The sequence below is a fragment of the Typha angustifolia genome, chromosome 9, assembly GCF_048772165.1.
Source record: "Typha angustifolia cultivar Huaian chromosome 9, ASM4877216v1, whole genome shotgun sequence".
Taxonomy (NCBI): Eukaryota; Viridiplantae; Streptophyta; class Magnoliopsida; order Poales; family Typhaceae; genus Typha; species Typha angustifolia.
The window spans coordinates 12,646,289-12,921,588 of NC_133247.1; the positions used below are offsets into that span (position 1 = coordinate 12,646,289).

Here is a 275,300-nt window from a genome sequence, read left to right on the forward strand (position 1 = left end):
TTAAATTATATATATATATATATATATATATATATCCTACATACATCAATTTAATTTTAAGAACAGTATGAGTAGTTGGAGTGTTTAATAACTTATTTATCATTGTATTAGAGTAAATATTATATATTTTTCTCTCATTTAGTAAAAGGAGTTGCCAACCTCTTCTTTAGTGTGATGAGACTAACTAGATAAACTTTGAAGTGACACATTTGAAACCCTAGAGATAAGATAGAACTTTCTCTGTCAGTGAATTAAAGATTTCTCCCAACGGTTTCAATCAAACCCTAGAGTTAAGATCATAAACCCCAAGATAAAAGAAAAAAAGAAAAGTTTGGCAGAAAGAAACTATCCAATTTCATACTATGATATGAATTTTGATTATAAAATGGAGTTATATGAGATTGTTTGTGGACTTGGAATTGGATACATCTCCAGTGGAGCCCAGTGCTTGGTAAACTGTGAGACATGATGATGATGATGGCATGAGGGATGAGGAGCCATGTGATGGATGGTATGTGACAAGACTTGACATCCCTTCTAACAGTCCAAAAGTGATGCAGATTTGATCATGTCAAGCTACCTACCTATTGGGCTATCACTTGTAAAGGAGCCCATGACATGAGAACACCACATCCCATGCAAAGCCCATATCATATGCCAACAATATGCTTGATGGAGACAAGGCTTACCATTTCTCTCTCTCTCTCTCTCTCTCTCTCTCTCTATCTATACAATATATATACATACATTGTATATATATATTATATTAGTAGTTATGACTCAATTATTAAGTCATATGTTTTTGTTTACTTTTAACTTTTGGATAGGTTGGTTGTTTGGTTGCTACCTCACCATCATGCTGCTGTCTCTCTCTCTCTCTCTCTCTATATATATATATATAATGCTGAGTGAGAAATAGTTGTTTTGCTTGATTTTTTTAGTTTAAAAATAAATAAAAAAAGAAATACTATACTTGATTAGTCGACAGGTTTATCATGTATTTAGAGGTTGATGGTCAAAGGTTAGATGTTTAATGAGATGTTAAAAGCGAGCCTCTCCACCCCCACTGAGTAGGGATAAGTGTTAATTAAAGAGGTTTGAGAGTTGAAGAGAAGGTGATATAATAAGAAGAAAGAATACATAATAGTGAAGTTGTCGTGTGTATGGAGAACCAAAGGTGTGTTTGGCTCACAAATCCTTTCTTTTGGCTTTGCACTCACCGACAGGGGTGCAGTTTCAAATGCTATGTTGGTCTTTGGAATTCCCAAACTTTGTGTTTCTTGTCTTCTCCCCATCTCAACTTGTGCCCCCCAAAAAACAATATATATTAAAACAAAAATATATACTCTCCATTATTTATTTTAAACACCTTCTCTCTCTTCCTCTATCTCTCTTCCTCAGTTCCTCTTCTTCCTCCTCTTCCTTTTGTTGAAAAGGAATCAACTCAATTGGCTCACTTCTCCAGTAAATTTATTGCTCTCTCTCTCTCTCTCTCTCTCTCTCTGTCTGTCTGCAGTGCTATGTATGTGTAGCAATAGGTTTTCACGTGGAGGGAAGCAGTGAAAATAGTTCTTTTTATTTGAAGGGAAGGAAAAGATTTGAGCATTTATATTGGATGGCAATTTGGAACAGTAGAGGGGTGGGATATCATATATATGCTTGAATGAGACAATCATTTGTGTTAATATTATTTAAATATTGAAAGAGGGGATGATACACATGTTGTATGAGTGTATACTGAATATATATATATGATACTGTAAATCAAATGCAACAAATATATATATGTATATATAGACCTCTAAATTTAGAGTGAGAAATGTACATGGACATAATTTAAAAGTTATAATGGTCCAGAGGACATTAAACTTGACTGTAATTTCCTTCTCATTAATGCATGAGAGTAGTAGATATTAATGAACAGTTGTTAGTTCCTATATCTTTCTTAGGTCAAATTAAGCTGCGCAGCTTCATAGACACTCTCATTTAATTAATAAATTTGCAGTGTAAGTGTAACCAAGTCACTTTGCATTCATTCATCATTTTGACTCCTTTATTAAAGTTTGGTATTTATTAATCATCTGACACTAACCAATTAGGACACCATATGGCAAACTCAAGTAGGAGCAGCAGCCAGCAGAGGTGGGAAGCATTGGTTGTAGTGTCAAAAGCTTCCACAATAACTAACAATTCATATCAAGATCAAACACATGAACCATCATTCTAGTAGTATTAATCTGTTCTAAATTAGAACCACTATGATGACTATGTCAATGGTAATGAGAAAGAGAAAAGGCTGCCAATGGCTATATATATGGCTGCATCCATCCAGGTGATATTGGACAGCAGCATCTTTCTGTGTGTGCAGAAGAACCACTGTGGAGCTCAGAACTCACAGGAATCCATCCCTAGAACAAGTTTAACATTTTAAAAAACCTCAATGCTTACAATAATTTCCTTCTCTCATCATTTGTTTATATGCTTCAAGATGGATTGGAAGTAGTGTTGGTCAAAAGACTTTTAAGAAAAATAAAAGAGATCCAAGTAAGTGCAAATCAACCTTATATAAACATACCAATATATATATATATATATATATATGAAATATATATATAGATGTAGATGTGGAAGTATGCATTTCCATTACATCAATCCAAAATTGGTAGCTACTGTGGACCTAAAATATGGTGCACAGTGGCTACCTAGTCAGCAATGGAAAATGCACTCACACCTCCCTCTCCAAGGCATCAGCAAAATAATGCCCATAATGACCCCACATGGACAGGGGCATTTAGGGCAGGACTTTTACAGTGGTAAACTATAAGCAACACACACACACACTAACAGAGCATCAAATAAAAATTGAAGAAGGAAGGGCTTCTTCTCTTGGTGCTACCATACCATTGAAACAACAATTCAAGAGAGGGGAGATCTATGAGGAGCACCCTTCCTCCTGTTGCTCAAGGAGAGGACTATCTGAGGGAAGAAGCCACTGCTCTTCTTCCTCTCCCCCCTGCGCGAATTGCCCCTCGAGCCGTTGCTCGAGCCTGAGCAGCCATTGTAGTGTAATGGGTCTTCGAGGATCGAATTCGGTGTGATCTGGCCATCATCCTCGAGAAGATCAGAACTATCCATTCTGAGGTTCTCGAAATGGGAGAAGGAGAAATCGGTCTCGTCGAATCTGAACAAGATGCTCGATAGATCCTCGCCTTGTAACATCACATGATCCACCTACAAATTTGTGAAAGTTGGTAACATCCTTAATTGCACTAGTCATGATACAGAACTTTGTAAGCTTTTATTTAACTCACCTCACCACATGAAAGGAGAGAGTATTTATATGAATGCAGCTAAAAATATGTGCAGATTCAAACAGAATTCACAGTAGCATCCAATTAATAGTTACCTTGCAGGAGAGGGAGCAGAAGTGGAAGGGCTCTTGGAGGATTCTGTCACAGGTCAAGCATATGTTACCAGAGCCCTTGAAAGGCCTGGATTGAGGTCTTGGCTTAAGAAATATCACTTTGGCACTATTTATAGTGTAAGGCTGCTCAAATTCAAAGCAAACTTTTACCACATAACTAAGAGCAAAAGAAAAAGAAAAGAAAAGAACAACTCTGATCATGAACTTGAAAAATGTTTAAAGGATGAACATTATCACCTGCACATAAGAGCAGTCAATAAGCTTCTCGAGATCATCCAATCGAACGACATCATTGTACACGTATCGTCTCACCTAAATTAATTAATTAGAAAAGTCAATATTATAGCTAATTCACATCATGCACAACTGCCATAATATATACCTCTGAGCAGCACTGTTATCAAGATCCATTTGATTAGATCTACTACACATACATACATTGATTTTGCTTCTACATCATAGCAGGAGAACTAACAAGATCTCAATTAAGTTGATAATTACAATAATATACCCTTGGATATTTTCAGATGATTAGGTTATAATTCAGTTCCTTAATATGTGAGTCATTGCACCATTATTACAATCCACTGACCAAGTGATCATACTATGACAGGCAAAGAGAAAGGACAGGTTGGAAAGACATGTATGCCCCTCTTACAGGGGGTTTGCTCCAGGAAAGTTCACATAATTTGGAGGGCAGAAAGGCAATACGATAGTAAGTGGGGGGAAAGTGGAGAAGCTTTGAAGCTTTAGTTACTTGGCCTTTAGCTGATAGAAGAATCACACCATTTGGTTCTGGTGAAGAGAAGAGAGTTAATTCAAACTAGTCAAAAAAAAAAAAAAAAAAAATGCTCAGTAAAACCTAATTTTACTGTCAACTTATGGTAAAGTTTGAAGTTAAGAAAGGTAAAGTAGAACAGAAGGATTGAGATGAAAACTTTTTTGCTGTGGTAAAGTTTATCAGAAAGCTATGAAGAGGATGCCACCAAAGGCAAGAACAAAAGGAAGACAGAGGGGGGTAAGAAAAAGTTTCTATAGATAGCAAAACAGGTTGGATAATTCCCCATCAAAAAATATGGACAATTGGTAAAGTAAAAGAGGGGGGGGAAGAAGTATGTCAAAGTTGTGTGAGAATAAAAAAGGTACTCTAATAATTCGAGCTAAAATTGAAACTGACATTAAGAATTCTATCACTATTCTGAAGGAAAAAACAGAAAAACTTAAGAAAGTAAAAGGGAATTCTTTCACAAAAATTCACTTTCTAAACTACAACATGAGCTCTCCCCAGAGGATGCTTTTACTATCACCAAGATCAGAGGCAGGCCAATTTGGACCAACCTTTTTCTAAAGTTGCACTTTCTTCATGTCCTTTGCTAGACAGAAAAGTGTATGGCTTTGAGATATATTTATGTATATGTGTGTGTCAAATAAAGTGGGCTATGCTTAACCTTTTTCTCTTCTTCTTCTTTTTTTCCCTTCATTTTTTTGATAAATACATATGCCAACAGTCACTGTTTACTGCAACAGCTACTTTCTAGCTTCAAACAACACCAAAGACCAGTAGTAATTCTGCCATTTCCTCTCAGAAGGAGGGAAAAAAACCCAATAAGAAACTCAAATTGTATTAATTTCCTAAAGAAATAAAAAAAAAAAGAATAATAGATTTCATTGCAGGCAATTAAATTTAACATCAACAGCCGCAGCAGTCACTGTTTGAAAACAAAGGTAAAGATTTGAGCAAGACCCAGATGAGATCATAGAAAAGAAGGGAAGAGGAGAGCACCTGAAGGAGTGGATGGGAGTGGTGGGAGGGAGCACAGTGAGGGCAAATGCTGGTGCAGCAGTCGAGGCAAAATATGTTCTTCTCGTTCTTCTTCCTGCTCTCATGGGTCCCACACCCCACAAAGAAGCTCCCCTCCACCAGCCCACCTAGCCATCCAGGCATCCCCCCTTCCCTACCCATCTCTCCTCCCTCAATGCTCTCCCCTCTTTCTAGTGCCAACTCTCTCTCTCTCTCAGTCTCTATGTGAGTATGAGTTTTTGTAGTTTAGGGAGCAGTGTACTATAATGGATATAATAAGTAGAGGTGCAAGAGGAGGAAGGGAGGGAGAGAGAGGGAGATGGTTGTTTTTGAGATTGGAAGAGGGAGAGTAGGGAGAGTAACGAACCTCCTGGGGCTATTTATAGACAGAGGAGAAGGGTGACAGTGGCAGCCTGGGGACCTTTGAGAGAGAGAGAGAGAGAGAGAGAGAGAGAGAAGAGAGGATATATTTATTGGTGAGGCTTCTTGGTTAGAAATTATCTATAATTTTAATTTTTCCTTCTTGGTTAGAAATTATCAATCATTAATTTTTTGAAAGAGAGAGACAGATGAAATATATATTTAGTGAGGCCTTCTTGGGTGGTAAATTGCAATTAGAAAATTTCAATCATTTAATTTCTTCATCTTTTTTTTAATTCTTTTGGCAGTGGTGGGCAGGATTTGGTGGTGGTGAAGAGTGGGAGGACAGACCCACTACTATTTTTCTTGTACTCTTTGTCTCTTTCTATGCTGCTCTGCCAGAGTTTTTAAGGGAAATGGGAAAAGGGAGAAAAGAATCACTAATACATGCTTGCTTTTCTATCAAATTCTTTCTCCCCTCTCTCTCCCTATGTATTATAACTTCTTCTTCTTCTTCTTCTTCTTCTTCTTTTAATTTTTTTTTTCTTTTTAACCTTTTTGGACTGTAGTGGACTTTGGAAGATATGGCATGGTGAAGTTGTTAATTGCAAAACATGTCATCCGGCAAGGTGGTGCTTTTTCCTGTGGAATTTGTGTAGCTTTTCTCAAGTGTTATAAAGGCCTCATTCAATAACTATTTTTATCTATTTATATTTTTTGAACACTCTTCAAGAAAGGAAGTATAATTGTATCTATTTATTATCTAACTAATTAGATGGATATAAGTGAATTTTGAAAATAATAATTAGAGAATAGATTTAGAGTTTGATAGTTGAACAAGGAAATCAAAATTTTGTCCTATCTAATAGAAAAGATAAAAGAATATTAAAAGAAAAAATGGAAATGTTTTTCAAATTGTTATTTTGTTGAACGAGGACGTTTAGTGGTACATTTAAATAGTTTACGACTACTAATACATAGTTGAGGGGGTCAGGATGTCATTAACCCTTAAGAAAAAGATAAACCCAAAATCATGTTTCTCATATGTTAGATCTTGTTGACTAGGGCACAGGATGGCCTACAAATTTACAGATCCACTAATGATTAGCCCCTGGATGTTGGATCTTTCCAAATTGTGTAATGCTTCCATGTTACCTTTGCTGCCATAATTGAATACCCTTAGCAAAGATAGGGCTCATAATTATGCAATAAGCTTGGTCTTTTAAAGAAAATAAGGGAGAAGGACAAAGGAAAGGCCTATTATGATCAAGTAGAAGAGTAAAGGGTACAACATGTGGGAGGGAAGGCCCTTTGAAGATGACCAATTGGAGCAAAGGGCCTTTTGACTCCTATAAGGTGTTTTGTCTTGATGCTTCCCTTTGGTTTGCATGAGAGAAGGCCCCTGAGGATATGTTGCAATGAAGAGACAGGATATAAGTGGATGCAGGTAAAATGCAGAGCCAGCAATGCAATGGAGTAAAGACTTCCCACTATTTGGAAAAATGCATCTCTATAACAAATAACTTCTTTACCTAATGTACCATTCTTAGTTTAGTAGTTTCTTTCAAACAAAAAAAATTATAGACAAGGTAACATTTATGAACATCTCTACCCAAGGATACCATTCTTAGCTTTGTTAGTGCTAGGACTCTGCAATCTGTTCCATTTCACCTCAGGTTACCCAATAATCAAATCTTTGTGATCAAAGAAACCTCAAGCTGTAAACAAGGAAAACAAGCATAGTGATTGATCTCCCTACACTTTTTCTGAATCATAGAGCCCAATAAATAACAAGTCCAGCCAAGTATATGCAAAGCCCAGATTTACAGAGCCCAATCCTCAGAAAAAGGCCAGCTTAATAGCTTTAATTTAACATCTAATACACCTTCTTACATCCATTATCTAGCTATTATTCACTTCTCCATCCTCACAACTATTATAAGTTGCAAATCATGCAACACATACCAAGACAACAATTTCATAAGTTTTCTGCTAAAAAATATCATGTACTACCTATATACTTCAAACACAATGCCAAAGCCTAGAGAAGCCATATATGTAACATTGATATACCATTCACATCCATTAATGGGCTTTACCATGGCAAGTCAAAAGTTCCCAACAAGATGTCACTAACTTTCAGCCTTCTTGGTTGCTGGTTGAGTTCAAAGTTTTAAGACTAATTTTGGATCAAAACTAAGAGACCCAACATGATTTCTAAGGTTCATCTGCAAGACTCGAGCCACAATGGAAAATGAAGCAAGAAGTTATTATATATCATATCGATGTAAAATATACTAGCAGCGGAAATCATGCATGGAATATGAATAAAATAGGTACCAACATTTTTCCCTTGAAACGATAAAGGCTGGACATGCCATCACTTTCCTCACTTTAAGTCAAAGACATCTGAAAATGATATGAAATAGTACAAAACCAAGTAAAATATCATGATGTCAAGACGGGAAGGTTCAGTCACTTGTTTGGGGATCAAATCATCTGAGAAAAAGAGTACTGTTTGATGAACATCTAAAACTAGTCTAGGAGTAGATAAAGAGATTCAATATAAGTACTACAGTGATACTTGCTCTTCATGTCAAATAGAAACTATTCAAAATAACAAAACATGCAGACTTTAAGCATGACGCAATCCTCTGGGCATTGGCAAACGCCAAAAAGAGCAATCCGGTTGGTTTGGTTACCTTGATTTAATTCCAATTGATCCATTTGAACGCTGGGCTTACCTTATGCCTATCTATCCAAGTACCTCTAGTCCACACAGTAAATATTTATGTCCACAATCAGCTATCTAACAATCAAGAGGTAGCTTAAATCTACTGCCTCTTCCAAAGACCAAATTACACAAAGTTAATTATTTCCTTTCTTTTATATTCCTAGAACATATGCAGAGTCCTTTCTTCTTCTCATTATAGAAAAGTGTGGGAGGAGGAAGAAGAGAGGAACAGAAGAAATTACATAAGGCCCAGCATAGCAGATGTAAGAGGGCGGGCCGGGGCCGGGGCCGGGGCCGGGACCGGAATGGGAATGGGAATGGGAATGGGATGGTCGGCTCCAAATAGAAGGAGAGAGATCTCTCCTCTCTCCCATATGCAAAGCAAAAAAGAAAAGGGAATTGGGGATTAGGGATTTGATGGTAGTCAAAAAGACAAAAAAAGCATGTAGTGATTGTCCTTTTTATCGTTTTTGGGCCCTCCTTTTCACATCAAAAGACCGTCATCAATCACCCTTCTTAACTCAAACTTTCGACCCGACCCTCAGCGACTCCTGTTTGGACCCAAAATACAAATAGAAACACCAACACCCCCACCCCCCACCCCCCACCCCCCACCCCCATTTGGTGCAAAGCTGAGGGGTTGCATGTGAAATTCCACGTGACGCAAAGCTGGTGGGAGAGGGAGGGAGGATGATGCATTTTAGGGGATGTGACGCGTGGAGCACTCTCCACCGTCTAGTCAGCCTCAACCCACCTGCAAGCCCCCCCGTACACAGAGGATATGATAGTGACATTGTTGCCATGTGGGATGCTGCTGCTATTACTATGATTGCTCATCCAATGGATTTTCGATTCGCCTTTTACTACTTTACTATCTATCTCATTACCCTAAATCTAGCCTCATTAACACCACCATTACATTATTCTATATGTACACAAGAAATTAATTAATTAATTAATGGAAGGTATCATCTAATTGAAATAGCTATAATCACAATTTTTTTATATATAAAAAAAAAACTCAATGTAAAGGTATCATATATATTACTACTAGACCTTGTGTAATATAATGTATTACAAAATAAAAAATAAAAAAATTATTTATCGAACTGAGTGAAACTAGAACCACAAGACTTGCAATAGACTGTGATATACAATCAAGTGACATAACAAACAATATAAATTAACCATTACTTCATCATAGACAGGATTAGTATCAGACCAAATATGATAGAGAAATTTCTATATAAATTATTAATACAATTAGCAATTTATATTTTCAAGTTGCTGAACAGAAAAATAATTCATATAAACAAATTCCAAACATAATTAATCTTATATTTAAGTTTTAAAATAAATTAGACGTGTAAAACAAATTATGGACAGACTTAAAATAGTCACACACATACACAAAAAAAAAAAAGAAAACGTCCGAGAGAGAAACCAAAGAGCAAAACTAACATATCTGAGGATTCCACAAGATACCCCCCAATCATAGAGAGGGGGTATCTTTTGGTAGCTTATCTATTTCCCCTGTCATACGGACATCCCATTACTAGTGTAAAGGACTTCACTTTCAACGGAAAGGTACATGTTTGGGTGACCAGACAATGTACCAAGAGCATCATGGTTACAGCTATAACGGCTGCTAAGTGCTCTGTTCTCTTCTATAGCTTTTGAATGCAGCCCAAGTGACCTCCGGAAGGGTGGGGGCCCTGGGGGGCCACTCATGAGATCTCAAAAGGGGGGATCACATGTTGCTCTTCCATCCACATTTGTTTTGATTTGAGGGCATCTCATCCAAGCTCAGACCCCCACCACCCTCCTCCCTCCCCCCACCCTTTGAAGTGGCATTTATCTTTTCTTTTCCAATAGCTATAAGGAGTACTTCTAAGAGGTGATGCCTCTTATATGGGAGACATGAATTGAGTTGCTAAAGGTTGGGAGACAGGTTCCACTACAATGGTCACTTGTCTTTAAAGTGAAAGCAGTGAATGAGATAATGTAGCATATTACAGTACAGGAAGAAAGTCCCACTAAGAGAAGCACAGCATCTCGACGACGTCAGGTGAAAACTCTGCATTTACTATTATGACTAAGTTGAAAAATCATATAAAAAGGAGTATAATATTCAACATTCAAGTGCAGAACTTAGATTGAAGGGGGAAAACATAGCCTTACCTCAAGTATAGGAGAGCAATATTATTAGAACTCAAAACCTGCAGCAGTTAAAAATTAAAATTTATAAAGTTATTTAACTTTTAGCTCCATTCAAAAACATCAAATAGGGGGCCATCCTATCAGTAGAAATAATAGATTTATTAAAGAAAGAATATATCAACATAAAACAGGAAATGAATAATGGTGGAAGTAGAAACTTGATAATGATCATGTATCAATTACATTTCCCCATTCTGCCAGATTTTATTTTTAGATGCAACAGAATACTGACAGCCACAAAAAGAGGAAGCAGTTTCATCAAATTTTATTGTACACAAAAGAAGGCAAATTGAGTTCTTCTAAGCGTTTCCAAGGTCATTATCAGATCAGATAGAAATCTAGTTATTTAGATCAATGTTTTATAAGTTATAAAAACCAGGTTAGATACTATCAACTACATTAATTTTCAGTCTTCATTCTGTAAGTAGACTGAACCAGGCAGTTTCTATAGTTGAACTCTACAGTTTTGTAAATCTACACTGCCTTTTTTTTTTTTTTCCTAATTACAGCATTTCAGGTGATCCAACTAAAAGAGGCAGTTTAGATCATCAGTTCACCATGAAGCCATTCTTCAAGGTGTAATCATGGGCCTTGATTGAGCCTAGCTATGATGAAACTTTGCTTGAAACTAGTTCAAGCTTACTTCTCTAAGAGTACAAATGTACAATTTATGATTTCCTTATGTAATAACTTAGCCTATAACCATTCACACAGAGCAAGATAAAAGGTACACTAACTAAATGTATCACTATGAACTTCTACATCATTACATGAAACTGGTCAGGCATGTGTGATGATACATTTAGTTAGTGTACCTTTTATCCAGGACATAAAAACAAAGAGAGGATGTAAAATAACACCAACAATTTATGCCTAAAACATTTTTTTATATCGATAAAGACTTGATCCAGGACAATCTGGGAGTGCTGCCCCCTTGTTAAATGATCTTCCCCGAAGTAACGTAATGTAGCAGCCCAACGATCCATTTCTTTTGCCATTCCTACAAACTCTAACTTAATTTTAAAAAAGCAATATATATAGAAAACTATTGGAGCTTCTGGATAGGAGATAGCTGTAGTGCCTCACATTACACAAATGTAGAAAGCATGATGCAACTTAAAACTCTTAATATAACATCACAATAACTTGATCCCTCAGTGTTCTACTTGGAAATAGTCAAAATACATAACCAATTATCCCATAATTATTTTCTGATTGTAGTTCTTAACATCAGCTTCCCTTGAGTCAAATGAGTCCTCAATTAATTCACTTGCATACATTATTCTAATCATAGAGCTGCAAAATCTAAATCTATTGAAGGAACAAAAACACAGAGAGTAATAGCACAGGACAAATTCCGCAATGCTAAAGCCGGTGGACAAGAAGGCAGATGTGGATAAATTCTTTCCACATAGATATCTGTAGCTTCCCATGAAATATCAAAAGTAAATCCATTTGTTTGATTGTTTCCACCCAACTCCTAGTCCAGCCTGTTTGATATATACACAATGTGAGAAGTTGCGGAATATATCTTTTAACTCAAGAAGTCCATTAAAATTATTAAATTCTAAATTGTTGTAAACTGTATGTTTGTTGGAAATATCATGCAGTTTCTCAATACAAACACATTTTTTTCCTCTTTTCAAGCAAGTCTGTAAACTTTAATAAGTCAGATTTTATAATAATGGCCATCCTTAATCAATCTTAAAATATCTTTCATATATTCAAAGCCAACTAAATTTTGGCATGGAATGATATCAAATTATGCAAACAACAAAGATGTAGTGCCAGCAACTTACTTGTACAGATTTTCCATTGTTGCTTCAAGTTTCTGCACATCAGCCCCAACTATTTCAGTAGCCTTCTGACCATTTTGAAAGAAATGGAGGGTTGGCTGTAGATAAACCATTGTCAGCACAGCAAAACAAAAATATAATTTACACTATGGGTAAGATCAAAGGGCACACTGATGATCTCAAATATATGATAAAACTAAAAAAACCAACAATAAATAGAATTATCACATTTCACTTGTTACCTAATCAGATTCAAAGCACCCAGCTTAATGCAAGAAAAAAAATTACTTTAATATTAAGATGTTGATCAATCTTGTATGGAAAGAAAAAGAAGGATGACCTATAATGATAACCTGACATAAGAAAAAAATTCTGAGTTTTTTTCCTATAATCTAAAACTAATCACTCTCTGAATATGACTTGGATGTTCTCTTGGTCATATCAAGGGAAGGGAAACCTATGGATATAAATGTTGTCAAAGTGTATAGATCTCCTAAAAGCTCTGAATATTTGGTGAGTTTAAACAATTGGTGAGTGCAGGGAGACTAAGCATTGTGACCTGAGCTGTTTGCACTAAATACAGCTGAATATACGAAAAGGATCCATAACCCAAAGACTTAGTAAAAATCTTGTTAACTTTTACTAGTTTACAGAAGGTGAAGGATGAGTGAAGAAAGGTTGGAGAAAAAGGGTGGTGGGATGTGGCAGAAGAAGTGTGGCTGGTGGCAAAGTGATCAATGACAAAGGAAGGAGAAACAGTGCGAGCAGGAGGACATCAGTAACCCATGGCTCCAGGTGAGCAGATACCAGTTCAGCATATACGAGTGAATATCCAGATCAAGCCATCCTTTAAAAGAAACAGGCCATCCGATTGCTAAGAACTGTAACATGGGCCGAGGGGATGAGAGATTGATAGAGCACCAAAAGGCACGATGATGGTTAATAGAGAATGCTCAGTCTATCTCTTGGAGAGCGGAAGGAAAAGGCGTCAAAGTAGCGGCAGGTGAAGCATACTCTATTGTAGATTCCCACAGGATGAAAAGTACCTACCAAGTCAACACTCTCAGTATTAGATAAGTTTCAAGAAATTGGTTTACAAATGGATTAAAATCATTATTCATTAAAACGATTATCTAAAATTCTCCTGCGATACTTGATTGACTAAATTCCAGGTTCTATATGAGCTATGATCATTTAGTCAACAGCAATGAGCTACCTCATGAAACCTACCTTGTAAGGTTCAAGCCCATTATGGAATCAAATAAAGGATAAAATATTTTTCAGTACCCAGTCTGTAATGGAACAAGTCCAAATTCACCACAAACTACAGATGACTGGTTGACAGAGAATCATGCCTAGTTGAGTGGTCACTGGAACCTGACAACATGTAACAGTAGAAAATGCAAGAAGCAAAAAGAAAATTCTCACTAGCATATGCAAACAATGGCCAAATCTTCTGCGAACAACTTTGATAGTAATTACACATACAAGTTTATCCATTCTAAAAGAAAATTAGTATAGGTGTGACATACCACGGAGTAAATCTTTAACTTATTTAGTATGCTTCCAAGGCCTTCCTGTAAAAACAAATCACAATCAGATAGAAGTTTTCCTCAAAGATTAGACTATCATAAAATGAGAACTCATGTAGCAAATGCACCTATGACAAACATAATTCAGAAGGTAACTTTTACAAGTTCCATATGATATGGTTAATCAAATTTGCATAGGAACATCAGATGGTAATTTTCAGAACTTCACAATATAAAGCTAGACATGTATGATTTGAAGATCCTGTAATTTCCCTTCTTGTGAGAGCTGCTAATGAAGGGCAGTATTATATAATTTGCCAGTTTCACCTTCTCATCCTTTTCTTCCTTCTTTAAGTAATATTACTTCCAAAAATATAAATGGTTTTTTACTTTTTTTATGAGACTTATCTGGACAGTTGAAAATATATGTATATAAGGCTGAGCATATGCTTCTAACTAACAATTCATAAAGTCAAATCACTATCAAACATTAGCCAGTGACAGACTCACAATATCACTCTTGGGTAAAGAATACTTAAAATCTTCTTAAGTTGTTCAGTGCAAATAAGAGAAGATTTCTGAAACATTGAAGTTTTTTTCCTCTCCTGAGCAAGCTATATTACCCAACTCAGAGAAAATGATTTTGAACAAAGATACTTTTCTCAAGGCATGTTAGTCAAGGAAATAGTCCCAACACTTAAATGTCCCTACCTCCGGGTTTAAATAAAATTATATATGGTATAATCATATCATCAGCCAAAAGACTCTCTTGACAAATTGTGCCAACGCTATTTCTCAACGTCAAAAGTTTTCAAGAGCGATGCATTCCCTACTTAAAAGTCCCAAGGAACAAACAGTTCATAAGGTTTACCTGATCAATGTCGATCTTATATGTGGTGACATGAGGGAATTTGCCGCCCATCTTTTCAATAACTGGGGATATAAACCTGCCTACGCAAGACAAGCAAACGAAATCGTTATTAGCAGGGCAATTAGATAAAAACCCAAATATCTCGAATTTTCCTCAATGGCATTTCCACAAACAGATTTCGCGAATCCTTTGATGGATTCACATACTCACAAGGCCCACACCATGCAGCCGTGAAGTAAAAGATCGCCGGGAGCTTCTCATCTGCAATCAGATCAAGAAATCCACTTAGACACAACGAAACCAAACAAAACCCACAAAGGACAAAATTCCATAAGAACGAATCGCCCAACCCTCGACCCTTTTGAGCGAATTATCAAACTCTTCCGCGGAGCCAACAAGGACGATCTTCGACGAACCTACAAAACCGATTCAATCAAAGAATCAAAGAATCGAACATCTGTCGTGCGGAAGAAAGAGAAGGAGAGGAAGGTGGAGGAGTGTGAGTACTGGATGGGGAAGCGGAGAAGAGTCGAGAGTTGGAGAAACGGAGAGGCAGAGGAGAAGGAGGACGATGAGGAGGAGAAGGGGAAGGCGATGAAAGGAGGAGAGGGAGAAGGGAGGAAGGGTTAGGGTTAGGGTTGGGGAGGAGGTTCTTGGAGAGGAGAAGAGGACGGAAGAGGAGAGGAAGACGCCGTGCCGGTGCCATTGTCATCGCCGATTTGCGGCACAGTATCGTTTAACAGGTGAAGTCGGCGACGCTTCTTCTAATAACAAAAATATAGTAAGCATAGTGGATCTAGATTTAATTGGGCCGGGCTCTTGGAAAAGCTAAGCCCATTTATAATCTTAGATTATGGCTTCCCCTCCTAGCTCTCTCTCTCTCTTGTCCAATTTTCTTATCCTTGGATTAATTTTAATAATTAATAATATAATTTAAGTTTGAGATAATTGATAATAATTTTCATATTATTAAATTTTATTTAGTTATCTCATATATAATTTTATATAAATAAACGAATAAATTAGAATTATAATATGAAATTAATAATTCTACGAGATATGTTATCTCTAAGATAAGCCTAAAAATGTTTTATTACATGAAATGGAGACAATCCCCCCGACCATAACTTAAGGAACTCTCCAACACGTAGGATAATAAAATAAAATTGCCACCATATAGACGACCCCCTTGACTTCTTATATTATTAATTGCATCATAGTTATGACTGTCTTTATGTTATTAGTGCATATAGACACCTATATTTAGTTTTATTGCAGAAGACCTCCTCAATTTGAATTTTTTTTTTCGGTTCAAGAGTTGGGACTTGGGAAAGGGAAAGAGAAATATTTATTTTTTTGTTGATGAAAAACTAATTAAGAAAGGAGTTTATTTGTAAATATGTCGAGAAGGAAGCTTTATGAAATAAATCTAAAGTGCAGGTAGTAATATGCAAAACGGCAAACCATATATTTTTTTTCCCTCCCTCCTTTTGTTGTTTACTAGTTCTCCCTCTCTTCCTCCCTCCCTATCCCTCGATGGCTCCGACTCCGAGCCGTAGAGACCTCCAGATGACGTCATCATTATCCGGCCGCCGGTGGCCGGAGCCCATCTCTCTTATGGAGGATTCTGGCGACCTCGAGGTCATGCGACTCCTCGACTCCTACGACGAAGAAAAGGGAGAAGGAAAAGAGGAGGAGAAGCGAGACAGGAGAATCGCGGTGAGAATAACTGGGATGACCTGCTCGGCTTGCACGAATTCCGTTGAATCCGCCGTCACCTCCCTCATCGGCGTCTCCGAGGCCTCGGTCTCGCTGCTCCAAAACAAGGCCCATGTCGTCTTCGATCCCAACATCGTCAAGGTCCCACCTTTTCTATTTTACTTCTTCTCTTCTCGCCCTCTAGTTCATGGGTTCGGGTAAATTATTTTTGTGGGTCATTTAAAATATTTGTTATTTGTTGATAAAGTCGGATTTTTCAGGATTCGCTGTGCAATTAGCAACATGCACATAGGAAACTAGGATGGAATGAATATTAGTATGCTCTTCATAGATTTGATGATTATTCTAGCAACTACAAAGTATAGCTGGTCCTTGTTACTGAATTGTATTCTGCCTACAGCAAGAAGACATAAAAAATACAATAGAAGATGTAGGATTTGAAGCAGAGATCCTCCCAGATTCTAGTTATACTCAATCAATATCTCAAATGACTTTATCAGCACAGTTCAGGATAAGTGGCATGACTTGTGCTGCATGTGTAAGCTCTGTTGAAGGGATTTTGAGGAAGCTACCGGGTGTAAAAAGAGCAGTTGTTGCCCTGGCAACTTCATTAGGGGAAGTTGAGTATGATTCATCAGTCATCAGTAAAGACGAAATTGTTCATGCTATTGAGAATGCTGGTTTTGATGCTGTATTTCTGAAATCCAGTGAGGAAAACAAAGTTTTGTTAGGTGTAGTTGGATTGCTTACCGAAATGGATGTGCTTGTCATAGAAAGAATACTAGGAGAAGTGGAAGGTGTGAGACAGTTCGAGGTAAAGATTGTGCAGTCAGAAATAGAAATCACTTTTGATCCAGAAGTTGTTGGTTTGAGATTGATAGTCGAGACAATTGAGAGGGAGAGCAACGGGAGATTGAAACCGCATGTCCAGAATCCGCATATGCTAGTAGCTCCAAATGATGCACGAGAGGCCTCAGAAATGTTTCAGCTTCTCCGTTCGAGTCTATGTCTCAGTGTAAGTAAGGTGCTTGATGTAATGTTTTCGTTCCACAAGTATATTTTGCTCTAACTAATTGTTTCCCCTCTGACTACAATGCAACAGGCTCCTGTCTTCTTTATAAATATGCTTTGCTCTGGCAAACCTTCCATAGATTCTTTCTTTTTCATGCGGTGTGGGTCCTTTGCGATGCCTGATTTGGTGAAGTGGGTTCTGGTTACCATCGTGCAGTTTGTTATCGGCAAAAGATTCTATGTGGCGGCTTATAAGGCTTTAAGGCATGGCTCTACTAATATGGATGTCCTGGTGGTTCTGGGGACTTCTGCTTCGTACTTTTACTCTGTCGGTGCTCTTCTCTATAGTGCATTTACTGAGTTCTGGCTTCCAATATATTTTGAGACAACTGCAATGATAATAACAGTTGTGTTATTTGGGAAATATTTGGAAATTCTTGCCAAAGGGAAGACATCAGAGTCTATCAAAAGGCTAGTAGAACTGGTTCCTGCTACAGCTCTTTTGCTGGTCAAGGATGCAGGTATATGTTTTTAAAAATTGAGAAACCTTTGCATAGTACCTTAATATTTTGTGAGTTGGGCAGTGCATATATAACATCTGCTTATGTTTAGTGTTTCTTAACGTGTGACAAGGTAGTGATCGGTAGTAAGTTTGCGGTGTTCTTCAGTATTCAACTGTCAATTAATTCCATTTAAATATTTGGAATGCAGAAGGAAGATATATTGTAGAGAAAGAGATAGATGCGTTGTTAGTCCAATCAGGTGATATATTAAAAGTTCTTCCTGGTTCGAAAGTCCCTTCTGATGGCATTGTTGTTTGGGGTACAAGCCATGTTGATGAAAGCATGATAACTGGTGAATCTACACCAGTCATGAAGGAAGTATCTTCTTCCATTATTGGAGGTACTATGAACTTACACGGTGTCCTTCATATACAGGCTACTAAGGTGGGGTCTGACACTGTCTTGAATCAGATAATTTCTCTGGTTGAGACGGCTCAGATGTCTAAAGCTCCTATTCAGAAATTTGCAGATAATGTAAGCATGCATATTTGATTTGTATTTTGGACAATTTTTCTGTGATCCACTACTTCTTCTTCTACTCAAGCTGATCAATGTTTCCTCTCATACTTCTAAGTTTGACGATGATCATGATTTATTTTATTGAATTCAGGTTTCTAGCATTTTCGTACCTATTGTTATCGCCATGTCCTTATTGACATTCTTGGGATGGTATGTTTCACATGAATTAGACAAATAGTAGCCACTAGCCATAACATGTGGTTGGGTTTTCTCATGTTTTGGTCTTCCCTTTGTAGGTTTGTTTGCGGATCAATAGGAGCATATCCAGATTCATGGGTCACAGAAAGCAGTAACTGCTTTGTTTTCTCTCTCATGTTCTCTATATCGGTCATCGTGATTGCTTGCCCCTGTGCCCTTGGTTTGGCAACACCAACTGCTGTTATGGTAGCTACCGGAGTTGGTGCGAGTCTTGGAGTCCTAATAAAAGGAGGAGATGCATTGGAGAGAGCTCAGGGTGTCACTTGTGTGATCTTTGATAAAACAGGCACCTTAACACAAGGGAAAGCTGCTGTGACAATTGCAAAAGTTTTCACAGTATTGGAGCTAGGAAATTTCCTCAAGATAGTTGCATCTGCCGAGGTGAATCAAAAAGTTCGATTTCTATTTCGTATAATGAATAGTAAGCTCAAACTTGTAACTTTAGTCAACCTATCAATGTAGTTTAGGCAAGCAGTGAACATCCTCTTGCGAGAGCGATCCTGGATTACGCATTCCATTATCATTTCTTTGGCAAGCTTTCCACAACCAAAGATGCCGGACAACAACTTAGAGAAGAAATAATGTCAGAGTGGCTTCTTGAAGCCATCGACTTTGCTGCATTGCCAGGGAGAGGTGTTCAGTGCTCAATCGACGGAAAAATGGTTCTGGTGAGTATCATATCAATGAATTGTTGCTTGTTTCAAAAATATATTGATCCTTGTGCATAAATTTTACGACAGGTTGGTAACCGGAGTTTGTTAGCTGATAATGGTGTTGCCATCCCTCCAGAAGCTGAGAGTTTCTTGGTAGACATGGAACTGAATGCAAAAACTGGTATACTTGTGGCGCTTGATGGTACTTTTATTGGATTGCTGGGAATAACTGATCCCTTGAAAAGAGAAGCAGCTATTGTTATAGAGGGTCTCAGAATGATGGGTATTCATCCAGTCATGTTAACAGGGGATAACTGGAGGACTGCCCAAGCAGTTGCCAAGGAGGTTAGTATTCTAACCCACCTCATTGTTTTGAAAACAACACTTCTATACTATACTGTTAGAGAAGTTAGTAAGTTAAACATGCTGCTAGTAAAGCAGGGGGCCATAAATCTCGTCAGGTCTATCTGTAATTTAAAATATAAAACCTCTTACTCTTTGAAGTTATATATTCGAATGTCTCGAACTCAAAAATGAAGGAGAGTGTTAGAGTATTAAAACAAACACTTGGTATATTTTTGCACTTCATCTTTTATCAACTTTAGATATGATACTCTTTTTCCTAAAGAGGAGTCATCTTTGCGGATTTTTATTTTGGTTGCATTTGTTCATCAGAGTAATGCCGTTTTGACTTTGGATGTGGTTATCAGAAAACCAAGTTACATCGATGGACTGTTATCTCTGTTGCAAGTTGCAGGTCGGAATTGAAGACGTTAGAGCTGAGGTGATGCCAGCAGAGAAAGCCGCAGCCATTCGCTCTCTGCAGAAAGATGGCACCGTGGTTGCAATGGTTGGAGATGGCATCAACGACTCCCCGGCCCTCGCTGCGGCTGACGTCGGGATGGCGATCGGCGCAGGCACCGACATCGCCGTCGAAGCCGCAGACTACGTCCTGGTGAGGAACAACCTTGAGGATGTCATCACTGCCATTGATCTCTCTCGGAAGACCTTCGCCCGCATTCGTTGGAACCATTTCTTCGCGATGGCGTACAACGTCGTGGCCGTTCCAGTTGCCGCCGGAGTCCTCTTTCCGTTCACAGGACTTAGAATGCCACCATGGTTGGCTGGTGCTTGCATGGCCTTCTCCTCTCTGAGTGTAGTCTGCTCCTCTTTGCTTCTAAGGAGATATAGAAGACCCAGACTCACCACTGTACTACAGATATCTGTGGAGTAATTATATGATTTACATGATTATTTTTGTAAGTTTTTCTTCTTTTATCATCTCACACCCTAATAAAATGAAGGAAAAAAAATATCCCTATCTATTTTTGTGATCTTCTTATGGCCTCCTGATAGCAAATGAAATGAAAGGTGTGTGTGTTTCTTGTTACTCCACTCCGTTCATGTCTGTCATAAAATGCAATTAATTCTTTATCATCCATGTGAGTAACATCATAGTATAGGAAACATCTTATAAACATCAACCATTCTAGCATTTTTATTTATCAACAACACAAGGATAGGCAACATACATAGCACGATGAGATCATAAGCTACTCTCTCTCTCTCTCTCTCTCTCTAGATCTATTTTTTATATATAGATAGCATCCTCTAGAGCAGTGGAGTTGCCGGAGCTTCAGCAGGGTTTCTGGCACAGGCAGCGGCGCCGGAAACCCTCGCAGTCGCCGGCGCCGAAGCCCTCCTTCATGCAAGTCGCGGCACAGAGGCGGTCGGAGATGCACGGCCCCCAGAAACGGCTACTCTTCACCCTACAAATCCTCGCCTCGACGCCGGGCACCGCCACCTCTGCAAATATTTTTCCAGTCATATATGTAACATTCAAGTTAGTGTTATATGGAACTCATCTTCTTTCAGTTCTTTTGTTTGTCCAGTAACAACTGATGGATTCCATAATGTACAAAAAAATTCTTTATATATATATATATATTTATATATAACAACAAAACGCAAGTAAGGTGGAAGATGGAGGTGCATGTCTTACGAGAAGCTAAGAGGAAGAGCAGTAGGAGGACGGCAGACATGGTAGCCTTGTTGGAATACGCCATGGTCAGGGAAAGGAAAGGAAAGGAGAAGGTCTGAGATGCATGGTGGAATGGTGGAGACGAGGGAATTAATTGACGTAAATAGAGCGGCGGGCGAGGTAGGGACGGCAATGCAGCACCTGGCACGAGAGTCGGGTGTCACTTAGCAGCCACGCGTAGACGGGTGCAGGAGAAATTAGCTGTCGTGTAGGATTGATTTAAGGTAAGTAAAATGGATATCATAATCATACCTTATCTCCTTATAGACTCTTTTTTTAACCCTCATAAGGGCATCTTGTCCCTGCTCTCTGTGCATAATCATTTCTGTATAAGTTTTTATTTGTCAAATCATTCACAGTAAATGTAATCTGGACGAGAGGGTGAAAAGAAACGGCTGCTCAATGTGAAAATAGAGAAGTAATATAAACATTTAGATGCAACAAGTAGGAAAAGATAATGAAAGTAGCACAGACTTTGTAAAGCATCCGCATGAAGAAATTTCTGGTCAGGATGCCGCGAGGTATAATGTCACCTGCGGTTATGAATTCCATAGCTATTTTCCTGACTCAGTTATAGGCTTCCTCCAAGCGACCAAAGTAACAAAATAAATGGTAGTAGCGCTTTGAATTAGCTACATCTTATTTTAGATTATCATAAAACAAAACAAGTCATCCCCCATCAAAATTTCAGCTTTATGATCTACTCTACTTGAACGATGCTCCAAGCCACGCTTCTTTAGTGGTGAGAATTCACCAGGGCCATATGCTCGATAAGGTCTAGAACCCGGTTGCTGAAACAAAAAAGAAGGGGGGGTAAGTGTATGTTCTAAATTTGAGTATAGGAACAAGGGTAGTTATAAAAGTAGGAGAGCAGTAAATTCTAACCTGTAACCCCACTCGTTGTCATACCAAGAGACAAGCTTCATGAAAGAAGTGCTCAGTCCAATACCGGCCTTGGCATCAAATATGCTTGATCTGGCATACAGGCAGGTTTTTTTTTTAGTTTCACCAAATGGACAGCAAACCAAAGACGAGAACGGAGCTATTGTTACCTTGAATCACCGACGAAATCATTGGAAACAACATCTTCATCAGTGTATCCGAGTATACCTTTCAGTGGACCTTCAGATGCAAACCTGAAATTTGATTGATGGATTAAATGACAGTTATGCAGTACAAAAAGTATGAGAAATAATGTGGGAAAGCTGCAAAGGCCATCATCTATGATCCCCCCACCCACCACCTAGTATCTTATTCGAACAAGCCAATAGATATATATACAAGGGCTTGCGACGATTAAGTAGATAGTGCCATACTTGATAGCTGCTTTGACATCATCATATGATGCGCTTTTCTCCAGCCGGCAAGTCAAGTCCACAACAGAAACGTTAGGAGTTGGGACTCTGAAGGCCATTCCGGTAAGCTTACCATTTAGTTCTGGGAGAACCTTTCCGACAGCCTGAGAGGTCAGGGAGTAAAGCCAGTCAATACAAATATAATCATTAAACAATACCTAGTAGTGCCATGTATCATTGTATCTCACCTTTGCTGCACCTGTTGAGCTAGGTATGATGTTTTGACCAGCACCACGGCCCCCACGCCAATCTTTCCTTGAAGGACCATCAACAGTCTTTTGTGTTGCTGAACAGAGAGCAGACACCATTTTAAGAAACAAGAATCATGAACTGAACAAAATGCATACAAGCACATTTCTGAAGTAGGCCATGTTCTCCCACAAGTAAAAAAAGAACATAAAATACCTGTGGTTGCATGAACAGTTGTCATGAGGCCTTCAAGAATACCAAACTCCTCATGAACCACCTGTAGAACATAACATGGTTATCTATCTACATCTACAATGTCATACCATACTACGATAAAAAAAGAAGAGAAGACAGATGTGCAGCCTGGCTTCCCACAATTGCAAGGGTACTATATATGCAAATTGCAAATCAATTGAGAGGCAATGGTGATGCCAAAAAGAGACAATAAGTAAGCAAATTCAAGAATACAAGCAAACCTTGGCAAGAGGAGCAAGGCAATTGGTAGTACAGCTCGCATTGGAAACCACATTCATAGTTGGCAAGTAATTCTTCTCATTTACTCCAACAACAAACATGGGGGCATCAGCTGATGGAGCTGATATAACCACTTTTTTAGCACCACCCTATAGGGAAAATAATAAGATATCAGACATCAAGATGCATAGGAAAACAGATTTGTAGAATGAATGAAATTTTGCCAACTCAAACATCAAATAAGGCAGACCTTCAAGTGTGCTGATGCTTTATCAATTGTCGTAAAGACACCAGAAGATTCAATGACATATTCTGCTCCAAGATCATTCCAAGGGATCTCTGCTGGATCTCTGATTAAGAAATAAGTTCAGTTTCTTTATGCTTTGAAGCTACAGACATTCTGTGTTCTCTACATTACTTACAACAATGTACATAATCCTAAATGCAAAGCACTTTACAAGACATCCAAACTTGATTACTTAAAATTGAAAAATTAGTTCAGATCCCGAAAGCCTTACAGGGATAAATCTTTACAAGCATATCAATGAAACTTCTTTACTATTAGAATGAAAAATGTATACAAATATTATGAGACTTGGAAATGCAGAAAAAAATAAAATAAAGAATTTTACTATCTAATATGTGTATAAATATGTATACTATGTATCATTTCTTTGAATAATTTACAAGTGCAACTAACTAGCTGAAAAATGGTATTACCTTTTGCTTGTGACTGTGACTTTTTTCCCATTGATCTCTAGAGTAGACTCGTCCACTACCTTAAGTGTACCCTTGAATAATCCATGTGTAGAATCATACTTGAACATATATGCCTGAGAAAACAAGATTATGCTATGATACAATAGAAAACACAGAACCTCTCAAAAGAAAAGAAAAAAAAGCTATAAATTTGTTATCTTTGAAAAATGAGAGCTAGCATAAAGTAATTGATGCTTTTACTGATAATTTCATCATATAATTAAAAGGCTCGGCCACCCAATCACCAATCTAACAGAGGTCAACTATATCACCAGGAGAGGCATAAAATGTTTTACAAGAACAGTCTCACTTAATTCTTCCAACTTCATCAGTTGAGCAAAAATAATCCACATCAAATAAACCAAATACTAACTTTGAAACCACAATGCTGAAACATGAATTAAGAATGAATTTTATGGACCAGATGAAAACCTGCAATTTTTTTTCTGTATTGACAGCTTGTGACAGTTTATCTACTTATTCACAATATTTTGACATCTACTAATATATGCTGCGAGAGACAGGCATGGCATAAAATCAGCAACAAGTCAACTTGAGTTGGATATGGTCTGCAACATATATTGTCCAATCTGGAATTTACATCTTAATAACTCCTCCAGGCTTTAATGTAAATAATAAGATAAAGCCTCATTTGCTTTGAGATTAAGAGAAAATCCAGAATAGCTATTCTTGATTCTTATTGCTAAAATTGTATCTCCCATCTAGAATAGAGTATCCTAATATATACTTATAATCTAGAAAAGTTGTGCATTACTTGATCTGACATAAAGTTGAGATAAAATATAAATAAAAACTGACTCAAATGCCTTTTGATTTGACGTATAAATTTAAATTAAAGTGTTCTCATTTTGTTGTAAGTAAGAAGTATACAATGAGATAGGTGAGTTATAGAAAAGAGAGAATTTTTAAAATAAATTTAGTCAAATCAAGGGTAATTGTATTTTCATTTATATGTGGAATAATTTGAATAGTATTTCTAATCTAAAGTAGGGATAATTTGATGTTTCTTTTCTAATCTATAATAGTGTTTCCTAATCTAGAATAGCGAAAAGATAATCCTGAAACAAATAGGGGCTAAAGGAATATAAGGCAGAACACAGAAAATATTTCAAACAGCATATAATTAGGTAAAGGCCTCGAGTTTTAAGTTTTAACACAGCATTCACTTCTAATCTACCAAACATTTTGTTGAATATCATTAATCTCCTTCATTACAATAAACTATTAACACTTACATGTTGTACTCGGTGTCTCAGTCTAACAATAAATAGAATATTCATGGGAAAAAATGAAAAAAATATTTTTATTTTAGATATCATCTTACTGCACAAAAATGTTCTAGGAAGTAAAAACAGCTAGGAGATTTGAAAATAAATGGTCCAGTACAGTTCAAATAAGATATGAGATTAAGAAACTAAACATATCGAACTCAAAATTGATAAAATCTGACAAATAACACCCAGGTTGCAACCAAAGGATTAGAAAGATAATCTTGCTTTCTTACCATGTACTTGGCATCAATAAAAGGATCATTCACAGCTACAACTTCAATATCATCTCTACTTGTAGCAATGCGCAAAACGAGCCTACCAATCCGCCCAAAACCTGAAACAAAGTATGCTCCTTAAAATTAAAAGGCGATCAATCATATCTTAAAATGGAGTTATGATGTATAAATAGTGGCACCAATAGAAAGAAATATATGGATGTATACTACGCAAGAGATAAACTAAACTAGTTACTAATACATTGTAAATCTGTTAGCCTTACATAAGGATGCCGTTCTGTCCTGCATCAAACAGTTACTTACTCGAGAATGGATATTAGCAAATGCATATTTACTTAACCACCGTCAATCAATTCAAGCAGGTCAAGGATGGCTCATATTCAACTTGATTCCAGGCTCAACCTAAAACAGCCAAGCATCTTCGCATTCCATCTTAGAATGGATTACAGCCAAGCCTGAATTTAACATTTATATCTAATCAAGCTCGGATTGTCCTGATTGGATCCATTTCAACTTGATCCCAACTTTGATTAAGCTCAACTTCATATTAAACAACAGGAACCTCTAACAATAATGAAAACTACTCCTCCAGATCCATGATGCAAATTACTTCCTCATACCATTTCGTCTCGTTACTTGACAATGGAAAAATATCAGCTAAAACATTCATGTTACGTGTAGTCTTAACTTTATCAGAAATTAGATTCTCTACAAAGGTAACCACACAAAGACGATCAAGAATTCCGAGATGTCTAAATTAAAAGTACAGGGGGAACTCACCATTTATGCCCACCTTCGTCTTTCCCCCACTTGAAGATTCTACACCGTAATACCAGAGCACCAAAAGATCATTAGCATAATAAATTCAAAGGAAAACCATATAAAATTTAATCTCCTCAAAACCCCATAATTTTTTAAAAAAAAAAAACTTACTTGGAATAACAGGAGGCGCCTGAGTAGCTGTAGCCTTAATTGGTTGGATGTTCTTAGCAATCGATATCCTGCCCCAAAAAAATTAAGAAGAGAAAAAAAAAATAATAAGAAACAGTAGCAATGGTAGGAAAACAAAAAAAGAGAAAGAAAGAAACACTCAACTGTGATGAAGACCCTTCCAGAGAAGACAGCGCAGAACCAAACACACTTGATCGAATCCGAGACGAGGTCGAACTCTTGATGCAAGATACCTAACAAAATCATATCCGCCATAGATAACAGATTAACTCAACAAAACAGACAACAAAAACTTCGAACCGACAGAGATCTCAAAACCATTTCTAGCAAGAGAGAGAGAGAGAGAGGACGGGGTCAAGATTCAGACCTTGTTCAGCTCCGCAGCTCGAGCTCTTCCATCGGAGGCAAAGCAATCGCGAGATCCATCGAATACCGGAGCCCCGGATCGGAGAGCAATCGAGAACGCCGCCATTAGCGAGAAGATATGAGCTTCCTCGCTTCCTTTCTCTGGGAGAAAACCCTAGACGCGAGCGGGCTAAATGGCAACGCGGAGAAATGGGAGTAAAGAGAATGGGAACGAGGAGGCGCGCCTTTTTATAGTCTGGCCTGGGTTTTGGCTACTTTGCTCTCGGGCGGAGTTCTTTATGCTCTCTCTCTCTCTCTCTCTCTCTCTCTCTCTCTCTCTCTCTCTCTCCCTCTCTTAAAAAAAAAAAACGGAACGTGATAATTACATTGGACATTGATATTTACACCTCCAGTTTCTAAAGCTAAACAAAGGATGAGACATTAGGAACCCTCTCAACCCATTGTAAATTATAACTTATTTTATAAATTATCTTTTATTCTCCTGCACATTTGAATCACTAAGGAGTAGAGAAATTCAAAATAATAGTATTTAGTGACAAAGGAGTGGGAGAAGTTAGGAGTGAATCATAATTTTGGGACGGATGAGAGCAGAATTTAAAAAGGTGATCACATTACTGTGGAAGAAATGAGGGTGCATGTAATAGAAATGGGAGTATATATATATCAAGTGGGTTGGTGATCTCCGGTCGACGGGAAAAAGAGACGAGGAGTTAGGTGGTCTTGGTGCTGAGCTGGCAAATCGGGAGACCGGAAGCTTGGGGAAAGCACACAGTAAGCATCAGTACGGCCGCATATAAATTGTATACGAAGGCAAAATCCACCGTTCGTATTAGCACATTACCCCTCTAAATTCTCCGTTTATTTCTTTTAGCCCCCTCGACGAAAGAACGAGGAGGAGGAGGAGGAGGAGTACGTGATTGACCACGGGAGACACAGTAATTACGACTTTCTCCAGGACGGTTCCCATTTGACGTGTCACCTCACAAGAGAGCCTCACAAAAGGGACCCATAGAAGCGTAGAAATGTGGCATATTGCGCAAGTTTTTGACCAAACTGCCCTTCTTTTAAACTTTATTTATTAAAAAAGATCATACCCACTTAATACCAAAAAAAAGTTTATTTCATTGAAATCCTAAAAAATTCTACTTTTGAATCTAAAATATTAATCCTAATAGCGTTTTTAAAAAATAAAAAATATTAAAAATTTCAGCGCTATTAAGAAGGGGTACACACAGAATGCTAAATAGTTAAGCGTTTTATTATTAAAAGCACTGAACTGTTCGGTATCTTATTAAAATATTAAATTACTCAATTTTGTATATTATAATTTTTTAACTAATAATTTATTTTAGACATATAGTATGTTATCATAAAGATGAACAAAAATGAATGTAATAATTTTGAATATAATTTAATTGGACCTCAAACGATAAAGATATATATAAAAATATAAAGAAAAAAATTTATAACATCATTACTTTATGTTGGGTTATTCATTTTATTTATAAATATATTGTTACGAGGATATAAAAATAATCTATACTTTTTAAATTTTTCTAGCTTTTCTGATAAATACTAAAGTGTATGTTATTTTAGAAAATGCCGAACAATTTGGCGTTTTATTAAGAAGAAAAAGAATTTGGTATTAAATTTAGGGTTTGATAATTTAGGTAAATAAAATTTAAAAGAGGGCTAGTTTGGTCAAAAATTCAATATTACGCCGTATCCATCTCTTAGCCGTTGGATTAGTAGATGAGAAGTATCAATCCGACGGCTGTACCGTGCTCTTCACTGGGACACGTGGCAATTCGATTTGGAAGGAGAGAGAGAGTCCGTTTCTGTTAATCCCGCGGGAGAGATTTAAGCAACCGGAGACGGCACGGGGTTGACCAACCAGCGATGCAGGGTAGTTTAAGTAAACTGCTCGTGCGGCGTTGCAGAACGGTACGAATCTAACTTGAGAGCGACGTGGAGAGACAGAAGGAGATTTGGGTGCGGATATACCGAGACAAATGTGCATCGGATTCTAGTGGCCCCACCGGCGATTGATTGATCGATTGATTGATGCAATTACAACCGTCAACTTGGCGGATCCTTATTGGCTGGATCTTCAATCCAACTAACGTACACTAAAATTTAGATTAACAAAAATGAAAACAATAAAACCCAATAATTTATGGCTGCAGGAGAAAGTGCCTTTCAAGATTGGATCACCAAAATGTTGGGATGAGAAACTCATCCTCAGCTTGCACCAAAGAAGAGAGAAGAATCTTGGAATTACAAAAACCAAATCTCAGCTGGCATTGGAATTGGCTTCACTTTGCCTCCTCCTTTGGATGCTTATGAACTCAAAGAGTAGGTATGTTGTCTTCAATGCTTGAAGTGTCTCACATTGGTGAAGAGAAGAGACACTCCATACTTGTTGCAGCAGTCAACAGCATCACTGTCTCTGATACTCCCTCCTGGTTCGGCGATAACACTTACGCCATTCTTGCATGCTTCTTCCACCGCATCGTTCCATGCTGCCCGATCATAACAAGATTAGCAGAGGTTTACCAATTCATACTAAAAGGTGAATCTTACACTACTACAACTTAGATGAGAAGGGTAATGCGAAAATCGATGCATGAACAGATGAAACAAATGGAGGGCATGGCACATTTAGTTGTTTTAAAAACAAAACCATGATACTGCATGAATCTGATCATCTATGGCTGTTGGCACTTAAATTTGCAAACTTATAAGAGGCAAAAGACTCGCATAACATTACATCTGTCATTATCTGCACATAGAAAAGCTTATTGTTTCCAGGTTGAAGTGTGGATCTTCAACCTATTGGTCTTTCAGTGTCTTACACTATGATATGCAAAATAAGTGAGATGAACATCAGAAAATGATTTAATTCTCATATCCCATTGATGTGGTCATTGTTCTGGATGTAGAAGTAACAGTTTGTAACCCAAAAAAAAAAAAAACATAGTTTGTAACAAAAGATCTTACCAAATGGGAAAAAGGCATCACTGGCAAGAGCAGCTCCCTTTGCATCCTCTCCTGCTTTTCTAAAAGCAATTCTTAGACTCTCCAATCTGTTAGGCTGCCCACTCCCCATTCCCAGCATGCAGTTATTCTAAACAAATATGACATTTGTCACTTGAACAAGCTTAAGATAAAGTCAGCAAAAAATTGGTAGATTAACGTTATAAAATAGAACAAAAATACAAGATAACCATCAGCCAAATGAATATGTCAGATAAGATCTGAATTACACCAGTGGTCAGCATAAAGAACAACAGGAAGATCCGGCAAACACTTGTATGCTACCAAATCAGTTCCCTAATATTAACTTATTGCGTCTCCAATTTACTTAGATTCAATGCTTCAGCAGTCAGCAGTTACAAACCCAGATAGAAGGACCCATAATATCTATCTCTAATTAGACCCGTACATTTCATACATATCTATTTTCATGGTGCACTTTAACAGTAGCTTTTATGTTACCTATCTGGCTATATGACAACATTCTCCTCTCTTCAAGCTTGGGCCCAGTATGAAGGCACAAGCAGTATAATTATAGGAAAGAATAATCTGAAGAATCATGAGTAGTGCAGGCAAAAGGAGTCTACATCAATAGTGGAACTTCTTTTTAGGAAATCAATACATTTGATCTACCATAAAATTAAAGGAAAAAAGCAAACTATCTATGCTGGATCTTGAATTTAATATTTGGGCTTGATGTCCATCTTTATAGTTAGAGATTCACAAAATTACCTTTAGAAAATAGTATTTCAACTCATATAAGGTAATATCTATTTTCACAGCATTTAATAATAATGACGTAAAGAAATGAACTAACCTTTGCTATTACAATGGCATTACTCTTAACATGCTTGACACAAAGCCAAGCAAATTCCGCATCAGTAAGCTCATTCTGTAATGGAGTCTTTTGAGACATCACGCTAAATTTGATATCTTCTGGGGTTAAGTCATCAGATTCCTGAGCCAACCAACCTCCACCAACTTGCCTGAGAGAGAGAACTCCTTTTCCACTCTTTTTAGCCTCAAGGATTCTCAAAGTCTTTGACTTGCCTTGTAGGACCTCAAGACCCTTTGCAGTATAGCCAGGTGCAACTACTATCTCATAAAACATTCGTGTTTCACCATCTGTCGGACTCCTAAATTCTCGGATTTCCCTTGCAAGATCCTATATTAACAAGCATGTGAGTACATGAACAGATGTAAACCAAAATCATATCGCATATTCCTACCTCGTCTATTGTTGTGTTAAAGGCAACTATTCCCCCAAATGCACTGACTGGATCAGCCTTTACAGCTAATCTATATGCTTCAAGAATATCTTGGCGTGACGCTACTCCACAAGGATTGGTATGCTTCACAACGACACATGTAGGACTCTTGAACTCTGATACACAGTTCCAAGCAGCATCCGCATCTAAATAATTATTGTAAGACATTTCCTGTGGAAAAGATATTGGCACAAAGCAAAAACATTATATTTTCGATTATAATAAGAATGAACTAAACACTAAAGACAATAAGATGATAAGATAAAGATCATAAATAGCAATTCATTAGTCCATCGAAACACAGAATTTAGGATACTGTAGCTATATTGTATAATGAATACTCATTAAGAGGAAATACAGCCATAACATTTATACCAACACAAACTTAAAATATTTCACCAATAAAGATTGCTGATAATACATCAGAATAACACCTATTATGTATTTCCAGCACAGAAGAACTCTGGAAACTTTGACAAATCATGAGAAGCTACATAGAACCTGTTAAAACATTAAATAGACCAACTTCTCGATGCTGTATGCACCTTTTCTTTTCTTGAAATCTTCAATATGTGGAAAAGCTAAGATTTTTCTTGTTAAGGTTATCAGATATCTCATCTTGCCTCATATAAACTGCATTTTGTATCAGTTCTCTTGACAAAGAGGCCCTTTTCTTCACTTCTCCATAATTATTAAATGTTTTAAATATATCTAAACCCAACCCATGCAACTACATCCTTTGATCATCCTTTAGAAGACTTGTCCTCCTCAGAAATTAAAGATTACAACTGAGTTCTTCTTTTATGGCAAGAGAGGTGTCACTTAGTGTGGCCGTTATGCTTGCCTCTTCAACCCAAGTAGTCATGGATATAAGCCATCAACATGACCTCTCTATTAATGGAGGTAAAGCTATGAATCTTGCCCTCCCAGATCAGCAATTGCAGGAGCCTCATGCTTCAGAGATCTTTTCTACTCTGATATTAGCAGAAGTTATGGAAATTACTGGACAGCCCATAGTTTTAAATCTCTAGTTAATCTCAGATATTTTGTGAGTAATTTTCACAGAAATCTTAAACTTATACAATCTCATAAGCAATAATCTTATAAAAACAAGATTGGACAGAAGAAGATTACAATTCATAAAGGTCAAAGGTGGCATAAGAAAACTAGCTAAAGGTCTCAAGGCTAAAAGTGATGTGACCAAAATGAACGTTCAGAATGTTATAAATTATACTTTCAACAGCTTAACAGTTAGAGAAGGGTAAGAGTTATTTCTTACAAAATGTGGAAATCCTTCTCTCATGCATCTTACCATATGTAACCAAGAATTAACAGAGCATCAATATCGACATACAAAACAAACCCATGCTGTATATTTTAAGCACTAATATATAAAACTAGCACAATAATCCCTGCTTTTATTCAGTACACCATCATGCATTTCTCACCTTTCCATGGTGCTGTGTAGCTGTTGCAATACCACCAGCACTCACCAAAGAAAGACTTTTATCATCATAAACCGCAGCCTTTTGATGAGGATTTTCTCCGTATCGAAGATGAGATCTCAGTGTGAGAGGCACTGTAAGGCTAGGAGGAAATTTACCTCCTAAGAAGAAATAATTATTTATGTTACTAGAGGCATCATGTATTATTCGTATACAAGCACATCATATATGTAGATTACGATAGATTTACGAGGAAAGCTGAATATGATTAACTCTTACCTTCACCTGATTGCTTCCATAACCACTCTGAAACTGCTGAATCATATGAAGCAACATGCTGAAAAGCCTTCCAGGCCAACTTCCTGCGAAATTGCTGATCATCTTGCTTTCCTTGTAGAAATTCTAAGAGTGCAGGATAGTCTTCATTGTCAACCACAACCAAAACATCTTTGTGGTTCTGTTACTTATGCAAGTTAGCAAAAATAAGGAAAAGCCTAAAGAACTAGACTCCAAATAGTATAAAGAATAACCTTGGCAGCAGCTCGGATCAAGGTAGGACCACCAATATCAATATTCTCAATGCCATCATCAAAAGTAACTCCTTCAGTAGATGTAACTTTATTATAGAAAGGATACAGGTTGACCACCACTATATCAAAAGTCCCTGTAAAGATAAATTCAGCTAAAGAGTTACATTTAGGTACAAGAAGTAAATGCACAAGCATTAAAACTCAGGGCATGACAGTCACCCCACAATTTTGAAGATAAAACAGAACAAGTTTGCACAATTGCATACGAAATTATGAACTCACCAATTCCATGCTTATTTAAGGCTTCCATATGGTGCTCATGATCTCTTCGAGCAAGAATACCCCCATGTATATTGGGATGTAATGTTTTCACTCTACCATCTAGCTGCAAGAGCAATTACATGTTTAAGCATCACAAACAAGAAAAAACATACTTTTGCCATTTACAAGAAGGACCCAATTACCAGTAGTGAAACATAAAAATATAAAATTACATTTGGGTATACATCTAGACAAGATGCACCATTCTATAAGAGCTGTAATACTCCCAAGAACAAATATCAAAAGAACTGCATTTTCTCTTTTGCAGTTGATTTTAACTTCTTTTGAGAAAAATAATATTTATCTCATCTAAGAGACGAATGAATAACACAAACAGCAAACATCACTATAACAGAAAGGTGATACATTATGGCCTAGAGTTTTTCAATAAGGTCCTATATCATCCAGAATGAAAAGCCCCCATAAATGCAGTCTAATTGTAACTACACCAACAAATTCATCCATAACAAATAAGCATGACCAAATACAACCATTTAGCTACATTAAAATAGAAGCAGCCAGCCATCCGGGAAACAGTCACAACAGCACAGTTGCACTAGCAATCAGCACTGGAAGCTAAGCAGCAAACTCCAATCACTCTCCAGAGAACGGACACAGTTATAGCAAAAATGGTTCTCCTTCCTAGCAGTCTGAAGTAGGCTGCTAGCTAATCTCCAACATAGTACAGAAACAAAAAAAATGCAGCTCACATGAAACCAATTACCAACACAAACAACTGAGAAACAATCATGAAATTCATCGATGATGTTAAGAGTAAAGACACATACATGCTGCTAAGCACACATTTTACTTCTCAACAAGTATGAACACATACATATGCATTCACTTGGAAGAACATTCCTTAAAAAAAAGGAAGCAGACTCAAAAAGTTAATTCCATCGTCTATAACCTCAAAAGTCAATACCATGACTATCCTTCCAGACATCTCAGGTGATACACAACTACAATCATGTGAAGATACTTAAACAAAGTGACAACATTTTCTCCCCTCTTGCATGACATGCAAAAAGGGTTAAGTTAGTTCAACATACTATATGCAGGACAACTCAAAGTTGTACAAGATTCCAACAAAATTTTGACAAGAAAGGTGATAACAAAACCACTTGTTACAAGAAAAGCACCATATTACAAGTTTAAAAATAAACAATGGAATTGTGATCATAACTGCTGACCACACAGCAGCAAGACAAAGGACAAATTTCTCATGACACGGTGAACAACAAAACTCAATCCAAGCACTGAACAAGGCTAAAGTGGAAACCAGCAAAAACAAAATTACCATTTCTGGAAAATGTGTTACTTCTTCAACTTTTGTAACAGAAACTCCAGCTTCCTCTAAAGCAGATGCAGTTCCACCAGTTGAGACAATACAGTACCTACAGAAGTATACCATTCATGTTTATCACTGTATCTGGTTCCCAATTTCATATGTTCATAAGAATCAGATTCCATGAACAAATGCTGATTCGCCAAAATATCAAAGAATCAGTAACTATTAGACACAAAGGTAAAAACTACAACTTCGGAAGACCAAGGAAAGGAACTCAGACAATTCTAATTTCCTATAAGCATTTTAGGGCATCTATTACATCTAGAGAAGGCTATACAGGCAGCTCAGAAATGCAGATTGTATGGACACAATACTCCATATAGCAGAGACATAAGTAGGCAGTAGTATGAATTATGAAATGAGTCAACATATAAAGTTGATGTTATAAAAATACCTCATAGTTTAATATGTGAAGACTTAGAGATGATTATAGGAATAAGTTCTGCCAGTATAGCAAGTTCACCGTTAAAAAGAAACAGCTTCTTTCAGTTGAGTGGCATTTCCTCTTGGTTTCTACCTTTTCTTATTGCCAGAGCCCAAGCTATTCTATACCATATCTAAGAATCAATTGACTCAACAATAATGACCCCTCTAGAAGAATCTCAAAATAAGAAAAGGAATCTATTTTCTCAATATGTCCAAATTCAATATTTTTTTTACTTATTCTCGCAACATAAATCTTTTGAGCTTCCCATGAATATAGTTCCCTGTGTGGCATAGAATGTACAGACTACAGAGAATATCTGAACATGAGAGTCAACGAACATCAATATTGTTGTAACTTGAGTAAACTTCAAAAGCATGAAAAGATGGAGAAATAGCCACAAAAGAGATGAAGAGGAAAAGATGCCATAACAAAATAATGTCCCATGATAAAATATCGTCAAAACACATAAGAGAACTAATTGACATGTAAAGAATATAAAGCTCAATGGAAGTGAAATACTCACCCTAATCTCTGAAGACCATTTCCAAGGAAAGCTAGGTCTCTCTTATCTGACAAGGATATCAACGCTTGCTTGACACCTATGAGAAGAGCATATCAGGACCAAGTCATAGCAAAAGTATGACCTCTTCAAAAAAGTACAGAACTGCAGAGGACTTGGGTAAAAGAGATAAGAGTATTTACTTTGCTCTAAATGAAGAAAATAATTACTTACATTAGCTGCTATAAATCCTCAGTTTATACACAGGGACAGTACCTATTTTTGAGGAAATGAATACCTTTTCAGAAACAAAAAAACTCCCTGAGCCTACCTTAAATGGGTAAGGTATTTTCAGCGTGTGTGTCAAATGAGAAGAAGCATTGTCATAACAATGCACATGACAAAGCATATTATGCTTAACTATTTGTAGTTGTGTTATTCTAGGACTCGTAACAATGTGAGGAAGAAGTTGAACACAAAAAAGAACCAACTTTCCGGATTTTATGCTGACAATACGTCAAAATATGCAAAATAAAAGAGTCCTCAACAATATAATATTCAGAAAGAAGTCAAAATCAAAACTGAACACAAAAAATCCGTAAGAACTCCATCTCCATAGCCCATGGTAACTTCAGCTACCTCCAGAATGAAGAGACACAAAACCAAACTTTAAGCACAAAAACTATTCAAGAGCAGAGTTCCAATCGAATCACTCGCTTTTACTCATAAAAAAGTAACAAAAACCATCTTTAAAGAGAGAATCTTTCATTAAATCTTATCAGGGGAAAAAAAAGACAGAGAATCCATCAGTACCAGCAGAAGGCGAAGAAGAAACCGCCATCTGGGTCTCGACCTCCGCCATAGCTCTGATCGAACCACCTACGTCGGAAGCAAACCGACGCCGAAAGCAAGACAAGAAGACGCGACTCTGCGCCAAAAGAAGAGAGCAACCAAAAAAGAAAAGGAGACGATAAAGGCAGTAACTTTACCGAGTATTCTCGGAAACAAAAGAAGAGAAAAGACAGGAGAACAGGAGGAAGAGAGATTACCGCCTCGCCCCGTTGGCGGTACCGCCTGTGAGGATAAAGATAAGTAGAGGTGGCTTTTGTGGCGGCGGCGGCGGCGGCGGGAGAGCTCAGTAAGAAAAGAGGCATCCTTTTGCTTTCCTCTTTCCAAGGGGGAAGTAATAGCCGAAGGGAGGGCAAAGAGGGAAGCGATTATAAGAGGCGACCCGTCGGCGATGAAGGGAAACGAAGGTTATAATACAAATAACTTATTAGTATTATAAATATTATTAAAAAAATAACTAATTTATTGTGGCATATAACCTACTAAAAATATTACTGCAAACTTAGTAAGTTTTAAGATATGTTTAGGTTCAGGATAAGAAATAATAAAATTTTAAAAAGAAAACAATAACATTAAGATACTAATTAGGTATATCATAATTTGAATAAGCTCAAAAGAAAATCCTCCATCCTAAGTATATCAAGTCAATCCATAGTAAAATTAGTTTGACGAGATGTATAAATAATTTTATAATTATTAAAATAACTAATTAGGTTTTTAATATCATAGAAACAATTGACCAACGCGGTTAGTACTCTTCTTTCAAAATACCGATCAAGACGGTTGAGTCAGACTCTAAGGCACATTTTAGAGTAATCTCTTGTGATGAGTCCCCTCGGTTTTAATGACGAGTGCTGACTTGTAATTTCCTTTATGGCTCTACCTATTATAATAGAATATTTATTATCTTTTTATTACATTATATTAGTCTTGACAGTAAAACCTCCTCCTGATATTCACCATAATTCTTTTATTTATTTATTTCTTATGCATAATCCAACAATGTCATGTCAAACAATTCCCATTTAGGGTGTTATTACTCTTTTTTTATTATCAAATAGAGCACTTTATTTTTTAAATAATAAAAAGAGAGGGTATTATTTATATATAGACAAAATACAAGGTGTTATTTGTAAGTTTCTCCTTAGTGGGGGCCCACAATTCTTCTACCCTTAAAGCAAACGCCACGGCAGCAGGTGTGCGTATCAGCGTATATAATGTCCGACACCGTCGTTATTACTCCGCACTTCTTCCGCGTTCCTTTGCCTATCTCTCTCGCTTTCGCTCTCCACCGACCGCTGAGGCCATCCAAGAAACGAGCCCATTGCTTCATAAATCTTTCAAGATATCGCTCCGGGTACGTGATTTAGTAAATCGTTCTCTTAGAAGGAGAAAAATTGGATCTTTCTTTTTCTTTTCTCTTTTTTGGTGGGATTTTGGGTGTGATGGGTTTTCGACCAATGTGTTGTTTCGTGGAATAAATTGGGTTTCTTGGATGTTCTAATTGCACGTGACGACTTGAAATCTCGTTGGGGAAAAAAAGAAATGTTGATCGGCGATCGAGAATCTCTCCTGGTACGTATTCTCGTATATCCTTCTCTTTAAAGGAGAGAAATTGGATTTAGTTGGGCCGTTGGGCGTAAAAGTTTTCTCCCAATCTATTGTTTTGTCGGACAAATTTTGTTTCTTGGATGTTCCAATAGCATTGACAAAAAATGTCGATTGGGTGATTAAGAATCGGAATGTAGGATTGTGTTTTCGTTGATAGAACTTTTCTGAATCTTGGTTTTGATCTTTATTAGAAATTTTGGGTTTTTGGGTGTAGTTCCTTTCAACAAATATGTTGTTTCAGATGACCTGGGTTTCGTGGATGCTCTAACTGCACATCATAACTTGAACTCTTGTTAGGAAAAAAAAATGTTGATTCGGTGATCATGAATATCTTCAGATACATGATCTCGTCTAATTCTTGTCATTCAAAGGAGGGATTGTGTTTATTTGATTTTTGAGTATAATGGTGTTATGAACCGAGATCACAACGAGTACAAATCAGCCACAGTCATGACAAATGGGTTTGAGTTTTCAACGAATCTGTTGTTTGTCGGATAAATGGTTCCCTGGGTTTTCTATTTACACTAGCAAAAAAAGTTGATTGAGCAATCAAGAATTTAAAGCCTTGTTTTGGTTTGAGGCTAAGCTTTGAATTAGATTTAGCTTGGCCCTAGTCTTTATTTAAGTACCTTGAACTAGGCTAAGATAATTTAGTATTTGGTTCTGAACTAGGCAAAGAATATATTTATTATCCATGTGATGTCATGTGAAAAAGTGTTGATTTTGGAGGGAAATGAATGATATGTAAATTTGATGGACAAAAATACCCTTTTCATGTCTGGTGATCATTATTACAATATACAAATATTATATGATATATTATAATATATAAATATTATAATATTATAATAATATAATACTATAATATTATAACATACAAATATTATAATATTATAATATATATTTGTAGGCTTAAGTATATATTTGTTGACTTATATAGTATTTATAATAATTATTTGCGGGTTTAAGTGTATATTTGCTCGCTTATATGATGTTTATAATAGTTATTTGCAAACTTAAGTGTATGTTTTGGCTTATATGGTGTGAAGAGAGGGAGAGAGACTCGATTGGACATGATTTAATAGAAAATATGAATATTTTGAAAGAGATGTAAGATAAGGTTGATAAAATATAAAATTAATATATTTAAGTCGTGAAAAGTAAAATAGAATCAATTTGAAATGATATTAGTATTTACATATTATTATACTTTTGGAGAGTGGCAACTGAACTAGATTAGGAAAAAAAAAATTATTGTTTGGTTACTGATCCAGGTTAGGGTACCTGAACTAGTTCATGAATCTCCTCTGTACTCAAGGCAAACAAGGCCTAAATGTGTAGATCATATTTCCTTATTTTTCTGATTCATTGATGGGATTGGATGTTATAATATTTCTAAATCTTGGTTTTGATCTTTTTAATTTTGATATTTTGGGTGTAGTGGGTTTCGACCAAACTTGGTTTCGGCCAAACTGTTGTTTTGTCAGATGAATGGGTTCCTTGGATGTTCTAATTGCACATGATAACTTGAACTCTTGTTGGGAAAAAAATGTTGATTGGATGATCAAGAATCTGGAAGCCTGGATCATATTTTCCTCATCGATTTGATTTTATAGCATGCTTTGATCTTTACTTTTGAATTTCTTTTGGAAATTTTGGTTTTTGGGCTGTTCTTATTTTTTTGTTTCTGAATCCTTGTTTGAGAAGAACAACTAATTGGGTAATCAGTACCCAAATGCTTGATTCTCATTGCTCTTTGGGTAATCAGTAGTTCAGTACCCAAATGCTTGACTTTTGTTGCTCTCTTTTGCTGATTGATTTATGGGATTGGCTCTTGTACTGTTTTCTGGTCTAGTTTTGAGCTCCGCTGAGTCCTTTATCTTTTATTTTGATCTTTGATTAGCATTGAATTCCATGATGCGACAAAACCAACTGGAATTTTATTATGTTGTTTTAAGTTAGTTTCCTGTTATTATGATAAAATTTCTGGATGCAACAAAAGGAATGTGACTTCAAAAACTAATCTTCATGTCATAGTAAGATTAACTCTTGAGAATTTAGGGGCGAGTCATCACTAATTGGTGTAGATCAGGAAACAGTGAATGAATATCTTCAATTCTGTAGGTGTTAATGTGCTATTATTTTTGCTTGTTATTTGATGCTTTATTGTTCCTATTATGTATCACGAATGTATATATGCCCATACAATTTTCATTGTTATTGGGTGTATGTTGAGAATCATTCAATGATTAATATTTTCTTGTATCCCCTCCAATGCTAAATCACAGAGGTAGTCCAATAACATCAACATGTCTGTGAGCTACAAATATTGGGATGACTGTGTGGACCTGGAGGATATGCAATTATTGTGGATGGATGCTGATGTCTGCAAAGAATGGATTGATGTCGGAGAAAGGATGGGTCAGAAAGTTCACCTCTCACGAGATCCGGATGGGGAGCCTTATCTTACACAAACTGAAATGAGGGTATGTAATTAGCTGCATATTTTTGAACATGGCGAACAGATGAGAAAAATCACGTAATACCAAATAGAAATGTTTACATGTTCATTGAGCTTGTAACAAGAGAATATGTTAGATGTCATTCAACTTATTGGTTTATGTTCTCTATAGAGGAAGATTTGACCTGTAATCTTACTTATATGGTTTTATGAATAACTTGTAATAGAAAATTGTTAAAGTTAATCAAATAAATGTCTATGCAAATGTGAGTTTGGAGAATATGTTTGTGGCTCGTTATGTTCTGTAATAAATTTACATATACTAATGATTCATTGTACAGACTCCATACAGTTTTTGTATATAAGACATCAAGCATACTTCCCATGAAAGGGGTATATATAGATACAATCGGCAAACATCAAATTTGCGAACACCAGATTTTAACTATCCTTCATAAATTATTTGAATTATTTATAAGCTCAACATTCTCAAAAGCCTTATTTTCAGATCAGAATCTTCTAATAGATAACTGACACAAGCACCGGAACTGGTGCTGTATAATTAATCAATAAACTATTATTCTCCTCTCTAGATTTTTTCTACCCTTATCATGCTCATGTTCAGTTCAATTCTCTCTTCGTTTTGTTTGTAGGATCTCATAATTTCCATTGTGGGTGTCTGTGCAGGCATGCATTTAGTACTTGTATATGAAGTTATAAACACTATTTTGCAGTCATTGATGATCTTTCTCGTTTACTTCATTAATTATTTATCATCACTTACATATGTATGTATTATATTCTCTTGTTTCTTCTTGCTGCTTGATGTGTGTGTACATATAGATGGATATCATTTGCAGATATACTTTAGCTATTCTATATATTTCTTTTTGTTTTTGCCTTTTTGGAGACTTTAGTCTTGGAAACAAAAAAGAGCTGAATCTCTTATTGTTCCCTTACATTGATTAGTGGATTTTGTTTGTTTGCCTATGAAAAGGAGATCTAAGGAGATCTATTGTAATTGGTGAATTAATTCTCTTGCAAATACAACTGAGTTCAATGAGTTGAAAGACTCAAATATGAAAATGGAACATTGATGATAAAACTGCATCATTGCTTATATTAAGCAACGATGATCATGCCATTGGTGGTACAACACTTGGCACGCCCCCCGTACCGAGCCGTGCTGATCTGACACAAGTACGTGTCGATGTGGACTCCATTCTTTTAAATCTTTTTTTATTTTTTATCATTAATCAATTTTAATGTTATTTTTGTGTTGACAAACAAATGCATCATCATTAAATTAAAGATTATCGATAATATTTAACGCAACATTCTCATATTATCTTATGCCGACAAATGAAGTATTTAATCCTCTCTGTCATTCTACGTTCAACTATATATTATTTTTCAATTATTGAATTATTATATTTAAGTGTTTAATTATATTATGGAGTGTTCAATCATTAATATTAGTTTTAATAAATATATTCAATTATATTATGTGTTGAATAATATTTATATTTGACTATTACATATATTTAATAATATAAGTCATTGATAAAATAATCTAAATATAAAAGATTGTAATGCATGTTTTGATACATATTGTTACACAAAAAATTAAAGATTAATATACCAAAGACCAAAAAATATATTTGAAATATTTTAAATATTTTATTAAAACTATGTTAAAGACGTGCCGAGAGCATGCCAGTTGGCCAGGGCCTGTGCGGATGGTGGCATGACACGTCCGTCATTAATATCAAGATTGAATAAAATTAGTTTCTTTCTAAACTACTATGTAGAATGGTATACATATACTCGATAATTTTAGACACTTTTTCACAACGTACTTATTCCATGTTCTTGTGCTCCTTTCAGTGTGTGGCTGGAATTATTGTCCAGAGGCATTTCAATTCACAAATAGACCGGGTATTCATTTTACTATTTCCCCCTTTTTTTTAAATAGCTGCGGTTTGTTCTCTTACTTCGTTCAGTTGTTGTAGATAGTCTATCCTCAATCTGAATCTTGTACTTTTCCTTTCTGGCTTCTTTCTCAGATGTGCTGGCATATTCCTTTCAACTCTTATTTTTCTTGTAAATGTGCATGCTTTAGTACCTGAGCTAGCATGGAACTATGTTGGTTTCTTAAGTTTTATTTTTTATAGTTTTAGGTTACTGAAGAAATCTTAGAAGATATTTAACCACATTCCTCCAGGCCATGCTTTGACTGTTTGACATACTTGTACTTCAGAATTCTTTCGATATACTTGGAGTTAAGAATGTTTGCAAAGAAATTTCAAGTTATGATATAAAAAGTTTAAAACAGTGAAACTTGACATGGTAACTGCTTAAAGGAGTTCAGTGAATACTTCTGAGTTCTGACAAGAGTGATGCCATTATTTATACACTGAAAAAGTGAAAAGTGAAAATAAAGACTATTATCAGACAAAACATACATTAATATATTGGATGTTAACTTATAAATTGCACCCGGTTCCTTTCTCAAAACCATGTCGGATTAAGAGTAGTGGTCGATTAATTTCTAGGGAAGTGCTAGTAAAGTACTTAGCTTGTTAGTTAAGAACTCCACTACCATGAGATTCTTAGGATGTAAGCTGTGAATCATTAAGGTGGCGCTTGAAACTAGAGTAGGAAAGCTTTTGAACCTGGTTAGAGAACACTAACCAGATTTAGTAGCCAAACTGTAGTTTATGCCTACCCAGGTTAAACAGGTTAGAGAGGAGAGAGAAAAAGAAAATGGGTACAAGTTTGAATTAGTTCAAATGATAGTAAAAAAAGTTCTCAAATTATGAATTTACTCATGAAATGACTTTCACTTATCTTTTCCATGTCCTCTCTCGTCTCCTCTCTTACCGTGCACTCCTCTCTCATAAACAAGACACATTTTAAGATAATTTTAACTTTATGAGAGTTCTAATTTAATGATAATATCTCAATACTAACATCCTTCCAACTACAAAGGCATTTTTGGGTGCTTTTACTATATATAACTTAAAAGAACTATTTGTAAACTTTTGTTGACAATGTAATTCTCAACCGGTAATGATCATCTGCAGTCCTGTTTGCCTTTGAATTGCTTACTAAGTATTGGTCGCTGTCTTAAAAAAAAATTGGTGCTACCTTGGAATTGTTTACTAAATATCTATTATTGTCTTGTAAGTCAGCATTGATGATTGTTTGCACTTTGCGGTCCTGTTTATTGTTGTTGCCTTGGAATTACTTACTAAGTAAATATTCATTGATGTCTTATAAAACTATTGCTGCTGAGAATTACTTATTAAGTATCCATTGTTGTCTTATAAGATTGTTGCTACCTTAGAATTCTTATCCACCGTTGTCTTATAAGACCGTTGCTATCTTGGAATTGCTTACTAAATATTTATTACTGTTTTATAAGACCATTGCTGCCTTGGAATCGCTTACTAAGTATCCATTGATTGTTTTATAAGACCATTGCTGCTTTGGAATTGCTTACTAAGTATCCATTGCTATCTTATAAAATCGTTGCTATCTTGCAATTGCTCACGAAGTATTCATTCATTTCTCACTTGAGAAGGTTTTTTTAGGGGGTGCCGCTGGCACACCCTATGCCACGTGTTGGCACTGCGTCGGCATAGTAAGTGTCGACTGGCACGGCAGCCCTTGTTACTAAATATCCATTGTTGTATTATAAGTCAGCGTTGTTACCTTAAAAGGATGGATTGCAAAAGAAAGATAATAAAAATGGCACATTTTTGGGACAACTTCAACTTTATTAGAAGTTAAATTTAATAATAATATTGTGGTACTAACATCCTTCAACTACAAAGGTGTTTTGGTCCATTTATATAGCATATCCTTAATTTTTTACACTTTTTATGTCACATAAAAGGTAATAATGACACTAATATTTTAGCTTACAACCAAACAATCAATTTTTTTAAATTAGTTTAAGCCTTTAAGATTCCTAAAAATTGAGGGTAAAAAGTCGGTCTAGCTACTTGTATTCAAATGCTACACTCATTCTAAATGGACCCTAAGAGTTTTGGGGCTTAAGTTGAGGTTTAAGTGATGTTCAATTTGAGGTAATCAATTGAATAGTCACAATACAGTGCTGCACTTATCTACAACACTGTATTTGTTAAACCAGAATGAATGGGTGTAGACTGGATAGTGATAAACTTGTCAAATATAAATAGTTTAGCTATTTCGTGACCCCTTGGACTTCATTCATGCTTAATCTATCTGAAATAGATTCTTTTTCTTTTTCATTTTGAATCCTCTATTTGTAAAGTTAAACTTGAAGCTCTGGAAAAGATCCAGGTCAGTACCTGAATGCCAAATAGGCGGAATAACTAAGTGAGACCATTGAATATATATATATACAAATCTATCACAAAGAGTTTGAGACTTGTCCAAATATCACACTAGAAGTTTGCAATGATATTGCTTTTAAGATGCTTAAACTTCAAATTGTATCTCTCATTCATTAATAATTTTGTAAACGCTTAACTGCTTGTATCTTTCTTTCTTAAATTCTCTGACCATGTTGTTCTTAGTTCTTACCCTGTAGTGCAGGACATGATTTGTGCTATTGCTGAAATTGCAAGTGACAGACAACTTCTCGCAGAGAATTATGATCGAAAGACAAAGCAAACCAGGATTGGCATCATGCAGGTGACTCCTGAAATTGCAGAATGGCTTTCCAGGTACTTAACTATCAACTGCTATGATCCTATCCTTATAGTTCTCCCTACTTTGATGCACGAATATTATATATTTTTTCTGGAAACTGGTTATTTTGTAGGGAAATGGGGTACAGGAATTATGAAATTGAGGGAAATCCAACTTTGCTATACAAGCCTTTTGTAAATGTGTATTTTGGTGCTGCTTATGTAAAGTGGCTCTCCTCTTGTGATGGAAAGTATGTTAAAGTACAACAATTTGCATTTACTTTATGACTTCTGAAGGTAGCTTTTGCACTGTGCAATATTGCTGATGATGTGCATTGCTTTCTTCTCTTGTTTTCCCATGAAACTCAAATATTTGACGAACTGGCAATACAGAGAAAGAAATGAAGAATTTGTTATCAGAGCTTACAAAGGAGGCAAAAAGAAAGCTGATCACAAATCAACAGCAGCCTATTTCCAGCGATATCTATCTGTCAGAGAGTGTCTGTTATCCAAGAGGTTTCAAACTTTCATAATGTTTCATTCCTTAGTTTAGCACCAAATCTTTCTGCCTTTTTTGTTTTATCATTCCTTGACATACTTTTTTGAGTTTGCTCTATCTTACGCTTTATCAATTTCTCAACTGTACAAGCTTTTCTTTTTCACCCTGCATCCGTGGTTGTTCATATATTCTATTTAAGTAGATGGTATTTTGATAAGAGTCACAAGATTTATTGCTTAAATGGATATAAATAGCAATGTGATCCTTTGTGGAATTGTTCTACTACATTTTAGTCTTATTGCAGAAGACATCCTCTTTTTGACCTATTTGCAATCGACTCAATTTTCTAATGTCTGGAATGAAAATCTTTTTAGAAAAAATATTGAGGAATTTGGTACAATATGTACATACAAAAATGTTTTTTATAGCAACAATTTGCTTACATGTTTGTAAGTTTCTTTCTCCGATTTTTAACAGTCTTGTGACTCTTATCTACTTCCCTCTTTACTCTTTCCACCCCTCTTAGAATCTACTGCCTAGCTGCACTATATTGGGGAATTTTGTGATATAGTCTATTAGCCTAATCTAATACCTAATTATACTCTTGGCTATAAAACCTTACGGACCTAGGTCCCACGTATCTTTTTTATTTGCTCATACCATATTGTTCTAACTTCATCTCATATGTGAGATATCGAATGTTTTGTGTTACTTCAAATGCCTTAGCATTGAGTAAGAAATGGTTATGAGATTTTTTTTATGTACTTATTTCATTTTACAGAGAACAAGAGATTGCTGATGCAAATTCCTCAGCACCTAATGCTTTGAATGCTCGTATACCAACTTCATTGGAGGCAGGTTGTAACATTTTCTATCAGTTACAGTAGCATATTGGTATAGACCAGTAACATGTCAGTCATCACAAATTAGCATTTTATATTGTAGGAGTACACTACATGAAATTGTTCTAATTGTAATTTATTTTTTTTATTTTCATGGAAGTTCAAAGTATATGCTTCATATGATGCCTTTCTTTTCAATTGTTGTCCTTTCTATTGATACACATTAGCACTCTTTTTGCATAGCATAGGTTAACTTGTTCCACATTCTCACAGAAAATTGATGGCTCAAAGGTTTCAGAAAATTTTTGGGAGCAAATAGATGAGTAAATCCAAAAGTTTGTTAAGGAAAGATGTGAATATGTCAGAGTTCCTCTCATTGATCATATCAATTACCATGGAATGCATTTGGCTCTGATAAAGTAACTGAATATATCATCATGGCTAAGTTGAGAAAGCTCCTACTACGGGTTGAACAAGATTTTCATCTGTTGTTTTTACTTCAACAGGAAATTAGTACTTATTTATTGGTTAAAGGCAAATTTGTGCATGACTTCCCATAACCATAGATGAAACCATTTGTTTGAGAAAAGTGAGACTTTAACTACATAGATAATTTCTGGTACTTCTTACAATACGATATTTAGGTTATGGAAGAAGTGGAAGAAAATTTACGAAAGACACTCTCACTTGTCTGACATGATATCATCATACCATGCGGAGTTAGGTCAAGAATGGACATATTGGGATAGGAGAGTATCCCCAGGGGACATGGAAGAGATGTGGAGGCATCCTGATGTTCTAAAGGAGTGGTCAAAATCTGGTGAGAGACAAGGCAGAGTTCGTTTTTCACATGACTCACATAAGAGACCGTATCTTTCTCGAATTGAGGTGAAGGTAAGACGCGATCTGTTGGTTCTTGATTATTGTATCTTTTGATTCTATACTTGTATTACTCAATATTGTCCTTTTTTTTGCTTTCTTATGTATAATCTAACAATGTCATGTTAAAACTTCCAATAGTGTGTTTCTTTAATAAGCGTATGCTGATATTTTGATGCTTGTTTTTGTATATGTCATTTCATAGATAGTCTGATGTTTTCTGCTAAGGAGAACCACTTAGGTTACTACAGATAGTAAGTTCTCATAGATGCAACATGGCCATATAGCTTTAGTGCAGTTACCCACTATCTAAAGTGCCACTATATCAATATCAGATTAACTTTGGTTGTACCTGTTGAGCAAGATGAAACTTGAAAATAAGTTATTTTCTGTCTTAATAAACTTGCATAATAGATTATGATTGGAACTGTTGAAATATTTAATAATGACACTGAATTTTTTTTGCAATTTATTCTAAATAAGTAAATAATTAGCAGTTCGTGTTATTGTGATCAAACTTGCACTGTGAAATCCTTACTACATACCAGCATAGATATCCCACCTCATATGCAGATATTGATATTTAATAGAGTAATTAAACCTTAATCAACTAGTTATATCCAATCCAATAGGCCTAATGCATTGGTGAATCAGCTAAAGCTTTTTGTTTCTTTACAACTGGTTTTCAAGCTGGTCAATGCTAATACCTGGTTATAGCAACCTTGGTTGAGGGCCGTCCATGTTGAGATGTGCCTGACTATGTCATACTTGTGGATTTCAAAGTAATAGGATTTGATATTCAAAGACTAGTTTACAGCTTTATCTCTCCATACAAATGATTGCTAGTTTGGTTGGTGCTTTAATGCCATATGTTTCTGTCTGATCACCATGCCAGCTTATGTCATTGACCACTATATAAACTTCTTTTTCCATCATGATCTATTTATGTGAACACCCGTATATTACCAGTACAAGTACAACTGCTAGTCCTTTATTTGACATTCGAATTTTAGCTGTAAACTTACAAATTTTGGTTATGCAGGCAGTTGCTGAAATTATCATTTCACGGCATCTTGATTCCAAAGGAATAAAATCTGTAAGCTTTCCCTTTATTATTAACGGTCATAGAACAATACAAAAGATGCCAAAGTGCTGATTATTTACTGATGAACTGGACTAAATTCCTTATATATGAAACTATAATTTTTCAATCTGTCTAGGCAGTGTAGTGTGCTTTTCATGAACAATATTGCCTTATAAACTCTAGTTTTCCAGGAGAGAAAATGAAAAATAACAGTCAGATTCAGACAAATTCAATGGGCACTAGTCAATAAATCCTTGATAATGCAGTTTTTGAATTTATGGTTTTCTGATCCTTGATCAGTTTCTTTTTAACATTCACTCATTTTTCCTTTGCCGTCATATAACAATTTTCTGCCCTTTCTTCGGCAACAATGGCATATTAGCTCTGATAATCTCCGGTATCATTGATCTGGCAATGCTGCTTGTTTTCTACTCATTACTCTACTTTGTAAAATCTAACAAAAGAGAATTACTTTTTTTCTATTAAGTCAGAGTTCTAAAGCATTAACTATTGTGTTAACATTCCGCCTTCAACTTATGGTACTAGTTCTATGAGGAGTTGCTTCTAGGTACACATTTTACTTTCATAGGACAGAAAATTTGGATCTCATATCTTGTTCACTAAGTAGTTGTGGATAGATTATTTGATACAGATATCCATGTGTTTGAAAATATTTCTTCCATGCATCTAATTCCAATGCTGATAAAGACAGTTTTTCAAAGGTTATAGCTGTTTAAATATTAATGGTTTTGTGTTTCTAGATTCTAATAACCGTTCTCTCCACAGACAGCTTTAGCTGCCCTTGCTGAAGTATGTAGTATGCGTTTTGTGAACGGAGTACGTGGAAGGACTGGGTTAATGGGAATTGATTATCCGACTGCCCTTTGGCTTTACAAGTATAACTTATCTTTGTATTCTATTTTTTCTGTTTCATGTGAAGAATAATAGTGAACTGCCATATGCTAGTAATTTTTCTTTTCTCATATACAATTAGAAGGCTTTCTTTCACCTTTTCCCTTGTCCTTTATTTACAGTAACTTCCAGAAGGAATGCACTACCATCATTATAGCTGAATTTATCTCAACTCTGCCTATTTTTAGCCTGAATATGCCTAACAATTTCACCTTCTCTTCCTTCATGCAGGGATGTTGGATATAGAGCATACACTGTAAGTTCTGTTGAGGATCTGTACAACCCATTTGTGTCCATGTACTTTGGTGTGGCCTACTTGGCATGGCTGTCAGAATATGAAGGGAGGTTAGTGTTGAATGTATAATCACATATTGTTGACTTTAATGGCTGCTTAGTTCTGCAATATTGTCTGGTTCTGATAATGAATGAGATGTCCAAGTCATCAGATTTTACAGAGTCAATTTGATTCATGTCAATTACATCTGGGCACAAACTGTATTATGTCCTTTCCTTAGTATTCTTAGAATTTCCTATATTTTGAGCTTAAAAGTATCTGATAATATAACGTTATGTTTTCTGTTATAACATGCCCTCAATACAGGAAGAGAAATCATGAGTTCATTGTGCAAGCTTACCTTGGCGGACCAGAGAATGTCAACGTTCAGGAGACGGGCCCACTTTGGAATAAATTTCAGGAGGCGTTGAGATTCTATGAAGATCCAAAAAAGTAGGTCCATTCACTGTCCTATTGTTAGAAATTAATATGATAACTTAAATTCTAAAGGGGATTTTAGTATCTGCTTAATACTTGTGCGCATATCTAGACCTTGTTGACAGCAACGCCCATGCCACTGCACTGTGTGTCAGCACGGCAGGTCATACTGATGGCACAGTCAAGGGTGAAGTAGAAATAAAGGAGAGGGTACTTGCCATTGCTGTCACCATTTCAAGAGGGACTAGTTAGAGGGTGGAGAGGCAGCAGTAGAAAGAAGAGGCAGGCATGATGTCCTAAAGTTAACATGTTAACCATATACTACTGGGAGGCACCTGCAGCATATGTGTCCTGCCGGTTGTTATCTGCTTATTAAGTAATACACTCAGTACAAAGGGGCCCAAGATGTTGGCGACCCTCCTCTTTTGATTTTAACCTGATGTCCTTAGATCTGTGTCAAACAGTCTGCTTTTTATCGGTCTGGTGTTGAATGTGAATATCATATTAGATTTTCTACGTACTAATATGTTAATCACCTTATCTGCAGGGATCAAGGAAGTTGCTCCATCTTGTAAACTATTTAATTGATATGATCTTCTTTAGGTAAGTTACATTTCTGCTTCACGTCTTTAATTTCTTCGTATCTATATATATATGTATTTACTCCGAAAGTTTGGTGCCTTTGTCAATGAATATAGTCAGTGGTAAGTCAAAGTAGGTGAATCAGAGGTCTTTCTTTTTCTTCTAAATTTTCTTTTCCAGAATAAGGCTTGAGAGCAACAAGTTGCAAAAGAGACACTGACTGATCCTTCTGATATTTTTTACTATGATCAAGATATGCTTTGAGTTAGTGTGTGATGATGTTAGCACTCCATTTTTGGCTATAGGAAAAGAGTCTAGGGTCAAATCCTCTGATTGGTCCTGAGGAAACAACGCAACTACTGGGGTGATAATAGATTGCAAGACTATTTCAGGGAATAAACGAATTGAACAAGACGATAGATAGATGAGAGGGAGTTTGTTGAGCACTAGGGTCTTTCTGCTTTGTTAGCATGGAAGGCCAGGCTTGATGTCACTAATTTAACAATTTGTTGCTGATCATTGATAACACTGATACATTACAAGTTATCTGATCAGTATCCTGACTTGACCCATAGGTGACCTGAACCAGATGTCTGTGGGAAGGGCATGAGCCTTTCATATCCAAAACCCAACCATTGATGACCTACCAGATCCTATTATTCTTTACATAGGCTTATCCAAAATATGGTTTGGGCGAGTAGTTAGTTATGTTCACCAATAGTGAGTAACTACTTGTTCTGATTCTGTTCCTACCTTTAAACTTTAACATAGGGAAAATGGAAAGAAGCCAGAGTTGACTTGGTTTGTCTTTCCAACTTGCATAAGAAGTTTCAGTATCTTGTCTCTTCAGAAGCCCGGATTACTATCACGTATTTTTTCGAATAGTTTATGAGGTGAAATTTGGATTGGCCTCACTTACAAAATTGTAGGACAAATTTATAGCTCAATCAAAGAACGTGAATAGAAAGCTCAATTGGTGGACAGTTGAAGTTTCAAATATAATCTTCACAAAAATATGGAAGTCAATATTTTGAAGCTTTTATTCATCATTGGTTCTTTTAACTGCTATAGTCCGGTGCTATATTTTTTACCAACTGAAGAGAGACGATCATGGTCTAGCTGTTATGTGAATTTATATTTTGTTATACATTTCAGCTGTCCGATTGAGGAATTCACATCAACTATGCAGTATTTCAAATGGCAGACTTTGTTTGATGAAACCATAGCAGGTCCTGCTCCAAATAAGATTCTGTTCTTCATCTATGTAGTGTGATTCTTGTGCCAATGTTAAAGACTTTGGGTGTAGGATTTTATTTTGGTGCAACATGACGTTTCAAAAAGTTCTGCTTGCTGAAAGTGTTAGTGGCAGCAAATAGATGGAAATCATATTGCAAAGACATGAAATTAATTCTGAAATTTTATAGGAAATAAATTGCCATTATTCCTCCACTATTTTGGCCACTTTCTTTTATGTTATTTATGAACTACCTGCTGCTTTACTTTACTCAAAATACTTGCACACATTTATTCTACAATTTTGCTTGCAATGCAATACTGTATGTTTTCCTCTTCCAAGAGTAGAATACAAAAGACACCAAATGAATTTAGAAGTTTTGCTTCCTGACAAGTCCGATACTATAGAAAATATGAGATCCAAGGGTCAATCAAAAGATGAATGATTTATATGGCATACTATATGTTTTTAAGACTTCATGCTGCTAGAAATCCATGGTTTAGCCCAATTAAAGGGTCACATACATACTTAATTTGGTGCATAATCTATGAATTTCATTTGATTGGTACCTGTAATCAAGGTCTTGCTCTAGATCTAGAAATCTTTGCAGCCTTTTCCTTGGTGTTTCATTTACTGTCTAGTGAAGAAATGGTCACTGTATCTGGAGAACTTCTCACATTAGCAGGGTTACACTTCTGGATGTGTGGAAATGAAGGTATTTATTTGATTGTTGAGGAAGGAATATGGTACATTGCCATCATGAAATAGTTCAGAGGAACACCCATCCCAAAGCTTACAGGATCAATGACACTATTCATGGACTTTTCTAGAGCTAAAATTAGTCAACTTTCAGCACATCTTGAACAGTAATGAGTAAAACATTTTGGAGTAACTCCCAAGGTTCAGTGAATCAGGATTTCACATGTCTTCTTTGGTTTTTCTTGTGTTACCAACTATTAGAATATACTCATGTGGGTTACCAACTTGTGTTCTTCTTCCGAGAGTAGTTGAATTACCAACATCCCTGTGGTTGCCTGACTTCAGAGTCAAAACAAACATGCTCACATGAGAGAGTTCCAGTAAAACCAGCAGAAGATTGCTAGATTCAAGTTCAAAATTTTCAGTTGGATGCTGTGTCAGGATTAACAATGGTCTTCCCCTACTCACTCAGACCAGTCAAATCCTTAATTTAGAATTAATTGTACTTTGCATATCCCTGACATTAACTCCTCCCACTAGGCACCACTAATCCATTCTAAGGCCATCAAGTACTAAATAAAACTGTTTGGGATATCATATGAATACAAACTACATGGATAGAACAATACTATAAAAGTAGAGTGTGAATGATAACAAATGTAGAGTGATGTAAATAAAGTGGTCAAAATATTTATATATTCATTTTTACCACTTTATTATCTATATGTGATTGCTGATTGCTGTAGTACTGTAAACCATAAACCATGAGCTGTGAAGGAGTACTAAGATTCTCCCATGGCACGTGACACACATGTGAGGGCCAGGAGTAGAAACCAAGGCATCCAAAGCATATAAGTGCTCAAACTCTAATGAATAAAGTTGTTCCTGGGAAGATGTGATACTGACTCATCAGAGTACTCAATCATGGCCCATACTGCCACCCTTGTCGGATCCTTTGTCTTTGTGGGTCTCAACAAGAAAAAAAAGAAAAAGAATAGAAAAAGAAAAAGAAAAGGGCCATTGAATTTTTGAGTAATTATCATTATTCTTTATGCAATTCTCACATGGATCTGTCTCCTATTTGATCACTTTTATATCTATTTGATGTTTACAAAACCTTAGTAGGAGTTTTTAGCCTTCAATACATAGTCATTTTGATCAAATGTTGGGAGTACTAGAAAATACTTATGTATTAGGAAAGAAAAAGTGCTATCTTCTCCTCAGTGTATTTGTATGTCACCTATGTGCTTAGCTTAGAGTAAATAAGTTTATAACTCATTTATCTACTACACTATCTGGTATAACTTGAGTGAGTCTTTTAAAGTTTTATCTTTACTAGTGAAAACCTGAGCTAATGGAGATAGGTAAATTTTGCATTCTTTTTTACAATGGCAACAAGAAAGAGATGGATTGAGGGGAGGACCCCCTTCCCCTTTGACTATAGGAGGAGTTGGGAGTTTTTTTTCTTCTTCTTTCTTTCTTCTTCTTCTCAAAATGTAAGAAAGAAGGACCTTCAATTGACTAGAGGAGGTGTTGGTTTTTATGATGTGTGCAATGGGTAAGGAACATCACATGTTCTTCCCATGGTGAGGAGGTGGATGGGCATCCATGAAATATTAATTAGTGTGGTGGGGTTCTGAGGAGACACTCAGAATTGTCAGAGAGACTTTTAAAAGAAGAAGCCACCCAAACATAAATGAGTTTGTTTTCCTATCATACATCTAAACAACAACAATGCAAGTAGAGAATATATATATATATGCACAATGTTGAATGTTGACTAGGGGTCATGACATGCATGTGAGTCTTCCATGACCATGTGTTTATTCACATGGTGGTAGGCTCAATCCTATCCTCTTCTTGGCTCTCTTCCCTTAGCATCTTATTAAGGAATATATATATATATATATTCATAAACACCAATAGTTTGCATGTTTCTAAACTACTCCTCATACATTTTAGTTTTATCATGTAGGTTAAAACTATTCTTCAATTAGACCACAATAATTTCTTTTTATTATTACATTTTTTTTTATCGATCTCTTCCCATTGATCGAGGCTAATCAGTCACGAGTCAATCTTAGTAGATCTCAGGAGTTTTCTTCTAATATATATATATATATATATATATATGTGGATGAATTAGTGGTTATAATGTTGTCAAGTAGGAAACCAACAGTAAGAGATAGTCCAAAAATATTATTTTTTTATCTACTTAATGATGATACTAATAAAGATATGCATGTTCACATGATCGATCGCAGGGGCTCATGGGTCATGTGCATGTCTGTAATTTAGTAGTCATCCATGCCAAATATTCCATGCTAACAGCCCACATTCCTATGATTCTTACGACTAGTCAAACGTTGTTAGTTTTATTTCTTATTCAAATGAAATTGTTAGTTAATTACATAACGATATATGCTTCGTAATAGAAAGCTTTGTTACTAAATCTGTCAAAAAGAAAAGACGTTGAATTCAATGGTTAAATTAAATAAACAAAAATCCCTCTCTCTTTTTCTCTCACTCTCTCTCTCTCTCTCTATATATATATATAACTTAGTTCGATAGCTCGACGATATAATAATTTAAAACGTAGACTGTTAGCTTAGTATCGGCTAAAATTTAGTCTAAATGTCTTTGTATCAACGAAGAGTTAGCGTATTATCCAGTGCATATCTAATTTTTATAATTTTAATAATAATAATAATAATAATATATTAATATAGGAAATGAGCCTATGAGACAAAGTCCCATAATAACCGGTAAGGTGACTTTAGGTTTGTACCCCTTTTGCCGGAACTTTAATCATGCAACACTCGCAATGACCAAAATACCCTCACACCCCCAAAAGGAGAATGACCCGCGTTTCCCCCCAGCGTACTTAATTATTTAGAGATCGTTCCAGGTTTCCAAAAATAACCCCCCAATCGTTTCCCCCCCAATCGTTTCCCCCATCCAGTCCAGTATGCAACCAACGTCCAGTGCTAGTGCTCAGACGACACGATACACTACTTATAGTTCACTTGGAGAACAAAAGAAGAAGACAATTAATTACGTCTGTCTCTTTGCAAGAACGAGTTAGAGAGATCAAGAGAGAGATGGCACAAGGCTCTGTGACGCCCTCGGCCGGCGGCGGCGGCGGCGGCGGTAAGATGGCTCCTGCCAGCAGCAACGGCGGCGGAGGCGGCGGCGGCGGCCAGCATTGCCGGCCGAGGTGCGGCGGGCTTGGTAGGCTCATGAGGAAGCTGAGGCGGCAGAGCAAGTTGCTGTGCATGGCCACTCGGCCTACAACATTCCAATGCCAGTATGATCCTTTGAGCTATGCCAGGAATTTCGACTGCAGTGGATTTGGCACTGCTCTTGATGATGATTCCAATCACTTCTACTACTCCTTCTCTTCTAGGTTTGTTGTTGTTGGGTCCAGCAACCATTAGCTAGTTACATCTTTCCAGGGGGATAAGAATGAATATAAATAAATTTCTTCTTCCTTCTTTCTTTAGCACCATTTAGAGAAATGATGGGATGGGATCATGGGAGCTGTTCATACATATGAGGATTTCTTTTCTTCTTTTTTTCGGTTGGTTGTTAGATCGATTGTTGTATTTAATCTTGTTACGGAATTGATCATAGATGAGTGAGCTCTTCTTTTTCAAATCGTTTCTAATCCAGTGTGATTAGAAGCTATCCAGCAGTTGAAATTGGCATTTGGCAGACAGAAAAAAGGAATTTTTATTGGTTTTAGAGCCCATCACAGGCTGCAGGTAATTTCTGCAGTACTCCTGCTGCTGTTGATAGTTTAGTACTTTTAATTACTTATTACCATCAATAAATAATGGTAATTATTTTTGCTCTCAAACTTGTCTTAAGAACACTAAAATTAAAGCATTTCTCAAAATAAAGTAATTCTGAATACTGTTATACTTATTTTTTTTCTTTGTCTATGGTTCAGATGAGAGCTATATTTTTAAGTCCAATGTAATATTATGATAGAGAGTTATCTTTTTTAATTTCAACTCCAGGATAAGAGATTTGATATACATAACCAAACAGGGTTGTATCTATAAAACATAAATAGATGATAATATGATTATCCTAAAATGTGCATTAGATAGGGCAATACATTATATTAAGATTTCATAAACCAAATCCAACTTTTAGTAATTGAATCACAGTAGTGCTCAAGCTTATGCTGTATGAGTATTTTTGAGTTCGAATCCCAATAGTATTGGATTAATTAGGATATCATTAAGTTTCCACTTACCAAAATAATTGTGAAGTTTCATATGGGCCACAGCCCATGTAGATATGGGCTTCATTTTGGCCCAATGGGCTCTTAGATAATTTCTAGGAAATTTATAAATAACACCCTACTTTAATTAGATTTGTTATTCCAATTAACTATTTACAAATTGCACCCTTTCTATGCTCGCTATTTATATTTTTAAAAAAAAAGATTCATTAAAAATTAGGGTGTTATTTATAGATTTCCTATATGTGGTGCCGTTGATATCTTTACACAAAATTAAAGAGAACTTAGGATAGTCTGAGTCTCTCCCTAAAAATTTTGACAAACTTAATCTAACATAGTTTACAATTTAGTTAGCCGTCGTATTGGCTTCCCTACAAACATGTCTATTATATATGTTTCTGAATAGGTTGATGGAGTTCTTTATAATAGAGAGCATGTTCTTCATAGACCAGTGTGCTTCTCCATTTTTGATCGCGTGAAAGACAACTTGAGAGTCAATCCCAATAACCAGATTCTGAATTGTTAATTTTCTCGCTTGCTGCATAGCCTCCCTTAACACCCAGGCTTTAGTAAGCAAGGCATAGTTGCACCTGATAGGTGCTCCACTTGCAAGAATTATATCAGTGTTAGAGTCCTTAAAAATTCATCCTCCTCCTCCTCCTCCTCCTCCGTTATTTATCAATGGGTTGAAAGATCCATCGACATTTAATTTTCAGGGAAGGAGTTGGATTCTCGGGGGAGGTTGTTTTGGTGCTAATTCTCAGATAATCCATTGTCATTATTATCATACTATGCAGATTTGCATACACAAGTTCTTTAGAATTATTGAATTTGTGCCTATTTCTATTTTTTCAGAGGTAAAAGGAGTGAGCTAGAATGGCCAAAATGAAATTCCTTCTTCTTTTTTCGGCAGGTAACTATTATCCTCTTTGAGCCAATCACCTTGGATTTAATCCTCAGTGAAGGCTGAGTTGAACTAAAAAACAAAAGAAAAAGTATGAGATCTATCAAGAGCAGCCAACCAACCAATGCGCAGGTTGGGAGATAAAAAGGATTTGTAACCTCAGTAAGAGGTGAAGGAGATCAGCAAAATATATAATACAATTGTCAACATGAGTCTCTTTTGCATTGCATTGGAGAACATGCACCAAAACTTTAGAGTTTGAATCAATATATAAGGTAGATGATTTAATACATAAGGTGGATAAGTTATAAGCCTGCATAAGCTTTTTGAATGGCCCGCAGAAGTGTCTAAACTTGTGCATGTAGAGAAGAATATATGAAAAAGCACTATTCCAATTGGTCTTGAGAGCTCCCAATTCGGCAGCATCGAACGAACACTTAAATGGTGACAATTATGTGATCCATCTCAAAAGACCTCAGTAGCACAACAAAGTCATTTTTAATATATATATTCTTTTTCTTTTTCTCCAAATGGCCATTAATCGATTAATGTGAGAGGTAGGAAGGGTTCTACAATATATTTGATATATAAACACTCGATATAATTAAAAATATACTTTATATTCACTCCAAAAAAAAAAAAAAAAAAAAGAAATGGTGAAAAGGTATTGCAAGAACCACTTAATATAATAAATGTAGTAATAGGGTGTTATGTGCAAATTTCCCTAGTTTCTATCGGAATACTAGGGGGGAGAGATATAGAGAGAGAGCAATTCCTCCGACTCCGTCCCGATCTGAGATGGCTCCTCTCGCCCCGAAGACTGGCGATGCCGTCTTCGCCAGCGTCGAACGCGTCGTAAGCTAAACCCTAACCTAACCTTAATCCCCCCTCCCCCCTCTCTCTACCTCTCTCTCTCCATCTCCCTCCTTTCTTGCTCTATCGCACTCGCTTGATCTCGATCGACCCATTTGTTTCTGTGGTGCAGAATGCGGAGCTCTTTACCCTCACGTATGGGGCGATCGTGCGGCAGCTCCTCACGGATCTGGAGGAGGTTGAAGAGGTCAACAAGCAGCTCGATCAGATGTACTCACTCCATTCATTTGTTAGATTTCCTCGATTTTGCTGCGTGTTTTTTTTTTTTTTTTTGCCTAAATATTTTGTTCAGATAGATCGTTAGATTGATCGTTGGAAATTTAGGGAAACTATTTCTAGATTTGGTACGCATCTTAAGGTTCGTGTCCTGGGTGACTTTATAAGTTGTATGATTACCCTAGTAACGCGACAAAACAATGTTTCTAACTAGTATAATTACTACCAGTCTACCACCAGTAGAATACTAATCAGTAATCACCATTAATGAATAGACGGATTAGATATATCAAGCTAATACCTAAAGAATCTGGATGACAACTTTAAATAACAGAGCGAGACTAGGGTTCTAATTATAGAGAATGCTTGGTCTTAACTGACCTTTTATGCAAGCATCCAAACCCACATTTTTGTTTTCTTATCATGTCAGTTGTCCCACATTTCATTGTAGCATAAGGTTGTTGATTGTTTCATCAATTTCAGGGGTTATAATATTGGGGTTCGATTGATCGATGAGTTTTTAGCAAAGTCCAATGTGTCGAGATGTGTTGACTTCAAAGAGACAGCTGATGTGATTGCGAAGGTATATCTATTCAACGATCATACTGAATTCCATATTCATTGGGTGTATGGTTTATTTTATGTTTTAATCAGATTTTCTTTATGAAATTTCCATTTGAAATGAGTATGGACCTTAAAATTTTTGTTTGTGTCAGTTTTGTTTGTTAAACTACAATAATTTTCAACTTTTCCTATGTAGTTCTGGTTATGCTGATATGTCTGAGTGGTGTTTTTTTGGATCACCTTTCTGTTTTAATTTTTATCTAAATTGTATGACAGGTGTCGCATGGGAAGTATGTTTTAAGTTACCGTTCCAGCCATTTTTTTTTCCTACAGCTGGTCTCTCATGCTCCTTCAGGCCCCCTAATATGCATTAGTTAAAACACAATGCTTATTGAATGTTGATTGGCTTACAATTCTCCAAGTTATACATAACTTGTAAATCTACTAGATTTCCAATCATCCAACTTTTTTAAGCATGCTATTTCTTTCTTTCGTTCTTTCTTTCAGTCTTCTTCTTTTGTGTGTGTCTACAACTCTATATGTATTGCTGCATGTGATTTTGCACATGCTGGTGCAAACTATCCACTCGTTCATCTTTCTTATTTTATTTTATTGGTGTGTGTGGACGGCTGCATCTAATTGCCACTTGGTCATGAAAATGTGATTCTAGGAAGCATCCTTTCTAGAAATGGAGGTAAGGCTTTAGACAACATTGTTGTGCTCAGACCCACATTGATGGAGCTTCATGCACTGGGACAATTGTTTTAACTGGCTGGATTGACACATTATTGCTCTTTGGTGATGAAAATATAGTACTACGAAGAATTATTGATTTGACTGGAAGTTTGGAAGGATGGGCATCAAACTTGTGATCTTCCAATATTTTGGTTTCCATTATTGCGTTATTTTAGTTATTTGTCATATTTCCACAATCCTGTATTTTTGTGATCATAACTCCCCTAATGAATGTTTCTCTGGGTTATTCACATCAGGGGCCTGTCTGGCATGACTTCCACAACAATAGTTTTTTGCCTTTTTTCTTTATGTTCTTTTGACTTGCAACCTGGAAGAAAGTAAGATGCCTGAGAATTTCTTGATAATGTTTTCTAAACTCCATTACATTTTTCATTTGCTAAAATCTGCCAAATATTTAGGCCCTGAATAGCTTCGTTAGGTACTTTCTGGTCATTTAGTATCCTCAAATCCCACATCGTTCTTATAAGCCAACTTATACCTCATAATTCTTTGTGATCACTAAGAAATTTCCTTTTTCCATGTATTCCTTGTTGGCTTTTTCTGGACTTTTTTGTGGCAGGATGACAGCTCGAAGTTTTTCCTTTTCTTTTGTGCTTCTTGCATTATTATATTCTTTATGCAATTAATATTGCACTAGTTGGCACAATCAACTTTCTTGTTCACATGATTTTGATGTATGTGAATCTTGAGGTCTCTGGAAAGAGAGCCGAAATTTAATGAGATGCTGCTTTGACTATTCTTTATCATTTTCATTAGAAAAATCCTTGCTGATCGAGATGAACGTTCAATTCAACATCCTAGAACTCCTGCAGGGTATTGAACTCCATTTGCTTTAGTTGTAACTGTCAAGGAAATAAGATCTTCTCAGTGTAGCATTTTGTTGTTATTTGTACACGAGTGCTTGGTTTCATTAAGCACAAGTATGAGGACGGAACTCCAAAAACGAATTGTTTTTCATAGAAAATACAATAGATACAAGTTGTTCATCAAAGTAGAAATATCCTTTTTGAGGTATTAGTCCTTCTTCAAGCTTGTCTTTTATTCTAATTCTTTGGTTTAATTCAAGAAAGTGCCTCTTCTATGGTAACCTTTTGTTTTTCTTTTACTAACAACCTGACAAATTCTTGATACTTGGAACAGGTTGGGTTTAAGATGTTCTTAGGGGTCACTGCATCTGTGACCAATTGGGATGCTGAGGGCACAAGTTGCAGCCTTATTTTGGAAGATAATCCTCTCGTAGATTTTGTTGAGCTTCCTGATACATACCAAGGTCTTTCCTACTGCAATCTCTTAAGTGGAGTCATTAGGGGAGCACTGGAAATGGTTTGTTCTTCTCTTGTTTTCTCCTAGTCAATTTTTCTATTTCCTTCCACTAGAATGTTATATGAGTTTAGAGGAATAATTCTGGTAATATGTTTACCTTTAGATTTTTTTCCTCTGTTTTCAAGTTATAGTATCTTACCTCTAGCTTTGCTCTAATTGAGGAGTAGATTTCTTTTATCACTAGCTTGAGATAATCTTTTTATTGCTCCCTAGATTCAAAGAAACTAGGCTGGAATTCAAACTATAATAAAGAATAAACATTTTATCTCTTTCTCAAAGCTGGGAATATGGGGGGCACGGTAGGGACAAACGTTGATATGTTTTGGCATTAGGGCTTCCTTGCAATCTTTTATTAATTGGTACCTAAATTTTTCTCTCCAACTCATTGATATGGTTGGTTTAGGTTTCAATGAAGACTGAAGTCACCTGGGTTCGGGATATGCTGCACGGAGACGATGCCTACGAGCTAAGAGTGAAACTACTGAAGCAAGTTCCTGAGGAGTACCCATACAAAGATGATGACTGATTGTGTTCTGTAATATTGCTTAATTGAATCTCTGCTTGGCTTTTCCCCGTATTCTTTTGCTTCCCAAATTTGGTAGTAGTTATAGTCCAAAACATACTTGTGAGATGTTATATTAAGAAAAGAAATGACAAACTAGATTCCGGAAGCAAAGGTTGGATGTTGTTTGCTTTGCTCTTGTTATTCTAAACTGAGTTAATAGATATTTGTCTATCTTCAATTACAACTGACTATGCTACCTGTTTTTCCCCTGAGAGCCATCCTAATTGTGATTTGGTTATATCTTGGAGTTGATTACAGTTGGCATACAACTGAACTACCGATGGAGTGTAGTCACTGTACCATTTGGTGCGTTTGTTTCATCCTAGTTATTTCTTTATTTGCCTCAAAATATTCGATAGATGTACAACTGAGTGTGAGAATGTACTACTTTGGGGCTTGTGTCAAACATTGTTTTATTTATATTACCTAACTATGCAGATTGCAGTCAAAAATGTTCAATAGCAAATCAAACTAATATTTGTGTTTGTACTAGAAAAGGTAACAAATTATGGTCAATGTCCAAGAATCTAATTATTCAATACTAACATATTTCTCTCTCATCAGCTGATATCCAAACCACAGATCACTTTTTTTTAAAAAAAGAAGAAGAAGTAAATTAGTCCTTTTGTTTTCTTCTCTCTTTTATTGAATCTCTCAATTAAAATAAACTTTCAAGAGGGGAGATGTAGAAAATCAATTATTAGTATTGATTAAGAAATTTATATGACATGGGCTTTGAGTTTTTGGCACGTGCGTATCCGACACGGCACAATTACTCTGATCCGATACGTCTCGGATTTGACACAAGTACGACACTTGGAGCTTCCACGTATTGGCCGTACCCCGATACGGGGATACGTATTGAGAGCCGAGCAATTTAATATGTATTGCATACCGGACACAAACACGGTTGGATTCATCTCCGATTCGAGACAACATCTGAGTTATACACACAGTGACGGTACATATTGGATGGGATACCACCAATACGACACTCTACTACTCTAGGATACAGTAAGGATAAGTGAAACTCTAGGATACGACACGCTGGTTCGCACGACATGGCTGTATATACCCAGTCTTTGTCGGATACCTTTGTGGCCGTATCCGATACCGATACGACATTCCGACTCGGACGCAATGGCCATGCCCGATACATGGAGCCGAGGTGCTTTCGAATCGTGTTGTGACTTGTGAGTTGTAATACTTAAAGGGTCGGGTTTGGATCTATCCACTCTCTTTGACTAAGATCCGAACCGCAGAATAAAGCAGCTGCATCTATTCTCCAGTCCTAGGGTTTTCTAAACGGGGAGTAGAAGAAGGTAGAGAAGAGGTTGACCGGCGATGACTTATTTGCATGTAAGCCCCTCCCTCTCTCTCCAATCTCTAGTCTCTAATCTTTGATCGTTCGTTTAGAATTTTGGATATATTTACGATTGTTGTTGAAATTGAAGGTGGAAAAGGTTCCATTTTTCACTACCAAGTTCCATTTTTTTTTTCTTCAGTCTGTACACTCATGTATAAGGTTTTCCTTGTTAGATACTTAGACATATGCATCTTTTGAGCTTGGGTAGGAGTGAATCTTGAATTAGATCTTGCGTGTGGGCTTTGATTATCTTGTTTGGGTATGTTACATAGAGATCGGACAAACCAGAATTCATGATTTAGACCTTTGGTAGTAGACTTTTACAGGATGTACTGTTAAAAATTTGCATTTGATGAAGTATTAAAACTGTATTATTTTTCATAGCATTATTATTGCGTAGTATTAGAGTAGCTTCCATATAAACTAAGGAGATTAATGTGTATAATTGTAAATTGTGACTTATGTTATAGGTTCGATTCAATCCATTTTTTGGCATAACTTTGCTTTGCCTAGATATTTAAGACCAATTTCTAGAGGTTGTTTAGGTTCACAGCCCTTTGAAAAATCAATATTCTGTTGGTATGATTACTCCTACTCTCTATGATCGGAAAATAGTTGTGTGATGAAGATGATGCGAAATGGATTTGGCAGTTTTGAATGCTCCAACTGGATAAGTCTCAGTGGTATAAGGTCACTGAAATGTTAGTGATTATAATTTTGAAAAAAGTTCACTTTAACTCTTAGGCTCTTGTCATAGATGGAATATAACTAGGCTCCCTTTAGGTCCGGCCTAAGTAACCACCTTGGTAGTATCATGTTTTACAGTTTTAGTATGTAGGTTGACTTTCAATTTCAAAATAATTGTACATGTTGATAAATTAGTGGATTCTAATGTCTCACTTTGATTCTTAATAAGAATGCATTAGTATGGTGTTTAAATTGTATGTATTAATTGTAACTTCTTCTCTAACTATTATTTCTTTTATTTGTTTATTTATTTTTGAACCATCTTGAATTCTCAGTGCCTGCCTAGGCACCCATGAGCTTCGAGGTGCTACATGACTCGTTGTCTGCCTGTCCAATGTCTACAGTTTTATAATTAGTGATGCACCCTATCCTAGGTCAGGTACATTGAAAGAGCACCCCGTCTTGGATCAAAGGACGCTAGAAAGAGTTGAGATAAGATTTTTTTTGGAATATTTATACCTTTTTTTTTTTCAAAATCAATGCTTGAACCTAAGTGCATGCCTATCAATCTAAATGGTCTATGTTATAGTTTCCTTGGGTATGGTTTGGATACATTAAAACTTTGTTGTATTAAGCCCGATGGCTTGGATTTACAATTTGGTCTTTCATATAGTGGTCCATTAGTGCCATCCATTTTGCATATTATTGGTATTAGGCTAGAGACCTAAATGTTACAACCAAAGAAGTGGTCATCAGCAGAGTGTGACACTTAATGATTATTTTCTTGATGAGATCAAAAGTATCATGCTTCTAGTATATATGTACATTAAGAGAAATTTGACAACTAATGGTATATGTACTATTTAAATAACCTCTTTCTAGCTTTGTGTCAAATTGTGTTCAATACATGAAGTCATCCGTGATTTTCTTCAATTTTACCTTTACAGTCTTGGGACGTTCTCTATTACCCTTGAAAGTTGCTTTCAACATTGGTTGCTTCTTTTTGTTTAATTGCTCAAGTCTCATGTGACAAATTAGGCATGTCTCATTCGTGGTTGATATAGTCCCTGGTGATGTGAGTATTCCTTCAATTCGTCTCCAATTTTACCTTTACCGTCTTTGAAGAGTTACATTTCCAGTAAGTTGTCCTGTCATGTTCTAGCTGCTTGCATTACTTCCAATTAATACATTGGCATGTCAACATTTGTACTTTTGTGCAAATTTCCTCTTAGTTCTTGTTATTTCAGGTAGATGTTAAAGAACCACTTTGTTTATCACTAACTTGATGCAGAAGTTGCAGTGCAATCAGTGTAAAGATTCTACTAATCATTAGTTTGTAACTCTTACAGTGATGTTGTGGCGATACTAGTAGTTCTTGACACATTAAGAGCATCTTTGACATGGACCAATCATCGCAACCTCAGTCCGTTATGGGAGTAGCAACAGGTGCTGCTCAAATAGGATATGCAGCAGCTACCTACCAACCTGCAACGATGGTTACTGGAGCTCCAGCAGTGATTGGAGCTGCTGTATCTTCTGCTTCTCAACCCTCTTCATCTTTCCCTACCAACCCAGCTCAACTTACAGGTCAGCACCAGCTTGCATACCAACAGGTTCAACAGTTCCACCACCAGCAACAACAGCAGCAAAATGAGCAGCTCCAGGCTTTCTGGGCCAACCAGGCGTTAGAGATAGAACAGACTACTGACTTCAAGAATCACAGCTTGCCTCTTGCCAGGATAAAAAAGATCATGAAAGCCGACGAGGATGTCCGGATGATCTCGGCCGAGGCACCTGTGATCTTTGCCAAGGCATGTGAGATGTTCATACTGGAACTGACACTACGAGCTTGGATCCACACTGAGGAGAACAAGAGGAGGACTCTTCAGAAGAATGACATCGCTGCTGCCATCACGAGGACCGACATATTTGACTTCTTGGTTGATATAGTTCCTAGAGATGAATTGAAGGAAGAAGGTCTAGGGATCGCCAGAGCTGCTTTGCCATCCATTGGCGGCCCTGCTGATTCGATCCCTTATTACTACATGCCAGCGCAACAGGTGGCCGGAACGGGAATGATCATGGGAAAGCCAATTGACCAAGCAGCTGCAGCAGCAATGTATGGCGCTCCGCAAACTCGTCCGATTGCCTATATGTGGCAACAGCCTCCAGCGCAGCCACAACATCATCAGCAAGAGTAGCAATCTATACACCTAACGGTGGCCTAGACATCCGCGGGAAACTAAGATATTTTTGGACACAGAAATGGATGCTGTTCAAATGTAACAATGTATACTCTAACATGCCAGATTGTACAAGTGGTTATTTATGTTAGTTCCTAGTATAACCTTATGGCAGTTTAGTTGTAATAATGTGTGGTTTGTGCGAAAAGCGAAACTAATATAACTTTGGTAAAGGGACCTTTGTAACTCGACCAGCTTGATGACTGATAACAAGGATGAATTCGAACCTTTTTTCTTTTGACATTCTTGCATTGATAGATACATGCTTTAAATTCTTTTCATTTGTTTGCTACTGAGAATTTGATATTTAAAAAACGAGAAGCACAAGCAAACAGTCTGTTGTTATATCACATTATATTACTTCGTTATTCCGTAAACGGCCAGCATTCTGATTCGATAGTCAAAGATGACGACGACACATGCTTTTCTTTTCTTCCCATCCATGTTTGACTTTGGATATTGTGCGCATATATAGAGTTTTTGACCAAATTAGTCGTGTCTCAAATTATATTTACGAAAATAGATCATTTAGACTTAATACCACCAAAAAAAAGCTTATATGAGTAACATTTTAACTTAAGCCTATCTTATTTTTTATTTTTCTTTGTGACCCATGAAATACTAATAAGATAAGCGTCTTATATATGAAAATATGATGCTGAATTTGATAGTACTCTTTTTTTTCTTAGATAAAATATTAATAAATTTAGTATTTTACTGATGATTACAGTGAAACAAGCCTATTTTAATATTAAGTTTGAATAAATGGCCTATTTTAATAAAATTAGTTTGAAAGAAGGCTACTTTGGTCAAGAACTCTTCATATATATACCCTTATAAAATTTCTTTTTTTTTTTTGTTGGAAAGAAATTCTTAATTATTTAATTGATACTGGATACCCGAAAAGAGAAGCTTGTTGTTGGATCCAAGAATCACGGAGCTCCTCATCTATCGTATCAGTGTTATATTGTTATTATTACTATCTTTTTAATTGCTGTGGTTCCACTAGTGGACACGAAGTCCAAATTTATATACGAGAGGGAGAGGGACGAAGAGATAAGGAGAGGTCTCCAATGGCAACTGGGTCCCCTTTCAAGGCGGATATCCTAAAGGGGAAGGTGGCTTTGATCACTGGAGGTGGCTCAGGGATTGGTTTGGAGATCTCCACCCAATTTGGCAAGCATGGAGCCGCCGTTGCTATCATGGGCCGCCGCCGCCAAGTCATCGACGCCGCCGTTGCCGCACTTCGACAGGAGGGGATTCGGGTCAGTCCTAATCTATATTGGTCTATGTTAATCTCGTATAAAGGTTGTTCCTTTGTGGTGCCCAAATTTGACCAATTTATCTTGTGTGATTTTGATGTGGTTGCTTCTGTTTATGACTCTGTTTGCGATTGATCAGTGTCTCTATACCAATTAAATTTTGAAGTTACTAATTTGGTTAGAGTTGTTGCTTATTAACCATTCCTAACATTTTTTTTTTAATTCTATGTGCGAATGAACATTTATTGTTGATACAATTGCTACGATTAGTTCTTTAGATATTAAATTTATATGGCTCTTATAGAACTCAAAGGATATCTTCTTTAGTGTATAGTGTGGTTGGCAATCATTACATGGTGGACAGTGAAGAAAGTTTACCAACATGTCCAGTTATTGTAGGTTGCTTCCTATGTTAAACATTTGACCGCAGTAGATTTAGTAACAAATTACTTGATATGTGTAACAGGCCATTGGACTTGAGGGAGATGTCCGTAAGCGGGAGGATGCAGCTAGAGTTTTAGAAGCTACAATTAAACATTTTGGGAGGCTTGACATTCTTGTAAATGGGGCAGCTGGCAATTTTCTTGCATCACCTGAGGACTTGTCACCTAATGGGTTTCGAACAGGTAGCGTGATATGCTCTTGCTATCCCTAATAGTAAACATGGAAAATCCTATCAAGAGATCCTTCGCAACGCTTTTGGCGATTGGTATCTAGATTACGATTATTACAGTTGTGCCCTGTATCCTGCTGTAACAATGGTTCGCAAAATGCCACACTATTATCCTTTTATTGATTTGAACCGTCTCCAATGGCACTAGAAGAGCTTTATCTAATCAGCAAATCCCATTGTCTTTCTTCAGTTATTGATATTGATTCTGTGGGCACATACACAATGTGCTATGAAGCTCTGAAGTACCTGAAAAAAGGAGAGCCTGGGAAAAGTCCATCTACTGGTGGTCTTATTTTAAACATAAGTGCAACTTTGCACTACACAGCAGCTTGGTACCAAATTCATGTATCTGCAGCCAAGGTACATCTTCATCCTTTGAATGTTTTGCTAGAGAAAGTAGATTCTACATATGCTAAGAGCTCTGCTCCACAGGCAGCAGTTGATAGTATAACAAGATCCTTAGCTCTGGAATGGGGAACTGATTATGATATAAGGGTTAATGGTATTGCGCCAGGACCAATTGAAGGCACTCCCGGGATGAGAAAACTTGCACCGAAGGAGATGAAAAGTGCTCACTATGATAGGCCTCTGTATAGGTTTGGGGAGAAATGGGACATTGCAATGGCTGCGCTTTACCTTGCTTCTGATGCAGGTTGGTGATCTTATATTCACTTCATTTTGACTTCTAGTGAACTCACTTTTTCTGACCAATTAGTGATATCATGATTTGTGATTATATATTTGTTCAATTCTTCTCCAATATATTAGCCACGCTTTTACTCCATGTAGGAGGATGCTTTGTATTAGAAATTAAATTGTTTACTAACAGAGCACAGTTCCTGATTGGTAAAAGTTGGTTCAACTTGTAAGCATCTTGACTAAGGTAATGAATAAAACACACGCAGAAGCACTATGATGTGAATTTACTATTTATAACTTGGAATGAATGAAAGTGAATCATAAAAGAGTGAGAGAGAGGAATAGTGTTAGAGGGCATTTTTAAGCTTACCGTATGACATTATAACTTGGTAATAAACATGCTGATGTCTCAATTAAGCTACTATTCTGAACAAACATATGAACTATAGAAAACTCATGCATTCTAAATAGATGGCTTTTCCTATAGAATCTCAAATTTCAGTTAGCTACTCATTGTATGCATGCCCTATCTCCTTATATTACATGAAGGCATGGCTATAAGTGGACCGCTTATCTAGTTATCTGTGTGCTATATTGATAGCAGAGAAGGAATATGTTGAGACGTGATTTAGGTGCCCATTTGGCCAATTGTACTTTTTAAGTTTTCTTGCAACTGATCAGATTTACTAGTACAATTCATGCTGATGATTGATCATAATTGTTCTATTATCCAAACACGAATAGATCGATGTGCTATACCCGTGATACATACATGATCAATTCATTGCAATCAATATGCTGACCATGTTTTTCACTGATCCCAACTTGAAGTTCGATGAGGTGGCTACAATTCTAGATTTTGAAAGAAATGCTGCTTTCGGTGTGATCTTGGGTATTGGATGTTAGACAATCATATGCTGTCTAATTAATATTCGACATTCCAGACCCTCCTATTTTTCCTAAAGGATGCAGACCATAATTCAAGTACTTATAGTTGCATCGGAACAGAATAACACTGCTTTTCTAGTATGTCACCTCTGCGATATTTACTTTGCAATTGGGGAATCATCTATTACATACATTTACTACTTGGAATCTTATATCTTAGAGAATTGCACCAAATCTTGTGAATCAATCAGGAAAACAGCTTTTATCAAAACTTGTCTTGGTTGTTTGTTATCTAATATCCCACACCTGGTCTGATGCATGATCACTTCTTGAAGGTAAATATGTTAATGGTACTACTATGGTTGTTGATGGAGGACTCTGGCTAAGCCACCCGCGCCACATTTCGAAAGAGGAAGTTAAGGAGCTTTCCAGGCAAGTAGAGAAGAAATCCAGGACCGCAGACGTTTGCCACCCATCCAGCAAACTATGATAATCTTACTGGCATCCTTGATGTTGTCTGTTTGGATCCAGGATTACCTATCATAAACATGATGTCTGCATATTTGTGTAACATACTTTGAATTAAGGAAAGAATATTTGGAGCCTTCCTTATATTGAAATAGTTTGGAAAGCAGCAAGCTTATTTATTGCCAATAACTTTGGTTTGGTGGAGGACCATAATAGCATGCTTTAAACTATCATGTGTACTTCAACTGATGGTTATTCTTATCCTCAAACAAGGAATTATTGAGAATTTCACTATATCTATCTTCTGACACTGTAGGTTGAAATGCTATTTGGTGGATATAAAATTATCTGCAACTCCCCAAACTTTTGATGTGGGTACTTCTAATTGATAAGAACAACTTAGATCAAGGAGCTCAATGGACAAGGTTTGAAGCTTAGGGCAAGTCTAGGGTTTCTTCATGCACAAGAGAACATTGAAAGAGGAGGGCTGGTGGGAATCATGTGTGAAATCTCTGACATCCTATCTTTCCTGCCCAAGGAGGCAACAATGCTCAATACCACCATTGGCCATCACACCATGTGGTGAGCCCTAATCAGGAATTGTGACTCCCTGTCTGTTTCCAAAATTGGGGTCTAGGGTTTCTTGGCCAATCCCCCCAACCTTTTTCCCATTTAGGGCTGGGGCCCAGTTTCCTAGGCCTGCTGGTGCTTCCTTAAAATGGCAAGGACCAGGAAAATTTGCAGGGCAACACACGTCAGGGGAGTAGTTAGCCGTCCACAACAATGTTCTCTTTCAATGCCCCACTAGAAGGACATGCAAATAGGACTTGGCCTTTAGAAGCAAATACTTCTATTAAGTTCTTAAGCAATGATTCTATTATAGCAACAATGGCCCAGGACCTTTAGTTTAGCTTCATCTCTCTCTCTCTCTCTCTCTCTCCTCTGTGTGTGTGTGTGTGTGTGTGTGTGTGTTGAAATTAATGCATATATGTATGCTGTGTGTATGTCATGTCTCATGCATTGCATGAGCCTGCACATACATTATACACAGGTATATACACATATAGTAAGTATTAGGCTAAAGATGATGGAAGAATATAAAGCTAATTGTAATGAATTCCATGCATGCATAAGCTGGTAATGGTTTTATTGTGGTCCTATCAATAAATTGTCATTCTACTTTCCTTAGGCTATGGCATCATAGAATATAGAGGCTTGCACCTTAAACTGTCTCTACTTCTTATCCTTCTATATCTCTCTTTCTAATCTTCAAGAAAGCAAGCTACAACAGGTGGTGCTGCACACTCCTTTCTCTTCTTCTATCACCTTGATTTCAAAGAAAAGAAGTTTTTCTCCACTCTTTCAGCTTGTTTTAAATTTTTTTTTCTACTTCTGATGACAGTCCTCAGTTTCTACTAATCCCTTAAATAACTAGATCCAATTTAAGCTCACTTACTAATTCCAAAAGCTCCATGTAAATGCTCCTTTTTGCACTCGATGATCTCTAATGTTTGGTTTTTTTACATCTTAACTAGGAAATTCTAGCTGTCAGAAAAGGGTAATTTTTCCTTATCGATCGCTGGTCTAGAGGAAGATAACAAAAGAAGTTAGCATCACTTGATATCTATGGGTCGTGGAAAGATCGAGATCAAGAGGATTGAGAACAAAACAAGTCGACAGGTCACCTTCTCCAAGAGGCGAGGAGGACTCCTCAAGAAGGCAAATGAGCTAGCAGTATTGTGCGATGCGCAGGTTGGGGTTGTGATCTTCTCTAGCACTGGCAAGATCTTTGAGTACTGCAGTCCACCTTTGAGGTTTGAAAGATTTAATTACATCTCATTGATTTCCAAATGGCCTAATAATAGTTCTCATATAACAATTTAGTTTTGCATTTTCAGCTTTTTTGAAGTTTGGTCGATGACTTTTTCTTCATTTTATGAGCTATTTTGTTTGATATCTTGGCCTTCTCTCTTGATGCTGATTGTTTTTACTAAGATCAACTTTACAGCCTGATCACATATTCTCGCCGTAATATTAGTACTGTCTCCTGCTCATTTCATATGATAGCATAGGTCTCTCTCTAGTTTCTACTGTGAGATATAAACTAAGTTGCAGTCGTTTCAGTTAAGTCCTCCTTTTATCTGGGAATTTACTGGGTATATCATTTCAGAAGATATTTTTGTGCTGAATCCATTTAATGCTTGGTAGCAGGTTATTCTAATGATTACAGTTCTGTCTCTGCTATTTGCTGCCACCAACTTCAAGTATGGTAAACTAGGCATGGTCCTCATGTTTGACTTCAGCTTATTATTGCATCCAAAATGCTTACTGTCAAATTGATATATATATCTTGTATTTTACTTAAGAGATCATTTTAGTTTGATCCTATGTGTAGGTTTGAACCTTACAAAATGTAAAAAGAAAATCCATGGATGATAAGAATGGCTAATTCATGTCGCCTGACTTGAGTCGTGACTCATTAAATATACATATATAATTAAGCTTCATAAGGAATAGAAACAAAATGCAACTTGCACATGACATTAAGTAAAAATGGTTGTCTTGTAATTGAGCTTTGCTGAGCCTAGTTTCAGCATGAGCTGAGGTTTTTTTTTGAACTAGGATGTTACTCATAGCAATATAACTCTCTTATCAGGCCATGATGTAGGACATAAGAATAAAAATGAAACATGTACACATAACATTTGGAATCTACTTGAAATATTTGTAGACTCAAGCTGATTGAGCTTAAGTATATTATTATTGGCTTATTTGTTCCGAATCGAGCTTGTTGAGCCTAGATTTCAAGTAACCATTTGTATAACAAATAGTACACAACATGTTAGAACTAAAAGCTACTGAAATGTAGATATATCGTGTTGGCGTTTATTATTTTTGTTTTGAGAGAAAATCTTTAGTGTTGCTATTGTTGGAACAATGTAGTGTTGAGAGTCTTAGCTTTTACCTAATTGCCTTCATTTTTAATGCCTAGTTATGCCAAGTATTCTACGTTTCTGGAGTAGGAGAAGCATATTATTTGTTCTTTCATGTTTGTAAAGGATTATGATATGGACCTCACCAATGACAAAATAATTTGTTTTGACATTCTTCATCATAAAAATAGACCTCTGCACAACTGACAAGTTCTATGTATGTATGTATGTATATATATTGGAAACCACACTACGAGGACGTTCTCTAGTTTATCAAATTTGAAATCCACTTTGGGTTCAGTTGGGCTTTGAGGTGGGTTTTAAAGTTGGCTCCAGGATAGTATTCAATTCAAAAGTTTACGGTATTCTAACTTTTGCATCACCTCTTGATGAGTATATTGTGGGAAGCATATGAACTTTATTTGTGATAAACCAAAAAGTCCTAATTTTTCCAATTCCCTCAACTTTAAATTCCTATACTACTTTGAGACAAACAACTTGTCCTAGAAAATGGAAAAACGAAGTCTAATTGGTGCATTTTGCAGCATGCGACATATTATCGATAGGTATCAGAGAGTTACAAACACGCATTTTGAGGAGATCGACGCGCAGCAGGTATAGAATTATCTTGTCACAGTTCACAAATGTGGGCAATCTATCATAGATTAAGTTATTATATTTGCCTTGATCCTAGCAAATATTCTGTGAGATGACAAGAATGAAGGCCGAGAATGATAAGCTTCAAGCAAGCATGAGGCAGTTCACAGGCGAGGACTTGACTTCCCTCACCTTGAATGATCTGAATCAGCTTGAACAGCAGCTTGAATTCTCTGTTAACAAGGTCCGAGCTAGGAAGGTAATGTGATCTCTTCTTCAAACAATAGTTCTAATTACCTTTTAACATGAAATTGATGTTGGATTTTATTAGCTCAAGTCTTTGACCAGTGGCAGTACTATAGAATTTGTGTGACATTGTAAATTAAGGACTCTTCTTTGAGCTTTATATAGGAATAAGTGCAAACTCTTGTGGCAGTTAAACAGTACTTACTAAATTTCATCAGTTTATTACTGAATCTTTTTGTCAATTAGTGAGCTTGTACCTATCAAGCCTTGCAGATTTTAGTCTGTTAATGAACTTTCTATAGTTATATTTATGATCATATTAGTTTGATAGAATGATACATTCCTAATTCTACTGGACGAGCTAGTATACCATCACCGTTGTGCATACTTCGAATCTTAGCTATTGTAATGAAACATCAATCTTATTCCTAATCTTCATTAATTCTTCTCCCCATTTGTAATTGACAGCATCAATTGCTGAACCAGCAATTGGACAACTTGCGCCGCAAGGTAAAGCAAACATCCAAAAAGCTCAATTACTGTACCAGGAAAATGATCTTAATGACCAGGTGTTTTATGTCCTGTCTATCAGGAGCACATCTTAGAAGATCAGAACAGCTATTTGTGCCGCATTGTAAGTTGATTTACTAAACCAGAGAGATGATTATATCTATTTCATGAGGACTTAATTAAGGTAGTTCATAAATATATAATGGTGTTGATATTATGTCAGATATCAGAACATCAGCAAGTAGCTACTAATACCAAAGTAGGCGACATAGTGATGCTGGATCATTTCCCACAGTTTTATGCTGATGAGCCATCAAGAAACTTACTGCAGCTCTCACCGCAACTCCACACATTCCGCCTCCAGCCAACACAGCCTAACCTCCAAGAGGCCAGCCTTGAGGGCCATGGCCTGCAGCTGTGGTAATGCTCCATCTTATATGAAGCTGATCCTAACACTGATGGACATAGCTTGCAATGATCAAAACTGAAGTCTGTGAAATAAAGCCAACTCAAGTAAATGCAACTTATTGCATTTATAAGCACCCTAGATCTCTCATTTCCATCACTGTGCCATCCAGCAAAGCTATGCATCATAACTAAATGTCATGGCCCATGTCACACATTCTAATTATTGGCCTTTGTCATCGCATGTGGACCAGAGATATCTGTAAAACCATTGATCTGTGGAAAGTATATGCATGAATCATACGGTAGGCAGACTTAAAAGGAACTGCAAGGAGGTTATTGTGGTAGAATTAAATCTCATCATTGACCCTATTGATATATATATATATATATGTGTGTGTGTGTGTGTGTGTGTGAAACTGCAATTAGTCTCTTCTTTGGTTATTCTGCTCAGTAACTTAACTTCTGAAAACTTATGTGCAGATTCTGAGGCACAAAAGCTAAGAATTGGAAACAGGTGAAGAGAATGGAAACCAAGTCTTCTCTCTTAGATTTTAGTGGACTTCTCTGCTTATATGTATATCCATATATATAAATATAACTTGTGAACTTCAGTACAGTTGGTTGGGGGATTAATCCTATATGTGTAGTTGGAAAGGATGATTCCATGCATGCACTGTGGATTATAATTAGCTATGTTTGACATTATAATACACAAACTTTTGCTTCCAAAGGGCAATTAATATACAATTAACTCGCGGTAGGTAGTAGCCAGAATGTTATAGCTTGTTATATATATGTACTCATGTGGGCCTCTTCCTTTTGTTGGCCTTATAATTATGCAAGTATACCAACTCATTTAAAGAGTCTACCGATTATTAAAGTCATGGTGGCTTCTGGTATGATTCTTTAACATGTAGATGCAGATCTACACAACTTCAATTGGTTAATCTATGCAGAAGAGATTTGACATGAAGTAAACATGAGTTCCATCGACTGAAAAAGAAAGTTACTGTTTGAAGAACTAATAAACTATTAGCTTCTCCTTGAGAAAAAGAGAAGTAGTTGAGCAACTAATTGGCTGTACATTACCTCACGTTTGCTAATTCTTGGGCTTTGAGCATGAAGAACCTGGAGGTACTTGTTGTTTCCAAAAGGACAAGCAGTTAGGAGAGTATATGCATTTATTAAGAAATAGGTGAATAGATAGGATGGAGTCTTGGGAATAAATAGAGTGCTAGTTACTGATGAAATAAAGAGTATTTCATTACTTTAAAAGAAGCATCTATTAAGATGAACATGCTAATATATTTAAGTTAGCATTCAAGGAATCATTAACATGAAGATAAGTAGGGAATATATTAATATTAGAGAAGAACTACAGAAGATAAAAAAATTGCCCAAGAAAATTGAAGGGAGAGAAGAAAGATATGCCAAATCTCATTCTGGGCCTCCTAGCTTTTATTCATCTCTTTCCTCTAAGATTTATATAAGCTCTGACTCCAAACAGTCTGCTGCATTGATCCACTCTTTTAAGTATGAACAAAAAGAAAATCAATAAGAAGAAACAAATGAGTAGTTATTTTGTGTACCAACTCACAGAAAATACTCCTTTTCTAACCACTCCATTTATAATTTTATTTTACAAAAAGAAAACCTTAATTTGGAAGATGACCGTACATCTAATAAATGAGCAGTAAATAGACTGATCAATTCACCCTTGCAGTAAAAAAGATTACCTTATTTCAATATATATATATATATATATTTATATGTATATGAACATATGGAGAGATATATAGTGAGTGTTCTGATATTGATGAATGACCCAAATCTTGTAGAAAATAATACCTTGGTCAAAGTTATTGGTAGTGAATTATATGTTGAATAATCTTATGATGTAACTTTATTCCAAACATTAGTAACAAAAACTATCCCTAATTAATCAATTCTGATATAGTATCCTTTTTTTTTCCATCACCTTTCCAAGTTTCCAAATTCCAACCATGTGGAGAGAGAGAAATTCTTATAACTTCTTTTTTATTTCTGGTCAGCCAGCCAAAGTAAACCCTAGCTTATACACCCAACTCTCCATGTATAATAAGACTCACACAGGAAAGTCTCTCTCTCTCTCTCTCTCTCTCTCTCTCTCTCTCTCTCTCACACACACATTACCACTGTTGTGGGTACTTCCTTTTCCCTTAACCCACCCAAAGAATTGCAACTGAGGCCCAAAGACTCCACCTTTTTCCTCTGGAAGTCCTAACAAAGGCTTGGGGGAGAGAGAGAGGGGAGAGAGAGAGGGGAGAGACGCCTCTTTTGTTCCTTTGCCATACGCTCCCTGTACACCTGAACCACGTCCAAATCCAAAAAGGGCAAGCTTTTGCTGTCTTTTGTCTCCACCCACCTCTCTTAACTCTCTTGTGTTCGAACCCCCCCATTTGATGCTCTGATCTGGGAGATCACAGAGGAAGCGTTCTCCTGCGGCCATGGTGCGGCGCCATGGATGGCAGCTCCCTGCCCATACCTTCCAGGTCACTCCATTTTCCTACCCTTTTCTTGTGGTTGATTTGGAAACGTTCACAATTTGTAACTCGTTATGTGGGTTTTTTTTTAAGTTTCTCTAAAAGCCATAATTTTTGGTGGTTCTTCTTTGATTTGGAGGAAGACCCAGTTAGTAGTCGGAGTGTACAAGCTGCATTAGTCTTTATTCTTGGATCTACTCATTCTGACCAGTGATGGGGGTTTCAGAGAAGAAAATTTCCCATCTTGGAATTTATTATGTGGGTTTTGTATATTTTGACTTAAATAACCTACGGAGGGCATTGGATTTCTTGTTTCGGTGGTTCTTGTTTGGTTTGGGGAAAGACCTAATTACTAGTTGTCCTATTTTGTTGTGTATGTGTGTGTCTGCGTTCATAAACTACATTGACCTTGCTTCTGGGATCTAGTTCTCCTTCTGGGCAAGTAATGTAGTCCTCAGAGGAGTTCCCATGCTGGATTTGTTATGTACATTTCTTGATTTTTATCTTTCAGTACCTCTAGAACTGATGAGTGTCTCATGTGAGTGGTTCTTGGAAGAGAACAAATTACTCGGTTGTCTTTTCTTTGCGTATGTGTCTGTCTGTGTGTATAAGCTGCACTGATCTTGCTTCTTGTATCTATTTCTACGTCTGAGCTGTAATGGGGGCTTCAGAGAAGTCCTATTCCGGAAGACATTATTTAGTTTTTGTGATTTTTATCTCTAAGTACCTCGGAAAAGCATGGGTTTCTCATGTGCGCTGTTCTAGTTTGGTTTCAGAAGAGACCTAGCTAGTTGTTGTTATTTGTCATTTGGTACGTCTGTGTATCTGTGTATATGCTGCATTGATCTTCTACATCCTAGATCTTTCTTATATCTATTGTATAGGCACCTGCATTTATTTCAAAATGTTAGAGCAAGTATTTAACTTGATGACTATGGAATATTACATATGTTCAAGTCTTCCTTGTGTTACTTTCTCATTTGATTTCACTATTATATTGCCTGATGTTCTAGTTATAATCTCTACTTATCAAATTTCTTCTTCCTTTCAAGTGACTGGAATTTATCTATCCCTGAATTATTTTCCTCTTAGCTGATTTTGACTTGAAAAAGTGCCTTTTTTTTTCTTTTTTGTGTGTAGAATATTGGTACAATCTACATCTTTTGTTAAACTCTGGACAATGGTTTACTTTTTCAAATCTGTCTTAAGTTTGGCAATTGGATGCTATGAAATCATTATTGTTTTTCAAAACTGCACTCAAACAGGAATTCTCTTTATTTTTCTAGTTAATTTTTTTAGGTTCTCTCTTAGGAGATTGTGGGGACATCCTTGACCTTCTGAGCTGCTCATTTATCTCTAATTTCTCTATATACTGATTCTGCAAAAAAATTTCTTTGCCAACAAATGGTGTAGGAAGTTTCTAAAGTACTCTACTTTAGATACTTATGACTATAATACTATATAAGTTCTCAAAGCAGGTAATTAAAACTGAATTTACTTCTCATTGTGATAACTTAAGCTTCTGCCTGCATGACAGAATGCTTGCAAGCAGCGAGTCATTTTATAACTCCTTATCTAGAAACAAAGTAGAGGATATGATGATCACGAGATATTATCACTCTATCACCAAACAAATCTGAAAGGAGATCCAATATTTGAACGCTTAAATTACTAAAGAGTCAGGCATTTTAGTTATTCACAAGTCAGTTTAATTGACTTAACCATATATCTATACATATTATATATCTTACACTTTAACAGTATTAGACAATGAACTTTATTAATTTCTATCATTGAAGTGGTTCATTATGTCAAATGATGCTAAAAAATTTAGTCTAGGAAGTACCTATATTAAAGAATGAAATTGAAATCTCTTAGCGATCTTGAGTTTATTCCACTTATTGTCATATTCTAGTACTCTAAAAGACAAACTCTTAAGTGGAAACGGTTTCATTGTTACTGATGAATATTACTGAACTTGAATATCTTACCCTTGGAAGATATAACCCACGAAAAGAAACAAGTCATTTTCTAGCTAATATAATGAATAAATAATATTAATGCAACTATGCATGCGCTAATAAAAATGAAAATAGTGGCATCTTTCTCAACTATGCTAATATCATGAATGAATAATATTCTGTACATTAAAGCTATTAACTTTGAATATTTTTCAATCTTAATGATGGGTTGAATTCTTCATCAACTTGCATTTGGAGGATATAGGTCATTTAGGAAAATAAGTCTACTCTTGGCAATGTGTTAAAAAACTTTAGGTAGTAGGCAGGTGCCGGGGGTTTACCTAGCACCTAGGCGCTAGATGGGTGGCTAGACGGCCCCCTAAAAATAAGGTGGTTATATGAAACAAAAGCTGTGAAACATTAAGATATTCATATGTATCCACAAGAAAACTTGTTGTTCCACACGTAGAGGCACTGGTCATCATTGCCAACACAAGAATAGTCTTACTGTAATAGCAATAGTCTTCTAGCTGTTTCTCTTCCTTGTTATGGTTGTCATTACTAATCCTTACAAGTATAGAAGAGAGAGGGAGAGGATGAGAATAATTAAAAATATGGTAAAAATACCAATTTAATAGGAATTAGGAACCTCCTACGACTTGAATGATAGGTAGGTTTGGGGACCAAGTAGGAATAGTATTTTATACTTAATACTTGGACTGGAATTATTAACAAATTCAAAAACTATCTAGTCACCTAGCACCTAGTGCCTGACTTACCATCTAGGCGTCTGTTTAACCACCTATGCAAGCGCCTAGACTCAACCTGCCTCAAGGACCTGCCTAACACCTTTGGTGGCTGTCCTGCCTAAGGCGGTTGCTTTGACCCTTTTTTAAAACTCCGACTCTTAGCCAATGCCATGAATGAGTAAGGTTGGTGCAACTATGTATGTGTAATTTTTTTTGGGTGTTTTCTTAAACTGTAATTAAGAATCTTTCTAGGAACTTGTTTGGTAGTTGCTGGTTTTGTCCAGGGGTTTCTTTTCTATTTACTGGTATAGATATAATCATATAATTGTAATTGAGTTATCCCCGTTTGTAGTTTTCTGTATCCTTATATTTTTTTTACATAACATCCACATTCTCTTTATGTGCTTTGGGCTACTTTTTTGTAATCTTGAGTCTATTAATATGTTATTCTTTCACCACAGGTAATCAATCTAAATTGTTAAGTTGTTTTTGTTGTGTAATCACTTTGTGACTCTGTGTTCTTTTCTTCTGAATAGGTTGTTGCTATCACAGTATTCTTTCTTCTGGTTGTTGCATTTTATGCCTTCTTTGTACCCTTTCTGGGGAAACAAATTTTTGAATATGCTGCCATGGCTGTTTATACTCCTGTGGTACGTAAGCTCTTCCTTCTCTGTGAGAACCTTTGTTGTCGTGTTCTTTGGTTAATGAGATTATAATGTTAATTGTCGGCATTCTGATTTTTTAGGCACTTGCAGTTTTTATCCTTTATGTCCGTTGTACTCGTATTAATCCGGCTGATCCTGGAATCATGTCAAAGTTTGATGATGAATTCATTAATGTTCCGAAGAGTAATCCTGGATTGTCAAGTATAAATTTACCAGCTAAAGCTGATAACACAACTGGAACAAATTCTCCATCATCAGCTTGTAGGAGCTCAGTAGATGGTCATTCTAATAAAAAGGCTGCAGCTACAGGAGATTCAAAACTAAATATCCTTAGCGGACCACCAAAGAAAACTTCTTCGTGTTGTTGCGGCTTTGGAGGGATTCTCTGTGCTGTATTCGTTAAGGAGGATTGCCGAAAGCTGGATGAAACTGAACAGCAAGCTAATGGGGAAGATGCTTTATTCTGTACACTGTGTAATGCTGAGGTAGGGATTTGAGGCAATATGCAAATCTTAAAATGTGGCGTCCAAATTATCTAGTCTGTTCTGCATCTACTACTAATTATCCCATAATAAGTTGTCCGATGGATTCTTATTACAAGATTTGATCAGGGAATCCATTATTGGATTGTACTCTTATGTTTAGTGGATTCTTTTATATTAAAGCTATTATTTGTAAGTTTGATGAGTATCCTGCATCATCATCAAATCATGTAGTTCATGATATACTATTGCATGTTGGATATGATCTTGATCAAAAGTAGTGTTATTGTTTACCTTATTCATTTACCCACAAAGGATCTTAGCAATTTCCTAAACTCATTTGTCTCAGTTTCTTCTTTTCATTATTGTTGTTAGTTGATCTGTTTTTTTCTTTTAATATTTATCCCTCCTTCCCTTTTTGAGCTACATTTCCCATCTCTCCTCCATTCTTGATTTTTCTGTATGCCTTTCAATTTCTCAGTATTTTGCATTTTAGTAGGTCTATGTGAACAAATTGTCTGTTGCATTTCTGGAGTTCTATTTAGTGTGATAATATTTGCTATCTGTGAGGGAGGGAGTTATACATCTTGTCATTCCAAATTCTTGAGTCATGCAACTTACATTCTTTTCCTTCTTATCTTACATTGTTTCTATATATTCACTTTGCAGGTGCGAAAGTTCAGTAAGCATTGCAGAAGTTGTGACAAATGTGTGGATGGTTTTGACCATCATTGTCGGGTACATTTTTTTCTGTGAACAGTTGTGCTATGTTTGTTATGATTGTCTTTTTTCTTTGTTATAAAGTTTCATGCATGGTTTACAACTTTTGGCAGTGGCTCAATAATTGTGTTGGGAGGAAGAATTATGTTACATTTATTTCTCTCATGGCTACTAGTCTCATATGGGTTTGTAGCACACGATCTATATTTTGATTTCTATTAGCTTAAGTTTTAGACTGAATCAGCCAAAAGTATAACACTTGAACTTGTTCTTTGCCAGCTGGCAATTGAATTTGGAGTAGGTGTTGCTGTTCTTGTGCTCTGCTTTGTTGATAAGAAAGCTACAGAGAACAATATTGAGGAAAAGCTTGGAAATGGATTTTCTCGTGCTCCATTTGCCACTATTGTTGTAAGTTTGATGTATTGGATCGCTTTCTTTTGATAAATGCGCAAATTCTTGTGCAGCTATTAGTAGTCATGAGCTAGAAGGGCTTTTTCATCCTGCGTGTTTGTTTTACCCCAAACATTCCATGTTGAGATAGATTGGAATAGATTGGAAGCATGAACAGGAATGCTAAGCTTGCGATTAATTGGAATTCTTAGATAATATCTAGGTAGATTGAAGTCTCTTCTGGTAAATTATGATTTGGCAGCAATACTAAGATACAAATGCATGATCCAATTTCCTCTGCTTTATTGATAAACATGTGATTTGGAATTTCGGATTTTAGATCATCAGAGTTATTACCACTCATGGAAACAACTTATGTAGATTACTCCTTTCTTACTTTTTTTTTGTGTGCATATTTTGGTTGGTGCTATTCTGCTCTTGACTTTGACAGTCTGTGTAGGCTTTTTGTGTATGAAGCCAACCTTAAATAATAAATATTACAAGAAACATTGCTTTGGAGGTTAAAAGTGCCAAGATATTTGAAATATTTGCACTAAGCACTTCTGTTTTCATTCTCTTTCCATATTATCATGAAGTATTTTTCAAAATCTATCAGAAAGAGTTAATATGTTCCTTTCTTTATCTGACAAGAAAACTTCAGAGAAAAATCTTCTCTTTCTTCCTATCTTTTCCAAATATTGCTTTACTATTTCATATAGAGTTCTACTTCTATGCTTAGTAGTTCTAAGTTCTAACAATGATCTTAGCACTTATATTTACTTGATTTCATTGATAATGGCTTGTTGAGTATACTAGGAACATACTCCCAAAGTATCCTGATGCTGAAGTTCTAATGCAGGCTATATGTACTACAGTTTCATTATTGGCTTGCATACCTTTAGGAGAACTCTTCTTCTTTCACATGATATTGATTAAAAAGGTTAGTCTCAAGGAAATCACAAATATAATAATTAATAAAAGCTAGTTATCTACTTTAGATTCTTTTTCTCTCTTTTATGTCAGGGAATTACAACATATGAGTATGTTGTAGCTATGAGAGCTATGAGCGAGGCGCCTCCAGCATCTGCAGATGAGGAAGGACCAAATATTATTTATTCTCCAACTCATTCTGCGACAACTGGTATAAGTGTTGGAAGTTCACTTGGCCTTCAGTATAAAGGTGTATGGTGCACACCTCCTAGGGTTTTTGTTGATCAACAGGTATGCCTTCATATTATTCACTATCCATACCTTGCCTAAGAAAGATGAGCAAGAAAGGACTAGATCTCCTGTTTTATGCCAAACCCTCTTCAAAATGTGCTTGGTTTGGTTACTTTAACCCTGTCAAGGGTGCAACTACTGCACCAAGACATTCATTGCTGCTGCCTTTCCATTTCTAGCAACTGGTGGTAGTAGCCATCTAGCCTATAAAGATGGACAAGGGATGAGTGTCATATTATCTGATTATTATCTGATTATGTGTTTAACCATGAAACTAGATTTCCTTCTTTTCTGTGGCACCATAATTTATGGTTAGCAACAAATCAGATTTTTATCTAATTATGGTTCATTGTAAATAATGTGGCTGTTGTTTAAGTAGATGAATTCTTATCGTGAAAATTTCCAACAGGATGAGGTTATTCCACACTTGGAACCAGGAATGATACCTTCAACAGTTGATCCTGATGCAGCTGGCTATATGGAAAGAGCCAATAAGTCCAAAAAGCCTGTGAAAATTAGTGCCTGGAAGCTTGCAAAACTAGACTCCAATGAGGCGATGAGAGCAGCAGCCAAAGCTAGGGCATCCTCATCTGTTCTTCGACCTATAGATAATCGCCGCATGCATGATGCAGATTTTAGCTCCAGCAGCAATGCTAGCGGTAGAAGCAGTATTAGCATTGACTATGCCGCAACTAAGGAATCAAGAAGTGAGATGAGACTATCTCCTCTGCAAACTTCCTACCCACACAGTGTCTTGAGTGGAGATGATTATGAGACAGGTACACAAAGTGCAAGCAGCTTTAGCAGTCCAGCCCACATCCCTGAACCTACTGTGCATAGCCAGCTCCCTTTGCAGCATTCACTTCATGAGCGTCCTCCACCTTTAATGCCCAGAGGGCCTCTTCCTCTTCCAACTACTCAAGTAACCAACCCAATGTTCCAATCTGCCACTAACTATGTTAGGGACAACCGAAGAGCCTCAGTTGTCTGGGATCAAGAAGCTGGTCGGTATGTGTCGGTCTCGGCAACAGCTAGAACGGAAACTGCATTTGACCTCCCAGCAAGGACTTCTCGTGCTCCACCAGCTTATCCTCCTGGGGAGATGAACACTTATGGAAGAAGGCCTGCTGTTCTAAATGCTTCGGCCTCAGGAGTGCCTCCTATGCAGCAACAGGATAGACTAATGTACACAGGCCAATCAATATTCTTTGGTGGACCTCTTTTGGATGCTCCAGGTGTAGATGCCCGCAGAAATGAGGGGAATTCACGAATGAGACCAGAAGTTGAGAGGGATACTCATCTCCGCCGTGAAGTGAGGGGAGAGAGGGGGCGAGCGGGAGACTCTTTCCCTGTGTTTGCTCCTGGAACTTTCCCAAAGAATCCACTATCTAACACAAAGTGATTTCCTGCTTTCTCCTTCCTCGAGTTCGTGTTGAATCTGATTGAAACCTGGGTTGTGCTTTTGTGGATGTTATCATGAGGACGGTGCTTTTGCTGCATTAAAATGGTGTGGTGGTTGTTTGGGCTGACAAACTGAAATCGGAGTCCTGTAGTCTGACCCAAAGACATAACAAAGCATAGGAAGGGTCTCCACTTTATAAGCTGCTAGGCCTTCCTTGGTTATTATTGCTTAGCTTCTAGTTACTTCTTCCCGGCATCAAAAGGATATCAACTTTATCTTGGCGTAAAGGATTCCTGCTAATGTGTAGATCTTTTCTTTTGTACATCTATCTGTGAAACCACATTTAGTTCTGACCTCTGATATATACCCTTCTTTCCTGCTGAATTTAGAAGGTGTTTTCTCTCATTGACATCCCTTCCTATTCAGAATTTGAGGCTATCAAATGTCTCTGTTTCCTCCCATGTTTAATGTAGTGTCTTTCGATCGTCTATGCTTCTCTATTTATTTTACCTTTTCCTTGTGAGAATAGGAATGTTGTAGCCTGAATGTTTGTGGATTATGCAGTGGCATTAGTGATTAATGTCATGCTATTATGCTGTCTTTGTCAAAAGAGTTTCTACCATACTGGGCGTGGGATGTGGATCGACATGATGATGATGATGATTATTATTATTATTTGACAGCATTAAAGTGCAATATTGATTCCATCGGAACGAAATGATTTTTTAACTACTATGTACCTATAAGAATTAAGAAATGGCACGAGGAAAATGAGAATCCGCGAATGGTAGATTAACTACCATGTACCCACCTGTACAATCTGATTGAGAGAAAAAAAGATTGGAAACCCATGTGACATGATAAGATTTATTTGCAAGCATCTCAATAAATATCTCAAAAAGATTACAATTGTTGTAAAGTTGTCTATTGTAATAATGTGCAGCTCTCCATATAAGTTGCAAACAATAACTGGCAAGTTCTTCAACCATGATAATTGGTGGCAGACAAAAGAGGAAAGAATAGAAATGTCTCTTTTGCAACTGACATTCAAAGTAACTGGGTTTGATGATTACTCGAGGAAATCTGAATTTATTGTGTTTGTCATTTCCTCTGCTTTTCTTTTGGAATACATCTTTGATTTAGGAAGAAGCCCACAAGGCTTTGGAGTCTAAGAATCTGAATAACTGTGAGAACAGCCAGAAAATATTACACATCAGCCTTTGTTTTCTATATGCTCTAAAAACACCGAAAATCGAGGTTCGGTGAGACTAGATCTTCCTGAAAATTTCAATTAAAAGTAAATAGAAACAAGGCATAAGGAGAAGAATGTTACGATGCTAATAGAGTAAGATCCTAAGATTGCAAGACAAATACAGAACTGTACAAAGAAAAATAGCAATCTATGGACTACAAAACTGACATAAAACATGGACCTTATTACTTCGCCATCCGGTCTGATGGCTTTACTGGTTCTCCAGGTGCAAATCTCTAAGAAGAGCACCATAGGCCACGGTCATGTCTGAAGCTGATTTGACGATCAGTGAAGCAATTCCTTGAGTAGAACCAATGCAGCCATCTTTTTGAGTCCATAGAAGCTTGAAACTGAGGCTAAGAACTTTGACGTAAGAAGCACTAATGCACTCAAAGATGTGAGATATTAAAACGTAACCTATACAGCCAGATTTGGTCAAGGAGAGATCCTGGAACTAGTGAAAGTGATTTTCCACATGTCTTGAGTATTACTGTGTATTCCAAATCCATATCTTGCATCATAAGCCCATTGGACCCAATAACATGAGCAGAGACTGCAGCATGACCCAAAACACAATAGCAGGACAGAGTTAGTATCCTGCAATCTTCACCATCTGCTTTAATGCGGTCACAACACACGTGCATCAATGGAGACTTCAAAAAAGAATCAACATTGTGCTGGTGGATCTGCTGGAGGATTCCTCAAACACATGTTGTAAGTGTGTGAGATCATTAAACTGAAAAGACATTCAAATAATTACAAACTTCAATACAACAACAATGTATACCTGCAAAGAGATATATACACTGTCAATTTTCAAGTAGCGGCTAGATTTAATACATATCTAGTCCAACTCCAGTTCAACTCCAAGTTCAAGAGGGAGAAAAGAATTGGTGATAGAACAGAAACATATATCATATGGTGACTATTTAAATAAGAAGTAACAACACGATTCATACCTAGCTTAGCGGTAATCCAAAGCACTGGCTGGTAATGTAAACGGGAAAGTTAAAGGGCCTGCATTGCATTAAATATCATGAATTCCAAGTTTCAAAAAGTATAAATAATATCTTATCTGAAAAATCTGATTAGCTAAATAAGTACCATCAGCTGGACCACCAATAAAACTTGGATGGTTTGCTTTATCAAAGTGCAAACTTCCAGCAACTAAGTTTTCCACTGGATTGTGTGGTTGATCACAGGTGGCACCAATGAGGGCAGACATATCAGGTGGTCTGGTCTGTAAAACTTGCTCCAATTGATCCATAATTACATCTGATTGTCTTTCCATGAATGCATACGAATCAGTAGTCCTAGCAGCCATTGTTGCTGCTATACTGAAAATGCGACACAGATAGTTGTAGCGCTTTGCTGGAGTTGATTGAGGGTCATCATTAAATGGGAATGCAAAACTAATACTTAAAGATCCAGACTTCGCGTCTTTTCTCCACCTCTTTAAAATGTACTGAGGTGGAAGTTCTTTAATATTCCTAGTGTCAAGTACCTTTAACACATGACGGCATGGAATGCCAACAAACTCAAACTTTTTACAACTGCAGTTAATGGTGCCATCCAATGAATCAAATTTAACAAAGTGATCTTTAGGATTCTCCTCAACTGTAACTTTATACTCAGATATTGTACCAACCTCACCAGATTTGTATAACATACAGTCCATGTATAATTCAAATTCCCTCTCAAACATTTTAAATGCGGCAGGCGTGTATGCATTTGCAGCTTGCCTCAGCATACGCATGGAAGGTGCTTTCTTAGTACTCTGACCAGCATTCCAATCAGCTTGTAGTTCTGCAAATCGTCGCTCATCCAGTAATCTTTCATAATGCTCAAAAAAACTCAAAAGATCTGTTTCCGGGCTTAAATGTTTCTTTAGTTCACTGCTCAAGCTCTCCTTCTGTTGGACACTTTTCATATCAGCATAAAATGCTTCACGGCCATATACCAATGCCCATTTCTCCTTTTCATTGAATAAAGAAGACAACCATTGATTATCTTTTAGATCATACTTTTCCAACATAGCTTTCCATGCTGACAAAAATTCATCTTCATCTTCATAATCAAAGAGACATCTGCTAAAGTCCAATCCTAGAGTTCTTGAACCATGGAATGCCTGGCTTAGTTGCTCAAGAGCATTTTGGTAAATATGCCACACACAGAAACGGTGAGCTGTACCGGGCCAAGTTGCTGCTACAGCGTCACTAATTGCTGCACACCTATCCGTTAAAATAGTCTTGGGTTGTCTTCCATGCATTGCTGTTCTGAAAGTATCAAATAACCATTTAAAAGATTCTGGGCTTTCATCATATAGCAGTGCAGCACCAAAGATTACAGTTTGCTTGTGATGATTCAAACCAGCAAATAATGCAAGTGGCCTACCATAACCATAGACTTTGTAAGTAGTATCAAAACATACCACATCACCAAAATGGATAAAGTCCATTGTAGACTTTGCATCTGCCCAAAAAAGGTTGGTCATGTTATCATCCTCATCAACCTGTAAGGCATAGAAGAATGAGGGGTTGTCATTTTGCATCCTTTGTAGGTACTCCAGGGTAGCCCCGATATCTCCAATATGCATGATCTTCATCCGCTTGGATCTCTGAAAATTTTTGTTTTCTAAATGAACTAAAGAAGCATTTTCCTGACTTCGAGCTTGCTTGTGGACAGAATCATCTCCAGACCTATCTGCCAAGTCAGAATCATCATCTTGATCATTTTCAGCACTACGTGACATCACCAGATCAGAAGATGAGGAGGCAGCAAGCTGATGATTGTGGTAGGTAACAAATTCCGACACATGATATTTGCCATTAGTTGCAAGTCTGATGGTCATACATGCCGGACAACCAGTTCTTGTTTCGGGACGTGGTTTCTTCACCCTCTTTGCTCCTTTTTTCTTCTCACGAAAACCTTCCCTTGAACATACAAACATCCTTCTGGTGATAAGATTATCAGAATTCATTGTCATGCTTGCTCTACGGATACTGAATCCTATCCTCCCTGCGTACATGCTGTAAAACTCATAGGCCTCATCTTCAGTCTCAAACTCCGGTGTTCTGACTGTATCATCCACTAGATCTGCTCTAACAGCTCGTGCCTTCCGTCTCAACTTCTTGGCCCTCAACATATGAATTGTCGACACTGTTGCAAGCTGATGGTTGTGGTTTGGCACAAACTCCGTGATGCGGTACTTGCCATTGGATGTGAGCCTAATGGTCATGCAAGCTGGGCAACCAATTCTTGTCTCAGGCCTCGGACATTTTGCCTCTTTTGCACCTTTCTTTTTCTCACGAAAGCCCTCTCTCGAGCATACAAATGTCCTCCTAGTAATTATATTCTTTGATGTTGTCCACAGAGTGGATCTTCGGACAAAGAAGCCTACATTCTCAGCATATGTGTTATAGAATTCATATGCCTCATTTTCACTGTCAAACAGCATATCGACTTTTGGTAGCAGTCTCTCATCACTAATACCAACAACTGTATTAGCATCTGTCCTTGGCACATCTGCCAAATTACCCTGTACATGCAAATAGTATGTATTGTGTTAGGTAGGCAAATACTGTTGCATGATTACTGGAAATGCTTGCCTGTAACTAACAAGCCAAAAATATAGTGAGGCATCCCACTGGGACTGCACCTGTCAGGAATTATGACCTGACTAAATACAAACCATCCATCTAGGAGAACTAAGGGGCCATTTGGTTTTGTTGTGCTTCAAGACGTAGCATCTATAGTGTTAAATAAGGAACCAATACAAACAAAAGTCTCGTATCTTTCCTCTTTTCTTCCCATTAAAAAGTGAGAGAAAGTGTTTTAACATCCACTTAATTAAAATACTGTCAAGGTACTGCATGTGAGCCCATTTTAACCATTGGAAAGTATATCTCATGGATCCTTAAACTGGAAACTTTGTGTTACACTTTAAATATGTTGATGCAGTTTTTCCAAATACACGAAGCCAACCACCTGTTAACTAACTTTAGTAACTAAATTAACCAAGCCTTGTCAGACAAAGCATTCTCAAGAAAAGAAAGTAGGAACTTTAGGTTTCATCAAAATATATTGAAAATATATTAAATAGAACTCTACATCAATATCCCCTTAAGATTCTAGTATCTAAAATCTAAGAAGCTATGATGTGCAAAACAAGGAAGCTACCATTACATTAGAAGCTTCATTTGCAAGTATGGATATGTGGATGTTACCAATAACATTGTTTATACAACCATAGTATATATCTCATCCTTGGGCAGAGTCCAATAAAACTCCAACATTCTTATTTCCAGAGAAGGTTGTTATGCCTAGAAGACTCCATTACTTATGACCGGATAATATATCCTATATGCATAATCACAAATAATTATTCTTTTGCAAGTGTATCTCAGATAGTGCAGCTTATGAATCTAAAGGTTTGTAACCAAAATGAGCAAGTTTTAAAAGAAAAACACGAGGCCAGAACATATGTAACAATCCAAAACCTTATGAGAAAAGGAGCATATATGAGAAGGAACAGAGAGAAAGAATGAGTAGAGTACCACTTGGTGCTGTAGACTTGATGAACTTGATTGAGGTGGACCAGGCGGCTGAGGAGCCCATGTTGGATAGGGAGACAATAGCACTACATGTCTAGGCCATATATGCACTAACCGTGGGTCTGCAGTTGAATTTCCTGCAACATGAACGGGTCTGAGAGACTGGACTGGCTGGAAAACAGCAGCAGGGGAAAGGCGAGGATTTTTCTCCTTCTTAACACTGCCACCAACGTTTACAGGCATTGGTTGCCTCCAGTTCCAATTAACAGCCTCTGGCTCCTACAAAGGCAATTGACTTCAATAAGATCAATATTCTGCAAAGGTAATTGACAGTAGACTATAATGTAAGAAGAACGTCTCTATCATTTGACACTATTGAGTAACTTCAAAGTCTACCTGACCCATTCTGAATCTAACTCAAAAATAGGGATGTTTAGAAATTGCTCTGGTTTTAGTGTTTTACAACATCCAAACCAAATTCCACCAGAAGAAGTAGAATTTATCAATTAATCAAGCCTGGCAGACCAAATAATTAAATTGGGTTAGGAATCAAATGCCATTGTGTTACCTTTACACAATTAATTGGGTTGGCTGTTTGCTTCCTACCAAAATATAACCGCAGACTGTAGAGCCCCATTGATGGTTCAATCTTATAGTGCATATGCAAAAATTGTTTGAATTCGTTATTCAGGATTATGGTCAAATGTCTCTGGAGATCTTAGATAAAGGAACAAGGACAAAATTATTAAAATTGCATTATACAAGTGGTGAGTAGCAATTGATCATTGCAGAACTAGCATGGAGTATCTCCATATGCTGACCGATCCTTCCCATTACCTTTTATTGTTTATTCTATCCTGAGAAACAAATTGGATTCCATAAATAACAAACAATGGACTTAATTTCTCACACACAATGGGAACTCCGCATCTCTTTGTGATTCTCTCTTATCAAGAAAGAAGAATGAATCTCTCTAGTAAGTAATAATTTAATAATTTATGTAAATCAACTACAGAGATAATATAAAAGATAGAGATAATAGAAAAGCACATAATAAATTCTTGATAAGATTACCCCACCAAGATTTTTAAGTAACCAAATAGTGCGGTGTACTTCTAAATTAACATTTTCCCTTTACTGCTAAAAAAAGGAACATCATGCACATTCCATTTTATCTAACCAAGCAGACATATTCGCTGTACACACAGCAGCTCTAAAGAACCGATATAGTTAGCTATAGCTTTGGAATGTTCGAAATTACATATATAGAAAGATCGTAGGACCCTAAAATTACAGTGCAGCTAGTCAGCCTAACAACTAATAACCTATCTCTATTATGTCAGCATGATTGGAGAATTACTATAACAAGAATTTTCTCTAGCACCCACAAATTGGGGCAAAATTGCATACCGTTACAAGATCTAAGAAATCTAAACCCTAAATGAGCTACAGTAATCAAAACAAGCAAAGAACAAGGAGAACTACTACCAAACTAAACGTGCAATTGCGTAGAACCCTAACCCCCCAAAAAAAATCCCAACTTTCCCAAGTTGAAAGAAAAAAATGGAAGATGGGACAGAAAGTTCACCTAATCGACCGTTACCGGCCGTTCTACCTCTGGAACTCAAAGGGGCGCAAACCGAACGAGCTAGACGAGAATAAGACGGTAGGGATTCGATCACTCAGACCCTAAATTAGGGTTTTTTCCGCGCCGGAGGAAGGAGGAAGAGGAGGAGGAACGATGGGGAAGAAAGGGGGGATTCGCTGGTCCAAAGAGGTCACGAAACAGCGAAAGCGCCTCCGCCGATATCGATCGGTTGGTGCAACAATGCACAGCATTTGTTGGACTGGTAGAAAGATGACACGTCCTCAAACCCGAGTTTCTCGATGTCGGAGTCTGACTCTGACCCGATCCGAAAATCTATTTCGGATTCAAGTCCGCATAGTGATCAGAAACCGACCCATTTGGTTCTACCTAGCTTTCAATTAATATTTTCTCCTTAATAATGCTTCAGGTGATGTCCAAAAGTGCATGAAAGCTTTAATTAAGCACACGTTATATTACCGTATATTATACTTTTACCTCTAAAATTAACTACCATTTTCTTTATGTATTACTCTCTTCGCGGCTGCTACGTTACATATTAAAAAAATAAAAATGGGTTGAACTTAGTTATATTTTATTTATTGAAGAAAAAAGAAGTTGGACCTAGAAATAAAGTATGAAAAGTTGAGGGCCGAAGAGCTCATAGCTTAAAAGGAGGGAGTAAGGAGAACAAGCTTTCCGTCATGGGGTAGAGCAGTTCCTTAGAAAGTTTGTCCTAATTATCTTACATACATATCATCAGAATGGTTAATCTGATTGTCCAACGTGTGTGTGTATATATATATATATGAAGTTAAAAGATTATGTGCCAATGGAGCAACAATGCCAATAAATTGTTCAAAGTACCACTCATTGTTACTCTTTACAGAGATGGGGATTACAAAAAAAGAGAAACTATCCATAGGAACAATTAAAAGCATTCGAAAGTCAATGTAGTGGATAACTCAACCAGGAGGCCACTTCATCTGCCGTCCTCCAAGTATGTGCAAATGCAGATGATAGACTGACTGACCTGAGAGCAGAGATTGTCATGAGGATATAGCATCACAAAATTTGCAAATAATGATACAATGGGGATAGAGCAGCAGTAAAGGCATGCTTACATGCAGCAGGACCACTGTTAATGACGACGCGAAATCCTTCAGCAATGCCTTCCTTCTCGGCCACTACCTTTGCAGCATAAAGAAGATGACCCAAAACCTCTGCATGCTTTGGTTCAGCCTAAACAAAGAAAACCAGTTATCCAGTTAAAAATCTAATAGATCGGAGCACTATAAGTTGATGTGCATAAGCCTGGATAGAAACAATATCAAAACACAATTATTTGGAGGTAATAGTGTAATACCACATTGCTTTCCCTATTAGATGATAGACAACATGTGACAATAAAAAGCACAACCTATTTTGTTTACGTAGAAAATGGACACAAATTCAATTTTGTTTGAAAACTGACTTAAGGTGAATCATGTTGTTGATTTTCTAAGATCTGATAGAATAAAAGAAAACATGCCTATACATCTTAACAATTCTTTTAACACAAAATAGAACAGATAAGAAAGCCAATGAGGTTCCTATTAGGGTACTAGTATATTGTAAGTATCAAGAGCTGATTTTCTTTCTAGGATAACATACCTTCTTGCACATGTAGAAATAAAGTAAGAATGGAGGAAGGAGTACTTCAAAGTACCTTTCCTAGTTGGGTTAAACCATCCCTAAGTTTTGGGATGATTAGAACATGAACAGGAGCCTGCGGGTTAACATCTCTAAATGCCAATACTTTCTCGTCCTCAAAGACAATGCTTGAAGGAATTTCCCTTGAAATAATCTTGTCAAATCTAGTCCAATAAACAAAGGTAATGAATTTATGACTACATCCAATGGCAAGGACATCTTAATTCTTAAATGGAACAGATAAGCAAGGGAGTCAGCTCTATACATGGTTGGGCCTCCATCATCTGCAGTTGCTGCAGCTGCTCTGGCAGAAGCTGCTTCATTTATTGAGGCAGTAATGTAGCGCACAAATCTGAGTTAAAAAAAAAATATCAACAGTAAGATAATTGGAGAATCTAACCAACTAGTAAACAATAAAACAAGGAGGTGATTACAGAAGAACTTTCAGATTATATAAAATTACAAAATTCCAGTGCCTCAAAGTAACATATTTAAACCCATGTTAATGAGCAAGATACAAGGAAGGCATGCTAATTGAAAACTGGAGGTCCTGAAACTTGTAGTCTGTAGAAAGAAAATGAGTTCAAAAGGCAAACAAAAACAAAAACAAAAACAAAAACAAAAGAAAGAAAGATAAGGTGTGGACGTAGAGATATTAACTCAAGCAACCAAAAGTGCAGATATATTGGAAATTTTCAGCTAGACCAGTCTGCCTTCTTTCATTTGATCTTCTAATGATAAATTGAAGTATTGTTGAAATACCCATTAAATGCATAAACTGTGAACCGTACCTAAAAGACAACAAAGAAAAAAGAAATGCAGGTTGTTTGCCTAATGATCTTAAGGGTTCTTATGTTTTATCCCTTTCTGGATCTCTCGACAGAGCTAAAGATGCTTTAGCACCCTTTGCAATTAAACCTACACTGCACATACTCAAAAAGGGACAAATTTTCATGTTGAATTTCTTTCACCAAAAGGCATAGGAAGTTTCTAATTGACCCACAATGTTATACCATAGGCTCACTATGCCATCCTCATCTCACCCTGACTTGAAACCAAGGCCATCCTTGCCTGGTTCAATCATCATAGTGGTCATTTCAACCAATAAATCCAACAGTCAACTCTTCTCCAGAAAGACACGTGTCATCCATTATTATTTGTTCAACAAGCACTGCAATAGAATTAATCACTTTAAGAAAATGGTAGCTAGGAACATTCCCAAATACAATTACACAGAACTATGAGGCATGCTTTGTTGCCAATACTATGTCCTTCATTGTGACAATTCACCAAACATTTGTCTGTCAAATTCCACTAAAACATGTTGATACGAAAAAGGAAATTAGGATAAGAAACATGAAAAAAGATGCAGCTTTTACTAGAATATTACATCCTTCCGCCCTACAATCCGACCAAAAAACGCAGATCTCCCCCGCCACACACACACACGCACAAAGGTAAAAAAGAATCTAGGAAATCAAACACAGCGCAGATACATCTAAATAAGATACAAATGATAAAATTTGGCTAACCTTTGAGGGCGAAGAGGTGCAGAGGTAGGTCGGAAGCGATCTAAGGAGGTGTTCGAGAAGGCATTTGGGATTGTATAACCTCGCAGTAGACGAGCACGCCTGCTTGAATCGAAGGAGAGATAGATTAGATAGAGAGAGAAAGAGGAAAAAAATTAAGGACGCGAGTGAGAGGATGGAAGAGAGAGAGAGAGAGAGAACCGGAGGAGAGAGAAGGAAGTCGTGAATGTTGCAGCCATGGCTAACAGTGAGGGCTCAAGCTTAGCATTTTATCCATATAAATTGAGGGGTTTCTTGCAATTAACCACCTACATTTTAATCTTATTACATGAAACCACCCCTTTTTTCATACATTTACAAAAAAGTTCTCGTTCTTTATATATATTTGAAAATGAGCATCTTTAGTTTAAGAAATATTAAAACTGCATTATTATTTCAGAAAATCTCTTCATAAGTGGTGTTTTCTGCAAATATTATCACCAAAAGAAAATAGAAAAGGACAAGAAGAAAAGGAGATATTTTGATTTCTCTCTCCTTATCTCACCTCCACTCAACGAACATAGCAGCAGTTTTGAAGCAGAGCAGCAACTCGTTCTTCCATGCCCATGTAATCACTCCTCACCCGTTCCCATTCTTTCATGCCTGAATCTTTTTGCCTTCTAGATGTTGGGTTTTTTCCCCAAGGCTGGAACTTTGTAGTCGTATAATCAATGGTTTCTTGTACAATATCTCCATTTGGTTTTCTGTTTCATAATTCATCTTTATGGTGTTTGAGTTGCAGAATGCATAGCTTCTTTACTGGGATTTTAGTTCGATTGCTTTAGAAAGGTGAATTGAAATAAATTTGATTTATGGAAAATAGTTTTTTTTTTTTTTTTTTTTTTGCATTTGGATAGAGATGTTCTTCTTTTAATGCATAAGGTACTCCTTATCTTTATATAATGAAAAAAGAGAAGTATCAATATAGAGCCAGGAAATACATTTTTGAGCCCTACATTATCAATTTATAGAAGTTTGGTTTTGTACCAACATTAAGACCAATATCCTGAAATTTTGTCGCAAAAAATTGATCTAGCAGAAGTAGTATCCTTCTGGAATAGCTGATAAAGTTGTTTTGTATGTTTTAAACTATTTTTTTTTTCAGATAGAGATCATAGAAATTTTAAAGCTGTAAGTCATTCCTTCTTCAAAACACACCGAGCTTGATGCATATGCTATTTGGATTTTAGTCATTAAGTGTCGAGTAGATTTTGATATATTTCAGTCCCTAATTAAAATTAACTCAAAAAATTATATGAGACTATGCAAAATGTCATTAAGGTTGCATGACATGGGCTATGATGATGTGTTCCTTGACTCCCTGTGATGCTCAGTTATTCTTCAAATTTGAATATATTTTAACTATTGTAGTGATTTTTTAATTTTCCCTTCCTTTTGTAAAGAAGGCAGTTTGTTAGACCAGTCTAGGTTTATGAATTTGTATTTATGTCTTTATTCTCTCTACTGTAGGTTTTTGATTGAGGCAGCAGTACATTATCCATTCTCAGAATCAAGCAAACTCGTTGCTCGTGAAAATGTTACAAGAGAGAGAGGCAAGAATTCTAATGTCAATATCAATAAAAGGAATAATGAGAGCGTTTTCCTTGACAAACGTGGGAAGTGGAGAATCTTTGATCACAAAAAGCTCTCCAGAAAAAGGGGTAATACTGTTGTCTTATATTTTTATTTTAATTGGTATATGCTAGTCCGATATTCTTTGTCCTCATATCTTGTATCCATCTAAGATTTTAATGAACCTCGGATTCAGTATGATTCGCCTTATTAGTATTGTAAGTTTGAAATTGTTTGCATGATGGTAAATCGTATCACATGTAGATCTTCAGTCTTATCAAATATATTGTCTTAATGCTACAATCTATTTTATTTTTCTGCAATCTTGTTGGGGACACTCTATGTCTGCTTGATGATTGAGCACACACAGGTGGCTCACTAAGGGGACGAGGATGGAAGTATGGATCTGGGTTTGTTGATGGAGTCTTCCCTGTTCTCAGCCCCATGGCTCAGCAGATACTAGAATTTGTTCAGATGGAAGCAGATGTTAACAAAGTCTGGAAATCACTTGACAGTCTCCCTCCTACTCACAATCTGTGGGATGACCTAATAAATGTAGCTGTGCAACTTCGTCTAAACAAAGAATGGGATCCTATCTTACTAGTAAGAAGAATCCCGACCTTGCAATTTATATTACTGGTGATTAGATTGTGATCCTGTCAGGATTAAGCACATTAAGCGCCAGTTTGTGGTACTGCGCTTCAGTTAGCTTTGTAATTGACCATGTAGCTTGGAGAATAATTGAGCTTCATAATCAAACTTTATCATCTCACATCCATTTGTATTGTTTTTGCTAATTTATTTAGAACTTTATTGGATTCCTTTCTAAGTTGCATGAACTTAAATAGTAGAGGCAGAAGTTAGAGAGAATCAGAGCTCACCAAATTACATTCTTCTGACTAATTAGTTTGTGAGATAAGTTTATCCATGAAACAATGCATACTATAATTTTAAAGAGCTGGTGATCATTTATAAAAGAGTCAAATAATCTCTATTGCACACTCTTGGATCTGTAAGACTTCAGAATCAAAATAATTTGTCACTCCAGTGATTACGAATGATGGATCCTGCCTGCAGAAATGCAACAAATTTTCATGATTATACACTGTAACACATCGGTATCTATTTCTCTATGAGACTGACTGATAGTTGATGTATCTTTATTTCTTTTATGGAGATAATCCTAAATTTTGATCTGTTGGAAGTGTTTTCTATAGGTCTGTGAGTGGATATTGTATAAGAGTTCATTCCATCCTGATGTAATCTGCTACAATTTGCTCATCGATTCATACTGCCAGAAGTCTAAGTTAAATAAGGCAGAATCAGTTTACTTGCGTCTTTTGGAAGCTCAATGCGTTCCAACTGAAGATACTTATGCTCTTCTTTTGAGAGCTTACTGTACATCTGGATTGCTACACAAGGCTGAGGCTGCTTTTACCGAAATGCGGAAAAATGGGATTTCTCCGAGTATACTTCTGCAACTCACCTTTATCTCTTGAAAATGTTCTTCAAGATAAAAGTTTTTTTTTTTTGGAAAATCTGTTTCTTCTTTAAGTTTTTTATGAAGCTATTCATTATTATCAAATCATGCATTTATGCAGAAAGAGCATCAATTTTGCTCAGGTGCGGTTGTTTATAATGCGTATATTGATGGATTACTGAAAGGAAGATACACTCATAAGGCGGTGGAGATCTTCCAGAGGATGAAGAAAGATCGGTGCGAGCCTTCCACTGAAACCTATACAATAATGATTAATCTGTATGGGAAGGTAACTCCTTCCTTTCTGTCTAATGCATCCCACGTCAACCTTTCTGCCACTAAAATTCTTGTCCTCTGACATGATACTCTGTGTACTCCTGTCACAGGCCAACCAATCAGTTATGGCCCTAAAAGTTTTCAATGAGATGAAGTCTGCAAAGTGCAAGCCAAATATCTGCACTTACACTGCTCTAATTAATGCCTTTGCAAGGGAAGGCCTTTGTGATAAGGCAGAAGAAGTATTTGAAGAATTGCAGGAAGCTGGGCATGAGCCTGATGTGTATGCCTATAATGCTCTAATGGAAGCTTACAGGTAAAGACCAACCTTTTGAATTTTTTTTTAAAGGTAATTCTTGTTAAATCATCACCAGTTACAGTGAAACTTCAACTTCCATTGTCTCAGTCGTGCAGGTCTTCCATTTGGGTCTTCTGAAATCTTCTCTCTGATGCGCCACATGGGATGTGAGCCTGACAGAGCTTCATATAACATTTTGGTAGATGCATTTGGAAGAGCTGGTCTTCATGAAGGTACTAGAATTCTGAAGACTTTTTTTCATGTTGCCTTTGTTAATTACTTAAAACCTTATTAAAGTTGTGATCTTATTGTCCCAGCTGAACTCTGTCAGTGTGAAAATTTCAGTAGTATCAGAAAATATGGCCTCTTCTGTAGTATGACTTCATTTAGGTTCTGTAAGCAGTAGCAGTATACCAGATTGAACATTTTATTGTTGTCAGATATGAACATTTGATTTATGTTCTAGTATTACTTATTCACTCAATTGGCTACACTCTTTCTGCAGACGCAGAAAATGCATTCGAAGAACTGAAGCGACAGGGAATGACACCTACCATGAAGTCCCACATGTTACTCCTGTCTGCCTACTCGAAGGCTGGAAACATCCCAAAGTGTGAGGACATAATGAACCAGTTGCATAAATCCGGTCTGAAACCTGACACCTTCTTGCTGAATTCAATGCTCAACGCTTATGGAAGGGTTGGAAGGTTTGATAAGATGGAAGAGGTCCTAACTGCAATGGAAAATGGCCCCTATGAAGTGGATATCAGCACCTACAACATCTTGATTAACATCTATGGCCGGGCAGGCTTTTTCAGTAGAATGGAAGAGCTATTTCAGTCGATTGCCGATCGAGGACTAAAAGCCGACGTCGTGACTTGGACTTCGAGGATAGGTGCTTACTCCCGGAAGAAACAGTACAAGAAATGCCTGGATATCTTTGAAGATATGATTGATGCAGGGTGTTACCCAGATGGAGGGACTGCCAAAGTGCTTCTATCTGCATGTTCCAGTGAAGAGCAAATAGAGCAGGTCACTACTATAGTCAGATCAATGCACAAGGAGGTGAAAACTGTCTTTAAAATTTGACTGCGTCTATCTGCATGTTTTTTATTTGACAACATTTGTATGCAGTACAAAAGGTAAATTCTGAGAAATTGTTACTCCCAACTGTTCAAACTATTACTATTACTACTATGTCAAGTGGCAATATTATAATAGTCTCGACACTATTGTGTTGTCTATATGTGCATAATTAAAAGACTATGTATGATAACACCACTTGCACTAGAGGTTTTATAAGTAAGTAATGGAGAAGATTTGGATGGTGTAAGTAAAGGTGGATCTACTACCTTCCCTTTAATTTTACCTTACCTCAGAATACTCAATCCTGCATTTCGAGTTAAATCTAGCTCGTCTATCTATCTATATGATAACAAAGGTCTTTCAGTTTATATATATATATATATTTGGGTAGAAAATATGAATTTAAAATTTGAAATTTGAACACATAGAAAAGGAAGGAATGCTACGGTACCTCGTATTGCGGGCGTCTGTGTCAGTCATTCACCAACTCCGAGTTGGGTGGGTGGGTAGGTAGGTTGGTGTGGGTGAGTTTGTTTTGTTTCTTCTTGTTGAAAGGGTTTACTCTTCTCAACACTGCTTACCGTCACAACCTGTGAGATTAATCGAACGATGACCACTAATTATTTGGCCAAAGTAGGAGGAGGACGTTGGTGGACCAAACAAAGTGGTCTAACTTTATTTATATGTCCTCTGTTTATGTTTAAAATTACTTTACTTCTCTTTCTGTACCTAAATTTTTTTTAAATTAGTCTTTGTATTTACTATTGAAGTAAAATCGTCAATTTTTTTTGTCGAAGTTAAATCGAGCGTGACCAAATAATCAAAATACTTCTCGTGTTTATTAGACAAAATAGAAAAGAAAAGCAGGTTGATATTCTTTGATGATGAAGAAATACTTATATAAGAGAAGGAAGAATATTTTTGTTCATAAAAAAATTAAAAATAGAAGGAATTCAGTCTATCATATAGTTTTTAAAGAGTAAAGTAATTTTAAATTTAAATACAGACTTTGTGATTTGAATCCTATTGCCATAAAGATTAGTTTGATATCTTCTAAGATCAAAGATAAAATATTCTCTATTTTGTTACTTATAAAAACCTCTTGGCCTTGTTAATAAGAAAATGTTGATTATTTTATTTTCAATATTTTTATAGGGCCTAAAATTAATAATGTCACATTTACATTTCATCTTTTAATTAAAAAATTTAACTGGTTATTAAATATAAGAGACATTTAGAGATTTTTTTTTTTAAATAGTGAAGAAGGGCAATATATTACCAAAAATAAGCAATAATTTATGGAGTATTTTTTTAGATAATAAAAATAAAAATATAAGGCCGAATAATAAATTCTGACCGAATAAAATAGGGTGTTAATTATAATAAAAGCAAATTATATTTTTTAATCCCCAATAATTTTAAAAAGAGAGGTTAAAAGATAAAAGAGAAAAAGAAAAAATCAAAAGGAAATGGATCCGGTTTAATTTGGATCGGGTCCAAATAAAACCGGACCGGGTCCAATTAGTAGCCCTTGGTGGGTGACAATAAGATGGTGGTGGACCAAGTAGCTCACGCGAGTGAGAGAGAAAACTATACGCACTATCAACTTTATTAGGCGAGAGAGTTCGGGAAGAGAGGAGAAGAGTTGGGATCATGGCATCGAGGTTGTTGTGGGCTTCGAGAGCCGCCTCGTACCTAAGGATCTCCACCTTCCACAGAGGCTTCTCCACCGGTAAATCTCGAAAAAAAATAATTACTTCTTTCTTCTCTTTATGTCTTATTTCCTTTGATCCCAGTCTTTTGCTCGTCAAATCGTGTTTTATCAGCTAAAGATTGGATTTTCCTTGGTGGGATTTTGTTGGTTTCTGGATTTTTTTTTTTTTTTTTTTTTTTTGCTTTGATATAAATTTGTCACCTTTTTCTTTAATAAGTGCCTTGATCATTTTTAATCTTATATATTGTCGGCGTGTTATATTTTATTGGAATGCTTGGTCTATTTTTGTTGATGCAAAATAAGTGCACTAGAGATCTCAGATAGTAGTTGTGTTTGATGATTTGACTGGTTATGCAGTTAGTAGATCTCTGTTTGTTAATGAATGATCTTGTAGTTTTTTTGTCTTTGTTGTTTAATGTTGTTGTTTTGAAAGAAACGGAAGATAATTACTGAATATCATGGCATACAGATCTCCTAACGGAAGAGGTTTTTTAGTTAGTTTCTTGATATTGTAGATGTGCATGTTTCTTGCAAATAATTTAATACGATCACCTTGAAACTCATGTTCAAATAAGTTCAAATATTTACTGCCAGCAAGTGAGGGATGTTCTCTTGCAGTTCCTGGGCCTTAGATCAAATGTGTTTTCATCTAATGAGATTTTCTTAATATTCCTGGATTTGTTCATGTAGCCAAATTCTTATAAATATTTGTTGGATGCCTCAAGTGGGATTTTACTTGTTATTTGCACTTCCCTTCTCTCTATTTTAGCATATACCTTTGAGGCTTTAACTGATTAATGTGTGGACCTGAGATATTGTGGCCTGTTTCTTCCCTTCAATCCTGTTTTATGGATCGTCCTTGTGAAATCACCAAAAACACCACACCCATGCAGTGTGGTAAATGGAATTTTACAACTTGTTTTGCTTCAAGCTTGCAAACACATCAGCAACAATCTACTTGTGAGTAACCCTTTTACTTGATCTCCCTGTTCTCCCTTTTTCATGGTAGTCATGCAAAAGATATAGTCATCAAAGGTATCCTCAGCTAGGTTCATCATATTTTCATGTCTTCTACAAAAAGTTTTGCCTCTTGATTCGCTTTCCCTTTGAGTGATCTGGACCTGGTAAACTTGTTGTTGCTTAGGTTTGTCTTTTGTTTCATTGATGGAGTTACGCCATTTCTAATTTATGTATGTATATATTATGTATATAAATATGTACTATGTGAATATAAGACATTTGGAGGAGTGCTAAAGGAAATTTTACTTATAAAAATGGCTACTATCTGGATTTAACCTCTGCAAGAACTGATTTGTAACAGACAGAACTGATACTATCAAGATCATATTTGTTGGCAGTTCTGAAGGAATTGAAATATGCTGACACGCATGAGTGGGCTAAAATTGATGGTGATTCTGCAACAGTAGGGATAACAGACCATGCTCAGGTTGCTCTTTCATCTCAATTTGCTAGACTGTGCTAGGGAACATTCTTCCACATACCTGTTCTTTGAGCATCTAAGAATACTACCACATGAAATGTTTGATTGTAAGATTTTTTTTTTTTTTTTCACTTTAGAATGATACTTGCACCAACCATCACAACTTTATCTCTAACTTATACAAGAGCAGAAAACTTCTTATGATCAAATTTTATATCTATTCTTTGATGGACTGTCATTTTTATAAATTCTGTGATGTTTGTCTGACTTCAGGACCACTTAGGTGATGTTGTGTATGTGGAACTGCCTGAAGTTGGTGCCACTGTGACGCAGGGAAAGAATTTTGGTGCAGTTGAAAGTGTCAAGGCAAGCAGTGACATCTACTCTCCTGTTACAGGTGAAGTAGTTGAAGTTAACAGTGGGCTAAGTGACTCTCCTGGACTAGTAAGTATCTGGTAGCCTTCTCATTTTGGATTAGTCCTTCCCCTCAGTACGAAATAAAAACAATGTGCAAGAGCCTGTTGTAGATACTTACGAAGCTACCTCCGAATCATCTGGATGATATTAGATACCCTAACACTTGACAAGAATCTCCTTAGGGTATTGGTTGTAAAGCTTCACTGACTTGATTGAGAAAACTTCACATCGTATAAGGATTCAGTAAAAGTATTCATTCAATTCTTGGTGTGATCGCTTCATAAATGTTTCTCAATTTCTAGTCATCTCCAGAGATTCCAGTTCCTTTATTTGCTCTTTTATGGCAGTAAATGTCTTTGATATTCTGAAACACTTTGTTTTTCGCCAAAGCACAAGGTGTGAATTGTGTAAGAGTGCTTTACCTCTTTATTTATTTTTATATAATTCTTGAACTTCTCCAGAAAATTCAGGAATATCTTGCAACTCTTACCATTCTTCTATAGGTTGTTAATGTTCTTTGGATTCTAAACTTTTGTGCTGTTGTGCTGATTAGCTGATGCTCTCCCAAGAAAACTGTGAAACAATTCCTTTAATTAATATATTCTGGATTTTGTAACTTCTGATCTATTTGCTATGATCAGTTGTCTTATTTGATCGACCTACCATTTGCTCGTCTTGCACTTTCTGAGTTGAATGCTGGACTGAATTACTAAAGAGTAAAAACAACTTTTTTGTCAGATTAACGGGAGCCCATATGAAGAAGGATGGATTATAAAGGTCAAAATGAGCGATGCGGTTGAGTTGAATTCCTTGATGGACTCTGACAAATATGCCAAATTCTGTGAGGAAGAAGATGCAAAGCATTGAGCCATTTCTTTGAAATTTTAACTAGTGCTCCTTAATCAGCTTGTGTGCCGCAAAGTCGTCATTTTGATAGCGAGCATCTCCACTTAATAATCAAGGCTCGGGCTTTTCCCATTTCTTTTTCTGTGCATGTGTTATGCAGTGCAAAATTCAAGTATTCTACTATGCATTAGTGCTTTTGAATGTGTTGATTCAGAGTTGCAGCTGTGACTCCTGCTAATTTGGTTTTATCCTTGTTATGCTTTTTATGAGGTGGAAGTATTCTACTGTGCATCAATGCATCTGTGAGGTGAAAGCATCCATTAGAATTCGTTTTTCAATATAATGGTTACTATCTATGCAATTGCGAAGTCAAAAATATTACCCTCTGACAATTAGTTTGGAGAGGTTAGATAATAAAGAGGTACAATATTCACCACTTGTTGCATAAACAAATAATAAAGATATATCTCTCGCCTTAATTTCGAGTGAGCTCACGCTCCTCATCAGGTGAATCAAATGCCCCCTTTTAAGCTTATTGATTTAATTTATTTTTTGGTTTTTGAAGATGGTAAGCTCAACTAAAATTTCTGAAGAAAAGAAAAGAATAAAAATCACACACAACTAAGTAATACACCATTATACTCACCCCACATCCACCATCCATGAATAGGAAGAGAATGCTGATGAGAAGATTATATATCTTTGATAACAAGACCATTTAGATATTAACATGAAGGAAGAAAAAGAGAAGAAACAGCAAGCTTGAACTACACTTTAACCCTGAAGTGCACAAAGTACAAACTTCATCAATAGACAGACTGCTTTAAGTAGTCAAACTCATTTTACATTCATGCTTCCAGGAAATTCATTAAAAGGTCTCAGTAGAATATGCAAAAGCACTAACTAAACTGGATTTGTAAACGACATAATACATTATATGTTTAAAATTCCGCATGGCTCTTCCTCTTGAAAGTGTGGTACAAGCAATCGCGCACAGCTCCACAATATATTTCTCAGTATTTAAGAGGAGGCTGCTGGGTCGGCAGCAAGCCAAATCGCTTTTTCAAAAGGACCCGTTGTCGAGCATACTTGTCATCCGGAGAAAAGCGAGCTGCATCATATTAATTAAGTTTAAGCACATTATAAGTTGTCATAGATTTTTCTGATCAAGAAATGAAAACAAAGATTCACTATATCCAGTAATTCATTGAGACCTCCATAACAGAAGTTAGCAGATAAAAGCAATCAATTTTTTTTCCCAATCTTCATAATTAAGATCAAATTAAATCACTTCAAGAATTGAAGAATTTCTCTCGTCTAATACAGAGAGTCAAGATTAATCTCAAGTTTGTCATCCAGAGGCAGCCATGTATGTGTAAGGTGTAAATTTCACTGCAGTAAAACTATTTTCAAGTAAATGCAAGCGGCAAATCTTGGAAAACCTTTCCTGAAGAAGTGTGGGTATAGAAGCAATTATAGGTGCAGGGAAGTGAAACTCTTGGCAGGAGTTAATTTAAAGGATCACGAGGCAAACATATAAAAAATGTTCCAGGATATTCTGCAATGTATGGGGAACACTAAAATCCAGTGCTCACATATAGATGCACAAGTATGGCAGCTTGCTGAATATATAACTTTGAACTCATTATACGCTCCATAATAGTGCAATGATATGCCTAAACCAGGTGCATATGTCTGCTATTTCATTCTAATAGAAAGCAAATCCTCTCAACTTCATCATAACCATCTTTAGACACATGATCAGTTAAGGCATTATAGTTAATATTTAATTTCTCACCCACAATTAAGAGAGTTTTTTACTAATTAAGTTTGCCCCTAATTTTTTTATATACTTCTAATTTATCTTAAAATCTAAATACAATATTAGATGTATCTAAAAGCCGTTGACCCAGTCAGCGGCTTCTAAATATAAGGCGCTAATTAGATTAACGATTTATATAAAAAAATTCAAATCCTCTGAAAAATTGCTAAAGTAACTGAAAAATGACTTATATATAAATTTCTCCATAAAAATTGGCATTTGTTTTTCGAAGATTTGAAATTTCTATATAAGTCCGTTTAAATTGTACTAAACACGTTAAAAATATTTTTGGGAGGGCTAATTTGGTCAAAGACTCCAACTAAGAATGAGAATTTCATATCCAGGCACTTAGAAACATACAAAAAGGAAAGAGCAGGTATAATATAAGGAAGAAAAAAATTCAGAATTCTTTTACTTCAGCAAATAGAGACCTGGGTGAGCAGATTGTGTTGCCAATCCAAGAGGTGATTCTTTCTGCAAAGAGAACACTACCAGTTTCAATAAAAATAATTTCGGATACAAATATAAATCACTTGAACAGAAAGCTTAATCTACGCCTCAAAATCCTCATAAAATAGAAGACCCATAAACGAATTATATATATATAAGAGAGTTCATGCATAGGACCAATAAACTTTATCCAGCCTACAAAGAGAAAGTAAGATCAAAGAAAAAGGTGTTACCTTGGTGGTGTACACCTTGTCCCCCTTTTCATTGATGTAGAATTGGAGATACATCCTGGTGGATTGGAATTCTTACTCGCCCCAAGAGATCTACACGTAAGAGGACATATAAATCACCCAGTTATTGATCCAAAAACTTCCAAGATAGTAACTCTAATGACAAGTAATCGACAAGCAAAAACTAATAACTTCTCTGCTGATACTATAGAGAGATCGATGCGCAGAGAGAACCGAAACCCTAATTCTAGCCGGAGAAGGAGAAGGAGGAGTGCTAGTGCTTACCGAGAGGGATGCAACTGGAGGTCTTCGTCTGGGTCTAGGGTTTTAGGAGTAGGAGAAGTGGAAAACCCATCAGCCGATCTTCTCAAGTACGTGTGATTTGCACGTGCCTCGCCATGATATTGTGCACGCACCTTGCACGTGAAATAAACTGATTTTTTAAAAGATAAATGTACCCTTAACAATAATCTTTTGCAATTTAATTATATTTAATTTTTTGATTTACAATATTAGACTCTAATATGCATAGCAAATATAAATTGCGTGCATTTTAATATAACAAAATGTACATCAAGATATGTACATATGTTTTATATGTTAAATCAGAACACCATATACAATTAAATTACAAAAGCCACTTGGTATTGTAAAAATTAAATTCTTTTCCTCTCTCTAAAATTTGGATAAATAATAATATACTATCAAAATTATAAATAAATTTTTTTATATAGATTATGAGTTTATAGGGTAATCACAGAAGACACAATAGAATACTCTCCCTGATATATAAAAAAGGAGTCACTTCGGATTATTGCGATAATACATCATAATAACTTACTTACTTGAAGTTCTTTTCAACATTAATATAAACTGCATAGATGAATAAAATCACTCACCGATTACCAAAGAGTGCTCCAAAAATCTGGTAGCTTGTAATTTCTCAGTTTCAAGAGGATGATGCACCAATGAAATATAACTGGAATTCTAATGTGCTGCCAAATTCAATTGGTTGTCCATCCAAGCATTAGGCAACAATAAGGTTTTAGACTTTCTTTGCAAGCTTCTATGTCAGCCTCATACAATTTCAACTACTGAATATGAAAAACCAGTACAAGCCTGAACATGAATATGTTAATGTACTATCGCATGAGAGTGAGAATATACTCATGCTCCAAGATTACACCATCTATATGCTTGCTCTCAGAGATAGCAGGTAATACAATATAAAAGATATCTCATGCTCTAAGATTGCACCATCTGTTAAGTTACTCAGCAGGTAATACAAAGCTTATCCGTCTACTCAAAAACAAAAAAAGGAAACTGGTACAATCTCAATTTTACAAATAAAAAGGCAAAAAGATATTGGAAAGCTTCAAAAGATCATTTGAAGAGGAAAAGCCCCGGGCCTACTTCTCATGCTTGATCTTCCAGTTATGGGCTGTACGTGGTGCGCTGGCAATGCCTTTGTAATATTGGGATTGTAGCTTTCTGTTGTTCCATTCTTTGACAAAGCTTGAGAAAAGATCACGTGCAGATTCAGATGAAAGGTCGGAGAAATATATTCCTTTTTCTTCTTTCAACCAGGTGGCAAACTCATTGTTCTTGGAAAAATAATCATCTTTGGAAAGCTCTTCAAACTCCTGTTTTAGAAAAGAAAATTGCCAGCATCAGAACTCTGGTATACAATTACACAAAAATTAGAATATCTTATGGGCACAATGCCCTCTTAGTTTGGTTATTCTTCCACATGTTGGGGTGTTGTTCCACATGTTTGTTGCTTATCATTTCGTCTTGCTGCATTTCCTTCCTTCCATCGGGTCAGGCTTGTTGTGTTCAAAGTTGCCTATCTTATCTTATATCATGTCCATTAGATGAAACTTTATCTCCCTCTGAAATAAAATATGTAATCCTAACGTAGGGACCATTGGATCAAAATAAGTTCATATTCCTTCAGTTAGACCAAGTAACATATTCCATAGTTATCCAATAGATTTGACAAAACAATTATCATTTTGAGGCCCTTGGGTGATGAATTATCTTGTTTCAGTGGCTTACTTGTTTTCAATGTTTTACCTTGCACTAAGTTTTGTTATCATTATTATTCCAATGCATGTAAGTCACAGAACTTATGCAGTAGCAACCTTTTTATCTATAATTATAATGTTCAGTTACAGGAAAACCTGCATGGAAATAATTAATGTACTAAGATTATGTTGATTACTATAGCAAGTGGCCTATGCAGATTAAAAGGAGAAACCCAATGGAAGTATTTCATTAAAACTGAAAACTAAATTAATTTATAGATGCAAATTTTTCAATAAAAGGTCATCTTGAATTCTTCGCAGAAGCCATCTTCTTGTACTTCTCTTAGGTTCCAGTTTGAAGGTAAGACGATTTCTCAAGGATAGTATCACAAAAAGAAACTTGTGAATTATATAATTTCTTTAGAAATTTAAAATTTGACTTCCAAATTTGCTTTACTACTAGATGAGGGAGAGGCTGTCAAAAAAGATAAGCAAGACAGACAACTCACAGAATCTACATCCTTCCTTCTATGCTTGCGCTTATCCTTGGATACCTTCTCTGTCAAAAATGTAGAACATAGTGGATGAAATAGAGATACGTCAAATGCCAACCAAGTTACAATATACAATAAACAACGAAGTATATAGTTCGTTGTACTAAGCCTAAAATCACAAGCATATGGCATCTAACTCTCAAAATTTAGTCCACCAGAAGACGTGGAAATTAGATGAATAGCTAGGTATATCATGGTACTTTAAATACACTAAGGAGACCAAGAATGCAATTAAAATCAAAACCAGTAACTAAGTGGGTAAATGGATATGTGGCAGACTTTAGATACTGCAAAAGCGGTGGTAGATGAGACTAATCCAAACATAATACATCTTAATAAAACCTAAATTAGGTCTCACTTTTCAACAATTCTTAAAACCAAAGATTAAACTCATATCCAGTGCATTAATTATCAAAGAACGAATCACAGACCATCTCCATACATTGCATACTGATGGGGGAAATGCCCTAAAAGTATCGAAATATGAATTTTTTTTATTGCTCAAAGAACAATTTAACCAATTTATAAGGACAAATAAAGCGAATTAAGCAAAAACCAACCTTTCTCATCTCGGTTTCTGGAATGCTTATGGGATTTCTCGCTCTTGTGCTTCTTCTTCTCCTTGGAGTCGTCCTTTCGGCTCTTTCTATCCTCTCTCTTCCTATGCTTTCTACTTCTCTCCTCATCATCTAAACGAGCAAAGACTGAGGATTATAGGAACTAAAAAGTACAAAACGTTGTGAGATTTTTCACCTCCGGAGAGAGATGGAGAAGGAGACGATCGCCGCTTTCTCGACTTCCCCTCGCTGCCCATTTCCGATCACCTCCTTATTCTTCTCCTCCGGTACATTTTAGCATTTGGAATGCCTTATTTATCGGGTCGGGTACGGATCGGACCCAAATACCCAATAATAAGTTTGTTTTAGAAAAGTACTTTCTAATTCAACTTTGTCCCTTATTTTCTTTTCTATGATTTAAAATATTTCGAGTTATAATTAAATTATTTTTTTTAAGGAGAAAAAAAAATAACGAATTAGTATATCAAAAGAGGCTAAAATATTATTATTTAGTTACTATACCACAATACAAATTAAATTATTTTAAAATAAATTTTATTCTATTTCCATAAGCTGCTTGTTGCTCTTTTTTATAATAATAATAATAATAATAATTAAAAAGAAAAGCTATTACAAATTTATTCACGAAAAATAACATATGGAAATATAAAAATATTAGTTTTCCTTATCCTAAGTTTATAAAATATATCCCCAAGAAAAAAAGAATACTCTTATATAATAATATCCTTTAAGATATTCAAAAATCAAATGGGTAGTAATTTATTTATTTTTTAAGGATAAAAAGAACTGATGAAGTAAAACACAATTATTGTAAAAAATATTAAAAAAACGTGGATGAGGACAGACAGAAGGAATCATTCATCAACTACCATAAGGAGAAAAAGAACAAGCTGTTGGATCTCCAAGAAATATTACAAAATACTGTGAGGAGGAAAAGGTAAATAGGGAGGTAGTGCTTTGCGATAAGATTAAAATGTAGGTGGTGATATGCAAATAAGTCTTTGTCTTCCCTGAATGATCAATCTTAAGCTAGAATGGAACAACAATTTGGCGAACATCATGGCTCAATGCAGCGGCACTCTTAGTGTTCGTGGAAATGCCGCGCTGACAACCAGATGAAAAGAATGTAACAAGTCATGCTTACCTCTAGAGAGAAGTAGGCATGCAGCGCTGCTGCGGAAGTGAGCAAACGATCCGCTCCTCCAGATCTTTTGTTGGTGGTGAGTGATTGAAGCTGCAAGATGATCTGATGATATATACATCAAACACTATCTCTTCTTTTCCATAACATAAATCCGCATGAGTTCAGATCATGCTGGCAGCTTCAACCTCCCACACCAACAAATCAAACTCAAGTTCTGAAGGCAGGCATAGGAGAGGAGGAGATGGAGATCAGTAGGATAGAAGAGGTTGTAGGGGTGGGGAGAGAAAGGAGTGGGTGGGATATCATCATGTCATCATTATTTAGTGTTGGATGGTGAGGGGAAGGAGGCCTCATCCCTCTCATGATAGTGTTTGTTTTCGCCTTCCACACTCTATATCCTATTACAAGTGCACCTCTTCACCGTTCTCCCTATCCAGATACTTGCACCAAAATTTATTGAGAGTGTTTCTACTCTCTCTCTCTCTCTCTCTCTCTTCCCCAATGATTTTATAAGGTGGTAGTTTGTCAATGGAGTTATCAAAATCTCTCAAATATATCTTCTAATTTCTTTTCTTTTTTTAAAATCATATAATATCGTCGGTGGGCGAGAGATATTAGATAGATAAGAGCATCAAAAAATGTACAAAAAGATGAATACTAGGGGTTACAGACAATATTTCAAAGAGTCTAGCTGTAATTAACCTATTATTTTATTTGTTATTATTGTTGCTACTGTAGCACAACAAGATTAATTATGATTATCATAAGCCACAATAGTAATTAATTAAAACTCAGGATGTATATGTCTCTGTAAGCCATACTTGGATTAACTCCTTAGTTAGCAGATTCACCCTTGATTAGTAACTTTTGTTAGGTAAAAGATGTGAGATCACATGCATTCTCAAATCCTGCCATATTTCCATGATTCATTGTACCAGAATATTGTATTGGATAAGACTTGATTCACTTGCATTGCCTAGAATTTTAAAAAAGCTTCCAACCTTTTACAAGATGTCCATATGGTTTGCTGATACATGTGTTATCCTTTAAAAAGCTTGAATAGTGGCTAATGATCTTGATGGCTCAACCACCAGAGACAACTTTTAGGATTTTGAAGTGATACATTTAAGAGCAGCAGTGGCACTAGCAGTTGTAGTAGTTGCTCTTACTTAGCTAATTGCCTCTTTTCTCATCACAGTGAGTATTAACTTTTATTATTTTATGTAATCTCTACATATATGATGTTCTTTCTTACATCGTTATTGATCCATAAAAAGTTTTTTATTATAGTAATTCATCGACTACTCTAAAAGTTTGTGCTGTTATTATGTTGTACATTCTTTAAAACTTATTAAACAAAAGCTTTTTCACCTTAAATAACTGCTTCATGTGGAGTAATTAAAATTGTATCAATGATAAGAAAGTTTTGTCTTTTGCCTTGGATGGTTTCCATGTACATGAATATGATGTGTGTCAACAAATTAGCATAGATAATAGAAACAAAAACCACTGAGGAGGACCACCAAAAACTTCTCCCTGTTCCTATTTGATTAATAGGTAGAGTCACATGCCTCTTCTTTGTAGTGTAGCCCAATGTGTCTAAACTTTAGTTTTTGATTTAAGTTTGGTGGGAAAGAGTGATTGGGAAGTTGTTGAGGTTTTTTGTGGGCCTTCACCTCTTTGCATATATTACACTATCCCTAGCTTTAGCTAATATTCCATGGAGAAGTAGTGCATTGTTAATGGAGTCTATCTCTATGGCCTTGATGTTTTTCTTGGATTAATAGTGCATGTGGTTGCCATCCATTGGGTTCTGACCAACTTATCTCTATCTTAATCAATTAAGGGTTTAGTTTATGAACTCATGCTTTTCTCCACAGTGGCATGAATCATGATGGTTGGTCTTTTTGGCCTTCACCCTTTATTATTATTATTATTATTATTATTATTATTATTATTATTATTATTATTTTGGGTGCTACAATCATACTTAGGCTTCTCTGGTTACCAGTTTCCGACCTTAAAAACATTACAAATTCATCATACATCAGCCAAATAACATAAAAGCAGGTACTGCAAACTTGAACAAAGACAGTAGTACATCTTATACCACAAGTAAAGAAGCATACACAAATACACATACTATAACACACAAGTCACTCCTAGCCTCAGAAGCACCTCAGCAGCAACAGAAGAAGCTGCAGAACAAGAATACTAAGTTAGCACATAATTTTTAACATTCACATTGTTAATTAGCATCAACTTGTAGAATAGAAATTATATATATACCTTCTCCGGCTGCCTTTGCCGCCTTTGCCGTCTTCGTCCATCTCAATACCTCTGTTAGTGGTGGATGAACTGCAGATTTCAGCCAAATATTTAGACAAAAATGTATGCAAATCAAAATCTTCACTATCAAAAGCTAAGCTAAATTCTTGTTCCAGATCTTATAATGTCAAAGTAGATTCATTGCATCAAACACCTTGGTTTTTTTTTTTTTTTCTTATTGTTTTCTTCTTACGGTAGGAAAAGATTATCTAAGGTACTCATTACATATCTATTCTACCCTCCCCAATAAAACTAGATAGTGCTCACTAGTTTTACCTTTTTATAATTTCTGGTTCATCCCAGAGGTGCATTACTTGTCATATAAATGCAATCATTTTTCAGATAAAATGAACATTTAAAAAAAAAATTAGATAATTCTATTACATAGACCATGGAATAGTAATAATAGGTGAAAATTGAGGAAGACTCTCACGCTTTCTTTGGCCTCAGTTCAACTCCTCCAAGAATTATGCCACCCTTCCACCACTGGCTTTCAACTTCATACATGCCAAATCTCACAATTTCCCTGTCATGATGGCCTGAGGGTAAGTCGAACTCCCCAGCATAAATTGGTTGCAATGTTTTGTCCTCTCTGAATGTCTCCAAGAGTACACTCCTCCTGTGCTTCTTGCCATCTGGTGTTACCACTTCAAATATGACAGGGGTGTGGTGCCACCCAAACGCATCATCCTTGAATTTGATGTGGAAGAAGACTTCATAGGTCTTAGAATGTGATAGCCTGTTTATCTCCACCTTGCCGGTTACTTCAATCCAGGACACCTGAATGAGCTCTGCACCCTCTTCAAATCTAAAAACAACCAAGAGGAGTAATTAACAACCAATCTGTTAACAATCATTTGAATATAAAAGATTAAGGCCGCTTAAGTAGTTGGCGAGTTAACATGGTATCAAAGCTGCTAGGTTCTTATCGAATATTGCATCGGTATTGTTCATACTTCCATTCACTGAGCTTGACCCACTTCCAGAACCTGTCACTATTGCCCCATATTATGGTCAAGGCCTTTGGAGATATGCAGATAGCATCACCTTCTTTCTTAATCAAATTTTCCTGTATCATTAAAACAAATAAGTTGCACATTTATCACACCACCAATTAATCAAAATTGCATCTCTAAATATTTTCACACTGTGGATCAGAGAACTTTACTAGTTTGCTGGATTAATGCTTCGTTAAAACTGGCAGAAGCACAGAACAAGAATGTCTTCAGAACATACGTTCTTAACTGAAAATCTATGAAAAGGACATGAAGCCACTGACACTGGAGATTATAGTAAACAGATCTCCAATTCCAAACATCTTTGGATTCAACTTACGCTATGGGTCTTGTCAGAACCGTTCCAGTGCGAGCTGTTGAGTTGCTCATGAGCTGGGACGTGATTGCTCATTTTGCTTTCAGCTGCTTCCTAAATTGGTTGATGAGGTTGTGCTCCTTTCTTCTTCTTTAGCCTTGTTTATATATCAAAGTAAGATGCCTTGGTCTCAGAAATTTGCTGTTCGCCTTCTCTTCTTTTTTTTAAAAGAATATATGCTTTCAAATCGTTTACCTTATGCGTATGGCGAATATTGCTTTCTTTTACTAAAGAAGTTTGGTGTCAACATAATATTGGACCACTAAGACAAATCTTTAGCCCTTTCAGTGGTTCCTCGTATAGTGTACGCATGTCGACTGTTAGAGCGGATAAGATCATGTCGGCCGTGTGAAGAGTGAAAATACTTTGACACCGATATATGTATCTAAACTCTTGGCAATATTTTTAACTCTTTGCTTGAATAAATATGCAGAATAGAATGTAACAAGTAAAATAAGGTGAACACCAAAATTTTTGACGTGGAAAAATTCAACCAGGGATCCAAACTCGGATTAAACCAATTGCTAATTAACTGCAGCAGTTATCAAGACTAACATACAAAACAATCTGTCAATCGACTCAATCCCTACGACTTTGGTTATCTACTTCCCATGATCGATCTCTAATCTTAATAACTATCAAAATTAATCTTTTGTCTTGGTGACTCTTAAGACCAAATCCTTAATGTGTACAAGATTAGATAGATTGGTCGATGAACGAACGTTATTTCTTCAAAACTTCACTTCAAAAGCGATAGCCAATCTGTGTATGGTTAGAAAATTCCAATTCTTATATACCTTATAAAGATAATGTCAAATCTAAGTCAGATCAGGTCTTATGTAACTCTACAATTTGTTAGTTATGTGGGAGCATTCAAATATTGTCCGAGTGCATTAAAACACGACGACTTATTTTTTTAAGCACTTCCGAACGACAAAATATACACTTCTATATGTGTGAACGTGTTGATAGAGTGCATTCGAACGACCAGCACACCATCTCTGTATGTGTGAACGGCTACAGGGTACATAAGAATGTGCTGTAAATGTATTGTGAACGCGGTGACTTTTCTGCTCTAAATCTCAAAAGGTTTCGATCCAAATCATATCAAAACTTATAGAAACGGTCGTGTACAAATATAGAAACACTTAGAATATGTTGTACACGCTTGCCGACACTAAAAATCTAATAAAGAGTCGTATGAAAAAAATTATGCTTCAGAATAAATTCATAACGAATCGTATCGCCGACAAATTTATTCACTCAATCTTTAGGATAATATCCCGATACATGTACGGAGGCAGTACATGTTGGGCATTCTTTGGAATAATTATCATCTTTTCCCTTCTTTAATTTTTCTCATTCGCCATTAAGGTATAGGAGGACATAAACGATGTAATTTTCATCATCAAGGTTCATTTCTGAATTTGGAATGGTAGATAATTAAGCACAGCAAAGACATACCTTAATCCTAGACTTTACGATAAGTCAGACGTTAATAAAGATATCGATCACGACGGAAATTTTCTCAACTAAGTAACTAGAGATAGTTGAAAGGATCTGATCTTGAAGTTCTGAACAACTTGACTGAAAGTGATACAAGAATCCGATGCTTTGACGACATCAATACTATGACTATACCAACCCAGAATTTCTAAAAACTACGTGAATGGTTGTTTTATGAGATTCCTATTCTGTGTTTATTATTAAGATATCAACGAAAAGAAAAACTAGTCATAGATTAAGCGGTTATTCGCCGCAGCAACAGCAGCAGCAGCAACAATAAACGAAGAACATGGCATCAAACAACAAACGATCATTGTTAAAAGTTGAGATTGTGCGTATCAGACACTATAGCAGGTATATACTAAGATGAGATAGATATAGAAGGTGAATATAGCCCAGCACTAGGAAGAATCCATTGCCGACATAGAAAAGATAATGGAATTCTCTTCTCATTTTTCAAAACCGTCACTTCTCTTTGTTGGCAGGTGGAGAGAGAGAGCTTTAAAAGTTCATGCATCGCTGTAACAATAGTGGCATTAATTATCAAAACTGGAACTGATTCATCCCATCTATGAACAGAATAACATTCCTTAATAAATTAAGAAGAGCTTATAGATATCTATAAAGTCAAAGTCCGTAATAAAACTTTCAGAAAATAATCGATGTGGAACCAGAGAAAGAAACTTAGCCGTCGGGTAGGTCGGCAAAGTAAAGGAAAAGATCGAGTGGACACATGTCGATTGAGCGAGTCTAATCAATTTTTTAAATTTGATACTCTAAACCAAATAATAGTTTTTGGGTTAGATACTGTATCTATTGATGCAGTATTTATAAAAACCTTCAACCAAACAACCCTTTAATTGTGGGGTACGTTCACAAAGTAAAGAAATATATAGCAATCATTTGATATTAGATTGCAACCATTAATTGAAGCCCCAACTAACTTCTGCTGCTGTGTGTGGGGGCTACTTGTTTTCCACCCTCCTTTGAAGCAATGCATGCATGCATCCATTAATAAACATGAAGAGATTGAAAGTAGCAAACTCTCACCTTTTGATTATTCTTCCATTGTTTTCGCATGAATCGTCCCGAACTTGGCAAATTTAAGATCGTCGTCCTTCTCTATGTGAAACAATTCCAACCTGCCACGTGCCTCCTGCATGAGGTTGCATGAGGTTCACGTGACTAAGATCAAATTAATAAAAATAATATATAAGCCTATAAGCCACAATAAATTGATAGAAAGAAGGTGGAGTGCCCTAAAATAAAGTACATGCTAAATTTAACCACATCATATCATGGGTGAAAACATTCACAAAAAAAAAAAAAAATCAAAAGAAATAAGAGATGTCTAATGCTGTACTAAGCAAAAGCTCTCACTGCGATTGTAGTCGATATGTATTATATGTTAAATATAGATGAACTTAATGCTTAACAATATTATTGCCTCTAATAAGATCATGCATAAAAAAATTTCGACAAAGTTTATGCATTTACATCCAATATTTTATATATATATAAAGTCCCCTGCTCCTTTTCTTTATTTTTCATTCTCGTCCCGTTCTTTATAACTCAAAAAAGAAAGGGTGGCACTTTTCTTTTGAGAAGTTATTATGCAGATGCGAAGACAAGCTGTATGCCCCAAGAGGTCGGCATGGGGGCCCTAGAGGTCAGTACAAAAGTATTATCTTCTTTCCAGCAGTGATAGTTGAAGGCATGGGGACCGAATATGCTAAAGTTTGGGAAATCACTAATCAAGCCCTATCGGATGAGACCACTTTGAAACGCCTTTTTTTACTCCGTTATTCCCCTCACCGAAAAAGGATTGAACTGGCTGGCTGCCTTTTGTAACGCGCATACTCTAATTCTCTTCTACGAACCTACAACTCTCTTTACTAAGCGAACCTCTCATTCGAGGATAGATGATTAGTAAGGAGGGAACCCTTTCTAGATGCATTTCACAAATCCAATGGACAAATTCTCACATCACTGTGTGATATATATATTCATACTAAAACATCAATCCAACATATAATGTATGAACGATATTTTTATCTTCAATCATCTCTATATATGTCAAGAGACAAGCATTAAAATATGTTAGTTAGTATGGATCAGACTCTCCCGCATGTCATTAGGCCCATCGATCTAGATCCACACTTTACCATACATTAGGTTTACTCGCTAGCATATGTACTGTCACACCCCCAAAAGAGAAAATACATCTAATGGTAGAACCTTTTTTCCATTACTTGATGAATAATTGATTAATTGTTCGTCATCGCAGATTAAGGACCTTAGACGTAGGCCCTTAGTTTAGGGCAAAAACTAAGCTACTACCGATTTCACAAAAAATAATTCAGGAAAAGGGGCCAAAACTATCCAAACTAGGCTCAGCCCGAATGAGCGCAGGCCAGCCTAGCCACAAGGCTTGGGCTAAGCCACTTTGGATTTTTGTTATTATTTTTCTTCTCTCAGTAGGAGGAAATTATCTAATAAGGTGGTCATTGCATATCTATTCTACTCCTCTCCAATAAAACAAGATGGCGATTCTTAGTACAACCTTTTATTTCTGGCACATTCCAAAAGGTACATTACTTCTCACACAAATGCAATCATTTTTAAACAAAATGAACATAAGACGAAGAAGATAACTCCATTAAATAGACCATAAGAACGTATCATAGTACGTGATAAGTGAAAATTGAGGAAGACTCTCACGCTTTCTTTGGCCTCAGTTCAACTCCTCCAAGAATTATGCCACCCTTCCACCACTGGCTTTCAACTTCATACATGCCAAATCTCACAATTTCCTTGTCATGATGGCCTGAGGGTAAGTCGAACACCCCAGCATAAATTGGTTGCAATGTTTTGTCCTCTCTGAATGTCTCCAAGAGTACACTCCTCCTGTGCTTCTTGCCATCTGGTGTTACCACTTCAAATATGACAGGGGTGTGGTGCCACCCAAATGCATCATCCTTGAATTTGATGTGGAAGAAGACTTCAAAGGTCTTACAATGTGATAGCCTGTTTATCTCCACCTTGCCGGTTACTTCAATCCAGGACACCTGAATGAGCTCTGCACCCTCTTCAAATCTAAAAACAACCGAGAGGAGTAATTAAGAACGAATCTGTTAACAATCATTTGAATATAAAAGATTAAAGCCGCTTAAGTAGTTGGCGAGTTAACATGGTATCAAAGCTGCTAGGTTCTTATCGAATATTGCATCGGTATTGTTCATACTTCCATTCACTGAGCTTGACCCACTTCCAGAACCTGTCACTATTGCCCCATATTATGGTCAAGGCCTTTGGAGATATGCAGATAGCATCACCTTCTTTCTTAATCAAATTTTCCTGTATCATTAAAACAAATAAGTTGCACATTTATCACACCACCAATTAATCAAAATTGCATCTCTAAATATTTTCACAATGTGGATCAGAGAACTTTACTAGTTTGCTGGATTAATGCTTCGTTAAAACTAGCAGAAGCACAGAAGAAGAATTGTCTTCAGAACATACGTTCTTAACTGAAAATCTATGAAAAGAACATGAAACCACTGACATTGGAGATGATAGTAAACAGATCTCCAATTCCAAACATCTTTGATTTCAACTTACGCTATCGATCTTGTCAGAACCGTTCCAGTGCGAGCTGTTGAGTTGCGCGGCATGGGCTTGATGATTCATTTTTGCCTTCAATTGCTTCTGATGAGGTTGTTCTCCTTTGCTCTTCTTTACCCTTATTTATATACCAAAGTAAGATGCCTCAGATACACTTTCTGAGTCACTCCCACGTAATTATACGTCCACGTTTCTTCCTTCCTTCTTTTCCAAGGACACAGTTAGGTGTTTCACCTCATGGTTTGTACGTCAGAATATTTGCTTTGGCAATCAGATATTGGACCACTGGTGATAAATCTTTGCAAGGTTGTGGAAGGCAGCAGTAACTTTCGGTTCTTTAATTAGTGTAGGCGTGTGGAAGGAGGATAAGATGATCATGTTGGCCATATGAAGGAGTATAACTTGCATCATCTAAATATTCCTCTACTTGGATGATACTTCCTCTCTTCTTGATGCTTGAGATAACTAGGAACACAAGTTCAAAGCGAATTGTATTGCTGACAAATTTATCTATTCACTCGGTCACGTAGAATAGTTTTGTCGTAATCTATCTCCTTCTCCAGTTGTCTTTAAAGTTTTGTTTACAGCACTACGATGCTTTATTGAGCTATAGAGCTGGAATCATTCTTGGTCCAAATACGCCAGACAAAACATCTATATATATATGTTGATAGTAACATACATTACCTGCTAATAAATATCATCTGCAACCATGAACTAGCTTGCCATTTGCTCATTTCAAAAGCATAGGCTACATACCATGTTATTTTGATCATCATCATCATCATCATCAAGGTTAATGATTTCTGAACTTGGAATGCCAGATAGGTACAGGAAATTTAGAAAGAAAAAAAGAGAGTATCAAATATACCTTAATCGTAGAATATACACGATGTTAAACATTAACAAAGTTCTCCCGTAGAGATTTCTCAACTAATAAAGCCAATGATGGTTCAAAGAAGATGAGAGCAACTTTATGGAAAGTGATAAAAACATTGGACCTGCTTCAAGGGAATCCGATGCTTCCACGACATCAATACTAGGAGAAACGATGAATTTCTAAAACAATGTGAACGGTTGTTTCCTTCTCATGAGATTCCTCACATTATTTTTTTTATAAAAAAAAAAAGTAGTCGCATATTAAGAATATTTTGACATCTTGCACCAAATCCGAGTCATCAAATTACGACAGGTTGCGGGCGACGGTGAGATTGTGCAACATCACATTGCGCATGCCTATTTTAAGTTAAGAAAATTTGTATATAACATCATGCTTGTATAACGTAGTAATTATGATTTACATCTTATATTTTTATAATTTACAAATCGAGTCTTATGATTTAACTAATATATGCAGAAAAAATTATATGTTAGATTTGAACTAACACTGTGAGAATATTCTGTTAAGTATAGATATTTTATTTCTAAAATAACTAAAATACTATTATTTCCAGAATAACTAAAATGCCCTTGCTATAACTCGGTTGAGAATTTTTCGTAATTTTTTAGTATAGTTAACTGAATTAAAAGACTTTCTTAAGTTTAACTAACTAATCTAACAGCAAAGTATTTTTTACATATATTCGTTTAATCATAGGGTTTGATTTGTAAATAGTAAAATATATATGGTGTAAATCATAATTTTAATAAAAGACATGGTATTATATACAAATTTAAGACTATACAATAACATGACAAATTCCTGTATTTTTTTGTAGCATAATAAATATAATAATAATAATAATATTATTATTATTATTATTACTTTCTAGCAACATCTTCAGAAATTACACAAATTGTAGTCGGTATAAGTATTACAGAAGCAAAAGCAGTATCATTTGCAGAAGCTTTCCACATACATAACTTCTTATATTGATACGTTCTCACAAGACCTGATGAACTTCCATAGAAAAATATACAAGAATCCTAATTATTGATTCATTCGACTGAAACGATGTTACAGATATTGTATCCACTACAAACAGGGGAGAGAAATAGTGGTCAAGTGATTCAGAACTTTATACTAATGTGAAATAAGGATCACCTAGCTGCCCTCTGAGCTTTAGTTCTTTGTATGGCTAACATAGAAACTATAGTAAATAACATTTGATCAAGCTCAACCCCAAGATTAACACGACAATGTTTAAGACCTCTTCCTTCATATGATGCTCGACCACAGGCTCATTGACGACGAGGTGGATTTGGGAGCCTTCAAGGATGTCAAAGTGCTCACTGTAATAATATCTGACAGTTGAAATCTTCTCTATCATCTCATGGACTGTGTGTCAAAGAACCCAATCTCTATGGCAAATTTTCACTCTCAAATATTTGGAATTCGTAACGGACTTTGTTCTAATCCTATAGGATCCAACACAAATCTTGTTATAAATAGTAAAATAAAAAATATATATATATATTATACTCACATTCACTTATCTATCATGGTATGGATTTGGTGTTCATAATTGAAGGTGCTGCTTCTTTTAAAATGCTTCATGCATCTTCTCTTCAGCAATGTGGACAGAAGCAAGAAATAGAGGCCCTCATGGCTGCCTTACTCTGACAAGTTCGATATCGAAGACGAGCGTGCCAAGAGTAGAACCTTCTCCATTAGCGAGGCGAGTTGGATTGAAAATGGTGGTGAATAACCTCTGCCGGTCAAAGAACTGCATATTAGAGCAAGTCATTAGGGAACTCTGCATAGCTAACTCACATTTATATATATATATATATATATATATAAATATATATATGACAATAAGAATCCCTTTTGTTCTAACTCAGAATGAGTCATAAATATAATCTCTCAGAGAACCAGGACAAGTACATTAGGTGGTATAGGTTCCTGCGATGTGCTCTGATATCCTTGTGATGGTGGAATTATCACACGGCGGATACCCCCCACACTCATGGACTTGACCGCTGCTTCAATTCCTGATATAACCTACAAATCAATTCAATTGATGTGTAGTGTCCATAAAGTTTTAAGAAATAATAGAAGATATAAAAGAACCAGAATAAAGAATCATTGCTTTCCGTGCACTGCATAAATGAGAAAATTACTCTCTACAACCCTGTATGAAGATGGTGCTTAATCTGAACTTGAAACTCCCACAAATTTATTCTGTGCAGAGAACACAGCATCTCAAAAATAAATGATTTTAACAATAAGAAGGTCATAAGTCCACAGCCGTGATCACTGGAAATAAAAGCAGTGTTCACATAGAAGACTTATTTGCATAAGATTAACCATGTCCAGCGAAAGTATTGTCCATCATATCTCACTAATCTCATTTAAATTGTTAATCTTCGATAATACTTAATTGCTTACACTTGTTCAACTAGTAATCAGAAACACTAGTTGCTCATGAATTAGTTGGAATACATCCTGACAATATGAGATATAACGATCCACCAATTGGAACCTCTAAAGACCTATATTACATGCACTATCAAAATACCTATTATGTGACCACAAAAATTTAATTCAGAAAGGAAAAGGATTCCACTCCAAAAATTAATAAAAAACAATTAATATATAGAAAGAGAACAGCGAGCATATCTGCCATCTACTAAACGAATCATAAGTAGCTTAAGAGACACTTAAACTGATGACTCCAAAGAAGAACTTTACTAATTAAACAGTACAGGGCTTCTTTCCTTACTTTTCCTGATCCCACAAAAAAGACAAATGGCACAGCTTCACCCATCTCATCCTTGTGATCATAGGTGGAATCAAAGCGCCATCCCTGTTTTGCTGCCAATCTTCCATAATAATGAATTGCAACCTTTAGTACAAAGAAAAGAGAAATAAAGGTTAAAATGCCTTACTCCAACATGAAGAAAGAATATTTAAAGAACTCAAGGTTGTTTTACAAAAGAGTTTGAGAATGAAAGCTTTCCTCCTGTCTAGCATCTACTTACAAAACCAAAATTCCTCCTAACTTCAGAGGATAACAAGAGACTTAATCTGGAACTCCGTAAAAAAAGTTAGAAAACTTGCATGTTTTCAGTAGATTTGGGTATTCAATTCTGTATCATGACACAATGATATGACCATAATTATTTCAATTGCTTGTTTCAGAAACCAAGTATATATCAGAGAGTATCCAACTCATCTAAACCTAAGTAGATCTAAGAATACTTCCGATTTACTTAAAACATTTAATTTCGATATAGATTGAAACACCCAAACCTCCAAATACACGTATATACCGCGTGGATAAATCTTCCCATGCGGTGCATCCAACTTGTCAGTAATATGTTTCCACAAGACACATAAAAATATAGGTTTATACCATAAATAATCTCAAGCAAAATATGAGTCCGGATACAAGTTCCACAGGCCACAACAAGCCTTCAAAGATACACGTCCAAAATACAACTCCAATCATAATACTCTTACGGGGCTCAATATAACTAATAGAAATATAGGTAATTATAAATGATCTGCTTTCTCTAACTCTGAAATAATGCCACCAAGAAGTGGTGAGTACAAAGTCCAGCGAGTAGAATACATACAAACCATAACAATGAAATCATAAATGCATATTCCAATGCATGCCTATAATTGATAATAATAGAATAAGCTTATCTAAATGACTTACAATGAGTTACTAAATTAGTGCAACGATATAGACTACACGGTACTATCCTCGAACATATAAGCTCCTAATTATATAAAGATAAGCTTACACATAGTATTTACATGCAATGCTTAGAAGTAAAAAGGTAGTTTTCCTCATATTCACACTAGTCAATAAGGGTTAGTCATCACGTGTTTGCGTTAATCATGATTAATATGCTCACCGAGCTATTTACCACATAATTTAGATATTCTTCAAAAGTTATCAATCATGTAACCATCCATCATCTCATACATCAAGGAGAGATATATACACACCTAGCAATAATATCATCCAAACATGCATGGCGAAACTGTATGTGATAGGTTGTCTGTGGTTATCCGACTAAGAACATCAGTCAAAGGCTCATATCTTATTATCTCTAAATCATCACCGTCCTCAGCGGAATAATCAAGAGCCCTCAGCTCATCAGTGGATGCCATGACTCTATATTGTCGGGTACCACTAGAGATATATCATCACCTTACAATCATGTTTTTACTATTATCATAATTTAGTTCTGACTATGCAGTGTAATTACTTGAATACCACTCAGACTAACGATCTCAGGTATATGCCACTAATAGTATAAGTCAATTCTACCCTTAACCCCGGGCTGAGCGAGTAGAAGGTACTGCTTAGTCAGAACCCGACAAGCTAATAATAGGTGGAAGTGATGTAGTGTCTGTTAATGTATAAGTCATGTCATAATTATCATGGTCATTACATTCTACATTCACTACAGATGTTTATATAAGAGTGTCTCATACCAGGATACATGTAGATCATAGTTACACTAATGCATGTGCTAACATTAACATTCTCAAAACATTATGAAGAATATACTATTAATAACTACACATACCGGGATACATAATAGTTACACCAAATGTATATACTAACATTAGCATTCTTACAATATCATGAAAAGTATACTATCAACAACTGCACATACGAGGATACATAATAGTTATACTAAATGCATGCGCTAAAGTCATACGTAAGGTTAGTGAATTAATAGATTTAATTACCTTATTAGAGAATTTAGGTTTAAACATATCACATGAATTAGGTTTACTATTTAGCTAATAAGAATTTATCTTTAGACGAGTAATTAGGCTAATTAATAAGGTAAGGATAAAGAAATAGGGCTTATAAGGTCCAAATAACTCTATTGGGCCTAGATTGGGCTTTAAGTTTAGCCCAGCTCACCACAGGTGCCTAAGAGATGTGCTAGATTGGGATGGCCCCAAATTAGTAGTACAAGGTTTTGTGGCTTGCGGTCCAGCCCGCAGTCCACACCAAATGGCTTTGGTGGGCTGCAGTCCAACCGCAGCTAACCAATAATGAGTTTGTAGGCTGCGGTCTGATCGCGGCCCACCTAATAGTGGGGTTGTGGGCTACGGTTTGAATGCAGCCCACCTCATAGTGGGTTTGTGGGCTACGTTCTGACTGTAGCCCATAAAGGAATGGGTTGTGGGCTGCGACCGCACCCCACCAGAGAGTGGGTAGGGGTTTTACTTAACCCCCCACCCTCCTCTATCATTTCCTTCTAAGGGAAGGAGATAGAGGAGGAGGCGTGGCCACCATCGAGGCCGATGGTGCCGGTGGCGTAGCCACGAGGCCAAGGGAAGGAATGACGGTCAGAAAGTGGGAAGAAAAGAAAAAAAAGGAGGAGGATTCAAGCTCGAGGGCGACGGAGCGGAGCCCGAGGCCGCGGTCGAGCATTAAGGACCACCCTCCTTGTCCACGGGGCAGCAGGAGTAGCTCCCTGACCGCGGGTGGCGAAGTGCACTCCATGGCCGGCGGCCATGGAGGTCCCCTCCCGGAGCTCTCGGATTGGACGGTTAGACGCGAAGTCGTCGAACGCTGAGGACTCCGATCAAGACAAGGTGAGGCGGATTGATTACCGAAATTAATCGAGGAGTTTAGGGCCTTACCGAGAGGGTTTTAGGACTTGGGTTCGCATGGGTCGACTCCGGGTCCGAGGCTTCGTTGGCTTTGGCGTTGTGCACAAAAAGAAGAGAGGACGGGGCACCAGTTGAGATGCACGACACACGTGCTTGGCTCGTGCGAGAGAATTTTTTTTTTTTTTAATTCCGGGTGTTACATAAATCCTGAAACCTTCATCTTAGTGTCAACTTGCTGATATTTTCACCAATTTTAGCCAAGTTGTCATATTTTAGAACAACACATTAGTCTTCCTCATTTCTTTTAGTTACTCATTCAACTTAAAGTACACAACCTACTCTGAATATTAACCTAACAAATCTAGATATTAACCTATTTTAGCTCTTACATAACATGAAACTAAGCTAATACAACAGAAAGAACAAGAAAAGAAAAAGTTCATATATACCTTTCAACAACTATAATTGAGAATTGAGAATGAAGGACCTCAACTGTTGCAATTCAGACAAAGACAACATCAGATTAAGCAGAAAAGATTGCACCTTTCCAAATAACAGTTTTTCCCTTCTAAAATCTCTAATTTGCGTGTATACCCTCCTAAAGTTGCTATTTTGCTTGAAAGTCAAAGCACCTAGTGTTAATGTTAAGATTTCGTCAACTTTTTACTATAAAAAGACATTAAAACCCTGATTCTTATTCACGTACATTCCTTACAGTTAAAGGCTATTTATGTCTTTTAGTCTGTTAAATTACTAAGATCGAAAAGTAAATCCACCCAAATTCTATTATTATAGGGTCTGAATGATACACATGCAAATATGAAATAAACAAGGGTTTACACGCAAAAGACCTTCATCTTTAATCGAATGGATAATGGAACTAAGGAGAAGCGAAACGGATCGATCGAGTAGTTCTATTAGTTTGCATACTTGATCACCGTCGATTGGGGTTGGTCCAGTTCCAGCGCGGAGATCCAAGGCTTTGACTCCACCGGAACCAGGGATCTCGAAGAAGCCCCCAAGAGGAGGAGGAGGAGGCGGAGGAGGAGGTGCGGCTGCGGCGAGAGAGAGGTGGGCGGAGGAGAGGAGGATTGCGGCAGAGGAGGTAGAGAGGAGGAGTCTCCTAGTGGTACCAATTAGTGTTAGTGCTAGGGTTTTGGGATGGGGAGCGGTGGGCGGAAGAGAGGGAAGAGCCATGGAGAAGACGAGAGCCATTGAGTTTTTCTCTACTATTTTTTTTTTCTCTTTTTCTCTAAAATGACCCCCAACGGTTTGGCGCGGATTCTCACGAACCACGAAGGTCTAATCTGCAAAATATATTTCTTTTGCAAGATAAGTCTTTTTTTTTCCCCCCTAAATTAGTTCTCAAAATAGTCTCTGATTAATTACGCTTACAGCCTTTAAAAAAATAATAATTTATAGCTTCTTTTGCTTTAGATTCGTGAAAGACATCGAAGCCACGTTTGATTATATGACCTCTTTAAGTCTTATATATATTATTAAAGTTAATATTTTACACTGCAAAGTATTCTTCGAAATAGGTGTCTCCTCTTTTTATCGGTACAAGGGCATTATGGTCAGACAATATTATTCGGTCGGACGAGCACGCAAAGGAAAGGGAAAACTCTCAAATCGAAAACCTCTTTTTTTTTTTTGTTGTTTGCAGATCGCTGTTTCACTCTTCAACCTTTAAAGTTCAAACCCTAACGAGTCACTAATAAGCTTTTCTTTCTCCATCCCCGATCCAAGCGCGGCAATCATAGGGCCGAAGGTGCGATCTTACTCTTTCCCTGTTTTCCGAAACCCTAAATGTATGATCCCTTTGTGATCATTATATGATGTTTAGATGAATAAATTTATATTGTTACCGTCTTTCTGTGTGGATTCTCGCTCTCGTGGTGATCCATTTGGAAGATTCTAGCTTTTTAGGCGTTCTTGGTTGTTTCTGTTGAGATTCTTCCGAGATCTTTGGTGAATTCAGTATATTGGATTCTTTGTTGAATGGGAGAAATTTATCCTTTTCGCTTTCAGTTTTTAAATGGTTGGGAGATGGATTCTTGATAGCTTTTGTTGCCTTCTTCTTGGTCTGTTTTTCTTATAGTATACAGCAAACCATGATCATATTGTCAGCATGGTTTGTTCTAGGGTTTTAATTTTTCTGGAAACTTGAAGCTGGTAATGCCATATGGGATTGTTTTGTGGGTTTAACTACCTATGGATTGCCATGCCCATTGGCATTGTCAACATGGGTCGGTACATATCATGCCACTGAACTATGGGCGCTGATACACGGGGAGTACAACCCCATGGCCACCTATACCAACCGTGCCACTAGGAAAGTATATTTTTTTTAAAAATTTAAACAAATATAGTTTGGGGTCATTTATATCCCTTTTGATATCTCTTTGCATTGTGGTGCTTGATCTATATAGATTATACTTTAAATTTATAAGTTAAAGGAAAATTTTAACTTTCTCAGAGCTATTTGCCCCAAATTAGAACATCCGAAGAAAAATTAGGAGATTAGAATCTAATCACGTGTATTACACTGATGTCTAGTGATGAAGATTTGAGTCCTTAAAACTTATTTTAAGGCCCTAGAAAGGCTTAAAAACTGTTTTATTAATATGTCAAGACTATTCAGTGTACCAACGATACACTAATTTGGCATGTCATGTGTTAGTAATATGTACCATGCCGAGCCAGGGTTGACATGCCTAATGCATTTGGCATGGCAATTCTTGTTCATGTATTTTTTTATGTCAATTTTTTAGTAAGTTTGAACTTCGAAGTGTCCAAGACCTACTTTATGCATGGTGGGTCCTTTCTTATTAATATTGAATCCAAGAATAGAAGTGATTTATCTTTCAACTACCTCGTTCTCTGCTTCTATATTATCTTTCACCATCTTAAGGTTTGGAACTAAATAAAAGCGGATATATCCTTCTAACCACTTGTTTTTTCCCCTTATTTTACCCTCTTTCTAAGTTCAATATTTTTTTGTTTCTCATCTTCCTTTTTTCGTAACTAAACTTTTTTCTCTCATCTTTGGAGAGTTTTGAATCGACAAATGCTTTCTTTTGTTCCTTTGTTTTTCTTTGAGCTGCCCCACCAAGAGATGCATTAGTTCCATTCCGTATATTTGCTTTTGTGATCCTTTGGTATCTTAGAAGACTACATTTTGTCTATAACATGTATTGGGAGAATATTTATAACATATTTGTAGAGTTTTGGAGTTTGCATAAATAAAATAAAGAATTATTCTGAAGATACTAATGATCGATTAGGTGCATCATCTCTTACGTTGTTTCTGTGGTGTTATGATTATTTCTAGTCTTAAGTACTTAATGTACTGATTGTATACTTGTCGTACTGTCAATAGAGTCGCTAGTAGTTTGACCCTTAAGTTAAGCAGGCCAGAGATTGGGATTCTTTGTATTCTTGTATTTTCCTTGAAAATAGGCATTTTCTTGATGTAAAGATAAATTCTTAATAAATAAAGTTAACAGAGGAAAGATTTGGCAAAAGATAATGGCTCATTAATTATAGCTTGTAGACCTCTGTTTTCAAAAAGTAAAAAAGGGCTGCCTGATGCCTAGGCACCTGCCTTAGATGGAAGAATCTTGGATTCTCAGGTGTCTTTTAAGACAGTCTAGGTGTTGCCTGCCTTAGAATTTTGCACAATATATTGGTATATGGGGACCCTGAATTTAGAATTTATTGGAGATGCTGAATTTTAGTGCAGTCCAATAGCTTGCTATTTTTCGAGTACAATATTCATTTTTTTATTAGATTTTGTGGATTACATGCATTAATTGGACTTTCATGAGTTTCTTTTTCTTTTTTGTTAATTTCTTGTTTCTTAAGTTTTGAGGCATGTTCTTTTTTGGAGTAAGTTTTAGCATGTCGACCTCTCTCTCTCTCTCTCTCTCATGAAGCTTTTCTCCTCCATTTCCCCTTTTCCCACATATCTTTGGATCTTGGATAAAAGTATGTAGTTCCTGAGATGTTATCTTGTTACATTTGTATGTTAGTTCAAAACATTCTTAAAGGGGATTTTATGGCAGATGACTTGCTCTAACAGCTTTTTAGGAGACTATTTATCTTACATCAAACTAGATGGCCACATTAGTTTGTGGATTATCCTTGTGTATTTATATTGTACATTCAACACATGTAACATGTGTACAAGCCAGTACAGAATCAGACAAATCATGGAACTTACTGTGTCTTTGTGTGTCTGAGATTATTTATTTATTTATTGGGACTACACTCCTTAGGGCTAGGTTCTTGTTGGATTATTAATTATTATTATTGCCCACTAAGGAAAGAACTGTATTAGAATGAAAGAGTCTGATTTGTTGTTAATCACCAATTTTCCCTTGTGGATTTAACTAAGGGTCCTTTAATGCATGTTGATGCCTAAACATTTAAGGATACTTCTGCCCCTTTGTCCATAAACATATGAGTTTTCCTTAACAAGGTGATCAGTAATTGCAAATTCCAGTAAGGGGGATGTAGGTGAGAATGAAACACAAATATTTGTTTGTTTTGGAGTGTTATGTAAGTTTGTCATATGAATTAGTAATTATTATGTTTACGTTATTAGTTTTGGTCTGTAGATTTCACTATCTCTTGCAAGCTTATCTAGATGACTTCTTGAATCTTGGTTGCTATTATATGTTTGCAGGTTCGTTTGTTTCGTAGTTCTATGATTTAGCACCAGATTTTTAATGTGAGGTTGGTTCCTTATGTAATCTTAAATTCAGAATTTTCTAAATCCCAAGAATGGCTGATTCAGTTGTAGCAAGCTTTTGGGGCCCTGTTACATCCACAACTGAGTTGTGTGAGGAGAACTATACCCATTCCTCATACATTGCAGAATTTTACAATACCATATCAAATGTTCCTTGTATTATATTGGCTCTCATTGGTCTTATAAATGCTCTGCGGCAAAGGTTTGAGAAGCGATTTAGCGTTCTACATATATCCAATATGATACTTGCAACTGGGAGCGTGATATTCCATGCCACATTACAACACGTGTAAGTTCATTTTTGTAGTAAATGATCCTGGCTTTGTCATTTGTTCATTATGTACTATGTGTTAAGGACAAGCTATGTAGTTTAATGGAAAAAATGAGATACTTTCCAATACACTAGTTATAAATTCTTCATGCATCCAACATGAAAATGTTTTCTTTCCCTCCATGATGTACTATACTAGAACAACTTTTTATTTGTTTACATGAAATAGGATAGAATATAGGGATTGTTGTATACAAGTTTCTTTTTCCTTTTTTTTTAATTATTAACTTATGTGGACACCACATCTGCATTCTTAGTCTATCCTAGATATTGAAATTGCAAGTTAGATTTGAGGTGCTTGGGATAAAGAACAGATCTCCTAAAGCTGCAAAGCTGATTTTGGTGGTTTTTCTTTTCTTTCTTTGAGAATTCTTTTAGTTTATCAGTAAGTTTACCCAATTTGCTTTACCATGTCTCACTGCTTTATGGTCCCAGATGATGTGTGTTATTAATAAACAATATCTTTAGGAGTTGAATGCAGCAATAGTTAGTTGACTATCGTCAAGTTTAGGGCTTATGAAACATGTGACATAAAGGAGACAACAACAAAGTAGGAACCCTATGTCCAATTATTTTTGGTTATACAATGAGTTGTTGAAAGTATTACCTTTATTGCGAACGCTGAGTTCATCATGAACCTGTTCTTTCTGCATGGTTAATCCTCTGTTATGAATTTAATTAATTTGTATGTTTTGGCATAATTTTAGTTGACATCCTCTTGCTCTTTCAGCCACAGCACTTAATCAACTCCAAAGTTGCATCTTTTTATCAGTTTGGGTAATATTGTAAAACAAAATTGTTGTGATAATATATTCATCAGATTCTTTCATATATGTCAGCATTATTAGTAAAGTTCTACTTTACTGTTGTTTTAAACAAAAGCAATGATGCATGGAAACTGACGTTTCTGACTAAAAAGAATGTTAATGATGAGGATCTTTCGTTCCATAGCAACACCTCTCTTGCTTCAAAACTTTCTCTGGTTTGAAGAAACCATACACAACTACAAGTGTGGAGAAGAGGATGGAGATAATCATAATAAATTTGCATGGGGAGATATTTCTTGATATAGGGTTGACATGCTTGCTACAGGACCAATGAGCTTCAATGCTCTCTATATGAAGGAATATCACACATTTCCCCTTTTGTTTTTAGTGTGTTATTTGTTATCAGTAAGGTTCATGCAAACTGGTAATTTCTTGAATTAAATTGTGATTGACTTTATTGTTCTCAAACTTGCGCTCCTCTGGAACCTTTTGGATTGATTTAGGCCATTTTAGTTTCTAGTATGGTTCTTGTTACACATATCTGTGCTTGTTGTGGTTTGTCCTTTAGTGTAATTTGTGTTGCAAGAAGAGGTGGTGCTACTGGCTTGTATTAGGAGAAGAGGGGTGGTGGGAGTGGGGAGAAGATGAGAGCTCGGTGGAAGAAGAGGGCAAAACCATCTTCTTGGCTTGTGATGGAAATGACAGAAGTATTAATTAAAGTATTGTCATGGGCAAAATGGTAAATTTATTTTTCTGATAACCTCATTCCAACCGGGTGCTCTAAACAAGGTTAGCTTTCAAATTAGGTTGACTTAACCATGCTTTTGAGAAACTGGATGTGAGGTTACAAAACCATGTTAGTGGATATCATATGTGGTTTAAGGAATTCCATAGTTTCATTCCTAGCAGAGCTAAAAATATATAATCTGAGTTTCTGGTGGTGTAGTCTAGCTGAAAGGGATGAATATAGGAGGTATTACTGCAGTTGGCATTGTTTTTTGTTCTGGCTTTCTTGTAGTGTAACAGGGATTTGTATGCTTTCATCCAAGACAAAGTTGATCATAATGATAATTTTTGAAAAGTCGTCATTCTATATAGCACATATTATATGTTTTACAGTAGTGGCAACTAGCTCTCTTCAGTTCCATTCTTTTCCTAATCTGTCTCTTCTCAAACATTGATAATCTTTCAAATTTGTCCTTCATTGTTATTCTATCTAGCTTGGTGTTGATTTTATTCAACATAATCTGTATCTTTTACTCTGCATGTTTGGTGCTTAATCATTTTGATGATGAACTTGCTTACCTCTGATATGGACTTCCTATTCATCATACTTACCTGATGACCATTTAAATAACTTTCAGTCTACAGCAGAGTGATGAAACACCAATGGTATGGGAAATGCTGTTATACCTATATGTTCTTTACTCACCAGACTGGCATTATAGGAGTACCATGCCTACTTTCCTTTTCCTATATGGTGCTATATTTGCTGTTGTCCATTCACTGGTGCGTTTTGGAATAGGATTCAGGGTCCATTACGTTGGTCTCTGCCTTCTCTGTATTCCTCGGATGTACAAATATTATATGCAGACTAAGGATGTCTCTGCTAAGCGGCTGGCAAAGCTCTTTGTGGCAACAATAAGCCTGGGGACTCTCTGTTGGTTATTCGACCGCATCTTCTGTAAGAAACTCTCCCACTGGTATATTAACCCACAGGGTCATGCATGGTGGCATGTTCTAATGGGATTCAACTCATACTTTGCAAACACGTTTTTAATGTTTTGCCGAGCTCAACAACTGGGGTGGGAGCCTCGGGTTGTCCACTTGTTCGGATTCTTCCCTTATGTGAAGGTTCAGAAACCCAAAAAGCAGGAGTGAGGAGAAAAATGCATGTGATTCAATGCTTTGATCATGGTTTCTATGTTCAGTCTGGAGTCTAATGTTTATTTCCGCATGCCTGCTAGTGGTGGTGACATTTTGTATATTGAAGTCAGGTGGTACAGACTATTAATGTTTTGACTGATATCACAAGCTCTCAAGTAGCACAAACGGGGCACCTTTGCTGTGTATCATACTTGTTCTTCAACCTGTGAAGATGGGTTGGAGTATATGTTTTTGTAATTTTTTGCACAATAGTCTTTTTCTTTTTCTCTTTTCATGTAGCTGTAGAATAGAGTTTGAATTTTCTTTTTCTTTTTGTTTTCTTTCTCAAAATCTGATGAAGCAAAATTTTCAAGTATTACTGGTATGAATTATATTATTTCTCAAGAAATCTTTTACCAGATGAATCAATGCCTGCAGTTGTTGTTTCTCCTTTTGCATTAAGTATCATATATATATATATATATATATATATAAATATTCATGAGTTGTGTGGCAGGGGCAATTTTGGCATCCATTTCTTCTCATCTTCTAATTCTTTTTTTAGATGAATTCTTATATTCTAACTTAAAATGGGTGCTTTTTGTCGGTCAGGATAGGTAAACTTTTTTTTATTAAACAAAATTAAGTAAGATTAGCTTCTCTAACAGTGGCAAAATTTGCCATAGAAATATGAACTTCTGTGCTATTAATAGTAATAACTGTTCGTTGGGTATCATCATCAACCTGTGCTCCAAGTTTCTCGGCAGAACTTGCAATCAGAGAAGACGTAATGCATGACATCCCCTTTTTGTATTGATTAGGCACATTTGCAGTTAACACCCTATCTTTTTTATTTTATGTTTTTTTTTTTAAAAAAAGAGGTGCTTACGCTTACACTTGACATTTTTGACTCGGAGTGTATTATTCTGTAAATATTGAGCAATTTTCCAACATAGAAAGTCCAGAAGTTTACCATAAATACCATAAATTTTCCAACATCTCCTATGACGTTTGCCTCCCACAGATGAGAATATCGAGTCAATCGACCACATCGAGTAGGAGGGTATCGTTGATTCGTTCTTTTGGTTATTTGACACGATCAAAGTTGGGGGCAATTTTCTTCTTCTTTATTTTTCTTGAACAAGAAGTTGGGAAGCTAAAGCTAATTGGTTTTCTATCCTACTTCTATGTTATTTATTTTAGAATCCGACACCTCAACCTTAACCAAGCACGCGCCGACTCAGAGAGGACTATTAAGAGAAGATAGCAGGTGAAAACTTCTGCTTATCTTTTTACGCTTCCCGGTGGAATTATTGTTGCTCGCGCGGAAGAAAGGAAGAAGATGGCGACGAGGAAAGAGGAGTTTTTGAAACATTTCGGGGAAGACTACGGCTATCCAAATGCTCCCAAAAACATAGACGAGATTCGCGCCACTGAATTCAAGCGATTGGAAGGTCTCAACCCGATCCAATCCTTTCTTTCTTGACTCCTATTGAAAACTTCCTTCTTTTTGCGTTGTTGATACTATATACGAAGGATTTGATGCAAATGGGTGCCTCTTTTTTGGGTTGTTGCAGGGATGGCTTACTTGGATCATGCCGGAGCGACTCTTTACTCGGAAACCCAGATGGAAAATGTTGCTAAGGACCTCATGTCTAATGTATATGGGAATCCTCGTATCCTAAATTGGTTAATTTGAATTTCAAGGAGTCATCTTGTATGGAATTTTAAGGGTGTTTGGTTATGGCTCTTTGGTCTCGTTCCGAATGTTTAGCATCTAAAAAGAGCTTTCTGTTTTTTGGAAGAATTTTGTATAGTCTACCTGAGAGTGTGTTCTTAATATGCTCTTCTTGTTCGTAGGATTCTTGGAAAGTCTGATTAGAGTTCCCTAAGAAGTTTAGCCTTTTTATCTTTTTCTCTTTACTACAATCTATTAATGATGCTTTTGAGCAGTTGGGTTCTTAAGATTGCAATACTTTTTTTGTATTCTATTTTCTTCAGGGTAGTCTATAATGCTGAACTTTGGTTTTTGTTTATGGCCTTACGAATGATTTCACGTTGATGTTTTCTTTTCCAATATAAATCCTGGAACTTTGTGTTCTTTAAAGTGATGGTTTAGATAGTCAGAGTGATTCTAGCATGGCCACAAGCGACATTGTTTCTGCCGCACGCCAGCAGGTATTCTCATTTTAGTTTTGTAATTCCACTAATCTTGTCATGAAAAAGTTTAGAAACAGATCTAGATACAGATACGTGGAGGAGGTTGCCAACTTGCCATTAACATTCTCCTTTAAACTTTTTGCCATAAGAGGTTCCATCAAAACTCAAAATATAAGTATAACTTGGAAATATTTGAGTAGCTAAAGTTCTGAACACTCACGATTAACTCATTTGTTTTGTGTGAGAAACTGTAGGCTCATTTTAAGAAAATTGAATCTTTTCGTTCTGCAATACTTTCATTAGTGGCAGCATCAATGTCAGTTACCATCAAGTTGTAAATATGTAACCTTTTCTTCCAAACTTCGGGCTATAAGAAAATTTATAGCATTACACATTTCCGACATTGAAACTAGCTATTAGTATAGTACTATAGTTCATTATGCTGTTCTCTTTTTCATTGATAATAATGAAGATGTGTTCTTACCAGGTTCTTAACTATTTTAATGCGTCTCCAAAAAGCTACAGATGCATATTTACTTCTGGGGCAACAGCAGCTATAAAACTTATTGGTGAATGTTTTCCTTGGAGTAAAGAAAGTTCTTACATGTACACGATGGAAAATCATAACAGTGTGCTTGGAATTAGAGAGTATCCAGCCAGTTTACAGAACTATCCATGGAATTGAAGATTGTTTACCTAAGATGTTAGCATTATGTGGTGGTAAATTTTAATCTTTTAAAGAAAAATCTCTAAGAAGGAAAATGTGCAACAATTTAACTAAAATCTATGCTTTATGTGACCCAAATGAAATTTTCCTCGTCATCAGGATTTTTGAATTTTTGCCTTGGGTTTGAGCATAATTATGGTTGCTTAAAATTGTTTTATGCTCACTTTTTGTTCAGAAAACAAAGAGGATTCTATGCTTTGGAGTTTTAAGATAGTCTCTTTTATGATTTATATATTATCTTTCTTGCTTCATATTTGTAGATTTCTTGGAAATCTCTTTCTAATTATTTGTCCTGCATTTAGCTAACCAAAAGCATTCCATTTCCTGTGAACTAGCTGCTTGAAAATGAAGGCACTTTTACTTTGATATTTAACTTCAAGAGATGTGCAAATCTGTAACAAATTGCTGGTTTAGTTTATCCTTATGCATTCACAGATATGCTCTGAAAAATGGAGCAGCTGCTCTTGCTGTTGATATTGAAGAGGTTGAGCATTGTAATGTACAAGATGGAGCTCATGAATCTTCTATTCAGATTTTGAAGCACTCATTGCAAAGGAGAGCGGAAAATATATTACCACAAGATCCTCAAGGTGAGCTTTCTGATGATTTTCTTTCTCTTGGTAGAGTCCTTTGATCAACTGTACTACTTTCAACTCTCCAATTGTTGGCTTTCAGTTCAACATATGAAATTTCATATCAAATGCTGCATACCTTTGCCCATCCTAACTTGGACACTGATTGGTCCTGAGCATTCATTAAATATTACATCTTTATAACAGTTTGGGCACTATAAGACACCATTCCATTGACTGTCCCAAATGTAGATTCATTCTTTTGACTCTCTTGGAGAATATTTTTATTCAGATCCAGTTAATAGCTGTTTTAGATACATGAAATGCATATTATGTAATCATCTCATGGAAGTTATCTGCCTTCTTCATGAAATTCTGTTATAAGTTTTGATTGATTAGTTATCAAGTTGAAGTAGTTCATTAACCTTTAGTAACTTGACGTTGATGTTCTTTTTTACCCCCATCAAATGATCTGAATGTATAGTGATGTAATCCATATAGCTTCTTATATACTTTTTGCTGCAGGAACTGTTTACAACATGTTTGCATTCCCTTCGGAGTGCAATTTTTCTGGTGAAAAGTTTGATCTTAACTTGGTTAGGCTTATCAAGGAAGATGCACAAAAAATTTTGGGAGGCCCCTCCCAGAAACGGTAAGATTCAGTTCTTGATAGAGATTGATCAGGTATTGATGGTGCACAAGTGCTTCAGTCAAGATTAGCTATTTTTGAACCAAGTATCCAACTAATGTCAACCTCAAATGTGACTGAAATCAAGAAATGATTATAACCTAAAAATCAGTTGAGGATATCTACATATTATATAAGCATCACTTCTGTTAGATTTTCTTGTCTTATTGATGAAATAGGTGGTATATAATATATATTAGATCTTAGATGCAGTCGGCCTATCCCTAAATGTTTAGACATAGTTTCACATAGTGTTCTAAGAGAAATCTAATTTTTCATGTACACTGATGCTTGGCCTTTCTTGTCAAGTTTGAGATTTTTCATAATACCATCATTGTGATGATCAAGATGTGAATTAATGGTTTTTTTTGCCTGTATATGTACTTAGTATATATTAATAAAAGTGGAAATTACTCTTTCTTTTAAAGTTTAAACATAAGTTATCTGCCTCAAGTAACTTCCTAGTCACTATTGATTGCTGTTTTATTGGCTTGGTTTGGGTACCACATCATGATTTGCACTTATAATACCCTATTTGGTAAATGCCCCATTTGTGACCATTGGTTAATAGCTTGGGTTGACCAATGGTTCTGTAAGCAAAATTTCGTTATTTGAAGACCAGGTCGCAATTAAAATCTTAGCAGGTCGTAATTTTGCAAGTTCGTGTGCTTGAGTTCTGCACTTTGACTCCTCGTTAGGCCAATAAGATTCATGACAGAATTTAGATGTTAACTGGTCAACATGCTTTCATGAATTTTTGCCTATTTATCTATTTAATCTAAGCTTATTTTTTATCCTGTCTGTCTGTCTGTCTCTGTTTTATCTATGTGAGCTATAATTTATCTTGTTCTTTCACTTACATCCAGAGGGGAATAAAACTCTCGATATCAAAATGTATTTTCCATTTGATCTACATACATAAAAGTACTCAAAAGAACCAAAAAGCATGTAATTTTAGACATCTCCTACTCAGTCATCAAGTACAAGAAATTCAGATTATTTTGCCCATTGCTATTTGTATGATAGGGAATAAAATCGTAGCTGGTCGATATGGTTGATAGTTGATAATACCTAGATATCTAAGGTAATTTGCAAGTACATCTTCTTGTAAAGAATTTTTACTGTTGTCAAATAATCTTCTAAGCATTGTCCTTATTCTTGGATTAGAATCTTAAGACTGCATAAATTTCTGATGCTTGTCAATTTCATATTGGGCACAGGGATTGCTGGATGGTATTGATAGATGCAGCAAAAGGATGTGCAACTGAACCACTGGATCTAGCTAGGTATCCTGCTGATTTTGTTGTCTTTTCTTTCTATAAGGTATATGCTGCATGCATCTTGATCCCCTCAAAATTACCTAATTTTTCTTATTGATATATTAACTGTATATATGCTGACTTTGTTAGATATTTGGTTATCCAACTGGCCTTGGAGCGCTTGTTGTTCGAAATGGTATGCAACACTGTCGACGACATTATTTGATATCTGTTGTTTTCTTGTTTAGAGTTAGTCCACTTTTACTTTGATTTATATTAGATAAATTATCTGTAGGACAAGATGGATTAAGTTACAGAGGGACCTGCACCTACACCAGATGACACGTTTGATTGCTTTATGAAATTTAGGTTACTAGCTCTGTTGTGAATGTGTCATCTCAGTATTTTGATCCTCTTACTGCTAGATACTCTTAGATTGTATTAGCACTCTTTCATTCAACAAAGTCAAATTAACTTTTTATATTCGTTTGATCCTTAAATTATGGCTTTCCAGCTTACTTTTTTCTAAATATAGAAATACTTCTAGTAAGCTTATGATGGGCAATTTAAAATTGCAGCATTTTCATCTAGAGGCAGAGCAGTCAAATTTATCCAAGATGATCTCTCCATTAGAGAAGGAGAAGAAAAAATTATGCTGTAAAAGTCACTATTTCACCTTTTTTGGTCAAATTAAGACAAAGTATTGCCAAAGTTCAATCTGGCTCCTTTTGAACTTTCTCAGTGACAATATCAGAGTCCCTGCTCTTTTTTCTGGTTCCTTTAGATTTATGATAAGTTTAGTAATTTTACGAGAAGAAAAATTTAATTGCAAATTTATAAAGTGTTTACTTCCATCTCAATTGTGACCTTTTTGAAAGTAAGATTTCATCCCGCAGTATTCCTATCTTCTTTCATTCATGAAATAATAGAAAATTATTAGAAAATTCTGTTCTCCATCATATTTCCAGTGGATTCTTGTTGAATTGTCTAATTACGAGGTATGGGTACTAGAAATATATCATCATCTAAAATTCAGATAAACATGATGAATGGACTGGTGGACTGCATCATTTTCTTATTTGTCACTAGCCATAACTGTATCTTTCCTCTTGAGGACACTGATATATTCTTGACATTGAGGTTTGAGATTCTTCATTGTAATAGAATAGCCTGAAAGCTGGAACATTATCCTCTGTTTCTTACTTTGTTTTATTCTGAAAATGTACATATCCCTAAACTAGTTCATGATCTGTTTTTATTGACCTCATTGCTCTAAATTTAAGGCTATCTGCTATCTGTGTTTGAATCTCTGTGTTCTATTCGAGAGAGATATTGGCACTTGAAAAATCTTTCGTAATGTCCTTTCAGCAGTCTTACTTGTTAGAGAGCATGTCATTATTTTTTTCTCTTTACAATTTTTGATGTGTGTTATGCAGAGGCAGCAAGCTTTCTAACAAAGACATACTTTAGTGGAGGTTAGTTATTCGCTTGTTATTTTTTCCAAGTTTTCTTCTGCATTGTTTGGTTTTAATATGTACAGTAATACAGGCACAGTATCTGCTTCAATAGCTGATATTGACTTCATTAGAAGAAGAGAGAGCATTGAGCAAGTACTTGAAGATGGAACCCTGTCATTTTTGGGCATAGCTTCTATTCGTCATGGTTTCAAAATTATTGATACATTGAGTATATCTGCTATTGCTCGGTATGTTAACACAGAGTATGAGTTAGTATTATTGTGAGGGTTGCAGCACTTGTTTAATGGATGAGTAGACGATAAACTTCCAAAAACTTTCAAAAACATTTACATGTATGCTATTTATATTTCATTTTACTTTATATATATACTATTAAACAGTCCAACTATGTTACTATTATGCCAATTTACTTAACCTCCACTTGAAGGAATACTAACTAATAGGTATTCTTTGTTATTTCTTTTTATACCTCAATCACAGCTCAAGATGTCCTTCATATTCTTTACCTTAATTTTAGGATAAATTTCTTTTGTTGCCTTTATTCGTTTTCTTCCTCAGATAGCTTTTATGGCTAAAAACAAATCTGTATTTGATTAATGTGGGATTAGAAGGTGATGCAGCTTATCCTTGATAAAGTTTCATCTCCAACAATAGGTCATTTCTGAATGTCGTCCACTCGTAGTCATTTATTTACTCTTGACAAATCACTTCTATTAATGTTTCACATTCTTAGCAACTGATATGGCTTTGGTCATTTTCACTCTGTATTGAGGTACTAAATCTCAGTGTTGGCAGTTGACAATAGATTTTCCTTTTCTTTTTTTAATTTTTTATTATAGAGCAATATTGTTCTTATCTTTGCCTAGACTGCAGAACTGTTTGCTGACCTCACAAGATTATTACATAGAGTAATAATGTGGTTAGTCTTCTTAGGTCATCAAACTGGTGTATCTTTAAATGCTCTGTATTGCTATACAACCATCCGGTATCATTAGATATTATTTTGTATCATCTAGTTAAACAAATGATGTTTAGCAAAATACATTAATTTTGACTTATCTTTAACTAAATTTGTATTGGAAAAGGTCTTGAAATATTTTCTCGCAAGTGAATGAGTTGTAAGATTCATCATGTCTAGCTAAGTCTAGCTAAGTATGTAACTCTTTCATATCATCCTTCTCTGTGGAGGTTGTCTAAAGTTGAATCATGAGCCTAAATGAAGCAAATTCAATTAAACAACAAGTTCTACCATAAAGAACTCGCTGGTAATATAAGAGCTGATAATGCCATAATGGAATCCTGGAGATATACAGCTTGGATGAACATGGGTACCATTTAAGGAACAATTAGGTATTTCTGGTTAAATCAGAGCTTCCTTTGAGAATATGAGTGTAAAATCCATCAGACATGAAGGTGGATGTTATTTAGGACCACTGTGGAAAATCCTTACTAGACACCTAGATTAGGATGTGGACCAAATAGAAGGTAACTGCAGTTTTGAGCAGATCTAAACTAGTCCAGCTTGTAAGACGGGCATAATTAGATGAAACAAGGAATGATAAAATTTTCACAAGCCGATTTCTAGTGTTCAAATGCACCACATTACATTGGTTCTACATCAAACAAGTCTATAAAAGTACGACCATAGAGTGAGCAAATGTTTGGCTATTGTGTAGATATTTATTGGGTGTTATTATGCTTCCTGACCTCCAACTAGGCTTATGCAGTCCTGTTTATGTGGACACAACCATTTCATTTTTCTCAAGAGTAACCTTAGAGAACTATGAAGATCCTTATAATAATTAATATTTAAAATGTTTCTTACACCTCAGGTAGCTGACTTCTCTTTCCTGAATTATCCCATGATATCATTCTTTTTCCTTAATTAAGAATAGATATATGAAGCCCAGTAGCCGAAACAGCTTTTTGTTTACTAATATCAATTATTTATGTTTAGTAATATCAACTATTTATGTTTGACTAGAGACCTTCCCTAAGAACACAACTTAATGTAAATTTCTGTCTGTTCGCATTTTCTACTTTGACATTATGTTGTCATAAGATATGTATGTTCCCGTGAGATATGTATTTCCATAGTAGGAGATATATGTTAATATCATTTCTTATTTAAGTTCAGGTACATTCTGGGGCACATTGATCTTCGTAAGGCATGCAATCTATTAATCAAGGTTTTGAACATTGTTGTGCAGACATACAACATCTCTTGCCACTTACACAAGGAACATGATGATAGACCTAAAGCATGCAAATGGAATGAATGTTTGCACAATTTATGGAAGAAACATTTCCAAGGTAAATAAGTCAGTATAGTTTATCACTCCAAAGGTTGAGCATACTTTAATTCATTGGCTTTGAATTTTTTCATACTTCTTTGTGTCTATTTACACAACATGATATGGGCAAGCTTACCTTTAAAGGAATAGTAATGCTGTTCTAATCTGTTTGGTGAATGGACCATCCAGTCACCATCCCTGAGGATTCTACTACTACAGCATATGTTTACTGATGATTTCTCCTCAACCTCAACAACTAATTTCTTTCATAGTTAACTTGATTTAATCAACCATGGTAGGATATATAACATCTTCCTTATATAGTCCTTTGCTTTATTTCTGAAATCTATATTACTTGGTACTCTGATTTTTGTGCTTCTGCTGTTCATTTGATGCTTCAACTTCATAATCATTTCAATCTTTCTATCAAATCCTCTACATCTTTTACTAACTTCCTAGGAAGTGATCTCCATGCCTGTCCTGTCATATGCTGTTACTCTTTGGGAAGGCTGATCAAGAGAATATTTTGTTGACATAGTGACTTCCTTAACAAAAATTAAGGAATTAATCTGTTTTTTGTTCTGCTGTTTTCTCTTTCTTGATTCAGTAATGTTTGTAAGTCTTCTTATTATAGTCTCTAATAAGTTACCATTACAATTTAGGAGGGTTTCATATATGCTGTTATTTGCCTTGTCATTTACTTATCAGTCTACCACATATTTTATTTGATATTATCTTTATATAGCTTGGAGTGCCGTTATCAATTTTTTTATCCCTTGTTAAGGTATCATCTCTGAAAACGGGTCCCATTATTACATTCAATTTAAAGAGAGCAGATGGCTCCTGGTTTGGATATCGTGAGGTGGAAAAGTTGGCTTCATTATCAGGGATTCATTTGCGAGTAAGAGAATGATATTAAGCGTTACGTTTGTTTTTCTTATCTATATTTATGAGATTAGTCTTGCTGTGTGATCTTTTGAGTAGACACGTGTTGGGATTGCTTATTAATGTATGGTAACTATGGTGGTTCTTTTTCAATTTCTAGATAGTGTTGAAGATGGATAGCTTGACTGTTCAATAGGTTGTTTTCAACTTTTCATACTTTTGCCTTTTCCTTTCTTTCTGTTGTATATTACTTACATGTTGGGTCTGTCACTAGGTAAAAGTCCATTTCAGAATTGTTACTTACAAACAAAATTATAGACAAATGCTAAGATGAAATAGGTTTTCTGTGTGCACATTTAATAGAAGTTATGATAGTGTCTATATTCAATGTCTATATTCTACTGTCTATTACCCATGAGTTCAGTCATCGAAAGAGTCTTAATGAATGAAGATAGACATGTCAAAATTTGTAAATTGTACATACTTTATTGTACAACAAAATTAGGGCCAACATATACTAATTTGATTTATTGAGGTTATAAAGGATAACTAAACTGCATTGGTGAAAGGTTTTCTGCAATATATACATCCTAAGTCATTGTTTTGCTAGCATGACAATCTTTTAATTTACGATATTATGGTTTTACTGTAGACAGGATGCTTCTGCAACCCTGGTGCATGTGCCAAATATCTTGGTTTATCTCAGTCAGATCTAATTTCAAACCTTGAGGTACATCACATCCTCTTTCTTTTGACTGGGAGGTGACAGCTGACAAGTCATCCAACTTCTTAATATATATCTCTCTCCTAGGCTTTCTAATTGAGTGCAAAAGCTTGTTGCTGCAAATATAAATGGTTTTGTGGCGTTTCCTTAACTAGATTTTGTAATTAGGAAAGAAAGTTTTTTTTTCCTGTAAAAACTTGTTCTTCTTTGTGTCAGGCTGGACATGTTTGCTGGGATGATAATGACATATTACATGGAAAGCCAACTGGTGCCGTTCGGATATCTTTTGGTTACATGTCAACATATGAAGATGCAGAGGTATCGATTTGTATCAGGGTTACCATAGCTACTATCTCTTTGTGATGCTCAATTTAGTCTCTATAGTGAACACATTTGAGATGAAGCACTACAACTGTTCAGTATTATTTTACAAATTACAATTGTTATAACTGTAATAGATGCTTATAAAGTTCATGATAGAAAATTTGGGATTATCATCTCAATACCTTCATTGAAGTTGCTGTTACTTGCAAATAAACAGTTTAGAACTTCAACAGATTATTCTGGATCCGTAGCCTAGTTGAAGTGCCAGAAAATTTTATGATTGAGGTTCTAAACTGGACAGTGGAAAATGGACATTACAGAATGAATTTATTTTTTCTGTTATACTGAAGTGAGGCAAGGTTGTGCATAACATCAGGGTTGATGAGTACTGGAATGTGTAATTCTATCTGCAACCATCTCATCGATGTGCATAGCATCCAATTAAGCTCTCTAGATGATGAGGCTACAGAAGATAATATGTCACTTCAGGACCAAAGGATATAGGCAATTAGGAATTAGTAGTAGTTATTGGGCTGTGGGGCAAGCTGTGCTAGTCAAGCTGACATTACAGGGTATATAGTCGGGCCTGGAGCATCCCATGTATCGAGAATAGGAGTGGAAAGGGTCGACTAGATTGATTTCCAGTTGTGATCTGATTTTTAGTTCAAGCTGCTTGGATTTTGGACATGACATATTTTTATACTGCATAAGTAATGAAAATTGTTTTTGAGTAACTATTTTCTACAATTCTTCTGCTATTTATGGTACTAAGAGCGGTTTCCATTTAATCTCTTTTGCAGATATTTCTGAAATTTTTAGAAAGTTCTTTTGTATCCAAGTCTATATCATTTGAAAATGGAAATCCATTAAGATTAGAGATGCTTCACCTCTCAGGTAATGTTATTTCTCAGTTTTCTTTCAGTTTGTTTCTTTCCTTTGCTACAAAAGAAGATAAAAAATTACATGTTTCCATGGAGGCATGGAATGAATGATTGAAATCCTACTGCAAAATAAGATACAAAGTTTCATGTTTGTTGGAATGAATGATTGATATCCTGCTGCAAAATAGTTGTGTTACTTGAGTAATTAACTCCATCTTTATCTGATCACCTGAATAATTTGCTCGTTCATGTGGTAAATGGTTAGGATATGCATGATTCAAAAAAATTTTGGATTAGCATTGGATAAATAGAGACAACTATGACTGAGAATTTCTCTAATTACTCAGTAAAGCAAGTTCAGCACTTGGGCAATATATTTTTGTCCTGATAAAAGGAACATTAGACCATCTTTCCCATGTAGAACAATTATTCTTCTGTCTTCTGATTCAGTTCTGAAAATTTATCTAGTTCGGGAATTTAACTATTTTTGGTTATTAAGTGGGCCATGCAGAGAAGCAAAGAGCACTAGATTGCAGGGATTTTATTGAAGGTAGGATAAGTAGACATGAACACTTCTAAATCAGTTGTTAGAAACTTGCAATATACTCCTAGAATTGAAGAAATCTGATAAAGCAAGGAATGAAGTTGGTATTATGTGGAATATTGTTTGGTTTTATTTCAACATGAGTTGTCATCTAAATGTAAAAGCACTTTGCTCTATGTCTATTTCATGTCAACACGATTTACTTTATATCTTTCAAAGTTATGAATCACAGGTACTGGAATACAGCAGGCTATAGTAGCTGTTCAACTGAAATCCATTACAGTTTACCCTGTGAAATCCTGTGCAGGATTCACTGTGCATAGATGGCCCCTAAGTAATGCTGGTATGCTTGATTCTTTTTGGTTTATAAATATGCAAATTCAAGTTTTTTTTTCCTGTTCTTTTATCATAAATCGTGCAGCAGACTAGTCTGGATTCCAAATAGAAAATTTGTTAAAGGCATGCAAATTCATTTGTATTCAAAATTTCTCAATAATGTATAATAATATGTAAGATGTCTCATAATGAGAAATTTCCTTTTTCTGTTTTTGTTATTTGAACATTCTCATTTTCCCAAACAAGCGTTCTTTTTCCCTCTTTTCTTTGACTTTATCTTCTTTTTTCTCTCTTCCTTCTCTTTCCTTTCCTTTTCTCTTTTTTCTCTCATTTTTTACTTTCTCCTTTCTTCCCCATTCTTCTCAACCAGTGTATCGGATTATCACCGTACACGTGTCCTTTAAGGACCATCTTTTTCTGTGGCAAGTTTACAAATTATTTATCATCTTAATTCCAATAGTGAGCAGTAGATGTAACTAAATAAAGTTATATCTTTTCTGACATAAATGTAAGTCTACATTAAAGTTTAACTATTGATTTACAGCTAATGAAAGAAAACTTTCTGTTAAATTTTGTCCTTGCTGAATAGGGTTACAATATGATCGAGAATGGCTTCTTAAAGGGCCGAGCGGTGAGATTCTTACCCAGAAAAAGGTATCTTCATAAATATAAGTGCGACTTTATGAATGTGTAATGTTGTTATGTTTATAATTTGTGCCATCTGTAATCTGTATGAATATGCTGCATAAGGATCGCAGTTTACTTAATTTCTGGTCTACTTATGTGTAAGTTTTGAATGACTAATAATAAGATATTGAATTATATCTGGTCCTTTCCCTTGCTTTAAATTTTAAAATCAGTGTTTCTTACTTTGTGGCCAAGTGTTGCACTTTCTTTTTGTAGCCTGATATATCACACTGCAGGTTCCAGAAATGTCCTCTATTCGTACATTTATTGACTTGCAATGCGGGAAGCTGTATTTAGAATCACCAATTTGTAAAGAGAAATTGCAAATTTCTCTTTTGAAGAATTCATCATGCATAAATGAGGACATGGATGTATATGGTCAAAGGTATCCACTTGGAACACTTCCTCTAAATTTTTAGTTTCCTTGACATTTTAGAGATTATTCGAGAGTTGAGACACTTTCTGATATACTTAACTCCTTATTTCATATGGTTTCATATCTTTCTTTGACAATTCACTAAAAGATATAATCTTTGACCAATGATTCTGTAAACTACATTGAAAGTTGTGAACAAGTATATGGAACTCATGTAGTCATCTTCGCCATGCATAGTAAGATGTCACCTGGCCATGTGCATCATACTTATGTGTCCCTGTAGATGATTGTTCTTAACATTTTGTCACTTTGTTGAATTATTACTATCAATGTCAAAAACATACACATGAATTCGTAAAATGATTTGTCAAAACAATAGTTGACTAGTAACTTTTCAATAAAATTAATTGTTCCATATTGTCACCTTCGTGAAGTATTTTTTTTCCTTTCTTCATTGATCCCTACCTATTGTATTGCAATTTTACATTAACATGGTATGTCTGTATGAGTTGACATGGTGAGAATATATTGAATTGCTATGAAAGTGGTGGCATTGCCACCTAATTTAGGGAATGAAGTGCAAAGACAATGAAAAGTCGAGCCTAGTCATGCTAAGAATGACCTTACTTTCTGAATGTTGGCATCAATGTTCTTAACCGTGATATGATAAAGTTCACTTTTTATGGTATTGCTATGTCAGGTAATATTGGACTTCTATTTCAAATCTCTGACATTTTACAGATCCAAGTTGGGTTTGATTTTGGCTGATCTATATTATGGTCTAATTGTGGTTGGGTTAGTTTTGCCATTATTCGATCTGTTCTGGCCTGCTGATTTGGTGCCAATATTATATGAGCTGGAGGCATTTATAGTTCTAGATCACAACTTGTAGTCTGGAAATAAATTACTTTCAAAGACGAAAATACTGACATTTCATTTCTTTTTTTTTTAATAGTAGTGAGTGTTAACTAGATTGCTTCTGTATAAAATTTATGCTTCAAGAGGCTCCTCTTATTCTATTTTGATTTGCGATAAATAGGAAAGTAAGGAGTGAAAGTGTGGGGTAGTGAGGGAGTAGTTGGGAAAGTACGAGAACTTAGAAAGGAGGCTCCTGCAGTGATATCTCAGTTCTATTTAGCAATAGGTTTTCATATGCAATATGATGCTAAGTTCATTATCTCTGATTATTTGTTCTATGCAGGATAGTTTCTGTGATTAGTTACTTGTGTTATAATGCTTCTAATACCAGGAGTTAAAGTTTCACTGGTCAATCGTTCTTACTTATGTTTGCACTTCTCTTCTTGATTTTATCTTGAGCAAGATATGACGTACAGAGTTATGATGATGAGGTAAATATGTGGTTCACTAGAGCCATTGGTCGTCCTTGTACATTTGTGAGATCTTCAAGTTCCAAATCTCGTTCTTGCACAAACAAGGCTGGCAGAGAAGACAGTTGCAGAGATACATGGAGCAAGCTGAATTTTGCAAACGAGGCACAATTGTTACTTGTATCTGAAGAGAGCACTGTTGATCTTAACGACCGGCTAAAATCAAGTAAGTAGGTTTGTCTCTTTATTGATATTTGTTCTAGCCTATTTTGAGGTTACTTTCTTAGTAATTGTTTTACAATGTCAATTTTTCTTGCTACTTGTCTAAGATCTAATGCTGTATCGATGAATGGAATACACATAAATTTTGCAAGCTAAGCCTAATATCAGATCTTTCTTTCATCTTCTTTTTATATCTTAATAGGCAAAGCTCAAGCCTCATGATTCTGTAATGTTCCAGCATTTGGCCTGATAATAACGAATACAAATACTGGCGTACTCACACACATGCACTTGCACACACACACAAAAATCTCTATGGCCTATTCACTCTATGTCAAAATTTTGGAATTAAAAATCATTGTTTGGTCGTCTATCATCTTGATCTAATTATTGGTGTTAGAATATAAAATATAAAAAATCAGCGTTCTCTAAAAGCTTAAGCTTTTTGAATATTTGGTGAGTTATCATAATATCAAAGCAAAGATCTTGAGTTTAAATCCTATTATACCGATATTTTATTTAAATATAAAATCTCCATCTATTTAACCACTTCTTAGGCTTATCAAAATATCTCACCTCGGAAGTGAGGGCACTGTTTTATAACACCTTAAGCTTTTAGAGTGGATGGTGAGTTATCAATTATTATTGTCGGAACAAAAAATCATTTAATCTAGATACCTTATTCATGCGCCAGAATGTTGCAAGTTGGAACTGAACAAGAAGTTTTGTTAAATTTATGACCATTGGTTGGGATGGTTGATGCACAAAATGGAGGTATCCTTGTTGTCTACAAAATTTTAGATGTACATATCCCAATGGTTCCATTTTGAGTTATGACCTGTATACTTGGAAGTTGAAACTGAAGCTTAATTTGCTAGTAGCCTACTACATGCTCAATGCTATATCATATTGTTCATCTTTATCACTGCTAACAATGATACAAGCCTGAAGCCTGCATATTGCATATGAGATTTTGCACCACTTTATTTTTGTACTGAATAGTATGCTTCTACAGTCAAAATATTAAGACATTTTTGCGTCCACAAAGCTTTTGACCAAATCATGGGGATACTTTGGTGGCTCCTTTGCAAGGAGTGCAGTAGGAGGATCTTCTGGGAAGAAGCTAGAACTCTGACCGGGCTTCGAATCTCCCTCTCTGAGATGGGTTCTTCACTCCCTTTCTCTCCTATCTTCTTTGAGGACTTCTCTTCCCCGTAATCCCTTTTCTCTCCCGTTTTGTAAATTCCTCCAGTGTTAATAAGTCTACCTATGCCCAGCCCACTCAACAAAAAAAAAATGGAAAATCTTTGCTGTTGTATTTGTAAATCAGCAAATTGGTCAGCCACATCAATAGTCAGTATGTCACCCCAACTTTCCACAACTGTAGTGACTTTCCATCTAGTCTTATTGATGAACTCCATTGGTTAATTTTCCAAAGCTAGATAACTTGTAACGGAAGTGATCATTCTTTTTCACTAAATTCTCCATCTAAGGTTCTCCTTGTGCAATGATATTTGGAGGTTATTCTCATCTATACCTTTAATAAGTACTATGACATATGGAAAAAAGAGATGCTACTTCCTATTTGAAAAGAGAGATGCTAGTAATAATAAGTATTCTCTGTAATTCCCCGAAGAAGGGAAATTCTTTCCAGAAGATTCAAGAACCTAGAAAGTTAGGAATATTGTGCAGTAGTTTGTGATAAGCTGTCAGCCAAGGGTTATTCTCTAGATAGTAGTAGTTTGTGAAGAACCTGCAAGACTTGGCTACTAGATGGTTCATGCATGTAAACATACATTTTTTCCATTAGACTAAAGCATTATGCATGAGAATTCCACTATTAGACATCTCTACTTTGGTACAACTTGGATTTTGATACTGCCCAATCAATCTCAGCCAAGAAGTTTATAATCTCTATTTTCCATCCAAATAGCAGATGTGATTCTTTCATATATTATACTTATTGCAGCTTCCTTAATCCTTACGATTCAGGGCATAGGTAAAATGCAATCTTTAGCACAGGGAAAATTTTGTTTTTACTCTGTCTTCATTTAATCTATTATAGTGAAATTGTAAAATAATATCTAGTTTCTTTGATTAGAAGATTATGAGAAACATATACCGAGGTCTAGGCAGCCTCTCCTTGTTGATGCGATGAGATTCCGCCCAAATCTTGTAATTTCGGGGTCAAAACCTTATGCTGAGGATACTTGGAGAAGCCTTCAAATTGGAAAGGCACATTTCACTGTGAGTTCTTTACGTTTCACAAACTATTGGTCTTAATTTCTTTCATTATCGTCAACAGATGTACCCAGTAAGGGATGTCTCATGCTGTTCTGTGAAAATAGATTGATAGCAGATAAATCCAGTAAAAGCATCTTACATTTTCTGTTCGTTCTTTATTTCTATGTCGTAGGAGTAAAGACGCATTATAACTTTCTATTGAAATGTTCTGATAGCATAGTGGAAAGGGCTTACCCTCTGCATTTCATAAGATGAACATGGTTGCATTATGCTTTTCTGCAGTTAAGCAGACTACAATTAATGAGGGGTGAGCTCTTCATTTGCAATTGGAAGTCATAGTGTCCATTTATCTGAGTACTGCTGCTACTGCATAGAATAATGCAGTTTAGTTTCTCTTACCTGGCTAACTCAGCATTTACATGTGTCAGGTACTAACACATGAATATTTGTTAAGCAAATATTTTTACTCGCAGAAGGTTTCTATCATTACAATTCAATTGTAAAAGCTTATGTCATGACCTGAAATTGGAACCATGATTGACCATGTACCTTAATACACTTGAGATACACAAAGTTTTAACTAATATTTTCTAAGTCCACAAAGATAAGAATTAATGTGAACATCTAATTTAGATAAATTTAATCTAATAATAATAATAATAAAAATAACCAATGTCACGACTAATGTGCTTCTAATCAAACTGAAACAAACAAATAGTTTAAAACATAAAGACGAAAAGTAATGAAAGGTAAAAAGGATAGATCTTAAGTGGAGGTGGAGTCCCGGTGTATCTCGCTTAATCGTCACACTGACCAGTTGTTGAAATATTAGAAAGAAAAATCCCATGAACTAACAACTAGAGGTGTCAAAATAAATAAGTGGCTTGGGCTTGGCACAAATTGCTAAGATATTTGCACCTTTTATGTCACGACCCAATTCATGACCGGCCATATACCTCAATACGCTTGAGATACATGAAACCTTACTAATATTTTCTAAGTACACAATAACAAGAATTAATTAGAAAATCTAACTTCGATAATTTAAACCAATAATAATGAAAATAACCAATGTCATCACTAATGTGTTTCTAAGCAAAGTAAATTAACAGATAGTTTAAAACATAAAGACCAAAAGAACTAAAAAGTCAAAATGGTAGATTCTAAGTGAAGGTGGGGTCCCGGTGCATCTTGCCCAATCGCCATGCTGACCATTACCTGAAATATTAGAAAGAAAAATTCTATGAGCCAACAACTATAGCTTAGCACGAGGAATCTACTCAAAATCTAAATAAGTTCAAAATTTATAACTTTAAATAAGTTCTATATCCAACGACATAAAATGATAATTTCACTAAGCATATTCTTAAAGTAACAATAATAATGACAATAATAATAACAAATAGTCATATCTCATAATATGCTCAATTCTAACATAGTGAATTTTTTCTCAATAATAGTTATATTATTTATCTCAATTGGTTCTATACCCTGTGAGTCCACGTCAACTAGAAGTCACTTTGAGATGGCATTCGAGTCTTTTTCTTATAACTAATCTAGTTAGGGTCACCAGGAGGTGTAACTATGTGATAAATGTATTATGTCTTTTCCATTAACCGTTAAGAGATTATAGTCACCTCAAAAAGTCTTTCGATCTAACATTAGACTATTCTCTAACCCTGTCAGAGTAATCTAAGAAAGTTATTACAGTGATCTAAAATATGACTTTTCATTAGATTTTTAATTAGACTTGAGTCATCATGAAAAATCTTAAGTGATCTATATTGAAACTGTTCTCTAAGTTATACCAAATATAGAATTTTGGTATTTACACGAAGTATATCGATGCACTAAATCATATATTTTGCACACAGAAAAATACGTGTCCCGATAAAAAGCATGAAATACAATATGAATAAATATGTGAGTGAACTTACTCACTAGAGCCTAGATTAAACAACTAAAATTTCTAATCTCTAATCCATGTGCTAAAAATTACCACATTTAATAATAAAATTTTAAATTAAATAATACTATGATTTCTAAAATTTATAGCTAAATAAATTGTTCAGATGGGCCAAATTAAGCCCAATTAGTTGTGTTGGGTTGTAGCTAGCCTGTAGCCCACTTTTTCTTTTATCTTTATAATAATCGGGCTAGGCCAAGGCCTAAGCCAATATTTAAAAAGGACTGGGCTATGGGTTAGTCTGCAGCCCACGACCCAATACTAAGGATCGAGTCAGGTTTTTGGGTCCGAAACCCAGACCCAAACCCCCATAGTAGAAAAGGTTGGCTCGGGTTGAAACCAAGCCTAACCCTTCTCTCCCTCAATGAGAATGATGAGGGAGAAAAAGAAAAAGAGGGGAAGGGCGGGAGAAAGAACATCGTTGGCAATTGTGTCAGCCTATCTTGCCCCCTCCTCACGACACACCAAACCATGCAAGGTGGAGGAGAATACACCAGCGACGACCCACAGTCTTAACTATTGGTTGGTGGCGATTCGAGCCTCGAAGGCTTTCCCAAAAGGCAACTATGGTACGAAGCCAACGATGTGGAGCTCCTAAACACGAGCGGCAGCGACCCGAAGCCGCTAGTCAACCCAATTTGCCGACGAAACTATGAGCACCAAATTTAGATATTTCTAATCAACCCTAATAAACTTAAATTAAATTTGAGGAGTGGGAGAGGACTTACCAACGAGTCGCATGGTGGTCTCTAATTACTCTGGTGGTCCTATTCCATGACAACGTCTCCGACAATAAACAAAGAAGAAGATGATGATGATAAAAGAAAAGGAAAGAAGGGAGCTAGGGTGGGTGGATAAGAGAGGATTTAGGGTTTTCATAAGTTAGGTTTTAAATTTTAATCTGATTTTGATTCGGAGTGGCTGGAAATCTTGTAGCCACCCCTTTCGTTGCGTGACGGAGAAGAATAGGGGAGGAAACCCTCTTCTCTCTCAATTTTTGTTTTTCAAGTTTTTACATTCTATCTGTCTTTTATCAATTTTATAATGTTCTTTTCTGAAATCCTATCTTTTTGCACTTGTTTTACTGCCTATTTTCTTAAAATTAAATCTGTTTACCTTGTACTGCCTCATCAGACAACCGTATACTTTAGGCTGCATTGTGGCTAGACACGTAGTAAGGAGCTTTTGATGCAGCAACCTGGTGGGTGTATGGAATGGTTATAAAAAGAAATAGTATAAGCGATACAGTGGTGGCATTATTGTGTTCCTATGTCATGACTACCTATATGTATCAACAAGTGTCAACATTTTCAGGACACACTTTGCACATTTTCTCTGTTCCTTACAACTGGTATTGCTTCTGATCCTGTTTGGAGAAAGTGGAAAGATATAAGGAACACTATCATTGATGATATTTTCTTCGAGGCTCTTTAGCTGTCTCCCTTGATCTATTTGTTACTGAAATCTATATAGTTTTGTCCTCTTTTCTTGACCTTTTATTATGCCAAATTTCTTCCATGTGAGAGAACTGGTAAAAAATCAATGTGCGGCATTTTCTTGTTATTACTATTTGGGAAACCTCGAAAGCTTTGCTAGTTAATTCGAAATCTAACCTATTCATACATGGTCATGAATTTACTTATTCATACATGTCAGTAACATGCAGAGATAGTAACTCAATTTGGTGAGGATTTTGGTTTAACTCCATTATTAAGTTTTTATCTCATAGTTCGCTGATAGTTACATATTTTAGGCATTGGGAGGATGCAACCGCTGTCAGATGATTAATCTCGATCAGCAATCTGGACAATTACAGAAGTCAAAGGAACCATTGGCAACACTAGCATCATATAGACGACAGCAGGTATGGAAAAAATCTGATAAAAATAAGTGAGACTATAAAGAAAATAAATTGTTCCTTAACTGAATCTTCATGGAAGCAGGGAAAAATTCTGTTCGGTATCCTGTTAAGATATGACAATGGTAATAGAAATGCAGACAATGAGATTGGTGAAGAGATATGGCTTCAAGTGGGACAGAAAGTGTATCCATCCACGAATTAACATGAAATCAACCAAAGAGACTGAGCAAAGCAGCAGTTTCGAAAGAGTAGGACAGAAAAGAAACTTTTGTTGATAGTATATTTTCTTTCCTTTTCAAAAGAAGTCAAAAAATTCCAAATGGTGCATACATCAGTCCATACAAACATGTAATACATATGCACATACATAAATATATATATATATATATATATATATATATATATATATATATATATATATATATATATATATATATATATATATATATATATATACATGATTTAATATAATTTTCTGTTTTGTAAGATAACCGAAGGTGCAAATGGCTATTATCTAATTTGTTGTACTTTCAGTCAGTAGCAAGAATTTTATATTTTTATGGGTCATATATGTGTATATACTATAACAGAGCAATTGCTAGAATTAAGCATTTCTTCTGCAAATCCCAATGAGTGGCTTCGATGTTCTCGATAATTGACTACATCTGTTTACAGAATATGGTTTATCTGTTATAGTTACTATATTACTTTCTATTAATAAAGAAAACTATCATAAAATGAACAAATGATGTTGTCTTTGTGTTAGGTATGAATAACAATAGTGCTGCTCCAAATGATCTCGGAGATGACAGTTGAGGCCCTCCAAGTAGAGAGTTATAAGTCAATATTCCGTAGGGTATAATCTTTCAGTTTTAGAAGAAATTGATGAGGTTAGGTTTTTCGGCGACTTAGTGAGTGGCACAAGGTATTTGTAGGTTGAGTTAAGGTATAGAATGAGACAGTTGATCACCTCCTGATCATCTGTAGGCTAAGGTATTTGTTGCCTATTCACTAGTCGTCTCTCAATTTACACTTGGCCTTCCTCTTGGACTGATTATTTCAGTAGTTGCTGGTCTTTGGAGGAAACAGGAATCATACTTTCCTCCAAAGTGTCTCCCCTTCAAATCTTCTTTTCTAATATTTAAGATATAAAAAAAATGATAAAGATGCATGGAGGACACACTTCCCACAAGATCACATACAGAGTAAGATATGAAAGAGCACAACAGATTATTTTAGTTGGAAAAATCTGACAAACTACAGTTCATTATCCATCATTAATAAAATTGTTTCTAAAGATTTTGCAGCATTACATGCAGAATCTCGCTCTCAACTGGGAGAATGATGGACCATACCTATTTCTAGAATTGAGACAAGGGGAACAAACATTTGTTTAAACAATCCCAAGTGAAAAACAGAATGACTGTTTCAAAGGCACAATACTGTCAATAGGAAAATCATAAGCAGACAAGCCTTCACAAATTCTGTTTTTTTTTTTTCAGATTAGTAAATTAATGCAACTTTTAGCAAATTTTTTTATAACAAAATGAGAATATACAAGGGATATCCAGAGATGTAGGATCTTTACTAATTCAGAACTGAAGATTACTTTGCACAACAAAAGCAACATCCCACAAGGAGCTGCAGATTTGTTAAAATTTTACAACCATCAAGACTAATTCAAATGGAAATATATCAATGAAAAATTATAGCACACAGTTGTGAATATAAGTTCTGTAAAGCTTAGCAGCCCTTTTGGCATGTATTCCACTTAGCAATTCCATTTGTGTTGATCCTTATCAGGAAGCCCGCCTGTATAAAAACTTTATTTACCTTCTTCCTCAAGCTCAACCAACCTTCTGTTCAGAAATTTCCTGAATCATCACATTGTTAATCAAGTTTGGTACATAAATCAAACAACTGCCTGACCCAAAGATGTAAAGCATAAGATAGAGCGTCCGTTGCACGAGGCCCCAGCAAATGCAGGGTCTGATGAGGGTACAACAGCCTAACCCTCATAGTTTAAGAGGATATTTTCATGACTTAAAACCCGTTGTCACTTAAAATTGCAATGGAACCCAATTAAAGAAGTAAAGAACATTGTGAGAAAGTTTGTGTGCAGAATTGAAAACAAAAAGGAACAACAAATTAGTGAGCAGTGATACTAGACCTTTGAGGAAATAGTTTATCATCTGACAAAGCCTTCTCTAGCCTTTCTTCAAAAGGAGTAGCATGCCAGTTAACCTTCTGATCCTGATAAAAGAAAATCCAATATTATAATAGTCAATGCAAACCATGAAGGAAAATGAAGACAAAGAATATAAATTTATACCTCCTTGTACTTGGTTGTTGAGTTTGGAATTCCATTACCGTCCCACCATTTGGGAAATCTATGCGCAGGTTCATCATTATTCCAGTTTGCAGGAAAAATCCCAATTATATGTCTATTTGTGCCAGAATTCTCACTACAATGCAAGGATTCTTCTATAAGATTTTTAAGATCCTCTTTATGCTCCTCCAGAGTTGGAGGCTTCAAGCAATGGGATAAGTTTGAGATAACAATCTTTGGAGTATTTGGCTCTCTGTTTTCCATATCCTCTGGAACACTTTGTTGACTTATGACTTGGAAACATTCCTCTGTACAGATCTTCCCTCGGTGCTGCCTCTTTTTGTTATTTGAAGATGAGGAAGTTAGAATTTCAGATAATTCTGAATCTTTAGCTACTAGATGGAGTGCAATCTGCTGTAGTTTCCCTTGGCAATCTGGTCTTGAACATTGCAATTGAACCGGTGAGGATGAGTTTCCTCCTATTGTCTTCCTTTGTGATAAGTTCTCAATATGTTTCAAAACAGGATAAGCGTACTGAGTTCTGATCTTAGCACGCTTCTCGCTTCTAGGATTCTCCAGGTGGCCTGGATAAATTGTTCCAGGAGTCTGCATTTCATCTGTCAAAACTAAAGGAGTTGGATAAGGCGAATCATTGGAACTAAGGGCTCGAATTCTGGTATCATTTTGGGATGGAGACATGTCGAAATTAACAGGTTGAAATTGCGACTCAACTCCAGCTGCCTGTTCACTGCCTTCAAAGTTCACTCTGTTCCATGAAATTTGGCATACATGAAAAAATTGTAAATTCAAATTTATAAATTTACCGAATTATTTATAATACTTCAATACTATCAAAATCAGATCAAAATCAGAAAGGCATAAGAAACTTTACCTTTCAGATATCTTTTCTTCAAACTTTGAAGTTTCTTCTAGATGTGGTGGAGTATTAGATACTTCATTACATTGTGGATCCGAATCAGGCTTTCTACCGGATGCACTCCGAAGGAGTGAACGGGATTCCTGGAACAAGACAGCCTCACTAGTACTTTGAACAGTTGTTCCGAATGATGCTTTCCAAATTTCTGCAGGAGTTTCTGATATTGCACCGCAAGACTTGAGGTACTTGGCCTGATTATAAAATTTAAAATATATACAAATTTCATGAAAAAGTTACATTCAAAAGCAGGTAGATAGGCAGAGGGTAAAGCATGGCATTTAATTATTGACCAGAAAAATCAGCATAGAACAAGCCAGCATAATAACATGAAGAAAAATCTACGAAAAATATGCAAAGAGCAAGATTGTAGTATTTCTTTTGAAGAATTGAGGTAGAGTTAGTCTACTTAAACCTCAAATTGTAAAAGATGTGACTCCTTGTGGCTAGTAAACCATGAACCCGTGCACTGGAACTTTCCAATCCATATGATGTTCAAACAAGAAGAGACTATGAGAAGAATTCATTATCTTCCATCAGAAAGAAACTTGGTAAGTACCAAAAGAGCTGACCATGCTCAGATTGAGACCAATGATGCCACAATCAACTCACTGCAACCCAATAAGCCAATGCCCAGTGACGACGACGACGACGACGACGATGATGATGATGATGATGATGATGATAGAGAAAAATCTTATAAAAATTGTCATATCCCAATTAAAAAGTTGTTTAGGCATATAGCTTCATAAGAAAAAAAAAAACTAACAATCTAAATCAGTACAACCCTTAGTTCTAAGTCTATCAAACATTGAAAAGTAAATTAATACCCAGACCAGCAATTCTGAAATGGCAAAGAGAATGCAGATAAACCACTATTCAGTGAAATTATCACCGGGGAATAATTTATTGACCAACCTCACGCTTGAGATCCTCATCAATGTAATCGTTATCATACTTATAAGCTATATTCCGCTTCTGCAATTTCCCACATGGAGAACCATTCTCTCTAAGATCTAACAAGAAAAACAACAATTTGCATTCAGCTATGGTACAGTAAATCTCTGCAGAAATCTGAACTAAAAGGCTCCAAGATCGGACCTTCTTCTTCCCCCAAGAACAAAGAGCCAAGCTGGTTCTTTGACACCAAAGGATCCTGCTATCAGGAACACCGTTTTCATTCGCATTAGACATCGAAATGGAATCGAATCATCTAAAATCATAAAAAATTAATAAAAAGAAAAGTATCTATTTCTACCCGATCGTCACAAGATGCCAAATTGTTGCAATAATGGTTATTCCTCCGGTCGTCGTCCTTTGTCCGAAAGCACGAAAAGAAGCAACCCATCAGAACGGATTCAAGAAACCCTAAGACCTTATTGACTGCTCGAAACTTGGATCGCTTCATAACCGAGAAACTGAGAGGAATTGAATTAAAGAAACCCAAAATAAGGGTTTGGAAGTCAGGATTAAGAGGGGAAGAGAGAGAGAGAGAGTTAGGGTTCGTTTGAAATTTAAATCGGTATGAAGAGGGAAATACTGAAGCGGATTAATTTAGGGGGATGTGAAGTTAACTCGCTCTGATTTAATTCGAACCGGGAATAAACCGGACCGGTGAGTCTAATGCTAGCTAGATATAAAAAATTAGGGAAAATTATATTTCACACCTTGCATTTATGAAATTTAAATAAGGCTTAATTACATTTTGCCCCTCTATATTTTGATCATGTATCACTTTGCCCCATATATTATAAAAGCATATAAATACCTCTCTAATAATAGAAATTATGAAATTACATTTCTATCCCTTGTAGTTGGTCGGAATTATTATGATTTATTAATTTAAAAAATTAAATTATATATTTACTCTCACTTACAGATGGATAACTCTATCTTAGCACAGTCATATTTCTCACATTGTACTTTGATGGTCTTCTTCCTCTCTTATTCTTTTTAAATTTTAATCTGTCGTTCCTATCTCTTAAACTCTTTCCTCTTAAGAATATCAAGGCACTCAAGCATCGGAGAAGACACAGAACACCAACATCATAGGAGATCGAGCATATTAAAAAGTTTGTAAGATTTGTCCACTTAAAATTTCTGTTTTTATAAGATGCAGACTTTTCTAGAGATACATTGTAATATCAATATCTTGGTCCCTCACCTCAAATTTGAGGTTTTTCGAGGGCTCAATAAATATTCTATACTTCACCTATATTTGTTTACTCTTCTTTTCAAGTATGTAGAAAAATAGAATGAAAAAAACTAATGGCTTGGGGAAGGAAATGGAAGTGAAAGTCATTTTGTAGTTCATCTAAAGAAGGAGATGATGGTAAAATTATCTAAAACATATATTCTTTTGATCAACATAAGAATAATTTCATTTATATGTAAGTAATCTACTGTTCACGTGCTTCTCACATGAGTTTTAACTCATAGAAAGTATAGGAGGTATTTGTACGCTTTTATATACAAAGTTAAAATAATACAGGATCAAAATATAGGAGGCAAAGTGCAATTAAGCCTTTAAATAAATACCATCCCTCTCTTATATTTCCCATCAAGATTCAAGTTTTAAGAGGTAAATCCTTCTCTTTAAATGGCAAGCGTTGTGCATGAATTCTGTATCCAGACTAAAAGATTTTGAATTCAAATTCTTTTGTTATACCGGCAGAAAATTAAAGTTCATGAGAGAAAGGAAGTCTTTGGTTATTCGAATTGGATTCTATGTTGATGAAATAAAATATACGTGAACAAGAATTAGAATCTTATAATAATCTTGCAAACAGTAACCTTCCAAAAGATTGGTTTGGAGTGATGAAGTCAATTAAAAAATCATTAGTCTCACCTAACCAATCATTTGTGAACCCCTTATATATATATATATATATATAGATATATTCGTAAAAACGTCTCCTCCATGCAAAGCTACCACTTTTCGAATTCATCTTTGCTACTTTCTCCTCCCCCTCTCTCTGTTGACATTTGGAAGCTTATCAGTTCTAACTAAGAAGCTTTTTAAGGTCATGAGTTCTAAAGTTAGTCTTTTATAGTTAATTAGTATGTCAAATTATGAATAGTCTTGCCATCTCTAGTTTTTTTGTAGTTATTTAACTAAATCAAAGTTTATGTCAAAACTTGTAGCAGCACACTGTTGGGAATGCCTATCATATGTTTGCATAAAGGTCTCTTTGAGAATTTTTCACAATAGGATTAACAGAGTATTCTAAGAATGTTGTCGGTGACTAAAATTCTAAATGATACGAATCACCTAAATCCCGGTCATTCCACATTTCGAGGGCTTGAGTTACTTTTAGGCTATCTTGACGTTACTCATTCCTTTCGAACTTGCTTCAACTTCACTATAAAAGCCACGTTCATTTTGACTTCTAATCTTGCCTAGATGAGGAGACTGGTATTCCCCCCACAATGCCCACATTATTTGTTTTGGCCCATTTTTCCTCTTGACCAACTATACGATGAATTTTGGGGCAATCGATAATGATCGATGAAGAATTGACAATTGGATTAGTCAAATTTGCCTCTATATGGGCACACAACATTTGAAAGCAGCCATGTTCCAATTAATGCGATCAGATCCTTGAGCTGCCATTCTTTTGTTCTCTTCTTATTTTTTTGTTTCTCTAGTTATTTCTTGAGGGAGACAGACAGAGAGAGGGAGAGAGAAAGAGAAAGAAGATTCAATTTGCAACACGGCATGGAAATTTTGAACAAGTCTGCATTAATTAAGGTAGGAACCGTCTTATTGACATGTCAATGACGGCAAGGAAAGGAGAAATGAAGCCTTTTTTGCATCTGGAAAAGTCTCATATCTTGACTTGGAGGGCATTGCTTTGCTATATGAAGCCTTTTCTTTCACTTTTTTTGATGTCATCGTTTTTGTTTTGGATAGGCGAGCTGAAAACTGCTGCCTTGACGTCAAGATTGTACTCCACAAGGTACCCATATCAGCCACAAAGCTTCAGGTAAGCCTAAAACACGCATGCATGATAGATATCATCAATCTCAAAGTATCCAACGTCCAAGGAATTATTCAATTACGGCAACTGACTGTCCTCCTCATATGTTAAGTAGGCTTGCTAACTAGTATTTCCATTGAATCTTTCACTTGTATCTACAGTTACAATCCGTATACACATTAAGGACTAACTTCTAAAACTGACTGATTGTGGTTAATTACATTTAATGGGGCTGTAGATTTTAATCTAAAAATAATCTTTACTTAACTTGATTCGCTAATTGCAACGTGACGCAAATGATAGGAAATCTCCATGGCCTGAGCTGTAGAAAATGCACCTCCAACATTGTGTTGGACAAACTATGCTATGCTCAACCATTTTGAGAGCGATGAGAATATTTGACTGGAAATAGTCAGGAAATGACAAGCCACACCTTTGTACAGCAGTCACCAGATAAAGGATAGTGTGGATGCATATTGCATGGTTGGCAACAAGCACATTATAAACCTGAGATCAGCAGATTTTCCTATCATTCACCCTTGGAAGGAGAAAGATGAGACGCTTAGAGAGGAGAGGAGTGAGGCAGTACAACCGATCCAAAGTCCCTCGCATCCAATGGACTGAAGATCTCCACCACTGCTTCGTTGAAGCTGTCGATTGCCTTGGAGGACACAACAGTATGTTACACTCCAAATTTTTATGATTGAAATTGTTTGATACTATCAACTCTCTATCTCTGTCTCTGTCTCTGTCTCTGTCTCTCTCTCTCAGTTTGATAGCACTTGTACAGTTGTAGTTGGATGCAAAATACAAAGCAGGTTTAGCAAATGAACATGCAGGAAATTTGATTTCTGATACTAAAGTTCAGTGGGGTGAAAAATAAACAATATGTTTCCATCTTCTGAATTGCTTTCGATAGGATGAAGCATATGATTGAAAGGCATCCTAGTAAAGTGTAGCTTCCTTTTATTGCCAACATTTATTTTTATTTTTGTTTACAAAGACAGCATAAGCTCTTCCAAAAATTTTTAAGCTATATGTTCATTTAGGTTTAGTTCTCAAAAGAAGAGTTACCGTGACCATTAATGGCACTAGAAAACTATAGAAAGTCTCTTAATTCAGCAACCACTCTCATGTTTGCCAGCCTTTGGAAGTTAGATCACAAAATAAACTATTGATTCTCGTCAGAATAGAATAATAGATTGATAACCAAAAATTCTGAGAAGGACAGAGAACCAAATTTTAATGGCAATTCTTGTTCTTCTTTGGAAAATAATGGTAATTCAGATATTTAACCTGTATCTCTATGCCAGTATGTCCAGATATTTCTCATCATATCCATTGTAGGAAATCAATACAACGTGTATTATGATTTTATCAGACTACTGCTGAGCAAAAACGCTACCATCATCAGTACAAAACAACGTTTGTCATCTCTAGAGCTGTCACTGCAGTAGTTCATCTGTACTATACAAATAACAGGAATTAGGAAATCATTAAAAGTTATCACTGCATTGTGTGTTTGTTCTAGAGAGAATACCTTGGCCCATATTTCTATTCTCATTAACATTGCATTCTTGTTAGTGCAGAAGCAACACCGGTGCGAATTTTGCAATTGATGGGTGTGAAGGGGATTAATGTATCTCATATTAAAAGCCATCTTCAGGTAAAGTTTCTGCTCTCTCTCTTTCTCTGGTAGCAAAAAGGAAAAATTCTACTATGTATCAGAGTAGAAAAGTATTATGGATAAATGATAGGACTAAAATAGAGGGCTCTCAGTTTCCTTCTTGGAGATAATTCATCCTGGGATCATCTACTAAAATGTCAAGTTCTTTTTCCTTCTTTTTTTTTTTTTTTTCTGTTTTGCTTCTCAATAACCTTATACAAGTTTTCTTTTCTCCCTCTTTTTTCCTTTCGATGATAGGCGTAAAGTTATTGCGGAAAACTCATGTAGTCTGTATCTAAGAGTTACATAGTGTGTCTATTTTTCTACAATTACTCTAACTAATTTGTCAGTATGAGAATATCTCACTTGTTTCTTCCTATCAGATGTACAGAACTATAAGCAACCATGCCATATCTACAAGGGGCAGCAACAAAGAACTACGAGTACAGCGTGACAATCTCTATATTTATGCTTCAAAAAGTTACTCCAGAGACCCACAGCTCAACAGGTACTGAGTTCTAGTTATTTTCTTTCCTCTTTTAGTTCCTGAACAACTCTTTTGCTCCAACTGTATGAATTTTGTAATTGTTTTACAGACCACCAATGGGGGAATTCCTGAAGACAAGAGACCAGCAGGTTTTCTCTATAAACTTATAACTTTATAAGCTATAATTGGAATTGCAAAGAAGTACTTGTCAAGTAATCTCCATTAATCTTGGTGCAGTTAATTCAGCTCAGACACAATGACCAAATGCCTCCAAGACAAATTGACCACTGTGAGCTGACACTATCATCCTTTAAAGCTGGGATGCAGAAGGCATGCGAAGAAGAAACAAGTGAAGTAAGATCAAGCATTGAGTTGGATGCAAGTGAAGAGGTTCCTATGTCCAGAAAGAAGGGCCACATAAATTTAGAGCTGACAATCTCATCACCTGGCTGTTCTTGATTTTTTCTTTTTCCCCCGAGAGAGAGAGAGAGAGAGAGATCAAATAATTAGTGATCTCTTTTTGTATAGAAATATTTAGTACAAGCATTAATATAAAGTATGTAATTACTAGTTTTTTATTTTATAAGGTCTATCTAGAAGCACTGTTGAAAATGTAAGCAATTTTATATTGTAACCATCATTAAGATAGTTTAAATCGGTTTAACAAAATATGGTAGTATAAATCGGGTTTAATGGTCTTATGATCACACCTTATGTGACATGAAAATAATAATAAATTTAAAAAAATGTCTTAATTATACAGGATTTGGTACTAAGTTTGAGGGATAGAGCTATAGTTCATCTCAGTATATATATATATATATAGAACAAGGATAGTTTGGTCAAAAACTCCTCCATCTCTCCCAAATCCCAACCGCAAGCCGCCTCTCAAGGCTTAACCTCCACCCTCAAATCACTATAAAATCCTTCCTCGCCAGCGGCGTCACTAAGCTTTACCTCCTCCGGTCCTCCCTCCTCGAGCTCGGCCTCACTAAGCTCCGCCTCCTCCGGTCCTCCCTCTTCGAGCTCGCCGTCACCAAGCTCCGCCTCCTCCGGTCCTCCCTCCTCGAGTAATTATTCATCTATTCACCAGTTGTTCGCATATATTTAGTGATTTTTCATCAATTTATTCATCCATTACAAATATAGGCCGACTTCTCTACCTATGGTCTCTTTTTTAATAGCACTCCTCTGCTCAAAGAGGAGTATCGGAAATTGCTTACATTCTTAACTATGATACTGAATTGTTCTCCACTGTAACTAGGGCTTCACAACAAATCAAAACTTATATTTGGATCCATATTTTTGCTCCGGATATAGATTTAGATACGGAAATTGGACAGATAACAAAATTCAAAATAATATTCTGATTAAACGGATATGGATATAGATCGAATATAGATCAGGTCTTAAATATATGCATAGGATCCAGATATGGATCGTACCTTACCCGAATACGAATATGAACGGGATCTTTCAATATCATCTATATCATAAAAAAAAAGGAAAACTCACAAAATGGAAGACAAACAGATACAGCAACATCTAAATTGTATGCGGATCTTCTAATCAAATAAAATTTGCATGCCTGATAGTGAAGTTTCATAACTTGATTATGGAAATTGGTAACCTAACCAGAAGCAAAACAAATGCAATTCTTTGAGCTGTTCACTTTAATCAATGTGAGAATCTCAAAAAGATAAGCTCAATAATTATTTAATCTCGTAAGTTCAGTCAATGTGAGAATCTCAAAAAGATAGCAGTGTCATGCGAATTCTATCATTTCCTCTCTTTTACACCACTCCTCCATGCTCAATATGTTCGCTTTATTGCCTCTTTGACATTTCCTACCTTTCCTATTCTACAAGATTAACATGAAGTTGGTGAAGCCAATTGAGTTGTTTCAGAAGTTTCTCAACTCTGGGTCTATGGAGCAAGGGCGGTTGCTTGGACTAGATGTCGGGCATAAGTATGTTGGCTTGGCTGTTTCTGATACTTGCAACAAAATTGCATCACCTTTGAGGTATGAAACAATCAATTGAGCATATCTGTTACTGCTTTGGACGAGCCATAGATTACTTCAATGCTAGAGAATTTTCATTTTTCTATTTGGTTGCATTTTTAATCTTTTCTATCCCTTTGGACAGATGTTAACTATAAAGTCACTAGATTGTCATTGGATGTACCTTTGATATATTAGAATATACGTATTACGTATTAATAAGATTTCTACAATATGACATTCTTGTATATCTGGTGTAGTGTCTTGGTTAGAAAGAAGACAAATATTGACTTAATGGCCAAAGATTTCCGAACATTGGTATGTCAATTTCCATATCTTTTTCATCTTTTTGAAAATTGTTTGTAAAGCATGATGGTCTATTGTTGATAGTATCTTTCAAATAGTTGTGTTCTCAGTGATGTCGGTAACAAATAAGTGAATAACCTTAATATAGCTTGAGCTTGACCGAAGTGCAATGAAGACCAGAACACCTAGCATGAGATAATTAATGACAGGCCATGGCTTGGCTATATATGACCAAACCATTCAGAAGAAGAATACAGGATTTCTGGGCTGAGGAGGAAAGGGATGATGGTAGGGGTGCTCAAAAAGCCCACAGGCCAAAAACCCACCGATGTCCAACCTGATAAAACCAGGCTTAAACTCGACTCAGGCCCACTTTGGATCAGGCCTGACTTGACTCAGAAGTCTATTAGCTAGCTCAGATCAAGCCTTGTCCAAGATTGACTCGGCTCGAGACTGTAGCATTTGACAGACTTCGACCTATCCATTAGAGACTGTAAATAATGGCCTGTCACCTCTCTCTCACTTAGGTGGGAGCCACGATCTGAATACCTAGCTACTAAACTTAGTGGATAATTGCTTCCTTACTATGGCTATTGAGGCCTAGCTTGTCCGTTTGCAATTGGCCCACCCATAACTATTAGATTTAAATTTCTCAAGTTTTCGTTTCAATTCCTTAAATCCATGTTTCAATTTCTTAAATTCTTTATAATCTTTCTTAACAAAATCACTCAATATGAAGAGTATGAAATCAATGTTCCAAGTATTGGAATCGGGGTCGGGATCGGTTGTCCAAAAAAATGATACATATCAGCTATCCATATCAATTTATATTTTTAAATTAATTTTTAAAATACAGAAAAATTCTAAAATTTTTAAAAAATAATAATAATACTATATATATTATTCATATATAAATCTAGAAATAAAAAATTATATTATTTTCTGAATTTTGATCTCTCTTTCTACCACTTACTCTCTCTCCCTCTCATACAAATAAAAAAAATTCTTGCTTTCTCTCTCACTCTCTTATTAAAGTCTCTTATTAATTTTCTCTTCCATTAACTCTCTCGCCCTCTCACTAACTCTTTCTTATTAACTTTCCCACTACCACTCCCTCTCCCTCAGCAACTTCCCTCTCTCTATCTTATTAACTCTCTCTCTCTCTCTCTCTCTCTCTCTCACACACACACTGATTCCCTACTCTCGGTCTCTCCTTCTCTGGTTCTTCTCCAGTGAAGTATTTTCTCTTTTCCTCTCTCACTCCCTCCAACGAGCTCTCGTTATCTCTCACACTCTCCTCTCTTTCTCTTTTTTTTTTCTTACTCTCCTCCCTCTCTTTCTCCTTTTCTTTCTTTCGATTTGGGTCGGTTTCGGTTGATACGGCCAGCACCTGGTTGAACCCTAGATTGGGATCGGCTGAAACTTGGAACCATGCATGAAATAGTCAAAAAGGTCAAATGCACTCAATACGGAAAGCATGCAATAGTCAAGATATTTTGACTATTGCTACAAGATTGAAATAAGAAACTTTGATCCAAAGATTATTAGGTAAGATTGAAAGTGATCCATTTGTTTTATTCTTAAAAAAAATATATATGAGAGGCCGATTATGTAATTTGGTCTTTCTGTATACTATCAAGGTTTTACTATCTGTACTTTAACTATAAGCTTATCAAGTATATATCTTTAACTTTGCAACCAATTATCGTCATCAATTATGTGATTTTAGCCAAAAGTATGTACTTCTAACTATCAGCTGTCCTTCCCCCTGGATATGCTTCACACTAAAATCATCTCTTAAATGTTTGGAAATTAAAGTATCATCATCTGATTCTCTCAATAGGTTTCGCGACTTTCACTTGTTGGGTTTGTTGTTGGTTTCCCTTTCAGTTTACAAGGTCAATCTAATGTAGAGGTACGTCATTTTATTATGCAATATAATTCTACCCTTTGTCCTCTCCTCTTTTACTGCTTCTTCATAAATCAGGCTGCGCAAGTGAGGCTTTTTGTTGAAGATCTTCGGAAAACAGGGAAACTTGATGATCTTAGCTACACATATTGGGATGAAAATTATACCTCAAAGGTAATTATTCCATACATTTACAGAATTAATGCATGAAGATTTTATCTTAAGGTTTTGCTGGTCTCAGTGTGTGGAAGCTCTGCTACATCCTTTGAATCTACATCCAGTACAAACCAAAACAATTATGGACAAATTTGCTGCAGTTGGCATACTCCAGGTAACTTAGAGTGGCTGCTTTAATTATCTGTAATACGAGAAGTGATTACTTCAATGATTCTCTAATATAAAATTTTGGTCCTGCAATCGGACTAGTAGACTGGTGTGTCCGTATGCAAAAGGTCAATACTATCAAGATCCTCAAATGCATTGATCAGACTGACATATGTTGGAGTGTAGGATTGTATGAATTACTGGCAAATCAAGTAAGACTGACCAACATACAGATGATGATTCTCTAATTTCTGGTCTGTTGGCAGGGGTACCTTGATCTGATGCATAGGTGGAATTCAAATCCAGGAGATATTTCTGAAAGGTGATGCAAGGGCTAGGACTGGCTAGATGAAACTGACAAGAGGAATATTTTGATACAATCTGTTGCTGCTAACATGTATTTCAGACTTGCTATCTCTTCCCTCGGCCAATCCCAGGAAATTTAGTAAAGACTTGGTGCTTGCTGTCATCCTTCCTCTCAAGCATGGTCTTTTTGCCATTTGGTGAATGAAATGTGCCTGTACTTGTGAGAGACCCAAGTTTTTCAGATTAGCATGTAGTCATGTACTACTCTCTTTTGATTGAACGAAATACTCTTCATTTGATGCTTTGACATTCACTTTAAGGTTAGCAAGCCAAGCATAGGCACTCACGTGAAATGGGGGCTGCGGCCTTTTTGTCAAGAAGCATAGGCACTCGCGATATTCGAACTTGACATAAATGTTTGCTTGAGCAAGATATAGCCAAGCTTTACCGATAGCAATTAGTATTGTCTTGCTCTGCCAGTTTGCAGGCCTACCTTAGTGTGGCTTTCTTTAGTTGAAATGGACTTATAATTTGTTGATATCAATACAAGCCAATGACTTATTGATGCTATTTTTGTATGTGAGAGTTTGGCTTCAGGAAATACACTATAATCTTGGAAGGTAAACCTGTTCCTTTGATAATTCTCACCTGTCATAGAGTTAATTGCACATGCATTTACAAATACAGTACAACTAAAGAAAAGCTCAGCAAACTGGGAATTGAGGTTTTGATACTTCCATACGCCAAGGACTTAGTCATGGTCAAATTTAAGACAGTGGGGCACCCACCGTATCTTCACAGAATGTGACCCATGCTGGTCTGGTAGTGTTTCCTGCGTACATTTTTTATTATGTGGAAAGGAAGCAGGATACTTGACAACTCTCTCTCTAGATCAGATTCTGGCTCATATTTTATACTTGTAAAGCTTCAGAATTAAAGCATCAATGTTTATTTGAACTTCTGTATACTTCTAAGAGTGCACGGTGATGGATGCAATCCTTTGCCCCTGTTCACTTATGAAATATGAATATATTTATTCTAGAATAAGTTTTTTTTATTGTGGTGCAGTAATCAAACAACAACTTATCTGATATAATAATTTATAATCTTTTCTCATATCATTTCATATGATTTTTAAAAGTTAATTTAATAATAATTTATAGTTATTATTTTGTCCTTAGATTATACAATACTTACTTATACATTACTATAGCTATAGTTGAGATTCTTTTTCTTCACTATCTTTTTTTTAATATCAGATTTAGATTTTCTCTCTCCTCCTTTTTTTTTATAAAATATTAATCATCTTAACGAATAGTTGGGATTTAATCTTTTTTTAGATCAGTAAATTATGTCAAAATGAGAAAAAAAACATTAAGCATGTATTCTTTTCTTTTAATTTCGTATTATCTCGTAGTGTCTCTTAATCTCGTATTATTCCGTGATGTTTCTTTATTTTTTTTTAGCACATGATTATTTTATATAGAGTACGGGATTATTTTTTCGTAATACGGGCTTATGACCCTGCATTATCACACAGTGTCTCTTTATATTAATATTAAACTAAATATTATAACAATTTATATTAATATTAGCTAAAAAAAGAATAGTGGTGCTTATTCTTGAGTTATTCCACAACTGAACAGAGTCTTAAAAACATCAGTGACCATCAAAGACAATGGCTAATTGAATAAATCCATCTCGATGCATCATCCAAACACTATGGTGTAAATTGTATCACTCGAGTAACCCTTTTGAACAGCTGTGCCACTGTAATACACACGAGACTTTGGTGAAAAGCTCGATAAATACATGCGATAAGCATTGGCGAGTGGATATATATGCAATGTAGGACGCGAATAGTAAATTCAAGTATAATTCCACCAAAAATATTATATGGAAGAATTTTGAAAATCGAATCTCAAGAAACTTGGAATCCTAAGCATCGATTCTTAGGAACTGCCACTAGATTTATTTTTCTTAAGAGGACTCGGCGTAAGAGTGCTGTCTCAAATAACTTATGTTTCTATTTGAAACTTAATTTACATTTACGGCCAGAATTCTAAAAATCGTACGTCAAGATCCTTAAGCTCAGAACAGGGAATGTGAAATGAGGTATTCAAACTACAAAGTTGACGGATCTAAGACAGACAAGTTCCATACATCCTCAATGGCACTAGTAATCAAGCATCTGATACACGGACCGCTCCAAAATTCAGGATACCTTGAAGTCTCTCATGCCCTAGCTATGAAACTAAAATCCAACTGCAACTCTTTATTGGAAGAGATCATGAAGCCGCCAAACAGGAGAAATCAGCCACCTGCCACTCTGACTGGTGAACAGATGGTTACACTGCAAGCGTTGGGCTGTCGAGTGCAAGTCCCATTGTATTCAACCCATTGTCGACATAAACAACTGAACCAGTCACCGCCGAAGCCAATGGGGACACCAAGAATGCAGCTGCATTGCCGACCTCATCTGTAGAACATCATTCACAATTCCTCTTAAGAAATACAGAGGTAAATGAAGCTAGGTAAAAGGAATGTATTTGCAATTCAATATGAATAAATATATCTGACATATATTTCTCAAGGATCATTTTGAGAGGTACAACTATGACGAGCTCCTAAGGTTCTCGGTTCTTACCTGCTGTTAATTCTTTCTGCAATGGTGCATTGGTGTAGGAATAGTCTATCATCTTCTCGATGAATCCGATGGCTTTTGCTGCTCGACTGCCAAGAGGGCCTGATTATATGTAGAGATTATGAAGATGCATTATAAGTTTGTTATACATGGAACAGATTTTCATACTATCAGAGCAGATACTTTTTCAACAGTAATTTGAGTTGAGCTAGTACAGTTAATACACGACAACCGGAGATCTGCTACAAGATATGTAGCCAATGCAACTATGTAAGAGACTGAGCACAAATGATGCAGAAATTTTAATGCGGACATGACACTACAGCATCGTAAAAGAGTACCTGCAGATATTGTGTTGACTCTAATTTTCCCTTTTCTTCCAGCTTCAAAAGCTAGCACCTGCAAAACCAAGAGTCAACCTCAGGAGAAAACAGGATGAACCACAATAAGGCAATCTTGAAGCAGTAGTGCAAATAGGAAAATGATGTGAAAGGACTACCTTAGTATCACTCTCAAGTGCTGCTTTTGCTGAGCTCATCCCACCACCATATCTGCAGGATTAAACAGATAAACCAATATGATGATGAAAAAGAAATATCAGATTATTATCAGAATATGCTTTAACAATTAACTTTTGTGTGTTTACCCAGGAATCGTCCTTTCAGAAGCTATGTATGTTAAAGAGATTGAAGCACCCCCTGAAATAGATACAGTTGCAGAATTTGACTTACATTAAGGATGGCATCACATACAAGAAAAAGGAAAAAGTACTACACTTTAAGCAGAGAATGAACCAGAGGCTGCAATCTTTTTATATCAAATCTCACTCATGGCTTATACTTAAGAGACCAGCATTAAAACAAGCATTATAGGCTTAGGCGGCCTTGTCCCAACAATCTCAAAGATCTAGCAAAATATTTTCTAAGGTAAAGTTTTGAATTTCTAGCGAGTGAATCATTGTTTGACAACATACACCAAGTAATATACCAAACTGTGGAATCTCTAATGACGCAATGTACCTGGATTCATAATTGGAAGGAAGTGCTGGAGTAAAGAAACAAATGAGTAGCTTGATGCTGAAATTGCAGCAAGGTACCCTCTTCTTGATGTCTCCAGCAGAGGCTTGGTTACCTGCTCTTTGAAACTTAGCAAATTGAATCTAACAGGGAAAAGAATATCAGAGAATGGTTATCATTCTACCTCTGGGCCATTGGCAAGAGAGTGAACAAGTATGTCGATGCTTCCAAAATCATTCTTGACAGATTCAGCTACTTCCTGGAAAAGGATGGAGGCATTGCAAGAAATTCTCAAATAGCTCGTGGTTAAGCTACAATATTGTTGCTACCAATATGCAGTTATGCTATGTGATGAGAAGTTGCACATCTACCAAGAGATATAATAGCATGACCTACCTTAACAGTCCAATTTGAAGATCCAGCATAGCGTTTGTTTGCTTTGACCTAAAAAAGTCACATCCCAAGTGAATCAATTCTACTTAAGAATAGACCAAGCAAAAGTAGTAATATTTGCTAATCTTACATCTTCAGGAACATCCTCAGGTGTATCAAAAACAGCATCTAATGGATATACTTTGGTAATTTCCATCAAAGAACCGTCTGGTAACCTGCATCAGACATGACACTTACCACTATCACAAATCAGAACTAAGACCTGCTAAATTGAGTTATGCAGAAAACTTTCCAGTACTGCTGTAAAAAGAAAGAAATGATATACTGAAGCTTCTATTTCTATAGATTACACACTTGCGTGACTCATCAAACTTCCCACGTCTTAAGCTTGTCTCAAAAATATTTAGTGCCTGCCATACGAAGAATTGTTCATAAGGAGTCACATATAGATATGTACATCTTATGACTAACCTAATATCAATAATTTATTAAACAAAAGTAACTTACAGGCACCCATGTGCCAACTAGAATTTCAGCACCAGCGGCAGCAAGAGCCTTTGCAATTGCCCAACCATAACCATTGTCATCAGCTACTCCAGCAATGAATGCCCTCTTACCTAAAAATCAGGTAAGTTGAAGATCATATATCAAGTACAATATGTATATCAGTAAAGAAAGCCCTGATGACCAAGAATGACACTAAACTATATCACCATATAAAATTGACCAGTTTTGTACTTAATCAAACATCTAACACAATCACCAGCTGCAAAGTTGTGTTACATTCTGGACAATATGCCACATGCCATGCTCTAGAGTCCAGACAGTATATTAGATACACATCAATTACAATGGCTTTGGTGGGAAATTTCCGAGCTAGTCAAGGTAGCCTGTCTATATAAAATATGAAACCAGTTGTCATCTTGCATTAGTGGAATCGGCATATTCGTGATGGAACCATTCTGCGAAAGAACTGATAGAAATTGCAATGGAATCGTCTACGAACTTAATATTACAAGCCTTGAACTCTAATCATCAGATCTAAAGAAACCCTAGCACTAAAAACTATCAAAATATTGACACCATGATTCACCTCAACATGCTTAGAATAGGAAACTTGATACCGTCAAACCAATTTAGTCACATCACAATTAAAAATTTAATATGAGGGGGCAATTACTACGAGATTAAACGGACTATCTGATGAAATGTATAAGCCTCTTAAAAAGAATTTGGATCGCGCCGCACTTGTTTACCTCTAAGATCGATAGGCAATCCAAATCCACCACTCTTGTCGCTTTCACCAGACATCGCCCTGGTAACAACCTTACGGTAGCTCAAAGATGAAGCCTCATTACTCCGAAATCGAAGAGATCTCACAGAGGAGACATGGGAAGAGCTCCCAAAGCTAGATTTAGTGGAGATTCCTCGATCTATCGCCAAAACCACCGCTTTCGACGTGAGAAACCTTGGGGCAGAAGAGATGCACGGCCTCGCCGCCACCATTTGCATGCCCGCGGTCGCCGATGCCCCCATTGCACTTCTTTATATCTCTCAAGCTAATTAGAGCAAGCAACATAGCGTTTTGAACGATCCGAGAAGGAGAAATTAACAGAATCGATGCAAATCTAACGCAAATTCCATACCTTTTTCTCGGGAGGAGAAGACGATTGGATCGCAGGCTCACTTCTTTGTTGCTCCTCCTCGGTTTCTTCTTCGTGGAGCTTTTAATATCTCGATCGTTCGATGAGACCGAGGCGGGAGTAGGGAAATGGGGGGTGGGGGCTTCGGAGCGATCGAGGCGGCTCGACAGGCGAGAGCGACGCAATTCGAATTATACGAATTAGGGTTTTGGGCTCAGTGGAGTGGGCTCGGCTGCGCTAGTAACTAACTAGCTCGGCCGGTTCTATCGCCTTCTCATTCTGTGACAAATTCTCTCTTGCAATTAATAACCAAACAGGGTGTTAAATGCAAAACTACTATAGGGGTAATATCGTCATTTCACCTTTGCCGCGCGGACCTCAACTTCACCGAGCTTTAACCTGATTTAATTCCGACGCCTCAATTCCGTCTCATAAGACTCGTAGTGGAGCCGCTCTGCCGCAAACCCTTGGTCCTCGGAGCTAGGGTTTTAAATTTTATTTTATTTTGTATATTATTTTTCTCTCCCTCTCTATTTCGAGATCTCTCTCGTATCTCTTCTTCCTTCTTGGATCCATGGAAGCAGCTCGCAAGAGGGGGAGGCCGGACGCGTTAAACGGAGGGGAAGCCGGCGCGAAGCGGACGAGAGGTGAGGCGAATCGATAGCTTCTTTTCTTTGACCCTAGTCGTTGTTCCTTTATTCGAGGCTTCTGTTTGCTCGTGTTGGATCTAGAGTTTGGAGGGTTTGGGTTCTTGGAAGAGAAATAGGGTTTTTTGAGTCATCTTCTCAAGATATCATTGTTGTTTTAGTTGGTCGAAATATGCATTGGATGAATTTTTTTCATGTTAACCAAATTTTCTTCGTATGGTACGCAGTAAGATGAGCCTGTTGGTTATTATTTGTAGGTTATTTTTTATTGCTCGGTAATATTTATATTCATTCATAAGTTTCTCCATTCCTTGCAATATCGGGATATATGTACTTCTTTTAGGTTGCTATAGTTATTTAGGCTCTTCGTGGCAAGTTTATAACATCAAATGGTCTATGGTGAAATCATTATTCACTAAGTTTTAACATTCTCTACACTTTAATTTGCTGCGTCATTTGTGATTTTCTGTTGTGGTTCGATTACATTGCTAGGAGGAGTTTCATGGAGCAGTATACTTAAAAAAATCATAGCTTCAAGAGAGAGCTGATTGAATGGTGATTTTTTCGTTTTTCAATTTCCCCGAATATGAGTGAGGGTATCCTCTGGATATCAGTGGTCCATGTTAGCATTGTTTTTAAGTCATAATGATATTCTTGTGGGCCAAATTTATAAAGATAGTCTTTGTGGTGGTATTTCTTCCAGAAAAGCAACCAATCTTTCATATGTTTACATTAAAAAGTATTGGGATGCTTAATTTATACTTAGACTATCAAGATCAGTAATCAACATATTGTAACTGAGAACACATAATTAATTTCATGCAACAGAATCGGAGTCGTTCCAAACTGCTGTAGGAAGCAAATCGAAGCCTTGCACCAAGTTTTTCAGGTTCTAATCTTAAACTACTTAAAATGGACACCTGATGGTAACCTCTATTTTTCTTTGTGTTCATTTTAAGTTATAAAGTTTTTTGTAGGATGTATAAAAAATAATATATCTAGCGCTAATGAACAGTCATTTAAGATTGTGATACAGGTGCTTCTGCTCTAATCAGGTTAACAATGTTGAACGGGATAACATGGGAACTCACACATGTGCTACTTGTTAACAATACTGCCAAGTTTATGTGAATTCAGATTGATATGAATATGATATTAATACTGGCAAATGAAGTGTTCTCTTTTGTGTAGATATTTTGTTGTTTGAAAGTGGATTATGTAGTTTTGCTTGTGGTTTTAAATATTTCTTTATTTGCTCATCTTTGTTGAAATTTCGTCTTTGATCATGTGATCATGTGATCATGTGACCATGCAATTCTCATGTCTTTTAATCTGATATGCATTTTTGGCTGGAATTTTAAAGAATTGGTTCAGCAAAAAAGTTGAGGTATTTGTTCTTAGTGTATTAAGATGTATATAGTATGTTGATACAAGTGATGACATTCTTATTAAGCAGTTACATTAGTTGATAATGCTTTGTGGTGAGACTTAGGCCACACTAGATAAATAATACAGATCGTTATGTCAGTTACTCTTTTCATATGTTAGAACATTGTCTGGAGTAAGTAGGCTTCTGTAATTAGAGTCCTCTGAATTACGTGTTTACATAGGTAACATTATATTTTAAGAACATTAATGTGACCATACTTAATGAGAACATATTTGTAATAGCAGCTTTCACTATTGCGCATCTAGACAGCTTAGGTGATCTCTTTAAGGCTATGTATTGCATCATCAGCTAATTTTTCCTGATTATTATGAGGTTGATTGCAATTATTTTTCAATTTTCTTCCAAGCTGTTGCTTGCTTCTGGTAGTCTCTAGTGACATCCTGTGTTGGCTGCATTCTATGTAATAAGTTACTGTCATTGGTTCAGCAAACAAGATTCTCGATGTATGGAATATGCTTTAGAGGAGTGAACATGCTAATTTCATTGTCAATATCATATTATCATGAGAAACATGAGAAAGAGGATTTGCAACAAGGCTATTTGGAAAAATTGTTCATACAGAATATTGGGTATATGAAATTATGAATGCATCTGATTTACGCATTTAGTTGACTTAAATTATTCAACTGATAGTTCATTAAATTAAAGATAATATTGCAGTTTCACATCCTGCTAACAGCTCTCTAGGATAAACATGAATGAATGTTGTATAGAGAATACATTGGAGATATTGTATTATGTATTCATCTTATCTTGGTGATGTTCTGGAAGATGATCTGTGGAGATTATCATGCAATTTTCTTTGTGTACATCATATATCTATGCTAGATGTTCATAATAATGAATTGGTCACAGACAATTGTTAATAAAATATTGTGATCTAATGGTCACTGAAGAACTTAGGCAAGGAGCTTGAGATCCTCGTGAAAACTTTACTTGGTAATAATGAAGTGGCAAGCAACTAAAGGAGGGACAGTGTGATAGGTTATTATTCTCAGAAGTTTCTTTAACTGTGAGTCAAATTGATGCTTCATGAAATGAGGTAGAATTATAACTTATGAAATAGCATAAGTTTCTTTAACTTATGTCCGGGTGATAGATAACACCTCTTTGCAGAGCGTCACTCATGTGAATGCTAGTTTTGACTGAGGATTTTGAGTGGTGATTGTTTTTTCTTCCCGATTTATTGCCTCCAAACATTTAACCCCCATTTGAAGAAACTCTAAACCTCATGTCCTTAGATGTAGAGTTGCAGCTACGTCAAGGTTTTTCTTGCTTATCTTCTTTGTAGCATGCTAGCTAGTGATCCTATCAGTTCCATACTCCAGGTGACTTCTTTAGTCTGAGAAACAGCATCTTCGTATTTTTCTATATTTATGTGATTGTAAGCTTTAACACCTTTTCTTGCTTAATTGATCCATACTTGATTAAAGCCTTTGTCCTCCATTAGTAGCACGATCTTGTTCAAAGAAACAATTAGGAGTTATTTTTTTGTTGATTGACACATAATGTCTAATTTTCAAATAACCATGTCGTTTAAATTTTAGACCTATACTTGTCTTTTATTATGTATATCTAAAGATTATGACACTTGATGCAGCACCGCTGGTTGCCCGTTTGGTGAGGGCTGCCACTTTTTGCACTATGTTCCTGGTGGCTACCAGGCTGTTGCGCATATGACCAACCTTGGGAACCCAGCCATACCTCCTCCAGGAAGAATGATGATGGGGCCTGCTGTTCCTGATGGTCATCCTTCCCCTACTGTCAAGACGCGCTTATGCAACAAGTACAGCACTGCAGAAGGCTGTAAATTTGGGGACAAGTGCCATTTTGCCCATGGTGAGAGAGAGCTTGGCAGGCCCATTTCATCTCAGGATGCTGCGATGGGACCCCCTGTGGGAGGCAGATTAGGTGGGCGCTTTGAACCTACTCCACCTGGTATGGGTGCTCCTGGAAGCTTTGGTTCATCAGCCACTGCCAAGATCAGTGTTGATGCCTCTCTTGCTGGTGCCATCATTGGGAAGGGTGGAGTCAACACAAAACAGATATGCCGACTTACAGGAGTCAAATTAGCCATCAGGGATCACGATTCTGATCCCAATCTGAGGAACATTGAGCTCGAGGGAACCTTTGATCAGATAAAGCATGCCAGTGGAATGGTAAGAGAGCTCATCGTCAGCATCAGTGCTTCAACTCCAGCACAGACCAGAATGCCTGCTCCAGGGTCTCATGCTGGTTCTGCTAACAACTACAAGACTAAACTTTGCGAGAACTTTGCTAAGGGATCCTGCACTTTTGGCGACCGTTGCCACTTTGCCCATGGGGCAAATGAGCTGCGCAAGACTGCTGCTTGAATTACTTTTGTCCAAACTGTTCCTAGCGAGTTTCATTTTCCAATCTTTTTTCTTGGTTAGTGGTTTTTGTATTGGTGGATTGCAATATGCCAAGTAGCAATGTTTAGAATTTTCAAGCTATCACTTCTACCTTTTCCTTCGTCTCCCAAGCTTGATAAGATGGTAATGGTAGAACAGTTTGTTTGCTTTTCTTTCTAACTGACCGGTTACCCCTTTGGTTATTTTTGTCTATTGATATTGTAAAGCCCCATTGCATGCATGCTTTATGTTCTCCTTGCTTGCAAATGTGCAGCCTTAATCAGGGAGGGCTCCCTCCTGCGTAGCATAGCAGATTGAATCCCATTTGCAGTTCGTTGTTTTCTAATTAATGCCCTACAGGTTGTGTACCTATGTTGATTCTATGATATGCGTTTCAGGTAATAGTGCATTGATATTCTTTGAATCCTTGATCAGCCTATGAATAGTATCTTTCTTTCAGCTTTGCTCCAGGATCTCATGTGGCAGTCATTGTTTTTGACGAGGTTTTTTTTTCACCAAACTACATCCCACAGATTTATTTTATTTACTCCAAAGTAAGCATTTTCAGCGTTTCATGTAAAATGTAATATGTTGTCATAATCTTCTCTAGTTAATCTAATAAATAGATAAATATAAAGAAAAATAATAAGTTTTTCTTCTTCTTCTTTCTTCCTCTGTGTTTTCTTACGAAAATAAAATGGCGTTCGGTTTCTAAGTCTTCAAGTTAACCTATCAAAGAAGCAGATAAGTTCAGTAATTTTCGTTTGAGAAATGAAAAATAATATTACCTTTGAGGGATGAGCAATTTAAATACAGTAGTTTATGGAAAGGCCCACTTTGGTTTAAAAAAAGAAGAAGAAAAAACACTCTCGTGTTTGACTGTTTGTCGGATTCACTTGATTTGTATAAGCGTTGTTGGGTGGTGGCAATCATGTGGCTGACCTTTTTAGATGATGTCTGCTCCGCTGCTTTTAGAATTAAATGGTCATGCACCGAATATACAAGGATCAGAGGACAGAGGGTCATGATGTTTCAGCACATTTAAAAAGATTGATTAGGAAATAATGATTGGCCAAAACAATCAATCAATCAATCTAAAGTTGTTCATCACAAAGCATGCTGCTATCAACTCATTCAATTCAAGTTTTCTGCAGTTGGCATACAATTTGCTCTCAGCGTAGGACATGGCACATGAATTTCATGTACTTACTCTTTAAAAGTAATTCTAGGCTCAAGTAGCTTAGAAAGTTGGAGATTGACATATGCAGTATAAGTATACTGGTACACAATTCTTATTCTGTTTCATGGTGGTGCAAGTGTGGTAAATACAAGGAGTCAAACCAGTAGTGCGTCGAAAGTTAAAAGACTTTTTTAATAGTTAAAAGAGATATTGATGACAAGAATCATGACACATTTAACAAGATGTTACTAGACACACTTTAACCATCCTCCATGGTTGTCCCTCTTGAATATATGTGGTTTCCTTCCTGAAAATGTTTGCCTCCAATCTGGATTCTTGGTCAAGTAACTCCATATCCTGCATCAATGAAAGGGCACTAAATCATGATGCCATCTGTAGCAATCAGTATTATTTCCACAGAAGTATGAAATCTGCTACAAAGCTGGTACAGGTTGTTTATTCGTTCATTCTTCGTTACCTATTTTCACAGAAGGAGTAGGTCACACCTCATCATGAGTTCGACCAGACAACTCAACGAGAAAAGAGTTATTCTGATAAAGCAAACTAATACGCGAATAAAAAAATGAAATAAGGACTCCTAAGGATGTATACACAAAAGAGGTTAGTTTTATATCATATTTCCTAGGCATCATATTGCGTTAGCACCAAAACTAGCACTACATATCTTAGCACCTAAAGCCCTACGGATCAGTTTAGAATTATGATAACTGCCTTCATTTTATGGCTTGTCTGGTCAGCTTAGATCCAGGTCCATGTATTTCAGCCCAAAAGTTAAGGCATTAAATAAACAACAAGTCTATATCAATATATCATACTGATTGGCTAAAATTACATAACCCAACCAGAACGACCAGGATTTCAGATATAACAAGAAGAACTAAGAGACTTTCTAAAATCATCTATTACTCGCACTACACTTCCAAACAAAAGGCCAATCATCCAGAGTTATGTACACGGTACAGACCTTCTTTGGCTCTCCACAAAATCAAGGGGCTCTGCAGAAGGTGAGGTAGAACATTTGAAGAGAATTTCAGAGTCCGAAAGCTGCTGCAGCATAAAGGCGATCCGCCCCCAATTATTCATCCTATGTCAGAAGAATGTGATAAGATTTGGTAGACAATATACAGAGCTAAATAGGATAAACTAGAAAAATTGTAACATTGAGGTACACTGATCTTTCCATGTCCTTCTAGAAGGTTGGAATCTATTCTGAACAAATTAGTTCAAAGAAAAGCGCTATAAAAACTCTAAAGCTATGAACAACTATAGGTTCTGCATTGTTCACTACAGTTAAATGTATTGTTTATAGTTCACTGAGCACTATTTTTTTTAGCAGTTCAATTGGAACTCTTCATTCTTATTTATTAGGATATACTCATATAAAATGTTAATTAGCACCTACAAATTTCTATATTGGCAGTTCCACAATTATCTATTACCACATTTAGAAACAAGAAGCTGGAAACACTAGAAGCTCTTTGGTATGTGTTAAAAGTTTTCTTTTGCACATCACTTGGGAATTATTTTAGTTATGTTATATTCTAAACAGGATAGACTTAAAAGGAAATAATATACCAGGAGCAAGGGGCAATCTGAAATCTATCATGATGGGTATCATAAGTCTCCAATAACTTCCCATGCCAACTTGGATCATCAGAAGATACACTGATGCGTATCCTCCTGACAATTTCATCTGGAGATCTTGAACTTTTATCAAAATTGGCAGGCATAATTAGTCCAGATGAAGTGTCCACCTAAAAGTAGCAAATATGTTCACATGTCAGTAAAAACTCTGTAATCGGAGAGAATTAAACACTTTATGATTATTATGGTGGTGCACGACAACCAATAGGAACTGGAACCTAGTACAGAGACAAATGCCTAATTCCAAAGTTAATGTAGGATGGGCTTAAGTAAGGATTACGAGCTCACCATCCACTAGATAGCTTATGACACTATTTTATTATATATGAGCTTTAAAAGAATGTTCAAGACAATAGATTCTTGGTTTCAAAATTCCTATGGGTGCGACGCGTTAAACTCCTCTTTTTTTAATATACAGTTCTGGAAAGTTCTTTTGGACCTTGACATATGCTGATGCAGAAAAAATGGCATGAACTAACCAAAAAGCCGCCGATTATGGGCCTTGCATTTCCATATGAATCTATTTTGGTGTTATGGCCAAGGACACAGAGTGTTTGAAGGTGAAATTTTTCCTGACTATTTTGTAGAGCCTCAACTATTTTGCAACATAAAGGGAATGAGTATCCTTCCTTCTTCTTGTGTCCTTCTGGCCCAGTTAAACAAATCGCATGCTGCATGACAAAGTATCAACCAAGATTTTTCTCAGGTCAGCAGTCAACTAAGAAGAAAATACAAGGAAAACTTTTATGCTTGTGATTAAGTTGTCACTAACTTTAGTAGATACGTCGTCAAAACCACCAATCAGGTGAACCTGCATTCAAATGCTAATTTATTTATCAACTCAGGAAAAGTTAAAACCACTCAGTTTCATAGAGAACAACTAATGTGCTGCCACCAAATGAAAGAAAAGAGACAAACATCGAGTGTTGCCTCACGATCAACAACTAACTGTAGCATTTGGGTGAGGCCCTTGTCAACTACTCCAGGAAAATCAATATGACCGACAGAGGTCCTGCAATTAGTTTGCAGAAGACAAAGATGATCAGACTAAGAGAGCCTTGTACTTGTTTTAGTGTTTGTCAAGTTATTTTTATTCTTACATTCCATTGCTCCGGTTGCGAATTACAAGGCCCACACAAGTAGTCGCCTCATCTGTGCCTACCAACTTCCAAGATGGAACGAACTTTAATATTAGTACAATGATCAACTATCAAATCAGTTTTACTAATTTATGGGATGATGCACATCGCAAGTTGTTGATTTAAAGCCACAAATATAGTGGATGATTCTAGATATATATAATAAGAATTTTTTTTCATAATATTTTCTGTTGAAAATTGAAATGATGATAGAAATGAAGAGAAACAAAGATAAGTTTAGGCTGTAGAAGAAGAATTTGGACTAACCAGAGAAACTGAAATCATCGAATACAACTAATATCTTGAATTTAACCAAAATGTAAACTGCATGCAATTCATAAATCTTTAGAAGCATGTGCATTGCTGTCCACCTTTGAAAGAAAGAAAAATCATGATTTGAGTAAACTTCAAGCCCAAAATTAAGTGGGTCCACACATTACAAATGATGGATTAACAAAGAAATACAAAAGGCTTAAATAGTACTTTAATGTCGTATGATCACTTGCTCAAATTTATGAAGGGAAGTGAATAAAAATTAGCTTTAAAATAACTATCATGGTAATAAAAAAATAAATGTGAGTTTAGTACCACGTTGACTATTTAAAAAATATTGAGAGTACATTCGTAACATGTTCAACCTAAGTTTTAGGCCCCAAGCAGTACCCTTTTTTTATGGATAAGGAAATCTATGCAACTCAACTCACACACGAGCGCAGCTCGGTTCAGTTCATGCGTGATCAAGTCCATATTATTTTTTATCCTTACAGGATCTTGGTTAGACCCCAATAGGTCCTTTTAAGCCGTTTGTTCACTTAAGTAGTAACATACGAAATCTAAATCATCACTGTGTCTATTGGATGTAATTGAAATCATGGATTTATTTTTATTTTTTGATTCGCTCGAGCTTTTTTCCAATTCGCTCGAGCATAAGTTGATTTCCGTCAAGTGATTATCACAAGTTGAGTCACTCGAGTGATTATGGCAAGATGCATATCTTGATGAAAGGATGCATCTATTGATGAAATAATGCTTCTATTGACGAAATGATGCTTCCTTTTGACTGATGATTTTCTAACTGATCGAATTTTTGCACCTTTCAATAGTGCCACTGTGTTCATCTATTATATACATGCTATCAGTCTACATTAGGAAAACTTGAATGAAATTAATTGAAGCGATTCATTTATTCTTTCATTCGCTCATATATTCTTGAGTCTTTTGCTACTGTATCGAGAGAGAATATTGCACTATTTTGTTCGACAAGGCGCTCAAATTTGCTGCTTCCTTCTGTGTACAAGGCAATTGTGTGCAAAACAGTTATTGTATCATGAGAAATTGATGTCCATAATTTTATAAGGAGTCGATGGAGGACAAATTAATCTTAAGGAGATAGTGTTAAACACTATACTCAACTAGAACGGTATTATGTATTTTGTAATATGTAATTTCTTTAAATTAATTTCATTATTGTTATTGGGTTGGATTTTGAGACTGTTATAATCGGATTGTTATCACCAACATCAACTAATTAACCAGCAGACTAAAAACCCAACTTAAACCACCCACATTCATAACAAACCCTATGAACAAGTATCTCTAAGTTACCAAATTTATCACTAAAACAGCACAAATTACGTCGAATTATCCAAGACCCAGATGCCGAATACCTGGACGAGCTTAGGATCAACGGTGGCGTACTCCCTCTGGAATACGTACACATGCTTGACGTGCTCCGAAATTGAGAAGTTTCTCTCCGGAACTTCTTTGAGGCGAGTCGAAGCATTGATCAGAATGGGATTCTCCAATAACGAAGCTAAGATTTCCCTTCCCTAGACCAAAGAAAAGGAGACCCATTTCTACGTTTGACGATTTGGTCTCGGAGGAAGAAGAAAGTGTTGTTGTTACGAGAAGAGATGGAGGAGTACCTGAGAAGGGGATTTGGAGGCGGAGATGGAGATGGGATTGCCGTCGACGATGATCATTGCTTCTTCTTTTTATATTTTTTTCTTCCACAGATGGAATCCTCGTCTTCCCTCTCGTCGTAGACGGCAAACGAGTGAGTCGTTACTTCATGTGTTTCAAAAACGGGTCGGATATTGATATTGGATCCGAATTTGGTGAATTGGATCCGCATTCGGATCGGACTTTTAATGGGAATCCAATTATTTTCATAATTGGGTAAAAAAAAAAAGGACTTTAATAAAAGGAAAAAACCCCTCGAGTATTATATAGTTTTTAGTCACCGGACGGTAATCTCCTACTCTTTCGACCCCCACGGCTGGATCCAAGTCCGATCTCGCTATTCCAGCGAGAAGAATAAAGAGGACAGAGAGAGCAAAGCGAGAAGAGACGGCGACGATCACTACTCTTCAGAAGCTCGCGGTAACGTTATAGCTACTCTCCGAACACCTGGTTCTGACCTTAGATTCGATCCCTTGTTGTTGTTGTTGTTGCTGCTGCTGTTGCCGTTGCTATTCGTTTTTTTTGTTACTCCGATCTGACCTTAGATCCGTATCGGTTGGTGTCGATTTTCCATAGATCTCGGATGTTTTTGTTTCGTTGTGGGTGTAATTATAGATCTTCACCTCGTTTCTGATAAGACTCCGTGTTGCTTTCTATTTGATCTCTCTTCATGTGTGATCTGACATTGTAATGCCTAGGGTTTTTGCTTCCTTGTGCTCTTCGTCTCTTGCTTAGTTATCTATTAGATGATTGTTTGGTTTTCTCTTCGTTGAATAACGAATTATCAGGTGGAGCGACTAAACTGCCGGCAATTGATCAAAATATTGTAGCTTTGAGGAGATTATTGTTCTGTATGAGGCATCACATTGGATGAAAAGGTGAACCCCATTCTTGGATGGGCATCTTGTGTTTGGGGAAATGTCATTGAAACTTCCTCAGGGTTTCTCCTTCTTTAAGAGCGTGGGTTGGTTTAATGACAAGAGTGGCGAATCAGCTGCCAAGAAGGAATTGTCGCCGACTTTGAAGCTTCAGACTGATAAGGAGATTTATAGGCCAGGTGATTCAGTCACTGTGACTTTAGATATTTGTAGCCCGACAAGTTCAAAAGAGGATCCTGGGACAGCAGTTTCGACGGAAGATATTTCGTCTCTTTTGGTTGACAATCTATCTTTTGAGGTTAAAGGTATTGAGAAGTTGGACAGCCTATGGTTCTCCACTCAAAAGCCTTTGCCTGGATCTAAGCAGCGCAGAGGTATGCATTTGTTCTCTTTGGAAATAATATTAGTTAAAAGAAGTTGAATATTTATAGTTTGAACTTTTGTGGAATTCCTCAGGAAGCATATACAGTTGTATGCCTCTTGATGTCTTTATTCATTCACTGGGTGGCTAACCCACAAGATTTAGGTAGTCTCCTCCACCTGGTAGAACAGGAAGAGGACAAGAATAAAAGGGAACCAAAGAAATGTTGTTTCATTCTAAAACATATAAGCCTTCTGAAATCTACTAAATACCAAATTAGATCTCCTTTGATACATTATAATTTGTCATTCTGATCCCAGTGACAGTAAACCAACCGAAGTGTGACTTTCCTTATAAAACAAGATTATCCAGCCTAATAAGGTTCAATTTCTTGATTTTTAAGGATTTAGATAATAAATTCTATACTCTTAAGGCACTTCTCTAAACTCACTCAACTAATATTCTCGAAATCAAAAATATGAAACATGAGTAGCCTAAAATCTATTTGCATCTTTTATTTCTGCCAAAGAACTTCTCTTGTCTGATTTTACTTTGACAATGACTCTTTGCGATTTTTTGGAGGGTTATCATCAGGTAGGCAGGCAATTGCATAAATCTATCATTTCTTTCTGAGCCTTCTTTTCATGTACTATAATTAACCTAATGTTTCTGAAAAAATGCATGGATATATTGATGATAAGGACTTTTCCTATGGATCAAGAAATTCAAAGATAAAAAGGTTTAACACATCCACTGGATCAAATTGATAGTAATGCAAGTGTTGCTGGAATTCAGCAGTTTAGTCTTTAGGCAGTTAATGAGTGTATATCTATCCTCAAATATTGACTGTAATTTTCCTTCAGACTTTATACCAGATCACCACATTTCGTCATAATAATTTAAACATTTGATATGGCCATTCCTTGCACTTTTACTAGTGTGAACAATTACATTCATAAAGACTAATGGCGTTTGTGTGTTCCACTTCGTTCCTGAATCGCTTGGCCAAATTGTTGTGGAAACCTTTCTTTTTCTTTTTGTAAAATCAGTACTTGATCCCTTTTTTGCATTAGTAGCTCAGCAAACACTTGCAAGTATGAAGATGCAACCTGACTATTTTTGTTGGTCTCCTGTCACAACTTTTTAGCATTGTGTACCATTTTCTGCAAGAATTTTAAGTTTATGAGGTTGGATTGTAGTTCTTTTCCTCTGACCTAATATTGCTTGCTTGATAAAATTTTCTGATGTTTCATGCTCTTTATCTTCTGTCTTTATTTATATGCAGGGGAACATCTGTTTCTGGATTGTATAGCACCATCAATAGTTTCAAAAGTTATTGTTACTTCTGGAAGCACAAAAACATGTAAGAAATCTCTCTTAATTGAACAAAGCAGTGGGTCATCTCTTTTTGTACATTATGGCTTAAATGCACATAAAATGCTTTGCACTTAATTTGGGGTTGAATACATTTTCTGTTATTTCTTCCATATTTAGTGCACAAGGTTGAGCGATGAAATAGGTTCGGACATCCTTAATTTTGATTATTTGTCTTAAGGTACTCTTGAGGAACTGATATTTTAGAAGTACTTGGACAAACTCTTGTATCATAGTTTTAAACAATTAGTTCATTGTAGAAGAACTGGGAACTACTTATTAACTCTTTTTGTATTTTGGGTTGACTATTGTGCGGGTAAGTCTGTCTACTTCTGCTCACTCTGAGCCTAATTTAAATTCTTCTCCTAGTGTTACTTGGAACTATGCTGCTGATTTATTGCAAACTTTATTGTACAAATGTAACATGGCAAGTTACATGTGCCCATTATTGTTCTTGAAGAAGTGCCCATTACTTGTGCTCATTATCTGTTGGAAGGAGCTCTGTTGAATAAGAGTAGGAAGGGAAGACAATATAGTTCTTTGTTTAACATTGCTGCTGTTCTTCTTGTTATTATTGTTGCATAGACATAGAAAATTTATGACTAGGGTAATATGGTCATACCTTTGAGATGAAATATAGTTGTTTTATCATCTCTTTGTATTGATTATCTTTATGAAATGTTAAATGGAAGTCAGAGTTTAAATCTTTTTTCACTTATGATCATGGTTTTGAGTCTTTTGACATTCCAATGCATATATGAGCTGCATATGAAAAAAAAAAAGAGATAAATTTCGGTGTTGGAGCAGTAAAAGGGGAAATAGAACTGTTGGTCACTTGGTCATGACTCATGACACAAGAAACAATGAGAATAGATGTTTGACTCCCTTTGTGTCTCTATTCTGGCTTGACTTATCTTCTCCAAATCTCGTCTAAATGGCTAACATTCTGCTTGTTCCTGACAGACTTAAATGGCCTTGATATCAATTAAATGTGATATTTGTCTGACTTAAATGTTAACAAAATCTATTTGGAGATTTTCCTTTGTGCACAAGGATTGCACTGGCAAATACATTTTTCTTCTGAACTTTCATTCTCCTCACTGAGCAGTTTAGGCACAGTGTATTCTTATGATGAACTGGAAATATACATTTTTCTCCTGTTGCATAAAATTGCATTCTTTCTCTAGAAGTAAATGTCAGTAATTCAACAATCTATGCAGACATAGTACGAGTGGACCTCCCAAAGATTTTACCACCATCATACAGGGGTGTCAACATTCGCTACATTTACTATGTTAGAAGTACACTCTATGGAAGGTGGCTTTTATTGGATAATGGGCATCAGAGTAAAGGGCTCAAAAATAATTTGTTAAAACTGGTTAGTATGACAATTCCTCATTTATCCCGTCATGGTTTTGTTTTCCTAATATGCTTTTTGTTCATCATGGATTATGTAGGAAGCTCGAGCTCCATTGCAAATCTGGGTTTCTCAGAAAAGCAATAACCTGCTGAATGAAGAAGGTCAGGGCTATGACATTTTCTTGCTTCGTATGCTTATATTTTAAGCTATCTGCTTTGATCTGGTTCTGTTAACTATATTGATAGTTTGTACATTATTATAAATGAAAAATTTAGGTAAGTACATATTAAGTAGTAGTATCAACTATCAAGAATTAAGATTAGTGACATATATATATATGCTACCAAATTGACAAGTATGCCCATCTAGATACCTTGGTTTTGGCTATTAACTATAGGTTATTAGTTGAGCTTTCCATAGATGTTGTGGCTAAAAAAAACTTGGAAATTCACTTTAATTCAACTGTCTTTTCTTTCTGCGCAAGGATTGCACTGATGGGCATACTTGTCAATTTGGTAGCATATATATATGTCACTAATCTTAATTCTTGATAGTTGATACTACTACTTAATATGTACTTACCTAAATTTTTCATTTATAATAATGTACAAACTATCAATATAGTTAACAGAACCAGATCTAGATACCTTGGTTTTGGCTATTAACTATAGGTTATTAGTTGAGCTTTCCATAGATGTTGTGGCTAAAAAAAACTTGGAAATTCACTTTAATTCAACTGTCTTTTCTTTCTGCGCAAGGATTGCACTGTTAATTATTAGCCTTGTTGGCATAATCTCCTATTCGGAATCTCCTGGATTTTTAAAAGAGAAACTCTACTGGCAGTTTTTCCCAGTTTGGCTTTATAAATGTAATACAGTTTCCATATAGTTTCTTCTGTGAGATTCCAAGTACCTATTTGAGGAGAATCAGGTGGAAAGTAAGCATAAATTTGTGGCTCGGACTTGGCCCTTTTCAATGTATATTGCAGTAGAAACATGTCTGGCTCCTATCTATATATTATACACGTTCTATTCTCTTATATCTGCTTTATGAAATAGGTAACAGGAATGAGAAAAGCAGAATTCACATTATGACTACTACAAATTAGGAACTCAACATAAAAAGGGTTAAAGTCTTTAGGCAAAGGTGTTCTGAACTAGTTATGCAAAAGCATTCTCTACAGTTTTCCTTCTTTTCAAATTGCAATGCATAATGGTGAATGTTAGGATACTATTATACAAAAGAATGCTATACAGAATGCTGGATTAGTGCAGAATCTCAACATAAAGAGCTTATGTGGCATGACTGAAGCTTGCTTTTAACTTAACAATTTGCATGTTCTTGAGCTCTTTGCTTGATTTATACATGTAACTGTCACTGCAAGTTAGATAACCGAATACTTTTGGTTTAAATTTCAGGGAACTTACTACTTTCTGCTGGTCAATTGAGTATTTATTGGAAAGAGAAAGATGATGATTCGGAATGGGTAAGGAGTTGATTTAACAAAATTTAGGTTTACGGTCCAATGGCTTGTGTTATGCAGTTCCCTTTTTTTTTTTAAGAAATTCACATTTATGTGTCTTTTAGGAGTAGATTACTTGTTTTCTGAATGAAAAAAAGAGATGTCTATAGTCATGATCTTAGAAGTTAGAACTATCAATTCTTGATATTAAAACTAGTTCCTTCATGAGTGTCAACCCAAACAATCTAGAAAATATAAATAATAAGTCTGCTATCATCTTCCTACTACTCTCTTGCAATTGTACATTGCTCTTTGAAAAAAGATCTAAAGTTCTCAAATACAATGAAAAGCAAATATAGGGAAAAAAAATTTGGTACTCCATTTTGCTGTCACCAGATGAGGGTGGTCTTGACACAATTTTGTTTCTTACACTACTAATGAGTTAATTGCAGTTTTGCAAGTCAATATTTAATAGATTATTGTTTTCATGACAGACTAGAGCAAATGAGAATATTGATGGACTAGAAGAAGGATACGATAGCTCCAGAGATGAAGTCTCATCTGTTTCCTCATACAATCCTGCCAAAGCAAATTCTGACTTCTCCCTCAAGAACTCTTTATCAATGCAGTCACTTGCAAGTCGAATGTCCAACAGTGGACTCCAGTACTCTCAAGGAGAGCGTTCCAATTTCCCCTCATATATGCCCCTTCCTCAACTATCTGTTTTGGAAGTCATAGATAATTCTGGCGGAGGTGAAGTATCTATTACAAAATCTCGGTTCAATCTTGGGAACTGCTTTTCTTCTGTCCCTGATTGTCTTTGTGGCTGTTTATAGTTGTATATCATTAATTAGTATGAGATCGAGTTTTACTCTTCTGTCAATAGCACCTAAATGGATGTAAATCCTGATTTAAGAGCACTCTTGCTGCAGCTTTTATTAATCTATTACCCTTATTATTATTTGCAGGAGCCAATATGTATACACCACACAAACACACGCATATATTGGATTTAATACTCTTGAGATGTCCATAGTAGTTATTGGATATTTTAGTCATCTGATGTCCATTCATGCTTGATACTTCCACTAAAAATCTGATTTCATAAAGTTAAAAATAATTCACATGCTTATTTGATACTTATCAGAGAGGGAGTCATCATATGCACTAGTCTCTAATTGAAGAGAGACTACTGTCTGACATTTCTGGTCTGGTGGAAGCTTTTCTTTGTTATAAAAGTATAAAACCTTATGCTGTTATATGGGATCTATAGTTTGAAGGGAGCAGAACTTTACATAGTAACTAATATTGCAACAGAAAAGTTGAATTACCAAATTTTCCCCTTGCATCTAATAAATCATCTGCTATATAATGTTTTAGACAATTTGTTCTGACTTGTTAGGACTAGTTTCTTGTTAATGAATCAATGGGAGGTGATTGCTGATGTGTACAGTATTGAAAGAATAATGATTCTCAATTAAATAAAACGCAAGCATATACTAACATATTCCATATATATAGGATATATATTTTGCTGTTTATGTATATGTTTTGCTCTATCCCTAGAAAATGGTGCCTTTCTTTTAAGGATCTGTTGCATTAGTATGTACACTCGTTGTGTCATGTCTGTGTCATATCCATGTGGATATGTATAATACAGAATTCAAAAATGTGTGTTGCTGGTTTTCTGCATCATGCTTCTTCCTTTTGGATAGAATATTCATCAGATTTTAACTTGCTTTATGCCTATCACATGCTTTTCTTTAACTCAACATCTCATGATAAAATTGCACCATCTACACAGGTTTGGTGTCACCTCAAGAGAAGTCAAACCATTCGTCTTTCTCAAATGAGCAAAGAAATTCGTCGGATTATCATTTCTCTAAAGATGTTGTTGGATTGCCATTTACACCTAGATATGTTGAACCTGCTGCTGCATGTAAGTTATCCTATTTTATTTTTCTGATTTATGTTTTTTTTTCACCTAAGTTAGATCTCCTTTTTAGCTAAAAATAATTAGTAAAGCTAAGTTGCAGTGAACATTTTCTGCAGCAGAAGGCTTCATTAGAGGAAGATCCTACAATATCAGAATAGATGACCAAGTTTTACTGCGCTTCTCACCAAAGAACTCAGACTCAACTTATTACTTTGGGGATGTGGTAGTTTATCAAACTTTCATAACCATTATGCAAGCTTTAATTTAGAAGCATGATTATTTATAATTTTCTGACAACAGATTGGTGGCACACTTACCTTTTTCCATGGAGAAGGAGATCGGAGATGCCTCGAGGTAAAAGGATATTAATTTCACTAAATCTAGGTTACTAGTTGAATTCTTGATCTGAAGTGCTTAAGAAATTTTAACAGGTTTCAATAACCTTGGAGACTTCAGAAACAATCAACCAGCGTGTTTTACATCCTTCAAGGAAGGGCTCGCCTACCATAACAAAGGTACGTTTTATGATGTATTACTGTTGATCTTAAGGAGTTGGCCACATGGTGTAAAAATTGTCCTAGAAAATGTGTGGTACCATAGAAGTTTGTGTTTCTGTATTTAAAGAAATGCAGTGATTACCTCAACAATTGGAACCTACTGTTCAGCATCTGTCATAAGGGGTAGCATCGCAGTTGGCTAGAGCATAGGTCTCATAGCTTCTGCAGAGTTTAACATTCTGTATGTTATTGGTTAACAGTTTGATATGCATCATTTGAATAATTTCTGCTGAATCTGGATGTGTAGGCCTGTTAATAAGATTTGTCTAAAACCTACTAAAGAAGCAACATAAAAATAATTTTCAGGGAGTTATGCTCTAATTAATTTCCTTTTCTGTGATGTACATTTCGTTTGGTTTTGTATGGAGCCTGACTATTTTTTAAGGGACGGATTCAATTGTTCTAACTGCTGGATGTCATGTGCAGGTACACAGTGAACACCATGAGGTTGTAGCTGATCTGCTTCAGACAAGTTTTCTCTTTTCAATTCCTATTGATGGGCCAATGTCATTCTCTACATCAAAGATTTCAGTTCAGTGGTCTCTTCGTTTTGAGTTCTTCACCACTCCAGAGGGATTGGATTTGACTAGGTACTGCTACAGAAGTACTGTGTAACCTATGTCGTGTATAGTACCTCCAAGTTGGTTGCTGAAAGCCTTTAAAATGATAGTCATTTTATGCATATACACTCCCTTAGATTTCTAGAGATTACATGCATCACTTGAGAAAAAGGTTTACAGAATATAAAGCATCACGTTTAATAACTAATATTTGATAGATGTAATGTGTTTTCACCATTTCCAACAATAAGTAGGTTAGGGTATAATATTCAAAGCATGGAACAAAAGATTAATTTCTCATCTGATTTCTTTTGCCCCAATTTCCTTGCTGAAATTTCCACATACATATCATACACATCAAATATGGCGATTTATCTTGTTCCCTCCCTTTAGAATCTGCCTTATTATTATATACTTCCGGTATATACCAATATATTATATGTTAATATCATTTATTGTCTAGCTGTTACTCATATGGTAGCGCAATCTTTGATTGGCAGGTATGAACATCCTCTCCTTGTTGAGAAAAGAGAAAAAGGGGACTGGGTTCTCCCTATAACAGTATATGCACCTCCTTTACGGAGACAAGCTGCACAGACGAGAAATGATAAGCCCTTGCCTCTTGGGAATCTGTTTCACTCTTGAAGGTTAGCTAAACCCCTAAACCTGGGGTTTTTATAAAGATTCTTTCCTCTATCTTGGCCTTGTCTTCTGCAGTAGTGTGTTTGTCAATGGCATGTTATGAGAGTTTAAATTTTAGCAATTTTCGACATACGTATGCATGAAAATTGGTACATAGAACAATGCCTGCATAATAAAAAGCAGGCAACTTCCAGTTCTTTAATGTGTTATCAAAGTACTGTTATATTGTAGGAAGATTATCTTACATGAGCTTTAAGTCTTAGATATTATCTCCCAACTTCAACTTGAAAGTTGTACCAACTTGTGGCAAGGAACCTATTGGTATTTCAAACTTATTGGGAAGTCCTTATTTTGATTGAAGTACCTTTGCATTCAAGGACCTAAACTGTTGATCAATGAGTAGTAAGTGCATACTAGATTATGCACTCTTATTCCTCATACCTTCTTACTTTTTGCATAATTACTTGGGTCAAAATGATAAGAATACAGTTATGCATCCCTAATTCCTAAAGTGACAATCTTCTGTTTCAATTCTTTTGTTTTGAGCCAAAATTTCCTATTTGATCATTTTTCTTGCTTTTCCAGGTGTCCATAAATAATAAAAAAACATCCAACAGAACTACATTTTAAATTTTTGTAAATCTCTGTAGAAACTCTGGTTATTATTGTTCCCAACTCAAGTGACATTTCTGTCTCCTTTCTCAGTTGCTTCTTTTGGAGAGTTCTAGGTGTTGAAACCAAATTTAAAGATGTCAATTCATACATGTGATTAAAGAAGCATCCTATCTTGTTTAGATCTGTAGATGAGAATTCTTGGGATGACATTTCTTGACTCCTACACGAATTCCGTACGAACTGCTACTCTACTTTGCGAACTGCTACTCTACTTTGCTCATAATTGGTTTGATTTTCATTGTTATTTGACCATTCTTTCTTTCTTTCTCAGATGATACCTACAGTGGGAAGTAAAGGGGACTTCTTCCTCCAGCCGTTGTGAATCCATTGACCTAAACTCGAAATATTGGCAGCATTGACTATGCATGGCGAATAGCTACCGACATTGTTTGTGTGCTGCCTCAAGCTACAACAAGTCTGTGGGCAGGGTATCTTTGATACTTGGTTTCTTCAAGGCAGCAGAGATGCATGTATACTTGCACTTTCTGCATAATTTAGAAGAAACAAGTTGTAGTGCAAATTAGTGGGCATACAGCATATAATTCATCTGTAATTGTTACCCTCATTTTACGCGTGATTTTCAATTCGCTACACATGATTTTTCTTCCTGTGCATGTTAACTATTATATGGACAGCAAAGTTTTGAGATGCTTTACAAACCACTGGTGACCTTGAACGATATTAAATACAATTTCTTCTTTCTTGCAGATAATGGTAATGACTTACTAAGTTGCATATAAGAGAGTTTCTTGCAGCAATTGGTAATTGCCTAACCATAGATATTTTTGCAATCTTACGTGAAAAAGAGGAGGTAAATCTAATTTATATATATTCGCTGGTCTATGCATTGTCTTTTCATGGGAATAAAGGTGTGGTACGTAAAAGAACATCACCATCCAGTCATTGTCAACTCAACGCAATATTTGACTTGAGTTTGATTGTAATGACTCTTAAACGTAGTAAAGTTTTCTACGAACATCAATTGTGATGCCACAGTCTTTACTCAATGGATGTTTTTTCTTCTTCTCTCTCTCTATTTAAATATCCAACAAATTTGAAGTGGCCATTTTAAGTTGTAAACCTATAACATGAGCTTCTCTTTCTTGATATGGATATGTTGAATAATATAAATTCTTATTGCAGACTACACACAGTGTTAGATGTATGGGGGAAAATGCAAGGAACCACCAACAACATAATACAAAAGTAGACGGCAATCTATGCGTGCATCTTGTGCCAGGTGGTTGTAGGCATCTTCTTTTAAAGCGACTTGTTTACAAGACTAGATGCTGAAGTGCTAAGACTAGGTTAGTATCAACTCTTGTCTTTTTCCCAGAGAATAGTATCAACTCTAACATCTAAGATGTATGCAATGACGCACCAATCTATTTTTTTAATGTCAACTATTTGTTAATGGGATGTTCGTGTTTATTTTAATATTAATATCATCCACCTAATAAGCCTTTTTTTTTTTAACCACCTTTGCTAGATATAGTCCAGCAAAACACACTCAATCTAGCAGTCCACCCATTTAAAAGCCAGCTATTGGTGGGTTAAGACTCGAGACGCTGAATCCTGATCTGGCCCCAAAACAAGATCTCCACTTCCACTAAATTGCGATTTAAAAATCGGATGGACCCGGTAAGGTACGCTACCGCCTAGCGGAGTGTCATTAACTCGGATCGGGCTCGGAAACGGCCGCCGCCGTTTTACCGTGATGTACTAAAACCGACTGTTTCCGGTTGTTTATTTAAGATTCTCAATACAAGGTTACTCGATCTCATTTTATCCTCCCATCCCGTTTTACTTCGCTCCGATAATTTTGGGAGTGCGAGAAGAGTGGACGAGATCGATTTGTTTCTCGTCTTTCTTTTGTTTGTGTGGACTCCTGATACCGTGGGATTGAGGTCTCTAGATATATTTTGTTTTTGGTTTAGTTTCCGGCTGCGGATATATATATATATATATATATATATATATATATTTATTTTCTTAGGCGATGATGCCGCGGTGTGCTCTGGAGCTTCTCCGACGGTGTTCGGATTCTCGGAGGTTCAATTATTTGGTAAAATTTCACACAAAATGTTTTTTGTTTCCTTTTGATGAAAAAGTATGATTGTTAACCAGTTTTTCTTAGTTTTCAAAGAATGATTCCGTTTTGGCGTTTGTAGGATAGAACGGGTTGTTTTTATTTTTATTTTTCCTTATTTCTTAGTTCCATTTTGCTTCTTTTTCTCCTCCAAACAATTCCAGGTCGTTTGTTTTCATGTGTTTCTAGATGTTGCATCTGCCGTTGTTCTAAATGAGAAACCGACATGAGCAAAACCCTTCTATCCTTCCCTTTTTTTTCCTTCTCACCAGAGGTTGCGAAATCGTGTTTTGACTCCTGATAATGTAAGTGGATGTCAAAATGCTTCATATGAGACAAAAACTGATATCATATTATAATTTCTTATGGGAGAAGATTTTCATATTCCACTTGGGGTGCATAAATCCAGTGTCTTCAGATACATGAAACCAAGCTTCCCCTTTTGGAAACCCCAAATCCCCGGAGTTCAATTCATTTGTTATTTTTTTTTATCTTCTGCAAATCAACTTTTTGGAATAATTAAATGATGCGATTTCAGTGGATTTGGATGTATTTCAATATATATAATAAAATCCAATGATTTGAGGTTGGATTTGGATGAAATTCATTTGCCATTTAAATGAACTTTACCAAGTCTCAATTGTTTTGTCACAACAATAATGATGCCCAAGGGTAAAATAGAAAAATTGAACATATTATGAAATGAATTCCTACCCTATTCTGAACAACAAGATAGATGGATTTTATTTCTAAGTCCATTATTTTCCAAAGAACAGAATTCATTTCTAAATGAAATCAATTGAACTCTATCAAATGAAATCAGTTGAATTCCATCTAGAATTGGTTCCAAACATAACCGTGAGTGTTTACAGGATTAGTTGATAATCTCATACCACTTGTGATATGCTCTATTAAGAACTTGCAGTGTTTGACTGATAGGTGTCTTCTCTGCTTAAGAATAATTTTTTCAATTACTTCAGTCTTTTCACAGCATTAGTGGGTTTTGCCTTTTGCTTTGCTTTCTCATAGCAGCAATTCTTTGTTTAGTGAATGATTTTGTTAGCATTTTATACATGTTAGATAGCATTTAGTTATAGCTCTTGAAAAGATATGTCACTCGCTCCTTATGAAATCATCAACTTGACACTTATCAAAAGATAGTAGGAATTTTTTTAAAAAAATTTCTTGTAATAACTGTAGAATCTTGTCTTCAGGTTGACGCTTCTAAGTTTGGATATAGAAGTATAAGCAGCAGCTCTCCACTTACTAGTGGTAGTCCAAGCTGCTCCAGTTCAATAGGATATGCAACCTCGTGTGCTACATTGTCTGAAGCACAGCCAAGACAAAGCCACTCATCTGACATGTTAGTTGATTCATTTGGGAGGTTCCACAATTATTTGAGGATATCCTTAACAGAACGTTGCAATCTTCGATGTCAATACTGCATGCCTGCTGAAGGAGTGGAATTGACCCCCGGTTCTGAGCTTCTGTCACATGACGAGATTATTCGAGTCGCAGACCTCTTTGTCAGTTCTGGGGTGGATAAGATCAGACTAACAGGTGGAGAGCCAACTATAAGAAAAGATATTGAAGATATATGTTTACATCTCTCTAGCTTAAAGGGATTAAAGACTCTTGCTATGACCACCAATGGAATTGTTCTGTCTAAGAAACTTCCAAAGTTGAAAGAATGCGGTCTCAATGCAATAAATATCAGTCTGGACACATTGGTGCCTGCGAAGTTTGAGTTCATGACTAGGCGGAAAGGGCATGGAAGGGTTATGGAGTCAATAGATACTGCTATAGAGCTTGGTTATAATCCTGTAAAAGTATGCAGACTCTTGCTGAATTTAGTTTTTGTTCTTAGACATTCCATCATATGATAGTCTTTTAATATTTTAAATCATATAAGGTGTTTTCCTGTCTTACAAAGCTGATTCTTTTGCATCCTGATCTTTCCTTCCCTTGCCAGGTTAATTGTGTTGTAATGCGTGGAGTGAATGATGACGAGATCTGCAATTTTGTAGAATTGACCAAGCTGAAGCCAATTAATGTTCGATTTATTGAATTTATGCCATTTGATGGAAATGTTTGGAATGTCAAAAAGCTAGTTCCCTATGCAGAGATGTTGGATAAAGTGGTAAGGTAGAACTCTGGCAAGTGCAACCATATCATTGAATACATGTATATGTGTATATGAGACTTTATATTAAGTTTTCCACAGAAATTCTAATATCTTTTTCTGAATTTTGGGGTGCATTCAATGGTCCAAAAGGTTTAAACTTTGTCATATCTCAATGTACAATTTGTAGTCTAAAAATGTCTTGGTATGTGTGTGGTCACTTGCACCACGTTATTTGTATCTTTCTGTGCATTTAGTAACTTCTAAGATGAAAAGTAATAATTAAATTTTTCTGGTACTTTTTGAGCAGCGAGGACAGTTTAAAGATGTGAAGAGGCTTCAGGATCACCCTACAGATACAGCCAAGAATTTCAAGGTTGATGGGCATTGTGGAACTATCTCATTTATTACATCAATGACAGAGCACTTTTGTGCGGGTTGCAACAGATTGAGGCTCTTAGCTGATGGAAATTTTAAAGTATGCTTGTTTGGTCCCTCTGAGGTATCCTTTCTTCTTTTAAAGGTTGCCTTTGTTCCTTTAATTCCATGACTGGGTTGATCTTAGTGCATTATATATTGTGCTCTTTTAGCATACTTACTAATTTAGTTTTTATCATTTTACACAGCTAATTATTGGCCTAATTCATACATTAAGCTAGGATCATGTCTATAGCTATTCCTAGAAGAGGTTATTTTAGATATAATCATATCAAATAGGTAGAGCTTATTTCATCTGTTGTTTAACATGGTTACTTGGTGATACCCATTCTTGCATATATGCAATATGGCCAAAGCTCTAAAATCTGTTGGAGCACAGCCAAGGTTAAAATGCTGCCTTCAACACCTGGAGTAGAGTACAAGAAAGACTACAGAACTCCGTTGCCTATAAAGAAGTAAAACATTTATATAGAGAGATTCTTTCTGCATCTAATGACTGAACCTCTTGTGTTCCTATTTATCCACACTCAATTATGATGACCTGAGACTTTGGGTTGTGGTTATGCAAGGTCGAAATGTCACAGTTCAGTGACAGGTGACTAATGACTAATCTACTAAATTGCATGGTAATTTAGGTTCTACTCTCCAGGTATTTTTGTAAGATATTATGTCCTTGATTCAACAACATATGTAATGTATCCAATGGTATAATATTAACATTCTCTCCTTCGATTTTTTCTGCTAGACGTGATGTGGGGCTATTTGCAGAAAAAAAAAGTTCTTAGGTTTTAGTAATAATAAAATTGAGCTCTTGAAACTGAACGCATTCATTTTTTATATTAAATGCACACATTTTTTATAATGAAATGCATATAATTTATATAAGAGATGCACAAAAATTATTTTTTTATTTTTAAAACTAAAAGGTTATTTTGTGCAAATGCCCTAATGGTGCGTCTGATGGATGAAATGTGACTTCTTTCTTATTACAACAACCATATAATATTTGCATTTTTAACCATAGGAGGTTAACAATTTAACATCTTCAATGATCAATTTGTTGGAATAGTTATTCAGTCAATCTAAGAACTGTATATTGCTGAATTTTGATCCTCTGTAGGTGAGTCTAAGAGATCCACTTCGTGCTGGTGTTGATGACCTCGAGCTAAAGGAAATAATTGGTGCTGCAGTAAGTAAACTTTCTTACTTCTCATAGTAGTTGATTAAACATAACCCCTTTTTACATGTCCCGTGCCAGCTAAATATGCATTTCACTAGCATTGCTGAGCAATTGGTGAAGGTTAATTTGGTGTATTTGCATTTTAGCTTTTACCAATACCAATGTGACTACAGTTGTATCTGCCCTTTGTCTCAGGTAAAGAGGAAAAAAGCTGCACATGCAGGGATGTTTGACATAGCAAAGACAACAAATAGACCTATGATACATATTGGTGGCTGAGGTATTGAATCAAATGTTCTTACAAATATGTGTAGAAAATTTCTTACATGATCCTGTGTCCTTGTCTATGTTCCTGGGGTTGAAATAAACTGAGTGAGTTGAGAAAAATGAACTTGGAAAACACATATGTAGAATTATTTTTGTTTTTGTTGCCTTTCTATAACGAGAAGAAGGATAAGAAGAGAACTACCGTGTTTTTTTTTTCCTATTCCTACTATTGCATCAAAGAGTTAGTTGATAAAATTATTGGAGCAGTAATTTCCAATTTGATATTATGTGAATATTGCTTTATTTGGTTTCTTGTAAGGTTTTCCAAGTTTGAGATGAATGTTTCGATTGTAGATCTTTCTTTTAGTTTTGGGAACATCAACATTTGCTTATCCTTCTATTTTTTATCTGAGAATACATTAACATTGTGTTATTCATGAATAGATGTTGCTATTTTGCTAAAGTTCACATAATAGGCCAGCATATCAGGAAAACAACATAGTAGACATTATTGTTGTTTTTCTAACTTTTATTCTACATCTTCTTTCAGCTGAAATTGTTGCTAGAAGTTTACTTCACATTTTTATCTTACATGGTTATATATGGTAGTATAGCACTAAATTAAGAGCCCTATAACTGGTTATCCTTGTCAATGTTGCAGCATGAGTGAAACCATTCAGGAATTTGTTACAGATTTTTCCCTTCAATTGTTTCAGAAGAAGAGTATTATCGAATGTTGCTGCTACTCAGGATCTGAGCTCGGGGATTCAAATAAAGAATCTCTTAATTGCTATCTGAGGAAGAAATGTCATCGTTAACATTTGAAAGCTCGACCTCTTTGTTGTTGTTGTTCATCTGTCTAATGTATATGCATTCATTAGTCTGTGCATTGTCTAATAAAAACACAGAGAAAAACTGATTTATGTTTCATGGGAATGAAGGAGTGGTCTGTAAAAGAACATTACCTTCCAGTCATTGTCATGGTTTGAAGTCCTGTTCAAGAGAATGTAAACCTCAGTTTGATTGTATTAACTCTTAAATATAGTAAATCTTTCCATGAACATCAATTGTGAGGCCAGTCTTTCCTCAGTCAGATTCTTATTTTGGATTTTTATTCTCTCTCTCTCTCTCTCTAAATACCCAACAAATTTGAGGTGACCTTTTTAAGTTATAAACCTATAACATGAGCTTTTATAGAATGGAGATGATAATATAATACAATGCATACTAAAGCTGATGAATTTAAAAAAAAAAAAAAAAAAGGAGCAGCTTGGAGAATCACCAATAAGCAAGCCATTTAGACTATATTCATCTTCTCTTTCTTGACATGGAATTATGGATAAGGATACTAATTGGGCCAATAAAACTTAGAAACTGCATCATTCATATGCCAGTTTCGTTATTATCTCATACCATGTGAATAGTTTTAGTTTAGGACATGAAAAATATGTTTAAAAAAAAAAAAAAAAACTTGTACTAATTCTACATTAAAAAGAAAAAAAGAGTTTGAATTAACTGAAGGCAGTCATGTCACATCCAATTTATTTGAGAAAATTTTCCTATAATTAATTATAATTAGAGGAAGAGAGGGGTAAAGTGAATTAGGTGAAAAAAGAAAGATAATTTAGGGTTTAGAGGTGTAAATATGAATAAATAAGACGAACTCATGTAATGCATGTGCTGTTCGTTCTGCTACTCTAATAACAAATTTTTATTTTTATTTTTATTTTTAAATTGCTTTTATATTTGTCTGGATAGCCGATAGCCGAATGGGTGCGTTCGGTTCGTCCTTGTAGCTTTATCTGACGAAATTGCCCTTGTTCGTAGAGGAGGAGGAGGAGGAGGAGGAAGAAGAAGAAGGTGTCGTTAGGGATAGGATTTGGGTTCTGAGACATTGAAGCTCTTGGGAAGTTGATCGATGGCTGCAGCTCTCGGGAATCTACGTGCGGTTTCTCCTTCGCTTCTTGTCTCTCCCCCTTCTGTGACCTACGGAGAGAACCGCCGGGCCGCTGGGTTCCGCCCCCGGCCGTGGGGCGGAGGCGCCTGCTCCAGCGGTGCGTGTAGAGCCATGGTGCAGCAGGAGACGTTCCAGGGCCCCGCGGCCACCTACGCGAGGGAAATGGAGCGGCTCTCCGCCAAGGAATCGCTTCTCCTTGCCGTGAGTCCTTATCTTTCGCTCCGAATTGGTTTCGCTTAAGAGTTTAACTTGAAGTCGGAATTGGTAGGGTTTTCGAGTTGCGATGTAATTTTGCGGTAATTTCTGGGCTTTTGCAAGATAAATAAATAACTCACTATTCGAAGATATTTGCTGGATTTCTAGTCAAATTGAGGATAGTTTTGATGCCATTTTTCGATATGGCCTTCCTTTCGATTTATTACGGATTTGTTATAAGTATAGGTGTGAGTAGGGAATGAGATAGATGAGTTCACTGAGATTGTAGTGCTATATATGAAGCAAAAATTTTGCATTGTGCTATGCGTATCATATAGAAGATATATTAGTGTGTGTAAGTAAATCCCAAAAATATTTTGTTTTAGCTTGCTTGAGCCAAGTACGAGAAAGCTTAATGTCAACCTTTGTTTGTCTCGGGCTAATTAGGTGATTCCTTTCGGACTAAAACCCAAACATATGATGTTTTCAAGCAGCTCTCTCGATCAGCCTTGGTAAAACCTGATATAACAACTCAAAATATTGGTATATATTGTACGACGCTATAGCATATAATTCACAATATATCATGAATACTACATACATATACATAAGGAAATACATGATTACACGCATGCACATAAGCTATTTTAGACTGCGCTTGAGTGAGCTAAGATCAGCTCATGCTTGGTTTTGCTAATTAAGCAAGCAAGTGCAGATCTCACAAGGTGGTGAGCTCGAAAACGCCCTAACTAAAAGAAAATTGATTAGGAAAACTCTCTTATTCTCTCTTCATAATTAATGGATTTCTCTATTCCTGAATATTTGAGTAGCTTACCCAGTAATCTTTTTTTTCTAAATTACGCTTTTACTCTGCTTTTGGCTTCTGAGAACGGTTATTCTCATTTTCTTAATTATGACATCCTATGTAACTTCATTATAAGTGAAAATCATCCATTTCAGTTTAAGGATGCTGGGGGCTTCCAATCGTTAGTCAGTGGCAAGAACACGGAGATGCAGAAGATTGATGTAAACGAGAGAATCGTTGGTCTTGAACGGCTTAATCCCACTCTCCGTCCTACGACGTAGGTTTCGTCCGAGAAGGATATGTAGTGTTTGTAAGAATCTATTTGTGTACCTGCGTGTTTGGATCTACGACATGGTGGATTATTTATGTTAAATCTCTGGATCATGTGCCTACAAGCTCCAAGACTTCGATTGCTTCACTTTTGGTCTATCTTTTATCATTAATATAATGGCCTGTTTTGTTGACGATGATGTGCTTGACCTTTCCAGATCGCCCTTTCTAGAAGGTCGGTGGAGTTTTGAATGGATTGCTGCTGGTAGCCCTGGATCATTTGCTGCAAGATATCTATTTGAGTAGGTACCTACTCCTAATGCTATGATTGGTGGCACTATGAGAAACTATTATAGACAATTTACAAATCCATATCTACTGTATTTTATCATTTTCTATAATCTGTATTTTGTGTAGTCATAATGCATAAAACCTTCTGAGATTCAAGGTTCCATATTGAGAATTTCTAGCAGTGAAATGCGGTTAATGTGAAGGTTATGCAATGCAAGCTGCACTGATATTAGGTTGCTCAGTGAGTAAAACTATATTAATGTAATCATGTTGTTCTCTTCTATAGGAGATCCCCTACAAATTTAGCATACTTGATGGGACTTCATATGCTGATTAAGGATGGATATTCAAAGGTTACAGCAAATCTCAAGTTCCTAGACACGGTAAATTCCAACAGACCGACCATTTGTTGTTATGCTTTCCTTTTTGATTTTGGAGACTGTGTTCCCCTAAAAGCTCAAATACTTTTCGATGCATTTGCCCTCCTTCATATATTGTATTTTTTATGTATATATCTGTGCTTGCACATGCATGCCTGTCTGCATGTGTGATAAGCATATATATATATATATATATATAATTCCATGCATTTGCCCTCCTTCGTATCTTGTATTTTTTTATGTATATATCCGTGCTTTCATATGCATGTATACATATATACGTACGTATGTATGTATATACACAGATATATTATTGTAGGTATAGTGCTGATGGTCCATCCTTTGATGCAGATAGAAAGCAAGTTCCTCCTGACTACTAAGTTGTCCCTGGAAGGCCCTATGAGAATGAAGGAAGAGTATGTAGAGGGCTTTCTTGAAACACCCACATTCAGTGAAGCAGCTGTTCCTGAACAGCTAAAAGGAGCATTAGGACAAGCAGCTGGCACTCTGCAGCAACTTCCAGCTCCTATAAGGGATGCCTTTACCAATGGACTAAGATTGCCACTTAGTAAGAAATCTGTGTTCAACTTTCTTATTGTGAATTATATTAAAAGTATATTCACACACATATTAAGGCTGATATTTGGTGATGGAACAATGTTACAGGTGCATAAATTATATGAAAGTTGGTACTTAAATATTTTTATGTATCAATAGCAACTCCAATAAATTATTTATTGGCGTAATTGCTCTTCAACATAGAAGTGCCCATGCTCAGAAGTTGGTGTTGGTGGATGTTATTTTGAAATTTTCTACTTAATTCCACATACTTTGGCAAATCTTTGTTAAATTTTCTGAAACTATCTGTTATTAGTCCAGGATTAAGTGTTCATTGTGATATTTTTTACCATACTAGAAGAATTTCTTTGCCAGCAGTTAAATTCATCCATAGTGATATGCCTATCTTCTACTATTCGTACTCCTGATAATTCTCATCCTTCATGTGGTCCATAACTACCTGTGTAGGATTGCTGAATTGGTCAGCTATCTCTATTTGGTGTCCATCAGAAACCCTGGTGGTGCCTGATCTTTATTATTTTCTAATCATGACTTTATTGGATACTACATATGCTATTAATTACATACTCTCCATTTATTTTGCAGGTGGAACTTTCCAGAGATTGTTTATGATCTCTTACTTAGATGAAGAAATAATGGTATGTTTCTTATTTGTCCTACTTATTAGGCAGGTTACTTTCATTTGGAATTCTCACAGATGGATTCTTATTAAGGTTTCTTTTTGTTCAATTTTAAGGCAATTGTAAGGTATCATAAATCATGGAATATATTTCATTGACACCCTATTTTTTGGTAAATTTGTGATCTGAGAGCCATCTCTCAGCTGTTTGTAACATGACCCGTGCATTTTCGCTATAACAGTTTAGGATATATACTTCTGGTAACAGCTTTGCACAAAGTGAAATAAGTGCAATTTGCTATCCTAATACAGCTTTGCCCTGTGGAAATTGCTACTTTATTTTCCATTTAGACATGGGAAAGTATTACATTGTATACTACAATTTCTCTTGACTCCTATTTTCAATTCCCATGTCTCTAAAGATTGTTAGGAACTTTGAATTCATTAAATAACATTTGAGTGATATCTTTTCTTTTCTTTTCCTCTTCTCTGTCAAAGTGAAAATATATTATGTCTTCCCTAACATACTCTTTCATAACACAACTAGTTGGATCAGTGTCCTTTTACAGTTATTATGGATTGAAAATATTAGGAGATACTCTTTTGGTGGCTCAAGCAAAGAAGAATTTTTTTTGTTTGCAACGTAGATATGCTTTTTCTTACATTGATTTCTTTTGAGTTGCTGGCGTCATTTTGTTGAACTCTCCCTGTGGCATCTTTGTTTTCTTTCAGATTATCAGGGATTCTGCTGGAGCTCCTGATGTTCTTACAAGGTTGGAAGGGATTCCAGCATCCGTGGCTGCAGATCCCATGATCTCAGAATATGAAAGTTAATCGCCCTAAAACTGGATTGGAGAGCTTACTTCAAAGTAAATTTCATTTTCCCTGTTATTACAAATTCAGATATATATATATATATATATATATATATATATATATATAGTATGCTTCTGTAGTTGCTTTAAGATGTAAACTCTATAATGCTCATGATCTCATATTTTTCAACATGCTCATGATACTTTGTAATCTGTGAAATGGTATTGATTTACAATGGCCAAACTAGACAAAAAAAAACCCTTTATCCTGTTGATTACATCAAACTAACACTGTTGGTGGAACCATTAATTACTGCAAATAAGATTTGCAAGGTTCATATAGATAGCAATTCTTTTGCCTTACTGGTCATCAGGCTTCTAATTTGTTGTCTTAGCTTCTTTTGAGGACCACCGTTTGAAGTTTTATTTCGTGATCATTAAATCTATGATTTCTCATTCAAACTTCATAGATGGCCTTTTTTTTTTTTTGCATCAACCCATCCATTTCGTTAATCTCTTCTTCGCTTAATTTAATTCCTAGGTTGGTGATTTACATTATTAAACTCCATGATATTTGTTATATATTTTATTCTTTTCATTTTCCAGAGGGAAACAGTTATCTTGTAGCATATGCACTTGTAGGCTTGTAGCTGATGCAGTCTAGTTATGAAAATTCCTCTTCCCTTCACTTTTCTACCTTCTGGATGACAGAATAAACAAAGCAACAACCATAAGGCCTTTGATTTTTCTTAACAAGGTGGCCAAATAGTAGTTGTTGTGAGCCTATCAGTTGAATATTTTATTATTTAAAGTTGGACCATCTAATGCCTTAAATTTTTCTTTTTTTCCCCCTCTCTATCTTACTTACATCCATGCTCTTGATCATGTTTACACTCTTTCATACTACAGTTGACCTTGTGTGGAAAACAGAGGCAACTTTTTGCCCACGTTTCCTCTTGTAGATTTTGATGTAGATTTCATTGCCAATTGACATAGGAGTCATGGTATGCAATTTGCAATTAATTAAACAAATCATGTGGTGTTAATGGATTTGTTAGGGGTTATCGAAGAAAATCGATACTTACTGTTCAAGTAAACCATCTTTGCTGGCAAACCTCTGTGTTCTACTATTCCTCTGTATGGTTAGATCTGGCAATATATCTAATAAATCTTTGGGCAATTAAGTATCCATGGGCAAATCATTCATTAAAGAATAGAGATTATCTGGCTTGGTGGAAGACTAAAAGACTAGGAATGCTGTAGCCTTCAATAGTTGGAATTCCTACTTATTTGTACTCTTCCTTCACATTTGGTGGTATAAGTTCTTTTATATACTATATAGCAAGTAAACAACCATTGAGATTTATGTTAGTATTATAATATATATCACTTCAATCACTATATTTCTCTCCTCCTCTCCTCTTTATGCATTCATTTATTCACTGTAAAAGCTATTTTGGTCATTTGCCAAATTATCATTTAAATTTTATGCTACATTTAGTGTAAAACTAAACAATATCTTATACTAGTATTGAACTTATTCCACAAATAAGCAGAGCTGAAGGGTTTAAAGGGCGATGAATAATAAATCACTATTGTAGCTCGGTTAAGGAGAAGATTTATATATATGTATAATTTAGGATTATATATTGTGACTTAACTCACTTGTCAAATTATGAATTAGAGATTCTTTAATTGTCCATTAATTTGCATGAGAGACGAGTTAGAAACTGAAGAACAATCATGTATATATTAAGAAGCACAAACTTGTATACATCTATCTCTCTATCTACAAATCCATCCCTGAAATCTAATTAACAACACAATGGAGAAAAAGTAGCGAGAATAAAAACCTCCACACCCAGAACTAATAAGTCCTTAATAATTAATTAGTATGAAAAATTAACATGAGGGGAAGTAAAAGAGAAGGAGGAGAAATCCGCAAGGCCTTGGAAGAATTCATCCTCCTCCCCGTCTTCCAGACTATTCAAGAAGCCTCCAGACACCCACTCCACTCTGCTCACCTCATCCTCCTCGCCACCTTTGACTTTCTCATCAAGAGCATCGGCGGCACGCGGCGGCGGCGGCGGCGACCTCTTCTTGCCGGAGATGTTCCCGGCGGGCTTGCCGGTGAGGCGCTGCACGAGGTGGCGGAAGTTGTCGATGTCGGTATGGATGATCTCCGGCGCGAAGATGTGCACTATTCGTATCTTGGGCTTCGACATCTTGGCTATTGCGTGCGAATCTTTGTGCAAAGCTCTTGGAAGGATTGCTCCTCTTGCCATTAATTTAGTAGTAGTAGTAGTAGTAGTAGATTGAGAGAAAAGGGGAGAGTAGGGGAGGGGGATTATATAGAGAGAGATAATTGAGGCGAAGAAGGGGAGGGGGTTTAAATAGTTAATAAATAAGAAGAAGGAAGAAGATTAGCACGTGTTAGTATAAGTTTCTAATTTTCTTTTGTGTCTCCTCTGCAAGTAGCATCATTAAATCTAACTTGGAGATCCAAGTCCACTTGTCCTTTTCTTAATTAATTAAGAAAAGGAGAGGAGAGGAGAGGAGGTTTTCATCCTAATCTTTGGCAATAAGGAAGAGTCTCTTATTATATTATTTATATTTATAGCCTCTTTTAAAAAGTCCTCTCCTCTTCTCTGCTGTGAATGAATTGGATTACCCTTTTCCTAATTATTTGGAAATTTTACGAATAAAATAGGGGCAGGGCAACTAAACTATCCTTATAATTAATAGGTTTCTTTATTCGATTACTTAAATGTGCTTTTAAGAAAGATTAATTAACCAGTGATTGATTGTGATTGGCGGCTATGGGACGTGGGTCCCAACTCCCAAAGATAGAAGCAGAGATTTCTTTTATATATATATATATATATCCATGTCGACACGATTCTCGGAGCACATCCACGTTTCACCGAGGGCGGCAAAGGCTAACGTGCGCCAGAGGGGGCGCTGGAGGAGTCCGTACGAGAGTAGATCTCATTTCATCATCATCATCTATTTGTGTGGTTATAAATTAAATAAAGCTACAGACTTTTTATTATTAATATTATCACATATATCTTCATAAACTATTAATTAAACCCACTTGCCCAAGTCAACTAAACTATATATATATATATATATATATTATTTAAGATAAACAGAGGAAAGAAGACTTTAATAGTATAATTGGCATGGATGAATAAATTTGGGGTCTAAGACATATTAATGTAGAAAATTATATATTAATTAGCAGATGAGCAACTACTAGTGCCTTGATATTTTCTTGCAACCAATTGGTGACATCTCCCACTTGATCAATTTTATAATTGATAGAAGAAGATGCCAACACATTGTTGGTGATTGTTCAAACCTCGTGTGTTGCAGTACTGAAGTGCACAATTAAATTTCCATAGACTTTATTACAAGGACATCACCATTTTAGTACTCATTCAATCAAGCTATGAGACTTACTCATCCAACAACTACACTACGATAAACCTTAAAATACCTTTAGCTTGGATGCACTTGTGCAATATGGATAACCTTATTTCAAAATAAGCATCTTTATTTTGGTATAGTAACTAAACAGTAGCGTAGATTCTTCTGGTATATTAATTCATCGTTCTTTCTGTTTTTATTATATACAACTTTCTAAAATTATATTTTGCCCCTAGATTAGACAATATCTAATTACCACTACTTCACATCTAATTAAAAGTGTTCTTATCATTTAGTTTAAAATGTCACCGATTCATAATACTAATTCACTATTATTTATTATTTTATTATTAATTTATATCATATTAGATATAACTGTTACTCTTTATATTAATATTTAAGTAAGCAATAGAATAATTTATACTGGTGGTATTAGCTCTCTTCATTTGTTATTAAAATTTAGAATACTTCTTTTTAAAATCGACTTTGTTGTATAAGTAGATGAGGTCAGGATGAAAAATAGAATAATTAAATAATAAGAATTTAGGTAGCTTTGCAAAAATAGTTGAGCCGACCCAATTGCTTATTGGGTTTAATAATAAAACCAAACTGGTCTAATTCGGTTCACTGGTCTAATAAGGAAGCAGCTTCTATCACTCATTAGTTTGAAAATTTACCCAATTCCTAGAGTAATAAAAAGAAGAGAAAGTTCAAGGTAACTCTAAACCAACATTTAGATATATATATATATATATTTACAAATAAGCTGTTTATTCGTTTAAAAAAAAAATACTTGATGTATACTTAATGTATTTTTGCGACCTTTTCGGTGATTAATAAAAATTTATTTTTATTTCTCAAGAAAAAAGAGAAAAATCTGAGGCTCTCATTGTGAATAAAGAAAAAGGAGGGGTTTATTTGTAATATAGTAAGTCTTAGAAATAATAATAATAATAATAATAATAATAATAATAAACAAGCGAGATGCATGAACGTAACCAAAAGCAAGAAAAGGAAACAATGAACAGTTACGTAGTTTTATGTATTGGTAGAAAAGGAAACAATGAAGCACTATTTTTGGTAGTTGTCAGTGCACATTTCTCTAGATGGATTTTGGTGGCCTGGTTTTGGTTGTCGTGTCTGTGTCTGTGTCTGTGTCTGTGTCTGTATCTGTATGTTAATAACGTCAAAAACGTAAATTTTCATAACGGCTGCTGATTGTAGATAAGACTTTAAAAGAGTAGTAGAGCCGGCTCAATTAATTATATTATGGACAGTTTTACCTCATATAACTTTCCACTTTACTCAAAAACCTTACAGACCTCACCATTTCCATGATTTCTTTTTTTTTTTTTTACGTGTGTGTGTGTGGAGGGGAGTATCTTATGTAAGTCTCTTTAATACTGCGTATCGACAGATGATAGATGATAAGATATATCTCACTAGAATAGATATCTATCGTAAGGAATTGAAGTCGGTTAATGAGATTTAAACCTTAAAATATATTATATTTGATATATAACTTACTTAAGCTGTTAGGTAATTGAAGAATAATATATACATCGTTATATATATATACCAAAAGAAAACATATATTTATAAATGTGTGTGTGATTTATTGATAAGGTAATTTCATACCCACACAAAGGAGGAGTTAGGGAGAGAGCAACAAGAAAATAAACTACCCAATTCATACTAGATGTCTTTCTCTCTCCCTCTCACACACACACACACACACACACACACACTACTTCTTCTTCTTCTTCTTCTCTCTCTCTCTCTCTCTCTCTCTCTCATCATATCTCATTTGTGCTACTTTGATCCTTAACAACAAACTTACTGCTCACAGATTCCTCGCTCTCATATCCCTCATCACCTTTGATGCTCTTCCCCTTGCTGCTATCCTCCACCTTAGCCTTCTGGTAACCAGTACTCAGCTTGTTCGCTTTCCCTGATGCAGCTTCTTCTTTCATGGCCTTCAGTTCCTCAACATCTACAAAGGATTTAGATATCTTAGTTGCAACCTTCTTGAGTTTTGCTTTGGTCGGCGCCAAGCTCTTCTCCTTCTTAGTCTTGCTGTGTGAACTCATATGCCCTCCAAATGCCTGAGCATTCGGAAACTCCACGCCGCAAGTGGTGCACCTAAAGATGCGGTCGCCATCAACCCCCGGTCGGACTTGCCCTGCCAGATAAGCACTGATGGCCTCCCAGTTTGGATCAAGAGGATCTTCAGGAGCGTTCCAATAACTTGGAGTTTGATTGAATAAGACTTCTTGCTGATCTATGAATGGTGTTTGGAGGAGGCCATCAATATTCACGTTGTTGTAATCCGATAATGGATTGTATTGTTGCTGAGGATCAGGATATGGAATGTTTGTCGAGCTGATGTCGAGATCAGGGATGGTGGTTGTTGGGTAGCTCATGCTGCATCGGATTGATGAGAGTGACGGTGTCGGCATGAATACAAACTGGTTGGCTGTGGATTTGAATGGATCATATGGCTCAGGAGAGAGGGGTCTTTGGTTGCTAGCCTCAATGGTGGTGGTGGTGTTGTTATTTGGAGGAATTGGAGAATTTTGAATGGTAGATGATGCACTGACCACTATGGATGAGGTAGAGTTGTTTGGCGGTGGGACGACGAGGGGTGGCTCATTTGTAGGGCTATTTTGGCTAAGGAGTGCATCTATTTCATCAGAGAATTCATCCATGTTGAAAGGAACAGGGATGAAAGAGAACTTTGAAGATTGAAGGAGGAGGAGAAATAGGTCTAGGATATGAAGAGATGAATATTAGAAGCGAGGACGGGCGAGTATTTGTACACATACACGAAATCTTCTGCGAATCGAGCCAAGGAATTGCATTCAATGAAGTACTCTGGAAAGTTATGCGATAAAATCGGAGGTGGTAATCACATAGGATTTTCCATGTGAGTTGGTACATGCAACATTCAAAAGTTGCTTACATTGTGTAATTTGTCTTTACAAATTTGTAATTAATGTATTTTTTTCTTTGTTCCTATATTCTACTATATATATATATATATAGACTAGTTTGCGAGTTGAAGAATATCGTTTACACATTTTTTGGGCAGGGAAATTGTGATGCATAGGTATATCTCTTTGTAGATTCAGACTTCATTTCTGAATAGGGAAGGGAAATTCCAAATTTGACATTTTAGTATATGAATTTATTGCTAAAATTTTAGTGTTCTTTTTCTACTCAGGGATATGTAATTCTTATGAAAATGTACATAAGATCCAACAATACGGTTTTACATGATATATTTTTCTCGAATTAGGTAATTTTCATAAGCGTAGGACTAAGGGAACGTAATGATATCCTCGAATATATTCTACATCTTCTAACTGATGTGAGAAATAAGAGAAACTAATGATGAAATCTGTCCTGGTGCAGTTCGGTTCGCCTTTATCAAAATTGCCAAGTTATTAATAATATATACGGTGCTCGTCGTTTCCCCTATGATCTAGTGTAACGATGTATCTCCATATCTACTGAATTCTCAATATATTGATTATATTGTTTCACCTAATTCTTTCTTAGAATGTTGTTTATTCTTCCTACAAATTTGATTTCAACCCCTGCATACTATACTTCAGACCCAAGATTTTCAGTATGTGGTTGGGGACTTGTATTTCGAGTTTTGGGCTAATCTAATCATTAGGTTTGGGCTAATCTAATCGTTTGCAAAATATTCAGTAATCGCTTGATAAATTCGAGGAAAACAGATTGATTATGCTGTTTCTCTTAGAACTTGTTGGTTTAATCTTGTTGAGAGTACTTTCTATTAAAAAAAAAACTAGAAATACAGGTTTTCATTTGAAAATTTTAACACATATGGTATGAATAGTATAGATCATTGAAAGCTAGGTTGTGAAATGAATTTTCGAACTTGTGTGTGTGTGTGTGTTATAAGATTTGATAACATCTCCTTTGAAACAGGGAAGTTAATTTAACTCCTTTACCGTGCGTATTAGTTTGTGAACTAACTGATCCATTCAAGTTAGTAATTGAGTCTCATTTTGTAGAGGGAGGCATTCAGGGTTATCAAAACAGTACTATCAAAAGTACTTGGTAAAGAAATATTACCTAAGACAAAAGATAGCAATTGATTGCCCTTTTGTATTAATGTTCTAGATTCAACTTCTCTTTTCATAATATGGATTGATACATGAAAGCAGTCAAAAGGAAAGATGAAATGATAATTATGGTCAAAAAAGCAACACCAGGAGCAGATACACTGAAAACCGATAACGGAAAGCAAAAAATGGCAGGACTTTAATGCTTTCCTCCTTCAGAATCTCAGTGGACATTGGAGGGAGTTGTGCCACCATTAGTTTTAGGCTCACTGTTCACAGAATTCTCACTAATGGTGGCAAGAGCTTCTGCTATCACCTTTTGATCAGTCTCTATGTTCTGATCTTCTTCAACGAGGTACTTCAATCCGCCATCATCCTCGAGGAGTTCATCATCTTCTTCTTCTTCTTTCTTGGCCTCAACAGTTGTAGGAACTTCTTCTGTGCCATTCTCATTGGACATCTTTACATAGACATGAGAGCCCTCTTTATGTTCATGGATTAGAGGAATCAGTCGTGGTCTCTTTGATGCCTCCTGGACTGCCATCTTTGCCTTTCTGGTCTTGCTGTGAGAGCTCATATGACCTCCATAGGCTTGAGCAGTAGGAAACTCTATGTCACATAAGCTGCATTTGTGAATATGAAATGACTCATTTTCTTCTCTTGGGTAAAATTCTAGTAGATACTCTAGGAGGTTGTCATGGCTTTGGAAAGTATATTGTGAGTTGTTTGGGTTGACATTGAGGTAAGGATTCAAGTGTTGCTGGTATTTTATGTATGGTGGTTGGGTTCTTGGGCAGAAAGAAATGGTAGGAGATGTGCTATCCAAGATATAAGCCTCAGGAAGAGGAGGTGCTCTTTTCAAGTACTGCTGGTATTGTATGTATGGTGGTTGGATTCTTGGGCAGAAGGAAATGGTAGGAGATGTGCTATCCAAGATATAAGCCTCAGGAAGAGGAGGTGCTCTATTCAAGAATGATGATCCTAGAGCATCTGGGCATGGAACTCTTTGGTTTGCGACCACATATGGATTAGGATTCATCATGCCAAAGCCAAAAGGGCTGCTAATGGTTGTTGGTTTGATTATTCTAGATGAGGATGGGAGTGATGGAGTTGGCATGAAAACAAACCTATCATTTGAGTTCATGGTGTTGGATAGACTAAGTGAAGTCATTGTAAGCTCTCTGGTTGCTGCGAACCTTGCTGCAGGGTCGACGATAGGAGAGGTATGCACGTACCGGTTGTTTGCTCTAGGTGAGTTAGACATGATCAAGGTATTATTGGCTGTTTGAAGGAAAGGAGAGGTGAGAAGGATCTCTTGTGTTGGTGGTGGTGGTCTAGTGAAACGAGAGCCATCACTTGCTTGGCCATGAAAAAAACTCATGTCACCCTTCTCCATAAGCAAGGGGATGGGGGAGAGAGATTTCAAGAGAAATGATGAAGAGGGTTGAGAGCTATGAGATATTGCAGGGATTGAGTGATTAGAGGGCTATATATTGTGCATTTATCAAATCCTCTAAAGGCAATGACAGGCAAGCAGAGAATTCAACCTATCAAGAATTGATTTATTAGAAGAAAGTTTTTATCCAACATCGACTATCTCTAATTGAATAATGCAATTTTACGCATAGTGGTGTGTGCGGGAATGCACTGTTTGACGTCCGATTTCCCCACAATCAATTGATTCATGCATGAGCGGTGTTGTATACGGTTTGCATAAACATGATAGTAGGTGGTATTCGTATGTATTCACATTCATTTTATGGTAAGAATTTCCTAGCATATCTAAAAATGTATTGCGTTTTGTCGCATTCGATGATACATTGAACTTGACTTGGTGAAATATGAAACTTAATGTCTTCTCTAGGTACTAGATTACATATGAGTGCAAAGTGGGGTCTTGCGTTCATTTGTGTTATTCTGTAAGTGTATAATTGAGTAGTTTCATATATGAAATGGCAAAAAGACACAAAAAGTGCTCAAGGCTCTATAGTAGAGTTGAATGGTAATCCTTCTTTGTTGTCTTTTATACGAATACATTGATGAATTTACAAGAATGAGTCAGATTACAAATTGTATTTAAAAATTAGCTGTACTAGATAAATTATATTAAAGCCATACTCATTTCTCCATTTTGAAGTGTGGATGTAAATGATCTCCAATCTTATTCAACCCTTGTGCTAATCCACCTGTTCCCATGTCAGGAGATCAACATCATAAATTGACCGGTGGATCCAAGCACCAAAAGAGCATTTTGATTCGGACTAGGGATTAATTTACAAAATGTTTATTTGGGTGACACTTATCTTCTTGTCTTGACTTGACTTGGGGAATTTGCCAACGACCCTTCCCTAAGTCAATAAGCCATTTAAGACAAGTTGACATTATTATATGATTCATAAAAGCTCTAATTAAAATCACCCCCACTTGCACTTGTACTTAGCATTGCCATGACATCTCTACAACGAGAGTTCCTATCATTTGATTAAAACATAGCTTGGGCTAGTGTCCTGAATTTATGTAGAATCTAAATGGCTAAGTTAGGAGTTTGTTAATATTTAATACATCTTTTTTTTTTTAAATTCATTTTCTTAAGGTGGGATCACAATTAGCATCTAATTAGGGGTGTTAATTAAGTTTCACTTTATATATATAGATAGATAGATAGATAGATAGATAGTGGGCCGGGCGGCCCGCTTTAGTGGGCTCATAGATCGGCCCGCTAACTTAATGAAGTGGGTCGGATCAGTGTCATTCGGATCGGGTTTGATAACATCCGAAAAAGTATTTTCGGATTTCCTCACTCTCTCCTCGTCTCCTCTATCCCGTATCTAAACCCTAGTCTCAAACTCGACCCGGCCGATTAGATTCTCTCTAAACCCTACAGCAACCTATCTCTTCTTCGATTCCGTCTCGATCTCAGTCTCTGCGCATTCATGGCGGAGGAGGAAGTCGGTGAGCCGAAGACTTTCGCCGACCTCGGGGTATGCAAAGAGCTGGTCGAGGCTTGCGAGAGTTTGGGGTGGAAGACGCCTTCAAAGATCCAGGTCGAATCGATCCCTTATGCACTCCAAGGTATGGTGTCCAAGATTAGATATTTGATTCTTGATTTGTTCCTTTGAGAAATCGAAATCGTAACGAGTTCTGTACCGTGTCGTTTGATTCTTTGTAGGGAGAGATGTGATTGGGTTGGCACAGACGGGATCAGGAAAGACTGGAGCTTTCGCTCTTCCGATTCTTCAAGCGCTGCTTGCGAAACCGGAGGCATTATTCGCTTGTGTCCTTTCTCCGACAAGGTTGAATTTTTTTTTTTTAAGGGGGGGTTCCCGAACAAGGTTTTCTTGTATAGGTTGTTAATTTTTCCGTTACTTGAGGGCTCTATTGTTTTTCTTTTGATTGGATTCAGGGAGTTGGCGATTCAGATTGCTGAGCAGTTTGAAGCTTTGGGGTCTGGTATTGGAGTGAAGTGTTCTGTGGTGAGTGATTAATAGTAGAATTTATATTTCCCAGGTATATAGGACATTTTAGAAATGTCAGTCTTTGAGTAACATGAACCTAAAACTCAACCAGAAGGTAACTACACTAGTGGCTCACTGGCTTTATTACTTGCAACAGATCTCTTTATTATCAGATTTTGGTTTGGCTTGATATCTGGCTTCAACTTTGGGTATGTTGATGTTTGATGGACAGTAGGTTGTTGAAACTTATCAATCCCTTTCAAGTCACCTTATCTTTTCATTTGAATCGCTCTGCTCAACAATTCTCGCAGATAGTTGTTATCACATCAGATCTCATGTTTGAAATCCTTGCTGTTGTAATAGACTTGGTTATGTGAATTTGTGATTACAACATGAATGTATTAAATTTCTCCTAGTAATTATTGTATTCCTCTTAGCTGATGCTTTTACAGATTTTACATTTTTTTCTTGCTTCATGATCAAGTTCTGATTGAGAAAGGACCTTTTTTCTTGCAGCTTGTGGGTGGGGTAGACATGATGCAGCAAGCAACATCTCTTGGGAAGCGTCCTCATATAGTGGTAATAATTTATTGATGTTCTTGTTTACAATACCCAATTTGTCAAAAAAAAATCCACCGGACTTTAATTGTAAATTCTGAATTGTGCTTTGAATCTATAAATGGATGAGTGAAGAGAGAATTCTAGGAAATGGAAGCAATAATTTTCTCTTATCCTCAGCATTAACTATTATTCTAGAACCAATTTTGTCTCTCTTTTTTGCAAAGTTGGATAATTCTGGTTGGAAATATGTGTTTTGTCTTGTTAACATAGTATGAAATTCCACATTGATCTTTGATAGTCAATTCGACTGTGGTGAACATGGTGATAGTTCTCTATTTCATTTTCTCTTTTACTATAGTTGCAGTATCTTTTTTCCCCTTTTGTAATGTATGTCACTGCCTATTGGTCCTTCAAATATCATCTTTTATGTCTATGATAGAAGGAATGGTTCTTTTATGTGCTTCTCACACAGAGAAATCTCTAGTGACATGGATGCTACATATTTATTACTTATTACAATACCTTAATTAGCTTGAGTATTAGTTTATTGCTAGTCCTTTTACTTTCAACTGTGGCATGAATGTTTACGAGATTTAAAAGTGGCGTTGCATCATGCTATGATAAATGTTTCCTATACTTGTACTATTTCCTTGGATGGACATTCTAGCTAGGGCAGGGTGAGAACTTGCACATGTTTCAATTGACATTTTGCCTTATCTTTATTGAATTGTAGGTTGCTACTCCTGGGCGTCTCTTGGATCATTTGTCAAATACTAAAGGTTTTAGCTTTCGCACGTTAAAATACTTGGTAAGAACTGATCCGTCAATTGATTTAATTGAATATATGGACCTGCATTACACCAACAACTTGAAATGATCTATATGGACTTGTGTGAACTACTTATGTAAATGCTTATATTCCTTGTTCTCAACAGTTATCTGTGATACATAATCACTCATGATTTATTTATGATTTATCAGGTCTTGGATGAGGCTGATAGGCTGCTCAACATGGATTTTGAGAAGGCCATTGACGACATCCTGAAAGTTATTCCTAAAGAACGGCGAACTTATCTATTTTCTGCCACTATGACCAAGAAGGTTATTACTGAGTTTGGAGATTTTTGTCAGCATATATGAAGTACTGTGCCATACTGTGTAGTGATCAACTGCTGATTGGGAAGATATACCTAGCTTATGCCTCTTCTTTTCATTTCATTAATTTTCATATTGATGGGGACAGGCCTGAGCAGTGCATGAGGGTTAATCACTAGAGCTGGTGGAGTCGGATATGGGCTTTCATTAACATGTGAAGTTTTGTTTTCTGTTGACAGATTGTGAATCTAGTTAATCTAAAAGAAGTGATTACTCATGTCAAGTTATTGAATGTGGTTCTAGTGGTTCTTGCACACACTTTATCTTAAGCATCTTATTTACATAATCTTTTCTAGTTTCTTTTGCTCCTTTATTCCTCTTAGTACTATAAAAATAGTAGTTGGGAAAAATTGGATGAAGTGTTGAAAGAATCAGAACAAAAGGTAATAAAGTTGCCAATAATTAGAGCTCGCTCCTTTCTCAGTAGAGTTTCTACTTTTTAGGGTCATCTGCACTCTTTTCATAAGATTCTTATCAAATAATTTGTTCTTTGGAGGAAATAATTTCCATACAATTTCTGTAACAAACTCGTTTGCATGCTTTGTTTTTCTTGTGGCAGAATTGAATTTGTTAAAGAGTTAATTCCTGTGCTCTCATGCAGGTTGGCAAACTCCAACGTGCTTGTCTCAGGAATCCTGTCAAGGTTTGTCTGTTGCTTCTTTCGAAGTTTTCTTATTTATGTTGGCATACAGAATCAGAAACTTGTAAAGATTCTTCCTATATCTCTACTAAATCACTTGCTGGAAATCTCAGATCGAAGCAGCCTCAAAATATTCCACCGTTGATACACTCAAGCAACAATTCCGCTTAGTTCCTGCAAAGTACAAGGTTAGTTTTCTTTTCTTTTTCTTTTTTTTTGGTTGTTGTTGTGTTACCAAGACTGTTATTTGTGTGCATGCCACTGCTTACATAAATATTAGCCCGTGATACTAAAATCCACAGAATATAAAGAAAAGTGTCCATGAACTTTGATGTGATATCCACTAGAGTACTAGGGTAACTAAAACTTGGGTTTTTGTATCACCACAGGTATAGTGTGACATAAGGCTTGAATTTCTTCAGTAATGAAGATTAGGCTACTTACATCTCCTCTTCTTAGACCTCGCAGTGGTGGGAGTCGAGTGCAATCGATGGCCTACAACAAGTCTCTATTCTAAGAAGTGTCGGTAGCTTTGATTTCCATATAATCTATCAATGCTGTCATGCCAGGTTCCTTACATAAGAGTTGTTGATAATTGATATGACTAAAAAACTGTCTATTTGTTTTTATGCTTAGCCTGCCTGAAGCAGAACCTATTATATGGCATGGTTTGTGACAATGCCTATCATCTAAAGAATTTTTAACATATTATATACAAGCAAAGCATTCTAATTATTGGTTATGATTTCCATATATGAGAGCACATACAGGAAATAGCTCTGCTTACCTTTTTTTCCCCTTGTGATTCTCGCTGTTTCTTATATTAAGTTTACTAACACTTGCAATGCCCTGAGTCAATTTCTTCTCTTGGGCTTTCCTTTGAATATAACGTCACCTCTGCATCTGTTTCCCAGGATTGCTATCTTGTCTACATTTTGACTGAGATGTCTGGAAGTACAACAATGGTTTTTACACGCACATGTGAAGCGACAAGGCTTTTGTCTCTCATTCTCCGGAATCTTGGCTTAAAGGCCATTCCAATAAGTGGCCAAATGAGCCAGGTTAAGCTCATTTCCCTTTTCCAAATGTTAGGAAGTATTACAAAATTTACTTATGTGATTAATTACTTTATATTGGCTATCTGAATTATAGACATGTAGATGGAACACATGTTTTTTCTTGTTTCCTTTACATTATTATCTGTTGCGTAAATAAACTTCAGCAGCAAATGGTTTCTTTTATTGCAGGCTAAGAGATTAGGGGCTTTGAACATGTTCAAGGCTGGTGAATGCAACATTCTTATATGTACAGATGTGGCTAGTAGAGGTCTTGATATTCCTTCAGTTGATTTGGTTATTAATTATGACATCCCAACAAATTCTAAGGTACATATTCCATCAAATGAATGTTCAGAATACTTTGTAGTGTCTTGTTAAGTAAGAGCATATTCTCCTTCTATGCAAGAATGTGTTTACTCTTAAACTTGTAGTATAAAAATTGACTTATTTTTTAACTTTACAATCTGCAAGAGGGGTGTTATATTCCTTTCCAAAGTTTTTTTAATTTTTTTATAGTATGGAATAGTCAAGATGAAAGAACTAAGGAGCAGATTTATCCTCAATCTATCTGTTCAATGCTTCTGTTGATACAGAACCATTGTAAGATTGTACTTAGGCCATCTGGAAACTTCAGTATCTTTCCTTTTCAGATTATCCTTCAGTGTCAACACTTCTAAACAAATGGAAATTACATGATGGCCTGAAACCTTTCGATGATCATCTATCGATTGGCATGTTGATGTCAGGAAAAATTGATGAACTTGGCACTTCTTTTTGGAATATATGACACCATGGGTTCTGGCACTATCATATTCAGCTCTCTATAGTGGCCTAAGAAGTGAGTCAGAATTGTCAGACAAAAAGTGTTGTATAGTATAAACCCGTCGCTGATATAAGGGTAGAACATTTCAGTAGCCACCAATATAAGAAATAGAAATTTTTAAGAGTATTCAGTGAAATTGTCCATTAATTGGGTACTACTTGTTTGAGTAATTTCACAGCATCTAGCAGTTACATTCACAGCTTTGCATTAAGTATAAACGAGTGAACGTGGGGATTTATCTAAACCTTTTTGGAATTATGCCTCTTATTTATCTAGATATTAATGATTGTTATGAAATATAAATATCTCCATGTCTTCGTACACATAGTGGGACACTTTGCCCAGTGCTAAATGTACAGGGAACATGCTTGATGAGAACACAATCCATTTACATTCCCTTGTGCAGTTGAAAGTTTCGCTTTAGTTGATGTTGCATCATTAGTGGTGATAACTTATTGACATAAGGGTACACCTTAACTGTTTATTTTAATTTTCCTTACAGTTATATCATAGCAGAAGTATTACTTGATCCTACAGATTACACGATCCTCTGTTTATCTCTTTTACTTTGACTATGTTTCTTGTTTTCCAATCTTTATGACATATTGATACTGAAGTGTGCTGCTCACATGAATAATGTCTGTTCTGTAACTTTTTGTTAAACCGTATGTCTTACTTTTATACTTGAGATTTGAGTGTTTTTAATAGTTCATGAGATCCAAATTATGAGATCTTTTATTTGTGTATCTTTTATGTTTTAGGATTACATCCATCGTGTGGGTAGAACTGCACGTGCCGGACGTTCTGGATTTGCAGTATCTTTAGTGAATCAGTATGAGGTTGAGTGGTACTTACAAATAGAGCAGCTTATTGGTATGAAATCTTTTCTTTGCATGGTTCATGTACTGCAAACTTAATGTAAAAATTTGAAAAAGGATCCCAACACTTCTTCCAGTATTGAATGCATTTCAGGATTAGAAAAGGTGAAATCTTCTTGCAAGGATTTTACTATTTTTTCCACCTTGATATAAAGCATTTTGAATCTTGAGATGCTTTTAAGGACTAGAAAGAAGTCAAATCCTTCCCAAAGGTTTCACATAATGTATAAATGCACACACTCATGCACAAACACACACATTTATGTAAATGGTGGAATCCTCTGATGGTCTGCTGTTTTATTAGGTAAAAAGCTTCCTGAGTATCCTGCAGAGGAAGCACAAGTCCTTATTTTATTCGAGCGTGTATCTGAAGCCAAGAGAATATCACAGATGGTATGCAACTTCTGCCATTATCATAGTTGTTTGTCGTTGAGCTGAGCTGGAGGATTTCTTTTTTAACATTTGTACTTTCTGATGCAAATCTACCCCAATATGCGGTGCATTTCAACCTGGATCCAGGCATGAATATAGAGAAACATAGATATTGAACCCTGAGTTTGTCGTCCCTTGAAATGGATGGCCTATTTGTAGTCTTAAAAGTGGCTGGAGCACATGCTTGTATTCTCTATTTTTCAGTCATCATTTCAAAGAACTCTGTTGTTTTTGGATTATTCAATTAGAGGAAACAAAAATGTGACGGTTTTCCTTTTGCTTACAGAAAATCAGGGAAGGTCCTCGCAACAAGAAGAGAAGAAATGCAGAAGCTGACGATGAAGATGCTGAGGTATATGCTTTTAATCGCAAAAATACAAAGACATCCAAGAAATTTAAGAGGAGGTAATGCAGAATAGACAGAGCATGACATGCTCTACATGGGTAAGTGCTGATTGAGGAGCATTAATTTTATATTTTTATCACCACGGCCCAAAATTTTGATATGTAGATAGAAATTTTCATGTCCGGAAATTTCGGCCATTTCAGTAACATTTTGATGGCTACTGAGTGTATCCTTTTCAGTGAGTTGAATGTAGAAGAACATTGCTAAATTAAATTGTTGAAGCACTTTACCATAAGGGAACTATGGTGCCCTACCAGGTTGCAATGGCATCAAATATTATTGGGGTTAATTTCCCAAGAAAATAGTAGTATGCTATAACTTCCTCTCAAGAAAGATACTCTTTCCATCACAATTATAATTATGAGAGAATCGGACTGACACCCCTCGAACCACTAGGATTTTCAAAAAATATGTAAAGTAATATATAAATAATTCCAAATAATCTATGGAAGCAGTAAATCCCTCAAAATATAGGTTATTTATATAGGTATCCTCTTGAATTATTTTTCAAGTCAAATCATTTAATAGAAAAAGATTAAAAAAAACCCTTTAAATAAGGATGATTTATTATTTTTTTAAATGGTTTAAATTTTAATGATAGTTTATTCTAAGGGGTATTCAAGTAGAAAATTAAGGATTTTAAAGCAAAATTTTGTATTTCAAGTGCTACATATTTATATATGTGAACTTCAGGGGGCATACAATCAAATAAATGATTTCCAAGAGTATATGTGCAAAAAAGCATAATTCTAAAACACATGTCTTATTAACTAAATATTTTTAATTTTCTAGGATTAAAATACCTTTAGCTTGGATGCACTTGTGCAATATGGATAACCTTATTTCAAAATAAGCATCTTTATTTTGGTATAGTAACTAAACAGTAGCGTAGATTCTTCTGGTATATTAATTCATCGTTCTTTCTGTTTTTATTATATACAACTTTCTAAAATTATATTTTGCCCCTAGATTAGACAATATCTAATTACCACTACTTCACATCTAATTAAAAGTGTTCTTATCATTTAGTTTAAAATGTCACCGATTCATAATACTAATTCACTATTATTTATTATTTTATTATTAATTTATATCATATTAGATATAACTGTTACTCTTTATATTAATATTTAAGTAAGCAATAGAATAATTTATACTGGTGGTATTAGCTCTCTTCATTTGTTATTAAAATTTAGAATACTTCTTTTTAAAATCGACTTTGTTGTATAAGTAGATGAGGTCAGGATGAAAAATAGAATAATTAAATAATAAGAATTTAGGTAGCTTTGCAAAAATAGTTGAGCCGACCCAATTGCTTATTGGGTTTAATAATAAAACCAAACTGGTCTAATTCGGTTCACTGGTCTAATAAGGAAGCAGCTTCTATCACTCATTAGTTTGAAAATTTACCCAATTCCTAGAGTAATAAAAAGAAGAGAAAGTTCAAGGTAACTCTAAACCAACATTTAGCTATATATATATATATATATATATTTACAAATAAGCTGTTTATTCGTTTAAAAAAAAATACTTGATGTATACTTAATGTATTTTTGCGACCTTTTCGGTGATTAATAAAAATTTATTTTTATTTCTCAAGAAAAAAGAGAAAAATCTGAGGCTCTCATTGTGAATAAAGAAAAAGGAGGGGTTTATTTGTAATATAGTAAGTCTTAGAAATAATAATAATAATAATAATAATAATAATAATAAACAAGCGAGATGCATGAGCGTAACCAAAAGCAAGAAAAGGAAACAATGAACAGTTACGTAGTTTTATGTATTGGTCGAAAAGGAAACAATGAAGCACTATTTTTGGTAGTTGTCAGTGCACATTTCTCTAGATGGATTTTGGTGGCCTGGTTTTGGTTGTCGTGTCTGTGTCTGTGTCTGTGTCTGTGTCTGTATCTGTATGTTAATAACGTCAAAAACGTAAATTTTCATAACGGCTGCTGATTGTAGATAAGACTTTAAAAGAGTAGTAGAGCCGGCTCAATTAATTATATTATGGACAGTTTTACCTCATATAACTTTCCACTTTACTCAAAAACCTTACAGACCTCACCATTTCCATGATTTCTTTTTTTTTTTTTTACGTGTGTGTGTGTGGAGGGGAGTATCTTATGTAAGTCTCTTTAATACTGCGTATCGACAGATGATAGATGATAAGATATATCTCACTAGAATAGATATCTATCGTAAGGAATTGAAGTCGGTTAATGAGATTTAAACCTTAAAATATATTATATTTGATATATAACTTACTTAAGCTGTTAGGTAATTGAAGAATAATATATACATCGTTATATATATATACCAAAAGAAAACATATATTTATAAATGTGTGTGTGATTTATTGATAAGGTAATTTCATACCCACACAAAGGAGGAGTTAGGGAGAGAGCAACAAGAAAATAAACTACCCAATTCATACTAGATGTCTTTCTCTCTCCCTCTCACACACACACACACACACTACTTCTTCTTCTTCTTCTTCTCTCTCTCTCTCTCTCTCTCTCTCTCTCTCTCATCATATCTCATTTGTGCTACTTTGATCCTTAACAACAAACTTACTGCTCACAGATTCCTCGCTCTCATATCCCTCATCACCTTTGATGCTCTTCCCCTTGCTGCTATCCTCCACCTTAGCCTTCTGGTAACCAGTACTCAGCTTGTTCGCTTTCCCTGATGCAGCTTCTTCTTTCATGGCCTTCAGTTCCTCAACATCTACAAAGGATTTAGATATCTTAGTTGCAACCTTCTTGAGTTTTGCTTTGGTCGGCGCCAAGCTCTTCTCCTTCTTAGTCTTGCTGTGTGAACTCATATGCCCTCCAAATGCCTGAGCATTCGGAAACTCCACGCCGCAAGTGGTGCACCTAAAGATGCGGTCGCCATCAACCCCCGGTCGGACTTGCCCTGCCAGATAAGCACTGATGGCCTCCCAGTTTGGATCAAGAGGATCTTCAGGAGCGTTCCAATAACTTGGAGTTTGATTGAATAAGACTTCTTGCTGATCTATGAATGGTGTTTGGAGGAGGCCATCAATATTCACGTTGTTGTAATCCGATAATGGATTGTATTGTTGCTGAGGATCAGGATATGGAATGTTTGTCGAGCTGATGTCGAGATCAGGGATGGTGGTTGTTGGGTAGCTCATGCTGCATCGGATTGATGAGAGTGACGGTGTCGGCATGAATACAAACTGGTTGGCTGTGGATTTGAATGGATCATATGGCTCAGGAGAGAGGGGTCTTTGGTTGCTAGCCTCAATGGTGGTGGTGGTGTTGTTATTTGGAGGAATTGGAGAATTTTGAATGGTAGATGATGCACTGACCACTATGGATGAGGTAGAGTTGTTTGGCGGTGGGACGACGAGGGGTGGCTCATTTGTAGGGCTATTTTGGCTAAGGAGTGCATCTATTTCATCAGAGAATTCATCCATGTTGAAAGGAACAGGGATGAAAGAGAACTTTGAAGATTGAAGGAGGAGGAGAAATAGGTCTAGGATATGAAGAGATGAATATTAGAAGCGAGGACGGGCGAGTATTTGTACACATACACGAAATCTTCTGCGAATCGAGCCAAGGAATTGCATTCAATGAAGTACTCTGGAAAGTTATGCGATAAAATCGGAGGTGGTAATCACATAGGATTTTCCATGTGAGTTGGTACATGCAACATTCAAAAGTTGCTTACATTGTGTAATTTGTCTTTACAAATTTGTAATTAATGTATTTTTTTCTTTGTTCCTATATTCTACTATATATATATATATATAGACTAGTTTGCGAGTTGAAGAATATCGTTTACACATTTTTTGGGCAGGGAAATTGTGATGCATAGGTATATCTCTTTGTAGATTCAGACTTCATTTCTGAATAGGGAAGGGAAATTCCAAATTTGACATTTTAGTATATGAATTTATTGCTAAAATTTTAGTGTTCTTTTTCTACTCAGGGATATGTAATTCTTATGAAAATGTACATAAGATCCAACAATACGGTTTTACATGATATATTTTTCTCGAATTAGGTAATTTTCATAAGCGTAGGACTAAGGGAACGTAATGATATCCTCGAATATATTCTACATCTTCTAACTGATGTGAGAAATAAGAGAAACTAATGATGAAATCTGTCCTGGTGCAGTTCGGTTCGCCTTTATCAAAATTGCCAAGTTATTAATAATATATACGGTGCTCGTCGTTTCCCCTATGATCTAGTGTAACGATGTATCTCCATATCTACTGAATTCTCAATATATTGATTATATTGTTTCACCTAATTCTTTCTTAGAATGTTGTTTATTCTTCCTACAAATTTGATTTCAACCCCTGCATACTATACTTCAGACCCAAGATTTTCAGTATGTGGTTGGGGACTTGTATTTCGAGTTTTGGGCTAATCTAATCATTAGGTTTGGGCTAATCTAATCGTTTGCAAAATATTCAGTAATCGCTTGATAAATTCGAGGAAAACAGATTGATTATGCTGTTTCTCTTAGAACTTGTTGGTTTAATCTTGTTGAGAGTACTTTCTATTAAAAAAAAAACTAGAAATACAGGTTTTCATTTGAAAATTTTAACACATATGGTATGAATAGTATAGATCATTGAAAGCTAGGTTGTGAAATGAATTTTCGAACTTGTGTGTGTGTGTGTGTTATAAGATTTGATAACATCTCCTTTGAAACAGGGAAGTTAATTTAACTCCTTTACCGTGCGTATTAGTTTGTGAACTAACTGATCCATTCAAGTTAGTAATTGAGTCTCATTTTGTAGAGGGAGGCATTCAGGGTTATCAAAACAGTACTATCAAAAGTACTTGGTAAAGAAATATTACCTAAGACAAAAGATAGCAATTGATTGCCCTTTTGTATTAATGTTCTAGATTCAACTTCTCTTTTCATAATATGGATTGATACATGAAAGCAGTCAAAAGGAAAGATGAAATGATAATTATGGTCAAAAAAGCAACACCAGGAGCAGATACACTGAAAACCGATAACGGAAAGCAAAAAATGGCAGGACTTTAATGCTTTCCTCCTTCAGAATCTCAGTGGACATTGGAGGGAGTTGTGCCACCATTAGTTTTAGGCTCACTGTTCACAGAATTCTCACTAATGGTGGCAAGAGCTTCTGCTATCACCTTTTGATCAGTCTCTATGTTCTGATCTTCTTCAACGAGGTACTTCAATCCGCCATCATCCTCGAGGAGTTCATCATCTTCTTCTTCTTCTTTCTTGGCCTCAACAGTTGTAGGAACTTCTTCTGTGCCATTCTCATTGGACATCTTTACATAGACATGAGAGCCCTCTTTATGTTCATGGATTAGAGGAATCAGTCGTGGTCTCTTTGATGCCTCCTGGACTGCCATCTTTGCCTTTCTGGTCTTGCTGTGAGAGCTCATATGACCTCCATAGGCTTGAGCAGTAGGAAACTCTATGTCACATAAGCTGCATTTGTGAATATGAAATGACTCATTTTCTTCTCTTGGGTAAAATTCTAGTAGATACTCTAGGAGGTTGTCATGGCTTTGGAAAGTATATTGTGAGTTGTTTGGGTTGACATTGAGGTAAGGATTCAAGTGTTGCTGGTATTTTATGTATGGTGGTTGGGTTCTTGGGCAGAAAGAAATGGTAGGAGATGTGCTATCCAAGATATAAGCCTCAGGAAGAGGAGGTGCTCTTTTCAAGTACTGCTGGTATTGTATGTATGGTGGTTGGATTCTTGGGCAGAAGGAAATGGTAGGAGATGTGCTATCCAAGATATAAGCCTCAGGAAGAGGAGGTGCTCTATTCAAGAATGATGATCCTAGAGCATCTGGGCATGGAACTCTTTGGTTTGCGACCACATATGGATTAGGATTCATCATGCCAAAGCCAAAAGGGCTGCTAATGGTTGTTGGTTTGATTATTCTAGATGAGGATGGGAGTGATGGAGTTGGCATGAAAACAAACCTATCATTTGAGTTCATGGTGTTGGATAGACTAAGTGAAGTCATTGTAAGCTCTCTGGTTGCTGCGAACCTTGCTGCAGGGTCGACGATAGGAGAGGTATGCACGTACCGGTTGTTTGCTCTAGGTGAGTTAGACATGATCAAGGTATTATTGGCTGTTTGAAGGAAAGGAGAGGTGAGAAGGATCTCTTGTGTTGGTGGTGGTGGTCTAGTGAAACGAGAGCCATCACTTGCTTGGCCATGAAAAAAACTCATGTCACCCTTCTCCATAAGCAAGGGGATGGGGGAGAGAGATTTCAAGAGAAATGATGAAGAGGGTTGAGAGCTATGAGATATTGCAGGGATTGAGTGATTAGAGGGCTATATATTGTGCATTTATCAAATCCTCTAAAGGCAATGACAGGCAAGCAGAGAATTCAACCTATCAAGAATTGATTTATTAGAAGAAAGTTTTTATCCAACATCGACTATCTCTAATTGAATAATGCAATTTTACGCATAGTGGTGTGTGCGGGAATGCACTGTTTGACGTCCGATTTCCCCACAATCAATTGATTCATGCATGAGCGGTGTTGTATACGGTTTGCATAAACATGATAGTAGGTGGTATTCGTATGTATTCACATTCATTTTATGGTAAGAATTTCCTAGCATATCTAAAAATGTATTGCGTTTTGTCGCATTCGATGATACATTGAACTTGACTTGGTGAAATATGAAACTTAATGTCTTCTCTAGGTACTAGATTACATATGAGTGCAAAGTGGGGTCTTGCGTTCATTTGTGTTATTCTGTAAGTGTATAATTGAGTAGTTTCATATATGAAATGGCAAAAAGACACAAAAAGTGCTCAAGGCTCTATAGTAGAGTTGAATGGTAATCCTTCTTTGTTGTCTTTTATACGAATACATTGATGAATTTACAAGAATGAGTCAGATTACAAATTGTATTTAAAAATTAGCTGTACTAGATAAATTATATTAAAGCCATACTCATTTCTCCATTTTGAAGTGTGGATGTAAATGATCTCCAATCTTATTCAACCCTTGTGCTAATCCACCTGTTCCCATGTCAGGAGATCAACATCATAAATTGACCGGTGGATCCAAGCACCAAAAGAGCATTTTGATTCGGACTAGGGATTAATTTACAAAATGTTTATTTGGGTGACACTTATCTTCTTGTCTTGACTTGACTTGGGGAATTTGCCAACGACCCTTCCCTAAGTCAATAAGCCATTTAAGACAAGTTGACATTATTATATGATTCATAAAAGCTCTAATTAAAATCACCCCCACTTGCACTTGTACTTAGCATTGCCATGACATCTCTACAACGAGAGTTCCTATCATTTGATTAAAACATAGCTTGGGCTAGTGTCCTGAATTTATGTAGAATCTAAATGGCTAAGTTAGGAGTTTGTTAATATTTAATACATCTTTTTTTTTTTAAATTCATTTTCTTAAGGTGGGATCACAATTAGCATCTAATTAGGGGTGTTAATTAAGTTTCACTTTATATATATAGATAGATAGATAGATAGATAGATAGTGGGCCGGGCGGCCCGCTTTAGTGGGCTCATAGATCGGCCCGCTAACTTAATGAAGTGGGTCGGATCAGTGTCATTCGGATCGGGTTTGATAACATCCGAAAAAGTATTTTCGGATTTCCTCACTCTCTCCTCGTCTCCTCTATCCCGTATCTAAACCCTAGTCTCAAACTCGACCCGGCCGATTAGATTCTCTCTAAACCCTACAGCAACCTATCTCTTCTTCGATTCCGTCTCGATCTCAGTCTCTGCGCATTCATGGCGGAGGAGGAAGTCGGTGAGCCGAAGACTTTCGCCGACCTCGGGGTATGCAAAGAGCTGGTCGAGGCTTGCGAGAGTTTGGGGTGGAAGACGCCTTCAAAGATCCAGGTCGAATCGATCCCTTATGCACTCCAAGGTATGGTGTCCAAGATTAGATATTTGATTCTTGATTTGTTCCTTTGAGAAATCGAAATCGTAACGAGTTCTGTACCGTGTCGTTTGATTCTTTGTAGGGAGAGATGTGATTGGGTTGGCACAGACGGGATCAGGAAAGACTGGAGCTTTCGCTCTTCCGATTCTTCAAGCGCTGCTTGCGAAACCGGAGGCATTATTCGCTTGTGTCCTTTCTCCGACAAGGTTGAATTTTTTTTTTTTAAGGGGGGGTTCCCGAACAAGGTTTTCTTGTATAGGTTGTTAATTTTTCCGTTACTTGAGGGCTCTATTGTTTTTCTTTTGATTGGATTCAGGGAGTTGGCGATTCAGATTGCTGAGCAGTTTGAAGCTTTGGGGTCTGGTATTGGAGTGAAGTGTTCTGTGGTGAGTGATTAATAGTAGAATTTATATTTCCCAGGTATATAGGACATTTTAGAAATGTCAGTCTTTGAGTAACATGAACCTAAAACTCAACCAGAAGGTAACTACACTAGTGGCTCACTGGCTTTATTACTTGCAACAGATCTCTTTATTATCAGATTTTGGTTTGGCTTGATATCTGGCTTCAACTTTGGGTATGTTGATGTTTGATGGACAGTAGGTTGTTGAAACTTATCAATCCCTTTCAAGTCACCTTATCTTTTCATTTGAATCGCTCTGCTCAACAATTCTCGCAGATAGTTGTTATCACATCAGATCTCATGTTTGAAATCCTTGCTGTTGTAATAGACTTGGTTATGTGAATTTGTGATTACAACATGAATGTATTAAATTTCTCCTAGTAATTATTGTATTCCTCTTAGCTGATGCTTTTACAGATTTTACATTTTTTTCTTGCTTCATGATCAAGTTCTGATTGAGAAAGGACCTTTTTTCTTGCAGCTTGTGGGTGGGGTAGACATGATGCAGCAAGCAACATCTCTTGGGAAGCGTCCTCATATAGTGGTAATAATTTATTGATGTTCTTGTTTACAATACCCAATTTGTCAAAAAAAAATCCACCGGACTTTAATTGTAAATTCTGAATTGTGCTTTGAATCTATAAATGGATGAGTGAAGAGAGAATTCTAGGAAATGGAAGCAATAATTTTCTCTTATCCTCAGCATTAACTATTATTCTAGAACCAATTTTGTCTCTCTTTTTTGCAAAGTTGGATAATTCTGGTTGGAAATATGTGTTTTGTCTTGTTAACATAGTATGAAATTCCACATTGATCTTTGATAGTCAATTCGACTGTGGTGAACATGGTGATAGTTCTCTATTTCATTTTCTCTTTTACTATAGTTGCAGTATCTTTTTTCCCCTTTTGTAATGTATGTCACTGCCTATTGGTCCTTCAAATATCATCTTTTATGTCTATGATAGAAGGAATGGTTCTTTTATGTGCTTCTCACACAGAGAAATCTCTAGTGACATGGATGCTACATATTTATTACTTATTACAATACCTTAATTAGCTTGAGTATTAGTTTATTGCTAGTCCTTTTACTTTCAACTGTGGCATGAATGTTTACGAGATTTAAAAGTGGCGTTGCATCATGCTATGATAAATGTTTCCTATACTTGTACTATTTCCTTGGATGGACATTCTAGCTAGGGCAGGGTGAGAACTTGCACATGTTTCAATTGACATTTTGCCTTATCTTTATTGAATTGTAGGTTGCTACTCCTGGGCGTCTCTTGGATCATTTGTCAAATACTAAAGGTTTTAGCTTTCGCACGTTAAAATACTTGGTAAGAACTGATCCGTCAATTGATTTAATTGAATATATGGACCTGCATTACACCAACAACTTGAAATGATCTATATGGACTTGTGTGAACTACTTATGTAAATGCTTATATTCCTTGTTCTCAACAGTTATCTGTGATACATAATCACTCATGATTTATTTATGATTTATCAGGTCTTGGATGAGGCTGATAGGCTGCTCAACATGGATTTTGAGAAGGCCATTGACGACATCCTGAAAGTTATTCCTAAAGAACGGCGAACTTATCTATTTTCTGCCACTATGACCAAGAAGGTTATTACTGAGTTTGGAGATTTTTGTCAGCATATATGAAGTACTGTGCCATACTGTGTAGTGATCAACTGCTGATTGGGAAGATATACCTAGCTTATGCCTCTTCTTTTCATTTCATTAATTTTCATATTGATGGGGACAGGCCTGAGCAGTGCATGAGGGTTAATCACTAGAGCTGGTGGAGTCGGATATGGGCTTTCATTAACATGTGAAGTTTTGTTTTCTGTTGACAGATTGTGAATCTAGTTAATCTAAAAGAAGTGATTACTCATGTCAAGTTATTGAATGTGGTTCTAGTGGTTCTTGCACACACTTTATCTTAAGCATCTTATTTACATAATCTTTTCTAGTTTCTTTTGCTCCTTTATTCCTCTTAGTACTATAAAAATAGTAGTTGGGAAAAATTGGATGAAGTGTTGAAAGAATCAGAACAAAAGGTAATAAAGTTGCCAATAATTAGAGCTCGCTCCTTTCTCAGTAGAGTTTCTACTTTTTAGGGTCATCTGCACTCTTTTCATAAGATTCTTATCAAATAATTTGTTCTTTGGAGGAAATAATTTCCATACAATTTCTGTAACAAACTCGTTTGCATGCTTTGTTTTTCTTGTGGCAGAATTGAATTTGTTAAAGAGTTAATTCCTGTGCTCTCATGCAGGTTGGCAAACTCCAACGTGCTTGTCTCAGGAATCCTGTCAAGGTTTGTCTGTTGCTTCTTTCGAAGTTTTCTTATTTATGTTGGCATACAGAATCAGAAACTTGTAAAGATTCTTCCTATATCTCTACTAAATCACTTGCTGGAAATCTCAGATCGAAGCAGCCTCAAAATATTCCACCGTTGATACACTCAAGCAACAATTCCGCTTAGTTCCTGCAAAGTACAAGGTTAGTTTTCTTTTCTTTTTCTTTTTTTTTGGTTGTTGTTGTGTTACCAAGACTGTTATTTGTGTGCATGCCACTGCTTACATAAATATTAGCCCGTGATACTAAAATCCACAGAATATAAAGAAAAGTGTCCATGAACTTTGATGTGATATCCACTAGAGTACTAGGGTAACTAAAACTTGGGTTTTTGTATCACCACAGGTATAGTGTGACATAAGGCTTGAATTTCTTCAGTAATGAAGATTAGGCTACTTACATCTCCTCTTCTTAGACCTCGCAGTGGTGGGAGTCGAGTGCAATCGATGGCCTACAACAAGTCTCTATTCTAAGAAGTGTCGGTAGCTTTGATTTCCATATAATCTATCAATGCTGTCATGCCAGGTTCCTTACATAAGAGTTGTTGATAATTGATATGACTAAAAAACTGTCTATTTGTTTTTATGCTTAGCCTGCCTGAAGCAGAACCTATTATATGGCATGGTTTGTGACAATGCCTATCATCTAAAGAATTTTTAACATATTATATACAAGCAAAGCATTCTAATTATTGGTTATGATTTCCATATATGAGAGCACATACAGGAAATAGCTCTGCTTACCTTTTTTTCCCCTTGTGATTCTCGCTGTTTCTTATATTAAGTTTACTAACACTTGCAATGCCCTGAGTCAATTTCTTCTCTTGGGCTTTCCTTTGAATATAACGTCACCTCTGCATCTGTTTCCCAGGATTGCTATCTTGTCTACATTTTGACTGAGATGTCTGGAAGTACAACAATGGTTTTTACACGCACATGTGAAGCGACAAGGCTTTTGTCTCTCATTCTCCGGAATCTTGGCTTAAAGGCCATTCCAATAAGTGGCCAAATGAGCCAGGTTAAGCTCATTTCCCTTTTCCAAATGTTAGGAAGTATTACAAAATTTACTTATGTGATTAATTACTTTATATTGGCTATCTGAATTATAGACATGTAGATGGAACACATGTTTTTTCTTGTTTCCTTTACATTATTATCTGTTGCGTAAATAAACTTCAGCAGCAAATGGTTTCTTTTATTGCAGGCTAAGAGATTAGGGGCTTTGAACATGTTCAAGGCTGGTGAATGCAACATTCTTATATGTACAGATGTGGCTAGTAGAGGTCTTGATATTCCTTCAGTTGATTTGGTTATTAATTATGACATCCCAACAAATTCTAAGGTACATATTCCATCAAATGAATGTTCAGAATACTTTGTAGTGTCTTGTTAAGTAAGAGCATATTCTCCTTCTATGCAAGAATGTGTTTACTCTTAAACTTGTAGTATAAAAATTGACTTATTTTTTAACTTTACAATCTGCAAGAGGGGTGTTATATTCCTTTCCAAAGTTTTTTTAATTTTTTTATAGTATGGAATAGTCAAGATGAAAGAACTAAGGAGCAGATTTATCCTCAATCTATCTGTTCAATGCTTCTGTTGATACAGAACCATTGTAAGATTGTACTTAGGCCATCTGGAAACTTCAGTATCTTTCCTTTTCAGATTATCCTTCAGTGTCAACACTTCTAAACAAATGGAAATTACATGATGGCCTGAAACCTTTCGATGATCATCTATCGATTGGCATGTTGATGTCAGGAAAAATTGATGAACTTGGCACTTCTTTTTGGAATATATGACACCATGGGTTCTGGCACTATCATATTCAGCTCTCTATAGTGGCCTAAGAAGTGAGTCAGAATTGTCAGACAAAAAGTGTTGTATAGTATAAACCCGTCGCTGATATAAGGGTAGAACATTTCAGTAGCCACCAATATAAGAAATAGAAATTTTTAAGAGTATTCAGTGAAATTGTCCATTAATTGGGTACTACTTGTTTGAGTAATTTCACAGCATCTAGCAGTTACATTCACAGCTTTGCATTAAGTATAAACGAGTGAACGTGGGGATTTATCTAAACCTTTTTGGAATTATGCCTCTTATTTATCTAGATATTAATGATTGTTATGAAATATAAATATCTCCATGTCTTCGTACACATAGTGGGACACTTTGCCCAGTGCTAAATGTACAGGGAACATGCTTGATGAGAACACAATCCATTTACATTCCCTTGTGCAGTTGAAAGTTTCGCTTTAGTTGATGTTGCATCATTAGTGGTGATAACTTATTGACATAAGGGTACACCTTAACTGTTTATTTTAATTTTCCTTACAGTTATATCATAGCAGAAGTATTACTTGATCCTACAGATTACACGATCCTCTGTTTATCTCTTTTACTTTGACTATGTTTCTTGTTTTCCAATCTTTATGACATATTGATACTGAAGTGTGCTGCTCACATGAATAATGTCTGTTCTGTAACTTTTTGTTAAACCGTATGTCTTACTTTTATACTTGAGATTTGAGTGTTTTTAATAGTTCATGAGATCCAAATTATGAGATCTTTTATTTGTGTATCTTTTATGTTTTAGGATTACATCCATCGTGTGGGTAGAACTGCACGTGCCGGACGTTCTGGATTTGCAGTATCTTTAGTGAATCAGTATGAGGTTGAGTGGTACTTACAAATAGAGCAGCTTATTGGTATGAAATCTTTTCTTTGCATGGTTCATGTACTGCAAACTTAATGTAAAAATTTGAAAAAGGATCCCAACACTTCTTCCAGTATTGAATGCATTTCAGGATTAGAAAAGGTGAAATCTTCTTGCAAGGATTTTACTATTTTTTCCACCTTGATATAAAGCATTTTGAATCTTGAGATGCTTTTAAGGACTAGAAAGAAGTCAAATCCTTCCCAAAGGTTTCACATAATGTATAAATGCACACACTCATGCACAAACACACACATTTATGTAAATGGTGGAATCCTCTGATGGTCTGCTGTTTTATTAGGTAAAAAGCTTCCTGAGTATCCTGCAGAGGAAGCACAAGTCCTTATTTTATTCGAGCGTGTATCTGAAGCCAAGAGAATATCACAGATGGTATGCAACTTCTGCCATTATCATAGTTGTTTGTCGTTGAGCTGAGCTGGAGGATTTCTTTTTTAACATTTGTACTTTCTGATGCAAATCTACCCCAATATGCGGTGCATTTCAACCTGGATCCAGGCATGAATATAGAGAAACATAGATATTGAACCCTGAGTTTGTCGTCCCTTGAAATGGATGGCCTATTTGTAGTCTTAAAAGTGGCTGGAGCACATGCTTGTATTCTCTATTTTTCAGTCATCATTTCAAAGAACTCTGTTGTTTTTGGATTATTCAATTAGAGGAAACAAAAATGTGACGGTTTTCCTTTTGCTTACAGAAAATCAGGGAAGGTCCTCGCAACAAGAAGAGAAGAAATGCAGAAGCTGACGATGAAGATGCTGAGGTATATGCTTTTAATCGCAAAAATACAAAGACATCCAAGAAATTTAAGAGGAGGTAATGCAGAATAGACAGAGCATGACATGCTCTACATGGGTAAGTGCTGATTGAGGAGCATTAATTTTATATTTTTATCACCACGGCCCAAAATTTTGATATGTAGATAGAAATTTTCATGTCCGGAAATTTCGGCCATTTCAGTAACATTTTGATGGCTACTGAGTGTATCCTTTTCAGTGAGTTGAATGTAGAAGAACATTGCTAAATTAAATTGTTGAAGCACTTTACCATAAGGGAACTATGGTGCCCTACCAGGTTGCAATGGCATCAAATATTATTGGGGTTAATTTCCCAAGAAAATAGTAGTATGCTATAACTTCCTCTCAAGAAAGATACTCTTTCCATCACAATTATAATTATGAGAGAATCGGACTGACACCCCTCGAACCACTAGGATTTTCAAAAAATATGTAAAGTAATATATAAATAATTCCAAATAATCTATGGAAGCAGTAAATCCCTCAAAATATAGGTTATTTATATAGGTATCCTCTTGAATTATTTTTCAAGTCAAATCATTTAATAGAAAAAGATTAAAAAAAACCCTTTAAATAAGGATGATTTATTATTTTTTTAAATGGTTTAAATTTTAATGATAGTTTATTCTAAGGGGTATTCAAGTAGAAAATTAAGGATTTTAAAGCAAAATTTTGTATTTCAAGTGCTACATATTTATATATGTGAACTTCAGGGGGCATACAATCAAATAAATGATTTCCAAGAGTATATGTGCAAAAAAGCATAATTCTAAAACACATGTCTTATTAACTAAATATTTTTAATTTTCTAGGATTAAAATACCTTTAGCTTGGATGCACTTGTGCAATATGGATAACCTTATTTCAAAATAAGCATCTTTATTTTGGTATAGTAACTAAACAGTAGCGTAGATTCTTCTGGTATATTAATTCATCGTTCTTTCTGTTTTTATTATATACAACTTTCTAAAATTATATTTTGCCCCTAGATTAGACAATATCTAATTACCACTACTTCACATCTAATTAAAAGTGTTCTTATCATTTAGTTTAAAATGTCACCGATTCATAATACTAATTCACTATTATTTATTATTTTATTATTAATTTATATCATATTAGATATAACTGTTACTCTTTATATTAATATTTAAGTAAGCAATAGAATAATTTATACTGGTGGTATTAGCTCTCTTCATTTGTTATTAAAATTTAGAATACTTCTTTTTAAAATCGACTTTGTTGTATAAGTAGATGAGGTCAGGATGAAAAATAGAATAATTAAATAATAAGAATTTAGGTAGCTTTGCAAAAATAGTTGAGCCGACCCAATTGCTTATTGGGTTTAATAATAAAACCAAACTGGTCTAATTCGGTTCACTGGTCTAATAAGGAAGCAGCTTCTATCACTCATTAGTTTGAAAATTTACCCAATTCCTAGAGTAATAAAAAGAAGAGAAAGTTCAAGGTAACTCTAAACCAACATTTAGCTATATATATATATATATATATATTTACAAATAAGCTGTTTATTCGTTTAAAAAAAAATACTTGATGTATACTTAATGTATTTTTGCGACCTTTTCGGTGATTAATAAAAATTTATTTTTATTTCTCAAGAAAAAAGAGAAAAATCTGAGGCTCTCATTGTGAATAAAGAAAAAGGAGGGGTTTATTTGTAATATAGTAAGTCTTAGAAATAATAATAATAATAATAATAATAATAATAATAAACAAGCGAGATGCATGAGCGTAACCAAAAGCAAGAAAAGGAAACAATGAACAGTTACGTAGTTTTATGTATTGGTCGAAAAGGAAACAATGAAGCACTATTTTTGGTAGTTGTCAGTGCACATTTCTCTAGATGGATTTTGGTGGCCTGGTTTTGGTTGTCGTGTCTGTGTCTGTGTCTGTGTCTGTGTCTGTATCTGTATGTTAATAACGTCAAAAACGTAAATTTTCATAACGGCTGCTGATTGTAGATAAGACTTTAAAAGAGTAGTAGAGCCGGCTCAATTAATTATATTATGGACAGTTTTACCTCATATAACTTTCCACTTTACTCAAAAACCTTACAGACCTCACCATTTCCATGATTTCTTTTTTTTTTTTTTACGTGTGTGTGTGTGGAGGGGAGTATCTTATGTAAGTCTCTTTAATACTGCGTATCGACAGATGATAGATGATAAGATATATCTCACTAGAATAGATATCTATCGTAAGGAATTGAAGTCGGTTAATGAGATTTAAACCTTAAAATATATTATATTTGATATATAACTTACTTAAGCTGTTAGGTAATTGAAGAATAATATATACATCGTTATATATATATACCAAAAGAAAACATATATTTATAAATGTGTGTGTGATTTATTGATAAGGTAATTTCATACCCACACAAAGGAGGAGTTAGGGAGAGAGCAACAAGAAAATAAACTACCCAATTCATACTAGATGTCTTTCTCTCTCCCTCTCACACACACACACACACACACACACACACTACTTCTTCTTCTTCTTCTTCTCTCTCTCTCTCTCTCTCTCTCTCTCTCTCTCATCATATCTCATTTGTGCTACTTTGATCCTTAACAACAAACTTACTGCTCACAGATTCCTCGCTCTCATATCCCTCATCACCTTTGATGCTCTTCCCCTTGCTGCTATCCTCCACCTTAGCCTTCTGGTAACCAGTACTCAGCTTGTTCGCTTTCCCTGATGCAGCTTCTTCTTTCATGGCCTTCAGTTCCTCAACATCTACAAAGGATTTAGATATCTTAGTTGCAACCTTCTTGAGTTTTGCTTTGGTCGGCGCCAAGCTCTTCTCCTTCTTAGTCTTGCTGTGTGAACTCATATGCCCTCCAAATGCCTGAGCATTCGGAAACTCCACGCCGCAAGTGGTGCACCTAAAGATGCGGTCGCCATCAACCCCCGGTCGGACTTGCCCTGCCAGATAAGCACTGATGGCCTCCCAGTTTGGATCAAGAGGATCTTCAGGAGCGTTCCAATAACTTGGAGTTTGATTGAATAAGACTTCTTGCTGATCTATGAATGGTGTTTGGAGGAGGCCATCAATATTCACGTTGTTGTAATCCGATAATGGATTGTATTGTTGCTGAGGATCAGGATATGGAATGTTTGTCGAGCTGATGTCGAGATCAGGGATGGTGGTTGTTGGGTAGCTCATGCTGCATCGGATTGATGAGAGTGACGGTGTCGGCATGAATACAAACTGGTTGGCTGTGGATTTGAATGGATCATATGGCTCAGGAGAGAGGGGTCTTTGGTTGCTAGCCTCAATGGTGGTGGTGGTGTTGTTATTTGGAGGAATTGGAGAATTTTGAATGGTAGATGATGCACTGACCACTATGGATGAGGTAGAGTTGTTTGGCGGTGGGACGACGAGGGGTGGCTCATTTGTAGGGCTATTTTGGCTAAGGAGTGCATCTATTTCATCAGAGAATTCATCCATGTTGAAAGGAACAGGGATGAAAGAGAACTTTGAAGATTGAAGGAGGAGGAGAAATAGGTCTAGGATATGAAGAGATGAATATTAGAAGCGAGGACGGGCGAGTATTTGTACACATACACGAAATCTTCTGCGAATCGAGCCAAGGAATTGCATTCAATGAAGTACTCTGGAAAGTTATGCGATAAAATCGGAGGTGGTAATCACATAGGATTTTCCATGTGAGTTGGTACATGCAACATTCAAAAGTTGCTTACATTGTGTAATTTGTCTTTACAAATTTGTAATTAATGTATTTTTTTCTTTGTTCCTATATTCTACTATATATATATATATATAGACTAGTTTGCGAGTTGAAGAATATCGTTTACACATTTTTTGGGCAGGGAAATTGTGATGCATAGGTATATCTCTTTGTAGATTCAGACTTCATTTCTGAATAGGGAAGGGAAATTCCAAATTTGACATTTTAGTATATGAATTTATTGCTAAAATTTTAGTGTTCTTTTTCTACTCAGGGATATGTAATTCTTATGAAAATGTACATAAGATCCAACAATACGGTTTTACATGATATATTTTTCTCGAATTAGGTAATTTTCATAAGCGTAGGACTAAGGGAACGTAATGATATCCTCGAATATATTCTACATCTTCTAACTGATGTGAGAAATAAGAGAAACTAATGATGAAATCTGTCCTGGTGCAGTTCGGTTCGCCTTTATCAAAATTGCCAAGTTATTAATAATATATACGGTGCTCGTCGTTTCCCCTATGATCTAGTGTAACGATGTATCTCCATATCTACTGAATTCTCAATATATTGATTATATTGTTTCACCTAATTCTTTCTTAGAATGTTGTTTATTCTTCCTACAAATTTGATTTCAACCCCTGCATACTATACTTCAGACCCAAGATTTTCAGTATGTGGTTGGGGACTTGTATTTCGAGTTTTGGGCTAATCTAATCATTAGGTTTGGGCTAATCTAATCGTTTGCAAAATATTCAGTAATCGCTTGATAAATTCGAGGAAAACAGATTGATTATGCTGTTTCTCTTAGAACTTGTTGGTTTAATCTTGTTGAGAGTACTTTCTATTAAAAAAAAAACTAGAAATACAGGTTTTCATTTGAAAATTTTAACACATATGGTATGAATAGTATAGATCATTGAAAGCTAGGTTGTGAAATGAATTTTCGAACTTGTGTGTGTGTGTGTGTTATAAGATTTGATAACATCTCCTTTGAAACAGGGAAGTTAATTTAACTCCTTTACCGTGCGTATTAGTTTGTGAACTAACTGATCCATTCAAGTTAGTAATTGAGTCTCATTTTGTAGAGGGAGGCATTCAGGGTTATCAAAACAGTACTATCAAAAGTACTTGGTAAAGAAATATTACCTAAGACAAAAGATAGCAATTGATTGCCCTTTTGTATTAATGTTCTAGATTCAACTTCTCTTTTCATAATATGGATTGATACATGAAAGCAGTCAAAAGGAAAGATGAAATGATAATTATGGTCAAAAAAGCAACACCAGGAGCAGATACACTGAAAACCGATAACGGAAAGCAAAAAATGGCAGGACTTTAATGCTTTCCTCCTTCAGAATCTCAGTGGACATTGGAGGGAGTTGTGCCACCATTAGTTTTAGGCTCACTGTTCACAGAATTCTCACTAATGGTGGCAAGAGCTTCTGCTATCACCTTTTGATCAGTCTCTATGTTCTGATCTTCTTCAACGAGGTACTTCAATCCGCCATCATCCTCGAGGAGTTCATCATCTTCTTCTTCTTCTTTCTTGGCCTCAACAGTTGTAGGAACTTCTTCTGTGCCATTCTCATTGGACATCTTTACATAGACATGAGAGCCCTCTTTATGTTCATGGATTAGAGGAATCAGTCGTGGTCTCTTTGATGCCTCCTGGACTGCCATCTTTGCCTTTCTGGTCTTGCTGTGAGAGCTCATATGACCTCCATAGGCTTGAGCAGTAGGAAACTCTATGTCACATAAGCTGCATTTGTGAATATGAAATGACTCATTTTCTTCTCTTGGGTAAAATTCTAGTAGATACTCTAGGAGGTTGTCATGGCTTTGGAAAGTATATTGTGAGTTGTTTGGGTTGACATTGAGGTAAGGATTCAAGTGTTGCTGGTATTTTATGTATGGTGGTTGGGTTCTTGGGCAGAAAGAAATGGTAGGAGATGTGCTATCCAAGATATAAGCCTCAGGAAGAGGAGGTGCTCTTTTCAAGTACTGCTGGTATTGTATGTATGGTGGTTGGATTCTTGGGCAGAAGGAAATGGTAGGAGATGTGCTATCCAAGATATAAGCCTCAGGAAGAGGAGGTGCTCTATTCAAGAATGATGATCCTAGAGCATCTGGGCATGGAACTCTTTGGTTTGCGACCACATATGGATTAGGATTCATCATGCCAAAGCCAAAAGGGCTGCTAATGGTTGTTGGTTTGATTATTCTAGATGAGGATGGGAGTGATGGAGTTGGCATGAAAACAAACCTATCATTTGAGTTCATGGTGTTGGATAGACTAAGTGAAGTCATTGTAAGCTCTCTGGTTGCTGCGAACCTTGCTGCAGGGTCGACGATAGGAGAGGTATGCACGTACCGGTTGTTTGCTCTAGGTGAGTTAGACATGATCAAGGTATTATTGGCTGTTTGAAGGAAAGGAGAGGTGAGAAGGATCTCTTGTGTTGGTGGTGGTGGTCTAGTGAAACGAGAGCCATCACTTGCTTGGCCATGAAAAAAACTCATGTCACCCTTCTCCATAAGCAAGGGGATGGGGGAGAGAGATTTCAAGAGAAATGATGAAGAGGGTTGAGAGCTATGAGATATTGCAGGGATTGAGTGATTAGAGGGCTATATATTGTGCATTTATCAAATCCTCTAAAGGCAATGACAGGCAAGCAGAGAATTCAACCTATCAAGAATTGATTTATTAGAAGAAAGTTTTTATCCAACATCGACTATCTCTAATTGAATAATGCAATTTTACGCATAGTGGTGTGTGCGGGAATGCACTGTTTGACGTCCGATTTCCCCACAATCAATTGATTCATGCATGAGCGGTGTTGTATACGGTTTGCATAAACATGATAGTAGGTGGTATTCGTATGTATTCACATTCATTTTATGGTAAGAATTTCCTAGCATATCTAAAAATGTATTGCGTTTTGTCGCATTCGATGATACATTGAACTTGACTTGGTGAAATATGAAACTTAATGTCTTCTCTAGGTACTAGATTACATATGAGTGCAAAGTGGGGTCTTGCGTTCATTTGTGTTATTCTGTAAGTGTATAATTGAGTAGTTTCATATATGAAATGGCAAAAAGACACAAAAAGTGCTCAAGGCTCTATAGTAGAGTTGAATGGTAATCCTTCTTTGTTGTCTTTTATACGAATACATTGATGAATTTACAAGAATGAGTCAGATTACAAATTGTATTTAAAAATTAGCTGTACTAGATAAATTATATTAAAGCCATACTCATTTCTCCATTTTGAAGTGTGGATGTAAATGATCTCCAATCTTATTCAACCCTTGTGCTAATCCACCTGTTCCCATGTCAGGAGATCAACATCATAAATTGACCGGTGGATCCAAGCACCAAAAGAGCATTTTGATTCGGACTAGGGATTAATTTACAAAATGTTTATTTGGGTGACACTTATCTTCTTGTCTTGACTTGACTTGGGGAATTTGCCAACGACCCTTCCCTAAGTCAATAAGCCATTTAAGACAAGTTGACATTATTATATGATTCATAAAAGCTCTAATTAAAATCACCCCCACTTGCACTTGTACTTAGCATTGCCATGACATCTCTACAACGAGAGTTCCTATCATTTGATTAAAACATAGCTTGGGCTAGTGTCCTGAATTTATGTAGAATCTAAATGGCTAAGTTAGGAGTTTGTTAATATTTAATACATCTTTTTTTTTTTAAATTCATTTTCTTAAGGTGGGATCACAATTAGCATCTAATTAGGGGTGTTAATTAAGTTTCACTTTATATATATAGATAGATAGATAGATAGATAGATAGTGGGCCGGGCGGCCCGCTTTAGTGGGCTCATAGATCGGCCCGCTAACTTAATGAAGTGGGTCGGATCAGTGTCATTCGGATCGGGTTTGATAACATCCGAAAAAGTATTTTCGGATTTCCTCACTCTCTCCTCGTCTCCTCTATCCCGTATCTAAACCCTAGTCTCAAACTCGACCCGGCCGATTAGATTCTCTCTAAACCCTACAGCAACCTATCTCTTCTTCGATTCCGTCTCGATCTCAGTCTCTGCGCATTCATGGCGGAGGAGGAAGTCGGTGAGCCGAAGACTTTCGCCGACCTCGGGGTATGCAAAGAGCTGGTCGAGGCTTGCGAGAGTTTGGGGTGGAAGACGCCTTCAAAGATCCAGGTCGAATCGATCCCTTATGCACTCCAAGGTATGGTGTCCAAGATTAGATATTTGATTCTTGATTTGTTCCTTTGAGAAATCGAAATCGTAACGAGTTCTGTACCGTGTCGTTTGATTCTTTGTAGGGAGAGATGTGATTGGGTTGGCACAGACGGGATCAGGAAAGACTGGAGCTTTCGCTCTTCCGATTCTTCAAGCGCTGCTTGCGAAACCGGAGGCATTATTCGCTTGTGTCCTTTCTCCGACAAGGTTGAATTTTTTTTTTTTAAGGGGGGGTTCCCGAACAAGGTTTTCTTGTATAGGTTGTTAATTTTTCCGTTACTTGAGGGCTCTATTGTTTTTCTTTTGATTGGATTCAGGGAGTTGGCGATTCAGATTGCTGAGCAGTTTGAAGCTTTGGGGTCTGGTATTGGAGTGAAGTGTTCTGTGGTGAGTGATTAATAGTAGAATTTATATTTCCCAGGTATATAGGACATTTTAGAAATGTCAGTCTTTGAGTAACATGAACCTAAAACTCAACCAGAAGGTAACTACACTAGTGGCTCACTGGCTTTATTACTTGCAACAGATCTCTTTATTATCAGATTTTGGTTTGGCTTGATATCTGGCTTCAACTTTGGGTATGTTGATGTTTGATGGACAGTAGGTTGTTGAAACTTATCAATCCCTTTCAAGTCACCTTATCTTTTCATTTGAATCGCTCTGCTCAACAATTCTCGCAGATAGTTGTTATCACATCAGATCTCATGTTTGAAATCCTTGCTGTTGTAATAGACTTGGTTATGTGAATTTGTGATTACAACATGAATGTATTAAATTTCTCCTAGTAATTATTGTATTCCTCTTAGCTGATGCTTTTACAGATTTTACATTTTTTTCTTGCTTCATGATCAAGTTCTGATTGAGAAAGGACCTTTTTTCTTGCAGCTTGTGGGTGGGGTAGACATGATGCAGCAAGCAACATCTCTTGGGAAGCGTCCTCATATAGTGGTAATAATTTATTGATGTTCTTGTTTACAATACCCAATTTGTCAAAAAAAAATCCACCGGACTTTAATTGTAAATTCTGAATTGTGCTTTGAATCTATAAATGGATGAGTGAAGAGAGAATTCTAGGAAATGGAAGCAATAATTTTCTCTTATCCTCAGCATTAACTATTATTCTAGAACCAATTTTGTCTCTCTTTTTTGCAAAGTTGGATAATTCTGGTTGGAAATATGTGTTTTGTCTTGTTAACATAGTATGAAATTCCACATTGATCTTTGATAGTCAATTCGACTGTGGTGAACATGGTGATAGTTCTCTATTTCATTTTCTCTTTTACTATAGTTGCAGTATCTTTTTTCCCCTTTTGTAATGTATGTCACTGCCTATTGGTCCTTCAAATATCATCTTTTATGTCTATGATAGAAGGAATGGTTCTTTTATGTGCTTCTCACACAGAGAAATCTCTAGTGACATGGATGCTACATATTTATTACTTATTACAATACCTTAATTAGCTTGAGTATTAGTTTATTGCTAGTCCTTTTACTTTCAACTGTGGCATGAATGTTTACGAGATTTAAAAGTGGCGTTGCATCATGCTATGATAAATGTTTCCTATACTTGTACTATTTCCTTGGATGGACATTCTAGCTAGGGCAGGGTGAGAACTTGCACATGTTTCAATTGACATTTTGCCTTATCTTTATTGAATTGTAGGTTGCTACTCCTGGGCGTCTCTTGGATCATTTGTCAAATACTAAAGGTTTTAGCTTTCGCACGTTAAAATACTTGGTAAGAACTGATCCGTCAATTGATTTAATTGAATATATGGACCTGCATTACACCAACAACTTGAAATGATCTATATGGACTTGTGTGAACTACTTATGTAAATGCTTATATTCCTTGTTCTCAACAGTTATCTGTGATACATAATCACTCATGATTTATTTATGATTTATCAGGTCTTGGATGAGGCTGATAGGCTGCTCAACATGGATTTTGAGAAGGCCATTGACGACATCCTGAAAGTTATTCCTAAAGAACGGCGAACTTATCTATTTTCTGCCACTATGACCAAGAAGGTTATTACTGAGTTTGGAGATTTTTGTCAGCATATATGAAGTACTGTGCCATACTGTGTAGTGATCAACTGCTGATTGGGAAGATATACCTAGCTTATGCCTCTTCTTTTCATTTCATTAATTTTCATATTGATGGGGACAGGCCTGAGCAGTGCATGAGGGTTAATCACTAGAGCTGGTGGAGTCGGATATGGGCTTTCATTAACATGTGAAGTTTTGTTTTCTGTTGACAGATTGTGAATCTAGTTAATCTAAAAGAAGTGATTACTCATGTCAAGTTATTGAATGTGGTTCTAGTGGTTCTTGCACACACTTTATCTTAAGCATCTTATTTACATAATCTTTTCTAGTTTCTTTTGCTCCTTTATTCCTCTTAGTACTATAAAAATAGTAGTTGGGAAAAATTGGATGAAGTGTTGAAAGAATCAGAACAAAAGGTAATAAAGTTGCCAATAATTAGAGCTCGCTCCTTTCTCAGTAGAGTTTCTACTTTTTAGGGTCATCTGCACTCTTTTCATAAGATTCTTATCAAATAATTTGTTCTTTGGAGGAAATAATTTCCATACAATTTCTGTAACAAACTCGTTTGCATGCTTTGTTTTTCTTGTGGCAGAATTGAATTTGTTAAAGAGTTAATTCCTGTGCTCTCATGCAGGTTGGCAAACTCCAACGTGCTTGTCTCAGGAATCCTGTCAAGGTTTGTCTGTTGCTTCTTTCGAAGTTTTCTTATTTATGTTGGCATACAGAATCAGAAACTTGTAAAGATTCTTCCTATATCTCTACTAAATCACTTGCTGGAAATCTCAGATCGAAGCAGCCTCAAAATATTCCACCGTTGATACACTCAAGCAACAATTCCGCTTAGTTCCTGCAAAGTACAAGGTTAGTTTTCTTTTCTTTTTCTTTTTTTTTGGTTGTTGTTGTGTTACCAAGACTGTTATTTGTGTGCATGCCACTGCTTACATAAATATTAGCCCGTGATACTAAAATCCACAGAATATAAAGAAAAGTGTCCATGAACTTTGATGTGATATCCACTAGAGTACTAGGGTAACTAAAACTTGGGTTTTTGTATCACCACAGGTATAGTGTGACATAAGGCTTGAATTTCTTCAGTAATGAAGATTAGGCTACTTACATCTCCTCTTCTTAGACCTCGCAGTGGTGGGAGTCGAGTGCAATCGATGGCCTACAACAAGTCTCTATTCTAAGAAGTGTCGGTAGCTTTGATTTCCATATAATCTATCAATGCTGTCATGCCAGGTTCCTTACATAAGAGTTGTTGATAATTGATATGACTAAAAAACTGTCTATTTGTTTTTATGCTTAGCCTGCCTGAAGCAGAACCTATTATATGGCATGGTTTGTGACAATGCCTATCATCTAAAGAATTTTTAACATATTATATACAAGCAAAGCATTCTAATTATTGGTTATGATTTCCATATATGAGAGCACATACAGGAAATAGCTCTGCTTACCTTTTTTTCCCCTTGTGATTCTCGCTGTTTCTTATATTAAGTTTACTAACACTTGCAATGCCCTGAGTCAATTTCTTCTCTTGGGCTTTCCTTTGAATATAACGTCACCTCTGCATCTGTTTCCCAGGATTGCTATCTTGTCTACATTTTGACTGAGATGTCTGGAAGTACAACAATGGTTTTTACACGCACATGTGAAGCGACAAGGCTTTTGTCTCTCATTCTCCGGAATCTTGGCTTAAAGGCCATTCCAATAAGTGGCCAAATGAGCCAGGTTAAGCTCATTTCCCTTTTCCAAATGTTAGGAAGTATTACAAAATTTACTTATGTGATTAATTACTTTATATTGGCTATCTGAATTATAGACATGTAGATGGAACACATGTTTTTTCTTGTTTCCTTTACATTATTATCTGTTGCGTAAATAAACTTCAGCAGCAAATGGTTTCTTTTATTGCAGGCTAAGAGATTAGGGGCTTTGAACATGTTCAAGGCTGGTGAATGCAACATTCTTATATGTACAGATGTGGCTAGTAGAGGTCTTGATATTCCTTCAGTTGATTTGGTTATTAATTATGACATCCCAACAAATTCTAAGGTACATATTCCATCAAATGAATGTTCAGAATACTTTGTAGTGTCTTGTTAAGTAAGAGCATATTCTCCTTCTATGCAAGAATGTGTTTACTCTTAAACTTGTAGTATAAAAATTGACTTATTTTTTAACTTTACAATCTGCAAGAGGGGTGTTATATTCCTTTCCAAAGTTTTTTTAATTTTTTTATAGTATGGAATAGTCAAGATGAAAGAACTAAGGAGCAGATTTATCCTCAATCTATCTGTTCAATGCTTCTGTTGATACAGAACCATTGTAAGATTGTACTTAGGCCATCTGGAAACTTCAGTATCTTTCCTTTTCAGATTATCCTTCAGTGTCAACACTTCTAAACAAATGGAAATTACATGATGGCCTGAAACCTTTCGATGATCATCTATCGATTGGCATGTTGATGTCAGGAAAAATTGATGAACTTGGCACTTCTTTTTGGAATATATGACACCATGGGTTCTGGCACTATCATATTCAGCTCTCTATAGTGGCCTAAGAAGTGAGTCAGAATTGTCAGACAAAAAGTGTTGTATAGTATAAACCCGTCGCTGATATAAGGGTAGAACATTTCAGTAGCCACCAATATAAGAAATAGAAATTTTTAAGAGTATTCAGTGAAATTGTCCATTAATTGGGTACTACTTGTTTGAGTAATTTCACAGCATCTAGCAGTTACATTCACAGCTTTGCATTAAGTATAAACGAGTGAACGTGGGGATTTATCTAAACCTTTTTGGAATTATGCCTCTTATTTATCTAGATATTAATGATTGTTATGAAATATAAATATCTCCATGTCTTCGTACACATAGTGGGACACTTTGCCCAGTGCTAAATGTACAGGGAACATGCTTGATGAGAACACAATCCATTTACATTCCCTTGTGCAGTTGAAAGTTTCGCTTTAGTTGATGTTGCATCATTAGTGGTGATAACTTATTGACATAAGGGTACACCTTAACTGTTTATTTTAATTTTCCTTACAGTTATATCATAGCAGAAGTATTACTTGATCCTACAGATTACACGATCCTCTGTTTATCTCTTTTACTTTGACTATGTTTCTTGTTTTCCAATCTTTATGACATATTGATACTGAAGTGTGCTGCTCACATGAATAATGTCTGTTCTGTAACTTTTTGTTAAACCGTATGTCTTACTTTTATACTTGAGATTTGAGTGTTTTTAATAGTTCATGAGATCCAAATTATGAGATCTTTTATTTGTGTATCTTTTATGTTTTAGGATTACATCCATCGTGTGGGTAGAACTGCACGTGCCGGACGTTCTGGATTTGCAGTATCTTTAGTGAATCAGTATGAGGTTGAGTGGTACTTACAAATAGAGCAGCTTATTGGTATGAAATCTTTTCTTTGCATGGTTCATGTACTGCAAACTTAATGTAAAAATTTGAAAAAGGATCCCAACACTTCTTCCAGTATTGAATGCATTTCAGGATTAGAAAAGGTGAAATCTTCTTGCAAGGATTTTACTATTTTTTCCACCTTGATATAAAGCATTTTGAATCTTGAGATGCTTTTAAGGACTAGAAAGAAGTCAAATCCTTCCCAAAGGTTTCACATAATGTATAAATGCACACACTCATGCACAAACACACACATTTATGTAAATGGTGGAATCCTCTGATGGTCTGCTGTTTTATTAGGTAAAAAGCTTCCTGAGTATCCTGCAGAGGAAGCACAAGTCCTTATTTTATTCGAGCGTGTATCTGAAGCCAAGAGAATATCACAGATGGTATGCAACTTCTGCCATTATCATAGTTGTTTGTCGTTGAGCTGAGCTGGAGGATTTCTTTTTTAACATTTGTACTTTCTGATGCAAATCTACCCCAATATGCGGTGCATTTCAACCTGGATCCAGGCATGAATATAGAGAAACATAGATATTGAACCCTGAGTTTGTCGTCCCTTGAAATGGATGGCCTATTTGTAGTCTTAAAAGTGGCTGGAGCACATGCTTGTATTCTCTATTTTTCAGTCATCATTTCAAAGAACTCTGTTGTTTTTGGATTATTCAATTAGAGGAAACAAAAATGTGACGGTTTTCCTTTTGCTTACAGAAAATCAGGGAAGGTCCTCGCAACAAGAAGAGAAGAAATGCAGAAGCTGACGATGAAGATGCTGAGGTATATGCTTTTAATCGCAAAAATACAAAGACATCCAAGAAATTTAAGAGGAGGTAATGCAGAATAGACAGAGCATGACATGCTCTACATGGGTAAGTGCTGATTGAGGAGCATTAATTTTATATTTTTATCACCACGGCCCAAAATTTTGATATGTAGATAGAAATTTTCATGTCCGGAAATTTCGGCCATTTCAGTAACATTTTGATGGCTACTGAGTGTATCCTTTTCAGTGAGTTGAATGTAGAAGAACATTGCTAAATTAAATTGTTGAAGCACTTTACCATAAGGGAACTATGGTGCCCTACCAGGTTGCAATGGCATCAAATATTATTGGGGTTAATTTCCCAAGAAAATAGTAGTATGCTATAACTTCCTCTCAAGAAAGATACTCTTTCCATCACAATTATAATTATGAGAGAATCGGACTGACACCCCTCGAACCACTAGGATTTTCAAAAAATATGTAAAGTAATATATAAATAATTCCAAATAATCTATGGAAGCAGTAAATCCCTCAAAATATAGGTTATTTATATAGGTATCCTCTTGAATTATTTTTCAAGTCAAATCATTTAATAGAAAAAGATTAAAAAAAACCCTTTAAATAAGGATGATTTATTATTTTTTTAAATGGTTTAAATTTTAATGATAGTTTATTCTAAGGGGTATTCAAGTAGAAAATTAAGGATTTTAAAGCAAAATTTTGTATTTCAAGTGCTACATATTTATATATGTGAACTTCAGGGGGCATACAATCAAATAAATGATTTCCAAGAGTATATGTGCAAAAAAGCATAATTCTAAAACACATGTCTTATTAACTAAATATTTTTAATTTTCTAGGATTAAAATACCTTTAGCTTGGATGCACTTGTGCAATATGGATAACCTTATTTCAAAATAAGCATCTTTATTTTGGTATAGTAACTAAACAGCAGCGTAGATTCTTCTGGTATATTAATTCATCGTTCTTTCTGTTTTTATTATATACAACTTTCTAAAATTATATTTTGCCCCTAGATTAGACAATATCTAATTACCACTACTTCACATCTAATTAAAAGTGTTCTTATCATTTAGTTTAAAATGTCACCGATTCATAATACTAATTCACTATTATTTATTATTTTATTATTAATTTATATCATATTAGATATAACTGTTACTCTTTATATTAATATTTAAGTAAGCAATAGAATAATTTATACTGGTGGTATTAGCTCTCTTCATTTGTTATTAAAATTTAGAATACTTCTTTTTAAAATCGACTTTGTTGTATAAGTAGATGAGGTCAGGATGAAAAATAGAATAATTAAATAATAAGAATTTAGGTAGCTTTGCAAAAATAGTTGAGCCGACCCAATTGCTTATTGGGTTTAATAATAAAACCAAACTGGTCTAATTCGGTTCACTGGTCTAATAAGGAAGCAGCTTCTATCACTCATTAGTTTGAAAATTTACCCAATTCCTAGAGTAATAAAAAGAAGAGAAAGTTCAAGGTAACTCTAAACCAACATTTAGCTATATATATATATATATATATATTTACAAATAAGCTGTTTATTCGTTTAAAAAAAAATACTTGATGTATACTTAATGTATTTTTGCGACCTTTTCGGTGATTAATAAAAATTTATTTTTATTTCTCAAGAAAAAAGAGAAAAATCTGAGGCTCTCATTGTGAATAAAGAAAAAGGAGGGGTTTATTTGTAATATAGTAAGTCTTAGAAATAATAATAATAATAATAATAATAATAATAAACAAGCGAGATGCATGAGCGTAACCAAAAGCAAGAAAAGGAAACAATGAACAGTTACGTAGTTTTATGTATTGGTCGAAAAGGAAACAATGAAGCACTATTTTTGGTAGTTGTCAGTGCACATTTCTCTAGATGGATTTTGGTGGCCTGGTTTTGGTTGTCGTGTCTGTGTCTGTGTCTGTGTCTGTGTCTGTATCTGTATGTTAATAACGTCAAAAACGTAAATTTTCATAACGGCTGCTGATTGTAGATAAGACTTTAAAAGAGTAGTAGAGCCGGCTCAATTAATTATATTATGGACAGTTTTACCTCATATAACTTTCCACTTTACTCAAAAACCTTACAGACCTCACCATTTCCATGATTTCTTTTTTTTTTTTTTACGTGTGTGTGTGTGGAGGGGAGTATCTTATGTAAGTCTCTTTAATACTGCGTATCGACAGATGATAGATGATAAGATATATCTCACTAGAATAGATATCTATCGTAAGGAATTGAAGTCGGTTAATGAGATTTAAACCTTAAAATATATTATATTTGATATATAACTTACTTAAGCTGTTAGGTAATTGAAGAATAATATATACATCGTTATATATATATACCAAAAGAAAACATATATTTATAAATGTGTGTGTGATTTATTGATAAGGTAATTTCATACCCACACAAAGGAGGAGTTAGGGAGAGAGCAACAAGAAAATAAACTACCCAATTCATACTAGATGTCTTTCTCTCTCCCTCACTCACACACACACACACACACACTACTACTTCTTCTTCTTCTTCTCTCTCTCTCTCTCTCTCTCTCTCTCTCTCTCTCATCATTCCTCATTTGTGCTACTTTGATCCTTAACAACAAACTTACTGCTCACAGATTCCTCGCTCTCATATCCCTCATCACCTTTGATGCTCTTCCCCTTGCTGCTATCCTCCACCTTAGCCTTCTGGTAACCAGTACTCAGCTTGTTCGCTTTCCCTGATGCAGCTTCTTCTTTCATGGCCTTCAGTTCCTCAACATCTACAAAGGATTTAGATATCTTAGTTGCAACCTTCTTGAGTTTTGCTTTGGTCGGCGCCAAGCTCTTCTCCTTCTTAGTCTTGCTGTGTGAACTCATATGCCCTCCAAATGCCTGAGCATTCGGAAACTCCACGCCGCAAGTGGTGCACCTAAAGATGCGGTCGCCATCAACCCCCGGTCGGACTTGCCCTGCCAGATAAGCACTGATGGCCTCCCAGTTTGGATCAAGAGGATCTTCAGGAGCGTTCCAATAACTTGGAGTTTGATTGAATAAGACTTCTTGCTGATCTATGAATGGTGTTTGGAGGAGGCCATCAATATTCACGTTGTTGTAATCCGATAATGGATTGTATTGTTGCTGAGGATCAGGATATGGAATGTTTGTCGAGCTGATGTCGAGATCAGGGATGGTGGTTGTTGGGTAGCTCATGCTGCATCGGATTGATGAGAGTGACGGTGTCGGCATGAATACAAACTGGTTGGCTGTGGATTTGAATGGATCATATGGCTCAGGAGAGAGGGGTCTTTGGTTGCTAGCCTCAATGGTGGTGGTGGTGTTGTTATTTGGAGGAATTGGAGAATTTTGAATGGTAGATGATGCACTGACCACTATGGATGAGGTAGAGTTGTTTGGCGGTGGGACGACGAGGGGTGGCTCATTTGTAGGGCTATTTTGGCTAAGGAGTGCATCTATTTCATCAGAGAATTCATCCATGTTGAAAGGAACAGGGATGAAAGAGAACTTTGAAGATTGAAGGAGGAGGAGAAATAGGTCTAGAATATGAAGAGATGAATATTAGAAGCGAGGACGGGCGAGTATTTGTACACATACACGAAATCTTCTGCGAATCGAGCCAAGGAATTGCATTCAATGAAGTACTCTGGAAAGTTATGCGATAAAATCGGAGGTGGTAATCACATAGGATTTTCCATGTGAGTTGGTACATGCAACATTCAAAAGTTGCTTACATTGTGTAATTTGTCTTTACAAATTTGTAATTAATGTATTTTTTTTTCTTTGTTCCTATATTCTACTATATATATATATATATATATATAGACTAGTTTGCGAGTTGAAGAATATCGTTTACACATTTTTTGGGCAGGGAAATTGTGATGCATAGGTATATCTCTTTGTAGATTCAGACTTCATTTCTGAATAGGGAAGGGAAATTCCAAATTTGACATTTTAGTATATGAATTTATTGCTAAAATTTTAGTGTTCTTTTTCTACTCAGGGATATGTAATTCTTATGAAAATGTACATAAGATCCAACAATACGGTTTTACATGATATATTTTTCTCGAATTAGGTAATTTTCATAAGCGTAGGACTAAGGGAACGTACTGATATCCTCGAATATATTCTACATCTTCTAACTGATGTGAGAAATAAGAGAAACTAATGATGAAATCTGTCCTGGTGCAGTTCGGTTCGCCTTTATCAAAATTGCCAAGTTATTAATAATATATACGGTGCTCGTCGTTTCCCCTATGATCTAGTGTAACGATGTATCTCCATATCTACTGAATTCTCAATATATTGATTATATTGTTTCACCTAATTCTTTCTTAGAATGTTGTTTATTCTTCCTACAAATTTGATTTCAACCCCTGCATACTATACTTCAGACCCAAGATTTTTAGTATGTGGTTGGGGACTTGTATTTCGAGTTTTGGGCTAATCTAATCATTAGGTTTGGGCTAATCTAATCGTTTGCAAAATATTCAGTAATCGCTTGATAAATTCGAGGAAAACAGATTGATTATGCTGTTTCTCTTAGAACTTGTTGGTTTAATCTTGTTGAGAGTACTTTCTATTAAAAAAAAACTAGAAATACAGGTTTTCATTTGAAAATTTTAACACATATGGTATGAATAGTATAGATCATTGAAAGCTAGGTTGTGAAATGAATTTTCGAACTTGTGTGTGTGTGTGTGTTATAAGATTTGATAACATCTCCTTTGAAACAGGGAAGTTAATTTAACTCCTTTACCGTGCGTATTAGTTTGTGAACTAACTGATCCATTCAAGTTAGTAATTGAGTCTCATTTTGTAGAGGGAGGCATTCAGGGTTATCAAAACAGTACTATCAAAAGTACTTGGTAAAGAAATATTACCTAAGACAAAAGATAGCAATTGATTGCCCTTTTGTATTAATGTTCTAGATTCAACTTCTCTTTTCATAATATGGATTGATACATGAAAGCAGTCAAAAGGAAAGATGAAATGATAATTATGGTCAAAAAAGCAACACCAGGAGCAGATACACTGAAAACCGATAACGGAAAGCAAAAAATGGCAGGACTTTAATGCTTTCCTCCTTCAGAATCTCAGTGGACATTGGAGGGAGTTGTGCCACCATTAGTTTTAGGCTCACTGTTCACAGAATTCTCACTAATGGTGGCAAGAGCTTTTGCTATCACCTTTTGATCAGTCTCTATGTTCTGATCTTCTTCAACGAGGTACTTCAATCCGCCATCATCCTCGAGGAGTTCATCATCTTCTTCTTCTTCTTTCTTGGCCTCAACAGTTGTAGGAACTTCTTCTGTGCCATTCTCATTGGACATCTTTACATAGACATGAGAGCCCTCCTTATGTTCATGGATTAGAGGAATCAGTCGTGGTCTCTTTGATGCCTCCTGGACTGTCATCTTTACCTTTCTGGTCTTGCTGTGAGAGCTCATATGACCTCCATAGGCTTGAGCAGTTGTAATAACCCAAAAAAAAAAAAAAAAAAAGAATAATAATAATAATATATAAATTGAAAAAAAAATAATAATAAAAATAAATAAAAGAGACAAAAAGAAAGAAATAAAATAAAATAAAAAAAATATATTGGCGTTGCATGGCACGAGCTCGTGCCATGCAACGTGGGCGCGTGTTGGGGGCGCCACGTGCGCCCACAACCGCCGGCCCGGCCAACCGGGCCGGACCAGCTAGCTGCGGCGGGCCCCGCCGCCGCCGCAGCCGCCGCCTTTCCCCCTCCTCCACCGCCTTCCCTCTCTCTCTTTATATATCTCTCTCTCTCTTTCTCTCTCACATATTCTCTCTCTCTCCCTCTCTCTCTCTCTCTTTTCTCACATATTTTCTTGCCGACGCCGGTCTACCACCGCCGTCGCTGCCATCGCCGCCGCAGCACCACCCTCACCGCCTCTCTCTCTCTCTCTTTTGATCTCTCTCTCTCTCTCTCTCGAACCCTCTCTTTCTCTCCTTCCCTTGCCGACGCCAGCCTACCGCCGCCGTCGCCGTCGTCGCCGCCGCACCACCTTCTCCTTCTCTAACTCCCTCGTTCTCTCTCTACCCTTCTCTCTTTCTCTCCTCGCCGACGGCTTCTCGTTGTCGCCGTCGTCGCCGCCGCACCACCTTCTCTCTCTCTTACCCTCCTCTCTCTCTCTCTCTCTCTTTCTTGCCCGCGGGTGGGCTTGTCGGAGCCGAGCCACCGGCGAGAGGCCGGCCGCTGGCTGGCCAGCAGCGGCCGGTGCCCTCCCCGCCGGCCCGGGTCCGCAACCGCCTCCCTCACCTCCCCTCTTTCTTCTCTTTCTCTTCTGTTCTTCTTCTTCTTCTTCTTCTTCCTCTTCTTCTTCTTCTTCTTCTTCTTCCTCTTCTTCTTCTTCTTCTTTCTTTCCTTCTTTCTTTCTTTTTCTCCTTCTTCCTCAGCTCCTCTTTTCTCTTTCTGCACAGTGTTGGGCTCGGCCCAGCACTGTAGCAGACAGTGCTGGGCCGAGCCCAGCACTGATGGCAGTTGTAATTAATTTATTAATTAATTAGTTTATTTATGTTATTTATTTAAGTATTTTGCTTCTTAATTAATGCAAATAGATTATTTAGACATTAACTATTTTAATAATATTATATATCCTTCAATGTATTTTTATTAATGATAATTTTTATAATTAATGATTAATTAGGCATAAATATAGGTAATACTTATATTTATTTATTTACTTACTTATATGTATATTAGATTAATAGATAAATTTGTAAATTATAATTATTAGATTTATATTCTAATATTCTTATGATATACATTTTTAAGTAACTCTATTAATTTATTATACATTATTATTTTGTAGCAAATAAGATAATGACTACATAGTCCCTAATTAATCAAGATATAATTTAATTATAATTAGATTTTTATCTATATTTTATTTATAATTAAAATCTAGCCAATCATAAAAACAAGTAGAAATTCTAAAATCTAATAAATCATCATATTTTACTCGAACGGATTATAATGGGATAAACAACTAACTTTATGTTACTTAAACATTTTCAGATCCCGAACCCCCTTATTTGAGACCCCGTGGACCTTGCTAGCGATGAGTGTCACTCGGTTACCTGACGGACGTGAGAGATGCGTGGTTTGTATCTTCTGATCAGACTGTGAGTAGTCTTATCCCCTAGATCCCTTTCTCAAATTAGGATTTATTATATATTATGTACATGCACGTTTTGGCCTCCAGCATGATTATATGACTTTATATAGAGATGATTTCAGTTGAGCATATATTTTATCATGTATTTGATTAGACTGATCTAGGATATGAGTACATTGGTGATATATAAAGATGATTGGAGATGATTATGCTATTATGGTTTTATGTCGGGATGATCTCTATCATGAGTATGTATGTGATAGATTAGCATGAGTATGCATGTGTTAGATACATGGTTGGAGTTTGCATTACATCATTTTTCTCTCGGCTTCTTTACCACCTAAATTCCTGAGTTGTATGATCTGTTGTCGTACTGGATATATGCATATGATTTATCATGTATAGGAAATCATAAAAGTACATGTGTATGTGATGTGATGTGATGTGATGGCTGGAACGGTATCTGGTCCAGACTGGTACTGGACATACTCTTAGCGTATGGCAGAGTATGGTGATGGCTGATAGTTGTACTCTTAGCGTATGACAGGGTACAACTATCATTGATATACCCTTAGCGTATGGTAGGGTATGATTACTTTCTTCAGAGATACCCTTAGCGTATGGCAGGGTATGATTTATCTACAGAGATACTCTTAGCGTATGACAGGGTATGCTCTGAGCTTGTGACATGATGTGTATCGAGTTTGGGGCCGGATACCGTAGTCCAGCATGGTGGATGATATTCAGAGTTGAGACGGATGATTGTGATAGTGAGAGATATGTGAATTATATCTGGCTCTAACATATATGATTATCTAGTAGTTGGTATGCATCATGCATCATCATTGTTATGACTAGTATCATTGGATCATAATTGTTATACATGATATGGTGTTATAGTCGGTGATGTTATATGGTAATTTCATCATGTTATATAATTTCGGTTGAGGATATAATATGGTCATTCATGAGAACTGATTTCATTCATATATATGTCATTGAGGATACATATATATATATGTTCATACATGACATCATACTGTTTTCTGATTCATATTATCCAGTACATGATTTACTCTCTGTTTGGCTTCACTGATTCGGGGTAAGGTCTATTCACTGAGCCTTTTGCTCATGACTCTCTTTATTTCTTTTCTAACCTCTCAGATATGTGGTACGTGATAGCGACTTGAGAAGATATTTTAGAGTAATGATGAGGTGAGCTATAGATGCGAGATGGCATAGATGATAGTTTATATAGAAATTGAGTTGTACCAGTATTTGATATTTGTACTCTTTTATATTAGACGATGATTTGTATAATACAGGTCGAATCATAGTGTACTCTTGTATCAGTTGTTTAGTTGTATCTTGATGGTTTGTTGTGGCCTGTGTGGGTCCTGCCAGATTATGTAGCGGTCTAGTGTGTATTATTGTGTATTTTGATATTCATATGTTAACAGGTTTATTTGGTTAAGAGTATGATTTATTTGGTGATGGATTATGTGATCATGGATATGTTAGCAGGTGTTATTTGATGATGTCATGATTGTATGTGCACAGGAGTGTATCCGTGTGTGGCGGGCCCCGCCCGACCTGTCGCGTGCGCCGCGCGTGCCGTGTGGGCGCGTGGGCGTGCACGTGTCCGTGCCGGGCGGGGCGTTACAGCAGTAGGAAACTCTATGTCACATAAGCTGCATTTGTGAATATGAAATGACTCCTTTTCTTCTCTTGGGTAAAATTCTAGTAGATACTCTAGGAGGTTGTCATGGCTTTGGAAAGTATATTGTGAGTTGTTTGGGTTGACATTGAGGTAAGGATTCAAGTGTTGCTGGTATTTTATGTATGGTGGTTGGGTTCTTGGGCAGAAAGAAATGGTAGGAGATGTGCTATCCAAGATATAAGCCTCAGGAAGAGGAGGTGCTCTTTTCAAGTACTGCTGGTATTGTATGTATGGTGGTTGGATTCTTGGGCAGAAGGAAATGGTAGGAGATGTGCTATCCAAGATATAAGCCTCAGGAAGAGGAGGTGCTCTATTCAAGAATGATGATCCTAGAGCATCTGGGCATGGAACTCTTTGGTTTGCGACCACATATAGATTAGGATTCATCATGCCAAAGCCAAAAGGGCTGCTAATGGTTGTTGGTTTGATTATTCTAGATGAGGATGGGAGTGATGGAGTTGGCATGAAAACAAACCTATCATTTGAGTTCATGGTGTTGGATAGACTAAGTGAAGTCATTGTAAGCTCTCTGGTTGCTGCGAACCTTGCTGCAGGGTCGACGATAGGAGAGGTATGCACGTACCGGTTGTTTGCTCTAGGTGAGTTAGACATGATCAAGGTATTATTGGCTGTTTGAAGGAAAGGAGAGGTGAGAAGGATCTCTTGTGTTGGTGGTGGTGGTCTAGTGAAACGAGAGCCATCACTTGCTTGGCCATGAAAAAAACTCATGTCACCCTTCTCCATAAGCAAGGGGATGGGGGAGAGAGATTTCAAGAGAAATGATGAAGAGGGTTGAGAGCTATGAGATATTGCAGGGATTGAGTGATTAGAGGGCTATATATTGTGCATTTATCAAATCCTCTAAAGGCAATGACAGGCAAGCAGAGAATTCAACCTATCAAGAATTGATTTATTAGAAGAAAGTTTTTATCCAACATCGACTATCTCTAATTGAATAATGCAATTTTACGCATAGTGGTGTGTGCGGGAATGCACTGTTTGACGTCCGATTTCCCCACAATCAATTGATTCATGCATGAGCGGTGTTGTATACGGTTTGCATAAACATGATAGTAGGTGGTATTCGTATGTATTCACATTCATTTTATGGTAAGAATTTCCTAGCATATCTAAAAATGTATTGCGTTTTGTCGCATTCGATGATACATTGAACTTGACTTGGTGAAATATGAAACTTAATGTCTTCTCTAGGTACTAGATTACATATGAGTGCAAAGTGGGGTCTTGCGTTCATTTGTGTTATTCTGTAAGTGTATAATTGAGTAGTTTCATATATGAAATGGCAAAAAGACACAAAAAGTGCTCAAGGCTCTATAGTAGAGTTGAATGGTAATCCTTCTTTGTTGTCTTTTATACGAATACATTGATGAATTTACAAGAAGTTGTAATTCTTTGCATTTCTTTTGAGTCAAAATGCTTTCTTTTGATCACCTGGAACCATTTAAAGTATGAATTTTCTCTTTACTTAGAAGTAGTAACTCTCCTAACATCATTATAAATAATGCGAGTTGTACATCTTCTTAAGTTGTTAAATTCTAAAGTATGTCACATGCATAAACATGAATTACTAAATGCTTACTACTATGGTATGTTTACATGAGAATTATAATTTCTAGGAAGAAATACTATTTTTTGAACTAGAAGGAAGTACTTGGAGAGGCATGAATTATATATATATATATGTACTATGCTGAAGGAAGAAATTTGCTTAGGGAGAATAAGAAGAAAAAGGAAAAGGTGTTGTGGAATTTTATTATCTAATATTCTTTCTTCAAATGGATTTAGAATATGCCATTAAAAGTTTTAGTGAGTAGCCATGATGCTCTGAAGATATAATATTAGTCCTTTTACTGTGGAGTAAACAATCTTCATGCCTTGCTAAAGCAAATGTGTGTTTGATCCATTAGGTGGCATCTACAAAGATATAGCAGAATAAAATTAAGCACCAGCCTTGAATCTTCCTTGATTCACTTGATGAGTTTTTGAACATTTCTTGTAAGAATTGATAATGCGTCGTCCATTTCATAAAATGGAAAAGGAAACAATCAATGAATTATTACGGTATATATTCACTGCATATAAAACTACAAGGAAACTTAGAAATCCAGTCCAGAAATATATAAACTTGTCATTCAGGTATATATATATATATATATATACATACCTCTGTTCCTTCTGAAAGATAGCTCTACTATAGAATTTTTCGTACTAAACCATATACTTGGCATAATTTTCATATATTTAGAACCATATATGGACCTATGTGAGCATTGATCTTGCTATCAGCCTGCACTGCAATGAGTGATGGCAATTGCATGCCCAGTTATAGCCACCACTGCCATAATTTTTTGGATAAAATTAGCCACCGTCGTTGTCGAAGTATCATTAAACGATATAGTTCTCTAGTAGTTCAGAGCCATGCATGTTCACACTGCAGCAAATCCTTCAAGAGCTTTCAGGCATTAGGAGGTCACCGTGCAGACTTCACACAGGAAGGAGATGGAGGAAAAGAGAAGAAAGCATGCAGGAGCCATGGTTGCTGAGAGGCCAAAGACTTGAATTTGATGCTGAATAATTATTGCTATTGTTGGTTTGAATTGTTTCAGTGAGAAACCATTGTTCTCGATTTATCTCAATTTGCATGCGTCCATGCTATGGCATTTCTTTTAGACAGAGACATTTGAATCGATTCATGCATGATCTAGTAGAAGCTCCATGAAGGATAAAAATCCGAATCCAATAAGCACATGTTAGTATTTTACTATTGGACCAATAAATAGTATAATGGAGTGGTGACAAAAAAAAAATGGAATTCAAGGTTTGCAAAGAATCCGACATACTTCAATGGCCCAACGCAAAAGATCTCAACTTTGGTCGGAGCGCGGTGGAATTTTCAGGAAAGGAGGAGATGGGTATCCGAGTTTTTGCTAAAAGGTTCAATTTTGTGAAGAGGGTATGTACAATTAGGATGTGGGGTTTTCTTTTGCCAATGCTCCAAAGATTGAAGCTTTATTACGAAATAGCTTGCGTGGTCGCTCGGGAGCCCCTTTTGTAGGTGAGGCAATTAGGTATAGATGCTTTTCTCCGGGAATAGTTTGACTGTTATTGAGATATATATATATATATATATATATATATATATATTTTGCTAGAATAGTGCGTAATGATGTGTGTCATATGTCTTCATAAATAATCCATGATTCCTTTTCTTCTTCTTTTTATTACTTTTATCTTTCGGCAAGTTGTTGAACTGACTGCATGCCGATTGGGCATCATTTCTCTTATTATTCTTGTTCATCTTTCAGTAAAACTTTGCAGGTAGAATTCCTTCTTTTTCTTAAACTGTAAAGGCTACATGTATACTTTTTAATATCAAAGCCATAACTATCAACCAGATCTAGCTATCTTACTTCACAGCGCCACAAAATGGTAAATAGGATATCAAATTTAGTTGGTAGTGGCTTTTGGGACTGGGTCTCCACCGATAACCGTACTTTTCTTGTAGCTTTTTCATTTTTGGCATTGATTTCTTCCTACTTATCTCTGATCAATCCTCTTGCCCATTGTTCTGTTAGCTTTTCTTTTTCCCCTCTCTCTTTCTCTCTCTCTCTCTTGAAATCATTCATCCCCTGCTAATCTTTGTTTGCTTAGTTCCTGGCTTCCTCCTCTCTGGATTCAGTGTTCTTGCCATTAGTAGGGAAGAGGGTCTTCTTTTTTCATATGGCAGAGATTGCGGTGGCTGGATGGTTTTCATCTCCAATCGTAAAGCAGATGATGGACACTGCTTCTTCCTACTTAGAGAGCCAGCGCAATTGGACGAAGGACATGAAGAAAGACCTCGAAAATCTTGATACTGCCCTCACAGAGATCCTTGCCACGGTAACCACTATCGAGAGGCGGCGGATCAAGGATGAGAACCAGAAGAAATTGCTTCGCAAGCTCAAAGACGCCGTTTATGATGCCGAGGATGTGCTGGATGAGTTTGATTACATGGTCCTGAGATCAAAGGCGGATAATAGAACCGTAGTAAGTTACCTTACCTCATCTTCACTTCAAATTAGCAAGCGTTTGCTAGGAGCTGACCAACCCAAAAAGAAGCTGACTGAAATCTTGAAGAGATTAGATGAAGTGAAAAAAACTGCAGATTGTTTACTTAAACTGGTTGGTTTAGATGTTATTGCTGCAGGTAGAACTCCTGAGATCTCATCATCACGCATAACTAGCTCTTCTATTGAAGAAGATCAAATTTTTGGCCGACAAGATGAGCTGAATAAGATTGTGCAGCTGTTACTTGAGACAGATGATGAACCTGGATCTAGCAGTAGGCATATTCCTATTATTTCCATAGTTGGTGTTGGGGGTGTTGGGAAGACTACTCTTGCCCAGCTTGTTTACAAGGATGCTAGCATACAAACAAACTTTGATCCGAGGATCTGGGTTTGTGTTTCTGATACCTACAATGAAATTGGGCTTACAAGAGATATTTTAGAGTCAGCATCAGATCAGAATCACAGTGATATAAGGACCTTTGATAAGCTGCAGAAGGTCCTTAGTGAGAAGTTAATTCGCAAGCGATTTCTTCTTATTTTAGATGATGTTTGGTGTGATGAGGAAAGGACGGATTGGGAGAACGAGGTACTATGGAAGAAGGTGTTCGCTCCTCTTAGTAATGGGTCAAGAGGATCCAAAATTTTGGTTACAACTCGAACGGACAAGGTCGCACAACTGCTAGGTACAATAGTTTCAGAACCTCTAAAGGGATTAGTAGGTGAAGAGTATTGGTCGTTGTTCAAGAAACATGCATTTGGTGATCAAGACGAAAATCAGCACCCAAAATTAAAAGAAATTGGCACGCAAATTGCTGAAAGACTAATGGGTTTACCCTTAGCAGCAAAGGTGGTTGGACAGCTGCTAAAAGCTAATCTAAACATTGAAAAATGGAATAAAATTTTGGAAAGTGATATATCGGATGATATAATGAAGGTTCTAAGATTGAGTTATCAACACCTACCAGAACACCTCAAACCATGCTTTACATACTGCAGTTTGTTTCCCAAGGATTGGCGTTTCATGCCAGATAGGTTGGTCGATATGTGGATTGCACAGGGTTTTGTTCAAACCCAGGGCAAAGATAATGATGTAGAAGATATAGGGAAAGGATACTTCAATGATCTAGTGTCTAGATCTTTTTTCCAGAGATCATGGCTAGGGCTTCCCATAGAATATGTAATGCATGACTTAATGAATGACTTGGCCCGAAACATATCAAAGGATGAATATTTGAGAATTGAAGCTGATAAGTTTCTGGAAGTTCCACCTACTGTTCGCCATTTGTCTGTTGCCTCTAGTTCATTGCAAGTGCTTGAGAAGATACACAAATCGAAAAAATTGCGTACCCTGCTAATCTGGAGGAAATCATGGCACTGCCGGAAAGCATCTCTCAAAAGTGATCTATTTAGAAAATTCAAAAGCATCCGTGTACTGGACTTGGCTGGTTGCTGCTTGGAGAAGTTGCCAAGATCTATAGATCTACTCATACATCTGCGCTACCTTGCTTTCCAAGTTCCTATTAAGCCATTGCCTGAGTCACTGAGTAGGTTTTACCATCTAGAGGTGTTGGTAGTAAATGGTCATTCTTGCCGTGAAAGTGAATGCGTTAGCTTCCCGAAAAATATTGATAGCCTGATCAAGTTGAGGCATGCTTATGTTACAAATGTGGGTGGTGCCATAATATCTGGTTTTGGAAGGCAAACTTGCCTACAGGGATCAGGCGAATTCCATGTGAAGAAGGAGAGGGGACACAAATTAGGAGAGCTGAAGGACATGAATAAGCTTCGAGGAAGTCTTAGAGTTAAGTGCCTTGAGAATGTTGAAAGCAAGCAAGAGGGTGCTGAGGCCCATCTAGATCACAAAGAACACATTCATACACTGACGCTTGAATGGAGTGACCATGCAAGGGCTAGCATTTGTAATAGGGATTCTGAAGTACTTGAAGCCCTTAGGCCACATCCAAATCTACAAAGATTGAGCATAATAAGGTATGGTGGAGTCAGGTCTCCCAATTGGTTGGAGGCAAACTGGATGAGCAGATTGAGCTCTATTTGCTTGTACAACTGCATGGGGTGGGAAGTTCTGCCACCTTTGGGACAGCTCCCATCTCTGGAGTGTCTAGAAGTGAAAAATATGGCTGTAGTAAGACAAATAGGCCATGAATTCTATGGAAATGGAGAGGTGAAAGGGTTTCCATGTTTAGAGGATTTACTTTTTGATGGAATGCCAGAATGGGTAGAGTGGTCTGGAACAGAGAATGGCCCTCTGTTTCCATGTCTACAAAGACTAGCTATCAGTAGATGTCCACGATTACTAAGAACACCGCAATTCCAATTCCCTAGTACATTAAGAATAGAAGTGGATATAACATCAGGATCACTCCCAGGCTCATCTTTGTTGAACTCATTGACATTATCAGCGCCACATTTTATCCTAAGAGCTAGCAGCTGTAGTTTCCTTAATAGCAGCTTCCATGCTGACCACTTAAAGAGTATTCATGAGTTGGACATTAGAAAATGCAAAGAGCCCATGCCAATCTCAGGGTTTCTGTTACTAAGCTCCCTCAACATACTTAGGCTAACTCATTGTTCAGAGCTGCTTGCACGTGAAGTGGAACATGATGGCAGAGGCATCCTCCCTCCATCACTCGTATCTCTTGAAATCAATGACTGTAAGGTTGTAGCAGATTTATTGCCCAGATACCTGCAGAACCTCACCTGTCTTTCCACTTTAACCATTATCAGCTGCCACTCTATGGCTTCCTTATCATTGGGACTAGATGTGCACCACCTTACTTCTCTACAAACTTTGAATATTAAAGAATGTGAAGTCCTAACTTCATTGGTTGGATTACAATCTCTCGTCTCCCTTAGGAAGTTGATGATTTCAGATTGCTGCAGATTTTGTTCTCTTCCTGTTGATTTGGAGAGTCTTACATCCCTCAAGACATTAGGCATATGTGGATGTCCTGATATGAAATCACTGCCACAGAATGGCCTGCCTGCCTCTCTTGAAACAATCTTGGTGTCAAGATGTCATCCAATGTTAGAGAAGCAGCTTCAAGAGAAGGAAGGCCCTGAATGGAACAAGGTTGCCCATGTTCCTGAAAAGATTCTACAGGTATGTAAATGTACTACTCTATCTGGAAAGGTAAAAGACAGTTCCAACGTAATATATACTTAGAAGGTAGCCAGTGAATTTGTAGTCTGTGAGTTGGAGAGCACAAAGAAGGAACCAAATTGAAACCACTGTCACTTTACAGGTATCCCATAATGCTTTACTTGCTTGCTCAGGAAGTTCTTAATTGAAAAACATACATAACACATATGCTTTTCCAATGGAATGGTCATTTTCCTCCATAAAAGAACCAATGGATGTCCTTCATAAGTGTTTCTTGTACAAATCCTCCAAGCCTTCACTGTTTTCCTGTTACCAGTTGGCCTTCCTCTCTTGACCTCGTTATTCTCTCAACTACATTGTCAAAAAGGTTTAGCTCAATTACATTGTCTCGTTATAATAATGTGCAGGAGATGAATTTTTTTCAAGGTAATATCCAAGTTATGCCATACAGACCTTAACGGTTCCAATGCTATAACCATCTGTCCTTTAGTTAAGTTAACGATTACTTTTGGCTGTTAAACTCCTTTTATTGTAAGGATATTTACTTCTGATCATCTTTGGTGGCAGGTAGAGCTAAATCACTTGCTGATGTTTTTTGAAGAAAGTTCTGCTTGATGCTGAATTCCTAGTCATTCGGTTGGTAAATCATTCTAAAGCTTGTACTTGCATCTTCTCCTCTGAGCTGCTTGTTTCTTCTACCACAAACCTTAACTAGTTCCCAGGTACATCTTTCTAAAGCTCATATATGCTTTCAGCTCGACCAATATCGCCCTTTTCTGTGGTTATTCTTTTTTTATCAAATGGTAAATTCATCTAAATTTATCTTCTTTTTTTATCAGGATTTGGAAATCATACTCTTAGCCTGCAGGGAGGATTAACTTAATTCTCTAGGTAATGAATTCTGATAGCAGACTCAACTTCAGAAGCATTACTGCAGTAGCATAATTCTTTTCGCTTATTCAAGCGCAATAGGATGATGAGCCTCGACTTTTTTTGTATCAAAGGTTATTTTCTCTTCGGTAAAGTAGACTACTGATAGTATTAAGTGGAGAAAAGTGAAATAAAGAATTCCCATCTCAGCTGAAGACTTCAATTAATCAGCTCTTCTTAGTACAACCTTACTGTGAGATGATCTACTTCCTGATTGAGTTGGAAGAAATGCATTTGAAAAGTTTGTAGAAGATGGACTACTCCTTCGTATTCGATATCAAATTTACATTACAAGCATTATTTGCATGTATTCCTGATTGTTGTAATTATTTGATTCAATGGACAATCTGGAACGCTGAATATAACTCTGAGCATATGATTGATTACTTGGTGAAGGTTACTTCTTATAAAAATCAGAACTATATATAAATTTCCATTTGCCATTTCCTCAGATGTTTATATGAAAAACTGAAAATAATTTAAATTATGCTTTACTAATTCAATATTTACATTTTGAGCCTTGTGTCTATACGGATATGAGTTGGAAATAGTATTCTAAAAAATCAATATCCATATATGCCTATATATATAGTTTAAAATATTATAAAAATGGTGATATAAAAAGGTCATTTTGTTATTTGTTTTTTTTAATGTGGATTTACTTTTCTTGCACATATACTGATATGATTCGATCTATATTGGCTCTACGCGTGACATTAAGTTCATGGGAATAAGCCTATTTATCTAGTTGAGTAAGTAGAATCAATAAAATCTATTTTTGTCAGGGTTTCGAATGTAAGGACCGCGTTCGAACGGGGTGGTTTTAACGTCGGCATCACATTCGTATCGACAAAGGACGGAATTGGCGTGTTCGAACGCCTACATCACGTTCGCATCGACAGAGAACGAAAATTTTGCGTTCGAACGCAATAGGGCGTGTTCGAACGTACTGCGGTAAAAGTGTGGGTGAAGTTAGGGATTGTTAAGGTTGTTTGGAGTGTTTTTATGTTAAATATAGAGTCCTTAGGGTGAGCCTCTATATATATGTGGAGGAAACCCTAATTGAGATTTTTTATCTGGATTGGAATGGGCTTTAGCCTCATTTCCTTTTCTCTTGACTCTAGCCATTGACGCCCTCTCCCACCTCCTTTTTTTCACCGTCCAAGACTTTGGTCGACCTCTTCCAACCTCTAACCTCCCGCTTCCACAACAACTTCTCTCCCTTTACACCACGAACTAACCCTAGTATTCATCTAGCCATTGGAGGGCTATCAAATTAGGATATAAGTTTCGAAACCGTTGCGGATCAGATTAAGCCAGTTCGTAACCTACTATTGTGGTATAATTTTATAATATTAAAAGTTTTTTAAATAGATTCAAAAAATAAATATAGATATATTTGATATTCCATCTATAACTGTGTATATATTTTATAAATATGATGATTAAAGTTGTCTGTCTGTATCTGTATCGAAAAAATACGGATACTGATGCGATTTTATCATTGGTCTAAATAAATTTCAATTGTGTAGGGGTCGAACCACAAAAGACTAAAAAGTTAGGGAGTCATTTGAAAATTTGCCTCTCTATTCTACGGACCGCTTCGCCGTTCGCTCTTCCCTACTTTGATCTCCACTCCAACCCCCGCGACTTTCTGCGATCCAAGAGGCGACTCACAGGTATTACTCCTCGCTCTTCTCCCTATCATACCACCACCGTAGCATTCTCAAATTGGCTTCAGATCTGGATCATTCCTTTGTTGGTATCTAAGAACATGCAATTTCTTGCTCTGTTTGATTAGTTGGATAATCTCCCATTCGGAATGGGAAGCGCTGTGTTAAACGTATATCTGGCTAGAATTTAGTTGCTTCCTTAATTTGAGGAGATGTGTTTCGCTCAAGGTACAAATTTGGGAAGCGAAAGACTTTAACTTTAGATTGGAATCGGTTTTTGTGTTGAGATCTCCTCTCCTGGGACTATAGTTAATAATGCTTCTTCAGTTGGTTAGAAGGGTTTTTTTTTTTTTTTTATTAACTGCCAGTAGATTAGATCTCAAAAGAATGGTTCTTTAAGATACTTAGAAGAAAGTTACTTTGTAAAGCATGTTTTGCTTACGAAATGAGGAATTTGCCTGCTGCATCTATGGTGGCATGCAATCTTTGTTTCATTTTTCTTGTAGTATCCCTAACATAAGATGTCCTTTTCAACTTGTGAACATGATGTTATAGAGCTTATTGCTTATAGATTTGCTTGTTGGTTAATCATTTGCTTTAGTAACTGTTACGAAAACTGGGAATGTTAGCCTTTTATGCAGATAGTTTAGTTTATATAGATAGAATTATGGTTTGTTGATAATTCTGTTAATTTGAGTAGCTTATTTCTGAATTAGGGTGTCGAAAGTTGCATTTTTTATTGATCTAATGCATATTCTAACCTTACATTCCAATTTTCACACAATATTGAGAAGAGAATTAGTCATATTGGTAACTATCTTGAGCTCTTGTGATCTCTTGTTTTCCTTTTGGGAGTTGTCGGTTTACAATATAAAAATGAAGGTTACTTTCTCTACTCAATTTTTGGCAGGGTACACCTGGCAATAATTTTGTCTATACTTTAATACATTATATATAAGCAACCAATTGCAATCAATTCATTACACAGATGTCCAAATTGACCTTAAGCATTGGATGGTCCAGTGCCAACACATGTTATGTTAGACATCATGCAAATACTTCATCTTTAACAAGATAAACGGACTCATTAGATACATGACATCCATTTGGTTAAACTTGTTCTGATCACTGCCAATGATGTGGCACCATTCCAAGTGTATGTTTGATCATAAACTTCTGTATTAAACTGAACAAAGATCTAGTATCGCATGTGAAATTTAGGTTCCAGAAGGACCACAGTTACATTTTAAAGAGATTAAGAAAAATGTTTAGACTTTCTAGGAGACAGGGTCAAGTGATTGAGAAAACGCGAATCATGTTAAATGGGGATGGTGTAGACTTAACTCTTACATTTTCTTGTGCATCATCGATTCCTTGTGGAGGGGGATATTATAATTATAAGGGAATGATGGAGTTTCTGTAATGTGCTAAAGATTTCAGAGTGCTTTGAAGGATCATATTGATTTTTATTTTGTTATACTTTCAGTAGTCCTAGTTCTTGTGCATCAGTCTTATTACGTTTTCTAAACCTATGACCGGTATGTGAATAAGACAACATTTTAGACCATCAGTCAACTTGTAGGTTACTTTGTCAAGTCCTGCAGCTGGCTATCATGCTTGTCGTGCTGGAATATAGCTGTCAGTTGTCAAATAATGCTTTTCATTAACATTTTGTGTTTGTTCAGTTCTTCAGGTGCTTTCACAGAGATGAATAACAATCTGGGAGGCTCAGCTGGGATTCCCACAAACTCTCAGCCAAACCCTTTCGGAAATGCCTTCTATGGAGCTGGATCTGGACTAATCCGTAGTGGGCTAGGAGCATATGGGGAGAAATTTCTAGGGTCAAGCTCTGAATTTATGCAAAGCAATGTGAGTTGGACATAATGACGACAGCGTTCATCGTTGTAGTAGGACTATTTCACTCTCATTCTGCAGATTTTAGATCTGATATTTACATTCCATAGAGAAGCTCAGAACTTTTCATTATTTGTGGACAGATTACAGAATACCTATCTGACCCTCAGTATTATTTTCAAGTAAATGGTCAATACGTGAGGAACAAATTGAAGGTTATTTTGTTCCCCTTCTTACACAGGGTGAGGGATAGTTTATGTTCTAATTTTCCTATGTCTTCCTGGTTAGCTAACTGTAATTTAAAGTATTGTACCATTTTCTGTTGGTTTTATCCAGGGACATTGGACAAGAATTACTGAACCAGTTGGGGGAAGGCTTTCCTACAAACCTCCTATTCATGACATAAATGCACCAGATCTGTATATCCCTCTCATGGCATTCGGTAGTTACGTTGTCCTTGCAGGGTTCGCTTTAGGTGTTTTTGGAAGGTAATGTGAATACTTTGGGCTTCTACAATCATATAAGAAT

The 275,300-nt window shown here is 36.1% G+C and overlaps 37 protein-coding genes across 68 annotated transcripts in view; 22 read left to right on the forward strand and 15 right to left on the reverse strand.

The window, feature by feature from the left end:
- Positions 1–2,562: 2,562 nt before the first annotated feature.
- On the reverse strand, positions 2,563–5,633 carry LOC140767354 (protein RGF1 INDUCIBLE TRANSCRIPTION FACTOR 1-like). The gene is made up of 4 exons (XM_073107223.1): positions 5,208–5,633; positions 3,662–3,736; positions 3,407–3,547; positions 2,563–3,231 (listed from the first exon to the last, which is right to left on the reverse strand). Exons 1-4 carry the CDS (start codon positions 5,385–5,387, stop codon positions 2,917–2,919), a joined length of 711 nt encoding a protein of 236 aa, XP_072963324.1. The 5' UTR covers positions 5,388–5,633; the 3' UTR covers positions 2,563–2,916.
- Positions 5,634–11,649: 6,016 nt separating this feature from the next.
- On the reverse strand, positions 11,650–15,489 carry LOC140766439 (thioredoxin O, mitochondrial). Of its 2 annotated transcripts, XM_073105775.1 has the most exons (7): positions 15,246–15,489; positions 15,089–15,154; positions 14,949–14,999; positions 14,739–14,818; positions 13,868–13,912; positions 12,339–12,433; positions 11,650–12,029 (listed from the first exon to the last, which is right to left on the reverse strand). In XM_073105775.1, exons 1-7 carry the CDS (start codon positions 15,448–15,450, stop codon positions 12,020–12,022), a joined length of 552 nt encoding a protein of 183 aa, XP_072961876.1. In that variant the 5' UTR covers positions 15,451–15,489; the 3' UTR covers positions 11,650–12,019. The 2 variants fall into 2 exon arrangements, with proteins under 2 accessions (XP_072961876.1, XP_072961877.1); XM_073105776.1 differs by lacking the exon at positions 11,650–12,029 and having other exon boundaries at positions 12,335–12,433.
- Positions 15,490–16,266: 777 nt separating this feature from the next.
- Positions 16,267–20,695, forward strand: LOC140767493 (cation-transporting ATPase HMA5-like). The gene is made up of 9 exons (XM_073107424.1): positions 16,267–16,598; positions 16,858–17,472; positions 17,560–17,989; positions 18,180–18,505; positions 18,642–18,700; positions 18,787–19,129; positions 19,216–19,416; positions 19,489–19,746; positions 20,159–20,695. Exons 1-9 carry the CDS (start codon positions 16,275–16,277, stop codon positions 20,633–20,635), a joined length of 3,033 nt encoding a protein of 1,010 aa, XP_072963525.1. The 5' UTR covers positions 16,267–16,274; the 3' UTR covers positions 20,636–20,695.
- A 1,129-nt stretch (positions 20,696–21,824) lies between these two features.
- Positions 21,825–27,352, reverse strand: LOC140767684 (glyceraldehyde-3-phosphate dehydrogenase GAPCP2, chloroplastic). Its single transcript, XM_073107678.1, has 14 exons — positions 27,066–27,352; positions 26,843–26,931; positions 26,681–26,748; positions 26,528–26,566; positions 25,745–25,845; positions 24,181–24,293; positions 23,711–23,810; positions 23,463–23,609; positions 23,203–23,263; positions 22,986–23,083; positions 22,759–22,901; positions 22,495–22,578; positions 22,328–22,417; positions 21,825–22,233 (listed from the first exon to the last, which is right to left on the reverse strand). Exons 1-14 carry the CDS (start codon positions 27,168–27,170, stop codon positions 22,179–22,181), a joined length of 1,293 nt encoding a protein of 430 aa, XP_072963779.1. The 5' UTR covers positions 27,171–27,352; the 3' UTR covers positions 21,825–22,178.
- Positions 27,353–29,079: 1,727 nt separating this feature from the next.
- On the reverse strand, positions 29,080–37,170 carry LOC140767572 (uncharacterized). Its single transcript, XM_073107537.1, has 12 exons — positions 36,991–37,170; positions 36,755–36,869; positions 35,966–36,041; positions 34,965–35,061; positions 33,626–33,728; positions 33,344–33,477; positions 33,093–33,270; positions 32,817–32,974; positions 31,330–31,539; positions 30,918–31,265; positions 30,065–30,191; positions 29,080–29,586 (listed from the first exon to the last, which is right to left on the reverse strand). The coding sequence occupies exons 1-12, from the start codon at positions 37,093–37,095 to the stop codon at positions 29,435–29,437; spliced, it is 1,803 nt and encodes a 600-aa protein (XP_072963638.1). The 5' UTR covers positions 37,096–37,170; the 3' UTR covers positions 29,080–29,434.
- Positions 37,171–38,009: 839 nt separating this feature from the next.
- LOC140767200 (uncharacterized) lies at positions 38,010–52,504 on the forward strand. Of its 5 annotated transcripts, XR_012105551.1 has the most exons (16): positions 38,023–38,147; positions 38,334–38,365; positions 40,690–40,887; positions 42,750–42,800; positions 45,450–45,580; positions 45,679–45,795; positions 45,938–46,060; positions 46,825–46,901; positions 47,610–47,779; positions 48,807–48,860; positions 49,635–49,744; positions 49,992–50,105; positions 50,362–50,487; positions 50,585–50,829; positions 51,020–51,075; positions 52,210–52,504. XR_012105551.1 is itself a non-coding variant. In XM_073107028.1 (15 exons), exons 3-14 carry the CDS (start codon positions 40,711–40,713, stop codon positions 51,045–51,047), a joined length of 1,278 nt encoding a protein of 425 aa, XP_072963129.1. In that variant the 5' UTR covers positions 38,023–38,147; positions 38,334–38,365; positions 40,690–40,710; the 3' UTR covers positions 51,048–51,075; positions 52,210–52,504. The 5 variants fall into 5 exon arrangements, 4 of the variants coding, with proteins under 4 accessions (XP_072963131.1, XP_072963129.1, XP_072963132.1 ...); XM_073107028.1 differs by lacking the exon at positions 50,585–50,829; XM_073107030.1 differs by lacking the exons at positions 38,334–38,365; positions 50,585–50,829 and having other exon boundaries at positions 38,010–38,147.
- A 6,363-nt stretch (positions 52,505–58,867) lies between these two features.
- Positions 58,868–62,624, forward strand: LOC140767860 (uncharacterized). Its single transcript, XM_073107934.1, has 5 exons — positions 58,868–58,998; positions 59,129–59,226; positions 59,716–59,815; positions 61,693–61,875; positions 62,279–62,624. Exons 1-5 carry the CDS (start codon positions 58,942–58,944, stop codon positions 62,399–62,401), a joined length of 561 nt encoding a protein of 186 aa, XP_072964035.1. The 5' UTR covers positions 58,868–58,941; the 3' UTR covers positions 62,402–62,624.
- Positions 62,625–63,689: 1,065 nt separating this feature from the next.
- LOC140767758 (nuclear transcription factor Y subunit C-4-like) lies at positions 63,690–66,977 on the forward strand. 3 transcript variants are annotated; one of them, XM_073107790.1, is made up of 2 exons: positions 63,690–63,799; positions 65,843–66,977. In XM_073107790.1, exon 2 carries the CDS (start codon positions 65,894–65,896, stop codon positions 66,692–66,694), a length of 801 nt encoding a protein of 266 aa, XP_072963891.1. In that variant the 5' UTR covers positions 63,690–63,799; positions 65,843–65,893; the 3' UTR covers positions 66,695–66,977. The 3 variants fall into 3 exon arrangements, with proteins under 3 accessions (XP_072963891.1, XP_072963892.1, XP_072963893.1); XM_073107791.1 differs by lacking the exon at positions 63,690–63,799 and adding an exon at positions 65,038–65,631; XM_073107792.1 differs by lacking the exon at positions 63,690–63,799 and adding an exon at positions 65,038–65,568.
- A 747-nt stretch (positions 66,978–67,724) lies between these two features.
- LOC140767576 (peroxisomal 2,4-dienoyl-CoA reductase [(3E)-enoyl-CoA-producing]-like) lies at positions 67,725–70,824 on the forward strand. Its single transcript, XM_073107539.1, has 5 exons — positions 67,725–68,001; positions 68,465–68,624; positions 68,862–69,031; positions 69,104–69,323; positions 70,534–70,824. Exons 1-5 carry the CDS (start codon positions 67,810–67,812, stop codon positions 70,686–70,688), a joined length of 897 nt encoding a protein of 298 aa, XP_072963640.1. The 5' UTR covers positions 67,725–67,809; the 3' UTR covers positions 70,689–70,824.
- Positions 70,825–70,975: 151 nt separating this feature from the next.
- LOC140767577 (MADS-box transcription factor 29-like) lies at positions 70,976–76,096 on the forward strand. Of its 2 annotated transcripts, XM_073107541.1 has the most exons (8): positions 70,976–71,957; positions 72,202–72,480; positions 74,145–74,214; positions 74,294–74,455; positions 74,911–74,952; positions 75,035–75,076; positions 75,176–75,372; positions 75,841–76,096. In XM_073107541.1, coding segments are annotated over exons 2-8 (702 nt in total). In that variant the 5' UTR covers positions 70,976–71,957; positions 72,202–72,292; the 3' UTR covers positions 75,842–76,096. The 2 variants fall into 2 exon arrangements, with proteins under 2 accessions (XP_072963642.1, XP_072963641.1); XM_073107540.1 differs by lacking the exon at positions 75,841–76,096 and having other exon boundaries at positions 75,176–75,376.
- A 1,467-nt stretch (positions 76,097–77,563) lies between these two features.
- Positions 77,564–85,876, forward strand: LOC140767024 (probable protein S-acyltransferase 19). Its single transcript, XM_073106768.1, has 9 exons — positions 77,564–77,891; positions 81,129–81,242; positions 81,338–81,742; positions 82,409–82,477; positions 82,573–82,644; positions 82,739–82,867; positions 83,709–83,789; positions 83,873–84,070; positions 84,480–85,876. The coding sequence occupies exons 1-9, from the start codon at positions 77,847–77,849 to the stop codon at positions 85,470–85,472; spliced, it is 2,106 nt and encodes a 701-aa protein (XP_072962869.1). The 5' UTR covers positions 77,564–77,846; the 3' UTR covers positions 85,473–85,876.
- A 678-nt stretch (positions 85,877–86,554) lies between these two features.
- LOC140766765 (protein FAR1-RELATED SEQUENCE 5-like) lies at positions 86,555–93,089 on the reverse strand. Of its 4 annotated transcripts, none has more exons than XM_073106393.1 (5): positions 92,866–93,089; positions 91,281–91,556; positions 87,829–90,262; positions 87,684–87,741; positions 86,555–87,410 (listed from the first exon to the last, which is right to left on the reverse strand). In XM_073106393.1, exons 2-4 carry the CDS (start codon positions 91,518–91,520, stop codon positions 87,689–87,691), a joined length of 2,727 nt encoding a protein of 908 aa, XP_072962494.1. In that variant the 5' UTR covers positions 91,521–91,556; positions 92,866–93,089; the 3' UTR covers positions 86,555–87,410; positions 87,684–87,688. The 4 variants fall into 4 exon arrangements, with proteins under 4 accessions (XP_072962494.1, XP_072962493.1, XP_072962492.1 ...); XM_073106392.1 differs by having other exon boundaries at positions 86,555–87,413; XM_073106391.1 differs by having other exon boundaries at positions 86,555–87,460.
- A 595-nt stretch (positions 93,090–93,684) lies between these two features.
- Positions 93,685–96,332, reverse strand: LOC140767280 (14 kDa zinc-binding protein-like). The gene is made up of 6 exons (XM_073107131.1): positions 96,285–96,332; positions 96,087–96,185; positions 94,820–94,906; positions 94,571–94,718; positions 93,987–94,104; positions 93,685–93,895 (listed from the first exon to the last, which is right to left on the reverse strand). The coding sequence occupies exons 1-6, from the start codon at positions 96,320–96,322 to the stop codon at positions 93,828–93,830; spliced, it is 558 nt and encodes a 185-aa protein (XP_072963232.1). The 5' UTR covers positions 96,323–96,332; the 3' UTR covers positions 93,685–93,827.
- A 284-nt stretch (positions 96,333–96,616) lies between these two features.
- Positions 96,617–101,009, forward strand: LOC140767883 (uncharacterized). Of its 2 annotated transcripts, none has more exons than XM_073107960.1 (8): positions 96,617–96,690; positions 97,593–97,783; positions 98,065–98,297; positions 98,912–99,161; positions 99,318–99,463; positions 99,561–99,766; positions 99,857–99,981; positions 100,254–101,009. In XM_073107960.1, the coding sequence occupies exons 1-8, from the start codon at positions 96,683–96,685 to the stop codon at positions 100,835–100,837; spliced, it is 1,743 nt and encodes a 580-aa protein (XP_072964061.1). In that variant the 5' UTR covers positions 96,617–96,682; the 3' UTR covers positions 100,838–101,009. The 2 variants fall into 2 exon arrangements, with proteins under 2 accessions (XP_072964061.1, XP_072964062.1); XM_073107961.1 differs by lacking the exon at positions 96,617–96,690 and adding an exon at positions 96,771–96,911 and having other exon boundaries at positions 100,254–101,008.
- Positions 101,010–102,404: 1,395 nt separating this feature from the next.
- LOC140766474 (glycine cleavage system H protein 2, mitochondrial) lies at positions 102,405–105,543 on the forward strand. Its single transcript, XM_073105833.1, has 4 exons — positions 102,405–102,566; positions 103,907–103,995; positions 104,263–104,433; positions 105,145–105,543. The coding sequence occupies exons 1-4, from the start codon at positions 102,488–102,490 to the stop codon at positions 105,271–105,273; spliced, it is 468 nt and encodes a 155-aa protein (XP_072961934.1). The 5' UTR covers positions 102,405–102,487; the 3' UTR covers positions 105,274–105,543.
- Positions 105,544–105,997: 454 nt separating this feature from the next.
- Positions 105,998–108,164, reverse strand: LOC140767166 (H/ACA ribonucleoprotein complex subunit 3-like protein). Of its 2 annotated transcripts, none has more exons than XM_073106983.1 (4): positions 108,040–108,164; positions 107,758–107,847; positions 107,506–107,548; positions 105,998–106,363 (listed from the first exon to the last, which is right to left on the reverse strand). In XM_073106983.1, the coding sequence occupies exons 2-4, from the start codon at positions 107,809–107,811 to the stop codon at positions 106,266–106,268; spliced, it is 195 nt and encodes a 64-aa protein (XP_072963084.1). In that variant the 5' UTR covers positions 107,812–107,847; positions 108,040–108,164; the 3' UTR covers positions 105,998–106,265. The 2 variants fall into 2 exon arrangements, with proteins under 2 accessions (XP_072963084.1, XP_072963085.1); XM_073106984.1 differs by lacking the exon at positions 108,040–108,164 and adding an exon at positions 107,947–108,014.
- Positions 108,165–108,964: 800 nt separating this feature from the next.
- On the reverse strand, positions 108,965–111,416 carry LOC140766521 (uncharacterized). The gene is made up of 4 exons (XM_073105910.1): positions 111,089–111,416; positions 110,896–111,024; positions 110,291–110,340; positions 108,965–109,397 (listed from the first exon to the last, which is right to left on the reverse strand). Exons 1-4 carry the CDS (start codon positions 111,147–111,149, stop codon positions 109,164–109,166), a joined length of 474 nt encoding a protein of 157 aa, XP_072962011.1. The 5' UTR covers positions 111,150–111,416; the 3' UTR covers positions 108,965–109,163.
- Positions 111,417–114,113: 2,697 nt separating this feature from the next.
- LOC140767167 (uncharacterized protein PHLOEM PROTEIN 2-LIKE A4-like) lies at positions 114,114–115,876 on the reverse strand. Its single transcript, XM_073106985.1, has 5 exons — positions 115,721–115,876; positions 115,342–115,454; positions 114,819–115,193; positions 114,347–114,415; positions 114,114–114,255 (listed from the first exon to the last, which is right to left on the reverse strand). The coding sequence occupies exons 1-5, from the start codon at positions 115,790–115,792 to the stop codon at positions 114,237–114,239; spliced, it is 648 nt and encodes a 215-aa protein (XP_072963086.1). The 5' UTR covers positions 115,793–115,876; the 3' UTR covers positions 114,114–114,236.
- Positions 115,877–119,812: 3,936 nt separating this feature from the next.
- LOC140767193 (uncharacterized protein PHLOEM PROTEIN 2-LIKE A4-like) lies at positions 119,813–121,044 on the reverse strand. Its single transcript, XM_073107021.1, has 3 exons — positions 120,887–121,044; positions 120,507–120,619; positions 119,813–120,358 (listed from the first exon to the last, which is right to left on the reverse strand). The coding sequence occupies exons 1-3, from the start codon at positions 120,953–120,955 to the stop codon at positions 119,980–119,982; spliced, it is 561 nt and encodes a 186-aa protein (XP_072963122.1). The 5' UTR covers positions 120,956–121,044; the 3' UTR covers positions 119,813–119,979.
- Positions 121,045–122,731: 1,687 nt separating this feature from the next.
- Positions 122,732–128,639, reverse strand: LOC140766659 (peptidyl-prolyl cis-trans isomerase FKBP17-1, chloroplastic). Of its 2 annotated transcripts, XR_012105481.1 has the most exons (5): positions 128,355–128,639; positions 124,555–124,677; positions 123,717–123,833; positions 123,316–123,555; positions 122,732–123,247 (listed from the first exon to the last, which is right to left on the reverse strand). XR_012105481.1 is itself a non-coding variant. In XM_073106171.1 (4 exons), the coding sequence occupies exons 1-4, from the start codon at positions 128,637–128,639 to the stop codon at positions 123,433–123,435; spliced, it is 648 nt and encodes a 215-aa protein (XP_072962272.1). In that variant the 3' UTR covers positions 122,732–123,432. The 2 variants fall into 2 exon arrangements, 1 of the variants encoding a protein (XP_072962272.1); XM_073106171.1 differs by having other exon boundaries at positions 122,732–123,555.
- A 418-nt stretch (positions 128,640–129,057) lies between these two features.
- Positions 129,058–135,569, forward strand: LOC140766658 (alkaline ceramidase-like). Of its 2 annotated transcripts, none has more exons than XM_073106169.1 (3): positions 129,058–129,195; positions 132,115–132,469; positions 134,643–135,569. In XM_073106169.1, the coding sequence occupies exons 2-3, from the start codon at positions 132,213–132,215 to the stop codon at positions 135,157–135,159; spliced, it is 774 nt and encodes a 257-aa protein (XP_072962270.1). In that variant the 5' UTR covers positions 129,058–129,195; positions 132,115–132,212; the 3' UTR covers positions 135,160–135,569. The 2 variants fall into 2 exon arrangements, with proteins under 2 accessions (XP_072962270.1, XP_072962271.1); XM_073106170.1 differs by having other exon boundaries at positions 132,194–132,469.
- Positions 135,570–136,084: 515 nt separating this feature from the next.
- Positions 136,085–157,233, forward strand: LOC140766624 (molybdenum cofactor sulfurase). Of its 8 annotated transcripts, none has more exons than XM_073106104.1 (23): positions 136,085–136,207; positions 136,348–136,598; positions 136,722–136,820; positions 137,264–137,322; positions 137,792–137,952; positions 138,467–138,621; positions 139,129–139,255; positions 140,512–140,614; positions 140,701–140,746; positions 141,987–142,025; positions 142,099–142,255; positions 144,239–144,341; positions 145,107–145,223; positions 145,860–145,937; positions 146,148–146,249; positions 147,056–147,149; positions 147,913–148,023; positions 148,606–148,670; positions 148,940–149,088; positions 150,401–150,633; positions 152,731–152,876; positions 156,593–156,703; positions 156,783–157,233. In XM_073106104.1, the coding sequence occupies exons 2-23, from the start codon at positions 136,487–136,489 to the stop codon at positions 156,900–156,902; spliced, it is 2,487 nt and encodes an 828-aa protein (XP_072962205.1). In that variant the 5' UTR covers positions 136,085–136,207; positions 136,348–136,486; the 3' UTR covers positions 156,903–157,233. The 8 variants fall into 8 exon arrangements, 6 of the variants coding, with proteins under 6 accessions (XP_072962205.1, XP_072962204.1, XP_072962206.1 ...); XR_012105476.1 differs by lacking the exon at positions 156,783–157,233 and adding an exon at positions 153,156–153,301 and having other exon boundaries at positions 136,102–136,248; XM_073106103.1 differs by having other exon boundaries at positions 136,103–136,248.
- On the reverse strand, positions 153,311–161,470 carry LOC140766626 (protein JASON-like). 2 transcript variants are annotated; one of them, XM_073106112.1, is made up of 7 exons: positions 161,222–161,470; positions 161,065–161,119; positions 160,882–160,979; positions 159,922–160,157; positions 159,033–159,795; positions 158,871–158,953; positions 153,311–154,091 (listed from the first exon to the last, which is right to left on the reverse strand). In XM_073106112.1, exons 1-7 carry the CDS (start codon positions 161,369–161,371, stop codon positions 154,088–154,090), a joined length of 1,389 nt encoding a protein of 462 aa, XP_072962213.1. In that variant the 5' UTR covers positions 161,372–161,470; the 3' UTR covers positions 153,311–154,087. The 2 variants fall into 2 exon arrangements, with proteins under 2 accessions (XP_072962213.1, XP_072962210.1); XM_073106109.1 differs by lacking the exon at positions 153,311–154,091 and adding an exon at positions 158,221–158,574.
- Positions 161,471–163,261: 1,791 nt separating this feature from the next.
- LOC140767363 (uncharacterized) lies at positions 163,262–166,767 on the forward strand. Of its 2 annotated transcripts, XM_073107235.1 has the most exons (7): positions 163,262–163,714; positions 163,877–163,949; positions 164,247–164,620; positions 165,533–165,609; positions 165,993–166,117; positions 166,206–166,245; positions 166,334–166,767. In XM_073107235.1, exons 3-7 carry the CDS (start codon positions 164,497–164,499, stop codon positions 166,553–166,555), a joined length of 588 nt encoding a protein of 195 aa, XP_072963336.1. In that variant the 5' UTR covers positions 163,262–163,714; positions 163,877–163,949; positions 164,247–164,496; the 3' UTR covers positions 166,556–166,767. The 2 variants fall into 2 exon arrangements, with proteins under 2 accessions (XP_072963336.1, XP_072963337.1); XM_073107236.1 differs by lacking the exon at positions 163,262–163,714 and having other exon boundaries at positions 163,861–163,949.
- A 177-nt stretch (positions 166,768–166,944) lies between these two features.
- On the forward strand, positions 166,945–171,513 carry LOC140767262 (uncharacterized). 3 transcript variants are annotated; one of them, XM_073107111.1, is made up of 7 exons: positions 166,945–167,166; positions 167,965–168,119; positions 168,359–168,416; positions 170,248–170,319; positions 170,392–170,487; positions 170,555–170,644; positions 170,904–171,513. In XM_073107111.1, exons 2-7 carry the CDS (start codon positions 167,971–167,973, stop codon positions 170,961–170,963), a joined length of 525 nt encoding a protein of 174 aa, XP_072963212.1. In that variant the 5' UTR covers positions 166,945–167,166; positions 167,965–167,970; the 3' UTR covers positions 170,964–171,513. The 3 variants fall into 3 exon arrangements, with proteins under 3 accessions (XP_072963212.1, XP_072963211.1, XP_072963213.1); XM_073107110.1 differs by having other exon boundaries at positions 170,248–170,487; XM_073107112.1 differs by lacking the exon at positions 170,248–170,319.
- A 1,432-nt stretch (positions 171,514–172,945) lies between these two features.
- LOC140766683 (enoyl-[acyl-carrier-protein] reductase [NADH] 1, chloroplastic-like) lies at positions 172,946–176,853 on the reverse strand. Its single transcript, XM_073106224.1, has 13 exons — positions 176,643–176,853; positions 176,253–176,555; positions 175,504–175,613; positions 175,351–175,406; positions 175,127–175,211; positions 175,000–175,047; positions 174,788–174,862; positions 174,607–174,718; positions 174,234–174,285; positions 174,087–174,138; positions 173,929–173,986; positions 173,591–173,689; positions 172,946–173,422 (listed from the first exon to the last, which is right to left on the reverse strand). The coding sequence occupies exons 2-13, from the start codon at positions 176,530–176,532 to the stop codon at positions 173,292–173,294; spliced, it is 1,158 nt and encodes a 385-aa protein (XP_072962325.1). The 5' UTR covers positions 176,533–176,555; positions 176,643–176,853; the 3' UTR covers positions 172,946–173,291.
- A 220-nt stretch (positions 176,854–177,073) lies between these two features.
- On the forward strand, positions 177,074–181,478 carry LOC140766684 (zinc finger CCCH domain-containing protein 14-like). The gene is made up of 3 exons (XM_073106225.1): positions 177,074–177,286; positions 178,115–178,175; positions 180,337–181,478. The coding sequence occupies exons 1-3, from the start codon at positions 177,214–177,216 to the stop codon at positions 181,088–181,090; spliced, it is 888 nt and encodes a 295-aa protein (XP_072962326.1). The 5' UTR covers positions 177,074–177,213; the 3' UTR covers positions 181,091–181,478.
- A 751-nt stretch (positions 181,479–182,229) lies between these two features.
- LOC140767304 (protein N-terminal asparagine amidohydrolase) lies at positions 182,230–187,149 on the reverse strand. 2 transcript variants are annotated; one of them, XM_073107162.1, is made up of 9 exons: positions 187,018–187,149; positions 186,760–186,921; positions 185,054–185,118; positions 184,872–184,965; positions 184,726–184,764; positions 184,433–184,624; positions 183,885–184,063; positions 183,274–183,353; positions 182,230–182,645 (listed from the first exon to the last, which is right to left on the reverse strand). In XM_073107162.1, exons 1-9 carry the CDS (start codon positions 187,072–187,074, stop codon positions 182,629–182,631), a joined length of 885 nt encoding a protein of 294 aa, XP_072963263.1. In that variant the 5' UTR covers positions 187,075–187,149; the 3' UTR covers positions 182,230–182,628. The 2 variants fall into 2 exon arrangements, with proteins under 2 accessions (XP_072963263.1, XP_072963262.1); XM_073107161.1 differs by having other exon boundaries at positions 182,235–182,645; positions 183,274–183,393.
- Positions 187,150–187,315: 166 nt separating this feature from the next.
- LOC140766620 (uncharacterized) lies at positions 187,316–197,564 on the forward strand. 2 transcript variants are annotated; one of them, XM_073106095.1, is made up of 14 exons: positions 187,316–187,474; positions 187,843–188,306; positions 189,579–189,656; positions 190,888–191,045; positions 191,125–191,188; positions 192,446–192,513; positions 192,984–193,242; positions 194,294–194,428; positions 194,542–194,648; positions 194,726–194,779; positions 194,857–194,940; positions 195,409–195,572; positions 196,043–196,189; positions 197,131–197,564. In XM_073106095.1, exons 2-13 carry the CDS (start codon positions 187,973–187,975, stop codon positions 196,185–196,187), a joined length of 1,650 nt encoding a protein of 549 aa, XP_072962196.1. In that variant the 5' UTR covers positions 187,316–187,474; positions 187,843–187,972; the 3' UTR covers positions 196,188–196,189; positions 197,131–197,564. The 2 variants fall into 2 exon arrangements, with proteins under 2 accessions (XP_072962196.1, XP_072962197.1); XM_073106096.1 differs by having other exon boundaries at positions 194,548–194,648.
- A 926-nt stretch (positions 197,565–198,490) lies between these two features.
- LOC140766621 (GTP 3',8-cyclase, mitochondrial) lies at positions 198,491–204,022 on the forward strand. Of its 3 annotated transcripts, XM_073106099.1 has the most exons (8): positions 198,495–198,766; positions 198,856–198,924; positions 200,163–200,777; positions 200,921–201,088; positions 201,381–201,572; positions 202,629–202,697; positions 202,884–202,968; positions 203,672–204,022. In XM_073106099.1, exons 2-7 carry the CDS (start codon positions 198,859–198,861, stop codon positions 202,965–202,967), a joined length of 1,194 nt encoding a protein of 397 aa, XP_072962200.1. In that variant the 5' UTR covers positions 198,495–198,766; positions 198,856–198,858; the 3' UTR covers position 202,968; positions 203,672–204,022. The 3 variants fall into 3 exon arrangements, with proteins under 3 accessions (XP_072962201.1, XP_072962200.1, XP_072962199.1); XM_073106100.1 differs by having other exon boundaries at positions 198,491–198,924; positions 203,617–204,022; XM_073106098.1 differs by having other exon boundaries at positions 198,495–198,924.
- Positions 204,023–204,718: 696 nt separating this feature from the next.
- LOC140767714 (probable plastid-lipid-associated protein 13, chloroplastic) lies at positions 204,719–209,137 on the forward strand. The gene is made up of 7 exons (XM_073107719.1): positions 204,719–205,113; positions 206,068–206,189; positions 206,401–206,484; positions 206,760–206,856; positions 207,205–207,421; positions 208,018–208,070; positions 208,784–209,137. Exons 1-7 carry the CDS (start codon positions 204,874–204,876, stop codon positions 208,883–208,885), a joined length of 915 nt encoding a protein of 304 aa, XP_072963820.1. The 5' UTR covers positions 204,719–204,873; the 3' UTR covers positions 208,886–209,137.
- A 1,618-nt stretch (positions 209,138–210,755) lies between these two features.
- LOC140767669 (VQ motif-containing protein 17-like) lies at positions 210,756–211,091 on the reverse strand. The gene has a single exon (XM_073107662.1). It carries the CDS (start codon positions 211,089–211,091, stop codon positions 210,756–210,758), a length of 336 nt encoding a protein of 111 aa, XP_072963763.1.
- An 8,233-nt stretch (positions 211,092–219,324) lies between these two features.
- LOC140767224 (DEAD-box ATP-dependent RNA helicase 10-like) lies at positions 219,325–226,038 on the forward strand. Its single transcript, XM_073107063.1, has 13 exons — positions 219,325–219,467; positions 219,565–219,688; positions 219,799–219,868; positions 220,367–220,429; positions 221,145–221,219; positions 221,393–221,512; positions 222,168–222,209; positions 222,320–222,394; positions 223,121–223,267; positions 223,454–223,591; positions 224,849–224,960; positions 225,270–225,358; positions 225,684–226,038. Exons 1-13 carry the CDS (start codon positions 219,329–219,331, stop codon positions 225,804–225,806), a joined length of 1,317 nt encoding a protein of 438 aa, XP_072963164.1. The 5' UTR covers positions 219,325–219,328; the 3' UTR covers positions 225,807–226,038.
- A 7,529-nt stretch (positions 226,039–233,567) lies between these two features.
- Positions 233,568–240,277, forward strand: LOC140767300 (DEAD-box ATP-dependent RNA helicase 10-like). The gene is made up of 13 exons (XM_073107156.1): positions 233,568–233,706; positions 233,804–233,927; positions 234,038–234,107; positions 234,606–234,668; positions 235,384–235,458; positions 235,632–235,751; positions 236,407–236,448; positions 236,559–236,633; positions 237,360–237,506; positions 237,693–237,830; positions 239,088–239,199; positions 239,509–239,597; positions 239,923–240,277. The coding sequence occupies exons 1-13, from the start codon at positions 233,568–233,570 to the stop codon at positions 240,043–240,045; spliced, it is 1,317 nt and encodes a 438-aa protein (XP_072963257.1). The 3' UTR covers positions 240,046–240,277.
- Positions 240,278–247,816: 7,539 nt separating this feature from the next.
- Positions 247,817–254,526, forward strand: LOC140767248 (DEAD-box ATP-dependent RNA helicase 10-like). The gene is made up of 13 exons (XM_073107093.1): positions 247,817–247,955; positions 248,053–248,176; positions 248,287–248,356; positions 248,855–248,917; positions 249,633–249,707; positions 249,881–250,000; positions 250,656–250,697; positions 250,808–250,882; positions 251,609–251,755; positions 251,942–252,079; positions 253,337–253,448; positions 253,758–253,846; positions 254,172–254,526. Exons 1-13 carry the CDS (start codon positions 247,817–247,819, stop codon positions 254,292–254,294), a joined length of 1,317 nt encoding a protein of 438 aa, XP_072963194.1. The 3' UTR covers positions 254,295–254,526.
- An 11,038-nt stretch (positions 254,527–265,564) lies between these two features.
- On the forward strand, positions 265,565–272,539 carry LOC140767899 (putative disease resistance protein RGA4). Of its 2 annotated transcripts, none has more exons than XM_073107983.1 (3): positions 265,565–271,037; positions 271,155–271,206; positions 272,031–272,539. In XM_073107983.1, exon 1 carries the CDS (start codon positions 266,866–266,868, stop codon positions 270,376–270,378), a length of 3,513 nt encoding a protein of 1,170 aa, XP_072964084.1. In that variant the 5' UTR covers positions 265,565–266,865; the 3' UTR covers positions 270,379–271,037; positions 271,155–271,206; positions 272,031–272,539. The 2 variants fall into 2 exon arrangements, with proteins under 2 accessions (XP_072964084.1, XP_072964085.1); XM_073107984.1 differs by lacking the exon at positions 272,031–272,539 and having other exon boundaries at positions 265,566–270,315; positions 270,883–271,037; positions 271,155–271,663.
- A 239-nt stretch (positions 272,540–272,778) lies between these two features.
- LOC140767900 (uncharacterized) overlaps positions 272,779–275,300 on the forward strand; it is a 3,160-nt gene continuing 638 nt past the window's right edge. Inside the window, exons 1-4 of the mRNA XM_073107985.1 lie at positions 272,779–272,924; positions 274,604–274,787; positions 274,916–275,014; positions 275,109–275,260. Coding sequence (XP_072964086.1) covers positions 274,626–274,787; positions 274,916–275,014; positions 275,109–275,260 — 413 coding nt within the window. The 5' untranslated portion in view covers positions 272,779–272,924; positions 274,604–274,625. The remainder of the gene's footprint in view (positions 272,925–274,603; positions 274,788–274,915; positions 275,015–275,108; positions 275,261–275,300) is intronic.

Excerpts from the sequence above, each read along its gene's own strand:
- LOC140767354 (XM_073107223.1), bottom strand. The coding sequence starts at position 5,387 with ATGGGTAGGGAAGGGGGGATGCCTGGATGGCTAGGTGGGCTGGTGGAG. Across the intron at positions 3,548-3,661 it reads TTGACTGCTCTTATGTGCAG|CCTTACACTATAAATAGTGC; the intron begins GTGATAATGTTC and ends GAATTTGAGCAG. Across the intron at positions 3,232-3,406 it reads TCTGCTCCCTCTCCTGCAAG|GTGGATCATGTGATGTTACA; the intron begins GTAACTATTAAT and ends ACAAATTTGTAG.
- LOC140766439 (XM_073105775.1), bottom strand. The coding sequence starts at position 15,450 with ATGACAATGGCACCGGCACGGCGTCTTCCTCTCCTCTTCCGTCCTCTT. Across the intron at positions 13,913-14,738 it reads ATAAGATCGACATTGATCAG|GAAGGCCTTGGAAGCATACT; the intron begins GTAAACCTTATG and ends TTGTTTTTACAG. Across the intron at positions 12,434-13,867 it reads AGTTAAAGATTTACTCCGTG|CCAACCCTCCATTTCTTTCA; the intron begins GTATGTCACACC and ends GTTTATCTACAG.
- LOC140767493 (XM_073107424.1), top strand. The coding sequence starts at position 16,275 with ATGGCTCCGACTCCGAGCCGTAGAGACCTCCAGATGACGTCATCATTA. Across the intron at positions 17,990-18,179 it reads TTTGCTGGTCAAGGATGCAG|AAGGAAGATATATTGTAGAG; the intron begins GTATATGTTTTT and ends TTTGGAATGCAG. Across the intron at positions 18,506-18,641 it reads TTCAGAAATTTGCAGATAAT|GTTTCTAGCATTTTCGTACC; the intron begins GTAAGCATGCAT and ends TATTGAATTCAG.
- LOC140767684 (XM_073107678.1), bottom strand. The coding sequence starts at position 27,170 with ATGGCGGCGTTCTCGATTGCTCTCCGATCCGGGGCTCCGGTATTCGAT. Across the intron at positions 24,294-25,744 it reads TTATTGATGCCAAGTACATG|GCATATATGTTCAAGTATGA; the intron begins GTAAGAAAGCAA and ends TTGTTTTCTCAG. Across the intron at positions 23,264-23,462 it reads GCCTTGCTCCTCTTGCCAAG|GTGGTTCATGAGGAGTTTGG; the intron begins GTTTGCTTGTAT and ends TATGTTCTACAG.
- LOC140767572 (XM_073107537.1), bottom strand. The coding sequence starts at position 37,095 with ATGCCTCTTTTCTTACTGAGCTCTCCCGCCGCCGCCGCCGCCGCCACA. Across the intron at positions 33,478-33,625 it reads CTTAAATAAGCATGGAATTG|GGACTTTTGATATAGTGGTG; the intron begins GTGAGTTCATAA and ends TTATCTTTACAG. Across the intron at positions 33,271-33,343 it reads TGATCCGAGCTGCTGCCAAG|AACCACAAAGATGTTTTGGT; the intron begins GTTATTCTTTAT and ends CATAAGTAACAG.
- LOC140767200 (XM_073107030.1), top strand. The coding sequence starts at position 40,711 with ATGTCTGTGAGCTACAAATATTGGGATGACTGTGTGGACCTGGAGGAT. Across the intron at positions 40,888-42,749 it reads TTACACAAACTGAAATGAGG|TGTGTGGCTGGAATTATTGT; the intron begins GTATGTAATTAG and ends TGCTCCTTTCAG. Across the intron at positions 49,745-49,991 it reads ACTGCCCTTTGGCTTTACAA|GGATGTTGGATATAGAGCAT; the intron begins GTATAACTTATC and ends TCCTTCATGCAG.
- LOC140767860 (XM_073107934.1), top strand. The coding sequence starts at position 58,942 with ATGGCTCCTCTCGCCCCGAAGACTGGCGATGCCGTCTTCGCCAGCGTC. Across the intron at positions 59,227-59,715 it reads AACAAGCAGCTCGATCAGAT|GGGTTATAATATTGGGGTTC; the intron begins GTACTCACTCCA and ends CATCAATTTCAG. Across the intron at positions 59,816-61,692 it reads CAGCTGATGTGATTGCGAAG|GTTGGGTTTAAGATGTTCTT; the intron begins GTATATCTATTC and ends TACTTGGAACAG.
- LOC140767758 (XM_073107790.1), top strand. The coding sequence starts at position 65,894 with ATGGACCAATCATCGCAACCTCAGTCCGTTATGGGAGTAGCAACAGGT.
- LOC140767576 (XM_073107539.1), top strand. The coding sequence starts at position 67,810 with ATGGCAACTGGGTCCCCTTTCAAGGCGGATATCCTAAAGGGGAAGGTG. Across the intron at positions 68,002-68,464 it reads TTCGACAGGAGGGGATTCGG|GCCATTGGACTTGAGGGAGA; the intron begins GTCAGTCCTAAT and ends TATGTGTAACAG. Across the intron at positions 69,324-70,533 it reads TTACCTTGCTTCTGATGCAG|GTAAATATGTTAATGGTACT; the intron begins GTTGGTGATCTT and ends CACTTCTTGAAG.
- LOC140767577 (XM_073107540.1), top strand. The coding sequence starts at position 72,293 with ATGGGTCGTGGAAAGATCGAGATCAAGAGGATTGAGAACAAAACAAGT. Across the intron at positions 72,481-74,144 it reads TACTGCAGTCCACCTTTGAG|CATGCGACATATTATCGATA; the intron begins GTTTGAAAGATT and ends TGCATTTTGCAG. Across the intron at positions 74,456-74,910 it reads ACAAGGTCCGAGCTAGGAAG|CATCAATTGCTGAACCAGCA; the intron begins GTAATGTGATCT and ends TGTAATTGACAG.
- LOC140767024 (XM_073106768.1), top strand. The coding sequence starts at position 77,847 with ATGGTGCGGCGCCATGGATGGCAGCTCCCTGCCCATACCTTCCAG. Across the intron at positions 81,243-81,337 it reads TGGCTGTTTATACTCCTGTG|GCACTTGCAGTTTTTATCCT; the intron begins GTACGTAAGCTC and ends CTGATTTTTTAG. Across the intron at positions 82,478-82,572 it reads GTTTTGACCATCATTGTCGG|TGGCTCAATAATTGTGTTGG; the intron begins GTACATTTTTTT and ends AACTTTTGGCAG.
- LOC140766765 (XM_073106393.1), bottom strand. The coding sequence starts at position 91,520 with ATGCCTGTAAACGTTGGTGGCAGTGTTAAGAAGGAGAAAAATCCTCGC. Across the intron at positions 90,263-91,280 it reads CAAGTCTACAGCACCAAGTG|GGTAATTTGGCAGATGTGCC; the intron begins GTACTCTACTCA and ends TTGCATGTACAG. Across the intron at positions 87,742-87,828 it reads TATTGGTGGTCCAGCTGATG|GCCCTTTAACTTTCCCGTTT; the intron begins GTACTTATTTAG and ends AATGCAATGCAG.
- LOC140767280 (XM_073107131.1), bottom strand. The coding sequence starts at position 96,322 with ATGGCTGCAACATTCACGACTTCCTTCTCTCTCCTCCG. Across the intron at positions 94,719-94,819 it reads GATGATGGAGGCCCAACCAT|ATTTGACAAGATTATTTCAA; the intron begins GTATAGAGCTGA and ends TTATTGGACTAG. Across the intron at positions 93,896-93,986 it reads TAACAGTGGTCCTGCTGCAT|GTCAGTCAGTCTATCATCTG; the intron begins GTAAGCATGCCT and ends CTCTGCTCTCAG.
- LOC140767883 (XM_073107960.1), top strand. Across the intron at positions 98,298-98,911 it reads AATGGGATCCTATCTTACTA|GTCTGTGAGTGGATATTGTA; the intron begins GTAAGAAGAATC and ends TGTTTTCTATAG. Across the intron at positions 99,464-99,560 it reads TGATTAATCTGTATGGGAAG|GCCAACCAATCAGTTATGGC; the intron begins GTAACTCCTTCC and ends CTCCTGTCACAG.
- LOC140766474 (XM_073105833.1), top strand. The coding sequence starts at position 102,488 with ATGGCATCGAGGTTGTTGTGGGCTTCGAGAGCCGCCTCGTACCTAAGG. Across the intron at positions 102,567-103,906 it reads CCACAGAGGCTTCTCCACCG|TTCTGAAGGAATTGAAATAT; the intron begins GTAAATCTCGAA and ends ATTTGTTGGCAG. Across the intron at positions 103,996-104,262 it reads GGATAACAGACCATGCTCAG|GACCACTTAGGTGATGTTGT; the intron begins GTTGCTCTTTCA and ends GTCTGACTTCAG.
- LOC140767166 (XM_073106983.1), bottom strand. The coding sequence starts at position 107,811 with ATGTATCTCCAATTCTACATCAATGAAAAGGGGGACAAGGTGTACACC. Across the intron at positions 107,549-107,757 it reads ACAAGGTGTACACCACCAAG|AAAGAATCACCTCTTGGATT; the intron begins GTAACACCTTTT and ends TTCTCTTTGCAG. Across the intron at positions 106,364-107,505 it reads AACACAATCTGCTCACCCAG|CTCGCTTTTCTCCGGATGAC; the intron begins GTCTCTATTTGC and ends AATATGATGCAG.
- LOC140766521 (XM_073105910.1), bottom strand. The coding sequence starts at position 111,149 with ATGGGCAGCGAGGGGAAGTCGAGAAAGCGGCGATCGTCTCCTTCTCCA. Across the intron at positions 111,025-111,088 it reads TTCTCCATCTCTCTCCGGAG|ATGATGAGGAGAGAAGTAGA; the intron begins GTGAAAAATCTC and ends TTGCTCGTTTAG. Across the intron at positions 109,398-110,290 it reads GAAGGAAGGATGTAGATTCT|GAGTTTGAAGAGCTTTCCAA; the intron begins GTGAGTTGTCTG and ends TTTCTAAAACAG.
- LOC140767167 (XM_073106985.1), bottom strand. The coding sequence starts at position 115,792 with ATGAGCAATCACGTCCCAGCTCATGAGCAACTCAACAGCTCGCACTGG. Across the intron at positions 115,455-115,720 it reads GTTCTGACAAGACCCATAGC|GAAAATTTGATTAAGAAAGA; the intron begins GTAAGTTGAATC and ends TTAATGATACAG. Across the intron at positions 114,416-114,818 it reads GAACTGAGGCCAAAGAAAGC|TTCATCCACCACTAACAGAG; the intron begins GTGAGAGTCTTC and ends TGAAATCTGCAG.
- LOC140767193 (XM_073107021.1), bottom strand. The coding sequence starts at position 120,955 with ATGAATCATCAAGCCCATGCCGCGCAACTCAACAGCTCGCACTGGAAC. Across the intron at positions 120,620-120,886 it reads GTTCTGACAAGATCGATAGC|GAAAATTTGATTAAGAAAGA; the intron begins GTAAGTTGAAAT and ends TTAATGATACAG. Across the intron at positions 120,359-120,506 it reads GTCAAGCTCAGTGAATGGAA|ATTTGAAGAGGGTGCAGAGC; the intron begins GTATGAACAATA and ends GGTTGTTTTTAG.
- LOC140766659 (XM_073106171.1), bottom strand. The coding sequence starts at position 128,639 with ATGGCTCTCGTCTTCTCCATGGCTCTTCCCTCTCTTCCGCCCACCGCT. Across the intron at positions 123,834-124,554 it reads TTTTTGTGGGATCAGGAAAA|GTTATATCAGGAATTGAAGC; the intron begins GTAAGGAAAGAA and ends ATTGATTTGTAG. Across the intron at positions 123,556-123,716 it reads AGGAACCTATACCACCTAAT|TTCTTTGACCGGCAGAGGTT; the intron begins GTACTTGTCCTG and ends TCTAATATGCAG.
- LOC140766658 (XM_073106169.1), top strand. The coding sequence starts at position 132,213 with ATGGCTGATTCAGTTGTAGCAAGCTTTTGGGGCCCTGTTACATCCACA. Across the intron at positions 132,470-134,642 it reads CATGCCACATTACAACACGT|TCTACAGCAGAGTGATGAAA; the intron begins GTAAGTTCATTT and ends AATAACTTTCAG.
- LOC140766624 (XM_073106104.1), top strand. The coding sequence starts at position 136,487 with ATGGCGACGAGGAAAGAGGAGTTTTTGAAACATTTCGGGGAAGACTAC. Across the intron at positions 140,615-140,700 it reads TTGTCTTTTCTTTCTATAAG|ATATTTGGTTATCCAACTGG; the intron begins GTATATGCTGCA and ends TGACTTTGTTAG. Across the intron at positions 145,224-145,859 it reads TATCAGGGATTCATTTGCGA|ACAGGATGCTTCTGCAACCC; the intron begins GTAAGAGAATGA and ends GTTTTACTGTAG.
- LOC140766626 (XM_073106109.1), bottom strand. The coding sequence starts at position 161,371 with ATGAAGCGATCCAAGTTTCGAGCAGTCAATAAGGTCTTAGGGTTTCTT. Across the intron at positions 160,980-161,064 it reads GTTCTTGGGGGAAGAAGAAG|ATCTTAGAGAGAATGGTTCT; the intron begins GTCCGATCTTGG and ends TTTTCTTGTTAG. Across the intron at positions 158,575-158,870 it reads GATAAACTATTTCCTCAAAG|GAAATTTCTGAACAGAAGGT; the intron begins GTCTAGTATCAC and ends GTGATGATTCAG.
- LOC140767363 (XM_073107235.1), top strand. The coding sequence starts at position 164,497 with ATGAGACGCTTAGAGAGGAGAGGAGTGAGGCAGTACAACCGATCCAAA. Across the intron at positions 164,621-165,532 it reads TTGCCTTGGAGGACACAACA|AAGCAACACCGGTGCGAATT; the intron begins GTATGTTACACT and ends TTGTTAGTGCAG. Across the intron at positions 165,610-165,992 it reads ATATTAAAAGCCATCTTCAG|ATGTACAGAACTATAAGCAA; the intron begins GTAAAGTTTCTG and ends TCTTCCTATCAG.
- LOC140767262 (XM_073107110.1), top strand. The coding sequence starts at position 167,971 with ATGAAGTTGGTGAAGCCAATTGAGTTGTTTCAGAAGTTTCTCAACTCT. Across the intron at positions 170,488-170,554 it reads ATGAAAATTATACCTCAAAG|TGTGTGGAAGCTCTGCTACA; the intron begins GTAATTATTCCA and ends TGCTGGTCTCAG. Across the intron at positions 170,645-170,903 it reads CTGCAGTTGGCATACTCCAG|GGGTACCTTGATCTGATGCA; the intron begins GTAACTTAGAGT and ends GTCTGTTGGCAG.
- LOC140766683 (XM_073106224.1), bottom strand. The coding sequence starts at position 176,532 with ATGGGGGCATCGGCGACCGCGGGCATGCAAATGGTGGCGGCGAGGCCG. Across the intron at positions 174,863-174,999 it reads CTTCAAATTGGACTGTTAAG|GAAGTAGCTGAATCTGTCAA; the intron begins GTAGGTCATGCT and ends ATCCTTTTCCAG. Across the intron at positions 173,690-173,928 it reads AGTCAACACAATATCTGCAG|GCCCTCTTGGCAGTCGAGCA; the intron begins GTACTCTTTTAC and ends ACATATAATCAG.
- LOC140766684 (XM_073106225.1), top strand. The coding sequence starts at position 177,214 with ATGGAAGCAGCTCGCAAGAGGGGGAGGCCGGACGCGTTAAACGGAGGG. Across the intron at positions 177,287-178,114 it reads CGGCGCGAAGCGGACGAGAG|AATCGGAGTCGTTCCAAACT; the intron begins GTGAGGCGAATC and ends TTCATGCAACAG. Across the intron at positions 178,176-180,336 it reads CCTTGCACCAAGTTTTTCAG|CACCGCTGGTTGCCCGTTTG; the intron begins GTTCTAATCTTA and ends CACTTGATGCAG.
- LOC140767304 (XM_073107161.1), bottom strand. The coding sequence starts at position 187,074 with ATGATCATCGTCGACGGCAATCCCATCTCCATCTCCGCCTCCAAATCC. Across the intron at positions 184,966-185,053 it reads CGCAACCGGAGCAATGGAAT|GACCTCTGTCGGTCATATTG; the intron begins GTAAGAATAAAA and ends AACTAATTGCAG. Across the intron at positions 184,765-184,871 it reads ATCGTGAGGCAACACTCGAT|GTTCACCTGATTGGTGGTTT; the intron begins GTTTGTCTCTTT and ends ATTTGAATGCAG.
- LOC140766620 (XM_073106095.1), top strand. The coding sequence starts at position 187,973 with ATGTCATTGAAACTTCCTCAGGGTTTCTCCTTCTTTAAGAGCGTGGGT. Across the intron at positions 189,657-190,887 it reads TTCTGGAAGCACAAAAACAT|ACATAGTACGAGTGGACCTC; the intron begins GTAAGAAATCTC and ends CAATCTATGCAG. Across the intron at positions 194,649-194,725 it reads CTTATTACTTTGGGGATGTG|ATTGGTGGCACACTTACCTT; the intron begins GTAGTTTATCAA and ends TTCTGACAACAG.
- LOC140766621 (XM_073106100.1), top strand. The coding sequence starts at position 198,859 with ATGATGCCGCGGTGTGCTCTGGAGCTTCTCCGACGGTGTTCGGATTCT. Across the intron at positions 198,925-200,162 it reads CTCGGAGGTTCAATTATTTG|GTTGACGCTTCTAAGTTTGG; the intron begins GTAAAATTTCAC and ends TCTTGTCTTCAG. Across the intron at positions 201,089-201,380 it reads CAGAGATGTTGGATAAAGTG|CGAGGACAGTTTAAAGATGT; the intron begins GTAAGGTAGAAC and ends CTTTTTGAGCAG.
- LOC140767714 (XM_073107719.1), top strand. The coding sequence starts at position 204,874 with ATGGCTGCAGCTCTCGGGAATCTACGTGCGGTTTCTCCTTCGCTTCTT. Across the intron at positions 206,485-206,759 it reads GCTGCAAGATATCTATTTGA|GAGATCCCCTACAAATTTAG; the intron begins GTAGGTACCTAC and ends TCTCTTCTATAG. Across the intron at positions 207,422-208,017 it reads TGGACTAAGATTGCCACTTA|GTGGAACTTTCCAGAGATTG; the intron begins GTAAGAAATCTG and ends TTTATTTTGCAG.
- LOC140767669 (XM_073107662.1), bottom strand. The coding sequence starts at position 211,091 with ATGTCGAAGCCCAAGATACGAATAGTGCACATCTTCGCGCCGGAGATC.
- LOC140767224 (XM_073107063.1), top strand. The coding sequence starts at position 219,329 with ATGGCGGAGGAGGAAGTCGGTGAGCCGAAGACTTTCGCCGACCTCGGG. Across the intron at positions 219,869-220,366 it reads TTGGAGTGAAGTGTTCTGTG|CTTGTGGGTGGGGTAGACAT; the intron begins GTGAGTGATTAA and ends TTTTTCTTGCAG. Across the intron at positions 222,395-223,120 it reads TAGTTCCTGCAAAGTACAAG|GATTGCTATCTTGTCTACAT; the intron begins GTTAGTTTTCTT and ends TCTGTTTCCCAG.
- LOC140767300 (XM_073107156.1), top strand. The coding sequence starts at position 233,568 with ATGGCGGAGGAGGAAGTCGGTGAGCCGAAGACTTTCGCCGACCTCGGG. Across the intron at positions 235,752-236,406 it reads CTGCCACTATGACCAAGAAG|GTTGGCAAACTCCAACGTGC; the intron begins GTTATTACTGAG and ends GCTCTCATGCAG. Across the intron at positions 239,200-239,508 it reads ACAAATAGAGCAGCTTATTG|GTAAAAAGCTTCCTGAGTAT; the intron begins GTATGAAATCTT and ends CTGTTTTATTAG.
- LOC140767248 (XM_073107093.1), top strand. The coding sequence starts at position 247,817 with ATGGCGGAGGAGGAAGTCGGTGAGCCGAAGACTTTCGCCGACCTCGGG. Across the intron at positions 249,708-249,880 it reads TTCGCACGTTAAAATACTTG|GTCTTGGATGAGGCTGATAG; the intron begins GTAAGAACTGAT and ends ATGATTTATCAG. Across the intron at positions 250,883-251,608 it reads TAGTTCCTGCAAAGTACAAG|GATTGCTATCTTGTCTACAT; the intron begins GTTAGTTTTCTT and ends TCTGTTTCCCAG.
- LOC140767899 (XM_073107983.1), top strand. The coding sequence starts at position 266,866 with ATGGCAGAGATTGCGGTGGCTGGATGGTTTTCATCTCCAATCGTAAAG.